At 35.3% G+C, this 288,358-nt stretch overlaps 2 protein-coding genes and 1 long non-coding RNA gene across 8 annotated transcripts; all 3 read right to left on the bottom strand.

The window, feature by feature from the left end:
- Positions 1–131,432: 131,432 nt before the first annotated feature.
- ALX1 (ALX homeobox 1) lies at positions 131,433–149,803 on the bottom strand. Its single transcript, XM_014888554.2, has 5 exons — positions 149,686–149,803; positions 148,937–149,195; positions 146,446–146,750; positions 142,761–142,889; positions 131,433–132,086 (listed from the first exon to the last, which is right to left on the bottom strand). Exons 2-5 carry the CDS (start codon positions 149,166–149,168, stop codon positions 131,766–131,768), a joined length of 987 nt encoding a protein of 328 aa, XP_014744040.1. The 5' UTR covers positions 149,169–149,195; positions 149,686–149,803; the 3' UTR covers positions 131,433–131,765.
- Positions 149,686–262,873, bottom strand: LRRIQ1 (leucine rich repeats and IQ motif containing 1). Of its 5 annotated transcripts, none has more exons than XM_088165018.1 (27): positions 262,725–262,873; positions 261,780–261,940; positions 260,518–260,614; positions 259,456–259,526; positions 258,168–258,270; positions 257,165–257,328; positions 255,756–255,830; positions 254,373–255,578; positions 253,470–253,622; positions 252,144–252,294; positions 248,131–248,324; positions 247,110–247,237; positions 240,963–241,036; positions 240,585–240,678; positions 237,649–237,825; positions 230,510–230,986; positions 229,176–229,317; positions 226,699–226,818; positions 211,269–211,358; positions 210,429–210,550; positions 209,729–209,824; positions 209,279–209,364; positions 200,642–200,743; positions 180,486–180,609; positions 178,884–178,944; positions 173,952–174,072; positions 149,686–149,808 (listed from the first exon to the last, which is right to left on the bottom strand). In XM_088165018.1, the coding sequence occupies exons 2-27, from the start codon at positions 261,909–261,911 to the stop codon at positions 149,795–149,797; spliced, it is 4,374 nt and encodes a 1,457-aa protein (XP_088021144.1). In that variant the 5' UTR covers positions 261,912–261,940; positions 262,725–262,873; the 3' UTR covers positions 149,686–149,794. The 5 variants fall into 5 exon arrangements, with proteins under 5 accessions (XP_088021144.1, XP_088021140.1, XP_088021141.1 ...); XM_088165014.1 differs by lacking the exon at positions 149,686–149,808 and adding an exon at positions 161,240–162,658; XM_088165015.1 differs by lacking the exon at positions 149,686–149,808 and adding an exon at positions 161,240–162,658 and having other exon boundaries at positions 229,176–229,314.
- LOC148223578 (uncharacterized) lies at positions 152,998–156,998 on the bottom strand. 2 transcript variants are annotated; one of them, XR_015803794.1, is made up of 4 exons: positions 156,770–156,998; positions 155,010–155,193; positions 154,302–154,333; positions 152,998–153,498 (listed from the first exon to the last, which is right to left on the bottom strand). It is a non-coding gene; the product is annotated as an uncharacterized LOC148223578 (long non-coding RNA). The 2 variants fall into 2 exon arrangements; XR_015803793.1 differs by lacking the exon at positions 156,770–156,998 and having other exon boundaries at positions 155,010–156,085.
- Positions 262,874–288,358: the final 25,485 nt, after the last annotated feature.

Raw genomic sequence — 288,358 nt, 5'->3', positions numbered from 1 at the left:
TGGGAATCAGTTTGAAATGAAGACGCATTAATGTAGATATTTGCATGTATATTCACATGCCTAAATTTCCATTAAAGAAGATCTACTGAACAAAAAATTACAGAGCAAATTAATGCACAGCCAAGTGAATATGCAGAGATTAGCTACCTAAATTCTTTCAAGACTCTAGTGGCTGTATTGGTTAGGATGTGGGTGGTTTAGCCTGAGCCCAGGTCCCCAGCTGTAGTGCCATCTCGGATGCCCTAGGACATTGGTTCCCTCGAGGAGGCCAGCACTGGAGAGTCACAAGACCTAAAGAGGGATGTCCTTCAGGTGGCAGCTGGAAATTCAAACTATAGTGCACCTCAGACAATACTGAATGCCCATGCCTAGATAACTGCACCAAGCCCTAGAGTTCTATTAACTTTAAGATAAATTAGACATCAGCTCATATTGAAGACACCTAATTTTAGGTGACTTTATCTGGAAGAGAGTTCCTAGCCACCTCTGTAAAATGAAGCATTTCCTAAGAGATAGACTCTGATCTACAGTGACTGAAAAACTTTTTTACTCTATGGAGAAGTGTGTTAAGTAGTAATTCAAGAGCTGAAATGCTCATGCTAACCAGGCATTTTATTGGACAACATGCTATTTTCTCCTGAAGAAAAAGGAATATGTGAAGCAAAGCTGACTGTGAGAAACATAAGCTATTTTCTCCTGAAGACAAAGGAACATGTGAAACAAGGCTGTCTGTGAGAAACATAAAGTAACTATAAAAAAAGAAAAGGAAATATATTGCTCACAAAATGTATGTATATAATTTTTAAGCTTAGTTTTACTTTTTTAAAATCTTAAGACAGAAAGGAAGGGACAAGAATCATGGGAAGTGAATAAAACCAAAAATAAATCTCAAAGGCTTTGATTTTTTTTTTTTACCATAACAAATTCTTTTCTGTAAAGTCAATGTGAGAAAGAAAAAGAAAAATAAGAAAAAATATTTTTGGCAGAAGCTTTGAGAGCATACTACATATGGTTTCATGAGAGCATTCTCACTCTGAAACTTAAAATCTACATGCGTCACCTTCCTGTCTGCCCTCTCTCTGGCATCAGGAACAATGACCAAGATAAGCACATCAGTTTTGATTCTGATAGAGATGGATACCATTCATTTCATGATGGACCTGGATCTTCAAGCCAATTGCCCACTTATGTTATTGGAGTAGTTAAGCGTAAAAGAGCTTTTCTTGATACTATTTTCTTTATATTACCTCTGAAACTTGTAAGCCTGGAAAACATCAAGTTTCCCATAATAATCTGCTCTGGACTTCAAAGGAAATAAGCTTTCTCTTAACATATGTAACTGCTGTGTCTTGCTTACGTGGCAAAACTAAGTTGGCAAGAAATATTAAGAAATATACAAGAAATATCTGAACAAATCAAATTCCCTTGGGAGACAAGTTCTAAATATGGATGAAGACATCTGACAGATAAACAAATAGTTTTGCAGCTGTAATATACATACATCTTGGAAAAGACATAAAGAGCCTCCGTTAAATCTCTATTTTTACCTTATGGGAAAGTAAAAATGAAGTCAGATTTGATTTGTAAAATCAAATCAATGCAACTGATTATCTGCATAAGAACTTACATACTTCTATTTCAACCCTCCTGATTTTGCTAAATTGCAAAAATTACCTTACAAAATTCTTAATATAATTCTCGGGGGTTTTTTTCTGAAATGGGATCTTGCGGTTAAATCCCAAGTTTTAAATATTTTTAGAAGATGTTTTGGTGTATTCCTTCAAGCAGTTGATAGCTCAATTAAGCAAAATGATTATAAATACTCAAGAGTGAAGCATATCACTCAGTCTGTCTATAAAACATAAGTGAAGTCATGAAAAAAAAAACAAACAAAGCAGTGAGAAAATAATTCACCCTTATTGTTTTAATACATAATGTAATCAGTAATGACTTGCATGTGTGGCTTAGAAAAAGACATGTCATCAATTCCAATTTAGAGAAATTATTTTTTGCTTCTCTTATCCATAGAAACCGACTGCTTGGGAAACAAATTCAAATTATCTAGCTAGAAAATCATAACAAATATTCCTCAGATCACTATGACCTTGATTTTAGTCTACTGTTATAATCTATGCCAAGTTGTGAATAGAAAAATATATCATTAAATGCATGAGCAGTGTAATTCACCTTTACCTAAGCAGTCTTCAGAAAAGAGACACATTTGGTGCAGGCAGTAAAACAGTCCCTTTCATGCTATTGTTGATGGGGCTTGTATTTCATTTGATCAGAACACTTTTTGTACCCACTAAAACATTTTTCCTCCCATTATGTCAGCTTGCTTAATAATCAGACCCCAACAAATTTTGCCATAGACACAACTTATGCAGCAGTTCCTTTTGCAAAGAGATATGAATGTGAAGGATTCTATTACCCCTTTGCATTAGCTACCCTTCTGCTGAAAGTGATACCTTTCAGCTCACCAGGAAATGTGCGTTTAGATTTCTCACTATTGTGTAATTAGCTCGTCAGTACAAGGAGCAGCCTGTGCAGCTGTGTTCAGGTGCCACTGCAGAGTGACCTGTACTTCCCTTGCCAACCAGAACAATGGGGAGAGAAAACAGATAACAGGCAGAATAGTGCAGATAACGGAGGTGAAGAATTGCAGAGGGAATTGATTTTGGCAATGGTAATCTTTTCCCTTGATGCAGCAGCCAAAATATAGCTAAAATTTTCCACCACCTTGTCACAAGTTCCATGGAAAGTGATGTCTGAGCTCTCAATACAGAGCATAGTGTGAGCCTTTCCAGATTTCTCTGAAATCAACAGAGGCTGTTTCATTTACACTTTTATTGCAGTCATCTCACTGAAAAAATATTTATAGAAAAAAATTTAAGGAATGTTCAAAACTACTGTAGATAATCAATGTAAATATATGAACTTGTTATTCAGAAGAGAAAAAAGTAGTTGCAAAATCTTCAAAGCGTTTTGTGAAATTAAAACACTTTTTAAAATCAAATATATGCATTTCTAAAAGCACTTCAATTTTTCTACTGCTCAGCGTCAGTGTAACACATAGGATAATGATATATCATAGTGAATTTGAGTAGGTAATGCTTATAGCATGGAATGTCTATGGCCTTACTTTCCATGAAGTATCATGAAGCACTTTCCTCATACTTTATATTTGAATCTGGCTCTATAGAAAGAACAGCATAAAATAAGTCTGAAGTCATGCTTCAGAAAAGCAAATGTAATCCTGTACTAATACAGGTCATAGAACCACAGAATCCCAGAAAGTGTAAGGTTGGAAAGGACCACAGTGGGTCATCTGGTCCAACCTCCCTGCTCAGGCAGGGTCACCACAGAGTGCATGGCACAGGATTGCATCCAGATTCATCTTTAATATTTCCATTGAGGGAGACTCCACAATCTCTCTGGGCAATCTCTTCCAGTGCATGGTGACCTGCACAGTAAAGAAGTTCTACCTCACCTTCAGGTGAAACTTCTGGTGTGTGTCACCATAAGACCAATATTGAGACTCATGACAGATATTGCTTTTTTGAAGAAACATTCATCATACGCAAAAAGTTGCTTTTGTGACATGTCTGGCAAAGGGTTAATCATGTATTACTTGTCAGCTGGCTAAGGATTGGTAACACAAAAAATAGATAATAGACATGGAAGAAAAAGGAATTATGTCAAAAAGTAGTTTTGCACCAGTGAAAATACTTCATGAATGATAAGATCAAACAAAATTCTTATCCTTCTTGGGAAAGCAAAGGAAAAGTGGGAAAGATGAGAATTTGACTCAATCATCCTTGTCTGTCCTTTCCAACACAGAATATGCTGTGATTCCCTGATTCTGTGAAGCTCAATTAAGGTAAACATGGGCTTTATGAAGTTATAAAATTTCAGTTTGTGGAAATCAAGCTCAGAAAATAATAACTAATTGAACCTCAACATGTCAGTTTCTCTAAAAAAGTGAATTAAAACCTGTAGGGTGTACTTCTGTTTAGACAAACTATTATGTTGCTATGTGCTACAGGGACAACCCTGATTAGCCCTGATTAGCAACAATGTATAAATGTCAAGGTGGGGTTTAGTTCATTTTTTTTGGCATCAGATTTTCCATAATTATGGGAGGGAGAAAAACCTTTTATAGAAGTAATGAGAGATAAAGAAAGCTACTATTCCACAACATTTTTTTTTAATGGAATTGCAAAGGACAGCTAATCTCCTCTAAATGAAATGTTCAATTATTTTTCTTTTCTTTAAATTTTATTCCTAGAACCTGGTGAGTTCAGAGAGCCACAAGGATCACTAAAGCCCAACTCCTGGCCCTGCACAGGATACCTGGAAGAACCACACCTGTGCCGGAGAGCTTTATCCACACCGTGAGGCTTGGTGCTGTGACCACTTCCCTGGGGAGCCTGTGCCAGTGTCCAAGCATCCTCCAGGTGTAGAACTTTCTCCTAATATCCAACTTACCCATCCCCTGACACAACCTCAGGCCATTCCCTCGGGTCATTTGACATCACAGAGCAGAGATCAGTGTCTGCCCCTGCTCTTCCCCTCATGAGGAAGCTGCAGACTGCAGTGACATCTTCCCTCAGTCTCTTCCAGGCTGAACAGACCAAGTGACCTTAGACACTCTTCACACTGTTTTGCTCAAGGCTCTTCATCATCCTCATGGCCCTACTTTGGACATGCTCTAATATTTAGTGTCTGTTTTATATTGTGGCACCCAAAACTGCCCCCAGCACTCGAGGTGAGGTTGCTCCAGAGCAGAGCACAGCAGAGCAGGACAATCCCTCCCTTGCTTGGCTGGTATTGCTGTGCCTGAGGCACCCCAGGTTGGCCCTCCTGGATACCAGGGCACTGCTGATTCACATTCAACTTTCCACCAAACAGTATCTCCAGCTCTCTTTCCATGACTCTGCCTTCCATCATTTTATTTCCCAGTCTGTCCATACATCCAAGATGTACATCCACTCCTCCCAGGTGCAGAATCTAGCACTTTATATTGTTGAATTTTGTATGGTTAGTCACTGCCCATCTCTCTAATTTCTTGAAGTCTTTCTGCAGATTCTCTCTGCCTTTGAAGGAGTCAACAGCTCTCACAATTTAGTTTCATAAGAGAATTTACTTAGTAATCCTACAAGTCCTTTGTCCAAGACATTTCTGAAGATGTTGAAGAGCACAGAGTGCAAGATAGAGCCCTGTGGAAGCCCACAGTGACAGGCTGCCAGTGTGATATCACCCCATTCACTGAAATCCTTTGTACCCAGCCATGAGTCGCTCACCCATCACAGGGTGATCATGTGTTTATTCACCTGTGTGCTGCAGTGAGGCTGTGACAAGCCTGTAGTTTCAAGGGTAATCCTTGCTCTTCTTCAAAATTTGGGCAACACTAAACTGCTTCCAGCCAACTGGAACTTTTCCAGATTTCCAGGACATTCTAAATGATTTCCAGATTCCCATACAAAAACCACTGAGAAAGGCTTTGTATCAACATCAGCCAACTCTCAGGCCCCTTGTACAATTTGATACTAGAAGATCAGGAAGTCTGTAAGTCTGGTGTCTGGCTGTGTGCAAATTGCCCAAGAAAAGTTCTATACAATGCTTTAATAATTATAATTTTAGTAATTAATAAAAATAATTTACTAATTATTTAATAATTATATATTGCATAGTTTTAGTCGTGCCTTAGGTCATATCTATTATATATTTGTAATGTGAAGAATATAACTTTGTTTAGCTGAATTCCTGTACAGAAATGATTTCTAATATAATAGATAAAGGTTCAGTTACTAGCAAGAAGACATATGATGAAGGAGAAATGTACTGTGTCTTGTCCTACATCTGAGAGTATGGAAGACCAGCACAGAGGAAAAAATGAGAAATTTTATTAGCATAGTAGATGAAAGAAGACAATAAAATGCATGGAGATGTGCTGAATAATGGGAAGAACAAAATTCTTATTTGTTGTATGAAAAAACAATTCTCTTCAAAACTTGTTGTAAAATGCTATTTTGATGTCTGCCCAAGTGAAGTAGGAATTCTCATTTATTCCCCTTAGGTATACAATCACTTTTTTAAAAATTTCAAGTGGCATCTCCAGAACATATTGAAGTTCATCTAGTTTTCTAAAAAGACCTTTTTATTTCAGTCTAGTCTGGTTTTGTGTTGCTGAATCATATTCCACCTGAGAAGAACTCTAACCTCTTCACTTCATCTTCCTAAGACAAACATTGCACATGGTTGGTTCAAAAAACACATCATATGTTTTCTGCCAAAAAATGTAAAAAAACCCTGGAAGATGGTTGGAAGATGACTGAGAAAATATGGAACCATATGTCTGAAAGAGACCTCAAGACCTTGATTCATATCCTGACTCATTCCAGGATCCACTATCAACTCTCATAAACTTTTGTCTAACCTACTGTTACAGAAATGTCTACTGATAGTGATTTGAAACTTCTCGGAACTCTATTAACAGTTTCTTCTTGGCATTTACCCCAAATCTGTAATTTCAGACTTGGTATATTTTCAGAGAATATACTAGGGAAGGCTCAGTCCATCTTAATTCCCTTCATATAGTCTTTCCCAAGCAGTTTCGTTGGCTAGTGTTAAATGCAAAAGGAATGGTAAATTAGCTGGCCTTTTGGACCAAGTAAAAATTTTTTTAGCATCACTCCTTTCAGTCTTCTGTAGGCTTTTCTTTGTTTTTCCCCTAGATGAGACAGTTTTCAAATTTCCCACAGTCAGGTTTTTTTTCCTTGACATCTCATCATTCTCATTTCTTTTTTTTATTTAATATTTTGAAAGTTGGACAGTGCTTTTGAATTGCTGAATTTTTGTTCTCTGATTTGCTTGCAACACATTCTATACTGAATGTTGTAAATCTGTCTGTCAAAATTTGTTAATAATAATGATACTGGTCCAAGAAAAATCTCTGTGGTCATCATCAGATAACTGACTCAAATTTAATATTGAAGTGTAAAAATAATTATTTTACTATCAAAATACTCATTTTCAAACCAATTTTCCACCCAGCTCAATGTTTTCTTATGAAATCATCATGTAAAATAAAAATAGAAATGTATGTGTGCATATATATTACCTTATATGTATTACATATACTTCTTCCACTTTTCATCAAAGATTGTTTTTTCTTCTCCACAGGAAACAAAAATGTTTTGAACTGGTTTGTTCTTATCATAAGCCAAAATTATATGAGTTATTTCATTGCCCCTGGCCACTGGAACTTAGATTCTGAATACCTATCTGAGGAGAGGCTTTTGTTCAGATCTGTAAAAAGCTTCGGTAATTACTCCAAGCTAATTTTCATTAACTTTTTTTTTATTTTTATTTGTTTGAATACTTGTCTTTAACAGTTAGAGAAATAGCTGATACTACTCCTATTTCTTTGGCTGCCTTAATATGAGACCCCAGCAGTTTCTGACTAGAAAAAGTCAGTCTTTAATTACTATAGATAGAGGAAATAACTTGTTTGTTTCCCTAATTTTCCTCTATACATATATTTCCTACCTGAAATCTGTCTAGTTTGACTTCTGTTTTCTGAACAGTGAGGGGATGTAGATATGAGCCAGGCTCAGCCAAAAGATTCTCATTAAAAATACCCTAATCTGGCAAAAACATACCAAAACATTGTTTATGCCTCAGATCAGGTTCAAGCCTTACTTTTAAGCCAACTTCTTATAGAAATGTTTTATATGTGCCCTTTTTATTTTTCTTTTCTGACCCAAGAGCTCTTCTTAAGGCATTTTAAAAAATGAATGATTTATCAGTAAAAAAGCACATTAGACTGCATAAAAATATCATTCCGTCTTAAAGTCAGATGAAATCAATACAGATATATCTCAACTCCTCATAAAATTAAATTTGAGTAAAAGTTTGGCTGAGGTTCCAAAACATCCTTTCAGCTTCTGTCATTTCACATGGGTTTTATTTTTCAAATTCTTACAGAACTCAGAAGTGTAGATGCTTTAATGATAGAAAATGGCTTCTAACCACATTTAACTGCTTGAAAAGCTCTTGTAGGGAATTGTATGTCAAAATTATCTCCTGGTATTTTGAAGAATTTGGTGTATAGAGGGTCAAGATGTAGCAACATCTTAACCCTGTCATTTTTAGCAACTTTGACCTTAAGATGTTCTACTCGACTCCCAAGGGAGGACAAGGGCCTGTTCTTCTGCAAGTTCCAATGTTTGCTGATGACAAAAATAATTCAATGTTCTGTGCCATTTGCATTTACCTTTAAATATTACCTCTCACAAGGTAAAAGGCTTTTCTGGTAGTTCTAATAATTTGGATGCACTGGTTTTCAGGTTATAACTGCACAAATCTTTTTGTTTGTTTGTTATTTGGGGGAAGAAAAAGAAAAAAGGAAGTAAAATCCATTGTTGGAGTTTAAAATCCTTTGCTCAGAGAAGCTGAACACCTTGAAAATTATTTCTGTAAAATACTCTATTGCTTCAACTATTGCACAATTACTTGCTCTTGTAAAATTCATGGTCAAGTCTCATGGATTAAAATGCTTGAAATTATCCAGTGACTAACAACTTTGAGATGCTTGTAGGGGTTAACTTATGAAGCTTTCCAGATTTTCCATCATAATTTGAAGTTGCTTAATTATTGATTTAATTATAGCTGACACCACATCTTTTAAAAACTGCAGCAGTAGAGAAATCTGTGGCTGAAAGTGGGCATTGACTTGCTTTAATTGTCCTGCTCTGTGAATTAAATGGTTGTCTAACATAATTTTTTAAAATTATTTATTAGAAAAATACAAAACACAGTGAATCAACTCTTATGCTCATAGATGTATTACCAGTTTTCAAGTTCAGAGTGTTTTATGGTTGGGTTTTTGGTGGGATTTTTTTGGTAGCAGATGTGGTGTGTTAGATTTCAGTTTGAAGTTCTCTGTATTACCTTCAGTTGCCTTTTTATTTTCCAAAAGCAAAGTATAAACTCAGAATTTTCATCATAATTCATTCATTTTAGTTTTCCCTTGGCAGCTGATTTCCATATTCTTGTGTCAGTAATACTGAAGTTTTGACTCAAGGTTCAGCCTCCATATTCAACGTAAACGGATTATGGTTTAAGTTTGTATTGATTTTAGATGTCTTTTTCTTAATCAGTTTTTACTCTATTTTACAGTTACTGTTTTCTAAAGATTAATTGAACACTATTAGGACTGTCATAATTCATTATGCTATTCTAATACACCTAAAGAGAAGATAAAATGTAGTTCATCACTCAGTCACATTTGCTACTTTGACCATTCTTTACCTTTAGAATAGGACTGAATCAGGAGTAGTTTATTTGGTACCTTGCTAATTCAAATATAAATTAAAAAGTTCAAGACTTCATAATTTGCATTAAACATGTGGTTTTATTTCTTTTAATAAAATTTGGTCAAAACATTTAAGCTGAAAAACAATGCATTGTTTATACCAAGTGAACAGTTATTTATACTATCAGAAAGGAAAGATCTGTGTTCAGTGTCTTGTGCATTCTCCATGTTGTTTACTCCTTTGTCTATGAGTTATGGCCAATATGCTTGTTGGTATAATTAGTGTTATATATCTCTCCGTTTTTCAGCACAATGGTATCTTCATTTTTTTATCCAGGATTTTCAGAATTTGTACATGTTTAATGAATATTTGTTCAATTTTTTCTTTTCCATTTTTTTTCTTCTTTCTTTCACTTCAGCCCACTAATAAATGAGGTGATCTTTCTCAAGGAAATAAAACAATCAAGTGAAAAAAAACTCCTTACAATTCTCTCTGTATTCTCCGTTGGTTCTGTCTGAATTTCTCATGCATCACCAGTGGAATTGCACAAGACTGAGTTACTCAACTATAGCCAGTTGCAGCTGTATAAATACAGACAATGAAAAATTTATCTGCAGACCAGTTATCATTGATTACAATAGGACTAATAAGTTTGAGAATCAATAATTCAGACTGGTAGCAATAGTTATCTGATGAACCTGATTCACTCCTTCCATTTCCAGTTCTGTTTCAGGTTATGAAATGCCTTCTTTTGAAATAGATTTTAGTCCAGAGACACATTTATTTGCGTCTCCAAGAAGCTCAATGGGGTAGCTTTCATCAGAAGAAATGCTTTGCCCAGCACGGATTTGTTACTTCCATTGTAGCTGGTGAGCAGAAGACGCCTGCTCCTGTTCAGGCTGTTTTACCAAGCTTTTAAGAACTCTTGTGTATACATACTTGCTTTAAGGCAGTTATGGTTTCAGCTAGTGATTTCAGCTTTTGTATGAAGATTATGGTCCAGTAGCATTGCCAAGTAATAAGAGTTTCTTCCTGAATATTTTGCTCAAATAGCTTTTTACAGCCATGGTAATAGCACTAATACACCTGCTGATATTTGCATTGCTTTTATGAAGCCTGGAAATTATTGTTTTCTTAGCATTTTACACAGAACAGTAATAAACACTGAATGCTGCAGTATAAACAAGGAGGGTTGGTGCCTTTTGTTATCTCATCATACTTTTAAAAGGCTTTTATGCTATGCTTATATTGCTAAAGTGACGTTTTGCAATGATATGAATTACAAGGATTGCAATGTACCATTTAGTCATCAAACATATTTACTGGGGATCCTGCACTCACGCCAGTGCTGTATAAAATAATGAGTGAACCATAAGCAAGAGAAAAAAACCCTTAGCTGGTTTAAAGAGTTCCTTATTCACTGGCTGGAGGTAATGCAAAAGAATTTTGCCTGCTAATGCCAACCAAGAAGTGCCATTTCTGAGCAGTAACATGCAATCAAAGTTCTCTTTGTTATCTAAAGTATCACTGACAACAGAGAAAGCCTAGAAGATAAGATATTATCTACCTTCTAAATGGCTGAAGCCACAGGATGTGAATGCCATGCTATTTGAGTTTCCTCTGTTTCTAATTTAGTATAAGCAGTGTCCATTTTACCTTAATCATTGTTATATATAGATAGTACCAAAATCAAAACTCTCCTTCTTACCATGTAGAATTATAAAACACCTGACTCAAAATGGCTTTGGCTTACAATTACAAAAAAATAATTAATGCTATGTCTTAAGAACTATTAGACAGAAATTAAAATTAGTAGCTAAACCAAAATGTAATTAAATAGTATTAAAAATAAAAAGAAAATGAAAAGTAAGAAGTTTTCATTCAAAAAGATTGAATGAATGAAGCTGTTAGGACAAAATATATTAAAAAAAAAACCAAACAAAACCTTTAAGTGTTTTTTTCTGCATCAATTTCCCTTCATTTTGTCTTACTCTTTTCATATTCAAGTTACAGCTTAGGTCAGTTCTTCTAACTGCTAATAAAAAACTTCACTTTTTGTAAGTGCCAGGATACAGAAACTCCAGCCAAGCCTCCTTCTTTTTTAATAAACTGTAGCTGCAAAGAAAAGGACTAATATACCTAATGACTCTACTAAGATATTCTTCTATAACTGATTTAACTGTTTTTATAGTGTAGATTTTTTTGTGGAAGAGAAAATACGTGCCATTGTTTCCTTAGTACAACTATGTGATGAAATGCCATGGTATTCCATTTAAATTTTTCTTATTTTTCATTTGAATAACAGGCATATATTAGTAATATGTAGTGTTGGTTGACATCTTCTGGAGCCATCTCTGCACACAGGTAAAAGTTTCTTCCTGATTGCAGCTGTTAGTTTTCAGGCAATGAAGGGTTTGGTTTTGAGAGTCATAATAAGTAGGAAATATATAGTCATACCCATGAGAACAGAAAGGTCACCCACACCCTCACATCTGAGTGCCTTTCTCTTCGAGAAAATTACAAGAATAAGAGAGAAAGTATAACATAGGTAGCCAATGTGAAAAATTTTGCAACAAACATCTTTAATGTTGCAATATTTTGCATTAACATTAAGCCAGCTTCCCCTTATTCTCAGTTTGAGTTTCCATCTCACATTCAGATCGCAGGTTTAAGACTTCATGCAGATTGTAAACCCACAGCCTTTGAAAGAGCTAATATGCAACATGTGAAAGAGAAAATTACAGTAAATTGACTTAACCACTTTACCTTTAGTGTTTTTATATATCCCAGTAGAGTCTTTACTGTAACAACAAAGTGAATGCTGGAATATTTATATTGCTAATTATTCTAACAAAAGCAAGTTGCTTAGAAGAGATTCTGCTGGCTATAATTCCATTTAATGCAGATATATTGTCCTGTACATAGAAGAAATTAATTAGAATTTCTGCAGACTGTATGTAAATACTTTGGTGCTGGGGTTTTTTTTGAAGGCAAAATTAACCTTTGGGATACTGAATTCCAGATGTATTTGGTGGAGTGTTCATAACCTGATGAGAAATCTCTGAATAGCAGATGGAAGGGATTCTTCTCAGCCTTTTGTAGAACATAAATTAATAATTTGCATTATCTAGAAGATTAAGCTCATTTTACAAAGACAGTAACACTTGGCATGCTCTAATCTGATCTGCCACAATTAGAATTTACATATATTTGCCGTGCTTTTAGGATCTACCTATAAATTTGAATTTTCCAGAAACAAGGAGAAGCATTTCTCTAACATATAGATTGTGACTACATGACTTCTGGAAGAGTCAGAATGAAGAGCATGAAGCATACGTTGAAGAAAAATGGCCATATGAAACCTTACTATATAAGAAACAGAAATTGCTAAATATTGGGTTCTTTGCTTTTCTGAATTGCACTCACTTTTCAGAATCACATAGTGCATTCTGGTTTTGAATGTCTCAATTTTGAGAGTTTCTTATGCAAAATAAAACCCTTTTCTTCAAACTCTCACAAATCTGAATGCTAAAATAGATTATTTTATCGTATTCAAAATATTCATAATTGGAATTACCTTCAAATACAGAGCTATCATTTTGAATTGCCATAATCGAAACATAATATATATTTTTTTTATTCTTACAAAAAGCCTATTAAATAAATACACATAATTTTACATAACTACTGATTGGTATTTGCACCATAGTAATACTTAAAAATTCAGTTCAGACAGCTATATATATGTATACATATCTCTCTCTCTATATATAAGTATATATGTAGTTATATATATGCATGTATTAGAAGCACATGACACAGTCACTGCCTAAAAGAAGTTTAGAATTGAATGTAAGGAAAGATCAGAAGCAGCAGATGAATGCAAACTTGCAGGGAAGTACAAGGATACAGTATTGGTCAGCACAATAGGCAATGATCTCAGCAGCCTGACTTAAAAGCTTCACATTGAAGAGATCAAATAAAAGTTGTATGTGACTATTCAGCACCAGGTGAATCTTTGCACTGGAAATTTCAATAGCCTGTGGCTTGAGGACTGTGATAAAGATCTTAAAAAAAAAAAAAAGATACAAAAATAAATAATTTTTTAAAAGAAAATCTTCTTTAATCTACCTTCAGATCCTTTTGATTTCTCAACTCTTCATTTTCCTTTCCCAGTGGATAGATGGAAAAAAGTTTATCTGAATGATCCTAAGGTAACTAACATTGTGACAAAAAGATTCAAAGAAGAGTTAGTAAACTTTAAAATATTATATAATTAACTATAAAAATCACAAATTTTACTGGATGCAAATTAATGTAGTTTAAAGAATATTATCCAAAGTGAATTGCCCATATGAAGCAATCTATTTAATCAACATGTTGTTGATCTAGGACAATTTAGGAACCTGTGTACTGACAAAAATACATCATCTGTTTAAGCCCTGTTCTAGCAACAGGAACCTAGATAATCAGAGGTGCCTGAACATTGATATTATCTCAGACTTTTCTCTACTTAAATGTATTGGATACATATTTGTTTCCTAGATCAGGAGAGTCTTAAGTATAGAAATGTGACTTATGGGATTTTGATCATGGATGAGCATCTCATGTGCTTCTAAAGTTTATTCTCTAAAGAAATATGATTTTGCAGTTAACTACCAGAAAAAAAAAAACCCAGCTAATTCATAATGATAGATTTTCTTTGTTTTATTTCAGATATAGAGGCCATTCAAGGCAGGTTAAAGTACAAGATTTAGGTACTAGAATAAAGCTTAGGCTGCAAAGGAGAAATTGTAATTACAAAGTCCTGACTCACCTTCTGAGCTGGAGACACCTAATCTCTATAAGCTCCATAACATTTGATGTTAAATCTCTTCAGTACCTATTAAGTCACTGCACGTGCCCAGAACTGTCCTGTGCTTGGCAGGCTTAAGCAGCTCAGCACTTAGATCATGTCTGAGCTCAGGTTAGATTGAGAAACTTGGAGAAGCGATGTCTGAATCACCCCAAAGCTCAATCCACTAAACATTTCCAGAGGCCATAGAACACAGCAGGATCATGCTCTTCACACACAAATCTAAAGTAGGTCAATTTTCGACCACAGACAAAGAGAAGTCTTTCCTTAGTTTCTGATGCATCATGGCACACTACTTAGTGCACCCACTGAGCATGTTGGACTCACAGATTCAGTCCCGTCCTAAAAGCTCTTAAATTCATTCTGCCTTCAATCTTCACGTCCTACTCAGACAGCAGTCTACTGAAGTGTAAGAAATCTGCATGTCTCTTTTGAACAAGCCCCCAAGCAGATAAGAATGAAGGATATATTGGACCAGAGAGGAAGTACAGGGTAAATTTGACTTTATAGTGGTGGTTAGACTACCTTGGAAGACCTTGTATCAGACTCATGCTTCCAGGAATACTTCTACATTAAGTATGAAGTGTGTGTTTTACATTAAATGTTACTTATATTTTCTTTTATTTTTTTTTTTGTTACCTAGGACTTCTAATACTTCAAGATCACATGGTAGAGTCCTTTCTTTTGTGCCTCTTCTGTCATCAGTAATATCAGAAAATAATTTTGCAGTTGCTCATAAACCATGAAACATAAGACAGAATTTAGCTAACCTAAGAATTTCCTAGCACCTAAAATATTATCTGGTGTCAAAGGACATCCATTTATTACATGTTCAATTTGTTCAACTGAGAATCTGGCCCTTCAGATAGACAACTCTTTAAAATCCAATTAAATTAAATAATCAACAAAAAGGGTCTTCATTTTCTCGGATTCTCTACATAAATCTCTACACATGAAAATGAATCCTGACTTGACTGTAGACAAAAATACAAAATTAAGCAGGTAGAAATATAGAAATTAATACTCTTAGTCCTCTTAGCTATAGGCAAACTGATCTATAATTCACCAGAGCTTAGTTACAGCATACTCTAATTATGTGCTTAGCTCTAAAGCCTTTAATAAAGAAAATAATTTATTTAAATACATCTAATTAGGCAAAGTATCTGTCCTGGTTTAGCTGCTTTTGGCACCAAAAATAAAATTCAGGGAAAAACAGCTTTTTTTTCATGCACCCCTGAGCTAGGTAGCCCATTGTCCTCCTGACTTTCCAATACAAATGAAAACAGGGCTATAACTAGACCAAGTTGCATTTCCAAGTTAAGGGCCTTGAAATGATAGGCAAAACATGTACGTGTGTCACAATAGTCACAGAACTTTGACTACCCCTTTATATCCTCAGTCCTGACAACTGTTCTGAAGCCAAAGAAATAAATTCCTTAGGACTCGTTTTGGTCCTTTTCTTTGTTCTCTCAGTGAAAAATATGTATTGACTCCTTCCGAAAGGTAAGTGCTATCATCTGCCCTTCTGAAAATCCTGTGTTGCTTTCAGTCATAGCAAGAAGTCTGAGTTGTCCTAGAAATGGAAATGACTCATAAAATCAATTAAAGTTTATTTCTGACAAAATGGGTTTAGTCCCCAATACATATTAGTGCTGCATAGTCTCATATTTTTGTCCTTTGTTTAATTCTACAGAGATCATTGCAAATCCAGATATGAGAGGTTTCATGTTGGTTAGTACTGACATTTTTTTGGAAAGCCACTTATAAAATGGACAGCTTTAAGTTATCAGCTTTTTAGGAAAGTCTTATTATTGTGCTCTCAGTAGAGGTGCAGCACAGGATTGTGTTCTGATGCACAACTGATATTCACAAAGCACTGAACATCAAATTTTGAGGTATTCTACTGAAGTTACAGGCAAAGCTTCTTTCTTTTTAATGAAGTCATGGCCTTCTCTTTAGTACATTATTACCCAAATTTTAAGTATAAATTAATCTAAGTAAAATATACAGCGTGACAGCTGTCTGATCATCAAGTCCAAAAAAGGAAACAAGGAAAGTTCACAGTATTTTGAAAGCTATGTTCTATGGCTCTGTTACTTAGGAGATAACACCAGTAGGTGCAGCCTTATGACAAGTACCCCCTTTTTTTTTTTTCCCATGCCATATGTCCACAGTGGAAGTAGCTGAGAAAAAAAAGTCTCGTTATTTGATTGACATGCATTTTAAACTACTTGTCAAAACTGCACAATTATTTAAGTAGCATGAATGTGCCAATCTCCAGATTTAAAGGAAATTTTGAACCTAACAAGTAGTAGTGTTTGTCTACTTCATTATAAGAGATTTTATACAAGAATCAAAAAATAAAATGAGGGTAAGAGGAAAGCTTGCTAAACTGCCCACACTTTCCCTTTACATTACTGTAGGTGATACTGGGAAAGGCACTAAAAGAATAAATTGCCATATATTTTCTATTTTAAGGTTCTATTTTTTACTTTTCTGAAGATTTGCTAAATTTATCTGGACTTGTATTTTTGCAAGAATTTTCAGCAGCAGCAATTATGAACTTCTAAGAAATAAAATTAAAAAAAAATGAGAGAGAATAAATAAGAATGTTAGTATGATGTTTAAAAAGTTAAATACTTGAGAAATGTTAAATAGTTTCTCATTCTGGTTTTTGGTAGTCATCCTGAAAGCTAGCACACACTCCTGTGTTAGGAGTGAGATGTGACCCAATCTTTACATGACTGAGAAATCTCTGACACATGTTCATACAGCTTTACAGTGGCGAGTCTTCCTCATTGAGGTAAATTGAATTTTTCACATAAATTGTTTTATTCATATGTACCTTAGAAGGGAAATCAATCTAAAATATTAAATATTATGTTTAAACCTTATTGGGGAAAAATAAACTTTCAGTAATAAAAATCTGTTCAGTGTTAGCCTGTTATCAGTGCAGTCGTTGCTCTAACATCAGTGAGCAAGTGAATATGATTAAAGTCCACAAAGAACTTTAATGTCTTCTATTCTTAAGCACTGAGATTCAGACCTTAAACCATTAATGTTCTCTATTTTTACACATAATTTTAAAGCTTTTAATTTTCTTTCTCTATAGCCTTCAAGTAATGATATCCCATAAAATTCACGATTCGTGTATCTGGTTACAAATGAATATTAATTAATGTGCTAAAATACAGCATTTCAACAGCTACCACACTGCATTTACTTAGAGAATCTTATCACATTCACAAGGAACACAAAAGGGAAAAATTATAAATTATAAGTTCATATAAAATTGCAGCAGTGTCCTGGTTAAAATTGCTTTATAAATCATGTTCTGAAACAACTCATATTCCATTTTCCTAGAATAGCTGGCAGTCCATGGCTTGGACAGGTGCACTCTTCATTGTGTTAAACCAGCTGGATGGGCAGGACTCAGAGACTGATGGTGAATGGTGACACATCCAGTTGGTGGCCAGTGACTGGTGTTCCCCGGGGCTCAGTAATGGGCCCAGTCCTGTTTATATCTTCACTGATGACCTAGAAGAGAGGATCAATTGCACCCTCAGAAAGTTTGCAGATGACATATAGTTGGCTGGAAGTGTTGACCTGCTGGGGAGTGGGAAGGCTCTGCAGAGGGACCTGGACGGGCTGGATCAGTGGGCCAAGGCCAGTTGTGTAAGGTTCAATGAGGCCAAAGGTTGAGTCCTGCACTTGGCTCATAAAAACCTCCTGCAGCACTACAGGCTGAGGGAAGAGTGGCTGGAAAGTGGCTTAGCAGAAAAGGACCTGGAGGTGCTGGTTAACAGCCAGATAAACACGATCCAGCATGTCACCAGGTGGCCAAGAAGGCCAATGGCATCCTGACCTGTACCAGAAATACTGTGGCCAGCTGTACCAGGGGAGCCATTGTTTCCCTGTGCTCAGCAGAAGGGAGGCCACGGCTCGAATCCCGTGCCCAGTTCTGAGCCACTCGTTACAGAAAGACACTGAGGTGCTGCAGTGTCCAGAGAAGGGCCATGGAGCTGGTGAAGGGCCTGGAGAAAATGTCTTATGAAGAGCAGCTGAGAGAACTGGGCTTGTTTATCCTGAAGAAAAGTAGGCTCAGGGTGACATTTTCACCCTCTGCAAGTACCTGACAGGGGATTGTAGCAAAGTGGGGGTTGGTCCCTTCTCCCAGGCAACAGGACAAGAACAAACACTGTCAAACTGCACCAGGAGAGGTTTGTATTGGACATCAGGAGGAATTCTTCTTGGAAAGAGCTGTTAAATATTGGAATGGAGTGCTCAGGGAGGTGGTGGAATCACCATCCTTGGAGGTGTTCATGAAACAATAGGACGTGACACCTTATGCTATGGTCCAGTTGTTGTGGTGGTGTTCGGTCTAAGATTGTAATCAATGGTCTTGGAGATCTTTTCCATCCTAAATTATTCTTCAGTTCTGTGATTGTGTGACATCTGTACAGTGTTGAAGAACTGAAATGTGTGTAGATAGCATGCAGATTAGTGGCTACTCACATGGACACTGCTTTATAGCTTTTAGAATCCAAGGATGTAATTTTACAAATGTTTTGTCCAATGGCAATACTCCATTATCTGGCTAGCCACTGTAATCTTCAGTGCAGCATGGACCTTTGCAACTCTTCTCTGGGGTAATAATATTAGAAACCAAATCATTTAAAGGGAAAAGAATAGCAAATATATATCTTAAAAGTACTTTCTAGCTTGAGATAAATTGCTTCTTTTGGTAATGTACCATAATGACTCAGGATCCCTAAAATTTGTTTGGTTCGAGTTATATAAGCATTATAACTTAATTGAAACTTGATTAAGGAGGTAAATTATATTAATGAAATTTTCATTTCTGCTTTATGTGAGTTCTTGACTGTAGAGTGACTTCATCTGCAGTGAACTCTCTTGCCTGAAATAAACCTTCTTCTCTGTTCTGGTTACTTTTGACTATCAGTTTCCATTTATCATTATTTCAGAGTTATCAGATCTGAACAATTTTCTACACCATTATTTCTACCACATATTTCCTACACATTTAGCAATTTAAGTTGTTAATTCAGGGATTTTTTATATACTTCAAAAATAAGGAATTCAATATTGACTTATTCTAAATCTAATTCAGTAGTTTACACTCTATGCATCAATGTATACCAGACTTGAAGGCTTTGAAGTAACTCATGCAGTCTATGACTAGTTCGTTCACACTTATTTTTTTACCTCTCATCATAATTGATTATAAGGAAAGTAAAACTATTTTCTGTTCTAATTATGCTTCTAAATGAAATTTTAAAGACTTGACAGATAAGAAAATGGTATGTAGAGATACCATTCCGAAATCTAAAAAAAAAAAGCTACCTTGCAAACTTAAATTATTTCCTACCTACTGGTGGAACTGAGCAAGATTTAAGAATTAGTTCCAAACTTCTGAAATAGCAATTTGTAGCTTTTATGTTGCAGCTCAAGTGTTCTTCCATCAGATTCTGCTCTGCAAAAGTGCCTTTAATGGAACAAGACACTTTCTCAGAGGCAAGCTGTGAGCAGGTGTTTAGTACAGCACCAGAAAAGAGCCAGGGAGAAGGTACTCAGCAAGGAGGCAGAGGCCTAACCTTTCCTTCCTGTCATTCCACTGTAAGGGCTGTTCAAGTTTCTTTAGAAGTTTAATTTCAGAAAGAAGGCAAATCAGGGTCTAATGACTCCATGCTTGTCAATCCCCCTGTTCCCTTGGTGGGTCAGTAGAGTCACAGAGAATACACACAGAAAGAGCATTTTGGTTTCTTCTCTTCAATAGAGTTCCCTGCCCCCTCTTCCATGGTTAGATCTGAAGTATCTGAACTGTTTTGGAAGCTGATGATGACTTAGACTTGGGTATATGTTATCAGATCACTGGAATTAAGCTATCATGTTCACTCTTTTCTGATCTGGTAAAGTCCTTTATCTGGACATTAATTAAGGTTCAACTTATGCTAATTTCTGAATTTCTGTAATATTAAGATATCTGAGTGATCCTAGAGATCACTATCAAGCTTCTGGATGATAGTAAAATATAAGAAATCATGCAGTAGTCATTCACTAGTGGCTAAGGTGCCACAAGGGAATTAGGATACTTTGGATGGTTTTTTTGCCTTGAAAGTTTTTGTTTCCTATTAAAATTAAATATAACTTTTTTTTTTTAATAAAAGTAGGTATAATTTTAAAAATGAAATTTAGAATTCCATTTATCTCAATGAGGAAGTCTCTCCACTGTAAAACTGTTTCCTTTTTAAATGATAGGACATTAAGTTTTAGTCAGTGACTAGGATATTCAAATTCAAAATCGTCTGATTTTCAAGTCCTAATCCAGTGAATTAAATACTTCAGTATTTGACACACCATAGAAATATTTGGTATATGTGTTAATATCTATTCACCATACTTATTTATTCATTTGTAGAATATAGAGTCGGGTAACTACAACTGAGTAGACAATCTTGCTTGAGATCACTTCTATATAAAGACCAGAAATTCATTTTCCCTGTTTTTTTCACATGATAAATAACAGACTATGAGAGGAAATAAACAACTGAAGTCTCCCCTAATAGCAAATATAATTTTAAAAGTTAAGTAATCAAAGCTATATCTTTTCAAAAAAAGAGGTACCTATTGCATTTAAAGACAGGCAAAGAGGTCAATTGCTTTTATTGACTATTTTAAGTATACTCTTTCAGGTGTTTACTTCATAGGAAAAATGGCTCAGTTGAAAGCAATTTCCAGTAGACATAGATAAAGAGCAAGCTTGTAAAGACCAAAGTCCAAAACAATTTGAATTTAATCATCTTTGGGTACTGACAGAAATGTTACAGTGACCTAACATATAAGCCTAGATCACCCATGACGCAGAGCAACCTAGGAAAACATTTTTAAAAGAAAAAGGGTAAAAAAAATGGAATGCATTTGTATGAATAATTTGTTACATATATCTATGATGTCATAAAAAATGAGACTGCACTGCAACACTCAGGTCTGCAGTTATTTCAGACATCAGCTCTTTCAGCAGCTGTACTACGTCCCTCACTAGGACTGTGTGTCAAAATGTCAATAACCTCAGCTGCAATTCTGCTTTTCTGCTGAGATTTGCCCTTCTTGTCCTTTGACGTTCATAGAAACAATTCTGAGGTTTAGTGGCATCAGGAATATCTAGATATTCCCTTAAAAAATAATTATGGCAAAGCCTCTGACTGGACACAAGACTTCCTGACATGTTTTCCTTTCTAGAAGTAACTTCTTAAGGCAAATATTTTCCTCCCTTTTCATGTATTTCAAAGTTTTTCTTTATACAGTCTCAGAATGTTCTGAAAAATTGCCTGCATTGAAATCCCGGTGTTCTTTTCACAAAAAATAATCCTGAATTGACAAGATAAGGTAAACTGGATGGATTAACTATAATGTGCTATTGTCTGAAAATTCTTGTCCTATTATTGAAGCCACTGCATGAAAGTTCAGCAAAATATTGGACATATTATGGAGCAGGGATCATCTCTAGGTATCAGTATTAAAAAGTCTTTCTTTACTATCTGCTAAACAAACACATTAGTAATAACATATCTAGAGACAGGACACAGTTGATGCAATTAATGCTTTTTCTGATCCATCTCAGACTCATTTGCCATAAAATTCTTTCCACCTCCAAAGAAATAAAGGTACTTTATTAATCAAAAAATTTCACTGCTGTTTTTCCCTTGGATTTGAATTAAAAGTCAAATGTGACAGGACCCTGAACAAAGCTAAAATTTATCTGGAAAACAAAAGGTTTTTAACCTTGACATAGATCCATCTAGCAGTTGTAAAGCTGTTTACACAGAATGAAACTGAGTTAATTCAGGGTCTACCACTCATTCTAGTGAAATTTCAGGTTCCCGATTCCTTTGAAAAGTCAGCTATAGATGTAATGCTTTTCATCAGCTATAATAGACTCACACATGGTATCCTTCAGACGAATTTCCTTAATTGTTTGTAACAGTAATTAAATAGCAACCTGAAAATTAAATTACATCTTCAGCTGTAGGAATGTTTCAGTCAAAATGATTAGCCTTTTCCTGTTCATGAATGGCTTGAGCACCAACAATTTCTGCATATGTGTCTAATTCAGGAGCACTTACCACACAATTATGCAGACAAATTCTATCTTAGGGATGGACGAGTCAGTCACAATTGTCATGTATGTCGTGCTAGCTTCCTAATGATTATGGTCTGGGAGAGGGGATGTGTTGGTGGGAACAAAAACAGAATAAATTTTCTTCTGATGCGAATTCCCTGGATAAATATTTGTAGCAAAAATTTCAATTTACTAAAACTTTCCACAGGAAAAAAATATAAATTTTACAATCTACTACAGTTAAGGGTATGGAAAGAGAACATTAAATGCAAAGACTTGACTAAAATCATTGGTGTGCAATGCAATATGCAGCATACATGGTTATTCGTCTCTTGCTCCCTGCAGATGCTAACAGCTGAGGCACAATGTTCACTCATCTGGGAAGAAAATAGTTTTCAAATCATCCTTGGAATAGGAAATTCCATCCAAAGACAGTCTGTTCTGTATGAAAGAGTGATGCTCATGAATACTAAAAACTTTAGGATGAAACCATCAAATAGTAACTGTGGTTCTATCCCTTAATACTTAACACTAAATATTCTAGAGACTATGAGTTAATTTATGGATATTAATAGACTTGAGACTAAACGAGACCAATTTCATGCTTTACTTGGATTTCTGGTTCGACTTCAAACTGTTTATGTAGCATCTCCTACACATCCAAAAGTTCCATGATTTCCAAAACCTTTGTTGAATAAACACATGTCACTCAACCTCTAAAAAATCCTTAAGTAGCAACTTTGATTCCATTTGAAGGACTAGTTTTACCTTTAGATAGACAAGCTAATACTTGAATTAACCACCAAAGCTGCTGACACCAATTTTTGGTGCTGCCTAAGAACACCTGAACTCTCATTTATCAAGAGAATATCAGTAAGGAAAGGATTTCAAGCTCTCCAATTCAATCTATCAATTTTTATAGGCATTTTTTTAGAGCAGGTTCTGAAATGCAGTCCTTTCTTCATTAAAATATGCTGCCTACCCACCCATTCACATGTTTCTCTCCTTCCTTTCCATTCTACTTTGGTGCATGAAACAAGGAAAATGATATGTAATTGAACTACTTTTTAAATCATGGTTGAATATACAAACCTTATACATCTGACAGCTGACAGTTATGGCAGTATCCATAATGATGGAAATGTGGGACTGAGTTCTCTATTCAAGACATCTCTGACCTCCTCACTTCTTCAGGGTGCTTTAAATACTGGTTCTCTCGCTCTCACAAGAGGAGACAGTCTTTTTTACAGCAACAAATTTAGACAATAGACTCCAGAAACACTTCATCTGATGATAGTTTTGAATCCTTAGGCACCCGGTTCCATAGGCATTTATGATACTCTAGGGAAAGCTGCCTGCTCATACGACTGTAACTACATCCTTGGTGTGAATGTAACTCCCAGTCTTACTAAATTTGTTTTGTTCCACCTAAGCTGTGTCTTTTCCTCTGAAGAGATGCCTTTTTCTCTCTCCACTGATTATACAGAGAGTTAAAATTGGCAAAAACTTCTAAATGATCTGTATCAGTTGGATTCCAGGAGTTTGGTGGGATGAAACCTGGCCATTGTGGTTTGTTTATCAATTTGTACAAGCACTTTATAACAGGTGGTTATGACACCTGTGGGTTTTAATTAGGCATGGGACACTTTTAAGTAGGCATGGAACAGGGCTTACTTAATAAATGTGAGATAAACCTATCCAGTTATCTATTTTGTGAATATAATCAATGCCAAGCACAGGTTCACTTTGACTTTGAAAAGGTTTTACAAAAAGAAAAAACGGTTAGCTGGAAATTTTAATGTAAACAATCATCTTTATTGCTGGCACAAAAATAGTTCTGCTTTGCCAGGACATGATTACAAATCAAATAGGCCCAAGATTGCCCACCTGGACTCTGAATCAGAAAATCTTCTGCTGACCCAGGTCTTTGAAAATTTTGCAGGAAAAGATATAGCATCAAACAGGACTCTGACCCAGGAGCAGCAAGCTATGTAAGCCCTCTTCATAGCAGATATTCTGTCATATTGGTCTTTCAAACTATCTTGTGAGGAAACAACTCTATACAGTCAAATGTGCCCACAAGAACTTCTTGATGCGCTGTTATGTGAAGACAAGGTCAAGCAGGATGTATAATCACTAGTGTTGAGCAGAAGCTGCATGAGGGCTGTCCTTTCTTGGTGAGCAGGTTGGGCTTGACCCATGGCACAGTGCTGCACACTGTCCATGCAGCACAGCAGGGCTTCAGCCATGGCTCAGGTTGTCTGTGCTCTGGATCACTCACTCCTCCAGGCACGGGGTTCTGCCAGGCAGGATCAACACAGCCTGTACTCTGAGGATCAAAAACAAGGCAAATAAGGTGATCTCAGAAAGGTATTAAAACAGGAATTTGGAAATGAAGGCCTGCTTGTATGTTGCAACACTGCTGTTCATTCAGTCCTCAAGTGTTACATGACTTACTGGCAAGCAAGTACTTGATGAGTCCTTATAAAAATATGAACTGGCTGCTAAAAATAGCATATAACTGAACTCTGAAGAGTATTTGTTTTATCAGTGACAATAGTTTTCCAGTGATAATGTTGAAATACATTTGTTGGCAGTAGATTTAACATTCTGAATAAGTATATAGCCATGTCTGGTTTTTCTCCTACTCATTTACGTATATTTGTCATCTTCTAGAGAGTTTGTTAATGCATAGTTCCCAAGTAAACAGTTAGTCTATAAAAGCATAATTTTCCATGGAATTTTAACAGTTCTATTTCTATAAAAGAGTTCTAAAAAGAACTCATTGAAAGCATACATTGTATTGGTCTCTTGAGTGAAATGAAGTTTATCTTGGTTATAATCTTTGCTGTGAGTTCACTTCGCTGAAAGGGAGGTCTATTTTTCACTCTGGTTTCGCTTCCTAGAACAAAGCTATCACCCTAATGTAGGTTTATCTTTTCTGACTATGTCCCTGGCTACATGTCTATATGGAAATTTTAATAGTTTTCTATTTGACTATTTTTTCTTCCACATGTCTTCCTTGCAGTTTTGTGAATTAGCTCAAATTTTCACTTTTCTGCATTTTTGTGTTATAATGTATTTAATTACTTGGATTATAAAATGTGTAGGTACATAAAATTATCTTTGAAAAAGAAAAATAACAAATGCAACAAAGATAAAATACAAGTCATAAGTCATAACATCTGAAAGATTAAATTTAGGAAGTAAAACCATGTGCCACCGACCATCAACATACATAAAGGTACATGGAAAGAAACACATATCTGCTGATTTTCTTTAGTTAATGCTAAATTGCTCTCTTTTATCTAAATATTCTCTGTATATTGTGAGCAAAGATTTTATGCTTAGGTAATGTTCACATAATGAGTTAAAGCTGCTGAATAACTAGAAAGCAATTATGGTATAAACAAGAATAGATTTTTCTAGTTCTTTAGAAATGCATGTGAGTGAAATAACAATTGTTGAGCGATAAATAGTACAGCAGTACGCTGATATTTGAAACAAAATCTTCTTTGACACAAAAGCATTATTTTAGATTTATTAAAAAATGGAATGCTTTTCAGTCATATTGTTTCTCGATTTATCTGGGGGAATTATCAAGTTCAAATTCAATAGTTTCTCAACAGAATATATAAATTCTAAGAAGTATCACAGGTTCATCCAACACTTGTATGCAATGGATTTTACAATTTAAGTTTTTCTTATTAATCATATTATAGACTCAACTGAAATAAGAAAACTTTTGTTTCTTAAAATACCTGAAAACAATGCAGGTTACGAACATTTTGCCCATAACTAAGCTTTAAATAATCAGTAGTAATGAAAATTAAATACATTCACTACAGATGTATGTTTATATAAGTGAAAGAACTATAACTCAGATGGGCCAAGACATCAAGTTTTTAAATTGTTTTTTTTTTCCTTTTTGCATGTGTCTAAATATAGAATTATAATTCTTTATAAATATATGAGTATGCATTTGTAGCCATGATTAAAATGGAATTTCTATTTTTCTCAGAAGAAAATGTTCTAAATGAGTGGCTATAAAATAGCAGTCTACTCTCACAACAGTAACATAATGGTATTACAAATTTTTCTTGCTCATTAATTCATTTTAGCCGAAGAAGTAACATTCAGCATCTCTTAGGTTGGTACAGGTTCTTCAACCACTTCTGCACTTATCTATGTGGTGGGTTGACCCTGTCTGGATGTCAGGTGCCCACCAAAGCTGTTATATCACTCACTTCCTAAGCAGAGAATCAAAGAGAAAATACAACCAAAAGCTATTGAGCCAAGATAAGACAGGGGGAGATAACTCACCCTTTATCACCACATGCAAAATAGATTCAGCTCAGGGAAATAGATATTATTTATTAGCAATCAAATCTGAGCAGGATAATAAGAAATAAAACCAAATCTTCAAACACTTCACTGTCATCCCTCCCTTCTTTCCAGGCTCAACTTCATTCTCAATTTCTCTATCTCCTCCCCTCTAGTGGTGCAGGGGGACAGAGAATGGGAGTTGAGATCAGTTCATCACATGAATGAGCCATTAGATGAGTCCAGTTCATCAGGTCAACAATGGGAATGAAAATAGCATGAAAGCTAGAAACTTATTTTTGTATTTGCAGTGTCTTTTCATATATTCAATAAAAACTTATGGGAGTGAAATCAATAGTGTCAATGGAAATTATATTTTATAATTATATTTATATAATATATAGTATATATATTTTATAATTATAATTAAAATTGGAAATTCTACTTTTAAACAAGTGCCAGCTTGTTGCCAATTATTTACAGTAGATGATTTTGCAGTTCACACTGATATTTTTCTGCGCCACTGTTGAAGTTGAATTGCTTTGGACAAGCGCTACATTAATTGTCAGAATGGTTATATGTCACAATGAGGAAAAGGTGAGAAGAGAAAATGGTGTCCTAAACTCCTCCTCTTAAATATCAGTTTTATTGTCCCCATAAAAAGTCAGTTTACTATTATGCCTTTCCCCACCTTTCTAAAATATTCAGTCTCAATGAAGAAACTATGGTGCTGAAGCATATTGATAAAAATCTAACTAGAATGTTCCACTTTGATGGCTCAACACTCTTCTACATGGTATAACAAATATTTCCAAGTAATAGATACAATATATGATAATGTATTTATTAGTATGGCCATGGTGTTGCTGTGCACCTTACTAATACATACTTCTAAAAAAGGAAAAAAGTCTCTACAGTTGTTTATTTTTCCTTTTCCTATGATATTATTTCTTTTAGAGCATGTATTTTCATATTTTCTCTGCTCTTTGCAAGAGCATTTTAGAAAGTAGCAACACTTAGAAAGTAGAAAGCAATGTTGAGGTAACTCATTACAGCGACAGAAATTATGACTTGACCAATTCACTGTTGTAGAATTCAAAAGAAGTTCAGTATTAAATTCTTCACTGTTCAATATCTATTTTGTAACCTAATATATCCATTAATATTATAGTGTTTTCATATCGTGCATTTCGATTTCATCTTCTTTTCCTTGCTCCATTGGATTCAGTTCTCCACTGTACCAAAACTCAAAATAGGCAATGAGACTGAAAATGCAAACTTTTCCCTTCATTGTTCTTACTTTAAAAATGAGGTTTAATATTTATAATAGATCTAATTGATGCTAATATTTCTTCACAATAGAACAGCCATCACACCTAGATTATTATGTTATCTAAATAAAAGTAAAAAATAATATCATGAAAATGTGGTAAATCATAGCCTTGTAATGAAGATGTGAACCAGTATGGACTCTAAAGGATCTGAAAATTTAATCCTTCAGGAAGACGACAGTGAAAGATAAGATGTTTCTTTCCAGGGTAGACAAAATATTTCTTATATTTATGATGGGGTCCACTTGAAGAATTCTGTGATCATTCTTAAAAGTTCATTAGAACTGATAAAACTCTGCGATCACGTTATGGATGTAGAACTGTGTTATTTTAACAATTTTACTCTACATTTAGGTGTTTCTGATACAGTAATAACTTTACCATTATCCATGCAATGTAGCATAAAAAAGAGTGAATATTTAATAGAAAATGTGATGATGAATTTAATGTCATGGTGATGAATTAGATATTTTTCTTTTCAAATTGCAGAAATAAGAGGAGGAGGAGGAGTGATTGTTGGGTAGGAGAGTTATATAAAGTTTTGTAAAACCAGTTATCTAAAAGAATGGTCTGTAATATTCACTGGGGGTTTTTTGAATAATATTCAGCCTCAACTCAATTTCTTTCGTTTTTCTCGCCAAGAATAAGCAAATTTGAGGGGTTTTTACTTTGTTTCTAATTTTGCTTTGAAGAATGACTTCTGCAGAAACTTTGTGTTATATTTTAGAGTTTCCATAGAAACCAGGAGAGTAGATAAAAAAATCTTTGGAAAAATGCAGAAGAGGACAGGGGTTGAACAGAACCTTGAACCTGAGTGTTGGAAGAGGATGCAAAACCAAGAGAAAATAAAACCTGTGCTAACCAAGATGATCTTGAGTTACCAAACCATAATAAAGACCTATATATAGCAGTAAGTTTCTGTTGAATACTGACTGTTTTTCAGCTTTTGAATCCCCATTAATTTTAACTTCACCTTATTCAGGTTTCTGTATCAGTTACAATGATTCAAAAATAATGGGGAAACAAAATAATTGAAATAATGTATTGCCTATAACTGCAGGTTTTCATTATACCAATGTCTAGTAGCCTCCAGCTTTAAACATCAGTCATGAGCATATGTATTGCTAATTTTACAACAGCTGGAGCAGCTGGAATGTTTTGTTACTACACTTTTTAAGAAGGTATACATAATATCTGTAAAATTACCGTCGATTTTTTTTTATTATTTTATTGCTTTTTAAATAAAAGGAAAAGCCATAAACAAAACAAGACACAAATGTGTACCTGACAAATCCTGCCCTGCGGCAATTACATAGTGTATTGGCAGTATTCATCTGTTGCATCTACAGGCTGTTTTTTTTGCCAAGTATTTTATTCTTGAATTCATTTGCTGTTCAAGAATGATGGCAGCAGATGGTCGAGAAGGTAACTTATTCACTGTTTAATTTGGTTTGTTTATTCTGTGGGTAATTAATTCCATACCTCAGGGCCCAATGTTTGCTCCTGTTCCCACCATTCTCCAAGCCACTGGAGACTGTGTATTGCTCAGGAAGATATTCTGGATTAGGAGAGCTGGTGCTTTTGGTGACACTGAGAAATCTCTCAGCTGCCTGTCTAGTGAGTTTTCTTCACACAATTCATTCACTAGATCGTGAGTTACAGCATAATATTTCCTCCATCTCATCTTTCTTTTTTCATCCATTTTGGAGGTGATTATTTTGCTTTTACTGACTTTGGAAGCATGTAGCTGTGTTTGCCTCTTGGGTAATATGAGTTCATGTGTATTCTGCTCGTACAAGGACTTTAATCTTTTTTCTTCATATAGCTTTGTGGTTTCTCTTGTTCAACTAATACCTTTAAGTTTAAAATACAGTACTAAATTGTTTAAAATGAGTCGTAAATTGAAAAGTAGAGTTTTCTTTTGCATCCATTAAAATTGCTGTCAAAACTCTCAATAACTTCGGTGTTCTGAGACCTGAACAATCATTCAGGATGTCTTTGAAGAATTTGAGTTAATACTTGAATTTCTGAGATCTTAATACTGAGAACTATCTTTTTAAAATTTGTTATACAGCTTTTCTGAAAGTTTTGAGTAGTGATTCATTACTGATAATTACTACTAAAATCATGTGAATTCTAGTCTGAAACCTAACATTTTCTTATCTGATTTTGTTTTACTTCCCTTTTTTTTGGTTAAATAACTGACATAAAATACTTCATACTGAAAGAAATTGGTATAAATTGAATAGCTTTAAGAAACTAAAGGAATTCTTAGTTTTATCAATAAATAGTATTAAATCAAATTATCTGTGCCTAAATATAACCATATTGGAACAACTACATATATTCAGCATAATAAATTTTAAATTAAGTACTCTTGACAGTTGCTGCATCTGTTGGAACATTTAATAAAAACTATATTAGCTATGAGATAAATCAACACTATTCTCAAAGCCACCATACCATGCTTTCTCTAAAAGCCAGTGTTGTTAAGAATAGGGATTTCATTTGTGATTATTTTAGGAAAATTCAACATACGGAAGCTTCACAGAAAAGTTGTTGAAATATTTTTGATGCAGTAATTTCCACTCCTTCAAATTAAGAGGTTTATGGAAATATATTATATTCTAATCAATTTGTGGAAGATTTAATCTTTTGTGATAAGTTACCCTAAGGATTAGCTGAAAACTTATTTTACTTTGAAGTAAATAAAGAAAGTATACAAAAGAATTTTTGCTTCTGAAGTCTGTATATTATCTGTAAGAAGAACAATAAGTTTCTTTTTGTGTTTAGCTCATGTTTTATGGAGTATGAATATGCTGAAGAAAAAATATGATATTGTTATGTTACATGGATAAATGTAAATGTACTCATAAAATTGTATTTCTCCCTACTAATCCCTCATTTAGAAATTTTGCATTCTTCAATAGCAAAAACTTTTATGGCATCTTATGACAGAAAACTAAAGCCAAGTAATTTTAAACACAAGCCAAGGAATAAATATGAGAATAATTTAACTTTAAAACAGTTTAATATGGATTGTGATAGGTTTTCCAATGTTATAAATATTTACTTGAAGTAGTGTGTTCTTCAGAAGGTGTGCTCTAACTCAGAAGAAGAATTGATGAAAAAACCCTTTAGCCTATATTATGTAGGAGATCAGGCTAAATTCTCACTATGCACATATCTTTATTTGCATTCTATTAATTTTTTCTCAAACAAAATCTAATCAGAACTGAATTTGCCTGTAGGTTATCAGCTGTTTTCAAGGTGATAACATGAGATTAATTCCTTTTCTTCCATATATGATTCTTAAATCATGTACACTAGCAAATGCAATGCTGTGGCAAGTACTGCTAGCATGATTGTCATATTATTGCTGCTACTGCTCCTCTACTCCATTTAAGTATAAACCAAGATTGGGATCCTACTATCGCCTGCTTGATCAGCTGAAAATTTTTGTGTGAGCTTCTTGAACCATCTCACTTCATCCCAGAACTTTCCTTAAAATTACTGTGCTTACTTTCTTTGGTAGACTCAGTTTTTCTCTCACTTCTGCTGTTAGCGCAGAGAGAAAATGGTTAAATAGAAGAGCTGGTCATGAGTGACTTCAAATAAAAGAATATTCCTTGTCTGAAACAAGCTACTTGAGAAATAAAATAGAGGATAAAATTATAATGTTGCAATAAAACCATCAATGTCAATAAGAAATACATATATTTGACTTAGCAACCACAAAATTACTCCAAAATATTAAATTTGGAAAGAGGGTGATGGGTGTCAGTCAATGTACATCATTTTACTTCTGCTTTTATTGTTTTGTTTTAGGAATTATGAACTATGACAGCTTCAATATTTGCCTATCATCTCCAATAAGCAGTAACATCGAGCTGGGCTGCTATTTAGAAAATGTTTACAGGGCTGTATGTCTGCAGCTACCATCCTGCATGAGTCAATTATTCATTCGTGTTCAAAACTCAATAATTAACCATGAAGTTTATGGCTGTCTCCTTTTTATATTCCTGTTACATCAAAAGACCTGAGCTGTGACAAATCTAATAGAAATATTAAGCGACAGTTCCCGAGGAGGGAATCACACCTACTTCTGCTCTTTTAATAAAACATACTATAAATCTCGAGTGTACCTGGAAGAAATTATCAGCAATATAAACTGTAACCATACTGAAGTTTAACTCAATGAAACTTTCTTTGTCATAATCAAGATTTTCTTTTGCCACTTATTTCCTTTTCAAAACTTCTCATGCAGCTTCCAAAGAAGAGAGAGATTAAGTGGTATTTATGATGCATTATAGAAAAGTATTCATATTTTTGCTTTTCATATATTTTGCTAAGAGTGTTCTTAGTATCAAATATCTGAATATTAGTTACACATTTCAATAATACTATTAAAGCCAACCAAGGGAAGAGGGCATAAAAAAGACTTGGGAAAATGTCAGAATTATGAAGTATATAAATGATAAATTCTTGCAGGAGTTCAGGCTTGCAGAACTTATTTAAAGAGCGAATTATTACTATTCTCTCAATAGACAAAGTTTGAAATTGTTTCAGATTTTATGATTCCATTGCTTGAATGGTCACATACAAAGGGTAGTGGTGAACACTTCACGGTCCAGATGGAGATTAGTGACAAGTGATGTTCCTCAAGGGCCAGTACTGGGACCAGTAGTTCAATATCTTCATTAATCCCACCTAGTGGGATCGATTACAACTTCAGCAAGTTTGTACATGACACCAAGCTAAGTCATGCAGCTGGCACATCTGAGGAGCAGACGAACCTGACCTAGCTGGAGAAGTGGGTCCATGAGAAGCTCATGAGATTTAACAAGGCCAAGTATAATGGGCTGCAGCTCAGTATCACTACAGGCTGGGGAATGAATTGAAAGGGTTAAGAACAGCCCTGCATTGAAGGCCTTGAGGGTGCTGGTGGAGGAGAGGCTAGACATGACCCAACAGAACTTGCAGCCCAAAATTTGTATCGTGGCCTGCATCAAAAGCAGTGTGGACAGCAAGGCAAGGGAGGAGATTCTAACCCTCTTCTCTCTCGTGAGACCCCACCTGCAGTGCTGCATCCAGCTCTGGGGACGTGTCCTCTGGAGGACATCCTCAGCACAGGAAGGACAGAGACCTGTTGGAGTGAGTCCAGAGGATGAGACCAAAGCAGTAGAGGGATGGAGTACCCCTCCTATGAGGAAAGGCTGGCAGAATTTGGATTGTTCAGCCTGAAGAAGAGACTTTGTAGTGACCTAATTGTGGCTTTCCACATGAAGGGAGCCTACAAGAAACATGAACAGAGACTTTTTGCAAGGGCCTATAATAACAGGACAAGAGTAATAATGGTTTTAAATTGAAAGAGAATGAATTCAGACAAGTCATAAGGAAAAAATCTTTTACAATTGTGATGGTGAGGCACCTGAATATGTTAAAGAGGTGGTAGAAAACATCCAAATTAGGATTGGATGTGGCTCTAAGCATGATGTAGCTGAAGATGTCCCTGTGCATTTGCAAGGGTGTTAGACTAGATGATCTTGAGAAGCCCTTCAAACTTAAACTCTTTTATGATACTACAGTTCTATGAAAAATAAATATAATCAGAGTATGAATTTGCCAAACATTCTGCTTGTGTATGGCTTGCATGTGAAGAATGGAATCATGAAAGCAAATATAAAGTTATACAATCAAATATTTTTCATCTTATTTATTTGAATCGTTTTTGCTTTTTAAGATGACTAGCAACCTGTGGACTTTGGTCAAGCAAGATTCTCAATGCTCTATAAACATGGTTTTTAAATTAGGGCATAAACTGAGAGTGACAGATACAAACTTTTCCTTAAATCATGCTATGCTTGTTTCTCATGTTAAACTGCAGTACATATCTGACAGATTTTTCTAAAATGTTCTGTAATGTTAGTCATAACGAACTTTCAGTCTAGTAGAAAAGGAGTAGATTGCTTATTACAGTAGCTACAAGGGGCTCAGGACATAACTGAGAAGCAATATCTCCTTTAAACCAGGGCTCTCAATGACCATTTCAGCAATGAGTGAAGCTACTAGTTACGTGGTTTGAATTTAAGAATATTTAATGCCATTTTCTTTTTGAGCTTTTAATGAATATGCTACATGTTAAAATAAGGAGTTTTGCACATTCAGTGTAAGGAGTAAAAATCTGGATTTGATCTGTGACAAGCAGAAAAGAGTTCTGGGAGAGGTTTGTATGCAGATACAAAGCCGCATGGATGTGCTTGGAATTCAACACAAGCACAGGGGTAGGCACAAACTGCAGTCTGTCGAAAACAATGTTATAGAGACACATACACCAACTTACAGTGTTTGGGCTGTATCCAGAGCTCAGTGTAAGAGCAAAGCTTTATCTTTAGGCCAGTTTATACTTTATTTTCTTCTTTTCAATACATTAGCTTACATCCTGAAAATACCCATTAATGGACACATTCTGTGACCTCTGTGAAATAAATGCCTATATTTTGCTCTGATTTGTATAGCATGCTAGTCACAGCTGTAAATCTGGGCTAGAAACCACATTACAAACAAACATTGCAATAAACACGTCAGTTTTCAACTATCACCGGATAATGCCTCTAAATTACAGATAATGATGAGTAGCTTTAAGAATACTCTTAATACTACTTACATTTTTTCTGCTATGCTTCATGTAGTACATTAGGTAAAGTCAGTTAAACTGGAAAAAGTAAGGACCTGAATGAAATACTGAATATCTGCCTCTTCAATTCTAGAAAAGAAGAGTTATTAGAAATATTGTGCTCCCCAAAAAAGTTTTTCTCTAAGCATTAGTTTGGATTTTAAGATAAACAAGATTGGTTTTATTTTTTTTACTTTCTTCAGATTTGAAACAGTAAATGTTTAAAAGGTAAGGCTGATTGGAAAATTAATTAAACCCTTTCTTTAATGAAGTTATTTTTAAAATAATGACCTTATTTCCCCCATCCTGTTTTTAGATTTTTATTGAAATTATGCTACTCAGTTATATGTCAGATATATTAAGATATAATTCAAATACAATGGAGAAAAAAATTGCTGCCTGGCTTCCAAAATGAAAATCTAATTCTAGTCCTGGGCTTAGATCTGATTTAGATTAAGATCTAACATGTTTAACAGAGTTTCTACAGCTACCAAAAATTAAGTGCTGAACACAAAGGAGTATTAAAGCCAAAAGAAATAGGAAAGTCCCACTAAGATGAACAGCCTCTTGCTAGCCAAAGTTCTTTATCTTTAACTGCAAAAAAGGAGATGGCTCAGAAAAAGAACTAGCACAGAGCATGGGTAAGTGATACTTCTGTCTGTGATTTGTGACCATTTTCAGTTCAACACTTCTGGTCCTCTGCAGCTCTTTATAAATTCAGTAGCCCTCACTAAGTTTTTCTTCTATGAATTTAGTCTGCTCCTCTTTGAAGGTATTGGGACTTATGCATCTTTAATATTTGCAATGCCACAGTGACCCCGAAGGAATATTCCCTGGTCGTAAATTCTTATTTTTCTCTTCAAAATAATAAGCATAATTTACTTTTTCTTGTAAATGTCCCTTGATTAGTGCTGAACATCACTCGTGACTGGTCTCCAGCATCTAGCCAGAAACTAGGAGTGTGACCATCCAACTCCACAAAGGGATTCACCCATCAAAACCGAGGATGTTGTGTGAGACAATGTCAGGTGCTTGGCACAAGTCCGGGTAAATGACATTCTGTTGCTTTTCCCTTATCTACCAATGCTGTAACCCTGTCACCAGTTTTGTCAGGTACAATTTCCCCTTAATCAAGCCGTGTGGGCTGTCACCAACAACCCTTTTATTTTCTGTGTGCCTTAGCCCAGGTTCCAGGAGGATCTGATCCATGATCTTGCTGGGTACAGAGGTGAGACTGGCCTGAAGTTCCCTGTGTCTTTCTTTTATTCTTTGTAAAAATGGATGTTATGTTTCCTTTTTTCCAGTTAGTAGGAACTTTACAAGGCTGACATGACTTCCCAAATATGATGCATGGTGTCTTAGCCACTTCATCTGTCAGTTCCCTCAGGACCTGAAGATGCAACTCATAAGGTCCCATGCAACCATTAAATGTTGAAGTTCAAGATTCTTAAGACAGGGAGAAGCTATAAAGCTCTTGCAAGTTCCATGAAGGTCACAGACCACTTAAGCATTTGTTTGAATTTTATGAAATATTGATTAAAAACATTGATATTGATAAAATGGAACATATGCTTTACTGAAACAGGTACTCGCTCTTTTTTCCTTATGATTTTCCATTGTCATGGTCATATACATTTTCAGAAATAAAATTAAACAAAAAACAAAACAAAACAAAAAGTTTGGATGAAAAAATTGTGCAGATAAAGCAAGTGCCATTCCAAATGTGGTGACCTGGAGCATTTGGATTTAGCATTCTCCTTTTTCATAGCCATCTCTGCATTTTTCTCTAGTAAATAAGAGGGATATTGATCACAATTGACCTAGAGCATCTCCAGTGTGGATATTTACATACTAGTGAGTTATTACAAGAATCTCTTATGGATACTAAAAAGAGAAAGGTTTGTAGGGGCTCTTCACCTGATCAGTTTTAGATGTCTGACGAATGAAATATTCATGTATGCTGGCAAGGATTTGCCTGAGTAACATTTTTAAATTAAGAACTTAGTGAAAAAAAGACAGGAAATGGAAGAGAACTAGACATGCAAAGCCTTGCCATATCCTCATAACATCTGAGTGCAAGTTCTAGGACAGTTTTAATGACAGTAGTGAAAATTCAAAGGGAAGTGAAAAGTTTTCCAGTAACAAAGGCAATAGACTTTCAACAACATTGAGGTGGTTTTGACAGGAAATTTGGATTACATGTCACTCAAGTAAGGCATTTATGAGGATGTAAATGTGTCTAAATTTAGATACTGAAAACTTCCAAGCCAAATAATAAGTAAGCTGGGTACCTCTCAAGGCACACAACTAAATTCAGTGTTTTCTTTAGGTAAAACTTAGACTGCAAGCTATCCTAACATGTCTACTTTTGAAAGATAGCGAATAGCACTAGAATTGCAAACCTATATTTTTCTGACAATATAAGAACAAATAATAGACATATTATAGACAAATATCTGGAGTGCAATCCTATAGGAAATAGTAAAAATGGATTTTAAAGGGCAAGTAATACCAAACCAGTCTGATTTCCTTCTTTGACAAGCTAATTTGCCTTAGGATTGCTTAAATATTCAGACTCCAGTAAATATTTAGAGTTTGCGCTATGTCAAATATTCAGAAGCTATTATAAAAATATGAATTTACTAAAAGGAACCTGTAAAAATGGAAAATCACTGGAAAATAGTGTTCAAAACACTCTTAAAAGATGTTCAAAACATACTTACTGAGTAGTCCTGTTAAGGGCTGTGTCTTGGAGCAGGGATTATCTGATAAATGTTTTGAGCTTGTACATACCATATTATAGTAAAAAAGGCAAATCTCACAGTGGGTCCTTTAAACTAACTCTTGTCTCTATGACATATGGCAAAATCCTTTTCTTCTGGTTAGTGATGGAAAGGCCTCCTCTGGAGCAGTACAGAAACTTATGGATACAACAATTAAGGAAAGTTATAGGTCAATCAAAACCCTTGTCATACAAGACACAAAAGAATAATGGTATGATCAGAGAATGATTTAAAGTCAAGAAAATATTATGAGTAAAATTGAAAAGAGATGGGTTCTTGTACTTACTCACTAGGCAGTTGAGGGTATATGTCCTTGTACACATGAAGGGATAGAAAAGATAGATACAGGATGTTCCATATTTGCACATAAATGTCATACTGAAAAAAACCCCGACATCTTGGGCATTACCAGAAGATGAAATCAAAACTTTGTGCATTTTACTGCTACAAGGAATACTAGGTTAGGCTTTCTAAATATTTCCTACTGTCTACAAAATTTCCTTTTTGTAATAGAAGATAAACACAGGCGACATCAACTGTTCTCACACTCTGTGCAGACATCTCTTGCACGACATCTATCTACTTAGGAGAGCTGCCAAAATTTGGCACATCCATCCCATCCTTTCTGTCCTTTTTTAATCTCCTGGAATTTACACTTGCTGTAAATTGACAGAAATAACTAATGGCAGCTGTGAAACTTGCTCCAGGTATTGCCTAACTAGCCTATAATGAACTCATCTGGATCATTATTTGACATGTTAGTTATGGAGGTCCCCAACCTGCACTTTACCTGCTCCACCATGCATTTGTGTAAATTTTAAGGAGGTAATAAATGATTGACCAGCTTCAGTCACAAATCACTTATTTCAACCATTTCAATCAGTTTCAATGTTCTATTTTCTTATTTTTAAAGCTAGTTTTGTGTCTGGAAACTAAGCAAAATCCTCAGTTCCAGGATGAAAAGACCACTAATTGCTGCTCTTTGTACTAGTACAGCTCTTTAAAAAAAGTCTGGGAAGCAAAGCAACGCAAGTTTTTAAAAAGTGTTGGAACAGTTAGTATCTGACAGTTCTATCTATCTTTTGTTCATTTATAATTCTAGGCATTCACAGATATTCAAGACAATTAAAGTGCAGTTCTTGGGAAAAAAATGGGATATAATTTTTTAGGACCTACTTAGCAGACTAATTCTTTTTTATAAAGGGTACAGTATCTCACACTAAATTGTAAAAAACAATGTAGACAAAAGTTTATTTAAAAAACGAAGATACAGATAATCTAGAAACAATTACGGTGACATTTTAAAACCTACATTTTTAAGAAGTGAATGAGGGAAAAATATAAAATTCTGTTTCGTTCAAGTTGGTAAGGAGAGTACAAAACTAAAAGTTTCAGTACATGACTGGGAATTCTTTCATACCACTATGGTATGCATTGTAAGAGATCTGTAAGGAAATAAGTGGCATAAGCACTGCAGGGATGGAAATTCATAGAAATGTGCAAGGGAAAAAATCACCTATTTTAAAATAGTGCTAATTATTTTCATGCTGTTTCTCCTTTGCTACCTTCAGTATATGCTGCACCTCTCTATCCCAATTAAAGTTAATAACAGTTGCATTACTTCATCTGGTGTTCCCATTTTGTATTTTACTTACACATAAGATGTTATATTTTACATGTGTAAATCTGTATTGATTACACAAAAATCCTAGCAAATATTCTGAGCAGACTTTAACTACTAAACTGATTTATGGTTCTTGTGACAAAGTTTTGGCAAGTAGCACTCATTCATTTCAGTTTTGAATTTGAACCAAAGAAATCTCACCAGAACTCAGATTTTTATCTGGTGCCAGACACTGGGATAACCATACTGATCTCTGCAACCAATTTAATTTCTGAATATAAATCTAATGGAACCAAATAAATGGGAATTTTGAATGAATTGCACTGTATTTTAATCATCACCTACTATTTAAATGGTTAATGAAAAATCAGTTCCTCAAGGAGAAACAGTTTCATGCATGACTTCATTATACTTTAATTTTTTCTCACATACCAGAAATAAGAGAGCTCTGCAAATAGGCTGTTAATCACCTAAACTAAATGTTAATCCTGTTAACCTACTTCCAGTGTTTAAATCTTGTTATGTTAATGTCATAGCAATAATAAAAAAAAATAAACCTTTTTACACTCTCAAAAATGTTTTCTAAGAGAGCTATTCATTGCTCTCAGAAAATACTGTGTATTTGCAAAACAGAAGACTGCTTTCATCTGTGTGTTTCCAGTAAAGCTGAGCTTTCCCTAACCGCCTTTCATTTTTCCCCTTTCAACTTGCAATAGGCTACCTTCCAAGAATCTGCTAACAAGTGCTAACAAAAATCAAGATTTCTCCTGAAACTGAAGCACACAGAACAGTCCCTAAAATCAATTTCTATTGTAGTTTCAAATCATCTTTAACAACTCAGACAAATGCAAGTAAATGCAATTAGTTTATATATGCAGGACTGTGTTAGTAGTATGCATTATGCTTTAGTTGAACTGTCAGGGATGTGAACAGGTTTTGATATTAAGTTTACAAAGTTGTTTAATATTTCTATTCATGAGTATTCAAATAAAAAGACTATATATGAAACATAGAACTCAGGTGGTAATTTTTTGTGAAATTAAAGTTTGTTCTTTGGGTTATTAAAATTCCCTCTTCCACACTATTAACGAATTTCAGCATTTACTAAGAATTCGTTCTGATTTTTCCAAGTAACATGACTAGCCATAATTTATTTGGAAGCAAAATGGAGAGTCTTTCTCTGTCTCATACTAGCATATGACAGAGAAGGCAACAGTGTATTCTAGAAATAACTTCATGATTTCCATAGCAATGAAGGCTTTGAATGTTCAAAACAGGCTCTATAAAACTCTGTGGGTTTTTTTATTTTATAAATATTTTAACTTCTTTTTTTTTACTCTGAAACATAGGAAATTAGAATCCTAAATCTTTGGCTAGAACATTGCATTAAGAAGGTCAGCACTAAAAATTTTACAATTGATTGCCTCTGAGCTTTTTCAAAAGCCTAGAGCATATAAATAATTGTTAGATATTGATTAGGCAGGGCAAAAAAAGTCTGCTGTTGTTGACATTGTTATTTTTATTACTATTAATGTTTACTTTCTTCTGTCTGTAGAAGTCAGAATTGTATAAAAGTTGCATTAAAGAAAATATTTTTTTAGTATAGTGAATAGAAGAACGACACATCTATTCTTAGTCTGTTTTTTATGACAATCTTCAGCTAAAATCTATGCTGTTTCAAAAAATTAAGCTTTTTTTGTTGTTGTTCTGCTTTTAGAAGTTTACACACTGTGAAACTATATAAATACGGATTAAATGGACTTTTGAGGCATGTTCACTAAGCCCACTAAGTCAGATTCACCTCTCATCTTTCCCATGCAGCACTGGTTTAAATGTTTAATAATCCTGTTGCATGGACCAAGATGTATCATATACCTATGATGGATTGTCTTCGTAATTAAATTATAAACTTAGGTATTAGAATAGCAGAATCACAGAACGGTTTGGGTTGGAAGGGACCTTTAAAGATCATCCAGTTCAACCCTGTCATCCCTGTCACCCAGCCTGACACTGAATATTTCCAGCTAGATTCTCTGGGCAACCTGTTTCAGTGTCTCATCACCCTCATAGTAAAGAATCTCTTCCTTACATCAAACCTAAATTTACACTCTTTCAGTTTATAACTGTTTGCCCTTTGCCCTGTTCCAAGAGTCCCTGGTAAAAAGGTTTTTTTCCATCTTACTTATATAAACCCTCTTTTACATATTCAAAGGGCAGATAAGTTGTCAGAACCTTCTCTTCTCCAGGCTGAGCAACCCAAGCTCTCTCATTCCTTCTGATCATCTGTGTCACTCTTCTGGACCAGCTCCAAGAGGTCCATATTTTCTTGTACTGTAGCTGGACATCATAGTCCATGTGACATTTCACGAGAATAGAGAAGAGAAGAATCATCTCACTCGACCTTCTGGCCACACTTCCTTCTATGCAGCCTGGGGTATGACAACCTTTTTGGGCAGCAACTGTATATTGCTGACACAAGTGCAATTTTTCTGGTTACTGGTGGATGAAAAAGTCCTTTCAGTCCTTTCATTTCACTTACACAGTAAACACAAAGATGGAAAATGAAATACAGAGTCATAACAAAATGCTTTCCAGTGCAAAATGGATTAATGAGATGGGGAATTTGTGCCTATTTGAAAATAGCATAGTATGGGGAAGATGCCCAGCACATGTATTTAGACATTTCAAAAAGCAAAAAACATGCTGTATGAAAATCTGGCAATTTCACTACATGGTACACCTTAGTTTTTGACACTCTAGCCACACACTGGGAACTTTGGAAATCTGCTAGAATTTAAAGAAATGAGCTGCAGATTTCCTTATCTTTTCTCTTTGTTTTGAAAAAGACCATAGCACTCAGTGTTAGCCAAGAATAGTCTTTCTATTTAGTGGATTCAAGAAGTGGTAATGTGGTACTGGAGAAAGACATCTGGCACAGCTTGTGGAAAGCCTATTTTGGAAGCTCAAAAGAGAAAAAAAACAGAAGTTGTGTAATCCATGGGAAAGTTAATCTTCCTATGTGTGCTTACTTTTTGTTTCTTAGCCAGCTTTCTTATTTCTGTTCTTATGCTTCTGACAATATGTTGTAAAGCTGAAACATTCCACGGAAAATTTTGAAATTTTGCATGAGCACCACTAAAAGTCATTCCTTCCGAGGCTCTGTAATCCACAGAACTTTTTTTCAGCCTTATTACAAAAAATTGTTTTTATTTATTTTTTATTAGCACACTTTATTAATCTCTTGCAAGAAAAGTCCCATCCAAAAATAGTCACAGATTTTGGTTCTAATTTGAACCAGATTTTGATTATGTTTATACTTCAAATATTTTGAAAATTAAATACCTTCAATTTAGTGCATGAAGTAAAGGTTATATACTGAGTTGTTAGCTTCCAAGGAGCAGTAACTTCAGGATAGAAGCACATATGTAAAAAAAAAAAATCTAGTTGCTTTACCCCTATGAGGAGCAGAGGAATGACAGCAGTATCATGTATTTCTATTACAGTAGTTGTAACAAAATAACTAGGTGTTAACTAATCTCATTTTATTTAGACTACCAAAGCTTCTTCAGACCTTAAGTTTTCAGCAGTATTTAACAAAAATTCCCAACTTGGGAAAAGCTTTCAGTATGTTAAAATAATATTTTATTTTAAATTATTCTGGACTCATTTCCACAATGATTTAAATAATTATCTTACTTCTTTAACTTCATCTCTTGATATTTTTTCTTTTTATTCTTTTTCCTTTTTTTCTCTTTGTTCCTTATATGTTAATTTTCAGTACAATACACTTGGAAGAGAAGTTGAATAGCTAACAGAGTTGACTGATTTCAAAGAGATAGCTCCACCTAGTGCCACAGTCAGATACCATTTTAAATTTATCTTTTCTTGTACCAAGTAGAACTAAACAAATTTTATGGCCAAAATAATTAATGCTTATATTGCTGGGAAAAAAAAATTTGAACAAACAGGTAATGTGGCATCTTAGATATTATACAAAAGCAATTTTAAATATACATTCTCCTTGAAGGAGCTGAATTTGCGTCATCTTTTTTGTCTGCATTTAATTCTAGGATTGTCTGATTCCTAATGCTCTTACTATGAACAATTGCATGGAATAATCTGTTGGACGAAAACATTCATCATCAATTTTCTAAGCCATCATATTCTATTTTGTTTAGGAATGTCTGAGGACTTTGAGTACATACAATGCCAGAAATTGCTCTTATATGTCCAACAAAGATTGTTCAGTAGTTCAGCAGTTACGTGCAAAAAGAAGATATACTTAGGAAACTTGGGTTGTGGAAATCCAATATATTTGAGCAATGGCAATCCAAATATTATTGTTTTCGAGTATACATTGGTTTTAAAGTGCTTACCTCTGAATTAAGTAATGGTAAAACAAATTCTTTCCCTTGCCTACTTGTAAATTAATGAATGGTAGGACAACTTGTTTCCTCACCCAAGATTTTACCATGACGGTTGATAGTTTGTCAAGAACTTTTACCAGTATAATCAATCATATTCACTTGTGTATAAAAGCGCTTACCTGAAAACTAAAGCACATGAAGAGGAACAAAGAGAAAAGTTGCAATACTTATATTTTATGAGCTACTAGACCTAGGATGTGCAATACAGTATGCAAGGAGAGTGCAACAAACCCCATATTATTTAACATACTCTTTAATTGTCTGGGGAAGAGATAAAGAACACTTTAATTAGGTTTGCAAACAATGTTAAAGAGAATGTAGAGCAGAACTGGGAACAGGAAACAGCAAATAGAACTAGGAAATATTAGCAATATAAAAGCATAAAGTACTGGGACTGAGTAACCAAATAAGATTCAAAATATTGGGCAAATAATTATGCAGAACTATGATCTTAAAAAAGCTAAGAAATAACATTACTGTCAGACTTAGTGATGGTACTAACAGCAGATAAGCTACAGACAGGTTTGAAAACAAGAGCAGAGAAGTTTAATGTTAGGTCTCAGCCATAACATAAAGTACCAAGCCGTGAGAAATGGACTTATTATTTTCTATAAACCTGTGATGATCTTGGATGTCACATTCCCTTTAGAGTATGCAAGCTTTGAACCCTCTTCAGTAAGAAAAACATCAGATTTTCAGAGACCTTCAAAGGTCATTGAATAAAACACATGAAAAAATAGCATACTGAAAACTAATATCTTTGTCCAATTAATTTCTTAGATTGCAATCAGTAAGATTTTCACAGCTTTGGAAGAGTGCCATGAATCAGAATTTTAATTTTCTTTCAACTCAGACTTTATTTGTATGTTATTTGTTCCAGCAATTATTTGCATAATATTCTTTAAGAGGTTTGTAAGGAAGGCATTATATAGCCCAAATTATGAGTTTCCATGAAAATTACCCTAAAAATTTTAATGAAAAATTTACGAATGGTATTTTATTCAAGAATTAATAAAGATCCAGAAAATATTTCAAAGTTAGAAAAACACTACAGAATTTATCAGTGTTGATAGTTAGTTTCTTAATTGAACAATTTTGGGAGCTGAATAGAATATTCAGTCCTGGGGTACTTCCTCAAATACCTGGATATATGTGTACCTTGGCCTCAACAAAAGTCAGACTTTTGGTTGTTTTCAAAACTAATTCCACCAACAGCGGGTTTATGTATTGAAACAATAAATGATTGCCAACAGATCATAATTGCATCTTCACTATATTAACCTTTTTTAGAGATATGCCTTTCTCATTTAATGCATAATGGATAAAATTACAGAGCATATTTTTTACCAGTTACTAAAAATTTTCATGCAACAGAATTTCAAAACTAGAAAAGAATAAGAACGACTTGTAATTGACTTTTGTGGAAATGTTATTGATTAAATATTATTAATATTCATGCTGATATTCATATGAGTAGATTTTAAGTGCACATATTATACATATAAATTTGCATGTACACATCACCTCATCAACCTCTCTACAACTACCTGAAAGGAGGTTTTAACGAGATGGGCATTAGTGTTTTCTCCCTGGTAACAAGTGACAGGACAAGAAAAAATAACTTGAAGTTGTGACTGGGGAAATTTTATACTACTTATTAGGAAAAATTTCTACACCAAAAGGGTTATCAAGCTCTGGAACACCCTCTCCAGGAAAATGATGGAGTCGCTGCCCTTGGGGATGTTTAAAAGATGATTAAGTATGGTGTTTAAGTACACTGTTTAGTGGTTATCTTGGCTTGGTTCATGGCTAGATTCAATGCTCTTAGGGATTTTTTCTGCCTAAATGGTTCTCTGTCTTTGGTTTTAATTAGGTAGACAATGATATTTCTATACTTGAATAGTTTACTGGCATGTAGACAAAAGCTACAAGTAAAAATATAGCAACAAGTTTGGATCACTTAGAGCAAGAAAAAAGTATTTAAAAACCTTTAATGAAAGATGTCTAAAAGGATGAGTTTTCCTGTCTGAAGGAAGACCAGACAGAAAGCTGAGAATGTGTATTGGAAGCATTTACCAGCCAGTCAGGAACTTTAAATTATGTATGTTGATTACTGTTTTGTAATGGTAGAATTTCAGGCAGAGTGAAAGTGTAGTGTTCATCTTCATTCCAGAGAATTATGATATAAAATTGAAATGCCAAGAAATATAGAATTCATTTCCACCTTTCCTAACATATTTAGTGGTAGCAACATTCTTGATGGATGTTCATACTCACATATATGCATTTCTGCATTTAATTTCCCTACTCTTAGATCCTGGACAATGATACTAGGATATTTTTCTTAAATAGATTCATATATTTTCCATATTTTCCTCTGATGACCACATTATCCAATGCAATCAGCTCAGCTCTCTACTATCTTTGATGAAATAAATATATTTAAATATATTGCTGATCTAATCAGGCCCTTATCTCTCTAAGGTTTGTCTTTCCATTTTGTTTTTGCCATACTTTTGATGTCATCTAACATCAAATCACTGCAATAGATCTTAACATTTCTTTCTTATTTTTTGATATTCTATTAAAAATGTAAGCATATTTTTGCTCATAATTATGGTGGCAAAAATGAACTGAAAATAAACAAAATATTGAAATAGCACTGGAGTCAATATGTGTATGCAACTGCGTGCTAATGTATTTGGGAAAGGAAACTTTCCTTTGCTTTCCTTTCTTTTTCATAGTCCTTAGGGACAGCTCTGAAAGCATGTTATTTCTTTCTCTTCTGGGAAAATTTACAAAACTTGTAATATAGTTGTGTAGTCTCTAAGCAAAAATCTACTACTTCTTCTTTGGGTCATGAGCTGGTCAAAAGTTTTTTTACGAATGTTCAGAAGAATTGTCCTGTCTACCTGAAAACTTCTTATGGATGTTAGTGTCTAAAAAAACCTTTATGTTCTGTAAACAGCTCTAAATAATTTCATTGCAGAAGAGTGAGAAAAACTAGCTTCATAATTTTTAATAATTATTATTTAATAATAGCAATTCTAGTAATAATTGGATTAGGAAGAAAAAGGGTACCTGAATAGTTTAATAGAATTCTGAAATGCTATGTACTTATTTTATATATTGCATTTGTTATAGTAAATGTCACTTTTAAAATCAGTCAATTCAAATTTGCAAGATTTTTATATAGAAATTCTGTACTGGTAAATTAAACTAACTTTAAAATACACTGAGATAATTAATGCTTGAAAAACTGGTTCTTAAATAAAAGGTCTACAAATAATATTTTTAAGATTAGATAGAATATTCAAAAGCATCTATTTAAAGTACTTATACTTTTTACAGAATTCGAAAAGCTATGTAATTTTTTACTTTAAAATTAAGTGTTTGAAAAATACTTTATTATAATGGTACTTTAGGGGAAAAAATTAAAATAGTTGTCATTTATAAAAGAGAATCTTACATTTATTGGCAAAGTTTCTTTATTGGACTACAAGTCAGAAAGCAAAGAAAGAAATGACAAAAAAATCCCCTAAAACCTCAAAGCAACACTAAAAAGATTGTTTCACACTTGACACAATCAATTCTCGTTTGTTTTGTGTTAGGAAGCAAAGTAGAATGAAAGAGTTGTCTTCAGTATTTATATCAGTTAAAACTACAACTTTGTGAAATATTTATCCATGGACACAACTTCAGACATATGGACTTCAATGCATTCCAAATTAATGCGAACACAAAATCAGGTTGTCAGTGCAGAGCACAAATAGAAAATGTGATAAAAACACATGGTATAAAACTGAAAGAGAAATAATAAATTGTCTTATTACATAAGACATCTATAGTTGAAGAAGTATTTATATCTGAAATAAAAATATTCTTTGACAGACTTTCAACATCTCAAGCTATAGATCATACATTAAACAGTGAAAAGTGTAAGTTTTCAGAAAACTATAAAAAGAAGAAAGTTGGAGTCCAAGTCAGGTCAAAGCCATTGCTCATCGATATGGAATAGCCCCCTTGTCACTGCCCAACACTTCAAAGGCACAGGAATATCAAAGTTGTTCCAAGACCTCCATCCTTTGAGTCTCAGAGACTCCTGAGATCCTTTGAGATCCTCAGAGATGAGGATCTGGGCGAATTGTACTGGTTTTACTTTTTCCTTTCTGATTTTCATAAGCCAGTCTTTGTGGGGAAAAGATGATGGTGTACAGTATGTATTATGTGTACAGTAACCAAAACCATGTTTTAATTTCCCATTTTATGCAAGTAAAACGATATATAGGGAAAATCTCCTTATGCTTGCATAATCTTTCTTTCACAGCTCAACAGACAGCAGACAACATGATTTGGGAAAAGTACATGTATTTTTGTTTGTGTAATATTTATCAACATGGATTTCCGATCTTGATTTCATAATTTGAAAAACAGGTCTAAAGATGTAAAAACTAAATTTACAATTAACTGGTTTCTTTTTTTCAGCCGTTGAACTTAATTTTTTTACTTAACAATTGGATATAATAGAAGAGGGAAGGGAGCAAGGGGAGGAAGGAAAATAGACAAAACTTTTAGAGAAATGACACTTCTACTGCTTGATGAAAATTTGAACTGTATCTTTTGTCATATAAAGACCCTGAATTTATTCTGAGATACTGAACACTAGAAATAGAACAATCCCAACTTGTTCCAAGAGTGGTTGCACTTTAGTAACAAGAAATAACTGTGGACAAAAGTAGAAAAATTCTCATGTCTGGAGATTTTTAACTCTTCATTTACCAAGTTTAATGAAACATACAGATTCCAGTCCTTAATCTGAGTTTAAACTAAATGGGACATGCTTAACAGTAGAGGCCAGAATACTTTTTTACTGTGGCAGCTAGGAAATTTGCTCAAGAAGAGAAATATGTAGTCTTACTCCATAAAATAAAGAGTCAACAGGATATTATTTCTTGGATGCTGGGTGAATATTTTAAGTATAAACTTTTTTTTTTTAAATGGGAAATCTTCAGTTCTTATACTACTTCTTCAACCAAAATGGTTCAGTGAAACTCGGTGAAATAGAAAGAGTTTTTTGAGAAGGGCTTGTGAACAACAAGAATAAACTGAATATCCTCAAAGTATTTTCCTTAGCACTTCATTCTGAATCACAAGCTCCTCAATCAGGAATGTCTAAGAGAGTATTATAAAGCTTCAGAGGAGTCAAATAAATAAAATTATTTCTAGCCATGATTACTTATGAAAAATCAGAATTTGCTTTATTTTGTGGGTTTAATGGTATCCATGTTTCAAAGCTCTGCAAAGCTGAGTAACCTACATAATTTCTGGGCCTAAATCCAACAGAGATATTGCCACACTGTGCCATGGGAGCTGCTGCAGTTTCTGACCACAGAGGAGTGAGGGATTCCGAGGAGAGCTAAAGTGCTGCACATACAGCCTGGCCTGCAGGTCCATCTTCTGCTGCACAGGTCCCCGAGTTTACACAGGGTAAAGTCAGACAGAAACTTTGGCAGCAGAGGCTATGGCACCCTGTTGGTGCTGGCAATTACACCCCTCTACATCCCCCTAATTTTCTCTTATTTAAAGAGAAAACTCCCTCTGTTTTAGACTGCAGAAATGTTGCATCAGTGTAAGAAGATTGGAAGACAGGGAGATGAGAAGCTCTGCTATGGATACAGTCTGCACTTGATTTGAAGTCAGCTCTTGCACTGATGTCTTTCTCTGGCAGAAAAGTTTTCTTTGATTTGCATGTTGTGCTACAAACAAGAATGAATCACACTTTAGTATCATAGAAACCCTGGAACTTTGACACAGCCAATTTTTGCTATCCTTGGCAAAATGCCTTTCAAGAAAAAGCACCATCAGTTTGGATTTTTACTTTTCTAATTATTTTATTTGTTTGTTTATGACTAAAAACTATCAGTAATGAAAGTAAAATTTAAAAGATTGGAATTATACTATATAATATTAAAATTTAAATAATACATTAAATTGTTTATTGTTGTTGTATTGTTTATATACTGCAATGTATAGCAGTATGTTGCCTGTTATTTCATTTAATAAATAAAAATATAGTCTCATATATGCAATAAAACTTTAGAGAAATAAAAAATGACAGAAAAATGTGGTAGAGAAGAAAGATAATGGATCTCATGGCTGTGATTCTTCTATTACTCTGTACGTTCTACAGAAAAGTGGTCATTTTATGAAGATTTTTCTTCAGGTTCAGAGAAATATTTTTTTAAAAATGTACTTCCACATATACGTAGAAAAATACAAAGAATTTTAAAAATTCTCATTTTTCTTTATTATCTATCCTGTTAGAAATCCAGTAACCTACTAGAACTTTACTTGACTTCATACTAATTAAAACTGCTTTGGACATATTTCTCTCAAGTGCGTACAAAAATGGATAAAAGGTCAAATGTACAAATTACTTAAGAAAAAGAAATTCCTTCACTAAGAGAGGTGTTATTAGTGAGAAGGATAAGAACATACACACTTCTGATCACAGTTTAAAGTGTCTTTTCAAGTGCCATTGCCAAGATACAAGTTTTATAATTAAATTCATATTTAGCAACGATGTCAACTAGTTTATTCAGTGGTTATTATTTAATTGATGACTAAGACAACAGCTTATTTAAAACCTAGGTCTCTTTTTATAGCAAGGTATAGTTCAGATTACTAACTTTTCATCCCACTAGGATCACTCTTTTGGCAAAAGAGCAATTCACTGTATGTTCAAACCTGTCTTCCCATCATATGGTGTGTTTTATAACTCAGTGATGTGGTTACCACACAACATTTTTTAAATTAGCTCTTTTCTTCTCTTTTCACCTCCCCTCCCCCCCGCCACCATTCTCTTCAGTTTTCAGCTCCCTGTAGTTGTGGTCAAGCTGTCACCATGAACACGCCTCCTCTCAAAGCAAATTTTCCCAATATATATTCATGTCAGAAGAGAGCAATAACTTTCCACCTCCATAACAAGTCCTTGAAAAGTGCCACTTCAATGCAGTGTATAAAAACAGATTAATAAGAACTTAACAAGCACACAACTCAGGGCATATTCTTTTTCATGCAGTCACATAGTAGAGTTTTTCTGTGTTTTTCTCTTTATATGAGTAAGAGACCTAAGGAGATACTCATATGAACAAAGGAAGGTTATAGAAAGATTTCTCTTTTTTTCCTGAACAAAGATGTAGCTGCAGATTTAGCTTTCAAAAATTTTTGAGACATGTTTCACATGTTCAGATGAGAAAAGAGTTTTTAGCTGAGGGTCACAGACCACAAGGCTATGGCCCATGTAGCTCAGCATCTTCTGCAGCAGTGGCACTTCAGAACGAGTGTAAGATTCTCCCTCAAACTGCCATTTTGTAGACATCAATGAAGTTCTACCTAATGTCCAGCTTTAAGAACAGCAGTTTTTGGAAATACCCTGAGTAATCCCGTGAACTATGGCAATATCTCTGCTCTACTCTGAAGTTGATGTCTCTGGTTTTCATCAAGCAGAATCCAGGAGGTAACTCAAACAGCAAGAAATAAATTTCTTTTCCCTCAGTTTGTGGCCAACACAACTAGTTCACCATTCTCTTTCACTTCAGGGCAGCAATGAACAGCAGGAAAGAATGAGAAGACAGTTATTTAGAGATTGCATGCTTTTGGGGTTTGTTTGTTTGTTTGTTTTAATAAAATTTGTTTTGGAAACTTTTGGAAAGTTTCGTGATCTGAAACTCCCTTGCAGTAACTTGAAGTTTGGGTTATATATGTTCAGAAATATGTATCAGTTTCTCCAATATTTTAGCTACAAAAACTCAGTTATCAGATTTCCTGCTGTCAGCTGCAAAAATGTTCTATTTGTTTTCAAAAACTCAGGATTCTTTATAAAGGTAATTTTTAAATTCTTTTTCCTACAACCAAATTATCTGCAAAAGACTCAGAATTTTATAAATTAAATTATTATTCACAACTTTGTAAACTTCTTGTGACCATTACTTGGGGTTTATTTATATTTTCTTTGTCTGTCTTTCTTGTTCAACTACTTTAAATGAGGAATGAGGGAAAGGAAGAAATCAGAGTACTCTAAGACTGGAAAATGCTTCAGGGGACATAAAATATTTTCATATTGTTTAGTTCAGTGTCTGAGATATTCTCTGTAAAATTAGGACAAATTCCTAACTAGCCACTCTAACCTAGCCAGATTACTATATTCACTGTATGTATGAAAGTTATGCAACAGAAATTTTTCTTTTCAAAGGCACCATATATTTGCCAAGACAGATTATCCTATATTTTGAAGTTAAAGGTGTGGGAATGGACACGTAAATGATGATTATATTTTTGCTTTTTCATTCAGAACATCACAATTCTGTTCTATATTCCTCCAGTGACATTTTAAGCAGCTGAACAGAACTGTGAATTAAAAACCAAATGCTTAGTTATCTGAGGACTGGAGATTTTTTTCATTTCTGTGATTTAAAATTCATTCTCTTCAACTGAGTCCCTCAGCTAAACCTTGAAGACTTTCCAAGATAATAGAAGTGCTTTGGAATAAAGAGCAAAATCATCAGAGTAAATCCACTCATATGAAAGAAGATCTCTGTTCTGAGCCTCTTGAAACCTGTTAGGATTACTGAGAGTTGGTGGCATGAAAGAGATACCATGACTTTTTGTGTTGGAAGCAACAGCCTACAATGCCTTCAACAGCAAGCCTTTTGTTTCTCATTAAGCCTATTCCCATTCTCATGTGACAGGTAAAGAAATCACTGCCTTGCACATTTTTAATTTTCATATAAAAACTTCTGTTCAGAAGATAAGTGCTACATTGTCTATCTATGACTTAAAAATTGCACAACACACTGGTACTAATAACTGCACCTGACACCAGAAATATAAGCTGATTGTTGATAAACAGAAGACTTAATGAAATATCCTTATCTGAATTGCTATAGTATTGCAGAAATAGGAAATAAAGTAGATTTTCTTTGTAAATGGAGCCTCTAATTTTTAGATACATTTTCTGAGTTTTTCATAATCCTCAAAAAATTAATATTAGGGATCTGTGGTGTGACTAGGGAGTTTCTTTCTTTCACACAGATTATTTTTCTCAGGTTAAGGTTTTTTGCTTACTGATGAGTAAGACAACAGAAATCTTACAGTTCCAGAATTTTACTCGACATATGAATTTATGCAAGGTGTGAGAAAATCCTCATGTTATCTCTTCCCAAAAGTCCAGAATATAAAGGGATTATATAAGTTTGCTTTGGACAAAGCCCACAAGTGAAAGAGAAGAGGAATATGCACATTCTTTAGGAATTTACTATAGATAGGAAATTGCTGTAGATAAAGAGCCAAAATGGAACCTTAGTCCAAATCTGGCCAACTACACAAGTTTAAGACTATTTTTTGTCTATTTTGTGTTCTGTTGCTAAAACAAAAAAAAAACCCAACAAAACAACAACAACAACAAAAAAAAAAAAAAAAAAAACACAAAAAAACACAAAAAAACCAACTTATCCTAAAAAAGGACCAAAATATGTGGAGAAATAAGTCCCAATGCAAAGACTGAGATATGGCAGTCACTTTTAACTTTACTTGACTTGAGAACTGGGAATATTGGTTTAAATATTCCAGTGTAGATACTTGTGTGTTTAAGAAAAACTAAGTGTTTAAGATGTCATTATCATCAAGTGAAACATGCTCTGTTCCACTGATAGTGCCAAGGGTGGTGTCAGCTTGAACTGGTGCCTAATTTTGGTCAATTTAATATTTTTTTAAAAGTTGAATTATTGTGTTCTAGTTAAATCAGTAATAAAATTTCAAAATCTCTGATTCTGTTCCTAAAAATTGATATATTACTATGACTTAGGAAGGACTTTTACTATTTTCCCCAGCCCTACTTATCCATCCTTGCTTTACAGTGGGATGGTCCTTATTCTTGTGTGGTGTGGTACTCTGGAGTACACAGGCTTGTGAGAGAATATTTAATGTTGTTGTGGCTTCTGCTCTTCTCAAGTCACAGTGATGACTTTGCTATTTCTCTTAGGCTGGCATATGGAACAGAAATCCCCAAAGTCCCTTTGTACCCTCCATATGTGAAGGCAAATCACAAAGTTTTTTGTGAACCTAAACAAAGATGATTATGCATAATTAATCTCTTCTAATGAAGTCATATATCATGGTTAGTTCTGATGTATTTTCCAATAATATCCAAAACACTCTTTTTTTATCCAACCATTGTAGCAGAATAAATAAAAATTTTCCAAATCATTCTACAGTAAATCCCTGCCAGGGCCCTAAAAGCACACAACTCTTCACCTCCCTGCACAGACCTCAGAACTCCACATTTTCTTTGGTCCAGGAGGTTTATCAACACTCAGGTGCATTGCCAGTGTAACTGGATCCAGTCTTGTCATCTGCTGTTAAATTTCCATTTGTCTTTCCTGAACTGATCTTGAAGCTTTCTCCGGGGTTACCTTGCCTCTGTCTGATGAGGTGTCAGTGGGACTGGTTGCCTCCACTGCCGTGCTCTGCTCCCCTGTGCCCTCATTATGGGGATTATTGCCCTGCTGCTCTGGGGCACCCTTAGCTCCCAGCTCAGCTTCCCTCCCTCTTGCAGTCCCCAGGTAAGTGTGTCCGTATCTACCAGTATGTGTTCATAAACACAAGAAATAACCTTGAAATTTACAGAAAAATATGCATATTTTATGTACAGAAGTAAGTTAAAGACTGTGTCGGTGAATTGGGAATCTCTCTCCTTCCTTCACTTTCTGAAGGCACCCGCCTCACTGTCTTCACACTTCCCCACCAACAATCATTTAGAAACACTCAGTTTATGACTTTACTTACTCCTAGCTGAAATAGCAGAGTTTGTGTCTGAATTTTGAACATGAACTATACAGAGATTATTATCAACCTTCGGACATGGTTGGCTGAATGTAAGCTTGTAAGGTGACAAAGATGTTTTTACTGTTTCTCTTGCCTAGATTCATGCAACTGTCTTAGACACTTTTTTTTTTTTAGGAGATTGTATGCCACTACTGTATTTCAGAGTCAACCATTTTACCACTTGGGGTTTCCTTCAGTTTGCTAATATAACTTATTTGACAGGTGTTCATGTGTCACCCAACTTTCTGCCAAATGTGGTGTTTGGTGTATCCTGCTTGTCACTCACTTCATTAGTAGCAGAGTTTAAGTTATTTGCAAGGAAAAGTGCTGGAAAAGGAAACAGCTGAGGTATTGTACAGTCAGCCAGGAAGAGTGCATAGAAGAGTTACTTCTCTGTCTCATTCTCCCTACATGGTTTTGTGACATACATGGCAGAAATGAAATAAGAATTAAATTACATCTGCATAAAGACCAACAAAATGTTGATTTATGATAATAAATACACATAATTACTACATTCTCATGGAATTTCCTGTCTAACATAATGTAAGGTAAATTATGTGATGGGAGCAGTAGAAGAAATTGTTCTGTTGAAAATAAGGTTACCATTTTGAGACTGATAGAAGTGTGGAAGCCCAACAACATCTCTATCCTCAGATGTTATACCCAGACCACATGGTTTCACCATCTCTCTTTTTTTCTTGGCTTTTTTTTTTTTTTTTTTTCCAGGGCAGGGAGACAGGAGCATTGGCCCAGGCAGGGGTGGGGATCTGGGGCTTTCTTTTGTGGAGATTTCTGTTCTTCTTTGGCTTTTAGCTGTAGCCTTGTTGGAGCCTTAAATACTTACCTGTACACAGAGTGCTGTAACTGACCCACATAGAAACAAGATTTAATTCAATTCAACTAGGCAATACCCTCGTATTAACTTTCAGCTACTTTTGTTGATCTTTTCCTCCTTATTTATCTCTGTGGTTTTTGCCCCCCTCATGCCATTCCACAATGCTGCCTCTGTTTGGGCTCTCAGGAAAGTAAGACAGACCTGCTGCATGCATTGATGCCAAGGAAATGGTTACCTTAGCAACAAAAACAAGGTGAAAGCTCTCAGAATTATTTTGCTAATCAACGTAATTTCTATTCCCAGCCTTAGACAAAGAGAAGGTAAAGGCATGAATCCACAAATTATTGTTACCACTTTCTCTCACATATCTTGAAAAGCTACATATCAATGTTACCAGTACAAATTTCAATATTTTAAAAGTATTTCAAATAAGAATTCTCATGTCTGAAAATAGTTTTTTAATTAATGTTCACCACTTTTCAACAGAAAAACTAACAGAGCTTATAACAAATACATCTGTGCAGCACTGTTTACATTCTATAAAAATTACCATGAAAAATAAGATCACCACAGATAAGGACTGTTTTGTGCTCTATAACTAGGACCTAACACATTTTCTGGTATTAGGGTATTTTATAATTTTCAGCAGTAGTTATAATGAGTGTTGTTTGTCTAAGGACAAAATATTTTTTTAAAAAAAAGTTATTTTTCTATTTTACAGGTTTTGCAAGTGGCTATATTCTAAGAAATTGTGGGGGAGATATTCCCATCCTGTGCCTTTCACAAAGATCATTTATGACAGGTATGAGTTTCAAATAGGTTTCCAAAAGGAGAAAAACTCAGGAAAAAATATTTTGGAAAGAAACCATAAGAGCTATGCATAAAACTGGGGGATTTTTTTTTCCCTAAAATTTTTACTTATTATATCTGTTTTATAACAGGGAAATGATCCCTAAAAATGACATCTTGTAAACTCACTTATACAAGATGTCATTAGATTATAGCTGCTTACTCTGCTGTTGAGAGCAACGCTCATTTACTTCTTCCCTCAAGCTCTGTCAGCATGATATTTCCTCAACTTATTGCTGGGTGTGCCAGAGGAAAAGCTTCCTGCTTTCAAAGCAGCAGGTGAAACATTCTTGTACAACTTGCCGATTGAATAACAGGTGCAAAATGCATAGATTGTTTCTGTGTTTCCTTTAAAGAATTTAATCCTCTGATAAAAAGGCTAATCTGATAAAAATACTCTAAACTTCAGTGTTTTATGTGCTGTAATACAGAATGTAGAGATGCCATGGGTGGGTTTGAAGGAAAAGATACAAAAACACCTTTGAAAAGGGAAAAAGAAAAGTATCATTCACATGCTTCAAAGTAAAACATGATATTTCAGAACTGAACATTTAAAAAATGAAGATGTAAATCTTTTTGTAGTCTAGGGGTTTTTGCTTGTTTAAAACTCAAAAGTTTTACATTATTGGGTAGATTCAGAAAGCATTCTTCCAAATAGGATTCTTAGGTCCTGTTTACTGCACCTGGTTGACATAGAAGATTTTATTAAGGGTTGTAATGAATGTATTCTAGTTAGAACACCAGTCATGTATTTTTGGAAGTTACACAATGACAATATGCCTAAAAAAAATTTAATGTTTTAGCAGCACTTGCAGAATTCTCTCTTTGCCGCAGGATTTTATGTCTTCCCTAATTTGCATTACAATTCTGTTGTTCAGGTCCTATTCAACAAAGGCTTTTTGGAAATGTTATTTTCCTCATTTGTAGCATGGAAATCAAGAATCATCTATTAAGAAGTTAGGCAAAGGCTAAGACTGCATAACAATATCAGTATTTGCTATTGCAAGTAGTTATGAAATAAGTATATATTCCTTATACACTCATAATATGAACTAACTGGGTTGTCTTGGGATATTTCTGAGGATATTAGCATTCTTGTAAAGATCACTGTTTTTCAATACGGAATCTCCTGGAATTTGCAGGCTGATGTGGCTTGGGTTCATGTTCTCAATGCAATCAGTGGATTCCTTACATATTAAATTAGATACCCTTTAATATCACATCTAATGGGCTTCAGTTATTGATAACCTTATAGTCTACTGGTCTAGGACTAATTTAGAGCTAATCTGAAATATATACCCTCGAAATACATCTCAGACTCACTCCTACTGCACTGCATTCCTTCCTATGTATACACAACTTGCATATAATGTTATATGAGAGGGCACATGTCCACCCCAATGGTAAAATGCAAACATCTCATCAAGGGCAAAGTATAATCTCACATCATTTTATTGACTCCATCAGAATGTACAAGAGAAACTAAAAGAAAAATTAATCAAGCCACCCTAAAATTGCCCAAGACAGTTTAATGGCTGTTCATTGCAGTCTTTAGTTTTGTATTGATTGATTTAGATTGATTTCAGTGATCAGGATTGAGAATCTGGTCTCAGAGCATAAATTTTGGAAAATTGTTCTAAATATTTTAATTAACTTGTCTGGTATTTTTATCAGTCTTAGACTTCTATCTGGCTTTAATAGGAGGATCCTCTGTCATTTTTGCTATACTAACATCCAGAAGCCCTTAAAACTTCAACAGGTATGAGACCTACTAAGTACAAAACATGACCAGAAGAGGTTAAAAAAAAAAGGACGGTTGTAAGCACACATAGGTTTCAGAGAATAAGTATCAATGAACAAGTGAATCAATGCCTAGTGACGTTAAAATAATGTGTGAGGCAATGCATTTAGGTCTGGTGAAAGTACATTAAAAGTCCAACACTTTTTCTTAGGTCTCTCTGAATGATTTTTTGAGAGTTAGAGCTGCTAAATTGGATCAAAGTGCAGCCAAACCATGCTTTGTTTGTCCAGGTCTCACAGAGAAAATCTTCAATTTCCTTTGCTTATAGCTATATAGCCTAGTATTATGAAGCCATTACACTTACAGAACTCTCATAACATTACATTTACTAGCCCACTTTCAAGGACACAAAAGAAATGCCAACAAAAATAAGATGCGCCAAATTATATATAAAGTTGGGGGTTTTTTGTTAGCCTCTTAGGAGATTAGTATTTTTTCTCTTTTACAGAGAATTTTTGCTTTATGACTTCCATTTTTCTGACTAAAAGATTCCTAAAAACGGTATAGGCCCATCAATTACATGGAACACCTGATGAAAATCTGATACATTCAGGGGTCTAAAAATGTCTTCAGATATTCAGAGAAAAAGACAAATAGCCAAAAAATTCTACAGTTGTATAAGAATATATTTACAGAAAATTCAGTCATATAATAATTCTATATAACCCACGTACAGATTATATTCCATGGTGAACATGAATTTATTGTTTGGAGGTCAATATGCATAGATAGAAACTAGAAATGTCTTTTTATCAACAATGTGGCTTTGAAAAATTTCCAAGCAAAAGGCTGCGTTGTTTGTTGCACCTCACACATCAGGATAATTCCTTTCCTATAAAAGTGTGAAAATTGTAGAGAGTTTGCTTATAATAATAAGATGAATGTCAAGAGCTGAGTTGCTGTCATAATCCTTGGCTCCTTCGTGTGCATGGACACCTAGACCAGCTGAGACTCTGTCAAGGTACCTCTAGATCCCTGAGAGGATCAAGGGATCAGGAGAAAGAATACCTTCAAAGATAAGGAAATTCTGAAACTAAGGTTTCAGTACAATGTGATTTCTCAAGTTTGTTTGTTTTAAATTAAAATCTCCACTAAGAAAATCTACTGTGTTTTATCTTTTGCTTTAATAGAAGAATTTGAAAATTATAATGGAAGCATTCATCCAAATCCTTTCATGTAAGTTAGAGACCTGTGCATACTGTATTTGTGACAATCAGGCTATGTTTGTTTGTCAGGTACTCCTAGATTCATATCATGAAATGCTGTCTATAAACCCTTCTCATCTGTAATGCTTAAATAAAGCACTGTCAACAACAAGGCTCACCACAGGTGCGTGTTTTAAAAAGATTTGGGATTGTTCTAAATAATTCCTCACACAAAAAAAAAATGAAACAAACAACAAAACCCAAACAAAAACAAAATAAACAAAAAATATTAATCTGAAGCTATATTTTCCCCTGTTTTGATTTTTTTTATTGTTGTTGTTGTTGTTTGTTTGGGGTTTTTTTTGTTAGTTTCTCTTTGGTTGGTTTATTTTGATTTGGGGGACTTTTTGTGCTTAGTAGACTGACTACTTTTGAAAGCAATACATGCTTTTTGAGAGATTTATACTGAGTGCACTAGTAATTGCAGTTGGGCCGTCTCAAGGCTGATTGACATTGCTTTTTTTTCAAGTAATTGATTCCTTGTTGAGAGAGTTCCCAAGGGGATATTGTTTTAACTGGTGTAGATTTTCAGGGAGTGATAGTGGTTACATGGAAGATGGCATACATACAAGAGTAAGAGAAAGATTCAGAGAACTCACTAAGGGAAATGTCATAAGAGCTGCATAGATAACAGGGGAGCAAAAGCAGAGAGATGGATTTAGATACCATCTTGCAGATAGCACCCAGAACAGCAAGGCACATTACACAGGAAAATTGGAGCTTATGTTGCCATAGTTAAAGAGAGCAGTGATCACACTAAACATACAGGACATTATTTTAATCTGTCTTGTTGCTTTCATGCAAATAGATCACTGGATCAGGTCAGATACAGAAGTGGCGAGTTTTCTGGAAATAAAATCCATTCTTTTTGTTCTCTTCAAAAGATAACTCTTCAGGAGGACATAATTACCCTCTGAAAAAGTACTTCTAATTTTCGTAGTACATGATTAAATGTATAATAGCAGTCTGCCAAGCCTTTGTTGAAATTGAATTGTGCCAATTGATCACTATATTCGGTAACTTTAAGACATTAGGAGTTTTTATGGGCAGAAATAAAAATACGGGCTAACTTTCCATAAACAAGCTTTCTGTTTCTGCAGACGAGAGGATTACCTTAGATATGCTTAAAAGGTTTGTAATTTTTTTAGACCACAGTCTGTGTGAACCCGCTCTTAGTGGCTCGCTAGATGGCGAGCACAGCCCGGCAGAGCCCAGCCCAGCCCCGCAGTGACAGACCTGGTCACACCAGTGGGCATGGACTTTCAGGGCCCTGAGAGCGCACTCTGCTCTAAGGAGGGCATCAGGTCCTCTATGAGTCCACATTTATGTGCCACCTTTGAAAACAGTGGCCTGAAATTGGAGTATGCATTTTACAGACTCAAAGTAATCTGGATAGTTTTCCAAGCATGAGGAGCCCATTTGTTTTATCAGAGCAGCTCTGAGTTTTTACTTAACTGTAAAAGCTGCCTAGATTCCTAACACTTTTAGTGTGCATTCATGTGCATATAAAGCTATCATTTTCCTCTTGGTCTCATGTTGACAGGGATTGTAAATGTATTTCTAAGTAATAAGCTTGGTGATAAACTGTGGACTACTCTCAGAACCGAAGTCCAGATAATACATGACTCTATTTTGTTTTGCAGGACATTTAATTGTGAAGCATGTTGTCATTATAAGTATAGGCTTCAGCTCAGCAAAACACTGACCTATGGGCATAAATGTCTTGCAAAATCTAAAACATTAGCAAAAAAGAGGAGTGAGTGAACAGCTGAACAAGGTGTTCTGTTACCCCTCATTGAGTGTGCTTTTATCTCTTTCCAATCATGTGGCAAACAGCTACCAAGAAATTTATAGCTAAACAAAGTTTTCATTTTCTGACTGAAAACTCTTTGACCAGTTTGCTTTCAGCCTAAGAGCATGGTAGAAATATTTGAGATATGACCTCTCTTGGAGCCCTTTATATCATGGTCAATTGTTTTCATTATACTTTATCTGAAAGTATTTTTGACGTGGTTCACATGAAGGAAACTTGCTGGCAAGATATGTGGTTTGGCAGGCTTATGAAGGCCACATCTACATTATTCTGTTAAAAGACCCCAAACACCTGATAGTAATTTCCTTAGCTATCCACACCATCTAAATTTTGGCAGCTGTTACACTGAAGACAAAACCTTGGGGTTGCTTGGCTCCAAAGCATTACAGCCATCTTTCTTCGAGGATTATCGATCAGAATATTCACTATCTGTGCAATATGGTTAGCCTTGAAGAGCAGTGAAAGGTTATGGAGAAAAAGATAAAAGACATATATGCTCAGGACAAGGTGGAAACAACTGCTTTCATGAGACAGAGTAAAACTTCAGAGGGTAGAAAGAAAAATGCTGCAAGTCGTGCTCAGAAAGTAAATTACTGTATAACATATGCCTCTATGTGACCTCAAGGAACTATGGCTTACAAAGAAGAGCAAGGGAAGTGAAAAGCAGCAGTGAGACAGTTGGCACATTTGCTCACCTATGGCTGAACATCCTCTTATCACTGTTACATGACCAGGAAGCAGAAAACTTTCTGTGACTACATCATACCACCCAGCTATGATCAACCAAAGATCACTACCCAAAGTCAGTAAGCTAGGGTTACAAAATTTAACACTGAGCTTCCATCTTTAAAGGGGACTCCCCTGGCCCATCATCAAACAGCCATAGGATGAGAAACCAGACGTGAGGTGTAACCAGGCCTCTCTTACCTAAGGCAGTGAGCCATAAGTCTTTGCCTGAAGTTCATAGTTCCTCATTAACTAGATGAAGAAGAAGAAATTGCACCTCTCTCCTGTTCAGAAATGCATCCCTGAGAAAAGGAGCACAGATGTTGCCTTTGCCAAAGGCAAGAATCCTGTGGAACAGTTCGGTACTTGGGCAAAGGCCAGATAACTCAAAAAATATCTTCACAGAAATGCCAAGAAACATTCCCATTGACTACATTTGTATAAAATGTCTGATCAGTCTATAAACTCTATCCACCTCATAGCATCAGACGTAACTACTGATAAATGCATCTGGTTACTACCAAAAAGAACATATTATTTTGATGTGTGATACTGCCTTCTGATTTTGGCCTCAAGGAATTTGCAGGAAATTATAAACCTTAAACTTCAATGTCTACTATGAAACAGATTTCTGCTCTAGCAGGAAATATTTCTATATTTGTTTTCAAACAAATTTATATATGGTATATTAAACAACCAAAATTCTTCAACAATGGACTACTGAAACTAGAGTTTTCTGTTATATGAAGAATGCTTAGTAGTCTCATTTGCTCTTCCAAACTGGCAGAATCTTTCAAGGCGGAACCCTGAATAGTCTTACAAAAAGCAGTTTTAAGATTTTGCTCAGAGATATTATGATTAAAATATTCCAGATTGATGCTAAGCAGTTTGCACAGAGCATGTGCATTGGTGTCAATGTGAAGCCAAGGGCTGATGGAGATTTCTCTTGAGGAATCACTTGTTAGCCTAAATCGGTACATTTGTTCCTTGTAAAAAGCATTATATATAGGGGCAAGAGATAAATGCCTTGAACATTTGTTTCTTTTCTTTTAGTATATTTGCAGGAATGCTGAATGAAAACAAAGGGAGGATTATTGAGGAATATATCTGGTAGTGGTGCCTCTACTTGCAAGCTGCAGATTGAGACGAAGATTAACTGGGTGGGAGCCCGAGACTAGACGCCTTGAATTCTCAACACTTTGGCTAAAAAAGGGTATGAAGAGGATGATGCCAGCCAGGTGGATGGACACTGGGACACAGCAGGAAGGCAAGCCTCAGGAGGAAAAACGAGACTTTTGCCTAGGTAGACTGTGAGGGTATAAAAGCCCAGGGGTTCCTTTGTTGGGGGTTTCTCCTCAGAGGCACCGGCCCGGGCTGTTTTTGTGTTACTGCACTGTAAATAAATGGCTTTATGGAATGAGACATCTCAAACTTTGCTGTGGGAAACCTGGGGCTAAACTCACCAGGAAACCTGATCTGACTGTGAATGGGGTGTGCAGGGAGCAAAGCTGGGCACCCAGGGCTCACTGGAGCTGTGGAGGGGCTTCAGTCCCAGCAGGGAAAGTCTCTGGTGATAAATTGGGAGTGTGACAGCCAGAGAATCTCGTTAATGGTCAGACTGGGAGGTTTCCAGACTGCTTCTATCCTCTTACTCTGAAGAGCGAGTTCTCACTGAAGTCTAACAAAAACTCAGATGTGACTTGCACCCTGTAATTATTTCTTTTCTTGTGCTAGTATACATATTTCTGTGGTAAAGATTCAGAATAACTTAAAAAATGAAAAATGAAATGGTTTATTTTTATTATTTGGACAAGTAGCCTGGTAGTGGCAATGTATTACTCTGTAGCAACTTAAATTTTATCCTTTTTTTGCAACTTCTAGCATAATTTACATAAAATTTGTGCTCAGGCTTCATGTTAACCTAAAGAAAATTCTCATAACCCCTTTTTAGTCTAGGGTTATTTGTAGCTTTGTGTTCCCATTTCCTTGTTATTAGTATGGATTGCATGGTATTTTTAAGGTCACTGGATTTTCAAATAACTGAAACACCAGGCTCATAGCTTTGTAAGTCCTAATTTCCAGCAGTGATCTGCCTTCTGAGCTGGAAGTTTAGTTGATTATACCCCTAACAGTGCATTTAATCTAAAGTATTTGGATCTCAAATCCAACCAAAATCAAGGTGGGTTATTTTCAGAGGAACTGTTCAAGTAGAGTTTGTGCTGATTGTGTTTCCCTTGATCTTGGTCAACCCCGAATATAAAGTCTGTTAGCAGAGTAATCTGATACCCTCCCACGAGGTAAGTACGTGTGGAGGGTAAGGATCCTTTCAAAGAAATTATAAAGATCACCTCAAGCTGGCAATGCTTGCTCTTCATCGGTAGAGAGAAAGAAAAAAAGAGCTAACTTATAGTTTTAATTAGAATAAGAGAAATTATATTTATTCCAGCAAATGACTAATGAACAAATTCTCAGCCCAAAGCTGAACATTTCACCACGAAGGTGGACATTTTTCTGCACCACGTTATTGATGCTCAAGACCAGAAGTTCTGCTTGGCCATTCCCTAAGACAGATACCCACAGCAGCTTCTGAAAGGCTCAGAATGTGGGCCAGAGTGTATATAAAACCCCAACAGACAGTCTGTGGTCTTTTTTTTGGGTGGTTGGAGGGGAAGGGGAACAATTTCAGAACAGATATTCAGTCTCAGATATTCCAGGTAGTTATCCTGACGGGTGGGTGTTACTGGCATTTCCAGCATAACCTTTTTTTCTTTACCTTTTTTTTTTTTTTCCTTTATTTTTTTCTCCTTTTTGTATTCCAAGTCTGGTTTGCTGACATCAAGGTGAAAATTCAACAGCTTTTACAAAATATTTACTTTTGTTCCCAGAAATAACATATTCTATCTGAGCCACATAGGAAAAGAGTTGAAGGATTGAAGGAAAAATGAAGTTGCACTGAAAGTGTTACATTTCCATTCAAAGGCTGATAACTAGCAAATAAATGTTGTCTACTTTACTATTAGTCTATGTGAACACATCTGGAGTGTTCAAATAAATTTTAATTTAGTAGCCTTAATCTTTTGCAGTTTATTCACCTTCAATATAAACAGCCAAAAAAAGTGAGTGATAATGCGAGATAGAAGGGCCAGGCTTATGTTTTCATTAATTTTTTTCTCTTTCTGAATTTCCTAATTTAATCAAAATTGCTCAGCAAAGAATCAAACCACAAACATTTTCTTTGTGTTTTGTAATTACAACCTAGCCAGGATTTGAACGTAGAGAATATTTTCCAAAATTCTCAATTTTTTTTCATATCAAATACTGGAGAAATTATTGATAGGCATCCAGAAAAATAAAAAAATTAACTAGTGGAACCAACTAGTGTCTAGACTTCTGATTATGCCATTAGGCATTATTGTGTGTGGGAAAATTTAAAAAAAATAATTAAAAAAACATAAGAAAGGAATAAGAATAAAAACAAATTAAGTAATTAATACTTCAGGAATGGTGGGGAGGCAAGAATTGGTTTTAAATTTTTTCTTAAGTATACAGTTTCTGAAAAATGTGCTCTTTAAAAAATTAAATGCATGATTATTGGCTTCCTTCTTTTCAAATATTTGTTTCCTCTGGGATATAGCCACAGGCCATTTAGGTGACAATCAGATCCAGCTGTAACCATTCCAGGTGAAGGGAGTAATGCTGTAAATTCTGCCTATGAGTCACCTAGGACTTCCATAAGTTTTTGCTCCATTGAAGTCAGGTAAAACTCTTCCCCATAACAACTGCTCTAGCAATGTTTGAAACCCATCCTCTGTTCCCAAATAAAATACTCCAATGAAGACTTCAGCCTTTCAGAGAGGTTCTTTCATTTCATTTCTTTCATGACACCAGAAAGGAATCTTAAAATACATTTACATCCTTTCTTAGAAACAGGTTGATGGACTTTTGTTCATTTTGGTTGGGGTTTTTTGGCAAGCCCCTTCAAGCCTGTTCTGCTATTCACTGGTATGCAGGCATCCATCTGAGGACCTTAGGGCTAGGTGGGGCTTTCTTCAGTGGTTAAATAGCAAATATGATAATCCCATTGCATCCTTCTGGAATAAATACAAAATCTCTGATCTAAGAAACCTTTTACTGGGATTTCCAAGACCAGTGTTGTTGCCTTATGGTGACACCCAGTGGAGGAAAGGAACACTCCAGCTTTAAAAATTATTTATTACGCATATATCTGAGTTTTTAAAAAGTAAAATATGTTAAAGTTGTGTAAACTGTTTTATATAAAATATATATCCGCAAGAAACTCATGTTTTTTTGGGATTTCAGTTGAAAGCAAAAATATGACTAGTGTCAGCCCAAAGAATTTCACGATTTCCACTTTCGGTAGTAACAGAGTTAGAGCACAGATTGAACTGAAAAATAACTGCTTCCTCCTCCAAAGACCAGGGGAAAGAATAATAATTTTGTCTAAAACTGTTATAAACCTAGCAATTATATTTGGGTTCTACCTGAAAAAGAAGCATACTCGATTCCAGCAATTGGAATTGCTGGCAATATAAACCTCTGCAGAAATCTGAATCTCCTGCACAAAATGAGAAAAAAAAAAAAAAAAGAAAGAAAGAAAGAAAGAAAGGGTAAATAAAGGAAAAAGTCCCACTTTCTATTTTTCCTGGCAATTTGACATATAGATGTAATCCCTCTTCAGATGAGACTAGCCAGAGAATTTTCCAAATGCTTCTTTTATTTTCGAATTCTTCAATTTTTCATGGTGCTTTAGTAAGTTTTTATTGAAAAATTGTATCTATCTAATTTAATATTCATATAATGAGAATTTTACAGTTCTTTATAGGAATCTGTGCTATCTTTTGTTTAACAAGACCGATGAATTGTGTGAAATCAGTGTGATCATATTATGCCATTCAGTGGTAGTGAGGGAGAGACACAACTGCATAAAGTTATAGTAACCACTATAGATGTATTTTCTGTTTGTAATTTTAATTGACTAAATTATGCATCTTTCTTATGGTACACTAAAGTTTAATTGTATGTCCATTTTCACAGAACAAGACCAATAATACCAGCAAAGAATTTCCACTGCAACTTGCTGCAGTAGTTCCAATGCCTCTGCTCTTTAATCTATGTTATAATGAAGCTTATTTTACTTAGCTTAAGCCAGGACTAACTTATTTTTAATTTTAGCAGTGAGCATAAAACACAATAAACAGTGCTTAAGGTGCTTAAGATGCAAAAAGGTGAGGAGCTGATAAAGATTCTGGTTAGAAGAGATCCCTCAAAGAAGTTCTTTTGCTACTTCTCTGATCTCATGATTTCTTTGTCTTGGCAACATCTCTCCTGAATACTGTTGTGAAAATTATTTTTAACTTAGCTACCACATTCCAAAAATTTTTCTGTGAGGAATAATGGTTGGTATGACTGTGTAGTCACAAGGGAGTTCAACTACTAAGAGGTTATCTAAGACTTACAAGAACAATTACATTGCTTTTGTTGGCTGTGCATGAGCATGGGTTTTGCATTAACTACAGTACATAGCTTACACAAACTGTTTTCGTACTTCTCAGGTAGTCAGGATTTGAGTAAATTAAATCATATTAAGCAGATCTAAGCATAAATATGAATGCCTAAAACTATTCCCTTGGAGAAGCTGCTAGCTCTGAGGGTGAGCTGAATTCCATGACATGGGGGACACTGAGATGTTTGGCTTGAGAACTGAACAAGTATAACATACATAAGAGGGTAGGCTTAATTTCTTTTGTGCAGCACTAGCATCCTCTCATCTGATTCCATGTTGCAAAGAAACTTTCTGTCAGGGAAACTAAGTACTTGATCTTGAGGAAAATATATTTCTACCATAAGATATTCTGTTAAAAGGAAGAGAAATATTTTTTTTTTCCTTCAAAGACATGGAAGAGAAAATGGATACAGCTAGAGATCAAGGATGTAGCCTCTACTGTCAGAAAGCAGAGCTCCTAGTCTTGTCAGTCCTTCAGGACACACCACATGTCCAGAGTCTTCAAAAGCTCCTTTGTAGTGGTTTCCTTGCAGGCAGAGGAGAGAAAGAAAGATGCTACAGAGCTCATTCTTTTCCAAGCTTTGCCTGGTATCTGGTTCTGGGATCACCATCCCGAGATCCTACAGCAATATATTTACATTTTGTGGAGTGTTTTGAAGACAGGTGCTAAGTAAGGTCTGTTTTCTGACTGTTGCATAGTCTTAACTCGGTGGGACCCTGAGGGTTCAGCATGTCTGTAAATCAGGCCACTCTGTTTTTAAATTGCAGTTCTGTCAGAAAGCTCTTTGCACACTCGTAATTCAAAAACTTCTTTCCCAAACCAAAATTATGCTGGAGAACTGGATGAGTCATGAGACTTGGAATTGAATATGAAGCCTTTCATCTCTAGATCACAAGTTCAAATATGCCCTGGGTCACTAAAACTTTGCCATGTACTTGGTTTTTAGCACTGTAAAATTCAATGCATACACGAATGACAGATTTCCATTCTTGAAGCCTCTGGTGAATTTGCACCAGAAGGGGAATTAAACCCACACGAAAATAAAGTCCAATTACTTTGCTGAAAAAATGCACGTGTATGTGTTATTTACATTTTAAATTTTTTTCTTAATTTTCTCTTTTGTTTCTTTTTTTTTTTGTTTCTTTTTTTTTCTTTTGAATCAGAAAAATGTATACATCCTTATCTAAGCTATAATAAAAGATACAGTATGGAGTTTCCTCAACTTTGTAGACTACGTGGTGAAATAGCATCAGAGACAGTCTGACCTCTCTCTCTCAAAAGAGACCTGACAAACCACAGCAGTTAAATTCAGTTAAGACTGTGTTATTTTTTTCTTATGTGTGGGATTTTTTCTGTGGTTGGGATTTTTTTAAACCTTGGATGGAATAAAAATGAAACATGGAAGTTGATTAGGAGATATATTTATTGGAGTTGTCCATAATTTCCGATATTTTTAAAATTTATTTACACATTATCAATCCTTGCAGACTATTTTTGTGAAGGTAAATCATTACAGATGCATTTCTTTCAGTTCCCCTTTTCTAAAACTCTGAAAAATGGAATGAAGATCTAAGATGGAGAACAAGGAGTCAGGACACAGAATTTATGATCTCATTCAACTTCAAGACGTTATCAGTCTGGAGGAGAAATTTAATCTTGAACATAAATTGCATTTCCTAAAAAAACATAATCTTGCCTTAAGACACCAAATGCACTGATTACAGAGAATGTCTGTGTTTACACATTTGTACAGACCATGCTGTCTGTATTAGTGTCCTAGGAAACAAACTAAGTGCAGCGTACAGACCTGCTCCAAGCACTAAGCTGAAAAAGAAAAAGAAATTTTGAAATCAGACTCTCTGATCTCTAAATCCTTTCAAATTCCTGAAGCACATTAGCTTTACTACTGCATGATGTGTGCGGTAGTATTTCCCCTAATGAAATCTGACTAAAAGTTTAAATGAGTTTAATGCATGAAATATATAAATAAAATGTGGCCTTGATTAAATTTAGGCTTGATACATAACTTAAATGGGTAGCACAAGAGCAGCTTCAGTATCATGTGTCTAGGCTATTTTTGGCTACACTTTGTTAAAAAAGGAATGAATTTTAACATTCCACATACCTAGCAAAAAAAAAGAAGAGAAGAGAAGAGAAGAGAAGAGAAGAGAAGAGAAGAGAAGAGAAGAGAAGAGAAGAGAAGAGAAGAGAAGAGAAGAGCACATAAAGAGAAGCTGCATATAAGCTACAATTCAGTTTAAAAAACTTCTTTTAAAAGGATCTAGAAGGGATTGCTATGTCAAAGTGGATGATGTAATTTTTCTCCACCCACTTTAAAATAAAGTCTGTCTAGGGCTGTCTATGACATCCAGATGACAAATTTTGTCCAAATATCCCTAAAAGTAGTACCAGTATAAGCTTTGTCATATTACCTCACTAATGTGTCTGAACCATGACCTGTAGGAGTCCATTCATGGGGAAGAAGGCATTTCACCTTCTGTATCCACTAAATCTTTGTCTTCTTTACAACATTAAAATCAGGTTATCCATTCAGTCTTCTGTCACAACCTCTGAGAAGCTGACTGTCAATTAATGCAATTTTACAATGGTTCCAATGAAGGTGTTGCTTCACTGTTATGCCTGAAACCTCAGTGGTACCACCACTGCTGATTTATACCCACCTAAGATACTGCACTTAAAATTCCTCCAACAGATAACTTTATGCCTTAAGAAAATCTGTGTTGCCAATTTAACTCCGCAATTCCCATCTCATTTATTAAATTCATGTTTAGGTTATAATCAGCAACAAATTTCCATGAAAGAAAATGTCTCAAGGGAAGGAGAACAGGATTCTATGGGAAGGGAGAAAAGATACCCAACATTAGTGTATATTTTCTATTAGTCATGCAGATATTTGGCAATCACAGTCTCATATTTGGGAGTCATTTACTACTCTTGTGAAAGCCTTACACCAGAATTTGTTTTTCTCAGCAAGCTCTCTTTTGGTCTCCATCAATTATAAGCTCTGTGTGGACACAAAACCCAATTATTGCTCACTCCAGTTCTCTGTTTGTCTTGTAGACAAACACTGGTTTTTAGTAAGAGATTCACTTCTGAAATCAGTAGAATTGAACCTGTGAATAGCACTTGCTGCTCACTGAGGAGCATGGAAATATTTACAAAGCAAATGTTACCTGCCAAAAGCAGCATTGCAAATTTTTGCCAAATGAGTCTTTGAAGGTATTCTTTACTCTCCTTAGGATCTCTGCTGTAGGCCTTCACCCTACAGACAGTGGAAATGCAGAGAGCAATTCCCTAATGATGGTAGACTTCACCAGCAAGGAAGTGAACTCGTGCAGATGGCAGAGGTTGTTCCCAGGCACAGAGGGAACTGTCATAAAGGCAGCAGATAAAAGGCACGACCCTGTATCCTACAAGAGCGTCAAGCCAAAACTGCTCAGAAAACCCCTTGAGGAAGAAGAGTCATAGTATACCAGCTTCTGCATTCTTGCATTCAGCAGCACAAAAATAATTGTGCATTGAAGAAGATTTGGATTTTATTTCCTTACAATTTGAAATACTGTCCTCCTATGCACTAATTTCAGTAGGGCACATTAGAAGAAATACACAAAAAAATTGCACACACACACACAAGGCTACCCTTCAAAATTTTGCTTCTTTTCAATAAGAAACAGTTCTTAAAACTGGAAATATTCCTAACACCTTTAGAAACATTGTTCAGGTTACAGCTTCATAGTAAAACTTTTCCTTAAACAAAACTGCATGCCCTAAACAGCTTGATTTTTTTTTTCTTTTTTTTTTTTTTTTTTTTTTAAAGATCACTTTGGATTCTGCCACTTCTGAAACGATGAACACTGTAAAATTGGATTTGAAACCACGGCATTAAATGCTTAAAATCTGATCCTTGTGTTGGGACCTGGGATAAATTAAACTGATGTACATTATTTTTAAAGAAAGGAAAAAATATGGAAAGCGGGTTTTGAAGCCTGAAGGCAGAGAAAGAAACAAGTTATGCAGGTGATATAAACTATCTTATTTTCATTTTTTAAATACTTTTCTGCTTCCCTATGGTTACTTAGACTGGAAATAATTGTATAGAAAATACATTTTGATGTGATACCTAAAATGCTATATATGTATGATATGAAATGACAGCAACTTAGCTACCGACTAAAACGTACCTTTTTTTCCCTCTACATTTGTTTAACTTCTAGCATACAGTAAAGCCTGCATGTCTTATGGACATTGACCTGGTGCAAGTAGGTTGGTAAATGAATTAAGTGATGTATTTAAAAATAATTCTCATGCAACTAAATGAAACACGCGATAAAATTAGCTGGGATTTTAATCCAAATTTTAAAAATTTAAACCAAAATGTTTTTTTAAAATCCCATATTACACTAGCTGTAATAATTTTCTTGGTGAAATATTTGAAGGTAATTTTTAAATTATCAGCAACTGTCTCTATGAAAAAAGTATTAAATTATTTTCAGACATTATCATTTATAACTATCAAAATAATGAAGAATAAGGCAGAACTAGGTTTTCTGGGGCTTTTCATCCCTTATTCCAAATTAACCATCTAGTCTGCCAAAATTAAGTTAATTCAACAAAGAAAAAACACTTTCTCTACATATTCTACTCAGATAGTCAGGATGACTTTAGAATTTTTAATAAATTCAACATCACTATAGGAGTAATTTTCCTTCTTAGAACAGGAGACAGAAAAATAGATTGTCGAATTAGCATCTGTTGCCTTGCAAAAGGGCTGTAAAAAGCACATTCCCCTGCCTAGATCCTCTTGCAACTATGAATGGCTTAATAGTTCCAGGCTACCCCAGTAAGGCAGTTCCAAACCCCTTCAACGTGCAGGATGCACTGACTATTGCAAATCCATAAGCACAGAAGATGCATATCTCAAACATTTCACCATGCTCTTTATGGTGACATTTGTTTCACAATTTGAAGACTCATGCATGCACTAGCCAGTGGAAATTGTTCATAACCAGAAAGTCTTGAGAAGAACAAAAGGTAGAACATTCAAAGAGGCTGTTCAGAGCTATGTTAGTAACTGAGAAAATCAATAGCTTTTAGGTATCTAAAAAGCAAAAAATAGGTAGGACAGCATGTTATGTAGGAGCCTAGCTATAGGCTGCAAATCCTTCTCACCCTGTAGGACAATAGGTGAAACGGATCAGTATTCAGATGGTGAAAGTTTAAGAATTATGAAGTGGGATATAATGCATCAGTTTTGTACAAAGATAAGAGAGTCTGAGTTTTTCTAGTTCTTATTGATCCATGTAAAATGGTTTGTGCCCCTAGCCTGGTCTCAGTTCCATAGTCAACAGGGTTAGTGGTTTTAGCATCATTTTTCTGCCCCAGACTTACCAGAAGTGAATGAGATGAAGGCAGTCTTGGAAGGAAGAGAGAGGAGAAAGAGGAAGGTGGGTGAACGGTCAGGGTCACTAACCTGGCAAAGAGCTGAACAAGGCGGAATAGTCACTTCCTCTGGCTGGAGCTGTTGGTCTGGCCTCAATTTCTTTTAAAAAAGTTCTATTTGAAGAATATGGTCTCCAATGAAAATTCATATCTATCTATTAAGGCTTATCTCTTCCATCATATGTTTTTATAAAATCCAAGCCTTCTTTATACAACAGAAGTCAGAAAATTAATTTTAGCAAAAAGGTTTCAATTTTTTCTTTTAAAAACAAGGTTAAAAAGAACATTCCCCAAATAATTACCACTTTGCTTGTTTTATATTGCTGTATCTAAACACCAGAATATAACTGAATTGTGTGTGGTTTTTAACATTTTGTCCATGCTCTCAATAATCACTGAAGTCATTTTTGCCTGCAGCTATTTCTGGTAGTTCTATAATCTACGGGAAGGCAAACAGCTGTGAAAGGCCTCTTGAAATGTTTCTAACTTTCTATCATTAAGAAGTGCTGTGTATTTTCAATTCTTACAGAAGAAAATTATCATTCCCTCCAGCCTCCTCTTTTTGTTCAGAAACCCTTTGGAGTAACAGCAATTTAAAAGGCAAGTAATAAAATCTAAGATCATCAATAAATCAAAACAAAAAAAGCCCGCACTGTGTCTGTGCTGGAGAAAAACATGTAGGAGATCTGAAATTTCCTACTTTATCAATCTTCTTTTTGAAGGCCAAAACTGCAAAGCAATAGAATCATGTTATTGCTGTTGGCTTTGCACATGCTCAACAAAAAAATCTTATCTCATGGGCAGCTGCCATCCTACCTAGACTTTCATGGAACTAAAGAGAAAAATTAGGGTTTAATTAAAAAAAAATGTTTTTAGCCTAGTTTTGAAGTAATTGTATCCAAACAAATGACATAAGATGTGCATACATTCTGTGTTATCTCATTCTGCCTAGTTTTGTCATTTGTCCCTATGAGATTTCTCTCAGTTCCCTAAGATCTTTCCTTGCCTCTTTTTGTAGAGCAGTGCAGCTCAAATTGTTCACTAAATTCATGAGCAAATGGATAGTGAAAAGCAGTGTAAGCGTCTCCTTAGGTAGTTTTTATATTCCAAAGGAAATTCCACAAAATGACTTGCCATGCTGCCATTTGTCACATTTTATTACCCTGGCTACACTATGGTAACTCACAGGGAGGATGTGGCTAACAGTAACCACATGGAATGCTACACTGTACCATCTTGTCTGCTAAGGAAATTTAACAAGGCATGGTTTCCAGAGATCAAGACCTTTTTTGTAATTGCAGATTTTAGTAGCTAGAAGACAGAAGTTGGGAACCTTTAAAGCATTAACAATCATCTTTTGTGCTTCAAAGGATTCACTGCTAGTAAGCCTCATGTCCATATACGCAATGTGTTTGATATGGCATATTAACAGGTAAAAGCGGAAGGAAATCTGAAGCCTATCTTGCTCTTCTGCTCATTGAAATCGATGGGCAAACCTGTGCACTTCTCTGAAAAAAAACAGGATCCCAGCAGTCTTAAATCTAGCTGACCTGTAAACCTGAAGTAGCAATTGTTTCTTCAGGTCTTGGAATCCTAGAGCTGATATGATATGAACCCACTATAAACAATCCATGATTCCAAAGTGAGAGGATCCCTATATTAATTAAATTTACATTAGTACTAAGGATCATCCGGTCCTTGTGTTAGCTATTGTTCATGAATACTTAGCAAAGATGTGATTAAGCAGCCTAAATAACTGAATTCTCCTCAATCTCTGTCTTCTAAAGTTGTAAATTAATAAGAAACTTGGTTGTTAGAACCTTAATAACATCAGGAGGATTATAATTTCTCTAAGTACTGTAAAATTGGCCATATTTTTTGGCAGAGTTAAACTATTGCTATTGATGTGGAGAGAGTACTAAAAAGACAGCTCCTAGAGCATTGAAAGACATACATTGTAGCTGACTGGCAACTTGAGAAGGAAATTACACGAAAACAGTTACTATTAACTGCTATTGACAATTCCTATTGCTATTCCTGTTGTACATATATTTTTTCTTGTATATAAAAACAGACTGGTTTTGTTATTAGCCTTATCTTTTTTGCAAAGCATGAAGTAATGAGTTTCACTGCAAGCTAGTTCAATTTTACACATATAAGCTAAGGAAAGTGTCACCAGTAATTGCTCCTGTTTTCAGGCTTTACAATCATTCAGATTCCTAGACTTGTCTAATATTTGTCTCACCAAAAGTATCACAAAGTAACCACCAAAATTATCACACATACTGCAGATGTGACTTCAAACTTATATAATTAGTACAGTTCTTAAAGCCTTTCTGTGCTGTTCTTTTTATAATTTCATTTGGTATTACAGGAAATCTCAAAACATTAGGGCTTAGAAAATGAAATTTTGAAACTAAATCCACAAATCAGGGATTTGAGTTATTAGAACATAAAATAATTCAGTGGCCATGTTCTTATGCCACTATTGTTCCTCACAGCTAGTGCAGCATTTCCAGAACATGAGTGGCTCAATTTCATTCACATTCTTTCAAGGAAATTTTACAGTTTTCTGATTTGTAAGAGAATAATTCTTTTTTCTTTCTTCCTGCTCAGTTAGTCTATACAAATATTCACGACATTAATAACGTGGACATAATTCTCACTTTTGAAAATTTCTCCCCCATTTTGCCTTAGGCAATTCAGAAACTTATCAACATTTTTGAGTACCTCTAATCCCTCAGCTAATCAGTTTTCAGTTTATTTAGATAACTCATACAAAGAAGGAGAATCTAAAATAGATCAAAGCTGTATGTGAAGGAATATGTTGGTAGGTGTTTAAATGGTATGACTGACTTAATGTGCCCAAAATTTCCTTCCTACATATTTAGAAAATTATTTCTTTCCCTCCTGGACATCACTTTCTCTTTTGAAATCATGCTTTATTTGCTTTTTCTTCCCAAGCTCCTATACTTAATAGAGGACAGCAGAAAATACTTTAATCTTTGGATTATGTTCCATAATTTATGTTGCATGAGGAGCATATTAACTTAGCTGTCATCATTATTTGGTACACTGGGTCTGGTTCTGCCTGATGTGTATTAAAGTCCAGTTTTGAAGTATTTTAGAGGACTCTTCACAGACCTGTGGAAGATTTTCTGATTTTATCCTAACTTTGCAAGAATTCTTAGTTATTTTCCCAGAGAACTATCTCCTGTGATGCCATTGGTATTGTACCAGTTATGTTTGGGAGAGAATTCATATTCTTCATGGAAGCACGTATACTGCTATGTTCTAGATTTTTTTGCAAACACAGTTGCCAACACACCACTGTTTCAGGTACTGCTGAGCAGAGCTCACACAGCACCAAGGCCTTTTCCTGCCCCACCAGCGAGGGGGCTGGGTGTACACAAGGGCTCGGGAGGGGACACAGCCAGGACAGCTGACCACGGGATATTCAGTCTCACGTGAGGTTGTGCTTAGCAATAAAAGCTGAGAGAAAGAGGAGGGAATGAAAGAATTATGGCATTTGTTTTCCCAAGAAAACAATTAGGCATGGCGGAACCTTGTTTCCCTGGAGGCGACTGAACATTTCCCTGTTGATGAAGGTGGTGTGTGAATTCCTTATTTTGTTTTACTGGTGGATGCAGCTTTTGCTTTATCTATTAAACTGTCTTTATCTCAACTGATGAATTTTCTCCTTCTGCCCTTCCAATTCTCTCTTCCATTCTGCTGTGGGGCAAGTGAGCAGGTGGCTGCATGGAGGTTGTCTGCCTAACAGTGATGACCCGCAGGAGTTACTCATATTTGATGGTCAAGCAACTAAGAGGAAAATAAAATATCTCATGAATGGTATAAGTGGATCTATCTTAAGCTAGTACTTCTCCCAAGTATAGTAAAAGATTCCCATTGCAACCTTTATTGCTTTATTTATTGAAATAGCATATTTCCAAAGAGAGAAAACTTGCAAAATGAAGAAACTCAACCAGTTACCCAAGGGCACAGTCTCTATCATGAAAAATTCAGGAAAGATTCATTCTCTCGTGAAAGATTCAAGTTGATGTACCAGGTATTATTCAAGTACTTTGAACTGACTCTTCTAAGATGTTCAATATAAGGATTCTACATGCTTTAATAAAGGCAACCCATTGCTTCTCCTACATCCTAAAGGAGAGGGAACATGTCTCCATCACTTTGGAGCACGTAAAATTCCAGATGAATGTCAGTCGATGGCTTAACTTGTAAGAAAAATGTAACTGTGAATTCAGTAAGGTCTTCAGAAAACTAATCCTAACTCCACCCTGTCTGCATGCAATAGGTCAGCAGTAGTCCTCTTTATTCATTTCATTCATCAGCATGTTAACCATTGCAGTATTTACTATACAAAGGGATTGCTTTTCAAATCATGTCACTCTGCATTACATTCTAGAGTCATACCTTAATTATATTCAGATTCAGATTTAAGGAGAAGATAATGCAAATGAATAGAAATTGTAGAATATTTTTAAGGTCATCAGATTGTTGATTTGACCAAGAAGCATTTTACCTTCTTATAACTTCTATATAAGTCATTATTGTTGCGTAAATATAATGTAAAGTATTAGATTGTTAATAATTTATTTAACCTATTAACATTGCATGAAAGTAAATTTTCAGTAATTAAAACCAGAAGATATTATATCTGTCGGATTGTATTTCTGTATTAATTAAGGTTTTGTTTTGTTTTTTTAGTGTAGGATAATTGATGGAAATTGAGGAACTGACAAAATAACAAAAGAGAGAAGTCTGATAGCATCAGTAAATTTCAGTAGTCTAGAATCTTACTCCTCTGTAAACTTTAATGATCTGTTGAAAAATAATTTTATGTATGAGTAAACTTGGAGATTAATTGCTTATTCTGACAGAAGTAAAAGTTTAGTACTATATTGGACTTACTAAATATTATATTTTAATAATGAAATCATAAATTATAAATAATGAAGAACATGTCACAATCTGTTGCCTAAACAATAAGAACTTGGAAAGATATTTCTGAGATGGAAGTTCTCTGGGACTTCATGTTTCTTCCTCATGTTACTATCCACTAAAGCTGCATATCTGGAGTAGCTAATCTAAGGTCAGGTTTCTTTCAGTTACTTGTCTTGCTTTTACCTAAAGTAAGGTGAACTAATTTCATTAATAAAACGAGTTAATTTGTAAACCCTCCTAGTTGTGTAGAGTCAAAACCGAGAATTTCCAACATATGCTGGAATTTTCGTCAGTATAGCTATTTGAGATACTGAGAAGAAGCCTTCGAATTATTCTGTGCTACCAAAAACTATCTTTCCACACGGTATAAACTTCATTCTACACAGTATAAAATTATTTTCATATGCAAATCATTTTTATCAAGGTGGCCAGCCTTAGCTTGGAAGAAAGGAAAAAATATCATTGTATGGTTTTATTTGTGTTTGACTGTGACATAAGTCATAATAACAGTAGAAAGTTCTTCATGCGTATAAAACTGGACATGGTTTGTTTGGTAAGGCAAAAAGGAAGCTAAGCCCCTCTTAAACGCTGTTAATTAGAAACAGGGACATTACAAGAAAGGACAAATTAAGAATTCAAATGAGTGAGAAATCCCAAACAACCCTATGGAGTTTTTGTTTAACCAACAATACTTTAAATAGGAATCTGACACCATCAGTGTTACATTTCACCAGTTATCTGATAAACCAAAACAAGAGACACATTGACACACTGGGTAGTCCTGTCAGTCACTGCTAACTAGTACACAAATAGCTCCACAGGATATCCAGTCTATTCAGATATATGGTTTAATCTGGTGGGAAGGAAGCAGTTTTTAAATTAATCTTTTAAATAAGTATTTTTAAAGACACATTTCAATCCATTAAGCTAGGCCTCAAATTTAAGTCTGAATAGATCACTGAATTTTTTTCTAACCAAACTTTAATAATATACAGACATCCACACAACTTTTGTTTTGGTTTAAATTTCAGAAGGCGCTCTCCAGGAAAAAGAAGTCTTCAGAAAATAATCCAGAAGGAGAAAACAACCCTTCTACCTATGCTTCTTGGGGGAAAAGGGAAAAAAAAAAGAAAAAAAGTAACGGAAGAAAAAGGTGGGCTGTTTAGTGGTGAATGGATCTCAAATGCTGTTACCAAATGGAATTGTAGAGGAAAGGTATTACATGTAAGATGACAGCATGTCCACGGGGTCAGGAAAATAATTAAATATATTAAATTCTTTTCAAAGTGAACCGTGAACTTTCATGATTCCCTTTTTGCTCTGCATTGTGAACTGCTTTGGTTTATTGGCTGTTCTTACATCTATTGTCCTTCATCCACTGAACTTTTTTTTGGGCTTTTTTTTCGCTGTTTAATGTTAATAATTGCATGAATTATTTTGGGTTTGGCCCTCAGTGTTTCTGGATAGTAACAAAGGTCTTTTCAAGGGATTTCTGGGTGTGGATTGTGTTTTTTCAAGGAAAGCTTGGAACTCTTATTAAGTAACTATTGCTTAATCTAAATTAAAAACCAAAATTAGCCCTAATAATAACTGAATAGTATCCAGAACTCAAAATGTTTCAGACTCTATAGTTAAGTAAATGTTAGGGAAGAAAATGAGTAGGTTAATTTCAAGACTACACCCTTAATTTACATTTGTCATATTTAGTCACCAAATTGAAAATAAAGCACTTTCCACTGAGATTAACATTTTATTAACATTTTACTTTTTAGCTTGTCTTTTTTTTTGTTTTGTTTTAATGTATCTTGACATAATCTTATGTTCACAAAAATGTCCTATTGATGTAATTCAGGTCATAGAAAGAACACAGATTGAATTATGATGGATTTTTTCTGCTTTTTTACATATATATATATATGTGTGTCATCATATGATCTTTCAGAGAGCAGATCCACATGACACAAAGCACCAGTAGGTGCTTGAGATTATCACATTTACCATTTTTAGCATCTATGCCTCTGTACTTCAGCAGTGCGGGGCTCTAACTGTAACTAAGGAAGGAAAGCAATGATCTGAAGTAAAAATCTTAATAAATATAGCAGAAGGACATTAATATTTCTGTGAGATTTGTTTATTTAATCCATAAAATTTTATTTAAAACAGAAATGGTATAAAATTTTAAATAAATCTTTAAATGAGCTTTTCTATGAGATCTGAAGATAAAAACTTTGCATAAGTTAAGAAATTTTGCTAGAGCAACTTTCCTTATGCTGTAATATTTGAGTGTAATAAAGCTAATGAGTGGTTTTGAGATACAAGTGGTCATTCATTAAGTATGTATGTTTTATTAAATTTTATTTTCAATGAAACAAAAAAATCTTAAAACATTGCTGTTTTCCATATCTTCCCAGTAAAATTTTAGAAATAATATTGTAATTTTAGCAATTTGTATGTCCTGAATGTTAAAATATACGATACTTAATGTATTATTTTGCATTAACAGAAATACAAAATTTAGCACTTTATAATTACCGAAAGATTACTCGATTTTCTTTGTAATACAGCATATTGAGTTTATTGAGGATAATAAAATCTTCTTTAAATTGGGTGTTACCACAGGTTTATTTCCCCAGGTAAAACTAAATTATTTTTCTTTTTCTTTTATTTTTTTTTTAATGTAGCAATATTGTGACTCTTTTGAGAAATGGTTAGATAAATCGTTAGATAAATAGAAGTAATTAAAATTTCTGTCACTTCTCTGAATAGCCTTTACTTTCTCATTAGATCAAAAAACAATCAATAATTAGAATGCTATACCGAAATTAGATTTCAGTACTTCAAATCCTACCATCCATTGCTTCCTTCTCCTCCACAATGTTGTTAAGTAGTAATAATTACACTAAGTCTGCTTGCAAATTCCACAGAGCATTACCCATAGCATATGGTTTTGAGTTTGAGTAGAGTATTCCCTCGTTTCAAATTGAAGTGCTATGTGGTATGAATTTAGAGCAAATATTACCGCCTCAAGTACAAAACACATCTATCATTTATAGCTAGAAATTGCATAAAGACCCTTTCCATAATACAGTTTTTATTATTCTGTAAGAGTAAGTAGTAATTTCACAGTCTAATAAAACAGCAATGATATTCCTCACATATGCATGACCCAACAATGCTGAACATGTCCTTTTCCTGGCATCAGCTGAAATTAATTTAAATCTCTCATTAACAAGAACACCACCACAAACCAAATCCATAATGTTAAAAATTGGTTTTCTAGCGAAAAATAGGATTTCTTGCCCAGTCATGATTAATATTTCTGGCTTGTTTTTTTCTTTTTTCATCTGAATGAATTTAATAACTAACCATTGCTCTGGAACTTATTGATTATGTAGGTTTTTCATAACCAAACTATAAAAACCCAGCAAATATTGGTTTTAATCAAAGCCACATTTTATCTACTTTTCTATTCTTCAAATGTCAGTAACACATACATTGAAAAGGAATGTGGATGTTTATTGAAACAAGAAGTTTTGTTGCTTTATTGTTTTCACCTTGAGTCATCTTGATTGTTCTTGTATTAGGAGTTAAATAGGTCGTAGGACAATGTTGTTGCCCCAAGTGAACATGAGAACAAAAAGAGGCAAATCACAAATTCTGCATTGTCTGACTATGGGTGATCACTGCAGTCACAGGCAGTGCTGGCCCATGAATCTGTAGAGCACAGCATCAATATTGTTCTCAGTCGGATCAGTTAAATGTCATACAGGCTGATATGTGAGAAAGTGTGAAGGTCAGCAGTGTTTTGGAAGTCAATGAACTGGATAATAGCTGGGGAGAAAAAAAAACCCTAGTTAAAATTTTACTAGGAAAGGCCTGGAGACTTGTAGCACTACCAGAGACAGTAAATCCTTCAATTGATTTGGGTCACAGTAGTGCTCAATATCCTGTATTACAAACAGTTGTGCATCTTTACAACTCTGCTGCATTACACCTTATCTTCTCAACTCAGTTCTTTCAAAACGGACCAGTCAGCTGTTGGGTAGATGCATCATAATTTTGCTTGAGGGGGTGAGGAAGGAAAGATCAGAAAAGTGTATTGTGAAGTCTTGCATCAGAGTTAAAGGGAAAGAGTGCTGACATTTTAACAAAAATATCTTTTGTCCAAAGTCCTTAGAAGTTGGAAAGCAGTCAGCAGGAAAAAATGGACCTAATTGCTTTATCACCCTCTGAAGACTGAGATGACCTCAGTGAAGCTAATTCATTGGAATCTAAAAGAACCATGGAGAATAAACCTTGAAAAAGCATTTTTTCTTCAGATTTCCAGTGTAACATTATAATTTGGGCAGAGATGTTAATAACAATAACATGAAAAGAGCTGCAGCCATATTATCTTCTGTCTCCTCGAAAGCTACATTAAGCCATTTCTCTAGGAACTTGATTCATCTGCTTGAGATCTATTTCATTATGCAAATCAGTGAAGACAGGCAGGAACAGCTAGGTCAAATTTATTCTCTCATAAAGCAGAGGTGTAGTCTCAAATAGATCAGGCAAACCCTGCCTTAAAAGTTCTGGTTTTAATCCGTTACTTAGAATGGTGTTTAATATAATTAACTCAGGTATAGAAGTTGGCTAGGTGTCCACAACCACCAGCACACTCTCTTTTAGGAGGCTACAATATTTTTTGGTAATTTATATGTATATAAAGGAAATCATTCTTGTTTCTTTTTCCTCTTCAGTTTGCAGCCTGTGCCTAAGGAAGGAGCAAGAGAGACACGTAGGCTGATGCCTTCTCTCAAAGCTGATAATGGAACAGAAAATCTATTCCTGTTTTCCTGATTAAGTTTTCTAGTTAAATCATGTTCCCATATCTATTGTCAACATTCTAAACCTCTATCACTTTGCTATAGCTTTGCTAGTAATTATCTCTAAATGCTCATAGGAGAACATTTCTATTACTCTTGGAAAGTGGCTTTGGGCTGAAATGGGTAGTCTCCTGCCATGTTTCTCCATAAATTTCAAAGGAATTTTTAATGCATCAGCAATGCAGCAGTGAATATTTTGTCTGCTGTTAATTGCCCACATTTTTATAACTACCACATGACTTATTTGACAGATCATCTGCCTCACTGAGGGCTTAAAAGAAATGTGTTATTTAATAAGTTTGTTGCATTCGTTTCTGATGTGTAAAATTTGTTTATTACAAAAGACAAAAAAAATATGAACTGAGAATTGAAAAGTCTCATTTTTAAAGTCACATGTTTAATTCTGGAACCTACACATACCAGTATGAGTATGAGTAAATATACTTACTGTTACAAAAATATTTTAAAATCCTAAAGTAATAGGGTTTAAGACAATGGGTTTGAAATATTGTATGAACTTTAATGCAAAGTGCTTGGTATTTATAAGCTAGAATTATCTTAGCCCTATAAAAATTCTTAATTCAATTAACTGATCAACCAAACTCAAGCTATGAAGTTCTTTTGGACAGATGTGCTACTTAATTGCATTCTGATTTACTATATTGACTTGATGTCAGGTACTGTAACAAAGGTCTTAAGCTATTTTTTAATTAAACGGAAAAATATGCAGACATGAAATTGGTTGTGTAGATCAGATCTGTTTAATTTAACCTCATGGCTTTGTCACATCATTTTCCTTCTTTGAAGCATGCTGAGTATGTGTAGTTTTCCTTCTATAACAGGGGTGATTCGTAATAGAGTGAGGGAGATGGCTTTTGGACTGTTTCTTCCCTCAGCTCTGTCTGTCTTCACATCATCACATTTCCAGGAAGAAGAATTGGCTGAAAAATGACTCTGAGTAAGCCCCGCTTAGTGCTTTTTCAGTGTAAAACTTAAAAGTGACATTATGGTATCAGGCAGCTGCTTTTTTTTTTTTTTTTTTTTGCCTTTTTTTTCCTCCCTGCCAGATGCAAGGGCAATGATATGAAACTGAAAGAAACCACAGCTCAATCGTCTGCCTTCCACTTAATTTTTCATACAAATTTAAGGTCAGGTTGTGGCCTGGTAACCAGTGAGGTGTATGTAACATTAGAACAGTAATACTCTGAAACTGATTATGAAGAGAAACCAGGAAGAATGGACAGGAGTCTGCTCTTGGTTAAACTAAAACTAGATCAACTCTATTACTGTATGAAGTAATGGACCTCTTCAGATTTATACTATTGATAAGAAAATGCAGAATCCATCAGTGGACAACAGTGACACAGTGATGTTACACTTTCAAGAAAATTATCTTTTATGTTCATGGATATGTATTTCATATACTTTACATATTATGTATAAATTGTGTGTATAAAAGACATAACTTTATGTGTCAGACCATCCCAATATGACATTGGCTGCTGAATATTTCTGACTAGATAATAAAATCATTGCTTACAAAGAAAACTTGTTATTTACACAAACAAAAGTATCGGTAGAGCAAAACTTTAAAAGCTGCTATTGTTTTGTACCTTTATTTGGTAATTAGAATACCTCTTTGTGCTTGTTCCTTGTGAAAACATCTACATCTCTCCAATTTAAGGAAATACATATATGTCAGGGCAAAATATTCTTGTGAGCATTTTTTTCAGGCTTTTCTATATTGTTAGGAAAACGTAATGGAATTTACTCAATCTACCTTCTATCTAGTTTTATTGAAGTGCAATAGAGCAATTTCTGAGCTAAAGCTGTAGGCAGTTTTACAGGCTGGTGGGAAACCCTCAGAAGTAATATTAAGATTCATGGTGCACATTTTAGTGTGAAATGAAATGCAATGTTGTTTTGGTGTTTGGTTTGTTTGTTGTTTGTTTTTTAATATATTTGTCTTTTGTCCTTGTATCAGGGAGGGCAAAATTTCTGCAAGTGTGAGAACCATACTTCCATTACCCAAAAATCCAGCTGGTAAAATCGCCCTTCCAAATAGTAATTAATTATTTCTTTTTCTAATGCACAGAAAAGAAAAAGGGTCTTATTATTCTGCATAGTTTTGATTCATTTTCAAGACTTATCTCTGAAAAACTTCTTGTGTTTCAGTGTTAGTATGAACTGTATAATAATTATTTCTATCTTGTTCTTGTACAACCAGTGGTAGGGGATTTAAAATTGCTATATGGGTAAAAAGTAGATCATATTACTGGAGACATTTTGGATTTCTGGTAAATCAGTTCAGAAAAATCTTCCGATTAAGGCAGAGAACATCTAAATAAAAGAATCTCCAATACAATATTTACTGATTTTTCCATCCCTTCATTCACCATACCTTGAATAAAATTTATTTTACATCACTGCCTGTTTACAATATAATTTTTGGTAAATGAAACCCTAAAAGGTCAAAGCAGACCTCAAAAAAGGGACCTTGATAATATGCAAGATAAATTTATAACTGAGTAATAGAGTCTCATATTTATTCTAGCCATTTGCAGCAAAGTTCAGTCGACAGAAAAAATTTACAATGAAGTTAAAGACAGTGAAAAATGTAACCAGCTGGAAAAGCACCATGATTTTCTAGCGACGTCTCTAAATGAGTGTTCTGAAGGCAGAAAACTGCCGGTGTTAGATAACATTCATTCCTCTCTCAATGGTCAAAGCAATAGTGGTTTTATTGCAACCATATTCCCAGTTTGGCTTAGCAAAACCTCAACGTTGCTGAAATAATTTTGAATTTTAACATTAATTTCTCTGAGGTTTTCAGTTCCCTTTTTAGGCTTTTAGTACAGTGGGAATGTTGTTGACATTCATGAAAGGTGAAGATATCAGTAAAAAAAATAACCCTTACATTGCAGAAATTCAATAAAATAATGCATCACAGATGAACAGAATAGCTTAAAAAGAGCGAATTTCCTGTTTAGATATTACAGGAAGATCTAGCATTTCCAGCACTTTAAGAAATACTGCATATAAATTTTATAAAATATAGTACATTCAGCTTGTGAAAGTAGTGTATTTTACGTGAAAATAAAAAAAAGTCCTGACATGTAATTGCTTACTAATATTTTCAAATTAATTCTTGCTGTTGCACACTTTGTTTCAGTTCTGCTTGACAACTTTCTTACTCATCACTGAATGTTCAGAAATGCAACAAAAAATTGCATGTTACTTGTAATTTTCTCAATCAAACTCTGAACTCTTTCCTTAACATTTTCAACAATTCTAGCATGTGGTACTTGAGATAATCCTGAACCCAGTATGTTTTCCTGATGGCTAGATTTGCCTGTCACTAGTGTTTGCTTGCCACCAGTATCATATGAATGAGGTGAATTTTCATTGGAAGAAGCATATTGAAAACGTGTGTGTATTCTGCTTTGTTAAATCTGTGTAAAGTTCCTCCCCCTCCCAATGCAATAGTTTTTACTTTCTTTTAATCTTGCAAAGAAATGTAAAAATGGAATAGCTGACCCCATGTTCAAAGTCGTTGTCAGAGACAATGAAGTCATAGGCTTCTGTTTTTAATAATGTCTTGCAAAACACAAAGCATCATTAATCAAATTCAGAGGATAAAAGACACACAGATTTCCTAGTCTCAAACTTTTCTGAAGCATTGAAGATTTCAGTATTGTAGATTCACATAGATAACATCCCTCTGAACAGAAAAGTAAATCAGCAAAGGAAATGTGAAACAAAACCAGTTTTATTCCAGTATATAAAAACTGAGACTGTCCTTTATACAAAACAAAATAGACTCTGCAATAGCAGTTCAACAGATGACATCTGTAAACAGATTTTCTTATTCCCCCTTTTGGGATGGATTCAGTTAAACTACACCTAGGAACATAAATAGGAGTGTCTATAAGAAACAAGACAGATAAGAATCATACTGTTGCTATATTAACTTTCTTACTTCCTTCTCAAATACATCCACTGCCAGTCCTGTGTTTTATTGAGTTTAGATGATTTGCAGAAGCAAAATTGGATTAAAAATTCCTCTAAATATTGGTGTCCTATCCAACGGTCCAGACTCATATCAAGCCGAATTCTGTGAAATCCAATTACCTTAAAATTTGAATCACTTTTGTCTGGAAATACAGTCTTAGTTCATCAGGAAAATAATTTTGCTCTAAAAAGAGGGAAGTGTAATAGTACAGTTGAAATTTGGCCCTCTCTAACACAGCATGTGCCAAGATGTAAAGAAAAAATAGTCATGATGATGTGTTTAGAGATGTTCATTCAACGAAGTGCTTGAGAGTAGACTTCACTCTGGCTTAAGTTTAAACATGTGCTTAAAATACTATGATGAGTAAGAACTATGTTGTCAATGTGTATGCAAACTGACAATAAGAAAGGAAATGTATAATGCATGCATAATATATGCTATGTTTGCATTTGTTTGATAAGTGAGAAAGAGAAGAGTCTAACTTGCCACAGTTACAGACCATGTTGTCTCAGACAAAGAGAGGCGCCATTAGTCTCAGTGTAGTCTGAAGGGGGAAATTCAGCCTCTGTGAAAGCCATGTGAGACTTAACACTGATTTCAGAATAACCAAGATTTCGCTTTCAGAGTGACGCCACTTTGCACTAGGATAGATTTATTCAATGAAAGATTTCTCCCCACTTGAGACAGCCAGAGAACGCAGTGTAATGCTTTGCAGAGAAATTGGGTGCAATGGAGAGGCCGGTTGCTGGAAGTCATCAACAAAGTGGTGAAATCATCAGTATCAGTTTTTGTAGGAAAAAGCCTCAGAGACATTTCCACAAATTAAGTTTTCCCACACCATCAGCCAGAAACTGAGACCTCAACACTCTCAGCTCAGCAACCAGAAGGTCCCATAGACACCAGTGCTCCACCATCCACTCACTGTTAGAGCTCTCTATCTAATCCACCTTTTGGGACTGTATTTATGCACTGTAGTCAATGAACAATATGATCTATTACTAGGTCAATTTCTACAATAACAGTCTCAAGGTACTGTACAGCCTTTGATGTAATAGATAAATTGCCAGATTTGTAAGATATACAAAGTTATATTTGGAAGAAACTGCCAACAATATGTTATCAATAAGATAGTTACACTACTCTTAACATGAAATGCAAAAAAAAAAAAAAAAAAGAAAACAAAAAAACAACAACAACAACAACAACAAACCATTGTCCTATCTTGTCTATGTAACTTTTTTTTTTTAAACACATAGAGTTTTTGTCTCAAACTCTCCCTTTTCAATGAATAAATGAAGATAAAAATCATTTTGCAGGGTTACAGCCTCAAACTGATAATGATGAGATCCTCAGATGCGATCCAGATTCAACAACAGACTGGATTTTCAATAAAAAAGAAACTGGATTTTCAATAAAAAAGAAATCTGTTTGTGAAAGGTGAGTTTCTGGGGACCTCGGAATGTTCATGAATGTATCAAGGAACTGACTAACCAGAGTGACTAAAACAGGGATGGGATAAACTTTAAACTGTAAGACTATCACTTTGTCTCAAGTGTTTCTTTTCTGGAATATCAAAAAGTTCTTAAGGCATACAGAAAATTGCTTCCAAGTCAAAATATCAGTTTTCATTTGAAAATTGGGAATTTTTGAAGAGAGATGGGGGGGTTGGAGTAGTTTTGCTTGCATTTGATTTTTGTTAATTTTATTTAAAAAAAAACTCTGGAAAAATCTTTTTCCATTTTATCTAAAGTAACATTTTGGTCTTACATTTTTTGACTAATTCACCACACAGGAGGCCATTTCTTTGTATCTTATATTTTTACCCATGACCGCCTTTGTGATTTTATTTGCCTTGGTACCAAAGTGCTCAACATCACTTTAATGTCAAATACAAACTCATATGAAATCATGCAAGTCACTATATCAGGACTGAAAATCATCAATCACTATTTATTTGTCATCAAAATTACATCCCTGTGGGCTGAGTAACACACCCCAGTGTGTAAGTAAATATAATGGTGTTTTGCATTGTCTGGACACTTGTGCATGAGGTGTTGCATAAGCGAGGCCAATGACTGATGTACAGTCTAATTGAAAAAGTGAATATGAACCAGTTTTCTGTATTGGTATCCAACTGTGCTGTAAGAAAAAATGTTGATTATTCATGGATTGTCCTTAATCAATGTTTTACTCCTTACAGATTCTATTGGATTTCTTTCAGTCTTTTATATGACAAAGATGACAAAAATGTTGGATTTAAGCCAAACTATGAGTATTTATTGAGTATAATCAAAGCATAAATGAAGAGGTCATGGCAGGATTTTTTTCTTGGTTATCTTTAAATTGTAGCTCTTTTTAAAGCTATATTACAGCAGCTCCAAATAGGATAATATTATGTTGTATTTGTGAAATATTTTCATCCAAATGAATTTAAACAATAGCATCTGTAAAATGAAAAAAGCAGACCAAATAAGCACCCCACCCCTGTAAAAACACAAAAAACAAACAAAAAAAAACCAACAAAAAAACCCACAACAACAAAAAAAAAGCAAAAAAAACCCCAAACAAACAAACAAACAAACAAAAACTTGGAATAAAAAAACAAGAAAAGAAAAAACCCCATACCTCACCTGGAAGGATGTGATAACGCCTCTCTAGCCAAAGCATTGGAAATACAGAGATGACTTTGTGAATGTGGAGCAATAGGGCTGTGATTCACAGTATTGTCATATTTTAGGGAGGGATTGTGAAAGGGAGTGAGATCACAAAATCTCATTGCTTTCCTAAATTGAAGAACTATTTTCATTTCATTGTCCACTTCCCAAACACTGAAAGTAAATGAGATTCTGTTCATGAACAGTATATTCCAATATGTCATAATCTTGTCTAGAATTGACACAGCCTGCAGTCTGTTCATTAGGGACAATATCTGACTTTACTGAAAGAGAAAAAGCCAAGAGAGTGAATACCTCTGAAGTTTCAGAGAAGTTTATCTTCTTTTGAGGTTACCTGCACTTTCCTTTTTCACATAATAAAAAAGAATATTTCTAAACAACTTTCTTGCAGGTTTTAAATGTGGCAGTGTTGTTTCCTAACACATGGCACAAAGGTCAGCCTTAGTCCATTACCTTTTTTTTATGGATGCTTGATTACTGCTTGCTGATTTGTTTAACCCTGATCCACATAAATCAGTAAATCTTTTTGAGAACTGAACCATTTAGTAATGCAATGTTGAACATCTGTCTCTACAAAAACTGTAAATTTATTTTATAAAGAGGTAATTCAGCATAGCTAATAAATATGATTTCATGCCGTTTACATTTCAGTTGTTTCCAGGTTCTAGAGTGTAGTGAATTAGTAACTTTTGAAACCCACTGTAAGGGAATAAGCTACTAAATGCAAGCAATATTTCTTACTAATAGACTTCTACCTTACAGAAATATTAGGATGTATTTTTATCATGGGGACTAAATATTTGAGGCTCTGAGTTGTGCTGTACTGACACTGCTTCTAGCTGGTATAAATATAAATGCCCATATTAACTACGGTGAACTTTGTTTCCACAGCTGATCTTTATCTCTACAGCTGTTTTTGAATATCAGTTTGCTCTATACCCTCATACCATTAATTACATACCAGATTTCCTAAAGAAACATGATAATAGATGAGAAATAAATAGCAAGTGAAAGACCACAACTGAAAGGGTTGTCCAGACTTTCATAACCAGTAGAGAGGAACAACCACATCCAAACTGTGAAACATTACATCGCAGGGGTGGTATTTGAAACAAGCTGATAAATCCTGCTGTGAAATCCTTTTTCATTCTTCAGATGGTAAGAGACAAGAATGACTCCTCTAGATCTAGCCCAGGGCCCGAAATGTGACCAACAAAAGTTAGATAATGTGCATTTCTCAGTCTGTTTTGAGAACCTACCACCTTCAACTCAGTGTTGAAAAGGTGTAATTCTTCAGTGTAAGCAGAGAGAAGAACAAGAATTATTTTACTTTGCCTCAGTCCTCTGGCCTTAACATTTTTTACTCAGGCTTATTCTACAAAATGCATTTGTTTTACTTTTAGGAGTAAATATTCTTTAAACATGAGAAGAGTAATTCCAAACATTTGAAGTATGAAATATTTCTAAGGAGTCTCGTAATTTCTCATTATATTATTTTAGGTGGCAGTGTTTTGTCTTGGCTGGCTTAATGCACTTAGCCATGCCATGCCTGCCAATATTCAGGAGCATTAACCTGAATTTGCTGTCTTTGTTTTCCCAGAGGTGAGATATCAATTAGATGCATTCTAGTCAGAATAAGAGGGCGATTTAAGGCATTAGCACTTCCTTTCCAAAGTGGGAGCACCTGCTGAGTGCTCAGTGGTAAATGTGAAATAGAGAAAAACCTCAAAATATTTGCTGGGTAGATACTTTGGGTATCTACCTATCCTGGCCTGTCCATTAGGCTTAACTGCAATTAGAGTGTGAGTAGCTATCACTGTCCTTAATTCGCTAAGAAAACATGAATTCTAATTAGCTTCAGCCAAAATTAGAAGTCTCCCCAGAGGGATTCTAGGTCCACGTGGAAGTTCCCAGTGGGATACAGCCTGAACATCCTCCAGCCTCGTAGCAGGAGATGTTAAAGCCTCATAGCAGGCTGGAGACAGAGCTTTATTAGAAACATCTCCTTTAACCCACTGCTGTGTCTTCAGTACCACAAATAACAGCACATGGAGTCCATTTTTTTAAAAAATTCTGGGTTTGGCTTGTAAAAAATCCAAAGGATATTTTATGCTAATAGCAACATTATGGGCTCTGTCTTCTCAAGCTTTACTGAGGCCTTACGTAGCAAAATTCCCATGGTCTTGGGTAGGTGATTTGCCTTTGAAAACTGGGCAACTTAATTACTCAAATGACTAATTTAAATTTTCAGATTATCCATAAAAGCATTCTCACTGCATTATTCTAAACTGTTTTAAGGGGTGGTTATGAACTACTGATTTTTTTTTCTTAAGATATTCACAATTTATTTCTTGGTTTGAACTGCACAAAAGCACTACTTGAGGTTTTGTGATGTGATTGTTATGCTTATTTGATAACAGCATCTCTGTTCATTGTTGAGTCCCTACTTTGCTTTCCAATGCTAAATGCCTTAACAAACAATTCTGAGTTTGAGTCTAGGTTTGTTTTACCAAAGAATGGTGAAATCTCTCATTGCTTTGGATTTTTAATGATTTAATGGTTCTCTAAATTTAATGATTCAGCTGATGCAGTATTTTATCCTAGTTTTGGAATTTAACTGTTTTCCTTTCTTTGGTAGGTCCAGAATTTTTAAATTTTTAATCTTGAAATATCAGAGCAGAGATCTCAGTGCTGGGGCGTTCATGGTGGGCTCCATATGTCTATTTAACTTCTTGGGACCACAGAGAGGACACAAGATACTTGCAATCCCCATCCCGAGTCACTTCTGCCTTGGAAGGACAAGAAGAAAGCATTTTTAAAAACTCACCATGTGAGCAGGATGCTGGTAGCAAGTAAAGAGTGAAGGCGATGGGAAAGGCAGTGAATTGGCAGGGAACACGTCTTCTATAAAGATACACTTTGTGCTATGAGTGCTTGATATTTATTCTGTCATCTTCAAAATAAGTTTTACACAAAGTCTTCATTCTCTTCTTAAATGTCAGTTGTTGTAAGTTTAGCTAATAATTTAAATCTCCATCTACTCTTCTTTACTATCCTATTAAACTGTTTCTGCTCCTCAGTTTCCTCCATAAGCTGCTGCTTTATGTATTCCTCCTAGTTTCACAGACGTGATGGCGAAATCACCTGCTCCCATTCCAGTTATATTCCTTGTTTTGGCTCTCTTCAAAACTCGGACAGGATGATTCTGTTAATTCAATACATCTCTTAACATAAGCCAACCACCCACATAGTGACCCTTTACTTTTAATGTAGGATCTCAGATTAAGTTCTTTCTCATCTCCAGAGGTTCTAGACCACTGAAACTTTGATGATAGCAGTTGGGAGGCATTTATGAATCCTGTGCCACTTTTATATCATTATTCAGATATGAAGAAAGGGAGCAAGGAAATACATGGGAAGATGAGGTGAGGTAATGCAAGGCAAAGGATGGGAGCTTTTTTTCCAACATAATAAATACCTGATAAGAAATTGAACTTAGTGTTAAAGAGCAAATAGAGAGAGAAAGATAAGAAGCAATGATCTGTAGTTTTTCAGAACCAATGTTGGTCTGCTGCTTTTTATCCTAGTCCATGTAACATTTTTAGAATATAGTGCATGAGGACTGACAGTATTATAAAAATAAAATAACTAATACTAATAATAATACAAAACTATAAAAGGGAAAGGTTTTAAAAAGCTTCAAAGAGTGATGAATTAGATAACCTATCAAGCCCCTGACAGATCTAGTTTATTCTGTCTGATTTCTTCACTTAGTAAACGGAAAAATGAGTTTAAAAAAACCAAAAATTCAAGTAATTGGTCAATATCTTTTTAGGTCAAGTGTTCTATGAATTGTCAATCTAGACACTAAGATAATTATTTGCTGTTGCACATTTCAAAACTGACAAGCAACAATTGTCAATATTTTGTTGGGAAAGATTAATGTTGTACCAGCCAAGAGGAAGGGGAAAATTAATTGTTTTCTTACTACTCTTACTTTTTATTTGGACAGAGACTTTGATGTAACTCAGTGTTTAGAATGCTTAAGGTAGTCTAGGCAGAGACGGATGAATGAGGCAAGCAAAGGTGGATGATAAATGCAATTTATTTCCTGACCACATATGTGGTACATACTTCTTTAGGATCCGTCTGGCAGTGCCCTAGGTATTTACTATTCATCAGTGTATTGCACTATTAGATGACTGTACTTTTGTTTTCATTCTCCTGTTGGTAAAATTAGAGAATGGTCAAATCTGTAAGCAGTATTTGAGGCTTTTGTATAATTTATCAATTGTGCTATGGCAATGAAAAGCTTTTGCAGAATTCATAAAAATATTCACTCAAGTAATGTTTTTAACTTGATTAGCAATATCAGTTGTTTCAAAACAAAAAAATATCTCAGTTATGTTCTGCTTTTGGGTAGAAAGAACTGATGCAATTGTCTTGATCGGAAACCAGGAAAAGAAAGTGCATCAGTAACTCTGGGCCCTCTCTTTCAAGCTATTCTCATTCCTTATTTTGGATGCATAACTTCATAGCCTGTCCTTTATGCAGGGTGCCCTTACTGTCAGGAATGCAACTGGCGACAGAAGTTCTATATTGGTTCTTAGAGGACCTGCAGAACTCAAGGTAAAATGTACAATAAGCTGTAAAGTCACAGCATCCTTTAAATGTTATGGGAAAACAACAAGATTATGTGCATGAACAACATCAGAAATTAGTTTTTCATGGAGGAAAAATAGTTCCCCAGAGGAAAGAGAAACTAAACAATATAGAACAAAATACAGTAATTCTGGAATATGAACGCATAACCAAATCGTTTCCTTACATGTATTTTTGTTTCAACCTAATTTATGTTTTGAAGGACTGCCAAAATAGTCCAACTTCTTTCTCTGTAAAGTTCTGTGTGATTCTTTTTGGAGTGGGTGTGGAAAGGGGAGTCAAATGAGGCATGCTATCAAGTAACATATATAGTTTACAGTGTTTTGAAATTGTGGTGCCTTTGTCTGACTAATGGAATTTTGCCAAGTATTGACATGAAAAGCAGGAGGAATTTAAATAAGATTGTCTCCTAGCCTGCTGGAGGATGGTTCTTTATGAGCTCACCCCAAACCTTCAGGCCCAATGTTTCCCTTGAAAAATATTTTGGCTTCTCTCCATCTAAAACTTCTGCTGATCCACTGTACTTGGCACATTAATTTTTTCTGATTATTTTGGCAGCCATTAGACTTTGCCTAAGCCTATCATAGGGAAAAAACAAAGAAAGAAAACATGGGTACTCTTGACATGGGATAATTTATTCCATTACTTTTGTATTACTGATAGTAAGTACCACTTCATTTACCACAAAAAAGGTGTAAGATAAATTTATAGAAAAGAGATTATAACTTTTTTAAAATAAAATCTGATCATCTACTTGCTGTTGGATGCTAAGAGTAGTTGTTCCAAACTATAGTATTCACATTACTGATAGTCTACACAAACTTAATAAAGCTTCCCTGGCGTTGAAAGGAGAACTTGAGCCTGAAAGAGAGCTCAGGACAAGTATGTTTGGTTCTTAGTTTTCAGGTTTTTCACACAGGAAGAGACCTCTCGTGGCAGGCACGAGAACCAGCATCCAGCAAGGACCTTACAGCTAGAAAAAATGGATTTTAGCCAAGCCAAGTACAAAAGGAAATAAGGCCCAAGTAAGGAAAAAAGTTTTAAAAAATTCACAATATTTTAAAAATATATCTTGTTTTGACAATAGAATACCGTGCAAAAGAAGTAAACAATAAATTAAGTGAAAATCTGGGGTGAGGTGAGTGAGGAAGAAAGAGCAAATTTGGTGAAAACTACCTGAAGTTTCCACTGAACTAACTACAAGGCCCTATAGCAAGATTTAACAATTTTGTGTTTCCTAGTCATTGCCAGTGGGTTTGGGATACAGTGCTGTAGTCAACAAATTCTAAAGGAGGCTTTATGCCAGAGCTGGGCTGGTAATCCCTCCATAGCAGCCATTCTGAATCCATGTAGTATAAGGCATCTCTTGTGCATCCTGCTGGCACACATGAAACACATAAAACAAGATAAGACCAAGCAAGTAAAAACAGTTTAAACAAAGCAATCTGTTGCTTGTAGCCTGATTTCACACTGCCTTATTCAAATAAAGAAATTGCAGTTTAAACATCATAATTGGGGGAAACAATCAAATATATCCTGAAACATGGTAAAAATAAAATACATTACAGCATGTCCAATTATTTCGAAACCCATCATTTTCAGCTTGTAGAAGATGGACTATTGTTTATGTGTGTGTCTAAAATTGGTGTTGATGATACCAGTTTTATGTTATTCACTGAGAAAATAACTACTTTGGCCAAATTCTATTAAAACCAATTCCTCCATCTTTGAAGCAATTCTCTTGCCAACAGAAGTTCTAAGTAGGAATTCCACAGTTTAGCCAAGTAAGAGTTTTCTTAGAGAAACCACGGCTTATAATGCATTTCTCAGCAATGTCACTTGTAAATTTAGATGGAAGCCAGAAAGTATGAATGAGATCTTAGAATAGCCAGTAGTCCTCAAGGTTAAAGAAATTTTCCTGAAGAGCCAGATTTATGCATTTTTTGAAACTTAATATTCTAGAGAAAAACACGGACTGAGTGATGACTTTGATGTAAAACCTTTCCCTCTTCCCCAACATATTACTTCACCCTGGCTTAGTGAGTTGCTCGGTCTTTAAAGTACTCCCATTGAAACTATTTTGCCCTCATTAAATATTCATTAACTGTTTTTTGGAGAACTCCATGCCACACAGCAGACATTCATTGCTCTGAACCGCATAGTGTTAGACCATGAGCATTAATGAATGTGCTACAGCTCAGGTGGTGTTTACTGGCTTTCTCTCCCCTTCCTTACTTTGGAACTTCTTTGGAACTTCTTCTACTTTGGAACTCTTTTGACATGTCTTCAGGTGGAACAAGAGAAAAACAAACAAACAAACAAACAAAAAAAACAAAAAAAACAACCAACAACAAAATACCTACGATTAAAACCTCAGAATACTTCTGTCATTCTTTTCCATCCAGCTGCAGCAAATGCCATCCAAGTTCATTCCCTATTCTAGGGAAGAATGGCAAAAAATTAGAAAGTGTATTATTCCACCCTTTTGATGATTTTTCAGCAGCTTCTGTCATTCAAATTGTTTTCAGATAAAGACAATCAGATAATGGCTGGTTTATGCATAATAGTCAATTTCCTGACTTTCCACGTTTTCACTATTGTGAAGCTGCAGAAAGATGTTGCATTCTGAGTTGTGGTTCTAGTCTATCCAGATTTGACAGGAGCACCCTTATTTCATAAGAACTGTCCTCTAGAGCAGGCCTACCAGGATGTATAGGTGGCAGAAACTCTGTATCATGAGTCCTGATCTATCTCTGTGAGCGTGATCACCTCTGTGCTGGAAATGCTGGGGAAGTTCTGCAAACAATCAGCAGCAGAAACACAGACAACCAAAGTCAGCCAGGGCAACAAAACTGAGTTAGACTTCAAGTACCTGAAATTTGGACTTGTGGAACTAAACTTTGAAATTGTCGCCTTTGCTATTTTATGGCTGCAGCTGCTGCATTACTCACTTTAGAAAATATTACCCTGAATCTCTAATCAGGGTCTCCAGATATAGCTGGAGTATAAACAAACCCCAATTATTTTGGTGTATATTAATTCTCAGAGAGGGTAGCCAAAATGCAGTCATTTTTATTAGTGCTCAGACAGTATTGTGGGGTTTTTTTAGTGGTTTAGGGTGGTTTTCTCTCTCTCTTTTGTGGCTGATGAGTTTCTTAAAGGCAATAAGAAGAAAAGTTATGTGACTGTGATAAGCACTTCTATACTCTGACTGTGGACTAGGCAGTGTGTCTCACTATAACAAAAAGCTAAGAACTAGCCCTTTAAAAAATGAGATTATAAGTGATGTCTTGCTCTAGGAAAATAAACACTAAACAAAGCTTTTGGAGATATTTCCCATGAAGTTATTGTGGATAATTATCAGCACCCATAAGAGAGCCAAAATATAAAATCTTGGAAAGGTGCATATATTTCATGTTACCAAATGTACTTTGATGTCTCAGTAGGAAATACAATTAACATAACTCAACTTATGAATCATCTTTCAAGTTGTTTATACTTATTTCTTCCTACTCTTTTTTTCCCTTTAATTATTTATTCAATATTCCCAGAGAGAAGTAGATGAGGGGGAAAGAATTATTTATATAATGGAAACCACATACTGCATAATGAAACATTTCATAAATAGCATACACACTCTTGTCCTTCATAAGTGTTCACAAAGAATGGTTTTATCCTCCATAAGGCAGGTTTATCCAAAGTAAACAATGTCCTTCTCGAGGAGTGTTATGTTGACATGTTTGTGAAAAATGCACGCAGTATGCAAGAGAGACATTGCCCTGGATTACAAGGAAAAACCAATAAGGATGGATATTTTTACAAGAGATGGGGAAAATGGTTGCATTGAGGATATAATTCACAGTAAGCTTATTAAATGGAAATCTTTATCTTTAAGAAAAAAATGCAACATATTGCTATTAATCTTTATTTTAAAAGGGGGTACTATAATAGCATTATGATAAGTGAACTGCTTTACTTCATTGTATAACCAGTTGGGAATTTTTCAAAGAAACATTTTTTTCATATCCCTGCTTCTCATTGAGAACTAAATCACATAATTCTACACAGTGCTTCACTCTGTCATGCGGGTGAATCTGTAAAATCTCTTCATCTCGTTTCTCTGATATACCCTTTTATTCCTTAGTGCCTCACTTGCCCAACAGTCATGTTCAGTGTGTTTGGAAGCAAACTCTTATTTAGGAGGCAATTTTTTTCTCAGGATAATTATTACTCTGTAATTATGAAGTGTAAAATCTTTGAGGAAAGTAGTAATTCTACCTGAAAAGCCGTGTTAAGAATTTATTAGATTTTTTCACATTTGAAAAATGCATCTTTGGAATGAAAATGCTTCACAGTATTGTGTTAATTTTGTAGAAAATAAATATCAATATCATGTGAAAAATAAAAATGGTTTTGTCAAAATGTGGTCCTTGTTTTCAGGACCATTTTTTTTCTCTTTGAGTGTTCTCCATGTTCTATCTTGTGATGGAATATGCTAGGCAAATTCAAGTATAATGTTTTGACTGAACAAAAACAAAACTTACCCAACCCTAGCCATTTCATTTGTGGACTATATAGAATCTCTGAGATTGTTCTTGTTATAGTCATCATTTGCCAAATGGCATTTTCATTCTCCTGCAAGATTCAGTAAGCTGTATATGCATATGCATTTCCATATGCATTTCTGTTATATTGTAGATATATACTCATAACCATTTAATAGTGGCTTGTTTAGTTTGTTTTTTTTTTCAAAAATATAAATTTGTTGTAAATTATATGGAGAAACTAGATCCTAGATTCTAGATGAGAAATTTGATTTTTGTTTCATGCTTTGAATAAATGTTCATTAAAAGTTGTGCTTTCATATTCAGTTCACAAACAGAGGTAAATACATTAATGAAATCATATTAAGAAATTACTGAGTTTTGGTCAGCCCTTTAAAAAGTAATTTTCTGGTTTCAAACTTTTCCTCTCCATACTCTTTTCTGAAAGGATTACCTTTCCACCACTTCCAAGATTATCTTGTTTTGGATGGACAAAAAAAATATCAGTCACTCTTACTAGTAACCTAAGCAGAAACTGGGCATTTAAACACCTCTGAACAGAGGTGATTTCACAAAAGGGACTTCACAAATCTGTGCTTTGTATCTCGTTGCCTGCAGTTACTCCCAGGCAGTGAATATGTGTTTACAACCCCAGGCTCTGGTGTCCTCAGCTAACAGCAACACTCCATGCTGGGACAAATTCAATTGTGAAGTCATGGCCCTCACTTGCACCCTAGAATTCCCCTCAAATGCCCTTTCTGAACTTGCTGTTTAGCAAACAGCCACAGAGTACTCCAAATTGGGAGTGATCTGGAAAATCAGGCATCCTGGGATGTGATTTGTATCATTTGAGTGTATGTCTCATTTGAGTAAAGGATTTGTATGATACAATTGTTAATTTATTTCTAGGCTAAAGTTCTGGTCAGACAGTTCCTTAAAATTAGCTTGCAAAAATTGTATCCCTTTGTTATGCCACTAATTCTCTATTCCTTAAAATTGGTGTTTAGTCTATTATTTAAGAATTTGCACATCTTTGAAAAAATCTAGACATTTGGAGTTGCCATTCTCTTAGATACTATTTTGTTCAAACATAGATTGTCTTTCTACTATATTTTTTCCTGGAACTATAAATATTTAGGAAGTTTATCGTGAGAGATCTCTTGAGACACATAAGCAATACACTTCATGAGATGAATTGGTATAGTTCAAATGAAGAGAAACAAATGACCCGAGAGAAACTTTTGGAATGGGATCAGAATCCAACCACAGGTTATTTGGAACAAATTTCTAATTATGATGTCATTTATGATTTATCATGGTATTAATTACTATAATTTACTGTCAGAGTACAAATCTGAGAAAAAAGTAGTAAATGTATGTAATTACAAAATTTAAAAGAATATGATGATCCCCCAAAGGGATGGAATAAGAGGGTTTGGGTTTTTTAACCTGATTTCTTCACTGAATACAGCATCAGACTTGTTCTCTCATGCAGGTCACAATAGAAAAAGATTGCACAAAGACCCTCACAATGGTTTCTTCTTCTTTGTTTCGTATACAAAAATTCTAAGATTTCTCACAGGAATTAAAAGCATGAGAAGCCCATCTGTTATACAGAAATCCTTATGGTGCTGTCCACATGGGAATTAATTATACTTGATATTAACAAAATCTTTAGTCAAATTAAAAAGTGAAAACATTCACTTACTATATTATATTTTTACAAGTTGTAATTTAGAATAATTTCTTGTAACACAGCATAAGACTTTGACTTCAGTAATGTTTTTGATTCTTTTCATAATTAACATCACTAGGTTTATTAATAAAAAAAATAAAGACTCATATCACCCAGTTAAAAGTTAATTTGTTTGAATTCTTTAACCATACTTCTAAAATATATCATATAATGCTAATATCGAATGGATGAACCTTCAAGAAATGATGACTGAATGCACCATGCTGGATGTACTACCAGATGGACATAACTTTTCATATTTTGATATTTCAAAATGTTTTTAGAAAAAAAAAAGTCTTTCCCAAATTAAGTGTGTTTCCTTAATAATTTTGTGTAGTTGCCTGGGAGAAAAACTCAAAAATTAGCTTCAGTTCTTTTCTTTTTCAAACTGAAAGTCTACCCAACCTTAAAAAAAAAAATCAAAGTACTGTTATGAAGTGTTGTCATAATGGTTTTCATTTACAGCCAAATGCCCTTTCAAGCTTTGTTTATTACTTTTAAAATCTCCCAAATTGATTGTTTGCTTGTGTGCATACGTAGGAATTTCTGTATATAGTTTGGAGGTGTTTTCTGCAGGGGATGGTTAAACGTTTCCAAAATTTTCATGAACTACCATCAGATGTCTTCCAGATCACTACTGGTTCCCAGAGCACAGATTGAGGAATACTGTGCTAAAGGAGACATTTCCTTTTCCCATTGACTGAGGAGGGATTCTGAGGGGATTTGGCACCCCAGGCTAAGGTTAACCTTTGTGAACACCATCTGTAGTTTAATTTTACTCACATATTTTGGGGGATGGTGTTATGTGATCACAAATGATTAACATTCATGGATATGCAGTCCTTAAGCAAACAGGGCTTATTCTAAGAAAGAAATACAACACAGGGGGCCAGTAAAAGCTGTTATACAATACTTGCACCATTATTAAGACCTTATTGAGGTCTTCGTGAGACCACAGGTAAAAGTGGCAAAGATGACTGACTAAGGCTGGGAAATTACTACATTTTCTCTTTGGGTATAAGAAGCACTGCTTGGTCTGTGTTCTTGAACATCTTACATTTTGCTTCTGGAGACTCCCTGGACATCCCCAGATCTTTGGGAGGGGCTATACCAAGGACCTTGGCTGTGAACAGAACTATATATTAGCAAATGAATTGTCATGCTTCTGATAAAAAAGTGGCATTATAATAACTACTTTACAGTAGCTGTGCTGGGTATTTCCCGAAGATAGATATTGTAAGGCTATAATTATGGCTTTTAGGAGCTTAAAATAATTTTCCAGAAAACTTCCATCTACTGTGCTAGTGCTAGCTTTCAAACCAGTAGGATGAGGAACTAGACCAAATACATTTGAATAAATAGAAGCTGCTTGCAGAAATCTTCCTGCTCTTTTCAAAGGTTGCTCTAGGAAAGCTTCAGAAGTACAATAGTAAAGCTGGAATTGTATTCAGCTCGGTAAAAGCCTTACAGGTCACCACTTATTGTATTAAAATTCAATATATTTTGAAGAAGGAAGTTAAAAATTTAAATTAGGTCTGAGAAGAAGTAAAATTCACTATTCATAGGGGACTTCTCTCCATGAAGTGGAAGGTAATACTCCTTTTACACATGGAGCGGGTTTATTGTGTAACCAAAAGAGAGAACCACTTAAAAACCCAGCATGATATGAATAAGTGGTCAACAGTTGGCATGTATAACATATTTAATTTTTATTTCAACATTTCCCCCTTCCCCCCACCCTGGATTTTTATGCTAGGTTCTGAAGTACTCAGACAGTTACTCTGCTGTTTCAAATTCTCACTTCATCTAGTCAGTAGCCAAGAAGCCTGATGTGAACTACCAATATGAAAATTTCAAATAAAACGATGGGTTTGAACTGTGTTTCCATCTCTGTTAGAGCTCTAGAGGCAAAATGCATTTTTGTATTTGTGAAGATTTTTCTTACAAAAAATAGAAGCTTGTATTTTCTTAGGCGGTAGAGTATGCGATGTGCAAAGATGTATATACCATCTACATCACAAAGCATTAAAAAATTAATACTTCCTGTGTATGAATGCACAAATGATATTAACCCTTAACTGTCTATATCCATACATTCATATGTGAGCATGTAGCCAACATACAGCATAATATAACAAATGACATAATGTATGGTATACAAATCAGACTATTTTTTATTAATGGGCTTGACATATTCAAAGTTTTTTAAAAGGAAAAGGAAGGGAAAAAAAGCTTTCATTAGTTGCAGAAGAACTCACCCTAAAGATACATGAGGAAGATAAGTATGAAGTGTTGAAGTATAACTCTGCCAGAGTTTATCAGGGTTCAAGTCCTGAGCTGCAAAAACAGAAGGAAGAGACAACCCCAACTGGGCTTCAAGATTCTTAACCAACAACACTGCACTGCTGAATCTTAGAAAGATTGAGTCATCCTCTATAACTCACTAAGGAAGTACCATGTTTGCAGTGATTATGGACATTCAAGCAGGTAGAAGAAGAAAAAAACAAATATGATCTTTTGAACTTTTCAGCAAAATACCTGATTGCTGCTGGGCTGCTGTTTCTTTTCATAATGACTTCTGTTTTTAGAGGCTGCCTCATCTCTACCCTGTCCAGCTAACATGTCAGCAGCAAGACTGATGGAGCAGGTTATCAGTGGCCAATACGGTCAACATAACATACTCTTTGTATATATCATCCGACACTATATTTTTGGATTTCTCTGAAATCTGGGCATGTGCTATACCACAGTTTCAAGACACATCATGTGGAAAAGGATAACTAGAGATAATTACTAGACACTAAACTAAAATTAAAAAAAAAAAAAAAAAACTAGAAACCAAATCATTATTATTTAAACTATCTCAGAATATATAAAATTTCTAAAACACAAAACAACCCAGAGTAAATTGAAAAATATTACCTAATGTATATGATTGTAATATAAGTGCAAATGGCATACCTGAAGGGCTTCTGAGCAATTAAAAGAATGGAGTTTTATTGTGAGACAATGACAAGAAGGAAAGTGCATCATTCTGACACAGCTCATAGGGAGTCTGAAGTCCTGAAACCAAAGGAAAAGGGCAAGCCAGCCTGTAACATTACTTTCATAATTGCTTTTATATGTACCAAAGCCACATGCTGTTCCATTGACATTATATCATACTCAAAGGTGTTTCATTAGAGTATAAGAGCTTCCATCTATGAGACACTATTTTCCTAGCTTTAAACACATGTGCAATGTTTGCATGCAGGAGTAGGCTTACTGGTCTTCTTGGTACAATTCATGCAGGCCAGGATGGGGTCCTGTGCAGTGATATTTTCTCCTGTGGGTCATTTTTAAGTATATTTTATGCATGATGTAACAATTCCCATTTCCACACCATTTTCTTTATGTATTTACAGCAAGGAGTAAAGACGTGATTGGTTTTGTTTGTTCCAGGTAGAAGAAAAGATTTCATTTGAATGATGGGGAAAAAAAAAACAGATTTCTGTCCAACTTTTCCTCAGCTAATGTCATTTTGGTTCATAGTTACGCATTTAAACTCTATCAATAAACAGATGAAGAAAGCAATGATTAAGTATTTGTGAAACATAAAGCAGACATTTGAAGGAGAGTCATTAAAGACAAAGACAATTAGTCAGACTGAAAAAACAAAACACTGAGATATGTATGTCTAGCCTAGATACACACAGTAGCTACAGTCTGGAAGTATTTATCCTTGGATTACTTTTTATCTATTAATAACATTTGAAAAATTATTCTTATCCCAAGTTATTTTCATGAGGCAAATGTGAAAATGTAAAAACTTGCAGAGAGTCTCAAATGCAAATAGGAACTATGGATTGTACTTGAAAAACCTTCCATATGTTGCATTCTCTGGAATAAGGCAGCAACTAAGAAATAATATTCCTTAAAATTAAGAAATCTGCTTGTCCATTCTAAACAATAGATAAATTGTGGATTTGTTTTGTTTTATTTTATTTGCTGAGGTTTGCTGTGTGTAGAGAAGAGCAAAAAAGAGCAATTACATGCACAGAATAACCTAAATTGATGCGATCTAAAAAGGCATTCATAGCTTGATCCAAAGCCTTTTAAAAGCAACCAGTGTCCTCTCACTCATCTGATTGCATTTTGAATCAGAGCTCTAGGCAAAAAAGTGCAAAATCATGTAGACCTGACGGCTGGTAGATTATTTTCTTTTAACTGAATCATATGAAACTGCCTGATCAGATTGACAGTGAGAGCATAATAATGAGTGGTGAGGGAGAAAATCCCAGAAGAGTATATAATGTGGCAAGTCACGTTCTTTAAAAGATCAAAACCAAAGGAAAGTGCATAAATCAATAAGCAGCCTCAGCTTCAGCTCTGGCTGTTAATGCAGATTTTATTGCAACTCTTTTCTGTGACTTTCAATAAAAAAAAAAAATCTGCTGAATTATCAGCAGTATTTGATACATACACTGGCCCCAATACAGAGCACCTTCTGAAAGAAATGTGATCACCCCTGAGCAATTTCAACCATTGAATCTTTTACTGCATTTTAAAAGAAAAATATGTTATATGTAATTCAATCATTTCTCCACTTCTTTCTTTTCACTTTTTCGCCTTTTTTTCTGTCTCCTTTAGTGTCAGAGTTTAAAATGTTATTGGTTCCTAAATCAAAAGCATACATATTGCTCATGAGATAGGACACATTAAGAGGAAGCCTGCAGATACAGAACAGTAGTAATATGAAATATATAACTTTTGCATTAACATTGAGATTTCAGCTTCTTAACCACTGTTTCTATAAACCCATGCTCAATACAATAATGAAAATGAGGTAGAAGTGTGCCTTTCAACATCTTTGAGGGAGGGAAAGTATTCTGTTAACCCAAGTATGTTTCCAATCTATTTTTCTGGCAAATTGTCCTCTGCTTTCGCATCTGTAGCCTCCACAGAAAGATACTTTCTTTTTCCTGTGTGAGCAACCTGAACAGAACAGAATATCATCCCTGTGGGAAATCTCTGGTGCTTCTTGAGGAACACACAAAGGAAACACTTACTCATCATAAACAGAATTGCCTGCCAGCACCATGGGAGTCACAGAAAAGCACTGTCAGCCCTCAAGTGGCCCTTCAGCTTTTTGATATGTGTGGTCAGCTGTCAGCTTCTCAACAGAGTTATAGTTAAGGAGCAGGACCAGCAGCAGTCTGAATTTGATGGCTAGCCCAGTGAAATGAAGGGTAAAAATTTCTATTATCTTTATTTAAAGATGTAACATTACTAAATCCTGAGGAAGCAAGTAGTTGTGTGGAATATTTGAGCAAACTGATGTAGTGGAAGATGTCCCTGCCCTTGTGTCAGGGAGGTTGGAACTGGATTATCTTTAAGGTCCCTTCCAACACAGACCTTTCTATGATTTTATGATTTACAAATGGACCTAATAAATATACACAGGTAAATCTCTCCAAATATACATCTTTAGCTGTAATAAATAACCATCAATAAAACTCTTTTAGAAAATTTCCTCTTCTAGCAGCTTTGAGATTTTTTATGTTTAGATTAGTGTGTGCAACTAAATGCAAGGCTATGATAGGTAAGAGAGGACCAAGAGCCAACAAAGCTGTTTTGCTGATTTATCCAGGGAATCATAGCAGCTAACAACAACCAGCAGGAAAATAGGTGCACAAAACAATTCAGTAGTGAAAGCTACCTCAGATGTAACTGTTTTTCTTCAATGAGCAGGATGAGTTTAATACAACTTTTACAAACCAGAAGGCTAGAGTTTACGGCTGTAGTAAATGACACTTTGAAATAATATGTACTGGTGAGACAAACATGAGTTTGTCCAGTAACTCTGCTCTCGCTGTTACAGCCTAAATTAAACCATGTTATTCTTACAGGATGATTTAGCCTCCCTGATCTGGAGAGAGCTGTTACTGGTTTTCATTTAAAGAAGTTGCTAGGAGAAACAGACAAGTGGAAGATTACTTAGGAGAAGTGAATGGTGTGAGCCAAGTATTTTTAGCAGAAAACAGTCAGTGTACACACAGTTTATGAGCTGGGGTTTGAACTTGGATCGAAAATCATAGCTATACACTCTGAAATAATGACTAAAATATAATGTTGCACAGTTTAAACACCTGGATTTTGGCTTTAAAATGGACTATAAGAGTAAAAAATTGTCAACGGGATGCTAGCTCAAAGAGATGTAGGTAGGGAAAATACCTGATTAGACAATATTTATCCTGTTTAGGTAAGAGATTTTTTGGAGGAGGTGGAGTCTTTTTGGTGGATTTCTGTTCACAAACAGAAAAAAAAAATCAAAATAATTCACTCTGTAATTTCTCTGTCTCCAGATGGAATAAAAAATCTATTTGTGCAGTCTTTTAATCTTAGGAGAAGATAAAATAATACATGTATTATTCATAATGGTAATCAACCTAACATGTTGCAAACAAATCTTCAAGACTTTCCATTAAGTGATAATAAAAGTACTTACTAACACATCTCTAAAAGAGTGTGAAATCCCATTTTATTCAGAATGGGAGACATTAAATAAGACATAGAAGTACAATTGTTATAACTGTGACAATCCCAAGACAAAGAAAGAATTGTGAGCCCGAACTGTTCAACTTTTCCAAAATTTATGAGTTTATAAAATTCCTTTTCTCACATATATGTTTCATCATTAGATTAAAAGTAACTACCCATAGAAAAATTGTCAGGATTTTCCTGATATCAAAATATTATGAGAAATCTTCTTTTAATCATGACATAAAACCAGAGATCATGTCATCACATCTACTCCTGTCTTATTGTTTCCTCTAATGATTAAAATCACATACTTTACCTGTATTCCAGAAAATGTTTGGAACTGTCAGAAAATCCTACATATAGTCCTAAAAATGCTTGTCAGGTAGAAGTGTGATGAAATAAACTTTAGGAACAATTCAAATTTTGAAATCAGCGTAAAAGTGTTTTCAGCTCTGATGACATTTCATGCTCTGAATCTCCATTCAATTGATATACAAAATGTTTTGGGTTTTTTAAAAGTAGTTGGTGTAAAATTATAACTTTCATTTCTTTCTTTTAACGTGGGTGCCAAGGTGTAAGTTGTTTTACTGCAATGAATGGAGCTCTTTAATTGAATAATTACAGTTCAAATTTTACAAACAAGTTAGCTTACATAATTACCTTACAGTGCTCCTTCAGAATGCAAGGGTGAAAAACAGCTAGAACCGCTGATGTCAACTTAAAGTAAAAAAGCATTACAAACATTAAAATGCAAATAACTGCATTCAACTTGTAAAGCAAAGGGAAATTTTTGTAACTACAGTGATCCCATAGAAAAGCTCATGTAGAAAATGCAGTAGCTTACATTTGCTCAGGGATTCAGGTGAACTTAAGTTCCAGTTTCATTGCTTAATCAAAACCTGCTTTTTATGAGGTGATTATTTTTTCAGCACAGGGTAAAACCATTACCTAACATATCTACCATACATAAAGTACTAAGAAAAACAGCATTTCATTTAACTGATATGTTCGTTTTAGTCCAAATACTTGAGTAATGAATAGTTATGAATTTATAAGCCTCCTACCACAAAAAAAGGTTATTACACATGATTAAACTGTTAATTAATTTCCTTCCAGTTTAGTTGCACACTCCCACACCACACATGGATGCACAACAAATTAGACAGCTTCCAGTGGTTATAAATGGGAAGCCTTCAGGTTTTTTTTTTTCGTTGTGACTAAAATAAAACAATCCTGCTTAACACAATTAAAAATATATAGTTCTGTTACTTCTCATGACATTTGAATTACTGGAGACATTCTGCTTTCCTCTTCTAATGAGGTGCATTAGTCAAGAGCTAAAGGACCTTTGACCCTAGGATCAAGTGCTTACCCTGCAGGGACTGAGCTCAGTATATGGGATTATGGGTTGACAGGAGGCAGCTGGAAGAAATACCTAAGAATTCACACTTAAAAGTAATCCCTGAAAATTGAAGGTAGGTATGTGGAAATAACAATTATGTTCTCTAGTGAAGTTCTCTAGTGAAAAGCCTTATAAAAACTTAACTGGGGTTCTGGGACCCCATCAATGGCTGTCCCAGTGAATGAAACAATCAAGCATGTTTAACACTACACTCAACAGGGACTTAAGTTTTGTGAATGAGCTTAACGTCCAGTTGATTTTATTGCTGGCTCTTTTCCTCTGCTAATGATGTCCTGTGTTGCATACTAGTAAAATGTCACAGGATTTACCCATTATCTAATAGTGAAAAACCAAACCGTTTACTTGTAAAGGTTTTTCAGAAGAAAGTGGTGACAAATACTTATAACTCCATGAGACACATGGATTGATGGATATGTACATGCAGGAGAATAAGAACATGGCTCACATTTTCTGTGCACAAGAGACCAATTATTAAAAACAGAATTCTGCTATTCTGTATATTTAGTAATTTCAATTGAAAATATAAAAATATAGCTACCTTTTTTGAGTTTTTCTGCCTTTTTACACTCATTCCTGTTTTATGACTAGAAATATACCATTTTAAAACAATATCATGTCTGACTAGATTCCAGCAAGATTCTAGTTTCTTATGGTCTGATAAAGTAAAAATATCAAATTAAAATATTTTTTGGCCCAAATTAAAAAATATGAATGACAAAAAATCTTTGAAGAGTTTTAAATTTCTCCGGAGTTTAATTAAAATGACCATGTGATCGCTATTAAATTTTCAAGTAAAGAATTTCCTCTGTGGAAAGAAACTCTTAAGATCTCTACTTTTTACATAAGTTGAAAGAAGATGCATCTGTCTGCATCTTGAAACTCATACAATCTTTCATATCCAATTTTTTTTTTCATTTTTCAGTTTAGATACATCACTGTCATGACATGGCATCTTTGTGTGTTTCAATGAACTAATCTTTTTCTCCTGTTCTGTACTCACACTGCTTGAGAATTCATTAATTGCTAAAGGTATTAGGGAGTCAAAAGTGTAGCCAAGCCTGACACAAGACAGGAACATTTCTTTTTTGTCCCTCTGTTCCACCAGGAGGATGGAGGCAAGCAGGCTACAGCTGACTTTCTGCTCTGACAGGCTGTCCTGCACTGAGACAGCTCTTCAGTATTACTGTGCAATCTGCTGGTGCTATAGGACAAATAAATCCTGCCTGAGCAACTACTGCCTAAAGAACTTACCACAAAATGAACATAGTATATCAGTTAATTCAGTAGAGTGCATGTCTACTTGCATTAGTGGCACATTTACATACACTCAAATTAGAATCAGACTCTTTAAAAACTAAAATTACATTACTGATATCCAAAAGCCACCAAGGGTCTTGGGGAGGTCCTTCAGGGACTACACAGCCTTAATCTTCCCTCCAGTTTTTGGGGGTAGAAATGGTGCAAAACCAATCTCTCTAATCAAGGCAACCAGAAGTTACAGGAGAAACTTTGCTTTCTTTCCAGCACATTTTGGTCTTCTGTGTTCAATTTGCCAATGGCTGATGTGAGCATGAGGTTATCTTGACAGCCTCACTGAATGTTCAGATGTGAGCACCATGAATTAGTGCTGTTTATCATAGAAGAGTACATAATTTTTTCAGATATTGTATATACTTTAGAGCTGCCATTTTAAAAATTCAACTGTTTTAAAAACACAATCAGGATTTTGGCACAAATGATAAATTACTATCTAAAGCTAAGTGAACTTGTTCTGTGATAATCCTTTAAGATCAACAGCTGCCTCGCTGTCTGGCTTACATTGGCTAAAGAAAACCAAATATAAATATATATAATGTTCATTATCATAATTGTAGGCAAAGGAAGCAAATCTGTCCCTCTTTCTGAAAAACAAAATAAATTTGTGGCAAGGAGCAGATTTGTTTACAATTGCAGCAATCACAAAGATAGTAATAAAATAAATCTTGTAAACAGTGCAATTATTCTGTTTATTGTAAACGTGACATTGCATTTGGAATGAAAACTCCTGAGAGAGTTCCTTTCCCTTGCACAGCTAGCAAGATGGATTTTCTTGCATGTAAAATGAAAGCCTCTGAATTTGTGTAGTGCATGTATGTTTGGGTGTGGTGAGTGTACCTCAGTTCCTGGTACAGAAACAAGTGGGTTAAAGAGCAATGAATTTAAACTGAGCAAACAAAATGTTCCACAGAAGAAATTCATGCAATAGCTAAATTTAATCTGTAAAACAAGACAACTTCAGGTAAATTGTTTAGTGAAAATAAGCATTAAAAATGTGGGGTATTTAGAGCATTAACTGTATGAGTATTGAAGCAACCCATTTTTCTTTATTGCACCTATATAAATATTAGAGTTTGTAAAAATAACCGAAGAAAGAGTGGTAGAAAGAAGAAAATAAGATAATAATTTCAAATTATCTTTATTGTGCTCTTGATGTGTAAGGCACACATGGACCAGCTCTGCCCGAGAAAGAGAGTTCATAAATATGAACAAACCGAAAAGAAAGTTAAACGGGCATTTCATCCATCCTTCAGCATTCTCCTCTGAGATATTACAGGTTTCTCTTTGGGTTTCCTGCAGCTTTGCATGGGATTCTGGTGATAATCAGTGGGAAGGGACTATAGCTGCAGGATCATTTAATGGAATTAATAACCCAGAATTATCTAGATTTCTTTAGCCTAAAGCAGGTAGCAGCAGCCCAGAGGAAGTCAGCATAAGCCAGTCATGTTGTCAGAAACCCACTTTGACCCAGAAGCAGAAGTGTGTGAGCTTTCCTACAGCAATCCAATCTCTACCAGGGATCAAAATACTAGCAATACAAGAACATTGTGGGGGAATTTCTACGTTATTATTTTGTGGTTTGATGGTCCAAGTATCTTGGGCAATTAGAAATGTATATTAAAATGTATTTTCATCTCTGGCACCAACTCAATGACAAGAACCATTAGAAAAAATTTTTAAATATCAATTTTTTTTGTCTGATAGCTTTCAAAATGATGCTTCCAAATATTTAAAAATATATGTAAATGTATTAAAGAATTAAACTCTGGCACTTCTCCTTTCATTTCTTCATTTGGTAAACAGATATGTATATCTCAAACTCAGCTATATCCTCTCTTGATTAGCATGATTGTAAAAAGTCAAGTAATAGAAACTCATCTACTGATGGTCCAAAACCTGTAACCTCTATCTGAGTTATAGCAGCTTTTTAGCTTTTTTTTAACTTTTAGGAGTGCGTTCAAGAATTCATCACATCTGTGAGAAAATTGTTCCAGTTGTTATTTGCCTTGTTAAAAATATTTTTATTTCTAGCTAGTGAAATAGAATGTGTGAAATAGTGATGGCTGCAACTTGCAATTATGCTTGAAGCAATGAAATTTTATGAGTGTCAGTTAAAAAGCGTGAGATTGTGTTACTATCCTCAGCACTACATCTCTTTGTTTGTTTATCACCAGTTGTAAGATTGAACTCTTTGAGTGCAAAAACTTTAGAACAAGAACGTTCCTCTTCTATATGGGACCAAGAAGAAAAGTACCCTAATCCCAGCTTCACTGCTCCATGGCAATCCAAATAAAAATAAATTCACAACAGGAATGAGGAATAATGAAAAAGAGACAATGAAATACTTCAGCAATGCTGCAAAAATAAAGAGGGACACCAACTACTTTGTACTTTACTTTAGCGTTCTCTATGTGCTTGAAAATGGTTTCCTCTGTAAATATAAATGAATCAATTTTTCTTCAGTTTTTCATTATTTCTCCCCCCTTGGTTTGCCTTTTAGGACTGATGTAAGTGCAGCTGTGGTTTTTTAAGAGGTGTTTATGCCATTTCTTGCACACAGCTCATCCATCACTCTCTGCTCAGATACAGCAAGAATTCAAAATGCAGCCTGACTGGCACAGCCTTTTGCCTTTCATGAAGTGGCTTCGTTGGACTTGGAGCATCAGTATGTCACCAGCAGTGCATTCTTGGGATGAATGTTGTGGTTTCTCCCATCTTCCAGAACATGTCAAAGATCAGAAATACTAATGTTTACTTATGCAGTAGTGAAACCAGAGATTCATGCTGGAATAACACCACAGGTCATATAGGGGCTCTGTTTCAGGTGTCATCTTTGGTACAAAATATTTTTCTTTGCTCAAACTTATTGTTCCTAACTCTTCCAAAGGTAACAGTTTCTGCTAACATATAAACTGTTTTTCTTTAATATATGAGATCATCTCTGTGATTAAATCCTAGATTCACATATTTAATAAAAATATATATTATCAGTTGTTTCCATCTGCTGCTTGACAAGCCAACCAAGTGTGTCCAGAGTGGTGTCTCTGACTGGTTTAATTTCATCAATTCCTGCTTTATGCTGATTGGAAGCTACAGGTTTAGTTTGTATCTAAAATGGCAATTCACTAAAGTATCCCTTCACCTTTGTGAAGTATGAATTTGGTACCACATATATATGCTGATTTCAAACTATCAGCATGGAGAGATAAATTCTGTCCATGGAAGCTACTGGATATTAAAATGAACCTAGAAGCATCCCACAATGGACACATATCATGCCTCCATGCTTCATAGCAAGAAAAAGGTAAATTTTTACTTTCATTTCCTTCTCTTTTTCTAACCTAGGTTAACACTAGTAGTGAGAAAACAAAAAAATAAACAGTAATTAAAAAGTCTGATCAGTTAACAATATAGAACTGAAAAGTACAATTTTCAACATTGAGATAATTGCAATAATTAAAAAAAAAAAAAAAAAAAAAGAAGGAAGGAAAATAGAAAGAAAAAATCAGTCTTAAGTTACTTTACTATCTAATAACTAGAGGGAAGCTTAATGGGTGTACCAGACATAAGTCAAGGGAAGTGGAAGCTTCAGATTGTTTTTCTAGGGATGGAATTTCAAGTTTACTTCAGTACTGGATGAGCTTTGTTTCACCTCTACTCACAAAGGTGACAATTTCATAAGCACTCCATTTAGAAATTAGATTGTCAAAGTATCTTGACATTTTAAACTTACATGCTGGGCCTCAAATGCTCTCTCCAAAATAGGAAAATCACAGATAGTAGTCTTAAATAGAAGAATATATGATTTTTTTTTTTTTTTAATCAGAACTCAGAGCAAGTAAGTGTAAATTAGAGATGAAAAGTGTTACAAGATTTTCTCTAGCAAATAACTTGAGTCTGTTGAAGCTCAGAGCAAGAAGTCTGGACTTCAAAATGCAACCAAAAGTGCTCCAGCATAATTCCAGGGTTCTAACAAATATACTTGTCACACAGGAAGTGTCTGAACTAAATCTTCTATCTAGATAAGACTAATTAGAAATAATGGCAATATTTATGAAGAAATAATGAAAATAAGTTAGAAAAAAAATCTGGAATGTGGCTTAATTATGTGTCATTTAGCTTATTGTGATCTTATCACAGAATAAGTATGGGATAGTGTTTCCTGCATTCACACGGGCAAAGCTTTACACTGCTGGTGTGAACCAGACATTAAGAAATACCTGTAAAGAAAAGAAAAAAAAAGTTGAAAAAAAATCCTCTTTTTGTTTTTGAGTGATCGATTAAGTTTAAAGTAATCAACTAACTTTACGTCAAAGAAATATTTTGCATTGTGTGACCATGGTGCTTTTTATCCAAGAGTTTGGACAGCTGGATTTATTGTATAATCAAACTGTAGAACTTGAGGAGGGAAGTGTCTAAGAGGCAGGCCTAGCATGCCTCTTCCCCAGCTGTTTTCTCTGAATCAAAGCACTGCAAATAATGATAGGTGTTTCACTGCTGAGCACTAAATGTGTGGCAATACCTTGAAAAATCATCTCAATAGAGAATCTTTCCAAGTGGATTGTGCATCGTATAAGCTAAGCAGTGAAATGCAATCCATGTTCTCTTGGTCTCAAAGTTACTTAGATTTGAAAAATGTTCTAACCCAAAAAAAAAAGGAAAGAGGTAGCAGATATTTTATAATGTTCAAAGAAAGAACACCCATAAAAGAAGAGGCTACTACAAAGCTGATTGAGCTATAAATCTGCAAGTAATAACACGACAATTAATTTCAGGGCTTGACAACAAATCATCCTAAGTAGAGGAGAACTGCAAAACTTTTTGCATTTGGCCTGTGGAAAACAATTTAAACATGTAGAATAGCAGAGATGACACAGAAGAAGAATGAAGGTATTAGGATTTGGGGGAGGTTTTTCTTTGATTTCAGGATTTAATCTTCTCTTTTCTGTATACATCTTATAAATATATCTACATTAAGGAGCATTGAAAACTTCAGGGACATTCTATTCCATATTCCCAAATGTAAGACTTTTAAGATTTTAAAATTTGTTTCAAGGGTGCAATAGAACACATCTGTGGTCTACTTAATATCTGGCACTAACCTATGCAATTATTTAGACAATTTCTTTTTAAAAGAAATCACAAACCAGAATATGCCTATGTTTTCATTAAGTTTAGTTACAAATATTCAGCTTTAATCACTCTTGTCTCCAATTGCTTTATGTCACTTTCTACATAAAGTTTCAGAATATTTCTAAATTTTGGAAAAGTGCTGAATTATATCCATATCTTGGCTACTTTAGGATTTAAAATTTAACAGAAACATGTGTGTTTGTCCTATAGTACGGAAATAGTTCAACATCATGATTTCAGTATATATGCCACTTGAATATGTTACTCAACAAACCTTCCTGTAATCCTACCCAGGACGGGCAGCATTCAGCCAATTTACCAGCAAGGGGTTTTTTTTGTTTTTTTGGCTGTTTGGTTTTTTACATTGTCAAATATATATGTATTTTTTCATATACTTACTTCATATATAAATCTGTGACCTCTGCCAGCAGCTCTGCAATAAGTACTACTGTGTTTTCTGTTGCCTATACCTGGGAAACACAAATATGAAATTACACAAAGATAATCACTAAAGAATGAAGCACTAAATATCTTTCTTGGCACTGATAGCTGGGCATGTCACTTGCCATGGTTATGGGTCAGAAAGACAGAAACAGAATTGTCTGAGACTCAGCTCGATGCATCAATGTGAACTCTGAAACTATAGATCTCTCCAGCATTTCCCTTAGTTCCAGCCAACTTTGAGACCACTAGTTTTGGAGTGAACCAGGTTGGGTAATTTTGATTTACTGTCTGCCAAAGATATGTTTCTTTATACGGACTTGATCCTACGGGGCATTTTTTTTTTCCTTTTAGTGTTACTTTCACATTTTGGAGGTTGTTTCATGAGGAGGTATTTTATGAAAATAGATAGAATCAAAAGACTCTTGTTCCTTTCTCTCTTGTTCCCTTTTTTCCTTTATCCTTATCTTTCTCTATTAATCTTTTATCGTAGGGGTTTTATTACATATTAACTAGATTTTTGCTTCTAAATAAATACTTTTTTGAAGAAAAGAAAGTAGGAAAATAAATTCATTTTTTTCACAGTACTGGCAATTATTTACTGTCTAAGCCTGTGTATTCTCCCTTACCTCTCTTCACATACATTGCTGATTTCATTCAATCAAATTAGAAAAGTTGCATTTGATTCGTTCTGTTCCAGTTAAGTTGTATTTAACACATAGACTTGAGAAAAAAAATGTTGTTTAGAAGTTATCACTGCTGCTTCTGATCATCTGAGCACAGCTTGGGGCCTGCCTGCCTATGACATAAATTAAAATAGTCTGAAGATCTGTGTGGAGCTGACAGTAGTAACCTTAAATAACTTCCTCCACTGTTGTTGCAAAAGAGAGACAGCCTCCTTGATCAGCTTTGTGTTGACTAGAGAGTCACCTTACTTCAAAGGCGAGGCATGGTAACATTGCAGTAAATCACTGCAGCAGCTGAAAGGAGGTGTATGAAAAGACATACTTGCAAATTTTATTAAGCTGTACCTTCTATAATTATTGTTACATATGTAAGCTAGTCAATATACATATCTGAATCACAATTTCAGGAATGAAAACCTTTCTAGTTTGCTACTAATGTCTAGATTTGTTGATCTGGATTCCTGGTTTATTATTTTCTCACAACATACGTCATCTATTATATGACTGGTACTCAACTACAGCTAGAACTTTATCTGTGTAGGTACATTTATTTTCCTTGAAACAGACAGAGATCTTTTTTCTCCCACCTTTCTTGATCAAACTGAGATGTCTGAGCAAAGAAAGCAGGGGGAAAATGTCATCAGAAGACCTAAGGGTATCTACAGTTTTGGCATAAAGCAACATTTCTTTCTGAGAACAATAAACTATTGTTTCTGATCCAGTGCTGGAACCCTAGCCTCTTGTCTGCTATGTGTCTTCTATACTTATTTCTACTAGCACATTTTTTAACCTTTGACTAGTGTTCCCTAGCTGGGAAACTGAAGATATATAAACAGAGACTGGATAATCAAATTTATAGCTATAGTGTATAATCTTGAGTATTCAACCTACATATGAAAGGTTATATTTCACCTGTCCTTAGGTGAGGTGTTAGTTTTTCTAAGACTCCCTCTTTTGCTGCGAGACACTGACAAAACAAGTGTATGTTATTGTTTGTGGGGACTCTGAGAGGTAAGGAATCATAAAATGAATCTAGCAAAATAATAGTGTCATGTGCACTATTGCAAGAGTCAAAGCACAGGATCAAAGGCTCAGGAAAAAACAAAGTTTGACAAAAAAGAATCAGTTGGGAGTAAGGGTCACAGCCAAACAGGAAGAAAAGAATAAAGAGCAGAAGAAAACATCTGCAAGCCTTGCTTGTGGGGAGGGAGAAGGAAGTAGGAAGAGGGAGGAACCTTTCCACATACTTGCCCTCAGAGGTTTGCATACATTTGTGTACTCCAAATTGTTTGAACCTGATTTATAAAATAGTTAAAATAGTTGCATTTCAGAGATAATGAACATCACAGATGACCTCTCCAGAGGGTTTTCCCATCCCCTTTATGGACAAGGGGGAGAGAACTTGCTCAACACAAGAATATAAAGACCCTTAGGAGCTTTGAACACCTAACTCTCATAACTTTTGTGGGATACGTTATATATGTGCAGAGCTGTGAAAGTTTCCTTATTTCCTTTCTAGTTCCTCATCTCAATCTATATGTGTGGCTCCATAAAATAGGGAGGTCAAGACTACAACAGAGAGATCCAGAGAAGACAGATTTATTTGAAATGAACAGCACCAGACTTGCTCTTACACCTGGCAGAGGTTTGGAGTAATAAGCTCCAACCTGGACAATGACTGAGCACTGAGATTGGGACAGCATAGAATTCATCTTGTTACCTTACTGCTCGTAATCATCTTGGGATGGGCTGCAGAAAGCCACTGCAAACCTAGGGACACTTTAATTGATACCAGTAGTCACTCCTGCAACCACCTTTTATTGTCATGACTTAAAGCCAGAAAGATACCTTCTGCTTAGTAAATCAGTGGTAAGGCTTCAATAAAACCATTGTTTTCATAAAACTAACTTCAGATAAGCAAGGCTAACTTTCCTAGGCTTCCTCTATGGCCAGTGATGTGAAAAATGCTGGTTAGGAGTTTTCTTTAATATCTGTGTTTAGTGTCCGAGGAGACTGTCACTTTCCATTAATATGAAAGTTTCCTGTGAAGAAATATTCTTTTTATCAATATAGAATATTGCTGCTTCCTTATCTTGCGACACTCATTTCCTGCAGAAGAGGTTAGTAGCTGTAGATTGGTAAATCTCTGTGCCATGCCTCTAACCATCACAGGAGTTAGAAGGTATTACATAACTCATCTTTCACTCTTTTCATTTGGTAATGCATCAGGAAAACATATTTTACATGTGTTCTTACACACAAGGAGTTAGGATGCACAGAAAATCTTCAGCAGGTACAAATAGGGCAGAAAATAACATCCATGAAAGGAATCGTTCTTAACACTCCCTATTGCATGGTTGATATGTTTTTACAGTGCATTTTTTGCTACTTCTAATATTTACTTGGATATATTTTTGTTCAGCTGCTCCTGAGATAACACTATACTTCTATTTATGACTAATGTGGTATTTAAAGTAGTGCCAATTACTCATCAAAGACCTGGTTCTGCAGTATTCTCACTCCTGTAAATTTTTGGACTAGTTTAATTCCTTTCTGTATGAGTCCTCTGCAATGTAAATACTCATAATTGCTTTCAATGGTTTCCAGTGTTTTGTAAAAAAGGTGAAAAACTGGGAGATGATCTTTCAAAGATGTGACATTAAACACAAAATGAGAAAGACCTTTTCTTCAGACTCTGACTCAGACTTGTGAAACCTGTTTTCCATCCAACACGCCATAAATGGATGTTAGATGTGGTCATGAAAGTAATGATGGAAGAGTAAACTACCCTATGAAATTAGGGAGAGGGTTTTTCAAACTGGGACTGATGAACTTTTTTGAGAAACAATGAAAAAAATGTTTCATACTGGGAAAGACTGAAAAGTGAAACAGATTTGTCATGGGCAGTGGAAGATTTTTAATCCTTTGAAATCTTCAGATTGATGACTGCACAAAATGTCTTAGACCAAATTTTTTTGGACTCAGAAACAATTTGACTTTTTTAGTGTATTAACATTGTCTAAGGGCCAAATTCCCATCCAGATGCTCGATGACTCCCCATCCCAGCACGAAGTGAGGAGAAATCAGGATTGGAAGGTTTGCACAGGGAGATAAAGACAGGTAGATCACCTACCAATTACTGTGCTGGGCAAAACTAGTTCAGCTTGGGGAAGGCTAATTTAAAATTTAAAATTTTGCCATTTAAAATAGATTAGGGTAGTGAGAAGTAAAGGCAAACATCAAAACTATTTTCCTCCCCAGTCTCCCAGGCTCAGCTTTGCACCTTCACTCCCAGCTCCTGTGCACACCCCAAGAGTGACACAGGACGGGTGAGGACATGAGGGTCAATATGTAATAATTCCTCTCTTCTCCTGCTTCCCTATCACACCTCTACCTGGTCCAGTATGGATTTGCTGCATGAGTTTTAGTTCCTTCAGTATCTCTTCCCAGTTCACTGCCCAGCTTGCAAAGGATAGCTGCTCTGGTGCCCAGAGAATCTCTACACCCATACCCTCTTCCTCCTTTTCCTCTGATCTTGGTGTTCCTTCAATTGTTCCTCAGTCTTTTGTCACCTCCTCCTCGTTTATCTGCCCGGGAATTTTGCCTTTTCCCAAGTGTTTTCTCAGAGGCACCACCAGTTTCACTGCTGTGTTGTGCTGAGTTTGGCACAAGGCAGACCCTGCCCTGCTCCCACAGAGGTCTCCTCTGCAGCCCCCCACTGCCAGCAGCTGCATGCCTACCCACAGCACAGTTTCTCACACAAGAAGAGGGCAGAAACAAAATCCAAGGGCTGGTGCTCAAGTTTGAGTATCAGCACTGTGACATGTCTTTGTTATTAATATGCACCAAGTGCTCTCATCAAAGCAAGTTCCAACTACCACTGAGCGACTGCTTCCACACAGAACTTGCAACTGCTTGCACGACTGATCTGAAACCTTTTCAGAACCTGAAAAATAGAAACCATCTTTTATGGAAGACAAAGTCAAAAAGGAAAATTAGTCTCTGAAATTGAATATAAATCCCACTTTAAAGCTTGTAAATGTTTCAGATTCATGTAGTTTTGTCTGAACAGTTTACTGTAAATATCACCTATTTGAAAAGGCCACATAGTTTCAATTTCTGCATTTTAATATCTTTCATGGAACTTTCTGCAGAGAATTTGACTTAGTGTTTGAAATATGCATAGAGAAATTCAAACACAAACATTTTATGACAGTTAAAATATATACCTGTATATTTGGAATATATCAACAACATAGTGCATCATGTCTTTGAATAATATAATATGAAGATGCAGCCTGGATATCCTTAATCATTGTAGTAACACTGTTTTATAAATATGGTAATAAATATTAAATCCTGTGTAATGTACATATGGAAAACACAGGCTTTTTGAGACATGCAGGGTTATTTCTGCTTTGCAAATCATCTCGCACAGGTAGAATTATCATCAACCTCTGCTTTTCATGAGAATAGTCTCAGGCTTCACCTTCTACTTGAAAAATTATAATCATTTTTATCCAAACATCCTTGCAACAAGCTGTCAGATATATTAGGGAGACGTCCTTTTATTAACTTCTGTCGAAGCTTAAGAAATCACCAGGCTAGGGTAAAAGAGGAGCAAACATAATTGAGAAATTTTTATCTAGCAAGCAGACTCTCATCTTAAGAAGTCCCCATCCTGTTCCACCAATATTTGCCAGGCTTTCAGTATTAAAGAAAGATTCCTTTGCTTCAGTTTAAGTCCTGTGCCAGAAGATAGAAAACCACTTCTTACCTCCTGTGATCCAAGCAAAGTAAAATTCATTTTTCAGGGCAAATTCTCAAGGAAGAAGGAATACAAATAGGTCGAGTATAGAGAGGATGGTTTCTAATTCCACGTTGGAAAATCTTATCTGTATTATTTACTTAGAAGGGTGGGAGGACAATAGGTATTATGTATCTGTGGAACAAGTCAGAAGAAATGATAACTAGGAACTTTACTTAAAATTCAAAGAAAAGGTAAAATAATACATCATGACTAATAAAGCTAATGGAAGATCTCTTGTGGTCTGTGACGTGAAAAAGCAATCTGTTCTGTATAAATACTATACTTAAAAAAAATAGCCATCTGACAGTATATATTTCATATAATTCTTCCCTTTCCACCATATTTAGCATATAATCTTTTTTTTAAAATGTGTTTGTCTGTCAAAGGTGGATGAAAAGGATCTCTTCAGGAGATACTTCTGCAATAATGACGGAATCAAGTATTGTTTCCTCATGCCCTCTGAACTTTGAAGAAGGGCAGCTGATAGACAAATAACCAGCCAGATCCAGAGAGATGTCAATTGTTTCTCCTAGAAGATTAACAGGGAAAAATATATAACCTGTGGTTAATATGTTTCTGCCATGATTTCCCCAGTACCAATATACTTGCAATTAGAGTTTGGTACCAGTAAAAGCTGGATGCTGACAGCACTTCTGTGGTAACCACTGAATGGAAGAAGTCTTTGGGTATGAATCCCATATGATATAGCATCAGCAATAACAAAAAATGCACACGCTTAAGTGGAAAAATATGTTTCCCAATTCATGAAAACTGTATCAAGGCTGCAAGCTGAAAAAGATGCAGACCAATGAAAAGAAGGATGCAGCTGAGAAAATCCATGATATCCTACAAAACCAAGGAAGACAACTTAAAGAACTCATTTTTGATATTATATCAGGGCTGTGTAAAAGGAGCATTTAAGTTGCCATGTAACAAGTTTGCTAACATCCATGAAACAGAGATAATAACTGAGAGCCAGCTCACATATTAGCTAAAGGAAAGCAGAGTTGCATAAAGCCCTGAAGAGTTAAAGCAAGCTTGATTTTGCTTTGACATACTAGAGGAATGCAACAGAACTATTTTATATAAAAACAAAGAGCTCTAAAGTCAAACTGGAAAGTAGCAGCAACACTTTAAATATGCATATTGGATGCCAAAAAGGAATGGAGGTGGAGAAGTTAAAATAAATAAAATGTCTTCTGTAGCAAGCTATTGCAGTTTATAGAATTCTTGCCTCTGACAACTTCCCAAGGACCCCCAACTGAATAGTAACACACAGGATAAATGGAAAATAGCCCTTATTATCCTGGGCTGTGGTTTGCAAAATCAATAAAGCTAAAGGACAATAGAAATTTGGTTATCCCATTAATCCACAGGACCAAATTCAGAAGCCAATTATCCTCTTTGTAAACATCCCAATAAATTTTTAGGCAGATCAAAACTGTGAGGGTTGATTTCAGGATGAATTAGTTTTTGGAGAAATTTCGAGACCTTTCACTAAGTGTGACCCATCTTGGATGCTTACTGTCTGGTGCTGAAGTGAAGAGAGGGACAGATTTGTTTATGTTTCATTTAAGGCAGATAATAAACCATGTTTTCTTCTTTTAAAAAGAGATAAATTTCTTCCCAGGGCAATAAAAATTCTCTGTGAACTTTGATCTTCCTCTTAGAGAGTGTAAACAGATGCATGCTTATAAAAATGTGAGTCAAGACAGAGTTATACAGTAGTACTCTGTCACTGGTTCTTTGTTACAATCTTTCTTTTTTTACATAAATTATATATGTTCACTATATGTCTTCTGGGTACAAGGTCCAAGATCCTTCTTTACACTTCTGTAAATCAGAGTGGAGAAGTGATTATAACACTAGGAAACTCACACCAGAACTGTGTGCCTAATCTCCATCTTTGACTCAGGAAAGCCTCGCATACACACACAGTGGTGCACGAAATAATGAATAATTGCTACAAGAAGCAAGCAAGTGGCCTTTTCTCTTTTCTCAACCTAAGAGCAGAAGACCTTGAGAACTTGACCTAGAGGAAAATGAGGCATAAATCTGCTAGGCAGATATGAATATATGCAATATAATGCCTTTTAAGGACTTGGGAAATTCTTTTCATTGTTCTGACCTCAGTAGGGTCAGAATTGTTATCTCCTGGCAATAAAGCTTAGACTGGCAATGGAACAAGTCTGTGGTCTTAGGTTTTGAACAATAAAGAGCTTCTATGATGAAGCAGACAAGACTTGGACAGCATAGATTTCTCCTAGGCTAAAATATGTATCAAGCTCCTGTCTACTCATATAAGGCTTGTTAATGATGGAGACTCCTGGAAGTTTTGGAAAATTTTATGGCTTGGAGGGCTCCACCTATAGTCTATTAAATTTCTAATATGCGAAGAGCTTCTTCTCACTGTCATCAACCTTAACTATGATTCTAAGGCAATATCAGCAAAGAATAAAATAAAACAAGATCACTTATACGGGCTTATTTCTGTAGTCTTTGAAGGAAGTACTTGTATCTGCAACTGCATCTGTATTTGGACACATGCCACAGGAAAAGTGAGACAAAGAAAATTGAATATTCTGGTCAGTCCTTTTCTGCAAATGTTCCATGATTCTCTTTTCGTAGACATAGAGGAGATTATAACAGCTCTGCTGGCACCACTAAGATTGATACAGATGGGGAGGTAAGTCCCAGAAGTCATAGTAAATTTTTTTTTAATTGCACCTGTAGTTTACGTATCTAATGAGTTTTTTCTTCACTTTACAACCATGAAACCATCTCCTTGGACTGGCACAGAGAATTCTCTTTCCATACAGCTGAGTTATCTGAGTCCTCATTTTTTCTTCCTTTCTTATGCTCCTTGGACAGAACAAAAATATTTGAGCCATTGCACTTTTGTTACCACTAAAATATCTTCTCACTTAAAAAGCATACGTGGCACAGACTTGGGAGGAGGAGAGATAAAATTCCTACCTGCAATTTAAATATCCTGTTAAAGGAAGAAACTGTATTAGTAGGAGTATCATCTAATCTAAATAACTTTGTAACAAACTATTGACTCTTCATATTATTTTTCTGATGCTGGAAATAAAATAGACTCAAGCCGAATTGCTCTTGTTATTCTGCTAGTGTTCTGATAGATAGATGCCATTCAGTTTCATGTTGGACACTATCATCCTTCTGGGTGCTGCTTTTACAAACAACCACATAACAATGGCACATTGAAGTAAAAATATGTTCTTTGATACATATCTAAAGTTGAAATGAAGATAAAACTTGGGTAGTGATCAGTAACTTTTACCAAGAATGAGAAAGCAAGGTGGGTAGGCATATTTCTGTGCAGCCTCTAGGGAGGGAAGTAACCCTATGCTATCCCAGTGTTTTTAGGTACATCTGTGATATCTCTCAGCACTCTATATTTCAGGAAGTCAGCCTGTTTATGAAGTTATTGTAAGGTAGCAGCGGGCATAAGTAAAACACTGCTAATATAGTACTTGGCCAAAAGTAGCCTCCCCTGTAGGAGTTTGTTTATAAATTGCTTTGGTCCACTTGACAAGGTCAAATCCATTCTCTTAATGATGAATCTCATCTGCTCTGGTGCAGAAAGAAATGTTTTCTTTCACTTCTACGTGTGGTAAGAGCTCATTCATCTCTGTATGTTCTAAAGGGAAATCTAGCTACATCAGAGAGAGAAGGAGTATTCAGAGGGCAACTGATGGCCAGGAAGATATATTGAATTCACTTTCCTGGGACAGACATTCAAATGGTAACAAGTGATAGAAAACAGCTCTATATTTCAGCATGATGTGTGCTCTCTCTCTTATGATTAAACCCCCTGTGGGCCATCTGCATTTAATGGGTTAGAACTACTTTGTAGCTGGAGTTTTTTCCTTCCATGGCTCTTATTTATTTGAGATGAGACCAAACTGCACTCTAAGAGTGCAGCATGTAAGAAACACTGCCAAAAAAATGAGAACAAAAAGGCAAATTTATGGGCCAGTGTTGTTTTAAGCATTTAACAGTATAAATAGAAAGTGTAGATAAATGTGGACATGTAAGCCACTCTGTTTATCTCAGTTACATTATTTGCCTAAATTCCAGAGGAAAATTAGTCCAATTAGTTTATACAAGGCTTGATGCCTCTGCACTAATAATTTAGCATAAGCATAGAACTGCTTTCACACTAAAACTAGCAATCCTCTCAGTATACATCTCCCTAAAAACAAAAAGCTCAGTCTATGCTTGTCTCTCTAATTCTGTAAAAAACATCAGACACAAATATGGAAACCATTGTGGTAAATCAGATGTAAACCACTGATTTAATAATTTCAGTATTTTAAAAATAGCTGAATGGATTACCTTAACAAAAAAAAAAATCATATAAACTAAGTAATGATGTTGTTCCAGGACAATTAACTTTAGCATAATAAATCTATTAAGTGTTTATTAGGGATCATATCCTACTCCCAAGTGAGATCACTGGCAAGATTCCTGTTAACTTCAATTAAGATTTGATCATAAGGAGATTTTTGAGTAAAGAAAATTTCATTCCTCCTTGCCAACACTGAATTTTCTGGCTCTAAATATTCAATAAACTCCCAGCCAATGAGTGTATTTTCCTCTTTACTCACTGTATATACTACTTAAGCATTTGCTAAATAATACTCACAACTCTGATCTCTATCCCAGACCTTTTTCTAAAAGACTGCCAAAATCATTTAGCATTTTATTTACCCTATGTGTTTAAGCAATATCTGACAGGTTTTCCATACATAAATATGTATTTCATTATACAATAAAATGTTTATAACAAGTAAAGAGGAAAATAATTCTTAGTACACTGGAAGCAGAGTTGTTCCTCCAATATCACTTTGAAATTAACATGATTTATACTGTTATTGTCCATTAAAGATCTCAGCTGTTTTCCATTTTTTAAACCAAAATTATTTCGGTAAACACACCTGAGCAAATAGTCTTACAAAGATTACTTGCATCTGTCTTTGAGTATGCTGTTTGACAAAGCTTCATTTTAACGAAGCCCTTTTCTTCTTAGATGGACAAAAATATTATGAAAGTGTTAACTAGGATTTTATCCCACATACAAGCAGTTTGTTAATTATAAACACACTGTATTCAACCAAAACCAGGCAAATTAAAGGGTTTCAATAAAAAAAACCTTTTCAGAACTTAGTCATTCCTCTCCATATCAATAAATTGCTCACTCACAGAGCAGTAATAGTATCAAAAATCAAATCTTTTGCAACTACTGGATTAAAGCAGAAGACCTTGTCTCACTGTAATGATATGAGACTAAAGTAAATTGCAGTTAGTACCCATAAATGGATTTTCTCGCAGGAGTACGAGGCAGGGAGGATCAAAACTATTTCAATTCTTTTTCATAATTAAAGAATGCAGAACCCAGCTTCTGAAAGATGAAGTGGACAACTATGAGATTACAGAGGGTTGCTGTAATTAGAACTAGAGCATAGAAAAGCACTTCTGTAACAGCATCTTGTGAACCATCAAGTTCCACTCTATAAGCCAGTCAGAAATTACGAGAAATTACGACTTTTGACCTGATCCTATAATGTATACTTTTTGAAATTATGTTTTTCATGCTAACATCAATTACTTTAACCAATATTATTTCCTATACATTGATGTATTTATTAGATTAGTGCACTAGTTATTCCTATGGGAATAATCACTGTTATGAAGTTGGGCAGTAAGAGTCAAGCTGAAGTTGAGCTGTTGAGTGTGAGGCCTCACAAGTATAAGGGCTCACAAATCCTTGTTCTTTGAGACAAAAATGGATTTTGACGATTCATCTACTTGGTTTTGGCTTTTTTCTTTATATTATATGTCTTGTGTGGACTGCTTGAAAAGATTTGATGAGAATTACGTAATTTTTATGCTGTTATTTAAACAGATTAAAATAACTGGCAGGAACAGGACAATATCTCAAATGTATTTTCTGTGGTACTGTCATGATATATTCCTTCATTTTCATGCAACAGCTATATTACTTTAATAAGCCTGTGGTGCAAAGGAGAATGGCTGTCCTTCAGGAATTTTGTGGACTCACTGTTTCAAGCGTCACTGTGCTTTTGCTTTAATGTTCTGTCCTCCTGTGGCCTCAAAAATGCAGAGAAAAAAAAATGCTTGAAATATATGATTAGAGATACTTCTCCACAAAATTATTCTTAATTTCACAGTATATATTTATTGCCGATGACAGTTATACACCTATCAACCATACCTCTTCAAGACTTACTCTTGATTCTTTATATCCCTCCTTAAACCCATACTGGAAAGGTGGCAGTAGAACAAGCCTTACATTGCCAGGTCCTGGTGAAATTCAGGAGTGGTTTAGGCATAGAAGGAAGGGGGGCTGCAATAGGTTTAGGGTTCCCCCTTGCTCCAGCATTGTACTCTGACACTCCTCCCAGAAGGTTATTCTGTCCCCAGCCATCATACTCCCATTCACTGCACACTACATCATTCTAATGCCAGACAGATCTAAAAAGATCTCTGCAGATGAATAAGGAGCATGCATTCTGGGGATGAGTGAGCCACTTGTTATTTGGGTATGAAAGTGCTGGGGAAATACATTGGTTTTTGGCTACGATAGAGTTAACTTTCTTCACAGTGGCTGCTGTGGCTCTGCATTTTGGATTTGTGCTGAACAGAGTTGATAACATAGAGATGGTTTTGTTATTACTGAGCAGTGCTTACACAGAGCCAAGGCCTTTTTGGCTTCTCATACTGCTACCTTGGCATGAGAGTTGGGGTGCCTGGGAGCCTGGGAGGAGACACAGCCTGGACAGGTAACCCCACCTGACCAAGGGGATACAGCATACAACATGGCATCGTGCTCAGTGTATAGAGTGAGGGGACCAGAAGGGGGAACATTTGAAGTGATGGCGTTTGTCTTCTGAAGTCACTGTTACTGATGGGGCCCTGCTCTCCCAGAGAGGCTGAACACCTGGCTGCTCATGGGAAGAAGTGAATGATTTCCTTGTTTTGCTTTGCTTGTGTGCGTGGCATTTGCTTTCCCTATTGAACTGTCTTTATCTCAACCCACGAGTTTTCCAGCTTTCACCTTTTCAATTCTCTCCCCAGTCTCTCTGATGTGGGAGTGAGCCAGCAGCTGCGTGGGGCTTGCCTGCTGGCTGGGCTTAAAGTACTACAGGAAGAAATACTTGTTACAGAAGGAACTTCGCCTGAAAATATTTTGAAATTAAGAAAAATAAGTGGTTTTAATGGATTCTAACTCTGATCAGCCTGATTTAACTCTGATTTTGAAATAGCATGGATATTTAGAAATGTATCAATAAAACAACCTTTGTAATTTTGGAAAAAAAAACACCTGTAATATTTTATTGTTTGCAAAACAAAATAATTTACTTATATCATACTAAACTATCTCATTATTAAATGCATAATATAGGTTATATTTGTTAAATTTTATACTTCAGGGCCTTACCATAAAGTTCACAGTTAAAACAAAATGTCTTTAACATATTGAATTGAATTTTTTCAACACTTCATTGTACAAAATATTATCACAGTGAAGAAATGAATGAGAAATATAGTTCATTTCAACTTATTCTCAGCAACAGAAGACGCTTTCATTGATATGCTCCGGTGGCATGTAACACTGTTAAACTGTAGGTAAAAATAATTTTTGTCAAACTTTTCTGACCATCTTGGTCATAAGAAGACTGCATCTTTAACTGCTAAATGCAGTGTTGTCCATCACTTATGAGTGTATAAAATTCATAACATAAATAAATTTACATTTCATAGGTAAATTTACATTTGTTCAGAAATTTGTTAAAATGCAGGCTTAATATTTTCAAAATGTTGATGAATCAATCACAGGAGAAAACTCAGTGCATCAATAATTGGAACAATACTTCACTTTCTCTTTTAACAGGATAGGGACTCTTTGCCCAGAAGTTCTATAAATTTACTTCTCAGCATAGCATGATGATCACATATCTCAAACATTAGTTAACATGCTTGGCAGGAAGGCTATGTAAATCACCTCCTTTTGTTTTTAGTGCATTTTCCACATGTTCAAGGAGCACTGAAAATATTAGTTGCTCAAGAGAAGAAATCATTAAGTGATAAAATCAAAGCACAAGAACACAAGTCCTGTGAAATGTGGGAGTATAATCCAGTAGAAAATAAAATCATTTCCCTTTCACAGAAACTCACCTAAATTATTTATGTGTATTGAAATGTCTCTTTTCTAGAATTTTCTTAGAAAAAGAGAACTCTCCAAATAGCCCTGTTGAGTCTCTTTGCACTATTTGTGGAATAAGGAGCTACTCATCTTGGTTAAAAAATCTGAGTCTGGCCTTCAGCCAGCATGGGCCAGATTCTGCCATCCTTACTAGAGCTGAATAGTACCTTAAGCTGAGCCTGATTATGAGCCGATTACTCATGTTGTGCTGAGAGGCTTTTTTTTTGCATGAATGGGGCCATTGTGGATAAACATTTACAAGTGATTCACAATTTGGCCTATGTGAGTAGCCTCACTCCCATCAATGCAACTACTCACGGAGTAAAGCACTGCTAAATAAAACTGGCAGAATGTGACCCTGTTGTAGTACTTGACATCTAACACGAAGATACTTTTTCATTAGCTAAATGAAACGCTGCAACCAACAGGCTATCATTCATTTTTCGAGACGAGGCTGATGCAAGAGCATGACAAGCTTAATGCAGGCCTGCAACTTATCACACCTCAGGTTTAATGAGTGGTTGAATACCTATTTATTTAATGTAAAAAGTTATGCTAGCAACAAGTAACAAAAAAAATTCCATTGCTACATTTGAGGATGAAGAATTAATTAGAATTGCATCCCTTTCACTTAATTAAAATCAGCAGGAAGATAACATGGTCTTTTATTTTCCCCTTTGATTTTGGAAGCTTCAAGCATCTGAAATTGTTGCAATATTTTGAAAATGTATATTTATCCTGTAATAAATCTGCAATTACAATAAATTCCTAGGAATTGTTACACTTTACTCCTGACATAAAAATCTTGTACAAATTATTTTGGAGAGCGTTTCAGAAGAAAACAATAGCAAATTCTGCTATGAAAATAAATAAGTAAATTGAAAGAGGCAACAATAAAAATGGATCAGAGATTGCCAGCTAAACTTTTCCTTCTTTGTCCACTAATGAAACCCTAAGAAAAAGTTCTGGAAATTGCTTTGGCATGTTCTAAATATTGTACCTTAAAAAATAATTACGTGGAAATTGAATAAAACATAACCAAAAAAAATTAACTGAAAACTGTTTGCTAAAAAATCCCTTATATTTCCACTACTTTCATCCTTCTGCAAAAGTGGCAAAAGCGTCTATACAAAACCAATGCCTCTACGTGTACCAATAAAATTCTTTTTTTTTCTTTTTTGCTTTAAATCATAAGTCTAGTTTTACTGCTGTCCAAACAGACCATAAAATATGAAAAAGATAACTTCTGGCCAGAATACTCTTTTCCAGCTCCTCAGGCCAAAGTAGAAGCTAATTTTTAGAAGGAGAATCGAATCAGGAAACCACAAATTGGAGTATATGTACGTGTTAAAATTTTAGTTTATTACTAGTGGAAAATAGGACAACCTTCCATTCAAGCTGTGTAAGACTGCTGTAAAAATCCCATATTCAGTTGATCCTGATGGTGTCAAAGTCAAGTTTGTTTATTTCCTTGAAAGGCTACAGAATTAGTCCATCTCCTATTTTTGTTTCAAGTTTAGCCCTCCTGAGTGGGAGAAGAGCAAATCTGGGGATTCCTGTGTATTTGTTTTTGTGAGTACTGGTAGTTCTGCAGTTGCTCTGATGAAATCTGCTTCCTGATCTTCCCTTCTTCCCCCATGCTCTCTCTGTTCCTAACTAATGGCCAGAGAGAAAAGCAAGAATGAGCAGGGGGTGTCCCGAGAGTTGTATCCTGTTCTAATCACAGCCATGCAAGTCCTTCTTTATTTCAATTAATTTACTTTGCCTTTATGAACCTGAGAGACTGACTGTTGCTTTCAAAGAGGCTGACATTTCACTCATCTGAAGGAGCTTGGAATGTGACAGGGGAAAGGGAGGAGAAGTAAATCAAAGCAGATATCAATTCTCCAGATGTAAAGTATTTTTCTTCTCCTCTATTTTTTTTCCACCAGAAATGTCAGAAAGTCTGCTGACATTTTAATTCCTTTGTGATAGGCTGGGAGCTGAGAGCCAAATCCTGCTGCCATTGCAGTCAAAAAGATTTTTCCTATATACTTTAAAGGTAGCAAATTAGTCTTACATTCTGGAAAGCATATAGGCAAAGTTTCAACAAAACATAACGAAAACTAAATGACCAGTACTCTAATATCATCTTAAGATCACTTGCAAACTGAAACTGACAAGTCTTGTTGGACTTTTTTTTGTTTCAATTTGACCATTGAGTAGCGAAACCCAGTAAAATTAACTGTACTGGAAATAAGACCTCAGTATTTTGTTGTTTGGGGTTTTTCCCTAATCTGTATTCTGCTAGAAGTGTGGGAGTACTATTCCATGTTGTCTTTTAGTCACTTAAGCTTACCCTATCTGTAACCTTTAAGTTTTAATTTAAATACCCTAGTTGACACATAATCTATGCAGATCTTTGAAAACTCTGTTAAACACTGTGATCCTACATTCAGCGTTATATTTGACCCAAGAAAAATCTCATTATCTTTAATAGAAATACACTCCAATCCATAAGATAAAGTAATATCTTCTATTCTTATTACATTAGTTGTTCATTGCTATGAATTCGACAAGCTTAATATACATTTAGCAAAAAGCAGAGCTGGCTTAGAGCAGCAGCTCAGTGCTGAGAGAACTCAGTCTACAAATTCTACCGACAGCATGAATGGTCATATATTTCCTTCTTTGGGTGGTGGGCTTAGGGATTTACATCATGGGTTTAGTATAATAAATTTATCATATTTTACCAAGTTGTTCCTTTATGAAGTATTCATTTGTAAAGCACAAATTTTTTATACAGGATTGCTAAAAACCATGGAGTAGACACATTTGCTTAGTAGTTTTATTTTTTTTTTTTTTTTGCGGGTTCTATAATCATATTTCATCAACTGGTACAACAAAACATATATAAAAAGCAAAACAAAGAGGGCTTGTTGAGCTTGATGTATGGTAAATCTATTTGGTTTATTCTTGGTTTATTTTTAAATATTATATTGCATTTCTTTAAGCAGACATCGTGTATATTGTGATTTCTAGCATTCCACACACAGCAGCTTATTTTTGTTCCCTTTAAATATGGGAAATAAAAATGGTTTTAGTTTGCTTAAAAAAAAAAAAGGAAAAAGAAAGAAATTGAGAGAGGGTTTTGCTATATTACATGGCCCAAGAAATATTGGCAGCATGCTCTTTGGCTTTCATCCGTAGAACTGCAATGCTGGAGGACCTTCTTTCAAACTCTGGCTTGGTTTCAAAAGCATGTCCATTGGTTGCCCCAGAAAGCAACGAGTCAGTGAAAAAATTATTGAGGGGCATGTGGCTGAATTGATTCTGGTGGTTTGAAAAGCCTGTGTAGCCAGAATCTGTCCGGGGTGAATGGGAGTAAGGTGTCATACAGGAGGATGTATCTCGTGGCAGCATGCAGGAGGTAACCACAGAACCACTGGCCGCATTCCCTGCCCACAGATTGTTCTGAATCTGGAACATATAAAATGAATACAATTAAACTTAGTTCATCTTTTGTTTTCTGCAATGCTTGGTTTGCTTTACTTCACACATAATTAGTTCTCCTCTGAAACAAGCAAAAAGTATTTAACAAGTTCTCTGTAACCATGTTAGAAAATAGTGTGAAGAGATCATGAGTCAAAATACAAGATTGTTCACTTAAGAGCAAGGGCTGACGAGTCATGTTCCTTACTCTGTCATCCATTTGTCCTGTGGCTCCATATATGATGTCTAGTGTTGAACCTCAGGATGCCATCAACCCAGCCAGGCAATAAAATTAATGGAAACACATAACCGACATCAGAGAAAAGGTGTCAAAAGAGTGTACAAGATCATAGATTGTTTTCAACATAAATGCTTCTCCTCATTAGAATTCCACTGTAATTGCAGGAAAAGGGTGAACAAAACAAACCAATTTTCATTTCTCAAGCAACAAAGCCCAACAAGTATTTGAAAAATTTAATAATGAGAAGCCTTGCATAATTACTTTAAAACAAATTAAACCCTAAAACATAGGAATTACTAATAATACATTCAAGACCTTTTCTTAAATTTGTTTCAAAGATAGATTCGACATAAAATTTCTTTTCAAGATTTTTTATGTGCAACCATAGTTTGAGGGCATTTCTGTTTCAGCATTCAGCCTTAACAAGCCTCATTGTCCATCCCTGGAAAACGTTGCATGACAGACCAGGACACAAACTTTGTGGTTACCAGCAATGTCTGGAGTGACTATGTATCCAAGCTTTGATGTATAATCCGTTCTATACTTGGCAGTCACTTAAAGCTTCATTCTGAGTCTCAGGCCTTCTACCATCTATGTATAGATGCTATTTATGGATAGGTATTTTTCACTTGTTTGTTACTAGATGAACAGACAGGAAGATTTTTAAGACCTAACATAAGTCAGCTCTTGTTGTTATCTCAGACTGCATGGTCTTTCATTCCTGCTCTACTCACTTTGATTTGATCAAACTTCACACTCAGCAACTGCCCTTCTGTTTTTCCAAACTCTCTTCTCTCTCTCTATCAGTACTACATGTATATGATATAATTTCTGGCATACTCAAACTTCCTTGATCATTCCTTATTTGCACACACTATTATATACAGCTTTATGTGTCTTCTTCACTTTTACCTATATACTTTCCTGAATGCTGATATTTTTTAATGTACAAATAACATCAGGCAAGACATTTTTAGCCCCCATTCTCATTACAGATCTTGTCAGCCAGTAACTATAGCCTTTCCTATTTGTTTTCCTTTGCTAAATTTGTCTTCACGCTAAACATCTGTTGTCTGTTCAGTGTATCCTTGCCCTGATGCACTGCGATTGAGCCCACATGTCTTTGTTCTCTGTGATATGTTGGAGCAACTCAATTACTCTTCAGTTAGCACTGGAAAGTGAATTCCCACTTCGAACTTAATTTTACATTCACATTCCAAATCCATAGACAAAGGAATTTTGACTTTAAGATAGAAAGGTTATCTCTCTAGTTGAGTGATATTTTCCTGTCAAAGTAGAGGTCAGGGGAAGTAATGAATTATGACAGACACATACATAAGCACACACAGAATGAAAACATGTTTCTAAGGCTGATGAGTTGTGTTTTCTCCCATTGTCCTATCACTTTGCAGCAGCACATACCAAACCACCAACAAGCTAAAGCGATAAATTATGGTTCACTGAACTCATCTAACTGAGACCTAGTGCAGAGAGGAAGGATGAAATAGTCTTATTTTAAAAGTCGATATTTTAAACAGTTGTATTAGCAAGATCATCAGGAGCTGACAAACTAATCTGGAGTCCTTGGGAATTCCAGAAGGAAAAAATAATCCAAAAATTGCTCTATTTTGGTTTCCTGCGAAAGCCTGGGGAAAAATCAAGATAGAAACACATCTCCCAAACTCTGGGTGTGCTCAGCTTGTTTACACAGACATGCATGCTTGCAGTTATAGTTCCACACTGTAGTGGTTTGGGTTCACCAATTTGAGATTTCCCAGCCAATGCACGGGACACTCATGGACGTGCTTTTCCACGCACACACAAACACCCACATAGCTGGGCACACCTCAGGCTTCTGCTCCTGCATATTTTAGGGGGTCTGCTGGGAGGCGATGGAGGGAGTAAAGAGTCTGAGGAAGGATATGGAAGATCTTTCATCCTTCTTGTGGGCCTCATGAAGTCTATATGAGGAAATCTAAAAAAGGTTCAGAACTTTCCAGTTGCCTCCTCCCATAATCGCTTTTAAGAAGATTCAAACACCAGCCTATGGGAGACTCTTTAGTTTGATGTGATTCCCAGCTGCCTTATTACTCCTTAATTAACCTACCTGAGCCAGTTTTGACTTATAATCAGGCAAATTTCCCCAGGGAGAAACTAGGTAATCTACAGAGTGTCTAATACACAAGCTATTTCTGAAGGAACTCATAATCTCCAAACTAACTTCCATGCAACAAAGTCTTATTTATCAGACTTACTGAAATTTTTTTCTAAGAAATGCTATACCAAATGCTGCAGTCACCCAGGCAGCACAGATATAATTATGGGAGGAATTAAAAAAAAAATTAAATACAAACATAAACAAGTTTGCCTTTAATGCAGTCGTGATGAGAAGTCTTCAAAAGGTTCAGGAGCTCAGTTAGAAAGTGTCCAATAACCTATGTGGTCTGGAAGAATCACAAAATCACTCTTTCTTCCCATATTTCGAGTAGTTTGGTTTGCAGTAAACTAAGTTTAGTACCACCAATTTTCCTGATATTTTTATCCTAGACAAATCTCTTTCAGTTTAGGTTCAGTGAGATTTCACAGGTGTAAATGAGAACAGAATTAAGCTGCAAATCCTAAAATATGGCAATGTCTTCTTAAGGAACTATATGAACAAGCTATTAATCTCTAAAATTTTAAAGGAGTGTTCTAAGTTTTTTCCTTAGAGAAAGGAATCCAAATTATTAAACTTAACTTCAGGAATGCCACAACATTCTAGGAAAGCTTTGCATCTTCTCTCATGAGGCATTTATGCTTTCCAAAACAATGTTTCAGTCATATCAATTTTTTATTCATTTTAGTTGGTTGAGTGACTTCACATTTGATATTAAATTTTCATTTCTTTACAAGGATTTACAACATAAATATCTTGTAGTGAAATTTAGGTGCACAAGGTATTCCTGTATTAAAAATAAATACAGTAATGTTTCACAATAAGTCAAAATGATCAGACCTTCTTCTGGTATGTTAGAAGGAAAAGCAACATTATGTACATGAATTTAAAGAAAATATTTTTCCTCTTAAAATCTTGTGTGATCCATGAACTATATAAAAGGCAATTCAGAGACTGTGAATGAGGCCATACATACAGCACATCTCTGGTTTCTGTTAACATCACAAACAACATGAGCTTTGCTCTTGTGGTTACACTGAAATTACCAGAGCCCTTCAATATATTTACCTACTGTATGTTTTATACACACATGCACATGCACACACCCCCTTCCTGATAGAAAAAGAAATAGAATTTCGTAGCTGTGACAAGAACATAACTGGAGAGTTATGGTTGTTAACATGGTTATGATATAATTTCCTAGGCACATGACCTTCTGTCAGACGCTGCAGAGGAAAATGAGCTGAGGTAATTGGTCACCTAGCTTGGTGTCATTGCTTTTTTTCTGTTAAACTTTCAAGCTCCCTGAGCTTCAGCCTTTTTATGCAGCACTTGGAGAAATCACATAAATTCTAATATCAAACTTTTCTGGGCGTTTTACTATCACTCCCCTAGCTTTGTTCTCCCATCACCGAACTCTTGATTCACATTATTTCAGTCACCTGCCTATCCAGACTAATTCACAATTTATATCTGCTGGTTATTCCTGGTCCATCAGCACAAGTAATCTGGTCTGTATCTTTCCACATTTTTTTTCTGAGTGCCTCTTTAGAACATCCAAAATACTAGTAGAAATTTGCCTGTACTTCCCAAGCTTGTAGATTCTCAGAATAATTTAAATTTATAAGAGCCTCTGGGATTATTTTTCTAAACCCTTGCTTGCAGCTACTCTTGAATTTAGATAAGGTTACTCAAGCCCCATCCAGCCATGTTTTGAGTCACTCCAGTTGCAGGAGATCATTAATTTCTATGGGCAACTTGTCCCAGTGCTTCACCACTCTCATTGTGTTATTACATTTATATCTAGACAGAACACTTCTCAGTGTTTAATTTGTGATCATTTTGTAGGAGTTGTAGGACAAGTGCACATGTGAAGATCACCTGTACTGTATTGGGCTCACGTATGAGAAAGATGCAGCACACAATTTTCAGATGTAAATAAAATGCTAATTAGCTCATGTTAGTGACAGGTTTAATAACACAGATATAAAATATGTGATAGACGCCTTCAGTCCACATTTGGCTTACACATGGTGAGCAAAATAAAAATCTGACCATTAGATTCCACATTTAAACAGGTTTGCTAAGCTTCAAAATAATGTAGGATTTGAAAAGTCATCAAGCTCTCATTTTTGTATGGGATGTTTTATAAACTGCAAATTCTCCCTACTGCAATCTCAAGGCCAGTTGCCATATGGATCCATTATATTTCAACTCTGTGATACACTGAAATATAATATATCATATTTTGAAAAATACTATTAAAAATTGTATGTAGAAGAATTTTCCATATAATTAAACCCTAGTAAAGACACTCACATTTAAAGAAATACATGTTTCATAAAAAGACCCCACAGAGCAACAAACTGAATGTTGAGACTATGAGAAGGACCACATACAGTGGTGGTTTATTACTTTATTACCAAGAAAAAATAAAAGTGCACTGCATAAGCTACTTTGTGTGGAACAGACACCACCCAGAAAGATTAGAAGTGTCACTTCACTCTTGTTGGAAGATCAGCCACAGCAAGGCAAGTGAGCACACATGCAGCAAGACACACACCATGCAGGTGGTGGCTCAGCCTGAGCTCCATGCTGCCACAGCTAGACAGCATGAGTGTGTGAAAAAACTTCTTTGAAGCTGGCTCAGATATGTCTGCCACATCTACTCATGCTTAATCAGTGTACCCATGGCCTTAATGAACTATTGTGATTAACTGTCATTTATATGTCTACTACAGTTAAAAGAAATTTTAAGTCATATAACATGTGGTGTCTAATACATTCCATATGATCATTTAATTGGAGCATGTAACTTTGATTATTGCTAATGAGGATTAGCCATATGTACTGAGGCTAGAGCAAACTATAATGATGATCCAAGGACTTAGCACTTAACACATGTATGCTGATACTACTTCTACACTCTTTGACTGCCAACACATCATATGATGCCATGCTGTTCAACATATTAATTTGATTTATCTTTCTGGTGGATGGAATGCAAACTTCAGCCTCTTCCTTCTTTTTCTGAGATTTTAACATTTTCCTTTCTTTCTATACCTTCTATATCATTCTTGCTCCCATACTTTTGAAAAGTTTTTGTTGTCTTAGGATTCCCACTACACTAGGTTGGGTTTTTTCAACTAAAACAAAAAATTAAATTCTATCTTATCCAAGCCTTGCCTGCATTTTCAAGAAATTTTTTAAAACACTCAAACATTTTACATGTGATATTAAGAGGGAAAGTAGAGTGGTGTGACAAAATTAATCCTTTTAAAAGAACTTAGAAGAAAAATTACAACAAATGAACATGATTCAAAGAAGAAGTAAGAAGGAGGAAAGACGCAAAGAAAGGAAAGAGCCTAGGTGGGAGAAAAATGTTGACCTTTTATCTGCTTTTCAATGATACAATGTTTACTTACATACTGATGCACTTTTTAATAAAGATAACATCTTTATCAATTTGATTCATACAGGGAAAGCTGGAAGTCTGTATGATAATAGCATAGGGTCTTGTGTGCATAAATAAGGAGGGGATAAAATGAAATTTTGTCTCAGGTTTTCTTGTTAGTTCTCATAGGTAATCATTGAATCTGATGAGATCAAATACCCTTTGTAACAGGAGCCTTCTCATTAACACAGGGTGGCAGAAAGAGTCAAATAAAGACAAATAAGGTAAGAGAACAACAAAGGTAAAGAGGCTTTTTATTGTTCCTTTTCCAACATATCATTCATACATCTGTGTAAGATAACTACAGATGACTGCAGCTGAACCAAGTATCATAATAAAAAATATTTAGCGATATCTTACCAATTTGACACCTTATGTTTTAGGAATAAAAAATTTAATTGATCACATTTTTGACAGCTGTAAAGGGAATGCATGTCTGGCATAAAAGTCCCTTTGGTTAAGTTTCCTAAATACAAATGTCTAATACTTCTCTGACCGTGGCTGCCTAAAATGAAGGATGGATCCTTCTTTTAAATTCTGTTCATTAACACTTCAACAGTGTCTCAGATATCCAGAGACATATTTAGTAACACTCTACACTGTATTTAAGTGTATTTAAGTGACCAAATTGTTTACTTGTTTACTAATATTAACTCCAGTGAAATGAAGTAAATTTCCCCATGAAAGGAGCCTGCATTCATTTCCCCACTGATGTTAAGATGTTCCACCTTCACTTTCACCTCATTGCTAGGATATTGCTAGTTTAGCTAAAACTGTCTAGGGTATGTGTTTTCCTGAGTACACTTAAGATGGCTTTGACCACAATGCGTTGCATCTGCAAGAGAACCTTGAAGTTCAAACACTGAAACTTTAATGAAACTGAAAAAAACTTTTACCAAAATGAATGAAAATCACTGTGCATAAAATTTTCCTAGAAAAATATTATTTTCAGCATAATGTTGTTAAAGCCTTGAAAAAAACATCTGAATAACAGATAATTGTTCTAGAATATTGTACAAACTGCCCTTCTCTGTAACCCAGGTTTTGAAAGTGTAATTAATGGAAGATATATGCATGCAGAATTTGGCCAGTTTAGGAGATATTCAATTTCTTGGCAGGTAGATGAGCACTTTTTAAAGAACAAAAACAAAAGTCTGAAGTCAATATAATGTAAAAATAATTCAGGTTAGACTGAAAGAGCAAAGAAAATAATTACGATCTATAAAACAATCTAAATTTTTATTATTGAGAAGATAAAGATCTGGAATTTAATAGCAAAATTAGACTGGGTTGTAGAGACAGGTGTTGGACCAGACCACCTTCAGACGTCACTTCCAACCTCAACTTTTCTCTGATTCAGAGCCAGCCTTCTGTATGAAATTAGTTGAAAGATTCATTTTCTCAGAGCAAAAACTTTTCAGGTTTATGAAGTCACACAATGCATAGCAGCATTATGTTCTTAATTTGTATTTGATGAAGATAATTGCTGAAGAGACTAAGCAGAAGTCTCCACGACACCCTCTGTTTTCTCAACATATCCATGGTTGGACTCAAAAGAGAAAATCTGCAGGCTGCAAATCCTTATAATGCACACCAGAAATTCATACTTGTTCCTGCTCTTTCTGCCATAAAACTGTAAACTCCTCAGCTTGATTTCATCATTTTTCAACATTCAACCATTTTTTTCCTGCAACAGGGAGTCTGTTTTTCTCCATGTTGATTCTCAAATAAGCTCTACTGATCTGTGTTCCACAATCCACAAGAAAAACTATTTATTTAAAAGTATGGCAAAGCTTGTCTAATATTTGCCTATTTCATTGTCACAAGAGAAGTGCCTGTGGTGGTGGTGGTATGGGAATAAAACAAAAGGAAAAAAAATATATTTGTTTCCTTTTCTTACATTAACTACAATGAAATAAAGGAATTGTTGGGGAAATCAATTTATAACATTAAAATGAAACACTTTTTAATGCCTTTTCTGCCTAAGTTGCAAGATATAAATGATGAATTTACAGCAAGTCAGGCACTGTATATTTATTTTCCAGAAGTGAAGCACTTAACAATGGACGTCTATTTCAAAAGATTTGAATGCAGTGATGTTAGTAGTCATGTTTTTAAAACCTATTTTCATTGTCTCAGGCATTCTCACTGGAAATGTTATATATATGATAGAGATATGATTTTACTGAAGGAGAGGATTTCAGCATGTGAAAACTAAGAATTACCACCAGGTTAGCAAGAACATGATTTTTTATTGAATGTTCTGTGATAATTGCCTGGATATCTACTCATATACAGAAAAGTAGCCAACTTTTTCTCTGAGTAGTGGGCTACCCTTGTTTTTATCATGTAGCCAAAGCAATGCATGCAAGCACTCATCTAAACAGCCAATGCAAAGTGCACTCACTCCTTCATTTGGCTCCTTGCTCCTGTTCTCGAAGTACAGAACAGCACAGCACAGCTGTGACCGGACTCATGCAGGTGACCAGACTCGATTACACATTTGTGCCTCTCTGTTTACCTGCAGTCTCTTAGTCTGTGGTTGTAGGTGAGCACATCACATTAGTGTTTGTGAATGAGTACATGTTTTGTGTTTCTACACATTTTAGAGATGCTTGATCTAAGATTATGGGACCACCATTTGCATTTCAATCTTCTATTTTTAAGAATTTATTAATTACTGATGGAAATATTTGTCAGGCTGAAGCTTAGTTGTATGTCGTATGTCTAGCAGATTTTTTTAAAAAAAAATATAAACAGAAATGCAGTGAATTAGTCTTTTTAACAATCTGAAAGTACAGAATAGATATTTTATTGGGTTAGAATTTTATAGATCATATTACCATATAGTTTTAAATGTGGAATTTTTGAAAGATCTTAATTTAAGGACAATCATTTTAAGTGCTTACCAATGACTTATATTATTCCATTATCTTATACTAATGAAACTTTTGTAATTTAGGAAAATGTGTAGATAGAATCCTACTACAAATACAAGATAAGCTGGCAGACACAAATTTAGTCTAGAAATCCGTTTCAGCACTGTTCCTTGTATCACTTGTTGTGATGCCATTGGTAAGTCAGAAAGACCTTCAAAGGAGAGTTGACCACCTTGAATGAGATCTCTGAGTGAATGAATATCTATGTCTTTTATATCTGCCTGGGGCTACCTGAGAGTGTGTCCACCTACCTAAACACAGAGTCATGCAGCAGTTGCTAACACAATCTGAGTTATTGCCCTGCTACCTTTTAAAATAAAACCAGACAGACTTACAAGTACCACCACAGCTGAAATGGTTGTGTCCATGTTGTGAGCTGCTGGAACACAAGCCAGCTCTGGCTCAGGCACCAAACCTAGCAATATGCAACCTCTTCAGAGTTAAAGCATGTTGAACTGAGTAGATGAGACATGAGCCAAAGACCCCTGGTTCATAACTAACCACATTCATAGAATCATAGAATCGCTAATGTTGGAAAAGACCTCCAGAATCATCAGGTCCAACATTTGACCAAACACTGCCATACCAACTAAAGCATAGCACTAAATGTCATTTCGAGTCAATTCTTGAACATTTCCAGGGATGATGACTCCACCACCCCAATGCTTTGCCATCATTTCAGTGAAAAAATTCTTCCTGATGTCTGACCTGAATCTCCCTCAGCTCAGCTTGAGGTTATGTCCTCCTGACCTGTCACTTGTTCCCTGGGAGAAGAGACCAAGGCCTGTCTTGCTACAATCTCATTTCATGCAGTTGTAGAGCGTGATAAGGTCTTCCCTGCACCTCCTTTTCTCCAGGCAAAAAGCCCAGCTCCCTCAGCTGCTCATCGTGGTACTTGTGCTCCAGTTCCTCAATGTCCTTCTCGTAGGGAGGGGCCCAGAATTGGACACAGGATTTGAGGTGTGGCCTCACCAGTGCCAAGCAGAGTGGGACAATCACAGCTCTGGTCCTGTGCTACAGGTCAGGATGCTTTTGAGCTTCTTGGCCACCTGGGCACACACACCTGGCTCATGTTCAGGAGCTGTCAACAAGCACCCATGGGCCCTTCTCTGCTGGGTCAATTTCTAGCCACTCTTCCCCAGCTCTGAGGAGCTTATCATTTAGTCAATTTAGAGCATGGCCAAAGCAAGCTCACATAAAATATGAGTATATTCTTAGGTTGGCAGAGAACCTGCCACCTAATAAAGCTGAAGAGCACCAGAACACAGAACACCAGTAGTGGAAGGGAACCATGCAAGATTTTTTGCTTTGCATGGTGCTTTTTAAAATTAATTATGTGGTTAAAGCAATGTGAAGCCAGAGACATGGAAAAAATGGCTCCAGAATAAAAAATATTCAATGTGTTAAAACAAGCAAGGAGACAAACAAAAGCGAAGAGTGAGGCAAAGCAGTAAACCAAAGGACTGGAGAACAGAGACAGAAGATTACAACCTAATTATGCAGTATACCTTACTATATACTAACAGAGAACTGAAAAAGAAAAAAAAAAAACAAATTAAACCAATTCCAACTGTCTGAGAGAGCTGTCCTGTCCCTCTGCCTCTCTCCCCCAGCAATATATATTCAGTTCTGATTCTATATGGCTATATTACAATTTCATGCTAGTAGGAAAAGTTTTCTATTTAATGGTCTGTTGAGGTCCATAAAGAAATGGTGCATATTTAACACATCAAAAAAAAAAAAAAAAAAAAAGCTGTCTAGAGATCTAGATCTAGAGATAGTTTATACCTCGTCTTAGCAAAGTATACAAAACCAGAGTTGTTGAGATGGCTGCCAAATGTAGAACCAAAGTACTGCTTGGTTTTTACCATACCTGAGGGTAGCTGTCAGTCCTTGGAAGAACAGATATATCATAGGTGGCAGCAAAGTGGCTCTTAGCTTGCTGGATCTGACCATAGCGTTCTCTTTTTCTCCATTTTGCTCTTCGATTCTGGAACCAAACCTATAGTATACAAGGAAAGAGTCATCAGGGTAAACAAAATCATATACTGTGCAAAAGGTTTAAGGAAAATAAGAGATTTTGGAGAGTGGTTTTGAAAATTTCTGTTTATCTACAAAAGTTCTCCACCTGAAAATTAATTTTTTACTGTTTCAATCTTGTAAATGTCACACCTATTTAACTTATTGCTGGCTATTTTAAAACTACATATTGTTTCATTTATATTATCTCAAACAAACAAACAAACAAACAAAAACCTGAAAAAGATCAGTCTTTAGCGAGTAAAGAAACATTCTCTTAAATTCCCATACCCACTGACTTGCTGTGACTACCCATAATCTGCCTCCTAGAGGTGTCCATAATCTTTATCAAGTGCAGTGATGAAAAGGCAGGAAAAATTGGCACAGTAGTCTTCACAGCAGGAAAGATTAGGTTCCTATAAGGAAGGCTAAAAGGCCACAAAGATAATAAAAAGTCACCATGTCACAGATAGTTTTGAGCTATCATGAATTTTTTCGCATTAGTGTTAGGTGATATCTGTTTCTTATAAAGGAAGACAAAATAATTGTACTTTAGATTGTGAAATAATTTAGATTTTATGCTTAAATTTCTTTATACGCCTTGGTCTGTTCTGTAATATTTTGAGCGTCAAGTAACACATCAAAACCCCATTATATGCCCATTTCTTTCTGATACTGATAACTGTCATTGTCCCATGCTCTTAATTACTTATTTTTGTCTTACAGACAGCTTAGTTTCGACTGGTGAGGAATTATCCTGAGGAATAAAGGGTATTGCTAAGAAAAGTAGCACTGTATAAGAGTAATATCCAACTGGTGTACACTTACTGGTATAAGCAAGTTCACTGAGGCTTTTTAAAGAGGTCACACTTTAACTGAACCATTACTTTTTTTAAAGGAAACAATGGCATTGGTTAGTCGTCCTGCTAAATTCATCATTAATTAATTTCGATATACATATACATAAATGGTGCTTTTTTTATAGGTACTTCCTGTATTTTGAGGGATAATTTCTGAACCCATATTGTGGGATATTTAAAATAACACTGTTTGGTTTATAATTCCATTCTTGCATTGATCTTTGGAGAACTCAGCTGTCTTTTGATACTGCTTAAGCAACCAGGACATAATTTTGCTCATTTAGATTCCCAAGGACTTGTGGCAGATGTAGTATGTGCAATCTTTTAAAAGATTCAGCAACCAAAGCAAGGCTCATGAATATAACTCCTCATATACTGTTAGGAAACTTGGTGGTAAATTTTTGTTATTTATGATGCCTGAGTTCAGTAAAAGAAAAAGGGAAGGCAAAAAAAAATCTCCTGTCTCCACAGGAGGCATCAAGGACGCGATAAGGAAATTTCTTCATGAAGTTCTTTCCCTGAAAAAAGACCTTGACAATCTTCTTAAAATGGGTACCAATTACTGGACTGACATGCGGCAGGAAAGATAACAACTTAGATAAATTAGGTTCAGGTTGGCTCTCTCTGCATGTGTGCAAGACAAATATTAAATTGGATGTTGATGAAATGGTGGTGAAGGGAACTGTGGGTAAGGTATCCAGCTGATCACTCTGCTACACTAAATCAAACAATTTGCTTGAATTCATAGAAGTAAATGAGAAAAAGCACATATTTTTTTCCTTTGACAATTCCCCAAAATGTTTCTGTTTACACCACTTTACTAGAAACTTACTCTTGGCAGAGATAAAGTAACCATTTGCTTCCACAAAGCAATGTAGAAATCTGCTGCTTGTTATCCTTGAATTGCCAGATGCTTGCCTTTAATGACGTAAGGCCTTGCAAATTGCTTAATCTTGTGATGGAATACTCTTGCTACTCTGGACAGAAATGATCAACATGTCCTTTCATATTTAGCATATGAGAAATGCAACGGTTATCTTTTAAGAAAGGTAAGAGCATATTTAAATGAAATAGAAATGAATGCCCTGTGAGAGTCTGATATAGACACATATTTTTAATTTACCATCTTCTTTTTAATACTCTTACCATGTGAAGCCTCTAAATCTTAGAAAAAAATGTGATAAAAAGTCAGATGACACACTTTAGTTCAATTTCTCCCTCCCTGTTCTCACTATTAATTAATTCTTGAAGTAGTTCTCCTTATTCTGGAATTACACATTTCTTAAAACACTGCTTTAACATTATGCTACCTTCCTTTTTTTAAGTCAAAACTTAATCCCAATGAGCAGAAGTCATACTCAGAAAGCTGTACCAAATTCAGGAGAGGGATTGTGCAGAGCCTAAAGAGTTAAAAGCCACTGAGACAAATTCCATCGGCATTGCTGATATCACATTGATGTAACTGAACACAGTTTTGGACTCTATTTTCTGATGACAATGGCAAAAGTGATGCCTGCTTGAATAGACACGAAAAGAACACTTCTTTATAAAATTAATTAGCTGACTTTCTTTCCAAAAGTGTTTCTGATTTGATTTCAGTTTGTATGCATGTGCACTGACGTCTATTTCTCTATATGCATGTGTGAGTATGTGTTTAATTACAAGTTGTGAAGTTGTTATCATATTCAAGTCACTAAATTAAAAAAATTAATCCCAGTCTGTAAGAATCAACAGGACTCTTATTCTCTAAATCGAAATAATGATTACTACCAGAAAGGAGAAGATGTCTAAAATTAAGATAAACTTGCAAAATGTGGCTCACACCGTTTCTTAACAGAAGACATCTAAACAAGGGGAAAGACAGAATTTCCTGGATATTTAGCTTATTTTCTCGCCATTACACATCAAAAGCCATAAATATTATTGAGATTACTATATGAGCACATACTGAATGAATCACATTTGTATGCATTTACGATACTCAAATAATGTATTAAGTGGTCACCAGTACGTTTCATTCCAAAAACTAGAATAACATTATTCATCAGTTATGAAAGTTTAAAAAACCGAAATTGTACCTCCTAATTTTGTGATTTCTAAGATCATTCCATACAGAAAAGATGAAAGGATTATGTCCTTGTTTTGTAGAGGCACAAAACACACACATACACATACTTATGTAAATATATATATATATATATATAAATATATTTATACACATTTATGTATGTGCAGTTTCACTGCATACTGTTCGGACAAAAACAAGGAATTTGGTTACTTTTTAGACTGTAATTTTCATGCCATAACACACAGAATCCTCTGCATCTGAGGTCTGCATTGTCATCAGTCTGAACTACATGTAACGAGTCTTTACTGGGATTTCTTCATGTAGCAATTTATGCTTTCACTGTCTAGAATTCTACAAGAGATCAAGACAGCTTTACTATTGATGTTGTTTTCTCATCCTTTAAACAAGTGTTCAGAACTGTAACACAAGCTATTTAAAAAAATAACAAGTTATTTTTGCACTACAGCGTAACAGCTCATGTCCATAAAGAAATGAGGCAAAAAGAGCTGCTGACTTTTGCTTTATAGGCTTTTGTACAATCCCCAAGACTGTAATTTACTCATTCCTTCAATGCACAATTTGTCATAGAAATGCTGGAATCTGGTTCCTACCTGGACTCTGGCCTCAGTGAGCTCTGTTCTCAGAGCTAGCTGTTCTCTTACATAGACATCAGGGTAGTGAGTTTTCTGGAATACTTTCTCCAGTTCCTCCAGCTGCAAACTGGTGAAAGTTGTTCTGTGTCGCCTCTTCTTACTGCTGGAGACATTGCTGTCACACTTATCACCAAGTTCATCCAGGTCCCCCTTCTCCTGCAGCCCTTTCACTGGAGACATCCTGAGATTGTTGCAATTGTCCATGGGCCTGCTCAGCTCTGTGTGAAGAGGCTGTCCTTCCACTTTAGTAATCCCGTAGTTCACTGTATACAAGGTGGGTTAACAGCTGGTTAGCAAATGATCAAGGGGGGAGGAGAAGTGTTTAGATTCAGGAGCTCATATAAAACAGTTTCACAAGGGACAGGATTCCATCGTGGCAGTGTTATTTCTATAGGAGCTCATCGAAGAGGAATTTGTAATATTAATTACAGATAGAACAAAAGTGCTAAATCACATTGAATTTAACTGAGAATTATATCTGAAATTATTGTCTGAAAACTTAAAGGGTAAGGAGACTGTGTAAGGGACTTGAATATTTTCACTCTGCTGCTACTGCTGCTAAAGTAGTTAACAATCCATGAAATCAGCATCAGCTAGAGTTGTACAGATAAGGAATCTTAGCCCAAAACAGATTTTCATAGAAGAGGCACAAAGCTGTTGGCAAATGTGCCTTTAAACTTGGAAGCAAATGTAAAAGACTCTATTTCTATGAAAATACAAACTAACAGTGAAGTAAATTTAATAGCTGTAAACTGACAAATCAAGAAACAAATGAAACCAAAAATTAAATTCACTTTTGAAATTCAATAAATTCCAGATACCTTCTTTTGGATTTGTGAAGTGGAATTATTTCCAATGAGGTTTGCTATAGTTACAAAATACAGGGCATTTCTGCAAAATGTTAGCTTATTAAAAGAGATTGTTTCATGTATTTTACAAAAAGGTTACAGGAACTATTTGTCTTTAGGTAAAACTTGAGTGGTAGAGATAAGAAATATTCCGCAGTAGCTTCTTAACAAGAAATGAAAATATTTCTTACTTTTTAGTATTTTTACTTATCACACATCACTGGAAAAGTAATGAGATAAGTTAAAGAATAAAAAAAAAACTTTTTTTATCTTTTCTAAGAAAAAAGTGGAAAAAAAAATTCAAACTCTATAGAAATTAAAACTTACAAACATGTTATGTAACCTAATAAGCTTGTTTTGAGATTTTCTCACGATCTCAGTAATTTCTTTTCTTTCAATTCGAGCTGATTGTAATGAAACACAATTTTAGATACTTACCATCAACACATACACAGATAGGAAATGCTCCAAAGCCCTCGAGGCACACAATAAATTAGTTAATTAAGAAAAGTTCCAACGTATAAATCAATTTGATATAGGTTTCTCTTTTTTAAATTACACTTGAATAAATCTGTCAATATTTCGTACATTTTTTCGTACAAATAAAAGAACTTTCTCAAAAAAAATATTCAATGACTATATGAAGTCAAAAGCATATGATTTTGTTAGTCTTGTTGCAGCTGGTCTTAACCATGTTTTCCAATCTTTCTAGGATTTTTTTTTTCTGTGGCGATTTTCATCATGTTGGAATAATGAGGAAGATTTTGAATGTTTTGAAAAGAAAATATCCCACATTGTCCTTGCCTATAAACTAGAAACTTTTAATACTTGATAAAATGTTTAACACTATTCTTTGGATGACCGACGTGGTTTTCGGAAGAATCACCTTTACGCATCATTTGGTAACACGGCAAAGAGCCCGGCTGCCGTGGCAGGACGATGTTTGAAGGGAGCAAAGATGACCAAGCGACCTTGCGTTCGCTGCCTGGATCGGCACCGGAGAGCGGCACCGGAGAGCGGCACCGGAGAGCCGGCCGTGTCCGGGTCCCTCCGGCACCGGCACCGACACGGGCGATGCTTTTCCCGGAGTTTGCTGGGTGAAAACGCCTCGGCTCGCAGCGGGGGCGGGAGTGGCCGGAGAGCGGCCGGAGGGCGACCGGGGGCCGGGCAGGGGGGTTCCGGGGGTGGCCAGGGTGTGCCGGGAGCGGCCGTGCCCCGCAGCACCCTCCGGTCCCCCGGGCAGGCTGCCCCGGGACCGGGCGGGCTGTGCCGGCGTGCCCGGAGCTGCGCTCTCCGCCAGCCCGGGACCCGGCCCGGGGGCACTGGGCAGTGGGCAAGGCAGTAGCTGAAGGAAACTGAAATGAAAAGAGCTCTTCAAAGTAGGCGTTTGCCTTCTCTGGGAATTTTTTATAATAGTAGTGGTAGTAGTATTATATCAGTAGCATTGTTACTGTTATTGTTATTTTACTACGACCTGACAGTCCCTCGCATGCCCACAGCCGAAGGCTGCACAACTGCCTTTGGTCTCCCTCGGCTGGAGAATCCCTGCCCTCCCCCGCACATCTCCAGGGAGGGGGAATAACCCCGGGATGACGACTCACCGTTGTTGTCCTGGCAGGGTGATGTCCTCTCCAGCCTCACATGATGCTCAGCTCTTTGCAGAGGGTTGAAGGCCTGTACGCATTTGCTGCCTGACGTTTTGCTATAAAAGGACTCATTGTCCAAAGTTTCCATAACGTGCTCCAAACTGCCTCCTGCTCCCATATAAAAGTCACTGTTCTTGCTCGGCTGGCTCTTCAGGGCAAACTTCTCGCTCAGAAAATCCATAATCATCTAAGGCTGCTTGAGACAGCGGCTGGACTGTGAGCAAGGGAGGGAGAGTGAGTGGATGGGAGGGAAGGAAGGAGGGAGGAAGAGGCGTTCAGTGCTTAGGGAGCTGTTTTGCCTCTGAGCCTTTGATTTGTCTTGTCTTGAAAGGGGAACCCGAAGTTGCTCTTATATCTTGAAGCTCAGCAGGACTTCTTGTGCAACCTCCCATTTCTAATGAATATGAAAATAAGCAAGCAGTCTAACTCCACCCCAGGTCCCCCAAGACCTAATCCCAACACAGGAGGGAGTTCCAGGCCCGTTTTCGACAGACAGATCTGTTTCAGACAGACACACACAAGCATTCGGGGAGGGTGAGGGTAGAAAGGGAGGGAGGAGAGGGAGGAAAAATAAAAAGGACATTTCCCCTCTGCAACCTATTGTCATTTCTCCAGGGATCCTGGAAAGAGTAATCCCTCGCTTCCCTCCCTCTCCCCCCAGTTCCCCGAGAGGCTTAGAGCGAGGTAATTTCAGGGGCACATACCCTCAAGTAAAGGATCTTCTTTAATCGATTTGACTGATACGTCGGTAGCTGCAGTTCTGTTCTCTGAAGCTGTAAAATTAAGAACCGGTGTTCCTTCTTTATTATCAGCTCAGAAGTTTTGTCCTAGAGTTAAAAAGAGGAAGAAATATTATAGGCAGTTGTTTGTGTAGAGGGAATGGAAAACAGAGAAACTTAAAACTAGAACTCGCTCACATCAGAAACTGACCTAAAAGAGAATTTGTCTGCTGTGAAACAGAGCTCAACCAGTCTGCCTCTGTATGTGTGTTTGGGGAGATGTGTGTGTCTATGCAAAGTGGTTAAAACGGACCTTTATTTTAAATCTCCTGATATATAATAATTAAAAAACAATACTGTTTCTAAATGAAAGTATTTTCTTTTTTAAGTCTTAGGTAATAAAAAGAAACGAGACATATACGCATGCATTCCTATGGATATTGGGAATGCGGGTGGTTTTCGCCAAAAGTGTGAGCTTTGAAGTGTTGAATTCCTTGGTCCTTTCGCACATTGATAAGATTTAAAACACAGGCGAGAGAGATAGCGGACTATTTCCAAAAGGCACGAATTAAGGAAAAGATCTTCCGTGCTTCCTCGTGAAAGGAGTACTCAGTGAAGTAAAGTAAACCCGAGATTGCAGTCACTACAGATGAGGATTTCGGCACCGTGGGCCCGCGCTTGTCTTTTCTACTGCGGGTATTTTAGAACACAATTCTGTGGGCCCTTCCCCCGCTGGGGCGGGGAAGGGAGAAGCGCGGCTTTAATGAGTGGCTGAAGTACCGGTGCAGCACTGGCCAGCCGGGGCTGTGGAGCTGCTTAGAGACCTTTCCTGTGAACCCAGTCAAAGGTGAAGGGAAGGCCAGTTCGGGTCCAGCATATTTCCCGGCAGGCAGCTACCCTTCCTTCTTCAACTGGTCTCTAGTTTGATATTTTCGTGGGTAGAGGGATGGTTTTCTTCAGCTACCTCTGTCGAGTAGCTGTGGGCACCATCCCCACACACACAATCTGCATTTCCCTAACATCTCTCAGGACCGGACTGCTACCCCCACATCTCTATCCCAGTCCCCAGCGTTACCTGCTGCCATCACCGAGCTGGGGCTGCGGGAGGCTCGGAGCCCCGTCGTGACAGAGTGCAGAGGTGGTGCTCGGGGACTTGGAGTGGGACGGGTTTTTTTTGTGGCGTGGGGGTGTCGCTTTGGCGGGGAGGGAGAGGTGGAAGCGGTTTCCCTAAGACCGCGGGAGAAGAGAAATTGAAGGGGCGCGGAGGACGAGAGGTGCCCGCGGTGAGCGGCCAGGTGCGGCGGAGCCCAGCTCGCTGCCTGCCCCGGGAGAGAGGCTGGAGCCTGCCCCAGGGGCCGCTACAAGGGCAGTTCCCGTCCCCGGATTTCTCATGAAAAACGACACGTTTCCTCCTTGCACCTTCTGGAACAACTCCTGCCCCGGACCCGGGGAAATAGATCCTCTCCCTGCCCCCGCACAGCTCCGTGCGCTGGCTCTTCGGCAGCGTGTTTATAACTGTGCCTTAAAAGCACTAAATGCCTTGGGGAAGGGAAAAAAAAAAGGGGGGGGGGCACGGGGGGAAGTGAGACAGAGACAGGGAGAGAGAGGGAGAGGGGAAAAAATGGAGCTCTGGATGTCTTTTAAATGAAAGACACGTGCAAAGTTTTTGCAGCCTACAATCCTCTTTTATCCCAATAAATGTCCTTCTTTAAAGACAACTATTAAACTCCAGGAAAGCCGAGGACAAGGAGCATCTCCTATGACCATAAACCCCCCAAGGGCTGCCGGCGGCAGCAGGGATCTTTCTAGGGAGGCTGGAGGGAGCGCGGCTGGCTCCGCGGGGATGCGCGTGTCCCGCTGGCGGAAGGAGCCACCGCGGCGAGCAGCCCTCGCTCCCCGCCGAGCTGCTCCGCACCCCGGCAGCCCCTCCACCCTTCCCTCCCGGGAGGATCGGGCCACCCCGGCCGCGGCTGACCCGCGGGGCCGTGGAAGAGCCGGCGTCGTCTGGGGACAGAGCTGGGGACGGGCTGCGGCGTCCTCTGTGCTCTTTGCTCCTGCTTCACTGAGAAAACACGACCCTCCTGCAGCATCTTCCCCCCAGCCGGGACTCCTCTCCCTTATCGCCCCGTCTTTGCGAAGCTCTCCCCGCCGAGATTAGCGCCGACATTTATACATATGAATATATATATATATTTACAATATCTGAGTATTAAATATAGAGCGCGGTATCGACTCTAACCGGGTCTTAAAATCCGTCTTTTCTCAACAGGAAATAATAAATAAATAAATAAAAATCAGAGTGATTCCACATCACTGTTAGCTCCAGGGACCAAATTCTGCTCTCATTTACCTCTGTGCAACTCAGCGGACTTCAAAGGGAAGGAGAGATGTAACCTAGGGGAGAATTGGCGCCACGTATGGCATTCGTTCTCCTTAAAAGCTTGAAAAGAGAAAGCTGACTTCAGCGGACCAAAACCATTTGAGAGGGGTTGGATAGATCCCGGGGGAGAAGGCGGCAAAGAGAAAAAAAATTCTGTGCTGAGGTGAGACAGCTTTGAAAAGCATCTTTCTTCAGGGACCTACTCCCTCTGCCAGGCAGCCCCGTTATTAAGAGCCGCATGCAGATGTGCCGCTGTGTTTCCAGAGATGGAGTATCTCACAAACCTTCTGTGAAAGGGTGTTATGTGTGATGGAGAGACGTTTCGTGACCAGAGGTGGTGTGAAGGAGCTCGCCCCTGCAGTGCATAGGAGCTCCTTGGGGGAAGCCTGTCCACTGGGACGAGCCGGGCGCGCACACGGCGGGATGCTCCGCGGTACCGCTGGGCTCTCCTGCGGGACGGCAGGCTGCCTTACCCCCGCCGTCTTGGCATTCCTTCCCTTCTGACATCAGAAGTTACAGACCAAGCGCAGGAACGAGGATCCCACTTAAATTTCAAACATCTCGCTGCCGAACAGTCAAAGAATTTGGGAAAAGAAATGTAGGGCTGCGGTTCGGACCTCCGCTTCGGGGTCTGCAGCCGCTGCTGCTCGTGATGGCAGTTTCCAGCCGAAACACGGCTACTGCATGTTGAAAGCATCTCCTCACACCCTTGCATTTGTTTAAATAAAGTGAGAACGGCAGCAATACGGGGGATGATCTCCCTTTCAAATGTCCAGGAATCTCTGTTCCCTCCCGTCCCTCCTCCCCATTTCTAATATATATTTTTAACTATGGATGGTAGCACAGAAAGAAGATTTTTACTTTTTAATCTTTTTTACACCAACGCTTCTCTTCCCTCCAGAAGCGTTAAAGCACGAAATTAATTTAAGGATTGAATGGGAGGAAATTCGGGCTACCTGGGACTCGGCTCGGCTAAACGAATTTTGGGGGTACTGTTCAATTCCTTCCACATACGCACACTCCAGTTGTCTGGGAAGATGGAAGGTGAAGCTGTGAAGATAAGCGATGGGTGTTCCAGCGGGAGGGCTGGCCCCGCAGTGAGGGGCGGCTGAGGGATGGTTATAGGGGAAGAAGGGAAGCATATGTTTTCTTGAATGGGATCAAGCACCCCAATAGCCGCCGGGGGGGGAAAGGGGGAGGGTGTGTGAAACACGAAGAGAACTGTCTATCTTGAAAAACAGGTGCTCAGATAGTTCAGTATTTCCACAAGCCTTCTGATTTCTTTGCTGAGGCTTTACCTAGGAGCTCATTTCATGTTCAGACACGGCGATTTTATTGCGTGAGACGGACGTAGGCTCCAGAGAGACCCTCTGAGAAATTAGCCTCTCGGTCACTGCCACTCGGTCCTGGGAACTGACCTGACGTGCGGAAACAAAAATAGGTGTAAAAAGACACTCTGTGACTCTCTCCATATCTCTCTCCCAGTGGAATGTGGCAAATTGCAAGTTACCATCCAAAACCTAGCTTGGCTGAGTAATAATTTTCCAGACATCCTGTTTGTGAGAAGAATCATGTGAAATATTCTTATTGCCAGCAAAAAGAAGTGCATTGCCTCTCAAAGAACACTGAAAGAAGTTGAGTTTTGGAGACTTGGATTTTTTTTTTTTTTTAGTTTCTTTTGGATATGTGAAGCATCACTATTTTAATCCCTGAAAATAAAAATTGTATTTTGGATTTCCGCAGCCAGGCTGCAGAAGGTCCCAATCCAATCCCCCTTTAACGAACTTTCTTCCTAACAGGCAGGTTTTGTTCACCTGAGCAAACACAAATCGGTTCTGGTGTACGTGGACGGCTTTAAGATTTTCCGTTTGGAGAGGAAATGTTTAATTGACACTGTTTGGAGTGACTTTACCAAAAACCTGGGATCCGTAGCTTCAGAGATCAGTGAAAGTGTAGGAGCAAATCGACTACACTTCTACTCGGTAACTTAATGTTAATTCTGCGTGGGCAGCGGACGGGTCTGCTGAGCCCCGCTCCCCTCGTACAGGGAAGGTGGTGTAGTGGTGTCACCTCTCATTAGGCTGGGCCCGAGCCTGGAGCCTTTCCCACTTCCCCAGCCAGGCTCGAGGTTCAGACGCTACCAGGTCTAGTCCACAAAACAGCCCGAACGTAACGACAGCAACCATTTCACGGTTCCTGCAGTTTGGCGCTTTGACAGTACCTCAGCTGTTCGGGAGATGTCCTGTATAACACCTGCACAGACAAAATGAAGATTCCATGTACCTCAAAGGCATAATTAGGGGACAAGCAAGAAATTTGGTGAATGGGGGAGTTACCCCGTTAAGAAGGCAGGATTGCTGTCAGGGCTGGACAAACTTCAGCAGTTTTCCTCTTGCAACAGGTAGAGACGCTTCTTAAACCCTTTTTTGTTTTTTGTTTTTTTAAATTTTTTTTAAACACAGAATTGAATGAGATAATATTTAGTGTGTTGTTTTAATCTTAGCCCCATAGGAAATCTCAGCAGAGATGCTCTATAAAAGCATTAATCTCTTAACTTGATCTAGTTCAAATTATAATGAATCCGACTTACATATGTGTTATAAAAACAAATCTTACATGAATTTAATCTATGCTTTATCAGACTGCTATTGTAGCCCTTTATCAAGTTTAGAAAGGATTTGAAAGTTGGGATGTGGGACTCAAAGCCCCGTGCAGTTTGGTACCACCAGAAAGAAGAGATTAGCTCCTAAAGATGCTTCTCATGTCCGATATACATATTTATTCCGCTCCACTCAACCCTCCCCGCCCCCGCCCGCCACCGCACTTCGGCTAAGAGTAGGATCTGGCTGCTACTCGGGCTGGTGGCTAAGGCAAGCACAGAGCTGCTCTGTGAGCAGCCCGGAGCAGGCGGCTGTCCCCCCGCCCTTACCGGGGACAAAGCTTCTGGCGGCTCCGGCCGAGCCGGGCTCCAGCAGCCGGAGCGGCTCTTCAGAAGCCAAATCTTCTCTCCCACTCCCTCTGCCAAGCTTTCCAACAAATTATAGACATATTCGCAAGGCAAAAGACGAACACCGTTCTTCATATCACAGAAACAGACGCCTTAGAAGAAAAATCTAGAAGTGAAAAAGCGCCTTGTTAGGTTTTTACGGGTGAACAGTTGCTTCTTCTCTCACCCTTACCCCTGGAATTTATTTCCAAGGAGCGGCCCGTCCCCCAAAGGAGCTGATAGCGATTTTTTAGTGAACAATTCTGTCTAAATTACCCCTTTTGCTCTCCCATTGCGAACGGACGCTGGGCTGTAGGGCACTGAGCATTCGCGTACCTATGCAAGGGAGCAAATTAAAAGCAAAGCCTTCCTTTGCAAGTTCCCCAGCCTCCCCTGATGGCAGTTTGATTGGTCCTGGGACAATTCCGAAAATATAAGGGCTACATTACCGGAGCGACCCGAGGCTCTGAATGTATCGAGAGGCCTGGAAAGTATGTGGGGGGCTGCCTTGTCATCTCAGATGAATTGATTTCTTCTAAGGCATGAAATATGGGTCGACATTGTGGTTTCTAAGCACGAAGGTAAAAGAAGGTGTGAGACAGAAGGGGCAGGGTTTAAGAAATAGATCCCTGTTCAAGTTGGAGGTACTAGCAAATGGATGCATTGAGCTGCTTTGACAAGGACTGCCGGTTTTCAAGGCTACCTCGTTTGAAAGAACTCTGGCTTTTTTTTTTTTTTTTTTTTTTTTTTTTTTTTTTTCATTTTTTCTCCCAATGTGATGTGTGCTAGATGCGATTAAAAATGTGTAATTCAGCGATGCTGAAAGTCACAGAGCAATTTTATTCCGGTCTTTCAGCACCGCCTCTGTACAGTCTCAGCCTTATTTTATCATTTGCTGAGAGCTGCCTGTATCTTTTGAAACGCTAGCCTGCATTAAGGAGCATCTATCCCCGAGCCTTTAGACTCTGCCCTTCCTCCCAGAAACGGCTAGATGGATACAAAAAAGAACTTAGTGGTTAACCGATATGCTGCTAATATTTCATCCGCGGGCCCCCTTCTCCTCCTTCCACCCCCCCCCCCCCCCCCCTTTTAAAACTTCAACTCTTGGAAAAACAACATATTTTAAGCTTTCCACACAAATATTGATATTGGCAAATAAAGCCAGCCCCCAGTCTTTGGCAAGAGACAGTCTTCTTTTTGTTTCTACCCAGGGCAATCCAAATTAATCCACTGTATTACAAATTGCCTTGAAATATTTCACTTTTCCTGACGAAACCCATACCCGACATATGTCACCATAAAAGACATTTTTCCTAGCCCGTTTGTGTGCTGGCTCTTTCTAGAGTGTATCAGGCAGCGATGGGCAGCGAGGAGATGGTATGACCCAGCAGGAAATTATCTTATTTCTGTTTGCATTTGTGCTGTGTCAAGGCACAAAATGTTTCCTATTATCAAGTAATCAGGTAAAGTCAGAACTTCGTAAGCCTGAATCTTTGCTTCGCCTCCTGTTCGCAAGGCAAGAAGTGTCCACCAGGTGAAAGCAAGTCCCCCACTTCGACCATTTGCAAGTCACTATAGCCAGCGCATCTCTCCTGAGCAGGGACAACTCCTTCCCACATCGTCCTGGCCGAGGCTCTGAGCTTAATCCGGCACACGGCCAGGCTGCACATTACCTGAAGGGCAACAACTTCCCGAGTCATTACCTTAAATGTGAATGAAAACGGCACAAACGTGAAGGGGCCGTGTAGAATGCAGCTCTTAGCTATTGTTTTTGTTTTGTTTTGTTTGATGTTTTTAAAAAACTTATTTTCGGTCAAATGTCGCATAGAAATCCATGGGGCTGGACCTGCACTGGAGAATGAAGCTGTCGCTGGTGAACTGGAAGCCAGGATCTGTGCCGGCTTCCCGGACACAGCCCCTCGGTGTCGCTCCGGAGCGGGGCTCACGCAGCCTCTGCGAGCTGGCACCGGCCGCAGCCGCACCTCTCACAGAACCTGCAAATTAAAAATTTAACTGCGAGGCAAGAGAAAAAGCCACCAGAAACTGTCACTTCTTGAGACTGCGAGGCTGATATTTTTATTCTCTTGTCGCCTAGCCGTGCTTTTCTAATCCCGCAACAATCCTTCTTTTCTCATATACAGGACAGCACCGTCTAAAGAAAAACTGCTGGAGAAAAACTGCAATTTAATCGCACGAATAGCAACGTATTAGACAAACGAGCCAAGCTTACGGCTGACCAGTGTTCCTGCAATGGATAACCTCTCAAATCTCTCCTACCCGGTAATGGTGACAAACCCCACAGTATTTGGACAGGACAGCTCTCATCTCATGATCGGAATGTAGCCTGAATATACAGCCCATTTTATTTGTGTATTTTTTTTTTTTTTTTCAGATCAGGGTTCACAAACACAGAAAACTGTGCCGATTTGAAATAGAGGTATTTATCCTTTATTAGAATTTAACTAAAAAAAGCTGTCTTCCATCTCAGGATATATGTGGAACACCTTGGCTGTGGCTCAACTACTTGGTGGCGCTTATTTGCATTCAACATTGAAGTACTGCCTAGCAAAGAAAAATGTACTAACCTCTGTTTTCTTTGTATAAGCGTAATTTAACAAATGAATAAGTTAGGAATTAAGAAGACCCAACCCTTAGCTATTAACCAAGTGTTCTTTATCACTTATTAACTTTGTGAAATCGGCATTTGTTGTTACTCACACAAAATGCTCTTACCTGCTTTATTGTTAAAGAGCTTTCAATTGCATCTCAGTCAGAAGCAATTTTACATCTTCCTAGGTATTTGGCTTATTTAATGTCATGTTAAAAAAAAAAAGCCCTATATAAGTAGCAATCTTTCATCTAAGAAAAGGTTACTAACTCCAAACAAATCTAACATTCAAATGAAGAGCAAAGGAGGAAAAAATGGTAGTCCTTTGCAGCTACTTAGGTATTAACCTGTCTTGTCCGAATCTGTCACCAAAATAACAGAGGAAGTGCTCATAAAAGACAATCCACTTGTCTAAATGACCTGTAAATAACAGTGCAGCTCATAATGACATTAATTTACAGTCTTTGTAAGGATGGTCAGTCTGGGGAAGTTAGACAATAAAAATCTCTTTGGAAATCCAGTTCCTGTTCATTAGGCATCATGGAACTTCATTAACATCTCTCCAATAGGTATTTTATTGCTAACAAACTTTCAGCACAACTTGGTACCAGAAGGCACGAGAAAGTGCCTTCAGCATGTAGCCAAGGGCATGTGGTCAGCATTTTTCTGTCCATCATCTACCTTGAAAACCAGGAGAGAAGCTCTCCACAATACCCAACCCTACTTTATGTGTACTGTTACTTGCAGGCCATACCTGTCTCCTTCCCTACACTTAGCATATTTTTCTGACTTCGTATGAAAAGAAATGTATCCCATTCCTATTTAACCTCACCGACATCCGTGACCAGTTGACATCTCAATCTCATATCTATACAGATGTATGAAAGTGTATATGAATGTATAGATATACAGACTGACACAAACACAACTGTTTCACAACTGCTATAACAGTTAATTTTTTTCACTTATGACTGTAGAAAGAAATAAAACATTAAAACCCCAAGTTGCTGAGGGTTGGTTTTTTTGGTTGTTTTTTTTCTCCAGCTAGTAGAGCTAAGTACAAACTGCTTGGAACTCAGATGTAACATCATGCAATTCAATCTTTTATAATTTAATTAAGAGTTCTATTCCTGCTTTTTTGGGGCCATGTGGTAATAGCTACTTTTCATATGTGTTTTTCTGACAAAAGAAAAGCATATTAAGATTGCACAGTATCCCAGAATATTAGTCTGGCTTCCATGAATGCTAATGGAAGGAATTTCAGTATGTATCAAGGAAAGACTGCACCTTCATAAACACACATTGCTGTTATCATGAGAATCCGAATTTAACATCAAAGAGATATTAATGCAATATATTCCTCGTGGTACTTTTAACAACTGTAATGGAAGACCAAGAGAAAGTTTTGCAACCATATGTCTGAGGCCAGATTTGGATGTTACCTGTGGCAAATTTTTTAAAAATGTAAACACTATATACAGTGGACACGCCTTTAATAAATGTATGTTCAAATAATAGGATTATTAATGATTAAAGATAATGATTTACTGAGTCAAAATGTAACACCAACTCACCCTGCATCAAAGCAATGTCTATGCTATACATTAACACGTCTTTGTGTCTTAACATGAAATGTCTTTGAGCAATTATCTTTTGAGTCAGCATGGGTAATGTGTCTGAAGTAGGTAAATCTGCCCTTTATTCAGAGAAAAATATTTCCTCACAGACCTTTGTCATTCAAGTGTGGGTGATCTGACATTAGCACCTCGTTAACATGCAGACTATGCCTTTTGGGGAGATTTTTTTTTTTTCCCCCTGCTGCTGCAGGTGTTTTTCCTGGTGTCCCGATTGAAACAACAGAGGGTTTAAGGAACTGCTGAGCACACCTTCAGATAAGTAGCACAGGAAAAGACAGTCCAGGGAGACAGTTCAGGAGAGCTTGTAGGAAGCTCACAATCTGCTTTGGTGAGTACAATCCATGCACCTTGTTGTTTTCTTCTTTGTTTCAAATTAATGCTTGTCGAGTCTCAAGCTTCATACATATAAGGAAGATTTTTTTTTTTTTAAAAGAGCTCATACATACGAAGTCCCTCCTCCTTCATGTTACAGGATCTTCCAGGAACAGAAAAAAAGGATAGAGGAGATGATCCTAGCTAGTCTGGGAGAAGTCTGAAGCACTGCAAAGGTAGCAGCGCATCCAGGAATGCAGTTTCACAGCCGCTTCAACATCAGACCTAACTGACAGAGAAGCTCAGAGAAGCTTACTTTTAAGTATATGTTCTTGTCCGAAATGGGAATTACTGCATCAGGGGGCAGGTGTGGAAGGGACAAAGAAAAGCGGGGGGGGGTAGAAGGAAAAAAAAAAAGGAAAATAAAGAACTAAAAGAAAATCCCCAAACGACACAAAAACCCCCCCATAAAACTGCTTGCAGAGTAGGGCTTGAAAAATTAATTTTGTAAATACTCACCACGTGTATCATCTGTGTTACCTCTGACCTTACATACTCTAAGATGTGACTGAACACCAAGGCATGCTGGTTGCTTCATCTTACCTCTGAATGTCTGACTGCAATAAAAATCTTTCTACTAGCTTGAACAGAAGTTGCATCTTGCACGTTTTCCTGTATTTGGTCAGATATACTTTTTTTTTTAACACTGCAATTCTGAGAAAAATGTGTTGGATACAATAAGACCTCATCTTATTACACATTGCAATGTTATGCAATGAAAACAGCAACATGTTTTGGCATACTTTATACCTTAATTTATGTATATATTACTTAACTTATGCAGAGTAAGCATATTATGAATCTAAAAGGCTTGTCAGTGAATATTGTCACTCTAATTCACAATTTAGCAAACTGTATATTAAAAAACTACCATTTATCTTTGCAAAATAAAAGGCCTTAAAAATGTTGCCAGACCATTTTATTTAGGCTGGAAGATATTTCTCATTCGGAAACACCCTGAAAACAAAGAGATTAGGTATGATAATTTTTATACAACAGATTTTTTTTTTATATAGATGTAGATACAGATGATATAGAAAGAAGCATAAAATCTGAAATATCCCTTATTTACAGCTTTGGTGATGTGCGGTGTATTATGGTTACTCTAGACAAATAGAGGGGACAACCTACAAGAAGGGTTAGTCTATGAAGCTCTTGATTTTGTATTTTGATTTCCAGTTAATACCTGCAACAGTGGCTACACACACTGCCAGTTGTTGCAGCAGACATTCTGAAATAATGAAGTTTTTCCTACAAAACTTTTAACCTTGATGTTAAAAGCAAAATCAGAAAGGGCCAGTATTTGTCGGTGACATTTAAAAGTCATTATATTGCAGATCCTGAAATCAACCTGAACACTAACTTCATACATTTGGAAACTAACTAGGTAAGATAAACATCTACTGACATTTTATGCCCTGTTGACAACCATAGCATTTATGTAGTCAGGTTAAGCAACCTGACCATAATTCCCCAGAAAGGCAAAGAAATCTTTCCTGAAATAGGGTGCAATATGACTTTTCTATAGCAAAGTGATAATGAAAACAAGACAGTGGTTCAAACAAGAAAAATTATTTACTAGAGGTTTTCCATGAGATCAGCCATCTTTTTATCTGAAAATTAATGCAAGTATTTACAAAAATGAAGATAAATGTTTCTAACCCATAGTTAGATATGTATGTTAGCATAAAAAATAGGTTACAAATAACATCACATATTAATTTAAGTACATTTTTAAAACAGCCACAATGCAAGAATTTATGTTCTTTACTGACTGAAGTTTCAAGTCCCATTACCCTCTCCATCTCTTTGTCCATCTATAGGGGGTTGCAGTTTACAAAATCAGACAAGGAAATACTAAAGGCAGCCCTTTTTTATATCAAATTAACAACTTACACCCTCAAAGTGGAAGACATTAAAATAATATTAGGCTTTGAAATCAAGGACCATTTTCTGCCCTGTATGCTGATGGACAAAGCATTGACTAGAAGTAATGAGTTATATACCCATGAACAGTTGAAACAGCATTTCTTTTTTTCTAGATTTCCTTGCACCACAAAGCATTTACACATGGGTTTGAAGGAGCCTGTCTATGTGAAAAAATTGAGTTAACAATGACATATAGATCTAATTTTACATTATCCCAGAACAAAATGAGAAACTTTTCTTTTTTTTTTTTTTTCCTTTTCTAAAATCCTGTCGGAAACAGAAGTATAAAAAAAGTATAAAATCATAACAGGTTGCTTTATCATATTATGACAATAATTTATGATGAAAGATCTAGAGGACTACTCATATTTCTAATAAAAGAAAAGTGCATGATCATCATTTGTAAAATATTCTAAACAGACTTCTCTAAGAATTGCATTGCTGGCTGCTACAGTGCACAACACAGTTTGCAAGCATATATTATATTTCGTGAGAAAACGAGAATTTACTGTTTCAGTATGTGACATACATCACATGAACATGAACCCTTATTGCATTTGGCCTTCTCATACAGTTCTTATAAGAAAGCCTAAACTTAGTCACTGCTCAACAAACCTTGTACAGTTAATCAGTTCTGTCTTATATACCACATGAACATTTAAGCAATTGAAAACACAAACTATGATAACTGACTGACAGGTATAAAATACTTTGACCAAAAAAATCCCACAAAACCCAAACCACTGTAACCATGTATAATAAAATAAGTCAAAAGTAGTTAGCTGAAACTGGTTTATTGGTAATAAATGAAAATCCAACAATTGATATTCAGAAACTTAAAAAGAAACAGCTCTCCATATCCTCTCTGTGTTTGATTAAATCAACTAGTTAAGGTATCTCCAATATTCAGCTAATATTTTTAAGCTTTTGCCTTTTTTTGCCTGCTCCCCATCCTCCACTTAGCTGCACTGGATGGTCTCGAAATGATATCCGTTCTCTATGAGATGGACCCAAATACGATTTTTCTGGAGTAGAAATATTATTTTCTAAACAACAAAACAGACACAAAATTAAAAAACAACCAACCAACCAAAACTCCCCTAAATTTCATTGTACCATATTATTTTCAATACAATAATATTTCTAGGTCTAATCTGACAACACACAATTTTTATAGTTATGTACGGCTCAGTGTTTAAAAGTAATACAAGTATTTTCACAAGGCAGTACTTAAAAAATAAACTCCTTATCCAAAAAGATGGTAAAATTACTAAACAAAATTATCATATTTTTAGAAGTGCCATTATCTGTCCATTTTGAACTTAAACATTTACAGAGATACTCAGTGCTTTTGATACAGAAACCCATCCTTCAAGTGGATGAAGAACTAGTTCAGAAGACATATCTAATTAACAGGTTTTTGTGGTTATATTAGACCAAATAAAAAAGAGATTTCTTTTGTTCAAAGCTCAGAAATACTTAAACTTAGATGCTGGATGGTGCCATAGAAAAACTTAAGAACACATGTGAATATGTGAAACAATCACTTTCAGTGTCTTGCATACAGATGCTTTAGTAATTTAGGCAATAGTTTCTAAAAAACTCTTCCGACCATTATTTAAACAAAATAACCAATAGGCATGACCAAATATCTATTTCACATAAATGAACACTTTACACCTGATAATATCTTTCTTTGGCATCTGCAAGAAAGAAAATATCAGTGGAAAGCAACCCAAACTTTGTAAGAGAATGATATGATGATATGATGTTCACAATACAGCAGTTCATGTCTATGAGTATATATTTATTTATCTTTATCTTTATCTTTATCTTTATCTTTATCTTTATCTTTATCTTTATCTTTATCTTTAATTAGCATGCTAGCTTATAAAAAAACATATTTTATGAACAACTTTTTGCCACTTACCAAAGGAAAATATTATTAGCTTCACAGTTTCAGTATTTTCTGATATTTTAAAATTTTAGTACTTCTCAATAGAAATATTAAATTTCCACAATACATAGTGACAGAAAAGTAGAACATCATTCTATGTACCAATATATAAAACATAGCTATAAATTTTAAAGACTTTTTTCTTTTTTTTCTGTAGGATGCTTTCCTGTAGCCTGCTAGATCTAAATGTCAGGAGGCTTTCCCAGCCCACAGTTCCCTTTCTTATGAATTCTTAAATTATTGCAAATGCATCTTACTAAACAGTTCTCTCTTTTGGCAACAAAGAGCTTTCAAGTATTTTTAACATTACCTCTATTCATCCTCTCATGGGTCTACGGATGTAGTAAATTGTTTCTTTTAAAAAATATATAATTTAATCTAGATGTATCTCCTAAAGATTTAAAACTCTGTTATTTTGCCTTTACAGCACTCCCAGTTTCCTTGCCTTTGGATTATTTTATTTAACACCTCAAATGGTAGCAGATCTCTTAGTACAGAAAGGCTTTTGTTAAAGAGCAAAGAAAATATTTAATCAAGCTGTAAACTTTCCACTAATTATTTTGCCTGGGAACCATAACATGTTCATTGAAGACTGAAATCCTCAAATTAATAAATTAAGTGGTTAACTAGTGAAACTACAAAATAAATCTAACATGGTAATAATACTTTTTAAATTGCATGCCTTTAATTTAAGGAATTATTTTATGAAATTGAAAACATCGTTAAACAACAAAAATAATTAAGTCTGGAATTTTTTTGTTAAAATAAAACCAAAAAGGAAATAGCTATTGCACATTTAAAGTGGAAAACCAATTTGGAGCTAACATGTTTTTTCTATGCACTCATCTTCAACATGGTATCCACAATATAGGTAAACAAGACATACCATTTTTCTTCCTATATTTTGACAAAAAATACATTTTATTACATTATTTTAAAAAGATAATAAAAACAGATGCTAGAAAGAGCCTATCAATAATGAATTTGAAAACTAATCTAGTAATGATAGAATCAATATAGTAAGACAGTCAGTCAACCTAATCCTAACTGCCTGATCTGAATTATTTCTGGTCTAACCTCACTTGTTTATGAACCTGTGTGCACTGCTAAATAGTATTTTCATGATGGATTTCAGTAATCTGTACATGTAGGGTTTTTGCCTCTTCACATGTAATTATATATAATGTATTGGAAGGAATATATTGTCCTTACATGAGTATGAAATACGTGGTATTATTCCATTAAAAAATCCCAAAGACCTGCTGTATGCAGGTTTAACAAATCAGAGGCTCTCCCAAGGTCCAATAGTCATGGGTCTCTTTTAATCTAGTCTCATTAGACTTTTTAGCATCTGCTTTAAACTTTATTATACAATTGTGAACTAGACAAACTGAATTGAAGCACAGACTAACTGCATTCTTTCTTTCCACCCTTTACACAGTTCTCAGCACTATTCAGCCAAGGAAAATAAAGTCATTGTAGAGAATGATCAACTAATTTGGAATGAAATATCTACACAGGGATTTGTTGTAAATCACTGCAAATCATTCCCTTCGTATGTCCCATATTTCCATTTTTGAAATGGGTATAATTATGTTTGCACTTCTGATAAAGCACTTTGCTATCTACTAAATAGTACTAAGAGATTGGTATTATTATCAAGGCTACTGTTCCAGTTATTGGTCTTACTGGAGTGCTGAAAGACAGAGCTGGCACGGAAAACCAATGGCCCATCTCCTGTAGAACAATTCTCAAGGACAGATAAATTACACCAGCATAGTGCAGTTTGCTTACTCCTGTTCAGATCACAGCTATTTCTCAGATGTTACATCAGTGGCTATTGCAACTGCTAGTGGCTTTAATATCATTTATGGTTAACAAATTGTGTCCTAAAGCAAAGAAACATCATTTATAATGAAGGTATTAGTCAAATATAAGAAAGCGTTTTGCTGCAGTTCTTTCTCCTAGAGTTTAATGCAAGATCAAACAGAAAGATTAATGAAAACATAAGAATGGAAACACATTCATGAAGGTTGGAAAGGACCTCTAAGATAATGGAGTCCAACCATTAACTCAACACTGCCAAGTCCACCACTAAACTATGCCTCTAAGCATCACATCCACATATTTTTTGAACATTTTCAGGGATGGTGATCCCACCACTTCTCTGGTCAGCCTATTCTAATGCTTGACCACCGCTTCTGTGAAAAAATTTTTCCTAATATCTAATCCAAAAATGATAATCCAATAATGAATGGAATGCATTGCAAATATAGGACTTACCTGATTGATCATACATATGCCTACAAATTAATATGCTTACTTTTACTTCATGTCTTTTGCTATTCCAGTGAAAATCTAGGTATGAGTATTTCACATGTGCTCAAGAAAGAGCAGCTTTGCACTTAAGTGTAAAGTAAGCAACTAGGTAGAATCTTGCAAGAATTAAAAAGAAAATTGCATATAAACAAGAAAACCTCAGTGACTTTGCCGTCCATACCTGTGTTTATAACAGATTTTCTGATTCTGATTTTCAAACAGTCAATTTTTTTCTTCAGAAATATTCAATAAAGACACGTCAATTAGGAAATGGTTAGAATTTTGTCAAAATCAAGGGAATGAGAGAAGATAAGAGAGTCTGGTAAGGGATGACAATGGCACTTTGAATTAATAGATTGAACCTAGAAATGTTCCTTAAAAACACAGTATTGTTAAAAAAAAAGCCACAAACCAAAAAACAGCCTCAACTTTGCAAAAACCTGCAAAACATATTAAAATGAATCCTTTTTAGATATTTTTTCTTATATTTATTCATTTGTGCTTTCTTTTGAGGGACATTACGTATTTCTCTTGCAGCATTACTAAAGATGTAAACAGCTTTTATGGCATACTTGGATTTGCAATATCTCCATTTCCCCCTAAACTGCAATGTGTCCTGCAAATGAATGGTTCACATACTAGCATATGAGTAATCAAATTACTACTATCATAATTTCTTAATTGCTAAAATAAAGGTGACATTTACTGTCATATTTTGCTATAAAGAGGCATATATTTCATTAATATGCATACGTACATAGGTATGCACATGTTAATTTGTGATTTATGAATAATTGTAAGCATAATCACAACACTTTTATTTTATATTATGTTCCTTAAGTGTATTAGTAGTGGGCCTTGATGAAAGACAACAACAGAAAGATTCATACTGTTTCAAGATATTTAGTATCTTTACTAAATAGAATTAGGTATATATTAAATGTAAACTAACATGTTTACTAAACATAAATTAGAACAATTACATTGTGTTTACTATATACAGTACTGATACTTTTGACAACTATTATTATTATTACCATTACTTGTACTAGAATTTATGAACCTGGCAAGTATATTAAGTATAATTTAACGTGGTACATGGTTATGTTAATACCCACTGATGTGGGAACAAATCTTAGCCAAGAAAAGCAATTTAATTTCTCCTATACTAAAGCAGGCTCTAACATTTATTTACTGTACATTTATTTACTTGTAACAATTTAATATATGAAGCTCCAGTACAGTCTGAGAGACTTTCAGATGCCGGTATATATAAAAAAATATTTTGAGTATGTGCTGAAAGCTTGTCTTGGGGTAATGTCACATGCTCCTATTTCTAAGCAGTCACTTTTTGGTTGTTTAATCTGTTTTCTGCTATCCATTTGTTCTGGTCTTTTTTTTGTTAAAGCCTGAGTCTTTTAACAAATGTCAAGGTTTACATATCCACTGTTTTGATAAGTAATGCAATATGTAAAATGCTTTGAATTAAATTCTTGGTGTCCAAGAAGAAAAGCTTTGTTAAAAAGGTTATGATAGAAATTTTATGATGCATAGTAGACGTCATAGGACATTTATCGACCCACCTAACATTGTGTGTCTGGAGATATAATTTATTCCAAAGTCCTTACCATATTGTATTACTTAAAAGCAAATACAGCATAAGAAGGCATGGAGAAAAAAACCTCAACATTTTAATGAAAGTGACCAGAACGAATCCTTAGCAGCAAAGCATTTACATCAATTTAAGCTCTGGAAAGAAGGTAGGTTCAGCAGGTCTGTGAAAAAGGCAAATCCTACAGTATCAGACAAGTTAACTTTTTAATAATGTTACTTATGGTTATCTTGAATTTGTTTTTTTTTTTTTTTGTAGTTGCATTGTTTGCATAACAATATTTATTGTGCTGCAGTTTTACATTATATTTTTAAATTTCAGAATTTTATTCAAATAGCATTAAAAAGTCTGGAGATCAATTTACATGAAACACCACATGATATGTATCTCCTTTTTATATTGAAATGTGAAGAAAGAATATATTCATTATTTTTTTTTAAGTAAATGGTGAATTTTGTTTTTAAATCTGCATGACGTCATGTTGGTAGGACTAGACGCTAGATCTAAAATTTTATAGAAACAATGAACATAAATGTCTTTGTTTATCAAACATTGGATGCTCTTCTAACTAGATCATGCTGACAATTACATACCTGAATAATCTGAGCTCTAAAATGACTCAGTCACATGGAGTTGAAAGAGATAACCATTTACAAGAATATATTATAAACATTTATTAGTTACCATTCCACACAGTTAAAATAAACATAATAAACATAGTGCTCCAAATACATTCCTGTAAAATACAACTCTTTTCTAACTACAGAAAAGACTTTCAGCACCACTTATTATTAAAGCTCAATATTTATTTTGTTTTTCAGCTCCTTATCTATTTCCCCAATTTTGACCATTTAAGATGAAACTGAGTGTCTGCCTGAAATTTTCTGAAAGGCTGGTCACTTCTAAAAAAATATGTAAAATATTTACGTTGCACTTTGCAGAGGAGACCTGAAATCTACCGAATAACAGAGCCTTCATTTTAGGATATGTCCAAATTTGGATCAAGTATATATGAATTGAAGTTTTTCCATGATCAGAGAAGGAATTGATCTTTTGGGCTATATTCACTAAAATACCAGTCAGTATGAAAACATGCTTTACCATGATATTACATGGAGCTAAGCAAGGCTATTCCTAAAGATAATGTTGAAGATCATGTTAAGTCAGGGAACTTAAAAGCCTGCTCGTTTCATGCTGTCTGTGGCAGATGGAGAATAGCTACAGGAACCATGAAGAGGGTAAGAATCAAAACTCCTACAGGCAAACAACTGAGAGAAGAGGCAAAGGGCTGCAACTAAAATCCAAGAGAGAAATGAGACTGACTCAGAATGAAGGTGAGAGAAACGAAAGGTAGCTTGGTAAACAATGCCCTAGCACAGCTGGCACAAGAGACAAGAATGACTTGTCAAAGTCCCTGACACAGAGCAGGGAAAAAGAAAACTGTGAATTGGAAAAGAGGAACTTTGAAAAAATAAAGAAGATGGATAACAGGGCACTAGATGGTTCCTAAATCTCAGAATTAACTTAAGTAAAAAGAAGTGGAAATACAGGTAATAATAAGAAAGAACACAAAGAATAAATACATTAAGAGACTGGACTCAAGATCTGCCTAAACAGTACACTAAACCAGCCATATTTGGAGGAGGTCTAAACTAGAAGATAATGAATATTGTCAGGAATAATCTGGACTCAAAAAGAAATAGTGAGAGGAAAAAGTTAATCATATCAGGATCTGTAGATAGAACAGAAAACCTGATGGTGTATGTGGGGAGGAAGAGTGGATGGGAGAGGAAGCTTATGATGCGATAAATTGGAGGACTGAAACAAGAACCATTCATAGTAAAAGAAAGGATTATGGAACACAGGTGTGGTAAAAAGAGCAATGAAAAAGAGACAAACTAGAAGGAAAAAAACTAAGGAAAGAAAGAGTGCCTTGGGAAAGAAAATCTTATAGACACATCTTTACCATCCAGTGCAACAATGTGAAGTAGCCCAACATAAATTACTGGACTTTTCAGTGCATTGACTTGAGAAATATTTTTGAATCTACTTAACAAAGATCCCACAGCAAAGGAAACATAAAACTGTTATTATTGACTCAAATCATAACACATAAATCCTTATCGTTGGTCTAATGGTTCCATGGTTCTAAGTGGATATCAAAGTGACCTACAAGCCAATGGAATTTTTTTTAAGCTGTTTTTTCTTCAAAAAAATCCACACTGAAGAACTCTCAAACCCTAGTAGAAGAGAATGAGGCCGTAAAATTAAGCACTTAAAACTTAGAATAAGCCTCTGTATATCTCTTTTTGAATTATTTTCGTAATTGGAAACACAGATGATGAAATTACATGAGATCATGTATCATTTTTTTTCTCCCTAGCCTGTTAAATTCAATGAAAGCAAATTCTACATGTCTTTTAAAATATGCATTTAGGTAGTTTTTTTTAATATGCAACCTCAAAGTGAATTAAGCAGCATCTTGTAAGATGTCATTCTGTAGTCTGTTAAAAAAGATTAGGTATATGTTGTTTGATAGCTAACCAATACATAGAAAAATATGTATGTATGGAAGAAATATATATACAAGAAACTTCTCGGTAAAATATGAGCAAATTCACAGAGAGCTTAAAAATTAGATGCTTACTACACAGAGAGAGTTTACAAATCCTAAATGAAAGACAGCAGTCCTTGAACTGGCATATACAGACAATAGTGATGCTAAGAACAAAGGAACAGGAAAGCAGGAATTTTTTGAAGTGAAGCTGCACCATACACTGCTTATAACAAAGTTGAAAGATTTCTTACAGCTCTCATTCTGAAAGAAAGGGAGGCAAAGAAAATCAAGGTGTGGGTTCTGTCAAGAGCAAAAAGAATTGAGTAAGAATTAGAAAGAAGGTGAAATAAAAGTTACCGTGTCTTTTTCTCATTTGGAAGACTTTTCACTGTAAGAAAGGCATAATTAAAGTTAATTTATTTTCACTGACTAGCAGAATAAGTTTGAATTCACTGGATAACTAAAACCGATAAATGTTTTTTCATACACTAAATGGGTCTGTTTTTTAAACTAAGGGTAATAAAGGAATTACAAGGCTCAAGTTCTAATTTATTCAATTTTTTTTCCTGGAAAGTAATTTTACCCATATCAAAGGCTTCCTGAAAAGCTAGAATTCGGGGAAGAGAAGAATTAAGAATTCTGGGCAATATTTTAAATAAGAGTTAGAGGCACAGCTCCCATTGCATTTCACTTTCAAATTTTGGTCAGAAGATTGCAGTTCCTAAGGCAAACATAATGAAAATAAAGTCTAAATTTGCAGAGAAAAGAAAACCACAAAACTGTGATGGCAGTTAGACAATGTGAATGTACAGGAGACTTATCTATATGTCCAACACTGGTTGGCCAGAAACAGATTAAGATGATAGAAGGTTGTTGATTGTAATAGCCTCCAAACAAATTGGATATTAGGATATACAAAACACTTACTACTTACTTACACAAACCTACTTTCTAGGTAGGTACAAAAAATGCGTAACTTCTAACTCTTGAAAAATATTTCTATGCTTATCCTGCAACTACTAGTTGCTGACTACTAGTGACTACTAGTACTAGTGTTCAGGAAAGTATTAAAACAAAAAATACAACCAGAAATTTACACCAATATTTTATGGAGATAATAAAAATTTTAAAGAATGGTTAGATTCCCCTGCCCCCCAACCAGCCCCACCCAAAAACCTAACCTCGAGAAATAGAAAAGAAAAAATAGTTACTAGTGAGCATAAAGCAATAACTATGAAGGAATATTATATTGTTCTAGAACATAATATAAATATGTTCTTAGATCATAATGTATTAGCCATTAACAGCAGCAAAGTCCTAAATTAGTCAGATAACTATTCACTCCAGCTGAACACTGGCTACTCTTTCTTTAGGTTATACAATTTTTAAAAACATTTGGTCAATTTAATGAACAGTTAGGTTTCCCTTTGAACATGTAACAGGGAAGCAAATCAAATAGTTTTAAGTAAACAAATGCTTTCCTTAAACTGAGATATACTATGTTAAAAGCATTCCTTTTATTACTTAATTAATTTAGCTTTGTCAAGGAACAGAATTAAGTTAGTTTAGGATTAATCTACACCATCCAAATTTTCAGAAAAAAAAGAGGAAATTTGCCTTTTATAAAAACTTAAAATTGTTTAATCCAGAATTCAAAGAGCCTGCCTTTGGAAAAAAAAGGTCTATAGAAAGAACATGAAAGTTGGGAAGTTCACAAAAAAATATTTCTTAAAATCTTGACTTAGCCTTTCTAGAATCCCCTGTGAATTAGAAGACAATAACTTTGAAGTGTTGTATGTCCTGTCTTAACAAAGATAATGAATACATTAATATTATTAATATAATTAATATATTTCCCTATATATAAAAAGTATTTTATGTCAGTATCACATGAATTTGAGAGGGTTTTTTAAATAAATATATTTAAGAATCCATTGTTTTGTATTTCTAGACATTAATTTTCAGCCTGTAAGATCTCAATGATTTATTGATACAATTCCTAAATTACAAGTTTATACAAGGCACAACTATGAATGCTGGAAAGTGAACTCAGTAAGATTTTATTAATCAAAGCTTGTCAAATCATTGAGGTTGAGATCACCTGAAAAAATTGTACAAGAACTTGATTTAAGAATTTATTGAAAAGACAGCACCTCTAAGGTCACAGCATCTTTATAATACCCTGTAATACAACTGCAGGTTAACTCAAAGGGAATACACCTACTAAATCACTGAAATATTTCCTAGGCATCTTCATTTAATATCTCAGAAGGCAAACCAAGAGAGACTATAGAACAAGAAAGCATTTTATAACAAATACATTCTCAGTAAAGGAAAATGTATAATGTTTTCAGATTAAAAACATCATGGGGCTAATGATTTATTCTGATAATTGAAAAGCAAGAGTCTTTGGCAAACAGAAATAATGTAATGAACATGTTTCTATGCTGCATATGAACTGTACAAAGGTGACAGTAATGTTTGGTTTTATATATCATAAGTGAAACAATTGAATGTATCATCGTTTAATTTCTTAAATCCATGATGATAAAATTTATATAGACATATATGCAGAAATAAATTTAAAAAGACATAAGACCTGGGCTATTTTTCCCTTAGTTCCTGGACTACCAAAATAAGAATGGATACATAGGTATGGTGCAGCAGATGTGTATTTTTTGAAAGTATACCTATATTAGCAAATATTGTAAACTCTCTCTCTCTCTACCCCCTCCCCTCCTTTTCTAAGATGGCAGTCACAAAGACAGAATTATGTTCTTTCTCCATTAGTACAATCAATTCAGACTGTGATGATAAATTTTAAGTAATCTAATTTTAGGAATGCAAATCAAATTGATAAACACAAATACATTGGGTAACTAGTATTTTTTACTTGAGGGGAAGTAATGTAAATAAATCCTTATTCTAAAGCCTTTACAAAGTATGTCAGAAAAACAGAGATTTCAAGTATTTTTACATGTTTTTCTTGACTTTTAATTTTTTTATTGAAAGTGGAAATTTAGCATATATGAAAACATAATCAAAAAGTAAATCCAGCAATTTATATATCTATAAATCATATTAAATATCTGATTCCTATTTTGACAACATTTCAAGAAACTTCACTACTTAAAAAGTTTTAGGAATTTTGATAATTTTGCCAAAGTAATTTAATACAGCTTATATTTTCTGTAATGAACTTTTGTGGGGGGTTACGTTTTTATTTATTCGAAAAAAACATTGTACGCAAATAGAAAAATACAGTATGTCATACTGTTAGAAATATATTACCATTTCTTCAGTAATATTACACAAAATAAGACATGAAACTTAAAATGCTATAATTTTATGACATTCAAGATTTTGTTTTCTATATATAGATTCTTTTGTTACCCTCTATGGTACTAGAGTGATAAAAATATATGGCTTTTAAAGGATCCTCTACTACTGAGCTGTAAGTTCAGTGAGATCATATACTACAGCATAACTGGTAATCAACATGACAGAAATCTGTGCCTTGATTTGTAACATGTATTCTGGTGCTCAGGCAACAAAACATGCATTTTTCAAAGCTCTTTTGGGGAAAAAAAAAAAAAAAAGAAGATTTAAAAAAAATCTTTTTCATAATTTAGGGAAAAGAAAATCTTCTCAGGACTTAGACATGAGAAGACCTACAATACATCACAGGAAACTTCCCATTAAATTCACAAGAGGAAAGTCTATCAATATTAAAGTTTTTTAAACAGAACTGTAGTAAGTGTATGAAAAGGCTTTAGACAAAAAAGAAACAGAAAGATAAGCAGCACGTGTTATTAAGGATTCCAAGCATGCTCAGTTCTACCTAGCATTTTAAAGTGATCTTTAATACTGATATTGAAAAGTACCATAACTTACTTGAGGATCTTGCTGAGTGTCTGTGTGGTGGCTTATTTTTTTCTCTGTTCTCAGTCAAAGCACTTCTACTGGCCATGGAAACAAGGTCTAAATCCATGTCTTCTCTGCTTACAGGACTTGCCTGGAAGCAGTGGGAGAGAATGTACACAATCATGAAACAAAATATAACATTTTCTGAATGTAGCTCACATTACTCCAAATAAACAAACAGGGTCTGTCAAACAACCTTCTTCAAAATGATACCACAATCCTTTTTTGTTGCCTAGGCTGAACAAATGCACTATGTCAAAGCATTTTTGTAAATAAGAGCCGATCTCAAAATTGTGGTTTGTGATCTGAGTCAATGCAACAACAAAAGAAAACATTTTAGTACAGTAATTTTGAAGAAAATCAATCTTGCAGAGGGCTGATGAAACCTTAAACAGCTTAAGATCATTTACTGACCAGTCTATAATTTAAGTTATAGTTGAATGTCAGAGATGTCATACTGGATTATTTCCTGCAATATTTATGCTTTATCCAGGACACATATCACTTCAATCAGTCATGGGCCTAGTGAGTAATTTAATCTTTTAGGTTTTTGCTAATTAACCATAACCATCAGACAGCATTTTAATTATACTTTAGGCAAGAGTATTATATTAATTATAAACTTCTAACATCCAGTGGTGGTATGTTTTGGCATGAAGAATGTTACCTGAAAATCGTATTTCACTTTAGCAATGCTATTTTAGGAACATGCAGTGCAAATTTTAAAAACAAGTCTGGAAGATACCACCCACTGTAAATTGCAGATTGTCATTTTTGCAGAAACCACTTCACATTTCCTGAAGAATGTAAAGAAAAGCTATTCAGCACCAAAAGCAGCCTCTAACAATAGTTAGATACTAAGGACCAGTAACAATGATGAGGAAAAATCAGACACTGCTGATGAACAGTCTACAAAATCCCCAGTGTAGAGTCAGTTGGCTGGAAGTACTGAACATAAGGATATACTTTTCTAGTCTCTGGACCTTCAGAAGTGAAGTCCAGAAAAGTAGATTAAGTCTCTTCTCTCTCTGGGCTGAAGAGTTACATGTCTTTCAGAAGCTAGGTGTCTAACTGGGTATTTCTTTTTTAACATAAAAACAAACAAGCTACAGAAAAGGAAAGACTGCTAGTGGTAATGTCACTAAACTTTACCTAACACTGTAGTAGCAAAAGTGCTCAACCAGGTATTGAGATACTGGGTCTCAACACCTTCCTCGGGGGCTGAAGCCCACAGCTCCCTTTTTCTCAGCAAAGTGCTCTTACTGTGAAGTTGTAGGCCATTCTGGAGGAGACGATTTCCAGACTTCCTGTTCAAACTACCTCACTGTACCAAAAGCAGCACTGCACCAATGCAGACAGGCTTTGTAGTCCAGTCTGACTTAGAGAACTCAGATGAAATGGAGACCTGTTTCATTTCCTTGTCTTTACTCAGTCACTGTTTAATGTAAAATTCATTTAAAAGTCCATGCATTTTCAAACCAAAAACTCCAAAGATACAGAGATTTTACACTCTTCCTTAGTGATTGCATACCCTTTGTGTCCGCACAGAAACTTTATCCCTTGTTTTCTGATGCTTACCTTTCATATGTTTAATGACGAGGAATTCAAATATTTGCTTTGCACAGCTATTCTTTATTATTGCTGTTAACATCAATATTTTATTTTCTCTTCCATGGCAGTGCCAAGAAACTTTGAAAAAAAAATGTTTTACCCTGCCAATTATTTCTATTTTTTTTGACCTTAAGATTTACAGTTGCTTTAAGCTTGTGAGAGCTTCCTATGTTCAAAATCTTTAAACTGAAAGCTTTTAGTCTTTCATTAGTAGAAATAATGCAATGATTGGATTGCTCAAAGAGATTCAAACCAATGGAAGTGATCATTCTTATTTCTATCTAACCTGTTTCAACACACAACAAAAGTTTTTTAAAATGTTTTTCTTGATTCCCAAAGACCCAGGAGGCCACAGAATTTCATATGGCTAGTGTCTGATATAGCCTTTCCATGGTATTATTATCCAATCTCTACCATCATAGAAACTAAGTCTTCATTATTTTGCAGACAACAATATTTAGGGCTATATGCTAGATTTTAATAGGGCTGTCTTGATCTCTGATGTAATATATTTGTTATTTTATTTCAAATAAAGATAAGTGTTTTCACCCAACTACAGTCAGAGTAATATTTAAGGCTGTATTAACCACTGGAGCAAATTTAATTTTGGGTTTTTAAAGAAGCTGACTGAAAGTCCTCTGAAGCTAATTAAAACCTTCCCTTTTTGGTTTATGACTTACAACCAAAATTTGGGAGAAATTTAAGATACTGGCACAGTTTTTTGCAGACTGTAGTATTGGACTTCCATCTGTGGTGATCACCATAGTTAACTTTTCAGAATTTCTGCCATTTTTTTAATTACCACAAACCTTCCTTACTAATTAATTGAAAATTAATATCAACAAGAGGAACCTTTGCCTTGAACGTAGCTCTGCATCTGTATATTTGTCTATTTCTAGGTAGAATTATCAAGATGCTCTGTGACCTTCAGAGATAAAAGGTTCTCTTGAATTCAAGTTACATCTAAATGATTGGAAATACTGATCAATAGTGAAGGGGTTAACCCTATAGGTAACTTAAACTTCATACAAAAAGAATCAGGAAGTCTATTCTACCTGCTATTCCACAAAATCGTATTAATTTAAAATAGTTTAAACCACAAGCCATCATGCCTTCCTAAGCACTTCTATGGTATTACTAGTGAGAAAAATCATCAAAAATCATCAGACCACGACTGACATAATAAGAGCCTGTAATAAGTGCAACAATCCCCAGTGAGAAGACTTTATTGTTTATATGCAACCATTGAAATGCAATTTAGTATCCATCAAAAAGACAGTCTTAAATTACTGGAATGTGCACAAACATAATTTAGAAAACTATATGAAACTTGCAGAATGCAGGCTTGTGGAACACATAAAAAGCAGGGATTGTCCAGCACATCAGAAAACTTCATGTTCAAGTATATGGCATAGGAAAAAACTACTGGAAATGCTTTCCTCTTCTAGAAGAGGAATGCTTTTCCTCGTCTAATGCTTGCGCTCTCTCTCCCTCTCTTTGTTTTTAATATATATTTTCCACTTTCAGTTTGCAAGAATTTTTTTTATAATGATTACAGCTGTTAACTTGATTTTTATAATGATTTCATAGCTTTTAAATAAGCTACTGTGCCAAAGCAGTAGGAGTATGTTCCCATTTCAACCTTTAAGAGAGAACTCATATAAATTTTAAAACCAAAATTCTCTAGCCATCTGTTTCTACAAACCACATCATTATTTTGCTGCCTATATAGTACTGCTCTCTGCATTAGAGATATATTTTATTCCATTTTCTTATTTTTGAGCCCCCTATTGCATTTTTCTCTGTATTTCATTCATGTGGAACAGCTATGTTATTATGTGGCACAAGCTGTGACAATTCTATAACTTTGCCAGTTATGTGGGCATACCACATAATACTATTGTGGGATTGCAGTAGTATTTTGTGGACAGAAACTGCTTAGTGTAAATAACATACAATCTACCTATGTGCACATATGCTTACCAATAATTACATAACATGCAATTTAGATAACATTATTAAATTATGATTTGCTCAAATTACTGTTTTAGATATCACCTAACAAATAACTATTGGTGCTGCTGCAATCAAACCCTACAACAGTTATTTGGTTCATGATTTCAGCCTTTTAAATTTAAGAAGAACCTAAGAATTGGACACACTTGCCAGAGAAAAATATTTGGCAAAATCTGTCTTAAAGAAAACAGTAATAGTAACTTGTAAGTCTTAAAAGCATTTTTTTCAAGGTGAATTTTATGAGAGTTTATGGAATAATTTCCGAAACATGCAAATTGCACAGGTTGTGAAGCTGAAGAAGGAAGAGGTTAGAAGGGGGCAAGACTGCTCAGAGAACTAAACGAGGCATATGACACATCATCTAACTGGGAAATACTTTTTGTGCAATATTTTACATCATGTATTATATAAATTAGTAATTCTGCCTAGATTCTAAATTCTTGCCCTGTTTTTTAAATTGTACAAAATTTTATCAATAAGAACATTGCTAATTTGGCATTAAAATGTAAAGACTATACATATAGAAATGGAGTGAATATATATTGGCCTGAAGGCAACACAACTGCTTGCTATTAAAGGAACTTTTGGGTATCTCTGACACAGCCTTTTTATTTTGTAAATCTTCAAATTGTTAAATTGCTCATATTTCCCCTCCTGTCAACTTATATGACTACCTGTTTCAATAAAGCCAATTTTATAAAATGCTGCAAAAGCAGTCAATCATGATAAGGCAGAGGGCTATTTAAGATCTAAAAAAACATTAAAAAGAAATTGTAGGAATAAGTTTGACTTCATGCAATGTTTTCAATAATGTCACCATATTAATATGCAATTCCAACTTACTATATTTCAACAAATGACACTGAAGACATATTAGAATGATTTAGGTATGTTCTAAACAGGATTTGAGAATATTTAAAGTTGTTCAATTGACAAGAATACCTGTTTTCAGTAAATAATGTAGTTGGTACTGAACCATATTTCATTTTTTTAACTTTTTTTGAAAATGCAGATTTAGAAGCTTTAAAAAGCACACAGCAGCATTTTATGTCAAAAACAAACTCAGTGTCAGATCATGAAGCTGGAACCCAATGCACCTACATGGGGTTTTGTGCTAAAATATTTTCTTCTGATCTCCATCATGGGATGACTTAATTGTCAACAGAGATAACACTATAGAATTATATTAATCTAAAAAAATCTCCTGTTTTTACACCAGGTATGGGTTGGAAATACCTGAATTCTGCAATGTCCCACAAAGAAACAGGTTCTTACCACAAGTTGTACTTGTTTATTGTCACATATCGCAGGATCTAGCTCAGGCAAAAAACGACAGCTGGGAAAAATGTAGAATAGAAATTTTAGTAACTCCCAGTGTACTGGGCTCACTAATATACCTGCACAGAATCTTTCCAGGAAACAATCCTGCTTAATTATTTAAAATGATTCCATGATTAAGATGTATCACAGAAATTTATATTAACTGATAAAGTATCAGAGCAATTACTATTTTTTTTGCACTTGATTAAAAAAATAACTAACATTGCTTATTTAAATGATAGAATATTAAGCTATTCTAACGAGCATGACTTTTTATATGTGTTGACATAAACTGTAGAAAAGCCAGTTTTCATATTACTTTTTGTAGGAATAAAATTGTTTTCAGTTGAATAGATATATCAGCTGTTCTAGATTGTCTACCAATGAAGTCTGACTGGAGATCAGTTGGACTTTTGGCACATTAAAAAGTGATATCATGATCCTTAAAAAAGCCAGTACAAATTCTAGGGCATAGCATTAACCTGTAGAGGAAGCAATAGTATTTAAGAAAATTCTTTTATAATTTTTTGTGTCTTCTTACTTTCAAGCATTATTAAATGTTGTATTCCAGTGTTTTCATTCATATTAAAAGTTGTGGAACTTATCTTAAACAAACACTTTGAGTATTTCTCCATTATAGATCATGACTGAAAGGTAAATATTACTGCAAAGCCAGATAAATATTTCATAAGGAACATGTTTTTCATATAGTTTCTATAGTCATTGATACAAGCAGGATATATGGCATGTTTTTCTGCACAAGACAGAACAATTTGAAGCCCATTTAATTATAAATACACTTTTAATGAAAATAATAATGAAATTAATATACTAAATCCATTGCTTGCCTGCAGACACTTAGTTTGGTTTTCTTAGAGATGCTTGGCATTGTGTCTACTAATGGCTTCATTAATATACCAATGCCTTATATTGAATTTATGACCAAAATACATTTACTATGTCTTCATGTTAATTCAGGCAATATGAACCTTTCCGTTAATTGTATTGAAATTTTACCTGTTTAATAACCAAAACTGAATATAGAAGGAACATATTTATAACATCTCAGTTCAGTGTGGTACAAAGATGTAAATGCTGGGTTTACGTTTTGAAGACAAAATGTAAATACACACTACTTTGTTAAAAAAAGTATTTTTTTACTTCCTTAATCAAATCTAACAATATAGCTAATGTTACAGTTGATTTAATTACATAAAACCACAATATATATCAATAACATTATAAAATATATGATGAATAAGCACTTTTTTCTACACTTTTTACAGTCTAAAACCCACTGCATTGCTATAGTAAAACTAAGTAGTTATTTATGATAAGATTCTGAATTTTATAATTTCAATTTTAATGTGCAAGAAGTATCTATACCATGACTACTAAGCAGGTTCTAAAGGGTACCATATTTGGGACCTGGAAATGCAGTGTACCGTCTGCTAGCTGCAAAACCATGTTTGTTTTAGAACCATTAACTTAGGTTTCACTTTACAAGACAAATTGAAAATAAAAGAAAAAAATCTAATTTAAAGGCGATGACCTCACCACTTCGTATTTCTGGAACTGGCTGCTTCATAATCCAAAAACTGTGCATGAAGCCATTGGTATGCGAAGTCTTCTCTCTGTAATTTCTCATCTAAAGCAGTATCCAGCTGAGAAATTTTTTTACCTGTGGAGGGAGAGAGATACCCCTGTCTTTCATCATTATTTTAAAATACATTTTCTTTAAGATGTCCTAGATAAACTTGTAACCCATAGCTTCTTGGAAAAGAAAAAAGGCAATTACTTCATTTTCATGCAGAGTCCAACTATTTAAAATTTCTTCAGATATATTTAAGAAATATTTTTATATTAGTTTTAATTTTATGGTTTGTTTTCTCTCTTGGGATGTAATACCAGCCTTCTGAATAAATTATTTTATTGGGAAATAAATCTATCATTTGTTATGAAATTCATATAGAAGAATATATTATCCATAAATTGCTTGTCACAGCTGCCATGAATGTTGCTTACTGTGCTATCTCCATAATTAAAAATATGCAATCATTTATACTTACAATTCTACTTATCAATCTATAAGCTTAAAAAAACAATTTACCGTTACATGCAAGAGTCGACACATGGCAATCTTGTTACTCTTATCTGTCTTTTACTGATATGATCTATTAAGATATTTAAGACATTTGAATGGCAATTTCTGATTTGGATTCCAAAGCAATTGCATCCATTATATTATTTTTCAGAAATATTTTTCAGAACTACCTACTTTTGGATCACAAAAGACATCCAAAGATAGAGAATAAAACAATGACATTATGGGGGGAAAAAAAGGACAGAGTAAAATTCTGGAGATCCTTCAGTTTTTGGACCATTCTGCTGAATAACAGACATTGTCAGAAGCATCAGGAAGAGGATGCCAGAATTGGAAGAGTGTGCAAAGGAGCCATCATTATTGCATGGAGACATTCATGGATTAGAATAATTTTTTATTTTCTACCCTCATACATCAACTTTATAGGTTATATCTTATAAGCACCTTCAACTCAGGCGTTTTTTGAGACATTTGAAAACGTTTTTCTTTTTTTCTTTTTTGGTACAAATGTTTTTTGCTTTTTATGTCATTTCAGATAACACTGAGTTATCATCCTGTTGCTAATTATTCCTTTTATTTTTCTTTCAAAGATTCTTTTTTCCTCACCAATAGATGAATATGGCAGCTACTAGAAAGAAAGATTTTGTAAACTGCAGGAGCACTTGAACCAGCAAAGAACACTTAACATTCAAGTCCATTTGCTCACTATGGATGATTTTAACTTTCAGTAACTGCAAAGTGATGGCAGGGTGGGGACAGAGATACCAGAAGTGCTATAGTTTTCATTCATGTTTTGACACTATAAACTGGAGGTATAGGATATTCACCAATTCACCTTTTAAGGGGTTTGATACCTGTACTATTTTTTAAACTTACGATTTACTTTATATAAACTGCAAAATATATCTCCTCACTGGCATTTTACCTAGCTTTGCCGTGAGCTCATTGCTTTCAAATTTTAGATCCAAGATAAAGTATTAAAGCTGCTTATTTCATAGTCTGAAATGCAAATATTTTTGTGTATTTGTCTTAGAATAGGGAATCTCTATTCAAACCAAATCCATTCCTTAGGCTGAATGTATTCAAGGCAAGGTCCTGGTCCAGAGTATAAGGTCACATATGCCTTACTATTCACTAACAGACTAAATGTAAAGAACTCTCATTTACCTTCTTAAGAAGTCAGAAAATGAAAATCTTGGACAGACAGTCACTACATCTATGCAAATGAGTCTGTAAGGGCTGACTAAAAAAGTCAACCAGTGAATTATCTAATCAGTGCCAAATATCAAAAGACTGATAATTACACTGTTCATCAACTTCCTTTATTAAAGTGGGAACTATTTTTTTTTCGAAATTTATGATATTATCTTCCTGGTTCAGGAGTACAATTATCTAAGCTTTATATTTTGAAAATAGGTTCCAAGTCCACAACTACACTGGTATTCTTACAGCTCTTCATTCGAAGACAGATGCTGATTTATAACAAGAGTAAGACACATTATGAGTGACTTCATAAGAGCACTTCATTTGGAAATTGAGCCTTCCACATATGTTCTGCAATGAGGAATAATGTCCCAGGAAAACATATTTAGTTTTTTTCTTATCTGCATTTACAGAAAAGTTGTCCTAGTGTTGCAATCTTTCTAACAATATATATGTATTGAAATTAAAATTGATTAGTATTATTTATGCATTCGTTAAAGTGTTTATATTTTTTTCTCTATTAAAAGGGAAATCAATATGGGGGATAAACCAGTATCAGAAGTTCATGCCTCAGACTGTGTGTCAGTGATGGTTGAAAGAAGAACATACAGTAAGCTACAATAAAGCTTACAAAAAATATCAATACTTTTAACTTGGTAAATAATTTTCCAAAATTATTTTTAATAATTTTTCTTAGTTTGTTTCAATTTTTGATTTATGTTTGAAGCACTACTGGTTTTATTTAATAAATTTTTATTTTAATTTATTTTTATTTTTTCATGTTGATTACTGAAACAAAAATGTCACCAAGATAACAGTGCAAACAATAGGGTTTTATTCCTTAAAATTATATATGCTATTAGACAGAATATTCTTGTTCATATTAGTGTTAATAGGGTCTTTTTTTCGCAAGGGGAGAGATATCTTCAATAATTTGTTTATAATGTTGCAGAATACTGTATTCTATTTTCTTATTTGGAATATACTAATATCCTTGCTTTTTAAAAGTAATATCTAGCTTTTTAATTCTTACTAAAAAAATCTATGTTATGAATTAAAACACTGCATTATCAATTTTCTCTTCCACTTATGAACATGATGCATTTAGGAATCTGGTGTACCAGTATAATTAACATGCATTTGCTTGGTAGCTTTCTTAAATTAGGGCCCTGTGTTTTTTAAAAACCTGGACCTGATTTTGTAGAAGTATTAGCACTTATAGAAGTTCCAAAGAGCTGCAAGCTTTCTCCATCTTTGAAATGGATCAGACCCACAATCTTTAATTGCTAAATGCCGACAACTCTAAGACTATCAAAGAAAATAGAAATACATCAAAGAAGGCATCAAAACCCAAATTAATTTCAGAGGTATTTAAAGTATCATACCCTCATTAGATTATCGCTCTATGACTTCAATCTTTTTGACCTTTTTTTTTTTTTTACATGACACACATGTTAATAATTTAAGATTGGAATTGTCTTACACTTGGCATTAATACAGTAACGATTTTTAGGTGTTGCCAAATAATCCACACAGATACCGTGCACTTAGGCCAGATACAATGCAGCAGTCAGGGCCACCTACTGGAAATTTCCTACAAAATTTGAGCATCTAAATAGGGAGAACTTAGAAAAGCCCTAATATCTGAAATATTTTTGGAACTGCATATTATATGAAAGTAACAAATTCTTTTCTGGGTCACCAAATCCACATGCAAACCTAAACTTTGGCACCCAGAAAAATGTCATCCTTCATAAGTCAAATCTGTTTGCTGAGTGTGCTCTGAGACAGTTTAAAAAATGGATGTGATTATGTACTTTAAATTAGACTATCTCTGAGTAATCTGTTGAGTGAGCTAAAGGAGAAGGGCAAAGAATCTATGAACTACTTCAGGTGCAGTGTCCTAAATTCCACATGGAGTCAGTTTTCTTTCTTTCCTTCAAGATATATGGATCTTGTGCCCTCAGCTGTAGCTGTCACTCTTAAAAGAGGACTGAAATGCAGCCAAGGGAATAGTTTGGCATGTGGAGGCTGGAGATTCAAATCTTATCATGATAAGGAGTACTTGAAACCCATGTTCCCCAGTGCTAGGACAAAAGTTGTTAACAAGTCAGCATACAAAAGGAAGGAGGATGGTTACACAATGTCTGCATTCAGGGTGAACTCAAGTCCTGTGCCCAGAAAACACCAATCCTGGCTGTTGTGAATGTCAGTTATTCCACTGTTCACCAATTCATATGCAAGAGGATGCTAAAGGACACCTGATTCAATACAGTAATTTTTTTTTTCAAATCTATTTGTTGATGATGGGAAGATAAAAGGTCTAACTTTAGTATGTCATGCTTCTTGATAAATATATAGAGAGGCTTGCAATGTATTGAACCCTTAAAATCTTGTGTTTAGAAGGTGATTTAAATCACTTCAAGCCTTGCTTCATAGGGAGTACAATACAAATAAAAGACGAAGACACCTAAGACTACAGTGTGAAAGAAGGGCTTGGAAATTCTTCAGCATTCTAAGTTCTCCTCCCTTGAATAAAAAAAAAAATCTGTGACCAGAGTTAACTTTCTCAGTGCTTTTAATATAGGAATAGAGCAGCAGAAATTGAGTATAAAATTATTGTCTATGCTATTAATATATTACATTTTTCTTCTCTGTCAGTATTGTGGCATAAATTACAGGTCAGAAATATATATATATGAGAGCATATGTGTGTAAGTATGTGTATGAATGTAGAAAATCTAAAAAAAAAAATTCTTATTGAAAATTAAAATTATCTACCCTGTGAGGATTTATAATTTCTACTCTCTTCTACACAGTTATATAATGTGTGTATTACACATTTATAAATTGCCTTGAAATCCCAAATCTAAAATCCAACTTTATTATCTCATTTTTTCCATGTTACAACAACAACAACGACTTATTTCTGACACAGTCTGTATAAGAAACACAGAACAGAAAGTAAGAATGACATGAGTTGCTCTTGCTCTTAAGGCAGAAAAGTGAAGCATTTGGAAACAAACAGGAAAAAATGACAAGCCTCACTGCCCTTCACTCCCAAAACCCATCTGTGTACTAGAATGCAAGAGAAATGAGAGGAATTTCTTTTTTTCTATAGAGAACTTAAAACAATTGTCAAAAGTGTACTTTGTCAGGAGTCACTAAGTACTGCCATCCATTACATAGCAATTGGAACAGGCCTCAAATTGTTTTGGAAAAAGAATGATATTTAGAGTGGTCTTTAGCATGCTTACAGGTATTCTGTGAATACATTTATAGTAGAAATATATATGTGACTTCCAGTTGGCAGCATCATGTGGCAGAAATTGGTACAGAGTTCTTACTACTTATAGAATCCTCAGATAGTGTTTATCTACAGCTCAGGTGTGGAATTTTCAGATAATGGGGTACATATATTTCCACCTTAGAAACATTTTCTTTTGACATATTAGTTAATTTCAGAAGGTATTTTTTCATCTGAGTGACTTCTGATTATTTCGACTTCCATCTCTAGGACCAGAAGGGATAAAATAAAAATAATTATAGTAGTATCTGAGTGACTTCACGGCTGAATAAAAGATGAAAAAGAATTGCATTAAAAGAATACTACCTCAGCTTATGACCTACATAATTTTTGATCCTTAAAAATACTTTATTAAATATTTTGTCAATTATAAATCAATAGGAAATTTTGAACATGGGAGTGCTGAAAATTGAAAAGTAGCTACTGAAAGGAAAAAAAAATTATAAGAGGATTTCTTCCTGAAATTTGAGCCCTTTTTTCTTTTTACCAGGTATTTTGTATTTTTTCAAACTACAAATAAGGCCTGCCATTTTACTTTTTGATCTGCAAACCTCCTTTTCTTCTCAAATGTCTTCACCAACTATTTAATGCTATTTCAGCAGTTATCATATTTCAGACTGTGCTTTCTGTGTTCTCTCTTTGAGGTCTCATTATTAGATTATGCAAAAGCTGAATCCTTTCGCTGAGATTCCTAAACCACTGAAAAAAATACAAATTTCAGCTTCTGAATTCAAGGAAAACAGGATTTCATACCTTTACCTTCCCATTATTTTCTATTTTGCTACTTGTTCCTGCCCCTGCAGAAGACACCACTATTATTTATCTGTCCCTAGCTTACTGTATGAACTCAAGGTTATTTTTCCCACATTAAGGCAAATCTAAGTCCTATTTCATCCTCAATGGTGTACTTTTAAAACACATAATTTAAAGTTATTTCTCTCTATTCGTATTCCAGTAGTATCAAAGAACTTCTTCCAATATCTCCTGATTATTTAACTGCTTCTATTGCAACCCTCTGATCATACAGAGACATTGCAAACTACCACTCTGGATGAAAATGCTCGTGTCCTACTCGTAACATGGTACATTTCCACTTGAATTGCTTCATAAAGTTCATTTTCCTAGCACTGACATTTAGACATCATTAAACACTGCTCCTTCCACTTTGACCAACTCTTGTAACTTTTATGGCTTATCACTTCCTGTACTCCTCCATTTACATTAAATACAATTTTTAATTTATCTTCTTTAATTTTCTTTGTAGCAAAACATCCCTGCCAAAACCCAAAATGAGTGAACCACAGAGGTGATACTCTATCCACATGCAGAGAAAGAGAAGAGTTCCTGATGTAAACTACTTCTACCTGCAATCAGCATGCTTCAGGATCCACTTAGATGTTTACAAATTCTAAAAGAACATAAAAGACTTTAGAGTGCTATACCATACTTTCACATTATTCTTTTGTTCAGTCTTCTATGAACACACTGTTCTGTAGTCTATACAGACTTCAGCCACTCTACACAGATAAATTTCAACAGCACTGCTGAGAAGTGAATCTGGAGTACAGCCAAGAGTTACCAAGAGTTCTTTGGATAGTCAAGGCTCTTGAAGAATCGACAAAATCAAGCGTAAAAATTTTGAAATAGTATGTTCAGAATTTCAATGCTTAGTTATCCACCAGTAAATGTGAGGTATAAATAAGATGGAGGTAGATTGACCCTATTTTGTTTATCCTTAGTGCCTACACCCTCAAATTTCAAATCTGCCTACTACACAGCCCGTGGTTTTTCTCATAACTTTGGGAATTAATAAACCCCCCTAATGATGGATGTTCTTTACTGAATAGAGAATTTTTTACTGTTGAGGGGAAAAATAAGAGATGCATTACATAAAACCCCCTTTTTTTACAGAATATTTTGATATATTTTTTTTCTATCCATTCCCACTTGTTAAAATTAAATGACAGAAGCAATCAAGAACTTCAACACAAGTGTTTAGCTGCTCAGTGATGAAACTGTATTTCCAAGCAAGAAGACATATCAGTTTATATGTAGTCCAAACTAGAGGAATATCTTTCTCTAAATTCAATAAACCAAGTGAAATTATTTAAGACATAAGATCCTCCAAAGGAATTCTCAAAATAACAAGTACAAAGGAACATTTTGTAAGAGTGCAGGAGGTCTAACTACTATGTTGTTCACTATAAAGAGGGCAAAACCTACACAATACAATCAATTTTATTGAGTGTGACAACCATTAAGGTAGGTTTTGTTTGTAGTGAAGAACTTAAAAGTACAAGAAAGGGACTGAAAAATTCAAACTCAACAAAACTTTTGATCAAAAAAAAAATTGGAGCCTTATATGTGACATGAAGATACATGAGCCAAGTATTACAAGGAGTAAAAAAACCATCATTACTCCGAAGTAGCATGAATTTAGTCAGTAAAGCAGACTTATATCACATTAATAATTGTCTCATACTTCCTATGAATAATTAAAACATATAATCTTGCATCACAGCTTCAGAATTTTTATTTTAAAAGTCTTTATTATGTTTATTATGCTTATTATGTTATTACATAAGAATTTAAGAATACACATTTTTTTCTAGAAAGCTATCTGAATAATAGAAGAACTTGTTTTAAGAACTCATCAACACATATGATGTGCCCAAGTACCATGCATGACTGGTACTTAATGCAGAGTAACACCGAAAGTGAAATAATGAAATTATTGTACTAATGTCAATATGTAGTTTAGTTATGAATGCCTCTGGATTGATTATCCATCCTATCTATAACATATACTTAATATCTATATATGATAGACCAAAACATATATTTTTCAATTTAAAAGGGTTTTCTTTTGTTTGAGCAGAACAATTTCTGGCTTAATTTCTGACATTGACATGAAGTACCTACTGGTATTTCATGAACATACTGGGACAACAATTCACAGCTCTGTCAGCACAGCAATGTGTAGCAGCAGAACTATTCTCCACTGTCAAACACACACATAAAGTCTACACTGAGTGCAAGGCTGCTGTTTAATTTACTTCATAGCAAAACTACGAGGTAACACTGATGATCAGGCCTATCATTATGCCAAACGTTGTATAAACAAGACTTGATTTAATATTCATTGAATTAAATGGAAAAAAGTCTCAGATAGAGACTTTTTAAGACTCTATATCTAAAATTAGTTAATCTCAAATTGTGTGTAATTCTTATATACTTATATCCAGCTTAAAAACAACCATAAATACTAAACTTATGAGTGTCTATAAATAAATAAATACAGACACAAAAGTACTAATTCTTCTTATTGAGTTATATTTAATTGGTTGAAACATCATGGAAGACAATAAACAATATGAAATTTCAGTGTCTTGTAGATCTATTAAAAAAAAATCAATTTGTTAAGAAGGTCAGGCAAAAAAGCAAAAGAAAACCACAATTTCCCCAGCTTAATTCTCAATACATATGTCTCAAAGAGCTGAGTATTTGTATAGATTTCTTCATTAATTAAATTATGATTTTCAGCTGGTAAACACCTGAACACAAACAAGAATCAAAACACTGTATATACGTACAGAGAAACCAACACATATTCAAGTATCCCCAAGTATGGAACTGACTTTATTATATTGATTTTGGATCAGTTATAGTCACAATGGCACAGGTTTTCTCTATCCATGCAGAGAAAGTTTGAAAGATTTACCTACTGAATTAAGAAATCAGTTGAAAAAGGAATAAATTAGCCCTGACTCCTCCTGTTCTTTTACAGAATTTTGTTTAGAACTTTATTCAAATTCTTTTTTAGTGGGAAGATGAACAAAAACCTCCCAGCTCTATTTGTGAACATAATTTATCTGTCCCTAATCTTGAGTTAAAACAGTTTATACTTATTGTAGGTGTATTTAAATTAGTTTCTTTTTACGAAACTTTTCATCTGAACAACTTTCCTACTCACTGAGTTTAAATATGTATTGCTAAAAACATATATATAAAATTTGTTTGAAAAGGAGGAAACAACCTAAATACCATGATGATTGCAAATAGGTGAAGTTGCCTCATATGCATTCTGTTTATATTTGCAACAGCTTTTAAGACCGCCATAACAAATTAATTTAAAAGTGTAATTTGTTTTACCACTTGTCTAACAACCGGTTAAAACAGTTGTTCACTTGTAACTTTGCTTGTTTGCAGCTGATGATCTAATCTCCTGCCAATAGCACAGGAATTTACAGAGCATTAAGGTTTGATCCAGAGAGGAGTGAAATCCCATAAATTCCAATTAGTTAGGCAAACTCTCACTTAAGATTAAGGAAATTCAGTAGTTAATCATATATTATTTACTCCAGAAGAAGGAAACAGATGATTATATTATGATTTTTAAAACCTTAGAGACTAATTGAGTTATTAAAATTGCATAATCTTACATGAGAATTTGTCTACCAAAAAAACCCCAAACAAACCAACAAAGAAAAAAAACCCAACAAAACACACACACACACACAAAAAACCCCACGAAAAAAAACCCACAAAAAAAACCCAAAAAACCAAAACAAAACAAAAAGAAAAAAAAACAAAAAAAAACCCCAAAAACAACAAAACACCTGGCCAAACCAAGAGTTTACTTGATTTTACTTCACTGTAAACTGTCATGAAGAAGAAGGAATAGAATTTCATTGCCAAGTTCGAGTGTAACAAGAGTGTATATATTGCCATATATAGAACTTGTTTTATAAGAAAGATCCTAATACAGTTTTCATACAAAATAAACAATTTTAATAAAAATTAATCTGATTGAAAAGGTTAACAGAATTCTTTAAAGCACTTGAAGAAATAAAGTATTAAATGGCAATATTTACAGAAAAATATTAATGTAACTACAAAAGTAAGTCCAAAGCATTATTTTGTTCAGCAAGATTTTTCTGCTCTTCTGAAATGATAATTTTTTAGAAGAACTAAGTTATGGGTACTGATACAGAGGATAGAAAAATGGGTATGTATCTGCAATAAGAATACAGAAAATGCATGTAAGTAAATATAGAAACTTGTCTGTAACTTGTAAACTTGTACCACAGTTCTTGAGACTTTCTTTCAATCTTTAAACTTCTCCATATTCTGGTTCAGCAAATGCATCAAGGGGTACTAAAATTGGAGAAATATCTGAATAGCATCATCACCCTCAAGGCATCCAGGTCTCAGAACAGACTCTTCTTCAGCATTCTGGCTAGAAAAGGAGGAAAACAGGAGAAAAGAATGCAATGATGTAGCAAAATGGTCACTAAACCCAAGACAACTTATTTTCAATGGTATTTTAAATGTCTTAATTCTACTCACCTTCTCCTGGATTCCAAACAGATTCTTCAAATTTCACCTGACTGGTCCTGGGTCACTACACCTTACAGTGCTCTAGGTGCTCATCAATACTGTCTTGTGTACTAATTATACAATGAGAGAAAGGAATTTGCCCCTAATAGTTCTATAATGAAAAAACATACCGTTTGTGATGTCATAAAAATATACAACACTCTCATAGGAGAAATAAAATTTGGAAGCAAGAAATTAGTATGAGGCATGGATAACACACATGCTTAGTAATTTAGTGAAAGAGTACTAACTATCTGTATAAAGGTATAAAACCCAAAAATTCCAAGCAGCCATAAATGTGAAAGAAACTTCTAAAATTTATTCCAAGAAAGATTTTATGAACATTTGCATTTGCAATAAATGAAAGACGTTTGAAAGAGAATTACAAATACATTGCACACAACTCACATAGTATGATGACAGCCTATGCAGTGTTTTAGCATATGTAGACCAGACTACAAGTAGAGTCTGACAAAACCTAAGAAGGCAGACCTGGCTAAGAGTCAGGAGTCACGCTTATTAAATTGAACTCTCAGGGGTATCATGCAATCAGAGGTCACAATCGAGGCAACAGAAGCAATGTCACGATATCAGAGAAAGGGCCAATTCAGACCTGCTCCCCGACAGGCAGTGAGGTCACGGCTTGCGGCAAATAACTGTATTAAAAGGGAATATTCTCTGCACACTTTTAGAACTGTCATCTGAACAAACAAAGCCAGGTCATTGGTAGGTTAAATCAGAACTTTCAGGCTTACTGGCACATAGCTTCCTTTCTTTTTACATTTACTGCTAATTTTTCAATTACAAAATATGTATCAGGTACTTAAGCAAATACTCAGTAAATTTAACCTGAAAATACACAATAAAGTTTAAATTCCTCTTTTTTAAAAGTCACATTCTATCTTTCACAAGAGATATCACTGGTCTCTTCATAAAGTGAAAACTGCTGAGCTTGCTTCTTATCAGAAAACAAAAAGCATGCATGTGTTCTAGAGAAATGTCTTTCCACTCTCAGGGTCTTAGTAAGCCTGATACTCAATGTGCATTTAGAAACCATTAAAAAAGAGTTATTCATAATGTACAGTGAAAGTGAAGTTCTTTTGTCTGGGTACTTGGATTTCTTTATCTCATAGTCTGGGTTGAGTTATCTACAATATTCTATAAATGTGCTAATTTATGAAGTTACAACTATGTTGGATTGGGAAACTGACAATAAATCTGCAAAGAGAGAACAATTCCAGAATGTCATGTGAACAAAATAGTATTCAAAAAATACTATCTTGAAATTCAGCCTTTCTTACCAATATGAGAAAAAAACACATAACTGCAAAATTCAGTATTTCTATCTTTTTATACTCACATGCCAGATAAAATATCTGCAGTGCATACATCAAACTAGCACAAACCTACAAATTTCCAGAAATTGCTAACATGTTTTGATAAGAATTGAATTGCAAACTTATGAAGTAGGCAAATTTACATTACAGAAATAACACACCATAAAAGTTACATAGTTATCATTGCATGATTGGACATTTTCATTAAAATACTTGAGTTACTTGCAATTCCTTGTAAAATTATGTAGCTCCACCACACATTCAATTCTGGATTACATGAAATAAGCTATAGAACTTTGCAGTAAGAATTAGCATTGAACAGCATAAAATTTTAGATTCCTCTATTTCAATTTTAGAGTGTTGTTTTGATATTTTGCTTGAAAAATGTATCTCAACATCATCATTATTAGTTATAAAAACAGAAAGATAATTAAATCTGTGTTTAATATTAAACTTGTGAAAATGGCGTCTTTGGAATGCTGTAGATCTCTGACCTCACTGATGATAGTAATTCTCCATAACACTATCGTTTCCATTACAGAATATTAAAAAAATTTCTACTTAATAAACAAGATTTTCAAATTAATTAAAAGCTCTGGTGTGAAGGCCTTCTTTTACTTCACCTGTGAAAGTGCTTAGAATAATATAGTTATTAAAATCTATAGCTACAGGAAACATTCCTTTAATTGTGATTTAAAATGTGCCATAGATTCCAATTGAAGCAAGATTTGTACCTATAAAATATTTCTAAGACTATATTATATTCCTTATTCATATCATCATACCAAATGCAAATTCTTTTGCAAGAGGAACATTTGTGCAATGTAACATTCGTGACACTTTTACAGACACAGTCTATGGCCTATGTTTAAAAATCATTTGCATAGTAATATGATTTTAGTGCTTGAAGCACACATTTTGGAAAGCACTTTGAATGTATATGAATATACACTTTTAATGACCTCTTCATTAGCAATTGTTTTTTGAAGTGTAAAAAATGTATTGGGTACTGTTCAGTGAAAGCAAAGAAACAAACTACCCCAATATTGCCCACGGTCCCCAGGCATCCAAACAAGACAGCAACAAAATCAACAATTACTTTTAACAGGACATGCTAAATACAAGTTTTGTAACACTTTATTTTAAAGGAAATTAACCAAACCTATTCTCCCTTACCCCCTCCAACCAAATCCATTTGGATTTAACTTGTTGCTAAAATTATCTGTCTTTTGCACTCTAAGACCTGGGTCGTGACCTTACTTAGGGACAGGAAATAGTTATCAGGTCACTGAATGGTCAAATGAAAAAGGATTTGAAATGCTTCGGTACTCAGGGATCTATTGATCTAAAATGATTGCCTTATGCAGTATTAAAAGCTGTGGATCTGAATGTGGAATCAACTTGTTTACATTTACACTGGCTGAGATGCAGATATCACACTAAAAAGATTTGGGACATAAGACATCAAGAAAAGGAGAAAAAAATGCAAAATTGAAGGCAACGAAAAAAAAACTATCTGAACTATTATATAATCTTATTCAACAATGAGAGAAAGTAGTTTTCAACCTCTAATGACATTCTAGGTGAAATCTCTCTCCTACTGAAGTCATCACTGGGTAGTTATTAGTGAAAGAATAGTAAGATTTTTTTTTCTTGTGTGCAGTTCCTTTTAGGTTGATAAAAAACAGTAAATTACAATCACACAGAATCACAATATGTTATGAAAGCACAGGTAACTACCTACACGTATAAAATCCTGGTTTTGGAAGTTTATTGGAACAAACAAACACACTCTCTTGCTTAGAGACCACATTCATATCTGATGCGCTAATAAAATCCTTATGCCACCACAAATTACAACAGTCTGCAAAATAGCAGAGTCAGGAACAAAGAGAAAGTACACAGGCAGGTGAAATATGCGGTCAGAAACCTTGAATATATGAATACAGGAACCCTGACAACTAGAACCACAATAAGAATTCATAATATTAGTTGGTATGTATCTATGGCAAGTACCTCCTTTCCAGGAACTTCAGGCAAATAGAGGGTTTTTTTGTTTTGTTTTTTTGTTTTGTTTTGTTTTGTTTTGTTTTTTGGTATTTGAATGTGAAAAACAAGAATATTAATAAAAATTTCATATGTCTAGATAATTTATAAATACTCAGACAGTGAAGTGCACTGCATAAATGCACATAAATTATGTTTTGCATATTTATTTTAAAACATAATTTCAGGATTGCTTCATTCCGTGAACACTGAAAAAATCCTACACTATCATTGACAGACAGGAGGCAAGAAAATTAGGCACAGATTTTATTTTTCAGTTTTATTTTATAATAAGAAACTGGACCAGTAGAACTATGTAACCGAAGCTTGAGTGCGTGCACTGTAAGGCCCCTGCAGTCCTTTACAAGTTTTCAGCGTACCGCTGTTGTGAACTGGGTTTGCACTCTGCCAGCAGAGCAGCTCTGACCCATGGAGAGCACTCCTTCAGATCAACACTGCCTCAGGCTTTGCTGCTTTCTCCAAGAAGTCTTACATTTCAGGCATCAAGTTGAATTTCTTCTGGAGATGATTAACCCAAACCCATGACAGATTTTTTCCAAGATATCCAACTCCTTATGTTTATTTTATCCTGGCTCTTTTTGGATGTACTGGACACAAGTAACCTACTCATTTTACATGTTGAAGGGCTGGTGGAGAGCCATTAATTCCTTAAAATGAGAAAATATTTCAATGCAAGAGTTCTGTTGTGTGAGCTCAAACTAAATAATAAGAAACAAAGCCATAGAATTATGATTTTAAAAGATAGACCCCCTTCTGCACTGCAAGTTTCTGTAACACATTTTCATTACATTTCAGGGGAGATCTTACATTCTCAGAAAATGCATTATTTTGTCATTTTTGTCAGTGTTGTATGGATTATAAACTGCTGTCCTTATGTGGCATACAAATTTAGAGCCTGGGAGATATGCAATAGTTACACTTTACTGTAAACACGGCAATTCAGCTCGTAGAATTGCAGCAAGGCCAGATTTCAAATGTGTTTATTAGTCCTTTTGGACAACAGATGACAGAGACAAAAGACAACTTACTTTAGAAATGGATGTTTACAAACACTGTGATTCCTGGGACCTGATGTCATTTATATTTCTCCATTAAAACTAGCTAATTTCTAAAAGATAAAAAACAACTAACATAAACTATCACTTATAGTTCAATGCCTTTTTAAATGCTCTTAAATGTAACAAATTACACAACATTTAAAGCCCATATAAAGATGAATATTAGCATTCCAGCCTGAGTACCTTCTCTTAATTGTCATGTAGATGTGATTTGTCAAGCATCAGTGATTTGAATCAATATAAATTCTATTAAATATCACATATAGTTTTTTTAAAAATTATTCCTATTTTATAATACAGAAAATCTAAGAAACTATGTTGATCAAGTGCAGCAATATTTTAATGAACTCATAGAATTAACTAATAGCTAACTTAAATTCCAACTTTCCAAAATCTCCCTTTTGCACTTTCAATTATCATTAGTAAAAATAATCTATAAGGATGTTTTGCAATAACTTTCGCTTGAAACTATAAGGAGTTTCATAGTTAGGAACTATTAGAAGGCTGGAAAACAGATGACTAAGTGGATTCCTTGATATTTATCTTCCAATAGTATGATAAAATCACAAGCTCACTTTATTTCTTATTCTTGAAAAATTATGTTATTTCTACTGACAATTTCAACAGAAATAAATAAATATTGGCGTAATTAAAAGTCACCTGAGAAAGCATAATCTATTAATTATCAAATTTGTATTGCTGAAATCAGTCTTAACACTATACCCATTACATTTTCCTTAGCCACCATGAGCATAAAATGACAGGAAAGACAGTACTGCCAATTAGAACTACAGGTTCCCAAACTACAGCAAACACATCTCGTCGGCACAGCCCAGTGCACTTTTAATATAGTTAAATTCCCAGGCACAAATCATTGTTCACATTTTTTAGGTGAAGTCACATTGCACTGTTTTCACTTTGAAGTGTATGGTATAGATGTGTCACTGATGGATATGGATATGATTAAAAATAAATATACTATATATGCCAATAAATCACCTAACCTTCAAAATTAAATACAGCACAGTTTAGGAAATTCTGTGAAATAAAGTGAATAATATCCAAATAATACTTAGATCGTTTGAATGGATTTTCAGCTGATCTACTGCATTCTTCCAACTTGCTCTACAGATTGGAATTCAGCTTCCCATTCCACTGAAAAAAATTATTTGGATAACCTACCAAAACCCAGTTGAAGAAACTGGATTAAAGAGGACCCAAAAAGACACACATTGTTTGCAAAGCTTGCAGCAAAATAATGTGCTTGGCCTTAGGGCTCATTCTTTAGTTTTCAGCTGCTGTACTGGGACTAAGTATTCACACTGTTGGCTACAAAAGTATCCTCCCTCTATGTAAATGAAATTACAGATCCTGCAATTATGGACCCACAGATGGCATAGATGCTCTGTTCCACGTTCAGCCAGGACAAATTAGAACTTCCCAAGAGGAGTCAAGGATAGATTTTTCCTTCAGTTCCTGATGTACTTTACCCAAAACAGTCAAGACTATTTTACATTAAATTAACAACTGAAATAGCCTCCAGACAGAAAGAGGACAAGCAGTCATAAAGCATTCTAAAAAATATGCTTTGATGCGAAATAGGAAATTATGACAATTATCTGTGTGCCTGTACAAAGTTTCCAGAATTTTGAGATCTTTGAAATGTCACCATCTTCAAAACACAAAAACATCTCCAAGAATATTCATTGAACCACAATATTCATTAAAGAAGGCATATTTTGTTTGTCAGCTACCTGACACTAAATGAAACTCAACAACCATGATGGAAGCATAACCTTATCTCACCAAAGAAAGCAGTGTACTATACACAGTCCCAGGAAACATCTAGCAAATTATCAGGAGTACATCAAGTCAGGCTTTCATCTGTCTTCAGGATTTTGATCAGGGCATAATTTGTTATGAGAAACAGTAAATACATATTTATACTTGCATATTTTATGGCTTACTTTACAACCTACTCAAGTTAATGTCACAATAAAGATTCAAGCATATTTTTATTTAACTAATAGTTTTAATGTATCTATAATACAATGACCGCATGCATTAAATTAATTTTAAAGAAACTGAAACAGCGTCTGACAGAAAGTGTTAGGACAAAATGCATGTTGATACTAGTAATTACACCAGAGAGTAATTGTTCATAATATACTTTCCTTTCAAAATACACAAATAAAAAGTCATAAGTGCTACATTTATTGAATTACTATACCTACTTATACTCATGGTATATGCATATATATTTGTGTGAGTATAGACATTATGCACTGTATGTAAATGTATTGACACATATAGATACATATAAAGTAATGCATTGAATTACATTTTCATGGTTTGTGCCTTCAGATGCTGCTTGTATTTTAAATGGTAAGCTTTTCTCTGTGAGAACAATAGTTCCTCATGTTGTTGGCATGGTGTGTGTATTACAAAGGGATTTATTTCTGACTAGCTTCTGTTTGCTGCTGTATTTCAAATGTGAGATAATGGTCCCTGGTCAGGATTTGCCTAACATCAGCAAGTAAAGCATGATGACTCATAAAAATTTAATAAAAAATTATTAATAACTTTTGAATATTTATGAATAAATAACTAAAAGTTTGAAAATTTATTTTCCTACAACATGTATGTTAGCTTAGAGATGTGTGCATTATCCTATAGGATTAAAGTAATGCACAATATTTCAAAATTTGTTATCAGCATATTGCATATCAGCTTATCAAAACTTTTGTAGCAGGAAAATAAGAAGGCAAAATATGACAGAACAATAATCTCGGGAAAACAAAAGCATCAGATATTAGACTCATTTATTTTCACTATTTTTATATCTCTTATGCTTTTATTCTTTTTTGTCTTTGTACTCTTATACACAAAACCACAATGAAGACAAAAGATATTCATCATACATTTTAACTAGATTTCTTCTTAAATATTCATTACCATGATATATTCCAGTTTGAAAATCTAAAACTGTTCTAATTGTTTCACTTCCTAGGGCATCCCCTTTCAAAAGTAGTGATTCTGTTATTTAACAGATAACACGTGTGTACTTGCTGTTTTGCTGTTGACATTGATTTCTCCCCTCCATTTCCCAATTTAAAGAAATAAAGAAGGAATATATAGAATGTGCTTTTTTTTTTTTAATTTAGTTGTTTATGAAGAAGAAGGTTTGGAGTTCAACTTTTCTACCCAAGGACTCAACTATGAGTCTGTGAAAGTAAAAGGACTTGAATGGAGGAAGTTTATTTCCACAATGCAAAGGACAGGTCTGGGTTCTATCGACTTAAAATACAATGACCACAAGATTTATGGATGCAGAGTGAAAACATTCCACCTTCTTGTTACAGAAAGAACTCCAATGACAGAACAGAGCCAAAGAGATCTATTGCAGGCAAAAGAGGAAAAAACACTTAAAAGGTAAGAGGGGAAATGGGAAACAAGAGAAGACATCTCTGATAACACAACTCTGTGAAGTTATTATGCAGGTGCGAAGTGTTACTAATTCTAATTTAGAAATTCTTATGATGGTCTGCTGGTACCTCATATACATATAAACAAATGCTCTGTGTTGCACCCTGTTTCTAATTCACAACCCAGAATTTTCTGGACATAAAGTCTGAAGTAGCAAAGTCTCTGGTAGAAGGACAAATTTATATTCTGGTCAAGCAGAAAAGTATTGCTTGTCTTCTTGAAGGCTCAGCAGACTGCATGTGAGCAGCCACGAGTGGTGAAAAACAGTTTCTGTTTATTAGCCTGCTAGAGGAGTAAAATGGTCCTTGAAATGAAAGATAATTAAGAGCGCCACCACTACGCTTGTCTTTTGATATCCAATCTGCCTTGGTACCTTGCCTCCATAAATTCAAAAAGTAACCCCAGTAATATTTAGGATGTGTACATCGGCTTTTCAAATCAAAGGGAAATATTTTCAGCCAGGAGCAAATAAACTGATGGCAGGAAAGCTAGGCTAAACCTACATTGACTTTAGGGTACTGAACTTGTAATCAGGCTTATCTCTGACATGGTGTTTTGAACATTCCTACTATTTTTTCTCCTCTTGGACATTCACTTTTTCCCAGGCAGCCTGCATGTCCTGTTTCCTCAGCATATGATGCATTCTGACCTATATAAGCATAATCCACAGAAACATACATGAGATACTGTGAATTCTCAGTCAGGTGCAGTTCACACAGACTTTCCATAGCTGAGCTAAATTCATGCTTTGATCCAAGGCAAATAATAGTGAAAAAAATATTTCCTCTTCAGAATTCACTAAGAATTGCTTCCAATCAAATCTGAGCATGGACACAGGAATGTGAGGCAAATCTAGGCTTCCATACAGTTAATTGACTGAATTGCAATTAACATACACTCAGATTTATTTCACACCTGTTTCAGACATATTCTAATTTTTATCCTCATACAGTGAATACTAATATAGTATAATTTATAATTTTACTTTGTGAAACTGGGAATAGATCAAATAGCGTACTATTATGTCTTTGGAAAAGATAAAAAGTTAGAGGTGAGAACTTTCTGAGTACACTATTAGGTAGCAAAAAGAATCAAAACAATATAAAAACAATGTCTCTGGAGATGACTGTCTTCTTACAACAAGAGTATTTTAAATAGACTTGGCCTTATTTTAATTGTATGGAAACCAAGGAGTATTTTAACATGAATTTCAACAGTAAAAGAGCTACATCAGTATTTAAATATTTGTGAAATATTTACGAAAAAGAATTTCATACTTACATGCTGAATGTTCTTTCCTTGCCTTCTGTCAAATGGTGGATTTCTAGGGAATATTTGTGGAAGTACTTTCCAAAAGACATGTTAAGGATTTTTAAGAGTTGATGTCTAGCTTCGGAAAAGGTGGCAATTAAATGAAGAATTTTAAGTGATATTTCATTTATGAAGTTTTATTCTAGTAGTTTGCATTTTATATCTCTTTGACATGCTGTGACATTTTTCATGATGAAGATTTAATAATAACATAATAAATAAATAAGTTATGCTCCATCTCCCTATGAATTAAGCTCTAGGACCACGTCCTGCTCTCCACAATGAATTGAAATTGAAATGTTTCATTGCTGCACTGCTTGAGATACCCAGGAACAGATAAAGTCCTTAAACTTATGCCTTTTTCTATTTGTGCATATTGTTTTATATATTGAGTAGGCCTGTTTAAAAGACATTGCAAAATATATATGCTTATATGCATAAAATGAAATCCTTGTTCATACCTTCAAAGTAACCAGCACTTATAGGCTGTGTCTTCCCTGGTGGTTTCACAGAGAGATGTTTATTTTCATTGTTTTTGAACAACGCCAGGCGCACAGCTGGGTCTAGATGACAAGAATAAGTTAAAATCAAAGGTCAGACCTGGCTCATTCATTCCTTCAAGCAGTTTTTCACCTTTTAGCCACTTAATAAATGAAAATACCTTTAAAAGTAGGTTTTATATTCACAAAGGATTACACTTTCTAAAACAAAGCCATATAAATACACATGCAACTGAGAATAAAAGCAATTGTTTTGCAATTTTAACACTGTTGATCTTTCAGCTCACTCATCTCCAAATTAAAAATAAACTCTGAAGCATGTATTTGCAGAAAATATTTTTTAAGAATCTGGATCTTAAGCTTGAATTTAAAGCAGAAATATTAATAGTATACATATCAAGCAGTGTTTCTAAAAGCTTTGGGTCAGAATCATTCAGCAACCTAAATCAAGACATTTACACCTAAAAAATGTTAACAGGAGACAGCTTATGTTTTAGGCTACACTTGTAGATAATAAGCTAGTCTTCCTGCATCTTCCATCCTAACTGAAATTAAAAAATACCCCAGAAGTCTACATGCTGAAGTATAAAATCTTGATTAGCTTTTTAACTGTTACCTTTAAAAGTTTGCAAGTAAAGATGAGCAGATAATTGTATATAAATCTATGTAAGAAATGTTCCTAGACCGGTTAAAAAAAAAAAAAAAAGCAGCAAATTAACAAAAGCTAAACTGATGCAAAAACCACACAGGTCAGGAGACATGATTTTCACATGTTATTTACAATGTGAAGGAAGATTTTTTTTTGCTCGACACAGGAGGAAAGTAAGAGTTTAAGGCAATGTGAAAATTCTGGGCACAATGCAGAATAAACCAGCGATAATACTAAAAAGCTCAATAGAGACTGAAAAGAATACAGAAACAAAAGCAGACAGAAAATTATGAGCAAAGGATAGAGAGTTTTGTAGGTATGCCATGGAGCAAGGTAACGAGTCACAGAATGCCAATGAAAAGATAAAAGAAATATGTTTGACAGCTAAAAGAACACAGTATCCCAAATAGATATATCCACTCTCAGGACTATATGAGAAACAACGAGGCAGAAGAAGCTTGTCTACAAAGGTGACTAAAAACTGTCCAAAAAGGGTAGAAATTAGTAATAAGGAGAAAAAAAGCATTGGAGCTTATCAAGAAATTAGAAATGGCAAGGGAAAGATCTAAATTTTCTCAAATAATGTGTGTGTAGCAAAAATGAATATGTGAGACACTGCCAGAACAGACAGAGCAAGAAAACAGGCTATGGTAAGACTCAAAGAGCATTCAGACAGAACACATTGAAATAACTAGTTATGTCTGGTGCTTCCTTTTGAGTCCATTACGTGATCTCATTAGTGTTTATTGAGAGAGTTTATAAAACCATGATAATACTGCAGCAAAACAGCTTTTTTGTTTGTTGGTTTTCTTATTTCTGAATGACCGGAATGTCCTGTTGAGGTAGTGGGCAACTTCTTATGAATTTTAACAACAATTTGAAAATTTGGTTTTGACTAGCCCTCTACAGCTGTAATAGACACTTCAATTACAAACTAATGGAACATAAAGGGATCCTAAGAGCTCAGCTTTTTCCCAGAGAATGGGAAGATCAATTACAAGCCTGGAGAAGATCTCTAATGGGATGTGGCACTCTAAGAGATAATACAGAGTTCTTGGTCAGCCCATACTGCAGCAGCATGTCGTTAACAAAATGTTCTTAATGGTACTAACCTCTCCCAAAGCAGCAAATTTGACTAATGAAGAAATCATGGCAAGTGGGGAGGGAGTAAATTAGGCCATGCCTTCTTTACAAGGCAGAATCAATCATATCTTACAATTTGCTATCTCAAATCGAGAGCCTCTCTCATGAGGTCGTAGGATGATTAGAGCTTTCAGATTAACCCAGAGGATGTAATATTTGAAGTAATTTTAACTCACTTTTACTAGCTAAATTCAATGAAACATCCAAGAAGCAAAATAAATAATGATTAGCTCCATTAGTTTCAAACGTAGATTATTAGAATGATTCTGATAATGAAATAATTTTATTCACAAACTGTATTGCCAGGTTTATAGATTCTTTCACTCTGTATAAATGGATAAAGACTTCCAACTAAAAAAAAAATGTATCAGACTAGTGCTCATTAGAGTAGGAAATGTTTGGGACAGAGAATCACAGTAAGGCTTATGATTAAAATACCTTGAAATTGTATTACATTATACCTTAAAAGTTCTCATTGAAATTTTAGATAATAGAAGTTATAAAATATATTTTAAGTATGAATTATTATTGTCTGCTGTATATATAGTTCTAAGATACATGGCTATACAAGTCCTGCACACAGATAAATATGTACAAATATTTTTTTTTATAATTGTAATTTTTCCAACTTTTAGCATACAGTGTTGACAAAAAGACTTCTAACTTCTTCCAGCTTTATTTAGTTACAAAAAACAGTGTCTTTCTTCAATAGAAGAGCAAAGACAAAATCAAATAAAACCTCTTAAGACAAAATGTAACTGAAAATTTCTGAAGTAATTTTGATTTATTTAAAATAATTTCTAGAATAATATATTTTTTCCTATGTGGCTCTATTGACATTGTTCCAAAATGTTTTAAAAAGATCATCTTTCCTTAATCCAACCTCCCATACAATTCGATGAAAACACCAAGTCCAAAGTTAAACTATATTCAAGATTTTTGGTGAAGTCACTCAGAGTTATTACTCACAAGTTATATTTATGGAACATTTATTTGTGCACAAAGATATCAGCAGCAAAGTCTTCCATGAACTGGGAAGAAGGGCAAATAATGGAAATTGTTCTTCTAAGAGATTTCCATCAGAAGATTTATCTTTGAATCTTTGCAAAATTACTTAAAGAATCTACATGCATTTAAAACAGTTCCAGACTCCTTGAATTTGTACCTACCTGGATCACCTCGACCATTGCCTACAGCTCTTCTATTATTAAAAATGAGTCCTTTTCTTTATCTAGTCCCAAATGTAAGCAATATTACATAGATTACTTCATAATACTAGTGCTTTTCAGTCTCTGAGTGAGCTAGGGAAATGAACTGCATGTATGCTTTGATGACAAGCAATCAAATGTTTTAGATTTCATACAGAGAACTGTGAAAGAGTCCAATAATTCAAAATCATAGAAATATCTTCCTGGAATCTGGCATACTCATTAATGAGTATCAGATGATAATCTGTGGTCTCAATCTAGAAGCCAGGGAGCTAATTTAATGTACATTTCTTGGCTGCCTCCAAATATAGAAGTTAAGTTGGACAAACAGAATATGTGTTATGGAAACAATATGGAAGGAGTAGTTACTGCCTGATCTGGCACCACATTCCTAAACTTCTCATTAATACGTGAAACCAAAAAAATTAAAATGTTTGCCATTCATTTTTATTGTGTAACACCTGTAATTAGGAAAATATAAACATAACATAACAACTTTAAAGAGATGATAAGACAAAGTTGTACATGCTTATCTATAATATCATTTGGAAGACCAGATTTTTTTCCATAGTGGCACAACAATTAGAACTCCAACTCATCCATGGCTAGAGTTCCCAGAAGATACTTCTATGCAGAATTGACAATCACAAGAAATAGCTTATTTTCTGTTACTAAGAAAATATAGATCAATGGTCATTCATGTAATGTGTAATACCAAATAATAATACGTCCCACATTGTTATTCTGACAGTTAATATGGATTATCTGTTTTGGGTGGTGCATTTGAGGAAGGTGGGTTGAGTTTTTTACTGGTTTTTATTTCATTTTTTAACTAGTATTGCATCGCTGTCTAAAATTCTAAACTTGAACTACAAATATTTGCTGATCTCTATGAAATATCTTTATCATTGTATTCTGGTTTTAGTGATCAAAGTCCACTTCAGCTGCTTTTTACCTTTTAAAATTTTTTTTCCTATCTATGTGGCATCAAGTATTACCATAGAATCATAGAACCATCGAGGTTGGAAAAGACCTCCAAAATCATTATGTACAACGTTTGACCAACCACCATGTCAACTAAAGCATAGCACTAAGTGCCATATCCAGTAATTTTCTGAGCACTTCCAGGAATGATGACTCCACCATCTCCCTAGGCAGCGTTTTCCAATGCTTAACTACACTTTCAGCGAAAAAAATTCTTCCTGATGTCCAACCTCAACTTCCCCTGGCACTGCTTGAGGCCATTTCCTCCTGTTCTGATGCTAGTTGCCTGGGAGAAGAGACCAATGCTCATCTGGCTACAGCCTCCTTTCAGGGAGTTGTATAGAGCAGTAAGTTCTCCCCTAAGGTTCTTTTTCTCCAGACTAAACAACCCCAGCTCCTTCAGCCACTCCTCGTAGGACTTGTGCTCCAGACCCTTCCCCAGCCTTCTGGCCATTCTCTGGGCATTCTCCAGCACCTCAATGTCTTCCTTGCAGCCAGGGGCCCAGAACCAGACACAGGATTTGAGGTGTGGCCTCACCAGTGTCAAGTACAGGGGGACAATCCCTGCCCTGGTCCTGCTGGCCACACTATTGCTGATCCAGGCCAGGATGCCTTTGGCCTTGTGGCCACCTGGGCACACGCTGGCTCATGTTCAGCCACTGCCACCAGCATCCCCAGATCTTTTCCCTTTGGGCTGCTCTCCAGCCACTGCTCCTAAACCTGCTGTGCTGCCTGGAGTTGTTATGATCCTGCCCTCCAGCAGATGAACTTAGTGTCATCTACAAATTTACTGAGGGTGCCTTCAATTCTTCCCCCCCGCCCCCACCCCCGATCATCGATTACGAGATTGAACAGGTCCAGTCCCAATACTGAGCTCTGGGGAGCCCCACCACCAACCACTTGCCAACTGGATGGAGCAGCAAGCACTACTGCTCTGTGGGCCTGGCCATCCAGCCTGTTTTTAATCCAGCAAAGAGTACCTGTCCAAGCCAGCTTCTCCAGGAGAATGCTGTAGAAGGAAGTATCAAAGGCTTTACTGAAGCCCAGGTAAAAAACATCCACAACCTTTCCCTGATTCAGCAGGTGAGTCACCTGTTCATAAAATGAGATCAGATTGGTCAAAGCAGAACCTACTTTTTCTAAACTCATGTTGGCTGAGCCTGATCCACTGACAAAAGAACTTTTTTCTGGGGAGGAAAAGGTTAAACAAGAAGTAATACACCAGTGTAGGAGAAACAAGCTTTCAGCCATCTTAAAAGAAAAAGAATTTAACTGAGAGGCTAATATAAAATCCACAGGATGAGGGAAATTCCAAGTTAAGCAAGAAATTTGGTACTATTGTGCCAAGACATCTTTATGAACCTAAGACTTAGGCATCACAGACGCTTAAGCACAGTGAGGTGCAATAATGTCTGCTGTATTTAGATTTTGAATCAAAATTTCTACAGAATATTATGCACCCAGGTTAACAGGAATATTTCTGACGTTATGCCAGTTTTACTTGGCTGCAAATTTTCTGGTTTCTTGCCCACACTTTATTATCTTACAGTACAGTAAAAATAGTTGAAGCAAACACAGCATACATTTTGTATCATTAAAATACAGGCCACAACTTTCTTAAACTACATAAAAAAGCAGAATAACAGAAGTGGATTATAAATAAAGAGAGTGGATTATTAATACATAATAGAAGTGGATTAGGGCATACAGGCCTTAAGGCCATTAGTTGCTGGGACTGCTCTGCTGCAATATAAGCCTTGCCTGAATCACTCCCTACTATAAGGCTATGCTACTTTAAGCTCTCTCTCCCTTGCAATACAAACAACAGTATTCAGTGCACTTGCTAGTATTTTCCATATTTTTTCTTTACTGAGAAGATATGTGGGCAGACATATGAGGTAAGATACTTCTCAGTTACTTCTACATATCTTGAGTTTAACTTCGTACTTCAGCAAGTCACTCTAGCTTTTGTGTCTAGGCAATGGAGAACTGTAAGTGCTTTTACAGTGAGACTCAAGTAGCCTGTTTTTGTATTATGCTTTAAGAGGAAATTTCTTTCCATGAAGCAATGAAGATGACTAACTCAGATGTGGACTTCCATAACTATCAAATGGATACCATCATTCTTGCACTAGTAGAAGACAAATGTTTTATATAGAAAAATAAAAGGAATAAATTTCCACACCTGAGTATATTAAAGATCAAAGCTGTTCAGGACTGTCCAGTCCAGGTTCCAACCCAGCAGACATCTTAACAATATTAAAGATCAACTGTATATCTCTCCGAATGCAAACTGGTTTAACAATTTGTATTTGTGAATCTCAGGTCTAAGGCAAAGGACTTTGACAGCATATGGAACCAGAAAACATAATCTGACAGCTAGTTTGTTCCAGGAAGATCCATCTATACCTTATCATTAGCTGCAAGTAATGAGATCCTTACACAGAAGGATCAATAGCATATAAAAGATGTTTGGGATTATACTGCAATCTCAACATAAAAGCTATATGGTTTAATGTGAAGAGCTTATAATTTATTTGTATCTACATTCTTTAGAGTTGCTACTTTGCATTTTCTCAAAGCTTAAAAATTTTGCTTCTAAGTCAGATGTGTAAGTAAATATAACATTGAAAATTGCTTCTTTATACCTTATAATTCCCACTTCTAAGTTGCTGCTGGTTACTTACTTTCTGATGGGTATGAATGTTTATCACAAAAAAAATTATTTTCTTGTACTTAGTATACTTCAACTACTTTAAATTAGAAAGCTAAAAAGGAAACAGTTGTAATTATAACACTGAAGACCTGCAAATTCAAAAGAAAGAACAGAAACAGTATTGCTAAAACTAAATCCTGCAATTTTCCATATGCAGTATCACTAAGTACAAGATAAATGAACCTCATTTCAGTGGAGATGAAGGCAATAGGATGGTAACTTCTTTGGGAACATTAAAAGACAATGTTGACATCTACTTATTCAGATGAATGTGCTGTATGAGAAAGAATAGTCAGCTTGATAACTTTTTTCCTGAAAAGGGATGGACATATTTTCAGTCACATTTTTTGGTACTGGAAACTACGCTTTCTGTTCATCTGAAAAAAAACCGTGATTTTAATGACTGACAGAAATTCATATAGGCAAATTATATACACAGGTTATTTTTGTACTTGATGTAATAGTCAGAAAGACAAAAAAAAATCTAGATGAGGTAGTGTCAAGAGGAGAAAATTTGAAACTATAAAAACATTGGGCAACAGTTTTTTCATTTTTTTTATCTAGAAATGTACTTTGAGAATATTCCAAGCATTACATTAAAAAGCTCAACAACCATACATCATATTGAATAATCTGAACAAAGTGAACATAAACATATCCAAGAAATCCATTAGAACTACAACAAAAATAGGACAGCAAATTTGATATGCTCAATCAGATATCTATGACTGGATTAATTACTAACATAAGACAGACAGCATATGGAGAAAAGAAGATATAACCTAACAAGTTCTATTCATTGAAAAATTATACAGAGGCCAAAAAATGGAATATATATATAGAACCTCAGCTGCACACCAGATACTCATTACATTTTTTTTTTTAATAAGGTAACATGGCAGCACCATGGAAAGCTATGAAGATTTCAATATAATAAGTTTAATTTCTTATCCATATACTCTCATTTCCACAAAGCATGTTTTGTTGATTACCTGTCTTTTTGTCGCCCACCCCTTTTATTATTTTTTAAACTATAGATCATTTTTGTCATAGTCTCAGTCATAGGCGTGGTATTTAAAGTAGAAAAAAATAGAAAAAAAACTTTGCCAACATATATCTGTAGGCTGATTTTTTTCCCTTCAAAGAGCAAAACATCTTTCAATATTTTCAACACTTAATACAGAAGAGTTTTGTAAAGTTATGCAGATGAGCGTAGCTTGTGATACAAGATATAAGTAAATAAGGGTGCATTTTCTAAAGACCATTTAGATCTTTATTAAGTCCTATTGTCAACTAGGGTCTTAAATGATTAAATGTTGTACTATCAGTTTTGACTAATATGTTTATTAATATATTCCAGCAACACTTCTATTAGCATATCATATTAACAATTAATGATTCTAAGAAAGGTTCATTGACATTAGAGGTATCTGAGAAGGATCAGAATACAATTGGATGAGAAGCCATTATCTATTATCACAGTAAATACATAATTTAAAAAAATTAATTATTTACTTTCGTATATATTAAACTGTAGTTTTCATAAATAGTTCTTGCATAAGGCAAAATTTTCAACCTAAGATTTTCCCATGAAGAAAATACAAGAAGCACAAAATGTAAAAATACAAATTCCACATCTAGAAAAAGAGATACATGAACAGGAAGAGATAAAATTTCTGATTACTATAGCTGTCAAATATTCAACTTCAAAATCCGGTAATCCAGTTTTTAAAATCTAAATATTTTGATTTAAACTGAGTTGTTTTTTACTGAATCACACTCCACTTTTATTCAAATTAATGTTTAATGTTGTAGAAGCAAAGTTTTTAATAGAGAAACACTATTTTAAGAATGGAAAAATTACATCAATATAACCATTATTTTAAGTGTTGACTTACCTAAACTTTTATTACTGCATTTTTTAGGTTTCATTTTATGGGCCCTCTTCAGCATTAGCTGTGCAGTAGAAATATCCTTGAAACCCCTAAGGGAAGAAAATAACTTACTAAATATTTCACATGTATTACGTTACACCAGCTGCATATTATTGTATAATACAGTTTTCGAAAAGAATACTGGTGTGCAGTACCCTGTAGTAAGTACTATGTCATCCATAGTATGAAACTTTCTGAGTTACAGAGATAGCTGCAATTCTTATCTTAACATTACATTATTGAAACTTATTAAGATAGTTTCTCAGACACTTACAAAAATAGTTACAATAATTTTTTCTTTGGTAGAAAACAGAGATTCTTCAAACATGGAACTTAAAAAAAGGAAGCAACAAAAGCCAACTATACTATACCTATGCTTGGAAGTCACTATATAAATAAAAGAGCTAAACATACCATTCTTCTGATATTTTCTCTTCTTTTTCAGACATAAATAAAAATTCCTTTTTTTCTTTCCAGTTAGAAAGCTGTGACATTGTTTCCTTCCCTGACCTGGAAACAAAGCATAAGAGCAGTACTGAAAGGTAAGTAAATAAGAAAGGGTGTGGGGTTATATTATTTTGCAGCCTTTGTTAGTCTGCAACTTGTTTGTGCCTTTTAAAGGTACTTTTCAAGCTCGGAAATGATAAAAAAAAATCCACTTTGATACTCTATGAAGGTTTTATCTTGGAGAGTAATAAAAGTCTGCCATCAATTTGAAATGTTTACATTTCAATTACTTGAGACATATTTCAGTCCTTTCACAGAATGCAGCTGTTTAAGAAATCCTTTTTAATCTTTATCTAGTCTTAAAGATCTCTATTTCAACATCTATTTTATAACATATATGAAAAAATAGAAGTTTTATGATTTATAGTCAAACCTAAATAAATAAAACTAAACATATGTATTCTTATATTTCTAATTATGGTAGTCAATGAAAAATAACAACTGCAAATAATATTTAATATATAGGAAGCAAATACATTTTAACTCCAGTAATATCACATTAACCAAAATTAGCAAAAGCATCAGAAAATAGCCTCTTCTTCTCCTTCTTATTTTTGTCAAACTCAAATGAACTAAATACAATTTGAAACAATATAATTTAACTTACCTGCTATGAAAATGGATTTTTTCTGCTGAGTATGAATGTGGTCTGTTAGCACACTGCCAAACTTCTTGTGGTGCTAATGGCAAACTATTTGAATGTTCTCTGGAATCTGAAGGCCTAGAAGGCTTCCAAGAGAAAGAAAAGGAATGCAGCTAATTGTCCCCATAAGATTGAGTTTAAAATGTGCAGGAAAACCTGCACCAGGTTTTGCAGAGTTTATCACTATAAATGAAAGGATTTTTAATGATTATATGCCTATTACAGACCTTACTTTCAACTAACTGAATAGGACAAAAAGGTGACTTTAGTTACACTTAACATCCCTAAATATAATAAATTGTATATTTATAAAACTCCCTTCTCCTAATTGTAGGAAACAAAACATTAGTAATACTATGCTTGCAATAAGAATACAAAACCCTACAAACACAAAAAGCCAAAACTTCAAAGTTTATCAAATATCTGGCAGACATTACAGTTCAATGACCTTTAGCTGTTTTGAAAACATTCAGCTGTTGTCATATAATGCAGATCTTAGTATTTTTAAAGTAGTTTGTCAACTAGCAATTTTTAATCCATTGCCAAATGTGCAGATGAAGTACATCATCTTTTTTTCTGCTACTGTGAAGTAAAGTGTTGAAATAAATCCAAAATAAAGAAAAAAAATAAGCAAATGAAAGAAAATCTAAAAGAAAAATTACATCTGGAGATGAGGAGGAAGTCTGAGACTTCTAAAAGTAATTGTGTTTTTAAGTCACTAAATTGTCGTATTAATCACCCCAGAATAGCATATCCTTAAGGAATGGATAGAGACAAGACTAAGTTGTTTCTGTGACATGTTACCTTTGGCCAGTGCAGCTGGTTTGAGAGCAGGAGTGTTTTTGAAGGGAAACGGGTGGAATCTAGAGTTAGCCATTCCTTCTCTAATGCAGCCTGCATGAATGAGCAAAGTCAAATAGTGCACTGATAAAATCAGTTTAGTTTTCATAACTCTTGCAAAGTCTCTTTTAAATCGTCCTACATACGTTGTACGTCTTTTCAAGTTGTATATCAGAACTGCCACCTGCAGAGCAACCACACTCAAAGCACCTTTGGAGATGCTGTGCTGTTTTATTTTAAACAAATCAGATCAACAGTACTTGTGGGTGGTGAAGGTCCTTTTTGGGTGTTGGTTTTGCATAAGACGCAACTCCTCTTTCTCAAATTCCTGTATTTTATTCCAACATTTTTAGTAAACCCAAGTTATTATAAAAGACTGCCAAACTTCGAAAAAATACAGACCTAAAATACTTAAAGGCATAAGGAACACGAAGAGCTTTGTGTGCTTTTTTTGACTAACAGTATTTTATCTCCAGATGTAGGTGCCTGATTCTGTCAAACTTGCTTTTGTTGAACTGAATTGTTGAGTAATTTTCAATGAAATTTGGGATTTAAAAAGTAAATTCTATATAATGCTATATGCTTCAATTACACAGTTTTATTTCTGATGTAATGGATTAAATGGGAAACTAAAATAATGGTTGGAATGAAGAAGGGTGACAGAATTAGTTACTAACTGGTGTCCTTAGCATTTTAAGGCAGAATTCAGTTTTCTTTCATAAAAACAAACTCTAGACTTTGTTTCAAACCTAACCTGTATATGACTTGTTTTTCTTCTAAGTCCTTGAGGTTTTTACCAAGTCTTTTCACTATATTCTGATAAGAGAGAGAATCAAATCACTACCACACAGTAAGTAAATATCACTGAAGAATTTGGCTTGATTACAAGGCTCAGTCATTCAGGTTCTTCTTACTTCAACAGTAAAGAGCCTGGGGTTCATTCTTTTGAAAATGTCTACTTTATAAAACTGGACTATCTTTCTCCCATTTGTAAAGTATTTCAGACTGTACTGATTTCTGACCCTGAGAAATGATCCTAAGTCTGGATACCTTACTGTGTAGTTTGTGTAGACAGGACTTTGTATGGCCTTAGATTGGTGAACAAGATCTTCCAAGGCCTTTGAAATTCTGAGAGACAAAAGAATCATATTCCAGGTATTTTGAAAGGCTAATTCAGGTTCTGGTCACACACTTTGGTGGCTCTAAGATCACTCTTTGTGCTTCCATTCTGACCAAGCTTTGAAAAATAATGTTTGATTTTATTTTCATGTCTTAAAAGGGTTGAATTCCTACATCCAATTGATTCCCTGTTTGTGGAATTCCCTCTTATTTGATTACAATATGTTTAGGGTTTCATTTCTTTATTTATTAATCTGTAAAAATTCTATGCTCTTATTATTAACAGATAACCACTCTTCCCCTCCTCAATAATTCAATTCATGTTAAATATATAACATTATCCATTTTATCATACCTCCTCTCTTGGGTAGTTGTATGCCTTAAGAGATCTGGGTAAATAAACTGCAGAGGCATGCAACAAATAAAATGTATCATTTTCTTTAACTTTTACAGTTATCTACAACCCACTAATTTATCTCTCCTCAGTGATGGGATTATTCTTATGCTGACAACCACTGAGTGGTTGATTCACACAATTTGCATTAAAAAAAAATCCATTCCAGAAAGCAGACTGTAGTAAATCAAATCCCAAAGCTGATCAATTGAATATGTGACATTGGTACAATTTGAACATAGAAGACTAACTAGTTTGTATCTTAGCAGAGACAAAGCTACAACAATTATGTAAAAGCTGCAACACTTTTGTAAAACAAAAATTTTTACTTTTGCCTAGGTGCTATGGGCAGAATGGTCAAAAGGAAAAGCTATGAGAAAGGTACAATATCTGACTGAAAGCTTCCAGTGTAAATAGGTATTATTCCTCCTTGTGCTCTTTAAATTTACTTCTCAACTGCACTATGCATATAATATTTTCAATTTTTCAGATAAGAATTTTTCACTTATTTTTTAAGACTAGGCATACAATCTGGTCAATAGTGTTGGTATATGCAGGTATATGAAAATAGCAAATTTTAGAAATTTTTCTTCCTCCTCTATTTGCCAAAGAATCAATACAGCTGAGAGAGAGGTAGATTTCCACTTCTTGTACAATTAAATGTCAGTCAACTTAATTGGTGTGTACAATGATGTGTCCATTATTTATCTGAGTACTTAAATGTCTTACAATAGCAGTGAATATTATCCAAGCTCTAATGTCAGATTTCAGACTAAGCCGCCATGCTGGCTAGTTGAAGTTTTACGTCCCTGATGAAATAGTTTGTAAAAGAAAAAAAAAAAAACAAAACAAACAAAAAACTCCAAAACAAACAAAAAATCAAAACAGGACAAAAATCCCAATGAGAAATAACATGGCAAAAGTGTAGACAATTTTTTTGAACAAGAATCACTTAGCAGTACACTGATTGAATCCTTCTGCTTTATAGTTGTACCATAACCCAATTAAAGTTCTTTACTCTTAATATTTATGTTGAAACATTTCTTGCTAATATTTTCCTAGCCCAGTGTTTGCCATTTATCAACTTAGTACTACTAGTGGTTTTATTTCTTTTGTAGCTTATAAAATGTATTTCAGTGTTCTAAGTGTTGAAAAGAAATATCAGTAAAAATAAAAAAATATGAATCAAAGGTATAAATATGCACAACAATAAAAAAAGACATCTGATTTACCATTAAGTACCTCTTTTACTCCTATGAATGTACAGCATATCATAAAAATATACCACACTGATGTTTCCTTTGTCCATAAAAATAAACACATAATTGATTTCTCCTTTCCCCTATGCTTTCCCTGGACATTTTCACAGCACTAAGCTCAAGGAAATTCTGTCTACACTTTCCCTATAAACAGGCCTAATGAGAAGTTTATCACAGATTTACCAACATCTCAGGCTTAAAACTAGATCTATTTGTACTGATATTGTTCACTAAGATTAACAACCAACAATCTGAGATGAATTACAAAGCAATTTAAGTGACAGTTTTAGATTGTATGGTTTATACAAACAGTAATGTTTATTTAATTATTTAATGTTTATTTAATTTATTTCTAAAGCCAAATTAAGTAATTTCCTAAATACTGAAGTATATATACAATATATAAATATGTGTAAATCACATACACTTGATTTTACACATATTCATCTGAAGATATCTTTTATGCTTTTGTATCCTCCATACTTTATTTCCAGTGTTTGTTTCAAAAAGTTTGCATCAATAACTTTCAAGTTTCACAAACACACAAAATATATATAGACCTTTCTAATTCTTGTTGCACCTGTTTTTTGTTAACGCATTTGAAACAAATATTTTATTTTTCAAACACAATACAGTTATCCAATATACCACTCTTCAGGAAGAAGGAGGTGTGAATCTATTAGAATTTTCTTCGTGAATTTTAATAATGAAACTTTCATATTATTAGCTATTTCCATTTATCCATTAGGCTCAAGAACTTTTTATCCTGATTCAAAATGCATTCTTCATCCTTTGAGACACTACTACTACAGGGTTCCTCCTTTGATTTTTTCCAGCTCATTAACAAACTCTGGAGGCTAAGGGATTTTTTTTCCATGGCATATTATATATAGCCTTTTCATTTTGTTCCTCCTACATTTTTCAAGTATTTACTCAACTGCTTCCTTTGCAAAATGTAATGACTATTTACACCAAGAATTGAATTTCTGTGGTGTCAGAAACAGAATTGAATCCTACAAGGAGCAAAGTCAGTGAGAATGGTTCTGCTAATTAATTTGGTCTGAATGAGCTGCTGAAAAGCCTTAGTTGCAAATGTTATTTACACAATCTAATCATAGGCATTTTTATATGCTCTGGATTACATTCTGGAGCTAAATAATCTTTTATAATATATCATGACTATACATGCAATTAGGGCTGTTCTGAGTCATATTTACACCATGAACAAAAAAATAGTTCTCAGGACAGTCAAACTTACACTCAGCTTTGAAGCGCTTCTACAAGTAACTGTCCAAACTGTGAATAATGCCATCACATATTGCCTTTCATCTCTCTGAGATCAAGGAGGATCACAAGAGCATAATCGAAACCAAACCAATTCCTGAAACTGTACTGTGGTTTGAAGCAGAGGATGCAAAAAGGCATTAACAATACAGGCTGAAAAGAATGGCCAGTATTTGACACCTAACTGTTCTGGTCAGAGCAAATATCCATCTGCATCACTACTCTGCTTTCAGAAGAGTTCAGTAGCACTTGTTTATGGAAAGAATGCAAAAACCTGGACATGATGAAGACAATCCTTCCTTTAGTACATTCTTTTAGACCGTGGAAACTGGTGGTTTAAGGACTTTCTGCTAAAATCTAGGGAAATATTCCTCACCCTAAAACAGTAACTTAATTTCTAATGAGAAATGTAACTATCTAGTCAGCATGTTTGCCACGTCATCTCTATGTCAATCTAGAAAGAATGCCAATCGTGTATATGACTCATAGAATGTAACTGCTGAAGTGGTGTAGATTAACTCCAAAAGGACATCATGTTTGGTGCCACGGGAACTGAAACTACCCCAGGTTTCCTAGTGTGGTGGACCTCAGAATCATCACCTAAGAAAACAGTGAAACTATCTCTCTATACCTCTTTCCTTTCTTCTTTCATCTCCTCATTGACTCATTCACTGTTTCCAGGACAGCAATGGTTTAGTCAGAAAAAAAAATTATTGATTTTTAAGTGGTGCATTTATTTCTATGATATTTTAAGATAAAAACAAGTAGATTACCCAACAATGTAGACAAACAGAAGAAAGCTTAACATCCTTGAACTAAGAGTAATGACTGGCTCCTGATCATTACAATCTAACAGGAAGAATGGCAAGGGGAAAAGAAAAAGGATCTTCTATTAGAAACAGTATAGAAATAGTGTGCAGAATCCTCTGCTTTGAAAAAAGATTCACCCTTCATCCGGTTCACCTGTCTGGTTTTATCCAACATGTTTTTCTGTACTTCTGCTCCCCTCTGAGGTAGGCCATTAGCGTCATCCTCAGAAGGAATGACTCTTTCAACCAGATGTTACAAAGTATCTGCCCTCTCCACATTCAAATTTGTTTTCAATAAGAATACTGGGTAATCAGAGTGAACAAATAAATGAATAAGAATCAATCTTTACATTAGTCTTCTCTAGAGAATACAAAATTGAATAAAGTTCTTCAGGCTGGGGATATCCTTAATTTCTAGTTTTTAGTGAGTATATTTAAATAGTGCAGTTAAAGTCTTGTTCACTGAAAGACAATAAAAAAGGTAAAAGCAAAGACAAATGAAAGGCAGAACCTTAACATCATTCTAGGAGTATTTTAAATAAGCTTACAAAAATTCTTTTGGGGCAATACATTCCACATGAAGAACTACTTTTCCTGATGTTAAACATCCTGTAGGATAGATACTTGCTTAGACTGGGAGGAGGCATGGTGAGGCAGAACGATCTTATGCTGAAGGTTTACCCTCTGGATACTCACAGCCAGCCCACTGAACTGTCTTTCATCTGGCAGAAAGCTGTAACTTTTTCTCTTGGTTCCTGGCAAGCATATTTCACTCTGTAGGATATTTCATTTAAATATCACGCTAGTCCTGGACAACGTATTTAATTTCTTTCTAAACTAAACTTATTTTTGCCAAGGCCTGAGTATTTGCCGGGAATTTCTTCTCTTAAATCCTAAATAAGTATTTAAAAATTTCTTAAGAAATCACGAATTTTTAGCTCTTATAGCTGAAACAGAAGAACCAGATCACTTTTCTATGCTCTTTTGTATATTGTTGATAGACTGTGATTGAAAACTTCCTTTGAAATTAAAGATCTGAATATATTTGTGTATTTAGCCTTTTCTTTCATCCAGTCCTTTGAGGAATCAGATTACTCTATGGACTGGTTTTTCTGTGAAACTCAAGTTCATGTGTAAAGCTTAGTTCAATGTTAAGAAGCTGAATATCAGTTTAAATCCAGACTTTAGAAATAACTTCCAAAGCTAAGAAAATGTCAGATATGAACATCCTCAACTGAATCTTCTATTAGCTGCAATATTATTCCACTTACAGTACAACAAAAATTCAGTCCAGATGTTCCCATATGTAAATGCATTTAACAATATTATAAAAAAAATTTAAAATCTTTTTAATTAGATAGCTTAGAGGATACACATTTTACAGAAAATATGCATCTGAACTTCAAGCAGTAGGAAAAACAATCCTTTTCTCTGTCTTCCAGGATTTTTCACATATTTTATGTGCTGAAGATAAATAGGTTAGCACCCTAATAAAGGTTATTTTAACCTTTGGCAATGCTTCTCTTTCAACCACGTTTTTATATAAGACAATATATATACATTAGAAATCTGTGTACAGCTGCATTCTTACAACTGCTAAAACCAAACAAAGTTTCAAGCCTAAAAGAGTAGTGAGTATCACATGAATTCCAGGGAAACATTGCAATGATTAATTGACCTCAGGAGATTTTATAGACTTAGAAAAACTAGTTAATTACTAGAGTACATTCTTGTAGGAAAATGAAAGGACAAGGAGAGTCCATTTCTAAGAAGGATATATTGATGGTTACTTGAAAAATCACATTCTGCTAACAAAAACATTAAGAAAATTTTATTGTAGAATGTCTTCTCCAAACGTAATTTTTTCTAACTTTTTAGTAAGCTGAAAAACTACCTGCTCTCTAAAATTCTAATGCATATATATATATATATATATAAATACACATATATATTTACATTTAATACATACGCCAATGTGTTTGCTCTATACAAATGCAAATAAATGATAATTTATTATGGAAAATAATTGAACAACAAAAATTTCAAGGGCCACAGAAATTATTGTTCAAATAAAAGGTTGAATGTCTACATACATATTTAACTCTCCAAAAGTCTGAATCTTATTGTAGTTCATGACTGCCATTCATGACCTATGTGACCTAAACTTTTCTAAAAATGCATTTCTTTCTTATACCTGACAGTGTTCAAAGGAAGTTCTGTGTCCTTTCTTTGAATACAGGAATAAAAAATACAGATGGGTAAATGGTAACCTCAACTTCAGAATTAGACATGATTCAAGCAAGCATCAGAAATGTTTGCTTGAAAAATCTTTTGAGCTATAAACCCCCATCCATCTCAATAAACATCAATCTCCTGGAACCTTCAAGCCCCCCCTCAAAATGGATCTAAGACCCCTGATATAGTCTTTCCCCATTAAAATAATAAGAATCTTCAGGACTTCTCTCTCACTCTGGCACAACACAGATTTTTGCTGCTCTGTCTCTATAAACCTTTTCCAAGTTTTGCTACTTCCAGAAAACAATGAAACAAAACTTTCAAGGGGCAATGAGCTAAAAACTTAAGAAAAAAAACAGCCAAAGAACCCCTCAACCCTATCTTTTAAATATTGTGCATTCAAAGAATTTTGAAGGAGCATAACCGAAAATGTTCTATCCAGCTAAGATAATGAATACTAAAACACAATAGAAAAGAAAGCTGGGCTTCAGCTTGCAGTTTTGTCTAAGGAAGGGAAGTCATCCAGAAGCACAGGGTAATAAAAAATAGTCTAGTCACAAGTTTATAGTCATTTCACCTTTAACATGTTTCAAAGTTTAGGTCACATCAAAGATTAGATTCAATTTCAAGACAACTTTTCCTTTTTGCTTAAAAGTCCCTATTTCAGGAACAAGAACAAAAAAAAAAAAGGATTTGGAAGCTAAAGAGCAAAGAAGGGCTAAGTTATAAACATAGGTTAACAAACATCTAATTACACTACAAAATCCTTAATTCTAAAGAGGTACATCTAAATCATCTCTCAGAATCACTTATACTGTCCTCCTTATATGTATCGAGTACTGTATCTTCTATTTGCAATAAAATATCCACAAATGAATCTGCAAGTTGAAATTTGTTCATTCATGTCTATATTCTCAACAGCTTAAATCTTCTAGGACATGTACTGATACTCTTTGGAAAGACGCCAATTCTTTGGGATCTTTTCCTGGTTTATGAAATGATCAATAACTACTTCTAGATCCATATTAAAAAAAAAGGTTTTAAGCATTTTTCATACTAAAAAGTACTAGAGTGACTAGTCAGACAGTGTTTAGCATTTAGGACTCCATAGCCCACTCTATTCTAGGACAAACTAGACATAAATAGATTTTAGTTAAATTAAGACTATATTATAGCATATGAGGTGTTTGGGGTTTTTACCATTGTTTGTTGACACTGTTAGAAACTAAAGCATTGCATGAAATGTCCATTATGACTGCACATCCTTTTCTGTGAGACTGCTTCCTAGAAAGTCAGACCCTAGCCAACAGTATTGCTCTTATACTGGACTTTGCACTTACTCTTGTTGAACATTAAAAGGCTCTGGTCAGCCTATCTAGCCTGTGCAGACTGCTCTAAAGAACACTCTGATCCTACAGCATGTCAACCACTGCCCTCAATACAGGGTCATCTGCACTCCTGAGATTGCATTCTGCTCCATCATACACGTAGGTTATGAAATCTTTTACTATTTTGGTCCCCCTACCATCCATGATGGGCTCCATTAATTACTGCCCACCAGTAATAATGACTGTGCAATTTTGCACCACAAAACACAACTATTTGAGCCTGGTAGTGCAGTCAATTTGCCAATGTCCTTATTGTCTACTTTTCTAGCCCATACCTCAATAAATTTGAGGAATAAGACTCTGGGAGACAGTCAATAGCCTTGCTAAAATAAACACATGCAATATGCACTGCACTCCCCTTATTTCAAAGTGCCAGTCACCTTGTGACAGAAAACAATGAAGGTGACGAGTTCTTGGTAAACCCCTGCTAGATTTTCACAATCACCTTCTTTCATGGGTTTAGAAATAGCTTCTGAATGTATTTACTCCAAGCATTCCCAGAAAGTGAGATAATGTTGATGGCTTCTAGTTCCCTGGAACTTCTGCAATTTTCTGAAGATGAGTGTGATCTCTGCCCTTTTCTAGCCACTAGTAACCTCCCCAGTGATCTTTCAAAGATGATAGAGAGTAATCTTAAAATGATATCAGGCAGCTTGTTCAACCCCCTTGGATGCATCCTATCTATTCCCTTGGACTTGCATATGTTCAGGGGAGTTAAGCTGTGCTGCAATTGGATTACATATGCTTTCTTCTAAACGCAAAGGATTTCAAGCTCTAGGCAATGAGACATGCAGAGATTTAAGTGTAGAGGATCACAGAAGCTGGCATCCCATTCCTCTTTGTTCCTCCATAAGAACTGCAATTTAACTCAATAACAATATTCACTGAATCAATGGCATCTTTTCACAGAGCACAGACAAATTAAATAGGGACTACTAAAAAATATTTTTTAATGGAAATCAATGTATGTGGACATGCTAAATATTAGACATTAAACTAGGTATTTTAAACACAACCTATATCCATACCAAAACGTCAGTTTCAACATTACATAAAAATTAAAGAATTTTTAATTCTTTAATTAAAAGAAAGAACTTAGGGAAGATATATTCAATGATTAGAGATCCTTAGCTCAGTTTTCAAGAGACTCCAGATGGAGATGTACTCATTGAGAAGAACTTATGACTGCATTATTGCTTCCATTTATAATGACGATTTTGGCTTAGAAAAATTTTCTTTTGAGGCTACAGTAGTAGTAGAAACGTCAAAGAACTAAAGCTTTTTTTTTTCACTTACATACATTTTTCCATTGCTTGCCTTGCTTATTCAGTTTTGATGCTTGTCTTTAGAAATATAAGACTAGAAGTTCATGATAGCACTATTCTTTGGTATGTCATAGAAGTTAAATGTAATTTAGAAAAATATTACACCATTTGCAATATATAGGTTCCAAATTATATCTGTAGTTCCATGCATCACTAGTAGGCTTTCCTTTGGGAAGTATTTGTTTGAGTCTGGTTATTTAACCAAGAACTGGATAGAGACAATGAAGAAGACAGGTTTTGTTTAAAAATTAACAGCATTTTAGGTGGTAGGAAGAATTGAGATCTCATGGTGGAAGACCAGAAAGCAACTAGAGCACATTCCACATGAGCTGTGAAGCTGGAGTGTTAGCGATAGCCTTTAGTAGCTGGGTTGTGTTTATTTTTTCAGGTACTGGCTGCAACAAACTACTTCTAAGCCCAGAATATCTGAGACAATTAGAAAAGGAGATAAGCAGCACTGCTGAAAAAGGTAGAAGTTTTATGCATCTGCAGATGGCACAGACTATGAAAGGCATGCAATCCATTAACACAGCAGCCGAAGCAACAGGAACATATCAAGTGATTATTGATAAAATTGGAAAAAAGATTGATCCTCCAATAGACTCCTTAGGAGAGAGGTTTTTCCTCCTTCTTAAAAGAAGGGTATGGATCTACTGAAATTTTCAACATACACTTTTTTGGTTTTCTAAAATACTGTAACTTTACATGAAATTTGATGAAAAAAGGATCATATTCTTTGCAGCATACAATACAGAATGGCTGGATGCTGATCTGACATTTATAAGCAATTACAGGAGCTAAACATACATAAGAGTGTCAAGATACAAGAAATGTTATGGGGACGTTCTAATCCACGGGCTACACTTTTTCCTGTTACTAGCCAGAATACAGCAATCACTGTCACAAATTCACAATCATAAGTTCCAGTCTGAGACAAACCACATTATGGAGGATTATCAGAAAAGAAAACAAAACACATCATATGGGTCTAGTTTGGACATATGATAAGAAAATTAAAGATGGGAGACATGAGGAAATTCTTTTTCTAATTACTGTTTACTTATTAAGAGCACATATGAGCTAGTTCTTACTCTTCCCACTCCTCAGAAAAGAAAAAAATGAGAAGAAAGAAAAATAAAACTGCTGTGGAAGACAAGCAAAAATTAGGAATGGCTGTGCCTGTGTGTGGATATGCAAGAAAAAACAAAAAAAAAAAAAAGAAGGAAACTCCTGAACAATAATTTCAAAAGCTATCAAAAAGAATGGAATATAAAAAATCTACATAATCAAGCTCAGAAAAAGAAAAATACTGTCTCAGGACAACAGTGTTATCTCCCTTGATGAACAAAGTGATGCATTTTTATTTAACTTGGTTGCAACTTATAAAGTGACTTTCTTTTTGAAAAAGTATGACTAAAGTGATTTAAATTAAATTAAAAATGAAGTTTTTAAAATAGAGTACTTACTTGATGTGCCATGTAATCATCAATACTGATATTTCTCTTTATGAGAATAAGACGTGTCCATATTTTTATTCAGAGTAGGAAAATAGTAATTTATTCAGTGGTCATTGCTCAGGGTGAAGAATAGTCTAAAAACTCATCATATTTAATTTATTCAGCTTTCTGACACCTTGGCAAGTTTAGACTTTTGCATTTGGCTCACATCATATTTACATTTAAGAGAACAATAATACAATAGTTAGATTGTATGAAGTAAGAGCTGTGTCAAGCAAATGTGCTGTCAGATTTCATCCACCAGAGGTAAAGTGAGCTCTGCCTTGTAGATCATTTGCTACATGGATGGACTGCTGATGAAAGGTTGCCTTAAGATCAGCCTTCTGGAGCATGTAGGCTGGAATTCTCCAAAGTCCACATGAAAGACGTGAAGATATCACTAAATACCAAGCTCATACTTTGCGAAACATCTGTTGGCCAGATCTTTCATGTCATGTGGGATAGCCTGTTTGACATCGCACAATCAGAGACACAAAACACTACTGCCATCAATTGCCTCTGGATGGCTTTGGCAATGTATGGGAGCTGATATGAATACAAGAAGGTATCAGCAATGGTTTGGGTGAAACGACTAGTATTCATGCTATTGTTAGAAAGATAAAGCCCATTCCTCTACCCAATCACATACAATCCATTTTTCATGTGATATGGTGTTTAATTAAATAAATAATTATAGTTAAATAAAAATACTAAATTATAGTTATATAATTATATTTTAATATAATTTAATATATTTTAATATAATTATAGTTAAATAAAATACTAAAAATATACTATTGTTCATTGGGCATAAATGAAGATCTTTATCAAAGACTAGGGTTTCCCCCATGTTGTTTCACAGCCTCACCTTCCATGGAACACTGGGTACACTGAGTTTATAATGAAGATATTAAACATCATTTTTGTGAAGACTGATGCCTAATGACTTATTGCGCTGTGATATTTACAAATGGTTTAGATAGGTGCTTGCTCAGTAGTGATTTTGAAAAATGTTAGATAACACTGAATAAAATCATAATGACTGAAATCTACATAATAGTATAAGAAAAACCTAAGCCACCACAACAAAAAAACAACTATTCAAAAAGCTTTTAGACAAGATTTAAGACATTTGTATCAGTTTCCAATAAGGAAAGGTTTTTCTGCCCTTCTCTCTCATTTCACTCACCCTATACAACACTGAAATCTGCAGTACAAAATGGTATCCAAATATTTTTCTCTTCCTTCAAACCCTAGCATATGGGATCTCTTAGCCCAGCAATATGTACTCCTCCCCACACACTTGTTTGAGACACAACAGATAGCCACTGATACCATGTGTCATTATTTGGCTCTGCTTCAGCACTTTGCTATAAAACATTGAGACCAGAAAGGAAGGAATAAGAAGTATAGACTGTTCGAAATTCCAGCTGCTTGTTTCTCCAGAAGTAGGAAATCCATATGATTTGGTATTACCCAACTGCAGAGAATGAAACAGCTACAGACACATGGAAACAGACAACCTAGTACTGAGTAGCTAGTCTGGGCTAGACAGAGTAGAGTACATGCCCAGTATACTTATGCCACACGTTTCTCAAAATCATCTCTTCAGCACAGACATTTGCCAAAAAACCCCAACAACAACAAAAAAACAACAACAATAACAAAAAAACCACCAAATATTGCAAATAAAACTAATTCTAGTTACAATGATCAATGCTGAACATTGAAATATTCACTCACTGAAAAAAATAACCTTCACAGACATATACACTTTAAATTTATCATATGCACTGCTCTGTAGAAAACAGATGTCGTTATATTTTTCACCACAAGAAGCTAGGGGCTTAAGTAACTTATTTGACATCAGTCCACAGTTCAACCTTTGAGCCTGCTGTGCAAATTAAAATGTCAGCTCGTGGTTCACCTGTCATCATCTGAACCTAAACACTTCCTGAGAATTTCTCCCTAAATCCATGTTTTATTTCATTCCTGATAAACTCAATAATAATTTGGGGGGGGGGGGGGGGGGGGGGGAAGGTGTGTCAAGACTAGAGGGTGATACAGTACAAATCTCTGAAATCAACTGGGCTTTTTTCTCCTGCCTTCTCCATCCCTTCCTTTTCTCCCGGGCCTCAGGAACACCTGTCCAAACGCAATTGTCTTGTTGACAGAAAGATCGAACAAAACTGTCTGTGTACTTTTCAGTTAAATTAAAAAACCCCAAAACCAAACATGACAGGGTTATTTGGGCCAGACAGAGAGAAGCAAGAATGGCTCAACTGAATTACTATGTGTAAAACTCTGGCCTACTGGCTGAGTAATTCAAAACAGGATATTTTCCTTCTTTAATATACGAACAGATACTTCCTTCCTGTGTGAAGAAATAAAACCTTCAACGATCTGCTTTTTATTATTTTAGAAAGAAGCCAGGGATCAGAGAACATCAACTAATGAAACTGTTTTGTATATGTATTTCAAATTAAAATGAAAAAAAATCCTAAAATTTAAGCCAGATCTCTATGTTTACACACATTACATCAAATGATTCTTGGAACTTCTTCATCAAACCTTTTGCATGCTCTTAAATAAAGCAGTAATTCTGAAAACGTACCTTAAAATAGTTGCTAAAAGGGAGAAGAAAAAAATAAAATTATCCTAAGTCATCAACTCATTGGCAATAATTTGATAGAAAGCTCAGCTATTTTCTATGGACAGGAGTTGGCAAAAGAATCCCGGTATCAGATGACCAAAGACTGATCAACTACAAACTGCACTGCACCAACCAACAGCATACTTGGTTTCATAACTCCATGATCCATACTAACGTCTAATTATAAATGAGACCTAGTCCTGCCAGTAGCAGGGCTATTGCATCAATCTCCTTAGCAACATTACAGTGCAATATTGATAAATGGCTCTTGCAAAGACACAGCAGCTGAATAAGCACATTCAGAGACAAGGGTTCACGAAAAAAATCTTAGTTATATCCTCTTAGGTCTCAAAAGGCCACATTGCTGTTAGTTTTCTTTGCTTTACCTGAAAGCACTAAAAAAAAAAAAAAAAAAAAAAAAAAAAAAAAAAAATAAGGCAGCCAATGAATGCGAACAATTAGAGAAAGCAGTTCTCCAGACAAGTACATAGGTGATTCATCAACAGCTGCCTTACTATTTAATATGCATACTGGGTCTAGAACTTCCCATATAGATTGTCTTTTGAGGCTAAAGAGAAAAAAATTCTTTAAAGATTCTTTTTCTTGTTTACTGAATGGCAATATTGAGCCCATAGACATTGCTTATTTATTACCTAAGCATAGCTAAATTCAGTTTTGAATGTCATGTTATTCCTCAAATTCCTCTGCAGCCTACTTTTATTTCTTAGAATGGAAGCTTCTCATCCAATTTCAATCCTTTTGAAACTGAAAGAGCATTTCTAACTCTATATAACTTGTAAAAATAACTAGTAACAATTTCTGATTATTAGACATAACAGAGCTGCTAAGTGTGGGGTGTGGGTTTTTTTCTTCTGATTTACTCATATTTCTCTTCATAATTTACTACTGTATTTAAACCTCTGATTTTTTAGCACATTACACATAAGATAATAAACCTGCTTCACCTTTTGCTTTGGGGATATGTTCTTTTTACTGGAATATAGCTGACATTGAGTGTCACAGTATTTTCTAAATTGATCTCATTCTATCATGAGAATTAAGAAAATACTCGTTAAAATATTCCTGAAATTATAATTTGTTACTAAAATACTAAAAATATAAACACTTTGGAATAAAAGGAACTGCTTCCTTATTCTCATTTGATTCCCTTTTAGCTGTAAAAATACATGGCATTCTATAAAGGGTGTGGCATTAATAGCACAATAAGTACCAGAGCATCTCAAAGAGCAGAAAGCAGTTAATCCAAGACAAATACATTTAAAATAGCTATCGATAACAAATGCTTCTTTATTTCTGGACATCCAATGTGTTAACTCTAGCCTTGATAGTGCTTTGCATTTTTTTTATTTCCAACATCTACGTGATTGGTTAAGAAGAATAGTGAAGACTTTATGATAATTTCTGTGCTTACTTCAGAAAATGTGAAAGCATCCACATTTATTTCTTCATATTCATCTTCCACTTCATGACTTTTAACATCTGCAAGAGCGCTGGACAGTTTCTTTCGCAAAAGAAAACCCTTCCAAAATGCCTAAACAAAAAATGTAAAGCATGTTATACACAGCCATAGATCAAACCCAAATCCAGATTCTCTATGTTATCCCATTAGGAAGATAAAACATCTTGGGCCTTTGTTTAATAGCTCAATGATCTGTTTTTTGAACTTTATGTGACATTTAAAACTACAAGACAAATTAAATGCCAGCATATGTCTAAAGCTTAGAGTACTCAAGAGGCTCTCTACTAGTAAGCAGAAAGGAATCCTGCAACTCCCTCAACTACAAACCTGGGTCAACTAATTAATTATTTGACAATTCCTTCAGGGACTATTATAAACTGAAAGGAAAGACTACATAAAAAAAACCTGAGTGCCAACTTTCAAATTACCGAGAATAAAAATACAGATGTACTTAATATCTTATGGTTTACAAGTGGCAATTCTTGGAGATGTCTCCTGTAATTGACTTGGGTCAGTTAACCTTTTTTAACTAAGATCTTTATTTAAAAAAAATATACACTAAGCAAAATCATGTCTAAGAAAAGGGAGCAGATTAGGAATTAAAGTCCTAGAAAACTAGGAAGGTATTAGGAACATATGCCAAGCATAGAATCATGTCCAGCAAAAACACTTCAGAGATCAAAATGAGATAAATGGAATTAAGAATACTGCATACAAGACAGCAATTTCCCCCCAAATCAGTATTTGACATCATTAGAATTCAAGTGTTTAAAACACCATGCAAAATATTCTCAGTGTCATAAAAGAAGTGGTGTTGCACACTTTAATGGCTCTGCAATGAAGGCACTAAAATAAGAAGGGTAAATCTCACAATCTGTCTCAACATTTAGATTATTAATTTTTAGAAAAAGTTTGTCTAACCACATAAATTATTGAAAATGTTATTCTACACACGTATTTCCTGATTAAAATAAAATTATTGAATGTTTTAGAGCTGCTTTCTTATAATTTCATTGTTTTTATTTTCCTACAGAACTTCATAAGTATCCAGATAAAATATCCTGATATTAATGAGTGATCAAATGACATATATAATTCATTCAACAAAGACAATTAGTTTTTAGAGATTCAAAGGAGAAAAGCAATCCTAATGATGTATGTGGAAGGCTAAATTGTAAGGCAGCTGCTAACAGAGATGTATGAAAGCACCAGGTCAGTGCTCAGTCATGATAAAAAAGAAAAATCACATGAAGTAGTTTTTAAGAAACCAAATATAAACTTCCTTACTGTACAAATTCATTCTATATCTGTCTATGGAATTCAGTCCTTGTTGCTTCTTTAAATAAGATTGTAATAGATTGTGGCAAAGGTTCAGAGAGGAACAAAAAGATAATTATGGAGAAATGTGAAAAGAGACTAAACAGACTAAAATTTTATTTACAAAAAGTGGATGTAAGGATGTATGTATGCGAGATCTAAAAATCTGTAATATGCACAGAAGATAAATAATAAATTACTTTTATTTTCATATGCACTTTGGGAATTACCATGTTTGAAACAGATGAAAGGAAGCACATATTAATCACTATGTAGATTTGTTAAATGCACCACTTTAATATATAGTAGAGGTCAAATACATGAGCAAGTTCAAAAATTGATTAAATAAGTTTATGGAAATCAATTGTTAATATGCTAGCTACACATTTTACTCCAATAACTCTAAACCACATTGTCACTTTTAAAATTTGTATATAAGACTTACTCTACGGAATGTTTCCAAGTTAACTTGAAATATGAAATAGACAGAGTTTACTTGCTTCAAAATGTAGAAAATAACCCCATGAACCATATCAACTTGGCAGACAAATACTGGTTACCAAACTAAACAGTCAAGGTATAGATTTCAACTCTTGGCCATAGTAACAACTGTTATTACCTCAGTATCTACCATAGGACAGCCTAGGCAATGGTCTGTTCCCAAGGACAATACAGATAAAGCAATCCTGGGTTTTGGAGATGGGAAGAGAAATGGATAGGTAGGATAGAAGAGACAGGAAGAGTATTTAGTCACATAGATATCAGACACAACACACTAGTTACGCAGCATCCATCAGTTTCATAGCATAGACAGGCCCAAGTAAGAACATGGGCACAGTATATCTTAAACATAATATTAGAGTTAAATCAAGTAAAAATAAATCAGGGAAATAGTTGGTGAAAAAAAGGGAAAATATTTTTATATTTCTATAAAGCTTTTTGTAAAGAAGTATCTGTTTTAGAAACACCAAGTTTATGCTGATTAAATAAAACAAAGATGTTTCATTATGAAACTTAATAAGATAATAAGCAAAAATAGAAGATGACACACAAAACTAGAAAGATTTTTTTTGTTATTAAACTTACAAAATAAGAAAATACTTGAAACCAACCTGGATTACTGTGGCAGCTTCATGTTTCTGTCTCAAAGCTTTTACAAACTGATGATTTTCTGTTTTATTGTAGTCATTTTTCCTCTGACTATGGTACTGCCGCCAAAACGACTGGATCAAGGATGCTGCCATATGTAGTCTCATGGAGAAATAAATACATTTATGACTCACATGGCCTCACTAAAACAAGTGGATTATCATATCTGCCAAACTTCAACCATAAAACATAGCACTGTTCTTTGAGACCAATGAAAAGTTGTGCCACTAAACATGAAATTACAATCCAGATGTGACATATATGTTCAGAAACAGTAGAGGATATTCACATCACATAACTTCTGAAATCCAATTATCTAAGGACTAATCTCCACTGGGCTCTACTCCATGAATAGTCACACTAAAGGTGGAGTCCCAGAAGTGGTGTAGCAATGACTGAATAAACTACTGGAGGGGTCCACTTATTTCCACTGACTATACAAAAAAAACAAACGAAAAAACAAAACAAAACAAAAAACCCAAAACAAACAAACAAAAAACACCCACCAAAAAAAACCAAAAAACCAAAAAACACAACCCCAAAAACAACAACAAAAAAAAAACCCCAAAACCAAAACAAAAAATGTCACCAAAAAAACCAAACCTTTCATACTGTTCTGAAGACATAGGTTTTTGAAAGTGAATTCTTATGAAACTTTAACTCAAATCTTGAGGAATTACTGCAAAAAAAATCAGCTTCTGTTTCCCTTATCTGTACATCCAGAACCATACAAATCAGCAGAAACACAATCCAAGAAGATAATAAACCACTCTGCTTCATGCAGGAGAAAATCTGGGGACACATAACAAGTTGAACTGGCCTCTCACCCCTGCCTCTACTTTTAAGAAGTAGGTTAAGGCATGTTGGAGGAGTACCAAAAGCAGGGCAGGCCATTAGCTCTTCAGTCACCACAACAGCAGAAAACTGGCCTAAATCAAGGGATTAGGATGGTAGATTTAAGAAATTTTTTCTCTTGCTTTCTAAATGTTACTAGCTGTAAAGTTTACACATATGAATCTTGAATGTCTAATGAATAATTCTGGCAAAAAAAAGCTTACACTAGTTTCTAGTTAATCTCCTCCAAAGTTTCTGCAAAACATCCAACTGGAGAATACCATAAAGGATTCTTAATTGTTAATATAGAAGCCTAGTGTACAACACTTGAATATAATGCTTTGTTGTCTAATAAGCTTAAAAAGATTATCTTACAAGTTCTGTGCCTCTGCTTTAAACAAAAAATCCTCACTCCTATTGAATCTTTATAATTGATTTGAAAGCAACCTGACATCTGTCTTACCTTTCTGTATCATTCCCAGAGTGCTGGAAATCTTTTCCCATATCACTTGCTACTATCACTGATTGTTGCAATATGAGTTGGCCTGACATGTTATTGTTGCCTTTGCTCTCCACACTGTAATTAATACAAGATTCAGTGCTCTTCTGCTTCACTCTCTGATCTCCTCTATTTTCCTTCTGGTGCACAGGTACGGAGGAGTTAATGAATGTGGCCTGAGTATCACCAGTAGTAATCCATCTTTTGGAAGGATCCAACAAGACCTGTTTATTTTCTGTCGCATCCATGATAAAGAAGTTATTCTCCTGTAGGCAGCCAGTGGGTGCTTGCTTTAAACGATTTTGAAGTGCTTCTGGTCCATCTCTGTCAGTAATGTTTAGTTCACCGTACTCATGTACATATCGATGTTTAATACTAAGTTTCATCAACTGATTAAAATACCAGCATTGTCCCAGTGCAGAATCAATAGAAGAGGCAATTCTAAAAAAAAAGAAAAATAAATTTTACATGTCTGTTAAAATGTTTTAAAAATATTTCCCTCTATTATTTTATAAAATAGCTTTTATTTTCAAGTATTCCTACATGTTTCCATATTCTTACAGCAACTAGCAATTACTCCTATTGGAAATCTAGTTTCAGTAATTATAAATCTTATTAGATTTTGTCTTCTTTTTGACATATTTAAAATATAATCACACATATTTCTTATTTTACTCTGAGTTTTTCTAAAAGAGAAAGTTTTCAGTTTTTAATAGCCACCATAGCATGCATTTCACTATTAACTTTCTGTGTGGTTAGTGGCATGTAAGCCCAAATTTTTAGAGGATTTGAGGCAATTCTGCCTTAATAATCCAATCTTACCTGGCAACTACAAAAGCTCATATAAAAATAACAGTAATTTTAAAATTTAGATAAGAACTAAAGCAACAGAATCCAAACTTAGATTCAAACCAACAAACTACAACATCTAAAGAAAATTCAGGAAAACATAAACTTTTAAGTCCAGATTTTTTTTCAATATAACAGAAACTGCTAGACTGAAGCAATAGTAATCTAGGAAGTCTGACTCTCATTCATTCTTTGTGCAACACTGTCTAAATGATAAGTAAGTAAATATGAACCAATTGTTATAGATTCAGATGGCTGTCTGTACTGTGTACTTTGTTCATTGTATTAGGTAGCAGGTACTTCTGGAATAATGAAAACATTTTCCTTTAATAGTAGATAGATGCAGAGATCTGTAACCGGGTGCTAATTTCAGAGGAGTACAAGGTCAATTCTAGATCGGCAATCCAAGAGAAAAAATAGTGCAACTTCAGTGCTCTTGGCCAAAATCTGAAGGGGTAAATTGATCTTATGAGCATAAGCACATAATTCACTGTGCAATAGCTGTACATTTGATTGTCTGCAACAAAACATTACTCCTACTCCTGTTAATTCCACATATATGACAAGTCCTGAAAACATTTAAACCAATCTGTATATTTGTTTAAGGATCTAACATATTACATAGTAAGAATAATAATTTCTTTAACAGAAAAGACTTAAAGCATGAATTAAATTATTTAGTTAAATATATTGAATTAGTTGAAGTATTTAAAAATATAAGATCATTACCAAATTTCTACATAAAATAATATGGTAAGAACACAAAAAAAAAAAATTGAAAAAATACATTCCCACCTGTTTTTTATCTTTTCTTTGCTTTATTTTGTTGGTTTATTTGTTTATGAAAATTAAAATATTGCATAAAACCCCAGAATGTTTTATATATTGAGCAAAAAAATTTCCTATGAAAACCACACTCTGAATATCCTTGTTCATTGTCAAAAAAAAAAACAAAACAAAAAAACAGAAAGAAAGAAAAACAAACCACCATAACAGGGAATCCTCTCCTTTGACAGGTGGAGGTGTATCTCAAGCAGTGTTTTTATTCTTCAAGTGGCTATGAATATATTAATCAGAAATTAAAGAGGAGATTGAGGAAGTGAAAATTCAGATAGGGAATAATTTTGTGTGTCAGTTTTTTTGTAGAGGCTGCTTTTTGGGTTGTTTTTCCAAGCAATGGCTGGAAAATACCATCTTGTCACTGTGGGCATGCACCCTTTCCTCTCCCATACCTTCTCTGGCAATCCACAACTACACTTTTATTTTGCAGGATTTTTAGGCTGCCCTCTGTAGCAGTAGCTTTCTGGTTTAGGCAGTCATATTAGTTTAAAGAAACTAGAAAGGAAGCTGAAGTGATATCTCAGAGACTTATGGCAATGAAGTGGCATTTGAGGTTCTCCTACGAAGGTAAAGCTCCAGCTCACAAACACCAAAGGCCATGAATACAAACTTGGTGGCACAGTCAGTTTGGTGGTTCCCTTCAATGAATAGGGATATCAGGCATCCTACCAACACACTGCAACTTTCTCAATGTCTCAATAGCACTGCACTCTTGATACCAGAAATGAGTTCCTGAAGATTACTTATTCAAACCACACAAAGGAAGCTGCTGTAATGGAAAATACACAGGACTGGTTTACTTCTTTAATGATAAAAAAATCATACAAGGAAAAAGACAAAGTAAGAAATATGACTTTTGATACCACAATATTTGCTTTCAATTAATGTAAACTCACTGTTTGCCTTTCGGACCTTTTCCAGTGTTATTGGTCACGCTTAACCTGGAATTGCTTCTTCGTTAAGATCTGACCTCGGTTTTAAGCATAAATTGGCATCGAGATAAAACAAGAAATGGAATTATCCTATGGAAGCACCAGAATCCACAGTGTCTGGCTGCTTAGTATGCGATGAAACATAAAAATGGTAGCCTTGCAACTGCAAAGTTTTTATGGCTTTCTGCTTTGACCAGCACATTCCTTCCTGTTCAGTCACTGCCAGGCTGCCCACGGCTTTATTTTGATCATAACAAGTGAAAGTCATTTATGCTATATGCAAATTTTAGCATAACCACAAAGCATAACCACTGCTTTTGCAGAGGGAGAAAGGGATAATAAGCCAGAAGAGCACGGGATGAGTCTTGCTGTACCGTACAAATGTGCTAAGCTAGCAGCCCTGACACTAAAGACCAAGGTATTATTTTCACCAAAAAATGCTAAGAGCAAAAATCTACCTGTAGGTTTTGTTTGTTTGTTTTGTTTGTTGTTGTTTTGTTTGTTTTTTTAACCAGATACCGCTCTATTTGTGCTAGCATTTTCCAGGGACTTTGAGGAAAAAAAAGCATCACAATCAGATTTTAATCTATTTGGAAATTTAAGTCAGGCATTTATTAAAGACTACTACAGAATTTTTTAACGACTGTTACAATTTCAGTCCTCACATCAATTCATAAAGAGTATCTATCACTGTCCTGGTCCAAAACCTGCTCAATTCCCATGAAGTGTTTGGCAACAGAGGAGTAGACATGGGGAGGAATAAAACCCACTGGCAGCACCTAGGAAGCATAAGGATCCACACACAGGCAGACTTAACAGGTACAGAAAAGGACAAATTATTCATGCTTAAATGCCTTCCAGTGGAATTTAAATCAGCAAAAATGTTGCTACTTAAGAAATTTAAAGTGGTGACAGAGGCTTGCTTATAAAGCTAACACATTTTGTATAGAATTTTTTTACTGCAATCACACCTGCCTGGTCATTCAAACAGCATAATTTTCTCAGAATGAGTCAGTAAATCTGGAAAAGTCAGCAGAACAAATCTCTCAGAGGCAAAAGGGAGAGGCTTGGAAAAAACAAGCCAGTTCTGATCAGGAATAACAGTTTTCTCCTGGCCCTTGCAGTTAAATCATAATTAATATTCCACCCCTTCATATGCTAATGTGTGCTAGTTAAAACCTTGCTTAATATCATGTTTTTCTTTACTGTGACGTTCATAATTATAATACGTGGAATATTCAAATAGTACATCTCAATTTACGTGAGCTTTTGTTTGCAATAGTGTGGGGTAAAATCTAATGTCTTCAGGGAAAATTGTATAAGCATCATTACTGATGTTCAGCTGCAGATTACCAAAGTCCCTTACAAACATGAAACAGGTCACTGTTGACATATTTTCTCCTTGCAACACCATTTATGAAGTTCCTGTCATTTTCACTCTAATATGCATAGAATATTTATAAAGATCGTGTTCCACTAGCCAGACAACTGCATATCTGATGACTGAAAACAAATTGCTGCAGCACAGGCATTATATAATTTTTTTTACGTGATTACTTATTACAAGTCATCTAAAACTTATGTGACAGAAAACATTTAGTATAATAGAGAAATTAAATTTTAAAATCAGTTTTATTCTTAAGCATGGCAACAACAGAGAAGTTCTGGGAAGAAACAGCACAGAGAATTAAACTGGGCAGCAGTGGTGTATGAAACAGATTAGAGAAGCAAGCAGTGATTACATTTGGCAGCTTACATACTTGAGGTCACACCTACAGGGGCTCATAACTTAGCAAGATGTGAAACAGATAGAATTTTGCTCCATTGTTGGCCTGTTGTTTAGCAATGTCACATTAATTCAGTCAAAGCATTGCAATATGTACATATAATAGCTATGTCGCTAAGGCTTATATACAAACAAGTTGTTTAGAGTTCTTTTTATGAACTGCAGTTTGCAATGGTTTCCGAGACATCCATAAATTTTACTTCAGTCACAATAAAGGATAGATGGCTTTAACACACAATAAATTAATTTTAAGACCAAATTTGATACAATATGCTTCAATCATGTCACAGTTACCGATTTAAAAGATCACGAATGAATTCTCAAAAGCTCAAAAATTCCACAACTCTCCCTCTTCTGCCCTCCCTCCACCCAGACCATAAGTTCAGAAAAGAAGAGATGTTTACATAATCACCTCTTTCCACTTCTGTTCATCTCAAATATCTGCAGACTCTTTCAAATATTTCTCTTTCAAAATTTACATAGAATCATAGAAAAATTCTCAACTGAAAGGACCTCAGGAGATCTCTGTTTCAACCTTCTGCTTCAAAGCTGAGTTAGCTCTCAAATTAGCTCAGGCTGCTCAGGTTTTCATCCAGTCAGGTCTTGGAAATCTCCAAGAACAAGACTGCACAACCACGCTGGGCAGCCTATTGCAATTCATCACTATGCCATCCTGAGAAGGTTTTTCCTTATGTCCAGTTGTACTGTCTCTGCCTGGAATGAATTAATTCCCTTTACAGTTGCCTGTATAATGCTGTGGTTTAGGTTTGTGATCGAAACTGTATTGATAAAACACTAATGTTTTGCTGGACAGTGCTTGGACAGAATCAAGGCCTTTTCCACTCAGCAAGTAGCCTGGGAGTGGGCAGAAGGCCTCCTTTCTTTACCTCCTTCCTGGGTAAAGAACTTTGCACTTGTCCTTGTTGAATTTACAAGGTTCCTGGTGACCTGTTGACTACCTGTCTGACTGGTAGCCCTCCCCTCAACAATTGCCTTTGAATATTTGTGGTCTGCAAGCACAGTAAGTGTGCACTTCATCTCCTGCTCCCAGTCTTTACTAAGAGACATCAGAAGTACAAGTCAGCTTCCAGAAAGTAGCGTGAGCCACATACTATTCATGATTAATGGATGGTCTGAGCCTGACGACCCAACACGTTTCTTATTTATCTTTCTTATGTCCATTCATGTAGAATAAAATAAAAAATTAAATTTTAGGCATATCATCTTTTCCTCTCATTTTTTATCATCCTGCAGAAATGTGTATGAAACTTAGGTCCTTAGATTCTACTATAGTTTGCTCACAAGTCATATTCTAATTATAAACTGGCTTTTTTTCTGCTAAAGGATAATGATAAAATGTCTAAATATCAGACTGGTAGACTGATGGAAAGACTTTCTCAATCATAGAAAAGAAGAGCTCTCTTTTATTTTTTGAAAAAGGAAGGAGAGAACACTGTTTCAGGATGGTAAATAGATTAGTAAATATCAGCTTCCCATCTGCAAACCAGAAGCCAAAAATCACAGAAGTGGAGAAGACATATCTTGATGGTTTAATGGAGAAACATATGACTTTTAGGAGCCACTTGCACATTACATCTGTCATAGAAAAATGCACTATATAATTTCTCCCAACTAATTTCAATCTAATTGTTAATACAAACCTCTTTTCAAGTTAATCTGATTTTGTGCTATGAAGATTTTATTGCAGCTTAGAAGCTCAACTGATACAACAATGTAATAAATTGTTAGCTAGTAACAAGATATCATGGATATACAGGCTTACATGCAAACACAAAATAGCCAGATTCTGAAAAAAATGTGCTTATTTTTCCTGAACCAACAAAGTATGCAAGGCAAAGTCCAAACTAAAGCAATGTAAAACAGCACGTGCTTCGCCTGCTCTGGGATATTGTTCAGTACCCGGCAGAACCAAGAAAACTACTTTTCCAAAAATTAAAACATAAATTGGATATTCAGAGGACTGTAAGGATTTTGTGAACCTGCTAGGAAATGAAAAGGAACTATGAAAGAAAAAAACATGCAGAAATGAGAATTTTGAGATATTTAGATATTACAAAACAATTAAATCATAGCATATGTAAGTGATAAATTACCACTTGAGTGGTCTAAGCTGAAGTTACTGGACAACTAACCATGGTAACAGTGATAAAGGTGGCAAGTATGACAAAATTAAAGACCTGTAAACAGAACCATCTAATTCAGTACCTTAAGAGAAAAGAGGTAAAATCTTTTGTAATTATTTAGAGTGTGGATAACATACACATGGAAAACAAATGCAGAAATAAAAATAGAGCATATTGAACCAACAGCCAAATTAGATTTGATTGAGTAAAAGTTGGAAATCATGTTAATATGATTATACAAGTTTCAGGATTTAATATACAATTCCTGCCTAGCACTGTACTGTGCTGTGTGTATGAATTCATTCAACTACTACTAACTGCAGGTTTTAAACCACCTGTTTTCTCAGACTTAAAGGAACAAAACTCAAGGTCCTCATAACTTAATATCTGTCTAAAACAGACTTTGCTCTGAAGTCAACGATTTTAATCTTTTTCTTATCCTAATACATTTCCAGGCAAAACACTAACTTTTGATTCATATGTCAACAAGAAATTCAATAACAATACATTAAAATATTTCTGAATTCAATTTATATTCACATAAATACGTACTCCAATTCAGCAGCCTTTTTTTTCAGTTGAATATATTCTTCAATTTGAACTTGACAAAGTTCAAGAAAAGTTCCTAATTCTGATGCTTTGATTTTTTCAGTTGTGGGTAAAGTATGAAGGGTTAAGATTTCACCATCAAGCAACTGTAAATTAGGAAGGACCTCCAATACGGAAGACCTTAGGGAAAAAAAAAAAATCATAATTAGTTTTTTGAAAAAATCCTTATGCTAAAACACCCATTTTATTGATACAATCATGTAACAATACAGAACACGAAGATAGTTCTCTAAATATGTGCATGCATTTGTCCTTATTTCATATGTTAACATATTAACTAAGAATTTATACTTCTAAGTATAAACTAAACTAACTAAAGAATAATATAAAGAATAAACCACAGAACATAGCAAGACTTCTTAATACTTCATTGCTATAAAGAGCACAGTTGAAATACTGACACTGAGAAGGTCAATGGCAATAGTCTCAAATCACTAGAGCGAGAACTTTACCTACACAAACCTTAACGGGAAAATTGGACACACTTGTGCATAGGCACCTGTAATTAATTTGATTAGTAGGCAACAGCAAACTAAGTCATAGGATTAAGATACAGTAGTGATTTTGTTGATGTATGAAAAAAAATTAGATTTTAAAACTGCACAAAATACTAAACCTTGCCAATTTTACTCCCTTTATCATTTGCACATATACTGACATGCTATTCAGTATGCCTGACAGGAAAAAGAATCCACTTTTGAAATACTGAATTTGGGTCAATAAAAGGAATGACAGCAAAGATGAAATTTCCTTGCTATATAAAAGGACAGCTGTGGCTACTGATGCAAGAAAAAGTACAAGAAGCTTACCTAACAAAAAAAAAAAAAAAACAAACCCAAAACAACAAAAAAAATTTGAATGTCTCATCAATACAATCTAATTTATGTTATTGAGAGATGCAAGCTGGTACTGCTACCTCATTTCACATATTTCTTGTACCAGACCAAATTTGTTGAAAGCTTGAAGACTGCAAAATTATATCAACTCTCAAATATTTTCATTAACTCAGTTTTAAGTAACACAAACTCTTAAAAGAATACTAATTGTAGCTGTAAATCTCCCTATTACTGAAAATCATAGTATTGTTTTCAAAATTTTGGCACTCCCCAACTATTCCCTGTAAAATTAAAGGATTATCACTCAGCTCAGATAACTTACACTAAGTTCAAAATGACAGGAAGTCTCTATGACTGTGTTATAGTATTCCAATGGAATAGAACATCAGCTTTTGCAAATAGGAAACTTTCCTTTTTCATTTTCTACTGTCCATTACTGAAGGCAAAGACTGTCTGAAGTACATTTGGAATAAAATCATGGGTTTAGATCAACAGTTCCTGAACACATAGACAGAAATTACCAAAGCTGATGTTGAATAGTGATACACCAAAACAGTGACGTATCAAAATCGATCAATGATGGAAGTTTTGTCTCTTAGAGCTGTGGGATCTCAACACTCATTTTTCCAGCTGGTTTCTCCTAGTGAAGGGCTGAGTCAATATTTCATTTAGTGAAAACTTCCTGGTGAATATTCTGTCACTTAAGAGGCTCTATTAATCATTACAGCATTGAAACATATTCCCCTAGGAGTGCTCAGACTGATCCCAGGGTTTAATTTTTAGAAAGAGATTTCTTACTACTTCACTTTTGTTGGTGTTATCGCTGGCTGGACATGAAAGTACAAAACCAAGTGGGAAATTTTACAAGTAATTCCTTTGTTGGTATCAAGGGGTTATGTAAAGTTCACAGGAACATATTGTCTGAAGTTACAGTCAATGCTGTATTCAGCAAATCCATATTTCATAGTATCCCCTACTTTAAATCCTTTAGACAAATTAATCTCTTGTCTAATTATGAAAGCTCTATTGGTTTAAGCAATCTAAAGTGTCAGTTCTCATAGTTAAATTAAAATTCAGAAAGCTTTTCCCTCCAGGTTACAAGTGAAATAACACTTAGTTTTGTAAAATAGTGGGAATTCAAACACTGGAAATGGAAATTTAACAGTCGCAGTCACAGAATTTTATGAATGAAATTATCTGCAGGAACCATGCGGTAGAAATAAGTCTGTGCATTAAAAAAATCAAACAAACCAAACAAACAACCAACAAACCAAGAATGCACTTGCACAGCTATCTCTTAAACTACTCAAATATTTTAACTAAAAGTTTTAAATAGTTGAGTTTTCTCGTTTGATTAGTAATCCTAAATTTGTACAAAAATCTTTAAGTGGAAGATATAAATGTAAGGCTGGTTTTGGTTTTTTAGGTTTTAGTGTGGGCAGCAGGATGAGGGCAGTGATCATACCCCGTACTTGGCACTAGTGAGGCCATACATCAAGTACTATATCTAATATGCAAAAAATTATACAAAAAATCTATTCACTTGCAATTTTACTCCTATGGTTTACAAATCTATATAAGTACTCATTTCAGGAATCCTGGTAGTTGCATATCATTTCGTATGTCAAGTTTCTTTTCTACACTACTCCTTTTTATATAGAGACATATCATAATCTCTAGGCCTAGGTCTTTGATTTTTTGGATCATTATTCCAGTATTATACACCACTGAAGGGCAAATTACAGCATTACTCTTACATCTCTTTCATAATTATGAGAGAAATTAATTTTTGATATAGAGATAAGGAATTTGAAGAAGCATAAAAACCACTAATTTTCAACTACTAAGGAAAAATCAAACATTCATCCTGGCTTTCTTCTAACACACACTACCCCTTCACTAGCTATGTGCAATGTGAACCTGTCAGAGCAGCAAGACTGTTCAGACTATGTGAGAGTGTTTCTACTATTTAACAAAAATACATACAACAATCTGTTGTCTGATTTTGATTTTTGATTTAGCAAATTAAAGTATTTTTTTTACCTCCAGTTCTTTTCTTGAAGAAGGGGATTCCCACTCAATGACAATTCCTTTAGTTTATGGCAGCCACTAAACCATGTATGGACATCTTTGAGATCTGTAATATGGCAAAAAGAAAGCTAAATATGTCCGAATGCAGAACCATCTAATTTCCCATAAATTCTTATATGAAATTAAAGTGTACCAACATCATGAAGTCCTAAATGCAAGACTGCTATCTATACAGTATAGTTTTAATTAATATCTATAACATTCATGTTTGGAAAATATTTGTATATTTTCCATATTAATATCTCTTATAAATGCATGGGAACAGTCCCATTCAAATCAGTTTATAATTTAATTAATTTTATTTATTTATTTATTTTTAGCACAACTCACCTGACAAGCAGTTATTTTTGATATCTAGCTTTTCCAAAAACACAAATGAATTTAAAGGCACAAGGTCAGTTAACCTAAGAAAAAAAAAGCAAAGATTTTTTTTAAATTTAAATTTAAACAGCAGTTCATCAACAGAAAGGCACCAGAATCTTTTGCAGGTACGACAATTTACCTATTTATAGAAGAAAATGCCCATTTATCTATCCAAGATGCTAGGACTAATTACTGAAATTTTAACTTGAAAATATTTCTTGGTTTTCTCAGCATCTCAGTTTTTAATATTTTATCATTAATGGTTTTTTATCTGATAATTATTTCATTCTGTTCCCTCCATTTAGTGCTGAAGAGCTGAAGTTTTATAAAATTTACACAACTCAGCTGGCTTTTCTTTAGGCACCATAACTAGAATGGTACTAACAGAAGGTCCTGATTCTGGAGAAAAAAAAAATTTGCTTGGCTTCTTTCCTCATTGCTCAGATTTCTTATCAGGTTGTTTCTCTTCTCCAATCAGCACATTACTTCCTAGAGCTTCCAAGGCTGCACTATCCTGTAATATATTTTTAGTGCTTCCTCTTTGTTACTTCTTCTGTCAGATTGTGTCAAATAAGTGCTGATTACTGAGACAGCTATGGAACTGGTTATGGAATAGCTCCTCTTGCATTATCACAGCTTTTCTTGAGCAATAATGCAGGAAAGCAGTACTAAAGACAGGACAAAATTCTTGTTTACAGTATTGAGTACATGTAAAAAACTATACAAACTATTCATCTATACAAAGGACTGGGACTGTAAGATGTGTGTTATTGTCACTTCTAAAAGATTAAGGCTCAGTGTTATTTCTTTGCTTACAAACTTTCATTAATACAAGAATGAATGCTGAATGGTTTGTTCAGCTGCCAGGCTATTGCCAAATATTAAGTTTCAGATTAAAATTTATCTTGGTTTAAATTAAATATGAAAGAGTCAGGAAAAGGTAAAAATCAAGATGCAAAGAATCTCAATTATCAACTAAACCTAGAATGTTTAAGCACATGGTACACCAACTATAGCTTTTTTAAAGAAATACATGTTTAGATAACGTTTCATCTCTGTAAGGGCAAGACCCTAGCACAAGAGAATGGTAACAGAAATGCCACTCTTATGTGGTCTGTTTGTGACTGCTAATTTTCACAGAAAGCAGTATTTTCTGAAGGTGTAGTGCCTTTGAAAGGTATAAATCAGAAATTTTTTGTCTGAAATATGACCTTACAAAAAATGAAATGTACTCAAAATTGTTGAGAGACAAAAATGCGTCTTTGTTGCTGAAATGTATGAATTTGAATTTGTATGAAACATTGTGATTCCAGCACAGGCTTTACAACTGAAAGGCAGAGCTGAATTTTACTCTGGTGCACTAATTATGGACTAAATGTTGGTTGTAAATTATTTAATCTTACTGAAAATACAACCAAATTCAAAACAAGAAAAACAAATGTCCACATTCATCAGTTGAGAAGTATTTCTATATGACAACGTAACACTTTAAGAGTAAATTCAGAGAAACAGATATAAAGAAAACTGAGTGCGTGCCACTATACTTCCATTTCTTTCTCAAACTATATTTTAAAGTTGTCCTGGGTCTAGCTCTACTTAGCTCTATTTCCTTTGTGCCATGGAAGTTTTCCATGGAATCAAAAAACAAGTCAAACAAGTATTGACTCTATACAGCATTAAGCCTTGTATGTAGATCTGTATACAGTACTACAAATTTCAGCATTTTAGTTTCTCATCATCAGCCAACAGTACATAAATATATTTAATATTTGTAGCAAATATCATCATAGATATTACTGGCTAAAAGTATGGTTGCAAAAACTAAAAATTCATGACTATAGACTCATTATTCAGAAAACAAACATCATATTTTGCATAAGGGAAAAAAATAATGCAGAGTTTTTATTTATAATGATTTCTCTGGATTTTTATCAGAATATGTTGTGGTGAATTAGAAACTGTGTCCTGGACTGTCCTTGCCTGCCGTTGGCATTATGAGAGTTAAAACATTTCTCCGTCATTCTATAGCTTTCCCTTTACCGACATTCTTTGTTAATTTTTTTCCTAAGAAAATTCAAACCAGAAAGACAAAGGACATTACCGAAAACTTAATACTACTTGACCTTGTCACATTAGCCCTGGGCATAAGAGAGATATAAATTACAAAGACACAAAAGTAAAAGATATTCACAAAAAAGCAAGCTGTAGCTTCCTTTTTCTGCTCTCATTTAAGGCGCTACCAGAACAGGTCAGAGATAGAGTTTATATAGCCTATGTGGCTGCATCAGAAAACAAGATTTAAGAATAGTTGCATGTATGCATCACAGAAAATAAAGATTGTGTTTCTGAACATGAATAGCAGTTACTGCTCAAGATGGTCTAAATCCTGCTGTGCAACTGCTTTTCCCCAGAAAAATTAGCGTTGATGCTAATAAGCGGTTAGCAGGAAGCAGGGCAAAATACTAAAATAAATTTATCATAATCTAGATCTTTAGGTAAAGACCAGATTTCTTTTTCATTCCTTAAATTAAAGACAGTTTAGTTTACAATAATCACCACATTTATGAGCAGCAAATACATAGAATATAGGAAACCTGTAAGGTAGGCACTTCATTTCTTGAATATTCCAGTAGGCAGTACTTCAAGTACATTACCCATGATGCCACATACTTAGAGATAAACTTATCACCAGCAAAGAATTACTGAAAATTATTTTTAAAAATCTAGAGTGTTAAGGATAGGATGATGAAAACTACTATACATCAATATAGCTTTTTTCATTAATGACTTATTTCATCATCCAATGACATTTAGATTTGTCATGATAATTCTAGAAAAGTGGTCAAATTCTCAAAACATCATGGGCTTGCAAGGAGCTCAACTGCCACATCTGAGAAATTCAGTTAAAAATACAGATACCATATGTATTTTAGAGAACAATGCATGCTAATAAAGAACTTAACCAACTTTTTAGCATTTTTAATAAAAGCCTTTTAGGAACAAAATGCATCTAGATGCAAAAACATGGGAGCAACATGTACACAACAAATTTGATTCAGAATAAACCATTTTCCCAAAATAAAAAGGAACTTTTGAGATGACTGCTTTTTAAAAAAAAAAAATTAAATTGTTATCTATCTCACTTAGGCTATCTTAGTGAAAAGTAAGAGATAGCAAAAAAAAAAGAACTTTGTCTAATTAATATCATATTAAAAGAGAAATGTTAGGAGGGATTTTACCTATTTGAAGTTGAAAAAAAAGGGGCTACCTGAACAGCACATTTAGTGTCTCACTGTAAAAACCTTTAAATGAAGAAGACATTAATTAGAAAGCTACATAAATTAAATGGGATTACGTGGAAACATAAATGCCACATGAACTCTTTACACGTATTAAAAATTTATAAATCTTACACAAGGACAAAGTTGTTTTCCCCTGCACCTAAATCTAGCCACAACAGAAGAAAAAAGAGAATGTCCCTTTTTTTAAACTAACTTAACAGTTGTGTCCTCAGCTGCTATAAAATAGAGTACAGATATTCATAGTCCTAAATCTGCAGAAACCAAGTCACGAGAATATTCATCATTGTCCTTGTTCAATTGTGCATTGATCAAGAATATTCTTTGTATATAAAAGCCACAATAAAACACTTCATAAAAGCAGCAGTGGTGAAATAACTGTCTTTTTTCTATTTGAAGTAGTTAATCACTACCTGTTTTAGTTCCTTGATAGACTGAAGGTTTACAACAATTTAAAACAATTTTTGGAGTTTTACCTTTGACAATTTCAGGTTTATGATGCAGACAAAGCATTTCAGGAATAAAAATGTCCTGTAAATTAGTGCAAGAATTTTCTTTTCACAGTACTTCACTTTCAGAAAAAATACAGATTCATAGCATTATCATTATATTGGCTTCCTGCAATCAGTAAAGAGGAAATGGCACTCACTGCACACTTGGAAAAAATTCATAAAATTTCACTGGCTGTAGGATAAAAGTACAGAAACAGCTTTTCTTTCAACAGCTTACTCCATTACATTCACTGTTTCTATGGAACATCAAGTTACTTATGCTACAGCACACACATATGGAGCTGCTTATAAATGTACATAAAGTGAGTTTAACAGAGCAGGCTACTGAAATGCCAGGAATTTTGAGGCTTTTAATACAAATTTAAGGCTATCTTGTCCTGTTTGTCACAAAGATTTGACAAAAGCTATAGATACATCACGGACAGAAGTGGAATTGTCTGGGGGCAAGATGTATACTTATTTCCAGCCCATCCAGTCTGTTGATGCAAAAACATGTCCTTTCTCATAGCCCAGCAAAAGGAATTCAGCAGACCAAACACTACATCTCTGCTTGGCTACTGGAAAACCAGAGCAGGCACTACAATGGACATTAAAAACTAATGTAAGATGATGGGATAGGCAAATGACTTAAGGTACATCTACATGGCCAGTCCAGCACAGCCTAAATCCAGAGGCTGCATTCAAGCTATCCCTGAGATGCGCTCCCCTGGAAGGCACATGAGATCTTCAAGGAGTTTTGCAAACACTTGATTACACACAGGATAGCTATACTGGAGAACAAAGAGGAAACTACAAGAATATAGAGCCACGTTATTGTGTGTTCCACAAAAAAGCTAAACTGGACAAGGAAAAAAAAAGCTAATTAAGAATAAGAATTAAATCAAGCAGTGTGACTCAAAATCTAATGCTTAACATATAATGCTCTTGCTTAATCACAGGCAGAAGCACTTTTTCCAAACTCCAGAAGAATTAATAAGGGAACAAAAAATCCCAAACCCTAGAAGCCAGAGCAGGAACTTGAAGATTAGGTTCTGTAGATATTTTATTTACATCCAAGAGTCTCCATGAATAGTATTTCACTAGAGATGTTATGAAAACAATTTGAAAAGTTGTATTAAAAAATAGGTTGCATACACTTAAATAATATTCAATTTCCATGAAGGACATTGCTTATAATAACAGGACTCAGTCTTACACATCCTTTTTCCCACAGGCTCCCAGACACAATTGGCCCTGCTGAAATAAATGTCACATAGGATGGGATTCTTCTTTTCAGATGTAGACACCTACACATGAGGTGGTCATTTTGATTTATTTTACTAGTCGATGAAGATGAACAGGCACTTTTAGGCTACGATTAGTCTCAAAGCAGGCAGCTAAAAATGGCAGATGAATCACCCTTTAGAAACATCTATTCACTAACAGGAGAGTGAAGTAATTAGTTGAGAGTGTATTTCTATATATGGTATTTAGTATTCTGTTTGTTAAGCTGATATCAGCCCTATTCAGAACAAAATTATCACAGTATAGAAACATAATGGATATTAATTTAAAATTATTTTTCCTATTAACATATTGAAAATTCCAATAAATACTTCATATCTTTTTTAGTAGAATTTAAATTGAGAAAAAGGGGGGGGGGGGTGGGGAAAAAAAGACTTTTAATCCAGGATATCTGGTCATTCTACCTCTAAAGACATATAGATTATCTTAGAAAACAAACAGAAAACTAATTACAGAGAATTTGAGTGCATGATCCAGTTTTATGCTGCTTGTCTCAATCCTTCGTTATTTTATACCTTTTAAACAGAACCATAAGAGTGAAAAACTAAAGCAAATATACTTGTTTTGGAGGATATTAACATATGTATGTAAAATAAAAAACATTCTTATTTGTCCTTTCTAACTCTAGTACTTGCCCTTAACTTAGCCTTCAAAGTCTGTTTTGAATAAGCTAGCTGTGAAATATGAAGTTTGACAGACATACTCTCGAAACAATTGCTAAAGAAAGAATGAAACCCACCATGGTTTTAATAATGCCCCAATGCTCAAGAATTATTTTCACATAATAGCTAAAAGAAAAAAAATTAATTTACATAGCTAATGCTGTTTCAAATTTTCTTAGAGGTAGCCAATGTAATTGCATGCCAACCACATACTTTTATTTTTAAAGAATATCCCAAAAAAATAGTAAAATTTCAACCTAAGAATTTAGATACTGAGAATTATACTTTTCTGACAAGAGTTATGTTAATAAATTCCTCTGGATCAGTTTTATAAGTAGAAGAATGTTTCTTAGTTACCTGTTTTGAGACAGCAAAAGAATCTGCAATAGAGGCAACCAATACAAAGAAAGCATTCTCATAGAAGAAATGCTATTGTCATCCAAATATAGCTCTCTTAAGAGAACATGATTTTCCAGTCTTGGAAGCTAAATAGAAAGGAGATGGTTATTTAAGATTAATATAAATTAGAGAAACAACAATGGAATGCTTACCAGATGCTTTTCATAAATCATTACTAAGTAAAAGCAAAGCTAACATTTTGGATATATGTATCATTTCCGTATTGTGTGTGTATCACTTGTCACACATAATCTCTATATATCAGGTGGTAAATACTTAATAATGTCTTCTATCACACCTGAATAGTCAACATATAAGGTTAAAGGAAAAAAAACCTCAAGGCCCAAGAGTCACACCCTTACTATTTTATTCATACAGTTATTTGCTGCTTATTGACAATGCTTTTCATCACTTGAATTCATAGGAGAATAACTGCTAGTAAATACGATTCAGCACACAGTTAGCAAACTACTTTCCTATTTTAAATGCTGAAGCACAAAATTCAAGTTTTGGAGAATCAACATACATTAAATAAACATGATTATCATCAGGGTGATAATAACGATGTTATCATTAGATACAAGTAATGGTAAGAAGCAATTACTTATATGTAACAACAATTATATTATTATTACCACCCTGTTATAATTATCTTAATATTATAACAGGACCTATAAGTAATAATACTCTTTTGTTACACAAAATCAGAATCATATAATACAAGCCAAAAACTAGATGCTATAAACGAAGGAGGAACCATAATCACTGAAAGTCCAATTTTTCGAGGACTTGGGAGTAAGAAAACAATTAACTGCTAGCCATTTGTATCTTTGAAAAATCACCCTCTGATAAGGGAAAAAAAAAAGTTACCTAAGAGCATGAAACATCCCACAATGAAAGAGCACATGCTCAGAAGGCTGAAAAATATGACTGTTAGCAAAAATATATGCACAACAGCCACTAAATTCAAAGCTTTTACCTCCTGGAGATTATTGCCCTGCAACTTCAGAACTTGAAGTAGGCCACAATTCTCAATGCCTTCAACTTGTGCGAGATGATTGAAAGAGCAGTCTAGGTGAATGAGAGTAGGTACCTCACAAAGACCTTTTGTGCTGATTAACTGATTATGGTCCATAATTAATTGTTGAAGATTTTTCAGTGACTCCAGACCACCTGAAAATTCAAGATTTAAGACATGATGAAATAAAAATCTCTTGTCATTCAAGTACTGAGAAAACTCTGGATTTTCTGTACATTCTCCGATGTAACAATTAATATTAATACTGCATAAGGTTTAAAAATAATGACTGTATTTTGATCTTATTGCATATACAATGCATATGGTTCACAAATTTCTGATCCTGTTAATCAAGCAATAATAACAGTTCATAATCTCTTTGGTACTTCTGTTGGAAGAGAATATTCTTTTAGTGATAAGCTGTATTTCCTATGCTTTAACAACTTTACAACTGCTCTGAACTTTGTGAAATGCTAACAGCCCTGTTAAAATCATCAATCAGAATGAAAACAGAATGCTTAAAAGTTAATTTTTATTATTTTATTTTTTGAAGTTTTTTTGTTAATGTGTCAGCAAGGTTAAAAAAAAAAGCATTAAAACTTAGGCCGGTACCACTGTTATTATTTAAATTAGTCTTGTTTAAGAAATTATGACAAAATATTTTTAATTAAGAAATTTATAAAGAAAATTTAGTGCCTTTAAGAACAAAGCTATAGTACTATAGCCATTCTACTCTCAACAAATTCACTCCTGCCATCTACATTAAAGAGCATGCAATCTCTACACAAAAGAAATGCAAAGGAATTCCCATCAGCATCTGTTTCTTTCACAGAATGTAACCCAAATAATCCTTACAACAGCAAAAATTACAGTCTTCCCATAGTCTTACACATGCAATGGCACTGATCCATCTAACTTGCTACAAGACTACAAGTCCGAGCAGCTTTTCTGTGTCTCTGTAGTAAAAAATTCCTTTGAAGGGATACTCTTTACAAAATTTATCTAAAATAAGGAATTTCTGATTTTACTTCTGTTTCATGTATTCTTAGATAATTTAGTTAAGATTATTTGAGGGAACACTTTGTCTCATCTTTATCCCACCCAAAATTTCACAAGTTCCTTAAAAGAAGCTGGATAAGCTTTAAAATAGTGAATCTCTTTGTGACTGTCCTCTGAAAACAAACTAGATTATGAACCCAGAGATCAGTTTGCACCGCAGAGTATTGAGAACACAGAAGAGGACTTAGAAATGAAAACAAATGATAAGGAGAAAACTGAAGCAAAAAATTAAATATCAAAAGAGCAGTAAATTTTTAAAAATTCCCACTATAGGCATTCCAATAATTTTAATTTAAAAATGGTAAGCACTTAGTGAAAAGAATGCAATTGTCTGACATTAAAGTGATATCATCTAAAATGTAACAGACATGTCCTATCATGTAACTTCAAAACTGTGCTTTAGCAAATAAATATACAAATATTCAATTATTCTGAAAATTTCAAACATGCCCATGACATTACTACCCTGACTGCAAGATCTTGGACTGTAATTTTCTTTCGTGCTTCGATAAAAATAAAAAAGGAACCAGCACCATCTAGTGGTTTCAGAAACACTTTCATGTTTTCGTGTGTTGGCTCCCAAGACTTCCTCGCAAGAGCGGCTCTTTAATCCTCACTTCTCAGTTACCAGCTTAGCAGTACTGGAAACTTTAAAAGCACTCTATGAGCCTGCAGTGGGGCCGAGAAGAGAGACTGCACACACAATCAGAAAGACAAGGAGGTAAAACAGGATCTGGAAATTTTCTTCTCTGCATGCTGTTTTTTCACTCTTCTTCAACCTGACTGTCATTCAGAACATTCTGGAATTATCAAATGCAGTTCAACAGAAAACACGCCAGAGTGAATAACGTAATATAAACAGATGGCATTTTACTGGTTCTTCTGCCTACATGCAAAATTAAAAATAAGCGTGAAAGTCTTCTGCACGTTTCCAGAAGATATTGTGTGTTTTACATACGATGCAACAAACAAACGTTATCGCAGCCATAGGAAAAGCATTTTATTGACAAATACATTGTTTCAGCAAGATTCAAGGAGAACCTTTATGTAAGTTCTCAGCAATTTGCAAAGTGTAGCTGAAGTCTGCTAGTAAGGCACTCTCTTAGCTAGTGATGCAGTTCTGAAGTCACTTGTGTGTGACAAAGACAACTTAAAACAGTGAAAGCTGAGAGTGAACATAAAAATTAAAAAAAAAAAAAACAAAATAAAACCCTCAAACAAACAAACAAAAACCCTAAAAAGGTATCTGATGAAAATAAAAATCCTCTCTGTGCTGTTTTAAAAAGAGTATATTGAAAGCAGCATTTATGACCATCCATGGTTATGCATTGCTATTCTTCGAGCTGCCAGGATTCTACCCAGCATTCTGTGGCAATATAAATACCCTACAGAAGTGTATTCGAAGATTTGAGTCAGAATGCTACTACTTTTTGTGCATGAAAATTTTTAAGCAAGCATTCACCCTGAAAATACAAACATATGCACTCAACTTCGGTGTGTTACTGTCACAATTACTTAATTTGTGCTCATTCTTAAGGGAAAAAGCATAATTGAGACTACTTCTCTTACTGCTATTTTTAAGGGGGTTTTGTCAACTCAATTTTTCCCCTATTGATGCTGTATATCAATGACAGGAGAAAAGAATAAAAAGAGAAATCATAGTACGCCAGAAATTTCCCACAATAAGTCACTAAAACCTAAATATTATAAACGTAAATAAGCAAGATTTACAGATGGGAGGGGTAGCCTAACTTCTTATAACCCACAAATCCATATTTATGCATTCTGTGCACCTACTCAGTATGTTATGATATGAAATAAATCCTGTATTATGCATGTTTTAACCTAAAATCCTCAAAGCAATTCTGGAGAAGAAAAAAACCAACATTTGAAGATGATTTTGTGAAGATTTACTTATCCACTTAAATTTATTGGAGACTCAGTAACTGTAGCAGTGCACTGCAGAAAAGAGAAACTACCGGAGGATTTTACATCACTTGGGCTGTATGAAGTTACCACACTCCACACTGATGCCACATTCTTAAATATCATCCACTAAAACAATGTCATTCTTACAGTAATCTTGAAGACATTTTTATCAAATGAGATCAATCTGAAAAAAATCTTATCAAGCGCTATTTGCCAAAACACAGATGAACCTTTTTATCATTTTATTTTACTGTTCCTCATTAGAGTCCCAATATGCTTTTACAGTAAACATTCATTTCTCAGCACTTTTATTATCACATATTAAAAATTTTCTGCATGAGTACTAACTTTTAGACATATTAGCAATAATATTGATAAAATCTTCATCGAAGTCCCTACATCTACAGATTTTTTTAAGCTTTCCCATTTTCTGTTTGCCACACCCTTGCTGTGTATCACGGAACTGTATTTTCCATGTTCATAGGGTTACTTAACAGTCTTATTTAACAGTGGAACCACTTCTTATTTACAAGTCTTATGTGAATGTGTTTCGTCTATGAGCTTAATTGTTTAAAATTATTTTCCTATTGTCCAGCAGATTCAAGACAGACAACACGATTTCTATATAACTATTTAATGTGTCAGTCAGGAACACCCTGGAATTCCCTGCAGTTGCACAGCTAGGCTTTGCTTTCATTATGTCTGTAGATAAGCTTATCTCAAGCTACTCATATATTCCAGCTAACATACTGCAGATAACATTAGTGGCCCTTTCAGAATGATTTTAATTCTCTTTGGCTGACAATAGTTACATGACCTGATAGATGGAATACACAGCAGCAGCTAAGCCATGCTTTAAGATGCAGGTTTTTTCCCAAGTCTGTCTCCTTGGGCTTAGGAGCTGACTGGTTCTAAATCCAAGGGGTGTGTAATTCTGAAGATGAACTGCATAACTATTCTTATACAGATTGGAATAATTTTCTTACCAATTCGAGTGATTCTATTGTAGGAAAGTTCAAGATTTTGGAGATTTTTGCATCCATCTAAGCCACAAACTGATGAAAGACTGTTCTTATTCAGAATGAGAATACAGAGATTTTCCAGATTTGCACAGTCAATAACCTGAATACCGTTCTCCTGCAATAAAAGAAAATGAGACTATGAAATAGCATCTGAAGTGAAGTAGCAGAATGAAGTAAAAATATAGCATATTTCCTTCATTGCTTATTTTTATCCTAAACTCTTAGCTAGGAGTAAGGGCATCTCTATTTTTCCATTTGGAAAAAAGAAATCACGAGTCTTAGAAATGACCTTTTGTGTCCTGCTGAAATAGAACAAGAATATATCTAGAACTTCATTCTGGCTCCGAAAATTCCCAAAGTTGAAACAAAACAATCATAAAAAGAAATTAAGAACAGAGCAGGCTCTTCCATATATGTTTTCCCACCTCCCCAAACCCTGGGAGACTGAACTAAAAACTGCATAGAAACATTGTATTTACTACATGCTAATGAAGACAGCTGTAATTTTGCTGGAATCCTATTTACTAATAGCAAAAGTCTGCATTTAGAGATACTTTAGTCAGAAACATTAACACTATTCTAAGCTAATACTTTTCCTCCAATGGATCCCTCTTTTTATACATTCCCTTCCCCAGGTCGTTTTAATAATGCTTCCTCAGATTTCTCTTTCACTATTTGCTGTGCTTGGTCTTTTCATCTGGAAAATGTTGTTAAAACACATTAAATTAAAAATGTGAACAAAGCGTTTCATGCAAATTGCCAAGTTCTGGAATAAAGATGCAATACAGAGAAAAAGTTTTCTTTAGTCATTAAACAGGGCCATGTAAGACACTGTGCAGTAGCAAATACCTAAACATTAGGCCTCTAGTATAACTCACAATAAGTACTATTCCTTGAGCATATATGTTACTAATTTTAATTAATATTCAAGGTGTATGTTGCAAAGGACTCTTTCTACTACCTATACTTGCTCAAGCTGAGCACCTGCTATGGTGAAGAGCATCTGCCCACTCATCAATCAGAGACTGAGGTAACAAAGATCTATACTAATTGCTGATCTTAGGCTGATATTTTCTTACTATAGGTTGAATCATTTGCAGCATGTTGGTGTTGTTATTTGCACTGTAAATCTGCTGTTATAACTTTGTTCACATTTGAGAGTATTTAGTTGCTTTTCCTATGCTCTTAAGGCTAAAAGTTATATATTCGGTTGGATACAACTACACAATCAACTAAGGAGCAAAACTGGCAGTCCTCCTCATATAACAAAGAATCAAATATGCTTGGTACCTCCACATTGATGTACTTCAGGTCTTTGCAGTTACTTAGTCCTTCCAGTGCAACCAGTCCACAGCGCCTCAGAGTCAAAACTTGAAGATTTGAACACTCAGATAAGGTTGAGAGGCTACAAGCTGGCAAATCTTCGAGTGTAAGGGTTGTGACCTACATGCGTTCAATGATAAATAAAACTAATGCTTTGTATATTGAGCATTTATTGCACAACATCATATACGGTAACTTTCTTTAAGATGAAAAAGAGAACAAAACTACAATTTAGTAATGCTTTATAAAATGCAAGCAACCAATGGTAATATTTTCCTTTAGAAAAGAATGGCAATGATAGGTTTGATCTGTTCAATGGGAGAAGCTAGCATGAAAACAATTGTCACAGTATCATAAATAATGAGTGCAGAAAAGACAAAAATAGTTCAGACTAGAAGTGTGTATAGGGTAAGAAAGTTCAGACTAGAAGTGTGTATAGGGTAAGAAAAATAAGTCCTGGCAACCAGGAGAAGTCCTTTATGGCAAAACACTATCAGTAATGTCTTGTTTCTAGAAAAGACTGTTTTTCTCAAAACTTTGAAGGGGCTAGTTGAGCAGGAGCTGAAATGTGGGCCTTTACAAAAAGGCAAAACCTCGTTAATTTAGCAGAAAGTAAGAGCTCTTGCTTTTAAATGGTAGATATTATCAATCATCTGAAGACTAATACCACACCAGTCTGCTCTACAACACTCACAGGAATTCAAGAGTCCTTGTCATTGCCCTTATTCTGCACCTGGGCATAGGAAATCTCACAGTATCTACTTCCTGCTCAACAATAAACAGCATTCTGGCAACATACCAAAATAGAAAAAAAACAAAGGAAGTGATAGTCTGTCTTCCCATTTAATTCTCAAACTTTCATGTAGCTACCTGTTGCAAGGTCCTCCAAGGGCCACTATGAATTATCTTTTCTGTACTTAGTGGAGGCATCTTGCTGACTGAACTTTTCCTTAGTCGTTTCCTTACAATTGCTTGTTTTCTTTGGTTTTCTTCATATATTTTCGACCAAGATTTGCATGTTTTCATCCAGTTTATTCTCTTCTTTTCAATATCATCAGGAAAAATTACTTTACTAGAAGAATCTGCCACATCATTACTGCTGTCCCAGGTGTCTCTGACTTCTTCAGTAGCACTTTCCATCAGAAATAAAGTTTTCTTCATGGTTTCATACTGAGAAAATCGATCTTTAATTTCTCTGTTATTAGCATTTGGCTGGACATTTGGTGGGCTGCAGCATATGCATTTTGCCTTATTTTCTACCATGTAATTAGCACTGAAATTAAGAGATTCATCCTTTGATATATGACCATTTGAAGCTTTATCAAGATAACTTGTTTGTGAGTAATTTTCTTCTACTTGTGTTACTGAATTAATATATAAGTTCTCACTATTCATTTGAGAAGAGTGTTCCTTCTCAGAGCCTAGCACACTTGGTGTCAAATTTCTTTCTGCTGGCATCATCCTATTATTTGTTTCATCCATCATTTCAGCATGTTTTTCTTTTGGTTCCTTTACTTGTTTATTTAGTTCCTCCTTCTCTTCTCTAATTACTTTCATATTTTCTGTCTTATAATCCTTTTTTATGTTTCCTGTGTTATTTTCTACATTTTCACTCATCACAGCTTCTGCTCTTTTTTGTTCTAATTTTTTTTCTTCTTCTCTTCTTATTTGCAGTTGCTTTTCTCTTTCCAATCTCAGGCTTTCTTTCTTTTTCTCATATTCCTCACACCTCCTCAACTGTTTCAAATATTCTTGTCTTTCAATTTCTTCTTGTCTCTTTCTTTCCTCTTTTCTCTTTAACCTGTTTTCTTCCATTCGCCTGTTCAGTTTTTCCTCTCTTTCTTTCATTTCTCTCTCTATTTCCTCTAGTATTTTCTGCTTCTTTCTTATTTCATATTTCCATTGTTTTAAAATGGGAGCATATTTTTTACGGACTAAAAATGCTCTAAATCTAGCTTGGATTTTCACAGCTGCTATATTCTGTTGTTCAGCCAGTTGTTGTCTTTCTTTTGCTTTCTGTTCTTCCAAGGCCTTTTTCTCCTCTTCCATTTGCAACTGTAGCTTCAAGATCAATGCCTAGGCCAAAACAATTAGGATAGACTTCAACCACTTTTAAAATGGGACAGGTATTGGCACATATTTATCATTAATAAACAGAATCTACTATATTAACTGTTCCATTATAACATTTATTCTCAAACATATAACAGTAACTTCACAGTCTTTTGACAAAAGCTCATTGTACAGCCTTACCTCATGCTGCCTCATTTTGTCTCTCCAAGCTTCCTCTTCCTTCTGTAACTCATCTTCTATTGCAGCTTGGCGTTTCTGCAACACAAATTAACTTAAACGAATATTTTACAAAACCCAGAACAACATAAGACACCCTCTCTTCAATCTCACCCATCTTCTTGACTTTCCAACAATCCAATTTTGTGAATTCCTGAATTTAAATGAGAAACCAAGCCGTGTGTAGATCAAAATAAACAACAGGACACTTGCACCAGTAATGTAGCTTTGGTTATGTACTGAGAGATGCATACCTTCAGAAAGTCAGCACCTTGGTACTGACCCAAACAGCTGCCACCTTCCTCTCCAAGATCTATACTACTATTGAGGATGAAAACTAGTTATGAAACCATTCAAAGTACAGGCAGAAAACAGAAACATATCTGAACAATAGCATGAACAATCTCCCTTTAATTGCACTGGTATGTACTGATAATATTAAAATCGTTCAAATGGGAATTTTGTTCAGTAAAGCTAAAGAAATTTTTGTGACAGCTATAGTGGACACTGAACTGGCCTTCAGAGATCAAAGGTCTTTTCATTTACTAAGCCCTTCCTTACTGTTGGTGACTTGAATTACCTCGCTGGTGCCAAGGTGCCCACATCTTCAGAAAGCCACAAATTAGTTATTGAAAATGTAGTGTTAACACACCTTTCAAAACACACTTATATAGGCTAAATAATAAAATTCTGTGACCTCAGAAGTATAATATCTGAGAGTTACATTTCTTCATGTTCTTATGCTCCCTTTTCCTTTATGATGCTTCAGCCACTGTAGCAAAACACAACGAGATAGTCTGAGAGTGCAACTAGTCAACGTGTTGAGTTATCATCTGTTGTGGCAGAAGTCAGTAGATAAAGCATGAGTAAGTTTCCCAGATATCCCAAAGATTGGAAAAGCGAATATTGTAACTTCTACCTAGATGAAGAACAGCACCAGCATTGCTGAAATGAATAATTTTGGTTCTGATTACTTCCATTAAGATTTTAACACTGAAATGTGAAATTGGGGTGGGAGGTCCAAACTAGCTAAGTATTTTCTATTAGGGCACAGTGACCATTTTTCATTTGTGATTACTTTCAGCACGACTCTCATTTCCAGTACTTTGGCAGTTTTCACAATAGAAAAGCTTTGTAAAGGCAAATTAAGGAATAATTAATATTTTGCATAGCAAATTCACTCGCTATTGATTAAAGAGTAAACACATAAAAATCAATGGACTATACTTAAATATGTTTTACAGCTCATTGGCAACACAAGTAGACAGGGTTTAGGACAGTCATACAATTTGAGATAGTAGTCTCTTTTTCACATTAGAGCTTGAATTCACATACTCTTGATTGGAATAGATTGGCTTTATATCATTCATTACCTTATGAAGAAGATCTAACTTTATTCTTTCAGCCTCAAATTGCTCCAGATGCTGCAATCTTCTTGCGTGTTCCTCTTCATTCTTTTTTTCTCGTGATTCTCTCTCAGCTTTCCACTTTTTCATCTTCTCATCTTCAAGTGCAATTGCTGGTCTACACTCCTCTACTTCACAATGGGCAAGACTTATGCTCATTTCAAGATCAGCTATTAATCAACTAAGAAACTATTTAATTTAATTTCTTAATAAGCACTGGGGAACATTAAACACTCTTAAGGTATTTCACAAGAAAAAGATCCTATGATGATATAGCCAGCAATATATATCTGATTTCTATATATATTATAGTATATATTATAGAATACACATAGGAAATCAGAACTAAAGTCCTTTCCATCAGAGATGTTTTATTATTATTCTGAACACTTCCTGACTCTGCAACTACTGTGCTTATTCTAAAAATGTACAATGCAGGATTACAGAGGATGTCTACTGTGGCTGTTAGTGGGCCTTTAGCACTGATATGTTCCAGCCCAACTCATCCAAAAGCCTTGGTAAAGGAATATTCCCAGCCAATGTGACTAAAAAAAGAAAAACCCAAATTAAACCAACCAAACAAAATTACCCAACCAAACAAAAAACCAACAACCAAAAAAACAAACAAACAAACAAAAAAAAAAAAAAAAACCCCACACACCACAAAAACCCCAAACAAATAAGAAAAAAAAAAGCTGTGGCCAAAGTAGAACCTACTTAGTGCCTCTGAACTGCTTTCATTTCCAAGTGGCATTTTTTGATAATAATTTCTATTATGATTTTGTGATGTTGAAATGAGATAAAAGCAGATGTGTATATTTATGTCCAATTCATCAAGTATCAAGCCCAGTTGTATACTGCAATGTGAAAATCTTTAAAAAGAATGCTATGGTACTTTTGAGAACAGAAAAGCAGGAAATAGTGATATGTTAAAAATCAGCTCAACCAAATGAATAATGTGCTTGCTTACCTGTAAGAAAGTCGTCATCAGTGCCCACTTCATCACTGATGGACTGTCTACAATCAGGTGTTCTAGCAATCTTCAAGTCTTCATTTTCAACTTCAAGCAGTATCTAACATAGTTTAATATTTTTATTAAAGAAACAAGAAACAAAATTTAAAAGCAGAACATTGTAAAAATCTTCCAGAACAAGGATAAGCTTTTTATCATATGACGAGTACAAAAATGCAAAACTTACTACTGACTAGAATCCTTACACATTGAATAATGCAAACATATCAGTCAAAATATTGTTTTCTAGAGCAACAAATATTGTATTTATCAAAATACGTAATATTTCGATGTATTTTAAAAATATATTTAATATTTTGACTTGGAAAAATGAATGTCTTGCATTTCAGGTTTATTTTACTTTCTGTGAAACCAAGCACTATATGTATAAATACTGTTATGCACACTGGGGAAGAACTAGTTACAGAGCAAATTTTTAAGACTATTTCAAAATCATATTATGGGCACAAGGATTGCTATAATTATTTCATTGTTCTTTACTGGCAAGTAATCTATTCCTGCTCATTTATCATCTGTTCATCACATGCTTTGGGCCTATATTAATATTTGTAATGCAGCTGAAGTCACATGAAGTAATTGTGCTGTTTTAAACAATGGTCTTCTGAGAACAAAAAAATCATGTTTGCAAGAGTGCTCGCTAATAAAAGCCAGGCAGAAAATTAAAAGTGATTAAATTAAATACAGTTTTATATTTTTCTAAGAAAACTTCAGCGAGTTATTAGTCAAATCCTATGAAAATATAGAAGCAGTCTTGTTCATAACTCTTGATTTGTCTTTAAAAGTCACAGAGATTACTATCTTTATATTTTCTGCAAAATAATGAAATATATTAGGAGCAAGATTAATAGTAGTACATCTTCCTGATAATCATAAAAAAATAAGATTAGAGAAGCTTAAGTGCTATCATAATATTAAGATAATATTCTGTAAATAATTAGAAATAAAGGAATATTCAGTTTTGTTTAATTTTGTTGATTTTTTGTGCTCAATATCTCATAATTTATTTCAAATTTGAAAGCTTATAGATATGGTCTATTACAGTTGATGTCCTAATTCTAAAGAATTGTATATAGAAACTCATCTTAATACCTTATGGACAGTCTGAGAGAAAAAAAGAATGAACACATTTATATGTCTCCTTAGGATGCCACCAAAGCAAATGTAAATTGTCTAGATTATTTAATTGAATTTTGTTCACTATAAATACTGTATAAATAAAAAATACCTTTTCATTAAATTGTTTTGAATCTTCATATGATTCAAAAGGATGGCAAGAAACTAATTCATAAATGTCACCTAAAGAAAAATAAATAAAAAATAATAAAAAAAAATAAATCAAAAATTTAGTTCACAGAGAGAAAGCCCCTTACCAGTGCTCAGGTTTGGTCTACAACGTTTATCTATTCCATTTTTTTAACTAAAACAAAAGGGTCTTTTTCCTTTCCTTTTCCCCCAGTTGTACTTAAAAATGTATGGGAATGATTTATCTACATTAAAGCAGAAAATGTGTGTAACAGAAACAGACACAATGATCTCATAAGAATACAGTGATAGCAAATATGAAAGAGAATTCTGGATCATGAAACACAGCAGAACATTTTCTGTGCAGAAAAATAAAGTAGCACTATTATCAGATAGGTCAAAAATTGACAAAGAACTATAAAAACAATAAAAAAGAGTGATTGCATTACAAAAAAAGAATAAATAGGGATGTTCCTCAGATATCAAAATGTGTAGTCAATATTGAACTTCTGGTCACCAAGCCTATTGCACAAATGCAACAGACAGTACCAACTCTCTGGCATATCAATTATGAGCTTGGCTTCAGTCACAGAGCTGACAGCAATTTATTTTTTTTTTGGTAATTAACAGTCATTTCCAATGTGAGCTTGGGCATCTCTCAAGACAGACTTTAAATGTATTCTATGGGAGTTAATTGTATTTGAACTTTGTATTCCAGTTTCTACTGACTTCATTTTAGATTTTCATGAAGAGTCTGGCCTGGGCTCTGTCTCAGAGAGTAATCTCACAACTTGCCTTCTTTAGCATTAGATGAGTTTTTAGAAAAGTTTAATTTCTGCTCAGATGTTGCTTCAAGAAGATAGTATTGCATGGCTTTATTCCTAGAGATTTTCATAATGCACTCAGAAGCTGATGGAATAGGCTTCACTGCTTCTACTTAAAAGTTTCCATTATTTTACTGATGCGTGTTAGTCTAACTTCCACTGGCAACATGAGGTGTACAAACATTTTATCTGTGATTAATGCTTACTTGTGCTTTGCTCACCTTCCAAGTCCTGCAGTATAAGCTTTTCAGCATCTTGATTGCTACTCTTGATAAAGTTTAAATAGGAGAGAACTGATTCTGGTAAGTCATCTGAAATCTAAAAAACCACAATCTTTGACATATATTCTACATTTTCGTCTCACGGGCTTGAAAAGCGGTAAATACTTGACATAATAGAATAAAGACTTATTTTGGCTTCACCTATAAAGCATTGATGGAGATTTAGCAGCAATTTCTACCAAAATTTTTCCAAATTCCTACACTCTTCTTGTTGACTTATCATCCACTGAGCAATTAATAATTTTAATTTTAATTGAATTCTAATCAAATTTTAGTAATATATCTTTAGTAATACATCTCCAGAAACACATTTCAATAAATTATTGTGTTTACAACTGTGTTAGACCAAGAAATTAAAGAAAAAGAATAAGATAAAAATTAGCAAATACCTGTGAGGCACAGCATCTTTTTCTTTGAAATGTTTAGACTCCTTACAAAATAAATCAATTTTAAATTTACTAAGGTTTAAAATATGCACATAGAACCAATGTTTCAGTTTTCTTCATTACATAGAAACTTTCTATTTAAAAGACTGTCTTTAATGTCAAAGGTTTGGGAAAATGGTCTGCCTTCTCTCAGATGTGCAAATTGTGGCAGAAATTGCTGATATTCAGTATGTGCCTTTGTCTATGTCATGTGAAACATGATTTATGATCAATATCATCTAGCCTAATATCCTACAAACCAGTCCCTTTGCTCTGAATCTGAAAGATTAAAATGGCAGAAAAGGACCCAAATAACTGATTTTATTTCAGAGGAAAGGCGCTTCCCAAAGTAAGAAGTCATCCAAGAAAGAGGACTTGAAGAACCTATTTATATGAAATTAGTATCTGGAAATCTTATAAGAAATCTTCTAAACCAGTCTCTTGTAAGATTAAAATACAGATTTCAGTGAAGAATCATCGGTTTATTAATCCAGATTTAACCTGCCTCATCAAACCTCATCTTCCAGCTTCAGAGGATTCTAAAACAAAATCTCCAGGTCTGATCTCAAGCAGAATGCTGATTGATATTCACCTCTCTTATTGTCTTGTCACCACTGGAGGTCACATTTTTAATGAAGCATTACCAAGACTACTTTTCAGAAGAAATCCTGGTTAGGTGTGTCAGGAAAATGTTCACTCATCAAACGGGCTTTGCAATGCCCACACTACTTTCGTACTACACGCTGCAGAAGCAGTTTTAGCTCACTGCATACTTACTGTCTCACTGTCACTGAAGGGCTCGTCTGATACCTCTGAGGTATCAGGATCATCTGTTCCAAACGAAGAAACACTGATTCTGTCTAATTCCATTTCTACTTCTTTTTCAATTTCTTCAATATCTTCTGACATTCTGCTTCCCACAGTGTCTGTTTTGAAAGCTACACAAAAAAATTATACCTTTCAACACAGCATGACCCAAAATAAAGAGAATCTTCATTTAGCCTGAGTTCATTCAGATGTATTTATCGAACAGTTGGCTTAAAACATGAAAACCTCATCCTATGCCAACAAGTTAAGAATAAGAAAAACATTACCTTACGATAAGAGAATCCTCATAATTTTGCAAATATTAAATTTCAGTATTTAAAACTTCCACCTGCCCTCTACTTCCTCACAAGGATTTTTTTCCAGCCCTAGTAGCTACAAAGGGGAAAAAAGCCCAAAGCAAACCTTTGAACAATAAATAAATATTAACAATTACAATTACAGACTAAGAATATAGAAAACACTCGATGAAGTTTTAATGATAGAGAGAAAACAGCGAGAAAATATGTAACACAGAGAAGTAAAAAACTTGTGGATGCATGCAGGCAGGGGGATACCGGGTACCAAAGCTCCCCCCCGCCCCATCCCGAGTCCCTCCTTTCTCAACCCGTTGCGGCGTGCAATTAGGGGAATAGGAGGCAGCGAGCAGCTCCTCGCCGGCTCCTGCAGCGGGCCACGGGCCACAAGGAGCGCATTTCTGCCGGGAAGGCAAGAAGCAGATACAGGCTGAGAGAAAACTACACCTCCCGAAAGGCACCGCGCCCAGAGGCAGCACCGCCCAACGCTGCCTCCTGACAGGCCCGAGGCGCCGCCCCTTTGCAGGCTGGGAGTTGTAGTCCATTGCACGGAGCGCCCCCAGTCCTCCCGTACCCCCGTATACTCCATGTGCCCACTCACATGTAGTTTAGTCAAGTTCCTCACGGAGCCTCCGCCTTTCTGGCAGCCTCTAGAGACAGGCCACCCCTCTGCCCTGAAATTCCGCGTCCACCAACAGCGGACGGTCCGGAGCTCCAGAGAGAGGACCAGAGCCCTGCACCGCGCTGCCACCGCGGGAGCGTCGCCACGGCAACGGGAAACAGCGGCTCGGACGGGCAGCGAGATGAGCCAAACTTCACCCGGAGCTGTCGTTTCGCGTTCGTGGGCCTCTGGGCAGTGAGACGGAGCACCTCGCAGCGCCTTTTTTGGGGTGTTTGGGTTTTTTTTTTTGGTATTGGGGTTTTGTTTGTTTGTTTGGGAATTGTTGTTGTTGTTTTTGAGGCTATTTTTATTTTGGTTTTGGTTTTAGCGTTCACACTAAATTGCAAGGGGCAATTAACTGCAGCTTAAAATAAAAAAGACCAAAACGGAAACAAAAAAACAAACAAACAAAAAAAACCAACAAAAAAATACAAAAAAAAAAAAAAAAAAAAAACCACAAAAAAATCACCCACGTGTACAGTGTAATAAAGACAATGGTGAATATACACATCTTGATGCTTTTACTGCTGCTATTATTTTTGTTCAGTGTATCAGATGGCTGTTAAAATTTATAAAATATTACCTGACAAATGAAGATCTATTGTAATTCATAAGAGTAGTTATATTTGTTTCATAATGAACTGAGTATGTGGTTATACTTTCAGCTGTGATCCAAAATTGAAAACAAAAGAATGAAAATAAGAGATAAAAAACAAATACAGAAGTGCTATTTAAATATCTTCAGTGGAATTTTCTAGGCAAGAAATCTGTTTTCTTTCTCTTAGTTAGAAGCTTTATTTTTTTTTTTAATGTTCTTAATTTAAAAAGCAATCCTTCCCCTCCCCTTCCCATCAGGCTCTGGGTCTCATGCTTTTGACATTTGACTTGTGGCTTTTGTTTGACAGAAACAATTTCTTCAGTGTTTTTTTTCTGAGTATAAACAGAATTTTTCTTCTGTTTTAAATGATTGCAGAATAAAAATGCCCCATTCCTGGAAGTGTTCAGATCCAGGCTGAATGTGGCTTTGAGTGACCTGGTCTAGTGGCAGGTGATGCTGCCCGTGGCAGGGATGTTGGAAGTAGAGGATCTCTAATGTCCCTTCCAAGCCAAAGCATTTTATGATCGTATGGTTCTAGGTAATCGACAGAAGAAATAATGGATTTTCACAAGGTGGCAGTATTGGATTGAAGTGCGTGGTAATAAGGTTTTTTTCTCTTGAGTATGTTTTCCATCGTTATGTGGTATGATTAGCAAAACAGGAGAAAACGTATTACTATATCTACAATTTAGTTATTGCAATAATTTATGCAATTGATTTATTTCTTTCTCTTGCTGTACAGCTTATAGATAAATCACTGAAAAATAAATCACTCTATTCATCTTTACTTTATATCATTTAGCAGACTGTGTTTGACCTGCGTTTGACAAGATGATAGATCCTTTAGGTGAGAATTTGGGTGGAATGAGTATGGGCCTCTACATATGGAGATTCCTTTATCCCATAATGTCTATCTTTTTTTTTTTTTTTTTTTTTTTCCCTCAGAAAAGTAAGTTTTGGGTCACATAACAACAGATGTGCTCTTAAAGAGCAGACTGCCTTGGCTATGTTCATAAGTGTCTGTTCCAAACTAATGGCATAGGAACCATCCATGCAGTAATTCTGGGAGAAAACATTTGGGCTGGAAGCAACTAAAACCACTGCTCCTTTCCATATCCATGCACAAATGGTTGGAATGAAAAGGAGAAAGTGGCCAGTCACAAAGAGGGAGGACAGCACTGAATCTTTAATTTATTGAGAAATATATATCCATCTCCCTGTAAGATCTATACATGTGTTAATAATTAGTGGCAAACAGAAAAAACCTGTAAACTTAAACTGTAATTGTTCACTGATTTCATTGTGAGTGGTTCATATTGTTCAATTGAGAATGTTTTGTTTGCATCTCATATGTTATTACCATTGTTTAAATTTATGAAAATGCATTATTTTCATTCTGTGAATATAGGTGGTAAGAATAAGAATAAGAATAAGAATAAGAATAAGAATAAGAATAAGAATAAGAATAAGAATAAGAATAAGAATAAGAATAAGAATACCCTCTTATAATTCTGTTTCTTCCATCCTTTCAGTAATAGTGTTGCAAAGATATAATAGTTTTCTAGAATAAGTTGTGTAAGTGGAAGTCTCTTAAAAATAAAAGGAAAATAAGTAGCAGTACAAACGCACTGTGTTACAGTTTCTTCAGTCAGGAACTAGCCAGCGACATAACTTTGCTGTAAAATGCTTGGCACTGGATCTGTTATTACTTTTACATCAGCTGTGGGAGTCCTTGGAGTTGTGGAAATGAAATGTCTGCCAGTTACAGTAGGTGGAAAGTAGCCTTCAACTTTCTTGTAAAATGACAGAGAATTTTGTGTTCCTGAAAAATGTGGTCTTGTCTTGGTGATTTACACATACAAATTTGTTGATAGAAAGACATATTTAGATAAAGTCCTGGCTAAAATGAAATCTCAACACAAGTGAAGGTCTTTCCATATCACTGCATGAAAGTTTTCAATGACAAAATACTTGCAGTTTTATGCAGAAAATATTTTAACCGCTGTATTTATTAGCATAATTTTTTTTAAATACCTAGTATGTGTTAAAGAAATAAAGAAAATATTTTGGCAAAGAAATATTAAAGAAATATTCTGGTCCAGAATATTACAACTTGAAGGCACAGATAGGTAAACTATGGCTACAATATTGAAAGTATGATTAAAAAGCTGTTACCTATGTACCTATAAACGGAAGACTCTGTGTTTATATATAGTTCCTGCTTTTTAAGGGAATAATACTTTTATTTCTGCAAAATTGCGTAGTAACTATACATTTTTATTATCATTTTGACACCTTTTTTCCTCCATCTTTTGTTTATTGTCACCCTTTTTGAGAGATATGTTTTAGGCTGAAGCAGAGAATTGTGCTACTGATTCATTTGCTAAGCACTACAAATATAAATTTGCACAACAAAGAGTGAAGCCCAGGTGCTATAACCAGGAAACTTCTTCCTTCTCCCCCCTGCTACTACCTAGTCATTTAGTGTGTGCCTCACAATTTGTAAAGAGATGAAAGAAAAACATGTATCTCAGTTCCAAATTCCATGGAATCATCTACTATCACAGTATCTAGATACTGTGGGTGAAAATTTGTTTTCACTGGAAATAAGAAAAAGCAACTATCTTTTTATTTTGTGCCTTACAGCTCACAAGAATTCTTAAGTACGTATGGGACTTAGGTACCATTATCTTTCAAACAGGAAATAAATTAATAAGAATTTTCTTCAGTGAAGCAGAACTGCTTAAAAACAGCTTTTGTTCTTCACTTCCAAGAAAGTTATGGTTGTGTCTTTAATCCCAACACAGCGAGTTGTGCTTTGTTTGAAGTCTGCTTCTTAGACCATCATGTCACTTTGCGCAGGTTTCCAGGAAAAAAAACTCTTATTTTTGTTGAAATCACTCTAAATAATAGTCATGAAGGATTGTACGTAAGGTTCTGGAATTTTTTATTGTATTGGTCACATATTCATAATAATGTGTATACATAGTTGGCTTTGGGCATTTTTTTCAATATTTGAATTTTCAAATCCTAGTGTTTGTAATGCAGATGGCAATATTGATGCTTATAATTACGAAAAAAGAAGAGATATGTAAATAAATTATGGGGAACTGCTGATAACTTCAAAGATGTTTCTTGCAATTAATTTAAAAATGTCTAATAGTCAGTTCTCACCCTAAACTGTGTTACCACTTATTTTGAGGAATTCAGCATGGTTCAATATAGTAAATGGGAGTGTATGGAGACATATTTCCAATTTCTCCCCTGCAAAAAAAACCATGCCCTTCCTTTTCAGGAATGTGGAATCAGTAGTGGAAGGGACAGCTTTATTCCTTACTGAGGGATTACCCAGGGAGTCCCTCTTTCCTGGGTATCTGCAGGCATGGGAGGAAGCATTAGATGCTGAGATGTTAGCAGATGAAAGTAGTTATCCCCTGTGCAATTAATAGTAGGACTTATTGGTATATCATGGCATGCAAAGTTTATCAATGAATTATTAACTTTATTGTTTGAACCTGTATTTTAGGTACAAGCAGAGATCTAATCTAAGAATTTGTATCTTCAATTTGAAAAACAGCAAGCCACAATAAATGCCAACATAACTGCTGTCTCTAGTAACTGTTCCACTTTGAAACTTTATTCAGTCATTTATGTCTCTACATATAGCAACTGCAATACCTTGAGTAGTTCTCACAGTGTTATGTGAAAGGTAATCTGTACTGAATCAATACCAGCCTGGCCACTTTTCTATCCTATAATTTCAAAATTGTTTAAAATTATGGTTTCAAAAAAACCTCCAATGACAGCATACTCATCCAGTTCATATGTTTCTGTGAGGTTTTGCAGACCTCCAGGTGCATCTTGGGCACCCACACTTTCGGGTTATTTTCTTCTTTAAAAAGCCAAGCAAGTTAATAGTTGTTATAAAGTTATTTATTGCAGAAGCACATCAGTCTCAAAGGTAAAAACAAAGCAAAGCAATGGCAAAAAGCAATGGCAAAATGCAGGTGGCAAAATGCAATGGCAAAATGCACATGGCATAAAGCCATGGCATAGAGCACTAGCTCTCCCTGATGCATGTTCTTTAACAGAAACTTTCCAACTAGCTAAGACACAAACTCGGACCACCGCTTCTTAACCTATTAGAATTCTGGTTTCTTAGCACGCCAGGCTACGTACAGACTACGTTCATGGCCTATCTTGTTCTATCTGAAATATGTAAGCAATATTCTTAACTCTAACTCTATTATGCCTGAAGCTCGGTTCTTGGAGCCTCTAAGGAAACACTATTATGTTTTTCGACCTTCACTAGAACATGTACTGCTTTTCAGGCATCTAAGACCTTTTACTCACTAAAAACACTTAAAACTTATTTCAATTACATACTTACTTGCTCTCTTATTCTACAACCTATACCTTTACCTCTGCTTTATGCATGAGATGCTTAACATACTTCAATCCATCCAATGGCTTTAATTCAATCCCTGCATTCTGAACACTCTCTGAAGGATTCAGAGAAACTCCTGCCTTACTGACTCCAACAGTTTCTCCTAAGCCTGCTGCTATTCAGGCAGAGTACAACACAAATAAATTATTTTTAGTCCTTCAAAGTGCATCTGTATAATCAAATTTCTTCATCAACTGTTGATTTATAATGATAGAATTTTCCCTGTTTTATACGATGGTTTTATATTTTGAAAGATTTAAACTGTCAGGAATAATGCATTCTGGAGTCAGATATTTGTGCTAGAAAAATTGATTGAAAATTTGAAGTTAAATTTATTTTATATCAACTGTAATTACACTTGATCTCAACCTTAATTAAGTGTTGTGGAAGTATAATGATGGTTACATCATCATTCACTGAAAGCTTTTGAGTTTTGATTTTAGGATGGCTATAGCAAGCGAAATGAGTTCGAGAAGCTTAATTTTTTTATTGCTTTGTAATGAAACCTTTTAGTGGCCTAGGATTTCTCCTCTGGATGCATTCCCTGCTACACTTTCTCTAATCAGACTCTTTATGATGAGCTTGCCTACTTCAATTACTGTTGAAGGTGCATTTTATCAGTCTCATCAAAGATGCATAATCTAGGGCCAGTATGAGCTGTTGATTGCCCTAGCCTACAGCAAAACATGTCCTGGCCAGATTCTGTGATACAAAAGCTTGTATCACATTAGATCTAGAATCAATTTTTGGTATGTGCTTGTTATTATATGGTGCTGTGCTTATTAAAAGAACATATGAGAAGTAGGATTTAGTATTTCAGGACAGATCAGGTGGAACTAAAGTGTTTCCTGGCTCTCCTGCCTCCAGTTGGGCAAATCACCTTGTGCCTGCCTGTGCTGTGTATTTGATTTGGGTTGCTTCATTTATCCTTCCCTTTGGCTTACAACTTTCCTATTAGTGCAATGGATATGATGCATCTTGTATTGCATTTGGTAAATTGATTAGAATGCTGCTGCTTGCAAGTAATCCTTAAAGAATCCTGAATATCAATAAAAGATCAAGGATTGTACTATGCATCCACACTCTTACCAATATGCATATATCAAATTCTATAAATATTTATTAACAGGTTCACAATCAATGGAACAACAGAATTGATGATTTTATTTCTGAATACAGGAGAGTCTGACTAAGCAGGAATCTATGTGAAACATTCTGAATGCTATGCAGCATGATGTAAAGAAAAAAAACAAAAAATATGACCTCTAAAAATACTGCTTTGGCCAGAAATGTGTGCACCAATCAGAACTTATAAAAAAAATCTCATTTAGTAAAGGATTAACTTTTCAAGATCTGCTGCTATTATCTGATGTGAGTTGGCAGATTCCTTGCTTTTATATGGGTCACTATTGATGAGATTAAGCTCTTGAAGAACTTCGGATTTCATGTAAGAGCTGAGGGTTCTGGTCACCGAAAGCTGAAAAATTTCCTTCAGCTGAAAAAATTAATGGCAGTCCTGGTATTTCTTACAGTGCTAGATACCATAAAACACTTGATCTGCTTAGGTCTCGAGGCTGATGTGAACCAAGCAGAGATGTTATGAGGTCAAAGTAGAGTTCTTCCTGTGAGAAAATTTCAATAGGTTTTGCTCTGACACTCTCTGAAATAGTGCTTGAGGTCTAAAATGAGCTTGCAAATTAGTACTTTCAATACACATACTTATTTATTACTCAAAATATTTCCTGTGGCTTGGCAGCAGGTAATTTGTTTACTTATTTAGAAAAGTCATTTAAAACATTTGGATAGTGTTAATTATTTTGGAAGTTGCTAGGAGTGGTTTTGACCTGTGATCTGCTATCCACTTTTGAAGTTAATTCTGCATCATAAACTTTTAACTACAAACACTACAGTTTAACAGCCTAATATGGTTTAATATGCTTCTATAGATCAGCTGTGAGTCCCTTAATATGACTTCTTCCAGAGGTGAGTTACATCATTTTTAAAGAGTGCTGAAGATAATTGATGATTCCAGATAACTCACAAAGCATATATGTCTAGTCTCAAGATTACAAATGCATTTGCAATGTATTTTTAAAATCTGTTCTTTAAAAATCCATTCATTGCGTTCATGATTTCTCAAGTGATTAATGGTGACCCCATTATGTCAATGGTGCAGCTAGATTATGTGCTGGTATACTTGACTGCAGTTTTATTGGACTGTCATAGGAGCACACCTACCCAGCTACTGGAATCATTGGCATCTGGACAAAAAAAAATGAAGATCATTAATCATATTTTATATATTCTTGGTGATATTTAATGTATTCTTAAGCTGGTGACTATTTTAACTAAACCCATGGAGTTGTTGAAATGGAATATTTATACGGGGAAATAACAGCTTTTGCCAAGTTATCTAATATTCAAAATTTAGAAGCAGTAGATCTTTAACTTACCCTTCAAAACATGACAATGACATGTTGCTGTTTAGGATCTCTGAGCTAAAATATGGAAGATTTTCATCCAACAAAACAATTCAAATATTTCTGAAGATTCTTCCTGATTCAGAATGAGAATCTCCTGGAATTTTCTGTATGAAAAGAATTCCAGTCTCCAAGTTGTTTGATAGTTTAGTTAGCTTTTGTTTTGTATTGAAGTAGGTTATTGGGAAGAGCTAGCTGATAATTATTTGAGCACAGCATAGTTTTTGCCTTGTCCTCCACGTTTGAGCTACGTGTTGAAGAGAAATCAATTGCTATTGAGCTGGAAAAGGGAGACTGCTAAAGATCTCAGAGAGGAGAATTTTTTTGCCAATTAAAAGGAACAAAGGAATAAATAAATATTCTCAAAATTTGGTCCATATTGAAGTTTCTACATCTGAGCTTCTGTGTTTTTACATTTATTTGTTATATGTTTATAAAATTTATATGTTTATAAAATTTATATGTTTATAAAATTTATATGTTTTAAAAAATTTGTCCCTTTTGCATTCATTATGAAAGCACATTCATTGTGCTTTTTCCAATCATATTTAGCTGTAGTCTATTTTACCACTTACATATAATTTCTACACTGAAAATACTTTGTGTGGCCAAGGGTTATAATCAAAATGCTTTACTTTAATCTTTAATTTGTAATTATTTTCTTTTTCTACTTAGATGTTTTAGAATAATTTAGAGTATAAAAGAAAGTTCATAGAATCATAGAAGGGCCTGAGTTTGGAAGAGACCTTCAACATCATCTAGTTCCAGCCCCTCTGCCATGGACAGGTACACTTTCCACTAGACCAGGTTACTCAGAGCTCCATCCAACCTGGCTTTGAACACTGCCAGGGATGGGGCATCCAGAACTTCTCTGGGCAGCCTGTTTCGCTGCCTCACCAGCCTCAAAATAAAGGATCTAATCTAATCTAATCTAATCTAATCTAAATCTACTCGCTTGCAGTTTGAAGCCTCTGCCCCACGTCCTGTTACTACATGCTCTTGTGAAAAGCTTTTCTTGAAATTTCTTGTAGATTGCCTTCAGGTACTGGAAGGCCACAACTAAGTCACCCAGAAGCCTTCTCCAGGCTGGTGAAAATTTTCTCAGCCTTTCTTCATAGGAGAGGTTTCCATCCCTCTAATAACCTTGGTGGCCTCCTTTGGACTCACTCTAGCAGGTCAATGTCCTTCCTGTGCTGGGGTTCCCAGAGCTGGATGCAGAACTCCAGATGCAGGATAAATACTGGCTGCAGGACTCCAGAGCTGGATGCAGTTCCTTTTAAAAGTATATTTTAGGATCATACCGTTGTTGTCTGTACTATCCAGTGCATATCATAGGAAATTATGCATATGCAAGGGTGAATCATCTCTTGCAGAAACATTTCTGTGCTGAATACAGAGGGAAAATATCCAGCTAATTAAATCAACTAATAGCTAGCACTCATTTGTGTGAAAATCCCTATATGCGACAGTCTTTATAGGTGTTGATTTTACATGACTTTGATTTCTATTGTAGATGGAATGCTGTGGAAGATACAGTGCCACACAGTGGGAAAGAAAGAAAACAAAGAAAGATAATACTCAGTTCTAATGTTCATGCACAAAGTACAATATGAAGAAATGGTTTTGTGATTTCCCAAGGGATTCAACATACAGTATGGTAAAAATTTTGTAAAAAATCTTGAAGAATGTAACTTTTGTTAATAAATAGACTTTAGAAAAAGAAGTATAAAACATATTTTCCTTCAAGGTGTGGCTTATAAATGCTGATGTTCTAACAATATTCTTTGGTTCATCTCTGGCCACTCAGAAGCCTTGCTTCTTACTTGTTAGCTGTCAGTCACGTAGGCAGTTCTAAATTAAGAATGCTTCAATAGAATAGGAGTTGTGCCTGATCAATATCACATGGAAATTTAGAAGTGGTTTAAGAAGCATCTTGGCATAAACCCATGCTGTGCACATCAATGATGACAATGGAAAGCAGCAGTATATGAAAAGTACATTTTCCACTTTTAATTGTGAGCAATGTATCCACTTGTTTGTATTATTTGTTTCCAGAGCCTCTCCAATACTTAAAAGGGTAAGTGGAATGAGCAAGACACTGAAATATGGTGTGTTTTATGAGACTGGTCCATGTTAGGGCTTATGTGTCTTAATATCAAGGGACCAGTTTGCATAGGATAGTCTGATATCACCTGAGCTGGAGAAAAATTATACACATTATCATCTTCTAAAAACCATGCAGTGGTAGTAGGACTTACCAATGAGGAGAAAAATGCAGTGGGCTGTGGTTGCTTCTTGGCAATGCAGAACAATGAATAATAGGAAGTTGTCCAGTGACATCTGCTCTTGTCTTGTTTTGTTCATCAGTTCTGAATTTCTCCCCGTTTCTTCAAACCCTTGTCATTATTTTGAAAAAATCACTTCCAAGCATAGAAAAATTTATGTATATATTTTATTGTATTTGTACCTATTTTAATCTACATAATAATTTGACAATTGTTTTTAAAAGCTATATAATAAATACAAATTTTAACCTGGAAGATGCTCATATCCATTCCAGCATGCATAATTCATAAGAATCAATGAAACTTGAAAATATTCTTTTCAGAATTTGCTTATAAATTAATCTCTCAGTTAAACATACACAAAACCAAATTTTGTTTTGATTAAGTCAGAAGTCCTGGAAAGTCCATGCAAAAATATCAAATTTCCTTAAGAGTATACTGTTTAGTTCAGATAATTTAAATAATGCTATAGCTAATGTTCCACAATAAATATTACTGATGTATTTGCTTTCTGGCAAGTAAATACAAGAATCTAATACACCATACAGAAAGTTCTATATATTTTAAAAGTATGTTCTTATAAAAATGCAGTATAAGTTCCAAAATTGACATGATTTTTCTTACTGGGAGTAAAAAATCAATGCAGTGTCATTTAGTTTTGACATGCTTTACACATTTTTTAAAGATTTCCATCAATTTTAACTAGAAGAAAGATCAAGTACTGTTTACCAAAAGTCTCCCTTATATTCAAACACCATTAGAGATTTTGTTGTCCAAAGCCTGTAAAATGAAGTGATTGACCAGACTTCTGAAAGCAAACAGCATTTCAAGGTCAGGAAATGGTTAAAGAGCATGTAAAATCTCTGCACTGAAAGACCTTTTTTGGCCTCTATTTGTACAGAACCTACTCCACGAGTATACTAAATCAAACAAGGCAAAACAATGAAATCTCTTCTCCCACATATCTATGGGAAAATTTTGTTTGACAAAAAAAATAGAGCTTTCAATATCAGAACAAAATCACATGAATAATGGCAAAAAGCATTGATTGTTCACTCTACAGATACCCTGAAGGTAGGCAGAAGGCAGGAGGAAGGATTCTTAATAGTATTAAAATTGTGAGGTTGAATATGAAATCAGTGCATTTTTACTCAGACAATTAAAAACATGGCCTATTTTTTACCTCTTCCATTTGTTAAACCTTCCTATAGATGTATGTAGTGAGCCAGTTCAATAATGAAAAAGTTTCTTTTTCGTACTCAGCTAATCCTCACTAGCATAGATCATGACTGTCTCATGATCCTCAATATGCTATCACTGACACATTCTTGTCAGATGGCAAAGAACTATTATCCCCATTCAAGAGCAAAGACCAAGAAGCATAAAATCATTTAGTTTGGGAAAGATCTTTAAGGTCATTGAATCCAACCATATTTAGATTCAGAGGGACTGAAATCTTTAACACATAACACTTAATTATGTTTCACTTGAAATAGATTTCAAGATACTTCTGTGAATTGGGACCCAGGTGACTTGCTGGATTTCACACAGCAAATCTGTACTGATGCAGAAAATTCAGCTTGTGTCTTTAGACATCCTGATCATTCTCCTTTATATCCTCTGCATTGCCATTCATAGGAGCCCAGTTAGCAGTCAGATTGGCTCAGTCACGAGTGAGTTTGAACACTTTCTTTGTTGTTTTTTTCTCACCCTTTTTCCTTTCCCAGATTTTTTTGATTGCACTCACTGGTTATTTAGAAAATTCATGAAGAATAAGATTTGGCCGAATGAATCATGAACTCTCCTGAGCATTGCTGTAGTGCAAGAATTCTCTGATCCATTTTTATGACAGTCTATGAAATTACTTACACTAAAATTTAGATTCGGCTCTACTTGTTGAAACAGAAGGACCCCTTTATCAGATTTGGTCAAGAAAAAAATTAACTAAATGTAGCTTCCTTAGGCCTTTACTCTTCCTTCCAGTCATTCTCTGTTTTGTCCTCATCTGTTGTGTAATTTAATCTCAAGAAATTTCACTAAGTCTTATAAATATTAGAGTCATCAGATCTTTTCCAAGGAGTGTTGTTGTTGACATCTTTTTTTCTCACTCGATGTCTCTTACCAATAATTTAATCAAATGGCTTTAGTGGTTCAGAGTGGAGTGATCTTGAAACCTTAAAACATTCTTTATCCACTGATCAATGAGGTGACCTGAAACGTCTTGGGAACAGAGGAAGGTGTAGTATTGCAAGCATATGTGATAGCATTTTCTATTTTTTCTCTAAAACTTCCCTTTCAGTAATCAATTTTCTGATCCTTATACATTTGGTATCTTCTTTTTATTTAGAATGAAAATAATTCCACTTCAAGTGCTTGGCAAAGGCTGAATTTTTTACTTAGAGAACTTCAAATTCAGGGGAGTGCCTCCTTCCCTCCAAGAGTTACATTTTGGGAAGTATACTATACTTCAGTGTGAAGTAGTTTCTGCAAATGTACAAATACTTCTATTCAATCCACATGGAAGGGTTCTTCACTATTCTAGCATATTCATTCACATAAATTGCATCCAAACCTAATAAATACTTATTAATGTTTCACTGGTTTGTTACACTTAAAATAATTAATCATGTCTCCTGTTTCAAAAGGATATTGAGGATGGGATTACCTGGCTAAGTGCAGCCATGTATATCTGGACAAGTATATAGTTCATGTGAAGTGTCAGGTACTCCTGTAGAGTAGCAATTCATCCTTTTTCCCAGGTCAATATTATAGAATTACATCCTTTTAGAAGTACCATTATTCTGCTGTTTGAGTGAGAGCCTACTTGCCCTAACTTAGAGCTTTTACAACTTGAAATGGTTAACACTAAATGAACTGAATCCCACTATAATAATATACAGTCAAGAATTCAGAAAGTCCCAAATAAAGTTACACGTGAAATTTGCATTTGTCCCTAATGTGTCCTTATTATAGAATGATTGTCAATTATGTGCTCACTTATTTGCTTTTCACAGTAGACTGAAATCCAAATTCTTAAAAAATATGCTGTGGTTTGTACACAAATATTATTTTAGGATGGACTGAAGCAACTTCTAAAGTCCTAAGAAAAAACTTGACATGCCCAAGTGAGAGAAGAATGTGACTCTGTATGTAAGGAAATGCTCCACAATATCTGATAAAACCTGTATAACCATCCACAATTCATAATGGATGCTAAAATCTCCAGTAAGCACACAGATAACTAGACAATAGACAAATGTGTGTGTGCAAGATTATATATAAAATTGTCAATACTGCCACATATACTGCTGATGCTTACGAGGAATAACTATAAAATATCACGTTGTATAAAATTTAGTACAAAAGGAATAAGAATGAATACAGGATAAAATTTATAGGATGGAAAGCTAATTATTTTTTAAATATATTTTGAGATACTAAAATGGAAACAATTATTTGTTTGCCAATTTATGCAATTTTGATAAGTAACCACTAGAGGACACAGGGAGCTTAAGAATAATGCAGGTGATAGAAAAAAATAAGCTTAATATTTGCAGAATGCTATAAATACATACTTTATACATAGCTCACACTTAAAAACATATTGAAAAAGTCTGAAGCTAATAGCCACATGACACTGTACTAACAGGAAATTATGTTGAGAGACTGTGGTTCAAAGGAATGGCATGGGAAACAACTCTCAGTAGCTGTGTTAAAACTCTGTAGGCTAATGAGTGGATCCAGTTCAGCTAATTAAGAGGTTGTGTCACTAAAATTAAGAGACGTCCTTAAAGGAATTATTAATGCAAGTGTGCAGGTAGAAATCATAAATGCATAAATTCACTATACAAAGTAAAGAGAGAAAACAGAGGCTGTGGTTGCACAGTCAGTTTCACTTGGCTTGAAAGCACTTTTCTGCAGCAGAGTGGTCCCACTGCCTTCAAGTCCTCAGCCTTACTCCCATACCTGGCTGGGCACTGGCATAGTAGACATGCAGCTCTGTGAGGAACTGACCCAAGGCTCTGATGGGTCCAAAAAATAATCTTGCAATAAAGTAGTGATTTGTTTAAATTTTTGTTTGGTTGATTTTGATTATTTGTTTTGGTTACTTATTTTGGGTTTGGATTCTGTAGTTTTATTTGTTTGGTTGGGTTTTTTTTGTTGTTGTTTGTTTGTCTGTTTGTTTGTTGGGTTCTTTTGGTCAACACTTGTCCGATGTAAAATAAATATAACTTGCAGGGATTAGAATTTCTGTTCTTACTCTCTGTACACAGGGTGCTCTAAATGCTATCCTAAAATCGGGCTCCCTCTTGTTTTTTTAATATCTTCCCCACCTTTTTGTGAGCCTGGATGCACAATGGTTAATCTTCAGTAAAAGAACACTGAATCTTACTCTCAGTGCACTGTCAGTGTCTCATGACTTGAAATTTTAAAATGATTTCAACCTTTTGAGGATAATGAGACTCAAAACACGTTGCTTATCTCTGTAATTGGTTTTCCAGTTATTATAACATTAGATAATTTAAGGGAATGGGATCAGCGTCAGCATTACATCAAATAAATAGTTATGGTGTTCACTTTGACTAATGTTTGCAGAATTCTCCAGGGGGCTTAAGAAGAGTTGAAGTGGCTCTGAATAAATCCTATGCTTCTCAGTTTAGACTTGACTTTTTATAGGGCTACAGGTACAAGCTAGCTGACATGTAGAGATGTAGCAAGCACTTTGAAACTGCACAGTCACTGAAGCTCTGAGAAAATTTTTGGACGAGATAGGCACAAATTAACTATATGCCTGTCTACATGGATAGGCAGCCCTAGAAAAACAGCAGGAAAAACAGTAGTGTGAGTGCCACCTGGTTATTTTGTTTTCATATTCTGAAAGAAGTAGAAATTGCTGTTATTTGGTTTGCAATTATATTGCTCATACTGCTCAGTTCCTGAGGGAACAGAATCTGCAGTTCCCACAGGACATTTGTAATTTGTGTTTGGTACTTATCCAAAGCTAATGTAATCAATGTCAGTTCTCTGAATGTCATGTGTATGTTCTGAATGGGAAGTTCCCAAACTTTCACCGATAGAGCTACTATCCATAGAGCTACTTCAGCATAAAAGTCATGGGGAGGAGGTGAAGAGGTTTGCAGATTTTAAATAGTAGTTTGGTCTAGAACATTTTGGATTATTTCAGGTATGACATCCAAGAATTTGAGGATCAGAACGCAAAAGAACAGGAAAGATCAAAGAGACAATTTCTCTAGGATGACTCTTTGTAATGAAAATTCGAAACCACTTTTTATTACATGGATACTACTGGTTGGAAAACTCTCCTGCATTAAGAAAAAAAACCCCAAAACCCACCAAACCAAACAACTCCTGAAAAATAAATAAAAAGTCAACCAAACAACAACAACAACAGCAGCAGCAGCAAAAAAAAAGGAATACCTAGCATAAAAATACAAAGAACAAAAGTGAGATAAGAATATGAGAACAACTTTTTTTTTTTTAGTAAGTCAAACTTGCTAGTTCTTTTAAGAATCATTAGCCAAGCTTCTCCATTTCTGTAAAAAACCTCTAGAATTCCAAGAGACTTACAGTAAATAATACCTTTTTTGCTTTAGCAGATGTAGTGACATCAACATATGATCCTAGTGATCTAATGATCTTTCAAAATAAAAGGTGACCTTTCTTTCTCTAAGGAACATTCTTAAGCCTCAGTTATGCTAAATACAAATGCATCCAGTCTTGTATAAAGCTTTGATCACAGAACTTATGGCATTCATTCCTTATGACAATAGGGTGATAAGAATGATCTGTATATTTCATATTTCTAAAAAATCCTTCCCAGATAGATTCCTATCATGTAGTGATGGGAACAGCACATGTCTACAATTCAATTTTTCCCAGCCTGAACTATTTTTAGCTACATTAAATTTTTTAGTATTGAATTAAATAAATAGTTTCCAAAGATTTAATGTCAATATTTCTAGATCAAACAGATAAAGCATTTCAATATTGTGAAAATATATGTTTTTTCCCCCTGCAACTTACTGGAATTTGAGGCTCCAAAAATGACTTTCTAAAATATTTTTGTGTGCAACTGAAAGTCAGTGTTCTTATGCATTGGCAGTCAAAATCTTAGATTATTGGGAAGTAACTACAAAATTAATAAAAATTTACCCTAATGCATTTCCATTCCAGTGTGCCCGGACATCATGAAGTGCAGGGCAAACTGAAAAGGCCTCCCAGGGCAGGTAAAAGGCATGATAGCTTTGGAAGAACAGGTTGCTAACACTAGCAATATTGGCATTAATGACATCCATGGGAAATTAGGGAAGTGTATCTCTCCCCTTTTTGTCGAGTGTAGAATAAAGACTATAATGATGTCTCAAATAGCTGAGTGGTGCACCCCCTAACCTCTTCACTATATGAAATTAATACCAGTAGTTTACGATTTTTGAGACTTAGAATCACAGTGTAATTGAATTGTTTATGTTGGAAAAAACCTTTAGATCATGGAGTCTTATCATTAACCGAGCACTGCCAAGTCCACCACTAAACCATATCCCCAAGTTCAACATCTGCATGTGTTTTAAATAACTCTAGGATTGGTGGCTCAGCCACTTCCCTGCGCAGCCTACCTAGTCCCACATGGATCTCTGCCTCTAATTCCAAACTTTCCCAGTATTGCAGAAGTCACAAGTTTATTATCTGGCTCTCTGTCCAGTTTTAATATAGATTGCTCATGTTAATATAAAGTATTGAAGTCTAGTACAACACATGATTCTTAGACACTATGTTATTTGTAAACACTATGAATTGAGAATGAGTGTATGGTCCTGAACAGCATCATTCTAGTCTGACTGTCAATGGCAACACCCATCTATTTGAATGGCTACATTGATACAGATTGTTCTTCAAAGCCTCTAGGGCACCCTGGCAAAGCATTGTTTCATTTAATAGCTACAGTTTCAGGGGGAAAAAAAAATGCAGAATGTAAATGAAGAATTTCTTAACGGTTCTTGAGTCAGAACAAAATTCAGATTTAATTATTTGATCAGCATGACTGTTACAACCTTCAGTGCCTCACCTCCAACATCCCTGGGCTGGTATCTGTTCTCGTGTCACATCCATCATGCTCTTATTTATAAGTAATTCCATTCATCAGTCATTATCAGAGTGATGTTTCATATGTTTAGGTGGATTAGATACGCTTTTAATATTTCTGAGACACCATCTTACTTCCTTTACTAGTTCAGACACAGGTACATATCAATCGTTGAGGAGCTCAGAGGAGTGGAATAAAAAGGTTTGGTAATGTCTCTACATTCACTGCAGGAAGAAAAAACAACAAGAAGTAAAGTTTAAATGTCCCTAGCCTCAATCTTGCAAGCATTTTGCTAGTCCTAAGCAAGCCTAGTTGGAGCTTTTCTTGTGCTAAGGCATTGTGACCATTTCTTTTCTGGATCAAGTCTTATGTTTCTAATCAAGGGTATGTTTACATAGCAGTCCTTCCTCTAAAGGACTTTCTTCCATCCTCAGTCATGCATTTTCAATACTGTAGGAAGAACATTTAAGATTTTCAAACCTTTCAGAAGTTCCTCTGGAAAATACATTTGAGAGTGGCAACTGATGCAAAAGGTCTGGGGAAGGAATGACAGATGGGCAGCCGGGCAAGGATGTGTCTGCCTGTCCCTGTGTGCACACTTCTGCCCTCACACAGGCACACCATTACAGCAGGGCTGGGCAAGCAGGTCTCCTGTTCCTAAGATATGGCACTGAAAATTTAGACTGTTAGCACTCCTCCATCTGCTGCCCTGCACCTCTGCATGATGTGATTCCCACACTCATCACACTGGTGATGACTGTGTGGAAGCAGCTTGAAATGCTCACAATATTTTTATTTACCAGAAAGGAAATTATTCTTTTTCATTACTTCTGAAAGAAAGATAGCTATGTGCACTAATAGTTTTCGAATCCTCAACATAGCCCCAGCAAATTAAATATCATGTGGAAATTTACAATAGCTAAGAGTCTAATCCATAGATTAGCAAGTAGTTGTATTTTAGAGAAACTAAAATTAATGACTTAAAAGCGAATAACAGTTGCTGGTATTCTCTTTACAAAGTACTGTGTCATGTCACTGCTAAAGATCATAGATTTCTTACTGATTCTTTCTTCAGTGCACTAGCTGAAAACCTCCAAGTGATGATATTTTTTTCTGCACATACTTATGTTTGCATAAGTATGTGCATACTAATGTATGCACATATATTTTTTTACAGAAATAATAAACACAAATGCAAAAATCTAAGAACAAACATATTTAGTATGTTGGCATGACTCTGCAAACATGAAAAGAACCACTGGAGTATTTCCCCATATTTATTTATAGCCGTTTCAGCTTCCTCTCCCACCAAAACATATTGATTTTAGGTGCATGATGAATATGTAAAAAATATCTTTCACATACTGTTGTACTTGGCTTATTTGCATTGCATGCATTTCATTGTGTTCTTTATAGCCCTAAAAGACAAAGATGAATTCTTCAGGAAGAGAAAGGTCAGGTTTTTCTTTTCCCCACTCGAGTTCACAAACATCTTACTCCATCACATTTATTGGCATTCCTCAAATTGGAAAATAGTGTGAGCAAAGGCTAATCCTGGATCACAAAGCTTTCTCCAGCTTTCTGGAGAGGAGAGATCTCTAATGAACTGAAGATATGTATTCCCTTTGCTGACTTCATGAGATGATTATTTGTTCATGGTCAAATTGAGACGAGAGAGTATTTCCTATAAAAGTGTCTCGGTTTGAAAGACAGGTATGGTCTAAGGAAAGGCAGGAGCCCCTTTTCTGCGATGCAGAGTGCAACCCCCTCCCTTTTAATTATTTTAGGTCCAATTCAGACACCTTCAGGCAGGAGATATGGGGATGAGAATAACAGTTCTTTACTGGTATTTAACAAAGCAGAAAAAACAACAACAGCTATACAAATTGGCAACAGAACAGTCTAGCTCCGCTCCAGTCCCTTCTGGCCGCAGGCCGTCTCCCTGTGCTGTTACCGGTGTTGTGGGGGCAGGGCAGGTCCCGCGCAGTTGAAGAGGGCTGGGTGATGGCGGCCGCGGCCCAGGGGAGAGAGGGGATGGGGAAAGTGACTCCCCCCTCACGGTGTCGGTCGTGGTGCTCAGCAGAGTGTCCGGAGGTAGTAGGGTGAGCTGGGAGAGCAGCGGAGCGATGTCCAAAGGCAGGGAGCGTGGATCTCAGCGCTGGGATGGCAGGGGAAGATGCCAGAGCAGAGCCCAGGTTGTCTTCCCACTCCAGGAGCCAAGCGAGAGAGCGTCCCCCGCTCCAGACCCCCCTATCCCACCTTTCCTTTTCCGGTTCCCCCCCCCTCCCCCTCCAGCCACCCCCCCTACGAGAGAACATTATCTGTCGTTTTAAGGTGTAGCCACAATTACTTAGCATAACAATGGGAGAAATTCCACAGAAAGAAAAGCGAAGCATTCAACCCCCAACATTATCCACCCCTGAATTTCTCCCATACTAATATGCTATATCAAATTAAACTGTTACATTATATATACATACATGCAGTTAGAGACATAGGCACAGTACTATAGGTATTTCACCCTAAAACAAGGTCTCCTTGGGGTATGCATCTGGTCTCTCCATTCTTTTGCATCACCCACCAGGTGCAACCTGGTCCTTGAGCGAATACAACTCCATGGATGGGATTGTCTTTGCTGGAGGCAGGATTCACCCAAACAGTTTTTCCTAGCATACCTCTCATGTGTACCACTGGAACCTTATCTCCATTCGATATTCCCAAGGGCTCAGACTGGGCAGGGCCTGCTCGGTTAGTGGAACCTCGGGTGTTCACTAACCAGGTGGCCTTTGGTAGATTAATCTCCCAGTTCTTGAAAGTTCCCCCACCCAGTGCCTTCAAGGTGGTTTTAAGCAGGCCATTGCACCGTTCAACTTTCCCTGCAGCTGGTGCATGGTAGGGGATATGGTACACCCACTCAATGCCGTGTTCTCTAGCCCAGGTGTTTATAAGGCTGTTCTTGAAATGAGTCCCATTGTCTGACTCAATTCTTTCAGGGGTACCATGCCTCCAAAGAACTTGTTTTTCCAGGCCCAGGATGGTGTTCCGAGCAGTGGCATGAGGCACAGGGTAGGTCTCCAACCATCCAGTGGTGGCTTCCACCATGGTCAGTACATAGCGCTTGCCCTGGCGGGTTTGAGGCAGTGTGATGTAGTCAATCTGCCAGGCCTCTCCATACTTATATTTGGACCATCGCCCCCCATACCAGAGGGGCTTCACCCGCTTGGCTTGCTTGATGGCAGCGCACGTCTCACAGTCATGGATAACTTGAGAAATACTGTCCATGGTTAGATCCACCCCTCAGTCTCGTGCCCACTTATATGTGGCATCTCTGCCCTGATGACCTGAGGCATCATGGGCCCATCGAGCCAGGAACAACTCTCCCTTGTGCTGCCAGTCTAAATCTATCTGCGACACCTCTATCTGTGCAGCCTGATCTACCTGCTCATTGTGTCGGTGTTCCTCATTAGCCCGACTCTTGGGGACATGGGCATCTACGTGACGGACTTTCACAGGCAGCTTCTCTATCCGGGTGGCAATGTCTTTCCATTCATTGGCAGCCCAGATTGGTTTTCCCCTACGTTGCCAGTTAGCCTTTTTCCACCTTTCCAGCCATCCCCACAGAGCATTGGCTACCATCCATGAATCAGTGTAAAGGTAGAGTTTTGGCCACTTCTCTCTTTCAGCAATGTCCAGGGCCAGCTGAACAGCTTTGAGTTCAGCAAGTTGACTCGATCCACCTTCTCCTTCGGTAGCTTGTGCAACCTGTCGTGTGGGGCTCCATACGGCTGCTTTCCACTTCCGGTTCATCCCCACGATGCGGCAGGAACCATCAGTGAAAAGAGCATAGCATGTTTCATCTGCTGGCAGTTGGTTATATGGTGGGGCTTCTTCGGCCCGGGTCACCTGTTCCTGTTCCTCTTCGTCAGCAAGGCCAAAGTCTTCCCCTTCCGGCCAGTTGGTAATTATCTCCAAAATCCCAGGGCGATTCGGGTTTCCAATACGGGCACATTGTGTGATGAGGGCAATCCATTTACTCCATGTGGCGTCAGTGGCATGGTGGGTTGAGGGAACCTTTCCTTTAAACATCCAGCCCAGCACTGGCAGTCGGGGTGCCAGGAGGAGTTGTGTTTCTGTGCCAACCACCTCTGAGGCTGCTTGGACCCCTTCATAGGCGGCCAAGATCTCCCTCTCCGTCGGAGTGTAGTTGGCCTCGGACCCTCTGTAGCTTCGGCTCCAGAACCCCAGTGGTCGGCCTCGCGTCTCACCAGGCACCTTCTGCCAAAGGCTCCAGGACAGACCATGGTTCCCGGCTGCAGAGTAGAGCACGTTCTTCACATCTGGTCCCGTCCTGACTGGGCCAAGGGCTACTGCATGAGCAATCTCCTGCTTGATCTGGGCAAAGGCTTGCTGCTGCTCAGGGCCCCAGTGGAAATCGTTCTTCTTGCGGGTGACCAGGTAAAGAGGGCTCACAATCTGGCTGTACTCAGGAATGTGCATTCTCCAAAAGCCTATGGCACCTAGGAAGGCTTGTGTTTCCTTCTTGCTGGTTGGTGGAGACATTGCAGTGATCTTATTGATGACCTCACTGGGGATCTGGCGCCGTCCATCTTGCCACTTTACTCCCAGGAACTGGATCTCTTGGGCAGGCCCTTTGACTTTGCTCTTTTTAATGGCGAAGCCGGCTCCCAGCAGAATCTCAATGATCTTTTCTCCTTTCTGAAATACTTCCATTGCCGTATCCCCCCACACAATGATGTCATCAATGTACTGCAGATGTTCTGGAGCTCCACCCTTCTCCAGTGTAGCCTGGATCAGTCCATGACAGATGCTGGGGCTGTGTTTCCACCCCTGGGGCAGTCGGTTCCACATGTATTGCACACCCCTCCAGGTGAAAGCGAACTGAGGCCTGCACTCTGCTGCCAGAGGAATGGAGAAGAATGCATTGGCGATGTCAATGGTGGCGTACCACTTTGCTGCCTTGGACTCCAGCTCGTACTGCAGTTCCAGCATGTCCGGCACGGCAGCGCTCAGCGGTGGAGTCACCTCATTCAGTGCACGATAGTCCACTGTCAATCTCCATTCTCCTTCCGATTTACGCACAGGCCAGATGGGGCTGTTGAAGGGTGAGTGGGTTTTGCTGACCACCCCTTGGCTCTCCAGCTCACGGATCATCTTGTGGATGGGGATCACGGCATCTCGATTCGTCCGGTACTGCCGGCGGTGCACTGTGGAGGTAGCAATTGGCACCTGTTGCTCTTTCACCCTGAGGAGTCCCACTGCAGATGGGTTTTCTGATAGCCCAGGCAGGGTGTTCAACTGCTTAATGCCCTCTGCTGCCACAGCAGCTATTCCAAAAGCCCACCTGAGTCCCTTTGGGTCTTTGTAATAGCCATTCCTGAGGAAGTCTATGCCTAGGATACATGGTGCCTCTGGGCCAGTCACAATTGGATGTTTCTGCCACTCTTTCCCAGTCAGGCTCACCTCAGCCTCCAGCAGAGTCAATTCCTGATATCCCCCTGTAACCCCAGCAATTGAAACAGGTTCCTTTCCAACATGTCCTGATGGTATTAATGTACATTGTGAACCAGTGTCAACCAATGCTCTGTGTTCCTGTGGCTCTGATGTGCCAGGCCATCGGATCCACACCGTCCAAAAGATCCGGTTTTCCCGTGCCTCTCCCTGGCTAGAGGCAGGGCCCCTCTAGCCCTGGTTATTATTTCTCTCCTGGGCATACATACTGGAGGTTCCTTCAAGGGGATCTGACAGATCATCCTCCCTTCTGTAATACCCTGCACCTCCATGGGAGGCTGAGGCTACCCTCACTTTAGTGGAGTTCCCTCTGTTGGTGTTCCCCTCCCTGATTTGGCGCACCCGTGCTGCCAGGACAGAAGTGGGTTTCCCATCCCACCTTCTCATGTCTTCCCCGTGGTCACGTAGAAAAAACCACAGGTCAGCACGTGGGGTGTACCCTCTCTCCCTAGCTGGGGGGCGTTGGGCTCTACTTTTGGGGTCCATGACTCTCACTGGTGCTGCACTGATCTTCCTCACCTCTTCCCTTATCTCCTTCATCTCCTCCTTAAACTCCTCTCTGAGGTCCTTAGCCACAGCAGAGACATGAGCCTGCACTGGGCCAGCCATCATACTCTGATAATTCCTGAGCCTGTTGGCAACAGAACCCACTGTCACTTGGTTGGTATCAGCATCAATCATTGCAATAAAGGGGGTATATTGAGATGGGCCCAGCTTTGCCAGATTCCACAACATCTGCCCTGTGCACCTGACCTTGTCAGGGTCATTGTCATGCTGTCCATCCCTCCCAAAGAGCACCTCCAGTACTGCCACTTCTCTCAGCTTTTGGATCCCTTCCTCAAGGGTATTCCAACGTGTTCTCTGGTGGTACTCCTGCATTCTTTCCCTGTGGACAAATCTCTCTCTCACACTCATTAAAAGTCGCTCCCAGAGGGAAAGGAGACCTGTCTCCCTTACAAATACCTGGTCCACACCTGAGTCCTGGGTCAAGGCTCCCAAATTCCTTGCCTCAGTACCATCCAGTTGCACACCTGTACCCATAAGGTCCCAGACCCGCAGTAACCAGGTTGTAAAAGCCTCACGGCCCCGTCGTACAATGTCTTTTCGCAGGTTACGGAGACTCTCATATGACAGGGACTCGGTGATGATCTCAACTTCTGGCTCCCCTGCTGGTTGTGAGGGGCCCCCTTCCTGACCCTTATTATCTAGGTGCCTTGTTTTCATCTTAGACTTCCTAGTTTCCACAGGGGCAACTGCTGCTGGCTGTGAGTGCCCTTGCAGTTCAGCTGGAACCTGGACAGATGTAACATCTGTGGGTCCCACTGCTGCACCACCAGAGTCTCCCTCTTTAAGGCAGGGGGAGGGTTTCTCACCAGCTGGGGAGAGGTACTCCTTCAGCATCTGGCCCATCTCACGTATCTCCTTTGCTAGCACCCCCACCCATTCTGGGTGGTTCCTTTCCGAGGTGGGCTGTGGAGCAGGGTCAAACTCTGGGGTAATATCCCTAGTCTCTGGGACAGGATCAGGCTCTGGGGTAACCTCCCTAGTCTCTGGGACAAGATCAGGCTCTGGGGTAACCTCCCTAGTCTCTGGGACAGGATCAGGCTCTGGGGTAACATCACTAATCCCTGGGGTAGGTATCAGGGTTGTTATCCAAGTCAATCTCCCCTTATCTCTGAATGTTAGATAGAACAGGTTTAACAGGGATATAAGCAACACTAGCCACAATATAATGTCATTAGCATTTAAAGTGGATTGGAACCCCTTGAAGACTGGTGGGGTGAACTTCAAAAACCCTGTGATGGGTTGAGAAAAAATTTCACCTGCTGCCACTTCCTCACAGTAAGTACCATTATTGAAGTAGCCCCAGAAACACACACTTAGAGTGTGATAGCTCTGAATCCATGTGGCCATCTTCCAGAGAAAATTAAAAATCCATGAATTCCTCAACTGATCAACCCACATAATAAACTGGATAATAGCCACAGTAACCTTGGTTATGAAACTCATGTTTAAAAAAGGGCTTGCAAATGGGAGAGATATAGCAGTGACCACATGGAGGCCAATCCAGGGTAAGCTGGACAGCATGGTGTCACCTACCACAAGCTTGGGTAATTTAAGAACTGTTATCCCCTTTTCTACCCCTCTCTCAGTGCCCTCAGGCAATGCCCCACGTTCCGGGCGCCAAAATCTGTCTCGGTTTGAAAGACAGGTATGGTCTAAGGAAAGGCAGGAGCCCCTTTTCTGCGATGCAGAGTGCAACCCCCTCCCTTTTAATTATTTTAGGTCCAATTCAGACACCTTCAGGCAGGAGATATGGGGATGAGAATAACAGTTCTTTACTGGTATTTAACAAAGCAGAAAAAACAACAACAGCTATACAAATTGGCAACAGAACAGTCTAGCTCCGCTCCAGTCCCTTCTGGCCGCAGGCCGTCTCCCTGTGCTGTTACCGGTGTTGTGGGGGCAGGGCAGGTCCCGCGCAGTTGAAGAGGGCTGGGTGATGGCGGCCGCGGCCCAGGGGAGAGAGGGGATGGGGAAAGTGACTCCCCCCTCACGGTGTCGGTCGTGGTGCTCAGCAGAGTGTCCGGAGGTAGTAGGGTGAGCTGGGAGAGCAGCGGAGCGATGTCCAAAGGCAGGGAGCGTGGATCTCAGCGCTGGGATGGCAGGGGAAGATGCCAGAGCAGAGCCCAGGTTGTCTTCCCACTCCAGGAGCCAAGCGAGAGGGCGTCCCCCGCTCCAGACCCCCCTATCCCACCTTTCCTTTTCCGGTTCCCCCCCCCTCCCCCTCCAGCCACCCCCCCTACGAGAGAACATTATCTGTCGTTTTAAGGTGTAGCCACAATTACTTAGCATAACAATGGGAGAAATTCCACAGAAAGAAAAGCGAAGCATTCAACCCCCAACAAAAAGATATCATGCAATATACTGAATGGGTTATGTATGTATAGCATGAACTATTGTGAGGAGATGTAAATAGAAAGGAGACATCAAAAAGTTGAAAAAACTGAAAAAGGTTAAAAAGTTATTTGAGACCATCACTGAATTTTGATTTAGAAATAATCTGTTGAAATAATCTTTGAAGTGCTGCACTTAGGACAATAGACAGAGACTCAGAAATTCTAGGTTCAGG

Source organism: Sturnus vulgaris, chromosome 5 (genome assembly GCF_052056855.1).
Source record: "Sturnus vulgaris isolate bStuVul1 chromosome 5, bStuVul1.hap1, whole genome shotgun sequence".
Lineage (NCBI taxonomy): Eukaryota > Metazoa > Chordata > Aves > Passeriformes > Sturnidae > Sturnus > Sturnus vulgaris.
Note: the sequence above shows the minus strand (reverse complement) of the source record. Positions and strands in the feature narration are given on the sequence as shown.

Bases quoted from the DNA above. Each gene is read 5' to 3' on its own strand.
- ALX1 (XM_014888554.2), bottom strand. From the start codon at position 149,168: ATGATTATGGATTTTCTGAGCGAGAAGTTTGCCCTGAAGAGCCAGCCG. The intron at 146,751-148,936 runs GTGAGTCGTCAT...CCTTGTATACAG, and splicing joins ACCCTGCCAGGACAACAACG to TGAACTACGGGATTACTAAA. The intron at 132,087-142,760 runs GTATGGTAAAAA...TATATGTTCCAG, and splicing joins GGACTGACAGCTACCCTCAG to ATTCAGAACAATCTGTGGGC.
- LRRIQ1 (XM_088165014.1), bottom strand. From the start codon at position 261,911: ATGTCAGAAGATATTGAAGAAATTGAAAAAGAAGTAGAAATGGAATTA. The intron at 241,037-247,109 runs GTAACTAAGAAA...TTTTTTTCTTAG, and splicing joins CTTTTGCTGTCTCAAAACAG to GTTAACTGACCTTGTGCCTT. The intron at 229,318-230,509 runs GTAAGACAGATG...TTATTTCTCCAT, and splicing joins TCTGGGAATGATACAGAAAG to GAGACTACATATGGCAGCAT.